This window comes from Pseudochaenichthys georgianus, chromosome 13 (genome assembly GCF_902827115.2).
Source record: "Pseudochaenichthys georgianus chromosome 13, fPseGeo1.2, whole genome shotgun sequence".
Taxonomy (NCBI): Eukaryota; Metazoa; Chordata; class Actinopteri; order Perciformes; family Channichthyidae; genus Pseudochaenichthys; species Pseudochaenichthys georgianus.
Window position 1 is genome coordinate 25852239 of NC_047515.1, and position 288358 is coordinate 26140596.

At 41.0% G+C, this 288358-nt stretch overlaps 10 protein-coding genes and 1 long non-coding RNA gene across 27 annotated transcripts in view; 4 read left to right on the forward strand and 7 right to left on the reverse strand.

The window, feature by feature from the left end:
• Positions 1-6706, reverse strand: part of tmprss13a (transmembrane serine protease 13a) — a 10313-nt gene extending 3607 nt beyond the window's left edge. Inside the window, exons 1-7 of the mRNA XM_034097931.2 lie at positions 6556-6706; positions 2664-2838; positions 2440-2550; positions 1663-1830; positions 1297-1423; positions 800-895; positions 525-568 (exon numbers count right to left, since the gene is read on the reverse strand). Of these exons, the coding sequence (XP_033953822.1) occupies positions 525-568; positions 800-895; positions 1297-1423; positions 1663-1830; positions 2440-2550; positions 2664-2838; positions 6556-6573 (739 nt within the window). The 5' untranslated portion in view covers positions 6574-6706. The remainder of the gene's footprint in view (positions 1-524; positions 569-799; positions 896-1296; positions 1424-1662; positions 1831-2439; positions 2551-2663; positions 2839-6555) is intronic.
• Positions 6707-22192: 15486 nt separating this feature from the next.
• Positions 22193-26361, forward strand: il10ra (interleukin 10 receptor, alpha). The gene is made up of 7 exons (XM_034097930.2): positions 22193-22477; positions 22994-23114; positions 23304-23479; positions 23601-23746; positions 23907-24081; positions 24412-24530; positions 24692-26361. The coding sequence occupies exons 1-7, from the start codon at positions 22390-22392 to the stop codon at positions 25610-25612; spliced, it is 1746 nt and encodes a 581-aa protein (XP_033953821.1). The 5' UTR covers positions 22193-22389; the 3' UTR covers positions 25613-26361.
• A 19306-nt stretch (positions 26362-45667) lies between these two features.
• Positions 45668-69386, forward strand: tmprss4a (transmembrane serine protease 4a). Of its 4 annotated transcripts, none has more exons than XM_034096964.2 (13): positions 45668-45766; positions 59511-59562; positions 59798-59941; positions 60194-60346; positions 60436-60562; positions 60692-60811; positions 62887-62930; positions 67711-67873; positions 67979-68145; positions 68352-68447; positions 68557-68699; positions 68882-69034; positions 69143-69384. In XM_034096964.2, exons 3-13 carry the CDS (start codon positions 59830-59832, stop codon positions 69152-69154), a joined length of 1290 nt encoding a protein of 429 aa, XP_033952855.1. In that variant the 5' UTR covers positions 45668-45766; positions 59511-59562; positions 59798-59829; the 3' UTR covers positions 69155-69384. The 4 variants fall into 4 exon arrangements, with proteins under 4 accessions (XP_033952855.1, XP_033952853.1, XP_033952852.1 ...); XM_034096962.2 differs by lacking the exon at positions 45668-45766 and adding an exon at positions 49014-49365 and having other exon boundaries at positions 62890-62930; positions 69143-69386; XM_034096961.2 differs by lacking the exon at positions 45668-45766 and adding an exon at positions 49014-49365.
• Positions 63738-65408, reverse strand: LOC139434981 (piggyBac transposable element-derived protein 4-like). The gene is made up of 2 exons (XM_071205254.1): positions 64913-65408; positions 63738-64634 (listed from the first exon to the last, which is right to left on the reverse strand). The coding sequence occupies exons 1-2, from the start codon at positions 65406-65408 to the stop codon at positions 63859-63861; spliced, it is 1272 nt and encodes a 423-aa protein (XP_071061355.1). The 3' UTR covers positions 63738-63858.
• A 1474-nt stretch (positions 69387-70860) lies between the features above and the next one.
• Positions 70861-77687, reverse strand: mre11a (MRE11 homolog A, double strand break repair nuclease). Of its 4 annotated transcripts, none has more exons than XM_034097439.1 (20): positions 77609-77687; positions 76741-76815; positions 76478-76610; positions 76181-76341; positions 76011-76098; positions 75746-75887; positions 75501-75615; positions 74973-75158; positions 74700-74871; positions 74523-74603; positions 74310-74439; positions 73804-73904; positions 73521-73691; positions 73372-73431; positions 73130-73295; positions 72117-72203; positions 71840-71901; positions 71691-71752; positions 71441-71531; positions 70861-71242 (listed from the first exon to the last, which is right to left on the reverse strand). In XM_034097439.1, exons 2-20 carry the CDS (start codon positions 76758-76760, stop codon positions 71204-71206), a joined length of 2067 nt encoding a protein of 688 aa, XP_033953330.1. In that variant the 5' UTR covers positions 76761-76815; positions 77609-77687; the 3' UTR covers positions 70861-71203. The 4 variants fall into 4 exon arrangements, with proteins under 4 accessions (XP_033953330.1, XP_033953332.1, XP_033953331.1 ...); XM_034097441.2 differs by having other exon boundaries at positions 77633-77654; XM_034097440.1 differs by having other exon boundaries at positions 76741-76812; positions 77609-77654.
• A 221-nt stretch (positions 77688-77908) lies between these two features.
• Positions 77909-85258, forward strand: cep57 (centrosomal protein 57). Its single transcript, XM_034096769.2, has 11 exons — positions 77909-78137; positions 78566-78752; positions 79220-79420; positions 80035-80156; positions 80317-80445; positions 80768-80845; positions 80944-81039; positions 81123-81203; positions 81313-81533; positions 83260-83404; positions 83506-85258. Exons 1-11 carry the CDS (start codon positions 78090-78092, stop codon positions 83680-83682), a joined length of 1485 nt encoding a protein of 494 aa, XP_033952660.1. The 5' UTR covers positions 77909-78089; the 3' UTR covers positions 83683-85258.
• A 99-nt stretch (positions 85259-85357) lies between these two features.
• Positions 85358-87305, reverse strand: LOC117456907 (putative coiled-coil domain-containing protein 195). Its single transcript, XM_034096770.1, has 3 exons — positions 87047-87305; positions 86347-86569; positions 85358-86153 (listed from the first exon to the last, which is right to left on the reverse strand). The coding sequence occupies exons 1-3, from the start codon at positions 87294-87296 to the stop codon at positions 86024-86026; spliced, it is 603 nt and encodes a 200-aa protein (XP_033952661.1). The 5' UTR covers positions 87297-87305; the 3' UTR covers positions 85358-86023.
• Positions 87306-89301: 1996 nt separating this feature from the next.
• On the reverse strand, positions 89302-151442 carry dock10 (dedicator of cytokinesis 10). 8 transcript variants are annotated; one of them, XM_071205190.1, is made up of 57 exons: positions 151184-151442; positions 122250-122369; positions 118057-118146; positions 117013-117095; positions 115143-115215; positions 114708-114833; positions 114339-114473; positions 113840-114026; positions 112968-113056; positions 112490-112573; positions 112118-112276; positions 111768-112016; positions 111519-111641; positions 110932-111014; positions 110690-110812; positions 110524-110603; positions 110249-110436; positions 110038-110103; positions 109827-109919; positions 109526-109649; positions 109291-109412; positions 109046-109129; positions 107667-107759; positions 107367-107485; positions 107065-107134; positions 105516-105629; positions 105262-105333; positions 104993-105139; positions 104710-104793; positions 104527-104623; positions 104339-104371; positions 103955-104133; positions 103200-103316; positions 102560-102677; positions 102337-102458; positions 101424-101538; positions 101034-101100; positions 100638-100685; positions 98063-98173; positions 97478-97587; positions 97207-97322; positions 96592-96729; positions 96317-96499; positions 96109-96219; positions 95781-95996; positions 95618-95675; positions 94854-94955; positions 94197-94303; positions 93862-93984; positions 93655-93768; positions 92333-92479; positions 91964-92174; positions 91685-91875; positions 91506-91606; positions 90633-90771; positions 90384-90456; positions 89302-90224 (listed from the first exon to the last, which is right to left on the reverse strand). In XM_071205190.1, exons 1-57 carry the CDS (start codon positions 151289-151291, stop codon positions 90166-90168), a joined length of 6594 nt encoding a protein of 2197 aa, XP_071061291.1. In that variant the 5' UTR covers positions 151292-151442; the 3' UTR covers positions 89302-90165. The 8 variants fall into 8 exon arrangements, with proteins under 8 accessions (XP_071061291.1, XP_033954065.1, XP_071061289.1 ...); XM_034098174.2 differs by lacking the exon at positions 151184-151442 and adding an exon at positions 130206-130710; XM_071205188.1 differs by lacking the exon at positions 151184-151442 and adding an exon at positions 130206-130709 and having other exon boundaries at positions 102337-102440.
• Positions 151443-154289: 2847 nt separating this feature from the next.
• On the reverse strand, positions 154290-156028 carry LOC139435000 (uncharacterized). The gene is made up of 3 exons (XR_011644270.1): positions 155896-156028; positions 154978-155104; positions 154290-154895 (listed from the first exon to the last, which is right to left on the reverse strand). It is a non-coding gene; the product is annotated as an uncharacterized lncRNA (long non-coding RNA).
• A 107425-nt stretch (positions 156029-263453) lies between these two features.
• On the reverse strand, positions 263454-270554 carry shox2 (shox homeobox 2). The gene is made up of 5 exons (XM_034097977.2): positions 270082-270554; positions 268324-268532; positions 266071-266128; positions 265679-265767; positions 263454-264843 (listed from the first exon to the last, which is right to left on the reverse strand). The coding sequence occupies exons 1-5, from the start codon at positions 270335-270337 to the stop codon at positions 264550-264552; spliced, it is 906 nt and encodes a 301-aa protein (XP_033953868.1). The 5' UTR covers positions 270338-270554; the 3' UTR covers positions 263454-264549.
• A 2384-nt stretch (positions 270555-272938) lies between these two features.
• rsrc1 (arginine/serine-rich coiled-coil 1) overlaps positions 272939-288358 on the forward strand; it is a 116671-nt gene continuing 101251 nt past the window's right edge. Inside the window, exons 1-3 of one of the 4 annotated variants that reach the window (XM_034096668.1) lie at positions 272939-273021; positions 273608-273812; positions 277173-277295. In XM_034096668.1, coding sequence (XP_033952559.1) covers positions 273628-273812; positions 277173-277295 — 308 coding nt within the window. In that variant the 5' untranslated portion in view covers positions 272939-273021; positions 273608-273627. Of the gene's footprint in view, positions 273048-273607; positions 273813-277172; positions 277296-288358 lie in introns of all 4 variants that reach the window. The other 3 variants (XM_034096670.1, XM_034096672.1, XM_034096669.1) reach the window with 3 other exon arrangements.

The window sequence follows — 288358 nt, forward strand, 5'->3', positions numbered from 1 at the left end:
GCTGGGGATTATGAAATGCAACAGTGCTTGAACAGCAGCAGCAGTTGTATAAAATGTAAGCATAGTTTAAGGTTAGCAGTAGGCCAGCAAATGAACTAGCAAAGCACCAGATGGCCTAGGTAAACAGGATTGAAAGGGTGTGGTGGATATGTGTTGCAGTGCCAGGAAAAGGCTGTGTGCGTGTAGAAGCAGACTCCAGGACTGTGGTTGAATGTCCCAACTAGCCTGCATGTTAAACCTTGTGTTTTACATATCATGGTTGGTATCCTAGTTGTTTAAATGCAGCCATGTCATCCCAATTCTGAAGGCTCGAGTTTAATTAAGGTTATAGATTGAAAGAGGGCAAGAACTTAAAAAAAAGAAGGTATTGTCAGAATGTCAAGTGATATTGATCAAATACTCAAATGGCTTAATGTGCAGTCGTACATTGCGTGTGTGTTTGTGAGTATATGTGTAAGAAAGAGACAGAAAAGACAAGGGCTGTGTGTGACACATGGCTTTAGGAACAGATGGAGGCTCCTCACCCACACACTGCAGGGAGACGGCTTCCTGGTTTGGACACGATGAACTGCGTAATGCCACAGTGAGAAAAACACGTCAGGTATAAATGCATGCACCAACACAGCTTTCTATTGTAGTATTATAACAAAATAAAACCAGAAAATAAGTCTGTGGGATAACTACTTTCACAAATGATTCTAAAATGTGAAATGATGAAATATATTTTTTATAATAAAAAGATTACAGTTTAGAACTGAGCTGTGTATGAAACATGTGGGATAAGGACTAGATTGTTTACCTGACTTTAACCCGACTCTGGAGAAGTGGAGATTTTCTGCTTGTCAATGATAAAACATTGCCCCCCTGGGATTTCATTTTTCTGGTAACATATGACCTAAAAATAGAGAGAGGCAGTTCAGAAAGCTGTAGAGATAAACTTGCACATACAGAGATCATTTTGTCCAAGCAATGCCTGATTGAGTCTGGAAACTCATACCCCAGGGAGACCTTGTGGAGAATCAATTCAACCCTAAACGCAGAGCAGCATGTGAGGAGAAATGAGATGGATCTCAATTACAGGTGAGATAGAAACCCACATGCTCCCGCACTGCTGTTGAAATTGGGTCTGGCAAAATGATGCGAAATGACTTATTCAGAAACCCTTCGAATGATGACGAGGATTGGTAACACATTTCTTTCACGTTGGAGTGCTGTTGCTACCGCTCCAACGCTATTCAGCACACATTAGGTCAGGAATTACGAAATAATAAATGAAGTCAGGGGATGATGATTTACTTTCTGAGTCCGAGCTGAGCACAGGTCTCGTCAGCATAGCTGTTGTTCCAGTCTTCGTGGCACACTGGAAGGAAGCGGCCATCCTGAGATGTCTTGACCTGCAGACCGTTGCTCTTGTCAAATCTCACTGGGGAAGAAAAAAAGCAATAGGACAACTTAGATGGTGTCTCATCATTTGGTTATACTTAACTCAATGTGACTGTAATGTGGAGTCTTTCGCCCGTGTGCTGCTGCTGTTGCAACTACAGACAATTACTGTACAGTGAAACCAGTAATCTAATGAGAAAGAAATTAGCTTCATTCAGCAAGAATTGACAAATGCAAGCATGCTGTTGTGTGCAGTTTCTTTGAATAGTGCCTACTCACCACAGTTTGTTTCGTCAGATCCCAGTTTGCAGTCTATTATCCCATCACATTGAACAGTACTGTTGGGGCAGGTGTCATATCTTTCCGGAATGTTATCGTCGTAATCATCTTGATCATTGTAGTCATCGTGGAGGATTGCTGTTGTTGCCAACCGGGTGCCATAACGAACTGTTGTTTGGGTAATAAGGAGTTGTGGTCAGTAGAGATAGAGTGTGCCATTATTGCTAGAATCAACTAAAACTACACGTTGACATGAAATTAGAACAGTAAAATGCAACTTAAAGGAGTACAACACCTTTGGGTACCTCGCCTAAAGAATATCAGCAACTATTCAAAAGCATTTCTATATAAATAATATACCTGCTTTAAACTTGTGCATTCACTACACGGTGATCCAAATCCCATAAATACTACAACCTCAACCCTGGAAAAACACTAGATTTTAACAACCAATGTTTTGTGAATGGCAATAAAGCTTCAGTGAAAATAAAAACTTTTTAAAAGGGCTGTATGATTAAAAAGTTAAGTGATGCTAGAGAATGAAACCGTAACCAATCTCTTTCAGAACCTAGCAACCATAATCTTGTTCTTTTTAGTGGCATTTATACCTGCAATAGTCTTTTTAAAAGTATGCCTTATTTACAAAAAATTAAATCACATCTACTCTCTTCAGGAACACAAGGGCACAATAACAATTGACTAACATATACTTTAACAAATTAGAACAGCAGATGAATATTAATGACAATATCTAATGATCTGTATGAATCAGTGTACCTCCAAGCCAGATGGCCAGTGCAAGCAGGCCGAGCAGAAGTAAGGATCCCCCCGACCCTCCGTAGCACTGTGCATTACTGTGGCAGCATCTCCTCCTCTTACTGCTGGGGGCTGGACACAGGGACACAAACACACATTAACACTCGTTGTCTCCATTTATGTTGCTCCCACACCTGCATGTATTTTCTTCTCAGGAAAATATGTGAGCTGTGGATATCACTCACGTATGCTAGACTGTGTGACTGGCGAAACCACCACGGGCTGTGGATACTGGGCGATGTAACGTGGATGGCTGGGGGGTGTCAGGCCTGGACCCACACCATAAACCAGCTCCTCATAGGGCTTGAGGGGGGGCTGGGTGTGCAAGTCAAGAGAGTAGTAAGGAGGAGGGAGGTCGTTCTGGGAGAAAAATAGAAAATAATAAACAGGTAAGAAATCCACTAGTAAGGCATCATGAGTGTTGGAAAGGCTGTTATACATACAATGTGAAATCTATCACCGTTGGAAACAAGACACTTTGCTATGTTTAATATGTTTTATTATACAAGCAATGAGACATACAATAGAAAAAGGCTAGAAAAGGAAATTATTTGGATGGTTGCCAAGATTAAGCACGTAACCCATTGTCCTCTTTGCGACTATTATCAAGCCTATGTTTACTGTAAATCCTCGCCTGGGAAACATGCTTTCCTGTAGAGATAAAAGGTGATGTATCCTAGCAACAGTTTGTGAAAGATCAGGTTTTAACAGTTCATTTCCTTGTTTATCCAGCCATGCATCATCATCTGCTCTGCTCTGCCCCTTTTTGATTCACTCTTCCAGTAGCGATATGAAGTACTTCTGACAAAGGATTTAATCAGCGATTGAGTGTTTGGGACAGGTTGGATAACAGATATTTACAAATTAGAGTTTAGGGCAATGTTTCTCAAAGTGGGGGCGCGCTCCCCTGGGGTGCAGAGTGGCATGCCAGGGGGGGTGCGAGAGACCAGGAGGAAAAATAGTTATGACAAAAAAATAAGAAATTAATAAATTCAAAAATTATTGATTCGAAAATTTGCTACAGTACAGTACAAGTATGTCTCTGTGTTTAATTGAAGCTCGGCTTTGTGTGTGTGTGGAACGAGCCATTTTGTGTGCGTGCGCGAGCGCGTGAGAGAGAGAGCGCACCGGTACCGGAGATCGTTGTTGTTAGCTTCTGGTGCTAGCAAGCTACAGGGAGCTTTTTCAACAACAAGGTGGAAGAGAGTCCTCTCCTGTCAGACTGAGAGGCTCAGTGAACTAAAGGACTCTCTGAGTGTTTAGATAGTTAACTTTAGTCAAAGTTATCTCAGTGGGTCTCAAACGGTTTGGTCACGATTAATGTAAACAATTATTTCCGAGGCACACCTTCATATGATCATTATAGGTATAAAAAACAAGAGAATAAATGAAAAACAGGTTTGAAATACTATATGAGAGTAAAACAAGAGTTTAAAAGGGTGATTTGTAGCAACAGTGTTTTCCACCAGCTCCACTTGAGCTCACTATGAATAAGTCAGAGTAAACAGATGTATGGGTTGGTCAAACTCTATCTTTAGTTCGACAATGCGTTTAAAGACCTTATATATTTGTCTTTGTCACACAATGACTTGCAATTTTTTGTTTTTTATTCTACTTTCATGGTTCAAACTCTCTTCTCTTCTTTCTTCCTGATGTCATGATGATTGAGCTTCCAATCATTTTACTTTATGTGGATATATTACGTTAACTAAACATTCTACTTTTCCGGGAATACACGGTTATTAATTTCTTGCTGAGTGTTAGATGGAAAGGTTGATATCACTTTTGTGTGTTTATCCTAACAGCTAGAGTGAGCTGCCAGTAAGCTTAGCTCTGTCAGCACAGCAGCAAACATTACTTCCTTAAAGTTTCTTCTAAAGCTCACTGATACACACTTTATCTCATTTGTTTTATCCGAGGAAAAATATGATAGTAAAATCAGCATGTTGTGGTGTTACGGGGGGTTAAGCTGTTTACTATATCTTGGCTAAGCACAGTACATTTCTGAATATATGCGACATAACAAACAAGATATTAGTGAGTGTTAGAGGTGTTGGACTTGTTTTCCTTTTACAGAACAAGGCTCGCTGTGTCCCCCTATTTCCAGTCTTTGTGATAAGTTAACCCAACCTGCTGCTGGCACTCGCTTCATATTTACTTTATAGACTTCTAAGTGGTTTTGTTCTTTTCATCTATCTTTTGCAAGAAAGAAAATAAGCTTCTTTTCCAAAAACGTTTAACTACTAAAAAGTTATCTTATTATTATCAATACAATTGAACTTATACAACATGCTATGCGGTTTTGTGGTATGTGGAATGCAGCTAGGGAGGCTAAAGCAGGGAAAGGAACGTTACCGATGCAGAATATGTGACTAAACCTGCTTGAGCACAACAAAGAAACACTTTAAGTGCCAGAGCAATGGCGAAAACCTCGGTAGTTGCTGCAAATAAAATAAAATGCCTAAATAGTTTCTCTGGGTGGGATTCACTATTAACAGGGTAAAGAAGACAACATTGTATACAGGCAATGAGACGTACAGAAAACTTGGATCCTGAAACTCAGTTATCATATGTGTGCAGCAAGATTGTCTTCCAAATGTCAGTTTCAGGCCATTGTTCACTCTTTCTGTAATAGTAGTGGAATGTGGTTGAATCAAAAAGGGTTACTGTTGCCATCATTATTTAAGTTATCACCAGCACCAGTGGTAGAGATACAGTAGGTTGATAAAATTATCCTTAGTCATGCTGACATTTTCAGAGTATGATATGTTGCACTCTGTCTCTATGTGGCCTGAATACCTGTTTGCAGTGTCACCCATGCATTTACGGATTATGATGACATACAACAGAGTTTGAGAAGACTAAAAAAAACTAGAAAAAGGTTACGTACAGAAGGTCTGATTTAAGTTTTTTTAATACATTTTGTTATCAACTCTTGGGTATGGGTTAATCAGAGGGGCCACAGCATAGCAAAGGTTTAACATGAACAGTGTCTGTTACTGTGATTTCATCATAGGAACATTTGTTTTGATTTGACTTGTAAAATCCACCCATAGAGAAAGCTAATTTAAGGCAGGGTGCGGGGTGGTTGCAGAACAAAAAAAAAAAGTAGACGAGCAGGTTTTTCACATTTCCCAGCAGAGTACACACAGGTTATCTTGCATAGTTTGCCTGTCGGCCATTATCATCCAAAGGGTACTAAAAACATTTAAATATTAGGAAGTTCACATGACATTTGAAAGTTGAAAACTGTACCAGAACAATAACTGTGTCAAAATAAAGTTACAAAACCACCCAAAATGTCACTGGAAACTAATGTGTACTATAATCGGGAGTCAAGGCGGATACAAGTCTGGCCTCTGCATTTCTTAACATCAGGTAGTAAACTCAGCTTGACTGCAACCAAGACCTAACCCAAAACTAGCGGCATATCCAATACATTGTGGCCTCATCATAAGTAAAGTAAAAGTAAAAAAGGTTACATTTGACTCTGACAACATACTTCTTTTATCTTAAGACTCGTGATTTGCATAAGCAAACGTGCCACAAACACGGTTTTAAAATTATGTCACAATTGTAAAGATAGATATCCGATGAGAACCACATATCCCCAAATGTAGAGACACATTGATAAAACCAATTTCTGATTTGGAAACATTAATTGTCAAATTGTAAAAATAACTATAATAATATTTGTTTCTTTGCTCATGAAAAGTGTTATATTCTTCAGCTTCAAGCTGCTATAAAAGTGCACAATGGAAACTATTGATAGAAACCATTGTTCACTGTTGGTTTAGGTTGGTTTAGGTAAAAGCAATATTTTAGTAAAAGCAATATTCAAACTCCATTCATACAGAAACAAATAAAACCTATACTCAGTCAATGCAAGTTATGAGGGCTGCAAAGGTTTATAGACACACACTCTAAAATTCAAACAGGACAGAGGTGAGTATTGATCAAGATGGAAGTTTGACTATTGACTGGAGGAAGGTTAACATCTTGAGGAAAAGCCAAGACACTGTTTATCAAGAGGAAGACATTTTCAATTATAAGAAAAAAGACAACAAAAGAACTTACCGGGTCAGGCTTTGCCATTGGTTTCAGAAAATTAAAGAGTGGAGAGTGGAGGTGAGTGCAGGTAGGTGGAGCTTTTTCTCATCCAGGTGTTTACTCAGTCACAGAGCAGAGATTAGTGCATGCTGGTGCCACATTAACACCACAGCTTTCTTCTTTTCTTCTCCTTTACTGTGTTAGTCTCTGACCTCCATCTGGCAACAGGTAGGTCTGCCTTCCCCCTCAGAGCCTGACACCTCCCACTTCCAGCGTCCATCCTTCTCTTAGTCCTCCATTCTTCTCCGAACAGAGACGGGCGTGCCGAGTGCTTCAGTTTCCCACCTGCCCGACCAGTTTCGTGGCAGCTAGAGAATGTCAGAGCTTGTTTCACAGTATCAAGCTCCATTGTGGCTCAAATGACACCAGCTGAGCTGTCAGGGCCCTGAACCCAAATGTCTTCATCTGCACAGAAAATGACAGGAGCTTGTTTGTTTTCACATCCAATACATTCAAAATGATTTCTGTTTAATGCAGGCTGCCCTATCTGTGAATGTCACACCTTATAATCATAGGGAGTATGAGGAAATTCCCTTACTGAATCCTAGAAACAGAGGTAATTATTAAAGAGTGTAAATATTGCGACACTCAAATGGCGGAAATGTTTGAGTGTTTTGATTAACCTTTATTTGTGAATGTCAGGTAACGTCTTAAATGTTCCCACAGCTATCCCTCTCTGTACACAGATCTTGTGGGTGCTTCTGAAAAGGTTTGCAGCTTCCTTCATCTGATGTCCTCTTCCAAATCTGTGTTCACTTACATTCACCTTCCTAATGATCACATGCCCCTAATGTTTCTCCAGTTTCGATGTTCCTTACTTATTTGCATAATGGTTCTGGTTCACAAGTACTTGTCAAGGTTTGAATATCCAAAAATACCAACAGTTCCTCTTTCTAAGATAACTTCATCTAACAGTAGTTATATTTCTGAGTGTTCACTCTGACACAATATGTTGGACCAATCTAATTTGTGGTTTGCGATGTGATATTGAGATCTTTCCCTCAATTTAATGGGTTCTATTTGCCTGCTCTTCTTGACTGTCATATAATATACTAAACACAACATTATAAATATAAGACATTGTGGTGGCCTGGTGGTCTGAGCCACACAACACATGACCTAGATCTGAACCTGGGTTAAGACACTTGTGGAACAGATCTGAATTGCGAAGACCTTTGATGATCAGTCATACTCTGAGTCTTTGTGCGGGTCATACATTTATCCCTACTAATATACAGAAATGATTCAGTATCTCAGTTTGAAAGAAGCCCTACTGTGTATTCCCTGAGAGGGTGTGTTTACTTTGTAACACAACTAGAGGGTGATATATTCAATCTTCCCATGTGTGTGTGAGCAGCCACTGGGCTACCCTCGTGTAACAAAAGTGACCTGTGAGAAAGTTCCCCTTCTGAACAACAGCAGATGATGTGTGACATTTAAGTGGCGTCCCACATCACAAATTGACTCAGCTGTTCTCGGTCCTTCTGCAAGACAGAAACCAAAAAGGCGTCAGCACCACAGGTTCGTGGTTTGGCATGTTTTCATAAACCAGGAACTAAAACTCGATCAGTCACATGGGAAAAGCAGATGAGAAACAGAGAGGGAAACTATGGTGATATCTTTAGATTTACTAAAAAGAAAAGTCCTTTCTCAGAATTGAAAGTATAGTTTTGAATAATAAGTACTGAAACATCTATAAGAGTTCAATCAAACTAAAACAAATCATCATCTAATGACTGACACCTCCTCCTGACCTGCTGTTACACGCTTATTTGGGGAACAATACTGGTATTCATGCAAGTTTTAAAAGCATTTAAAAAGCGTTGAGTTGAAGAGTTTGGTCTTTTAATGACAAGACAGATGTCCGATAAGAGGTTGTGTACATTGTGTTATAAGTAACCAGTGGCGACTGGTCAATAGGGGCAGGCCCCACCTAGTGTCAGCAGAAAGTATTAAAATAATGATTACAACAAAATGCAAAAAATAAATTAAAATATATATAAATATATTTTAAGATCATGTTAAATCATCTGATTCGTCTGTACATTGCTGTTTTAGTATGTGTTCTTCTAATTAGTGTCTACAGTGTGTGCCTATTGAGCTGTTTGTTTAGAGCCATGTGGGACAAAACCCGATCCTGCCCCTCCCTCTCACTGTCTAAGTCAGTGACCACCAACTGGCGGCCCGCGGGCCACATCCGGCACGCCAGACATTCTCATCCGGCCCGCACGCACTGTGGCGTTAGCTGAGTGGTTACTGCGTTCGCCTCCCACCCATTTTTATTTTTTTCCAACGTCGTGAGTAAGGTGCAGTACCGGAGTCCAACAGATGCGGCTTTCACACCAGCGCTTTTCCCTTTCTAGCTCCGAGCGGGAGCTTTTCTGATTCAGCTCCGGTTTCCCCTTTCAGCTCCCGCTCTGTTTACACCGCCCACTGGCGCCCCAGAGCTGCCCCTGCTGCGTCATGACGTCACCGTTTACATCGCTGATTTGCTCCCCAACGGCAGCCATTACGGCGCTCACAACAACGGGGAACTGCGTCGGGTCGATGATCGTGTTGCTTTTAATCCCACGAAGCCAGAATAAATTGAATAACGACTTCTCCAACCTTATACTTTGCTCCAGAGTGCCGTGGTTCATTGTTTATTAATGTGTTTCTGCAGCATTTACCGACCACTGCAGTGCTGGCTGCTCTTCCACGGGAGTTTATTCTCCCGTTAGCTCCCGGTTAGCTCACACTGCAGCGGCCGCTCTAAAGTATTCACTGTCCGACTCACACAAGCAGCTGATGCATATCCCCAGTTCCCCTTAGCCTAAGTGAATGTGTGTCAGTCTGAATTGACGCTGTTTGGTATCACAACGCTGTTATGAACGTTTCTCTGGTATAAAACGGGTGATGTTAGCATAGCAACCGAAGCTAAACTGACTACTTGCATCCGATAGCTGCAATAATACAAAACAACACGTCTGCCTCTCTCCACAATGATCGATAACAGTGAACGGATGGTCAAAGTAAGGTACAAATAAACAGAATCACACGAAGCCTGGTTAGTGTTGCCTGACTTTATAAAGTGTGTTTATAAGCACTACTGCTTGTAGGCAGGCATAACAGTGTTCAGGGGAGGTGGGTTTAGTTTCCTGCACGCCTCGACGTAAGAGAGACGTAAGCGACGCCACCTCTTAGCTCCGAAGCTCTTGCCTCTAGACCGACAATTTGTTGGAGCTGGAAGTGAACCCGATTCCGGAGCTAAGAGCCGGCGCCGCTGCGGTGTGAACAGGAAAAAACTGCGCTTTTCAGGCTCCAGCTCCGAGCCGGAGCTGAAAAAGCGCTGGTGTGAAAGGGGCAAGAGAGGCAGCAGCTGCGGGACAGTAGACTGCGTACTGCGAAACCTTCCCTGCCTTCAAGAAGAAGTGACCCTTCGTTGTGAAGAGTCTGCTTTGTGTGCACTCCGCAGCAGTAGCCCCGCTGCGACGGAGTCCAACAGAGAGGCAGGAGCTGCGGGACAGTAGCCTAGAAGCAGGGTTGGGTTGTAACCTAGACTGGTTGTAACGGAATACATGTAACGGCGTTACGCACAATATAAAAATCAAGTAGGCTAACTGTATTCAGCTGGCGTTACATTTCAAAAACGAGTAATCTGATTACAGTTACTTTCATAAACCTGAAGTGAATACATTTTGGAATACTTATTAGTTATAATATAATAATAATAGTTATTGGTGGAAAAGTTTCCTCACAAAATGTAATCTTCATTACCGGCAGAATTGTGTGCACACTGCACGGCGCTGCAGCATGTCTGTGAGCGAGAGAGAGATGCAGGGTGTCTGTGAGGCCCCGCCCCCGCACGCAGATGAGAGAGAGATCTCTTTCAAAATATATTGAAAGTTAGAAACGGAGATGGTTGGATAAAATGTACAAGATAACGTTTATGTAGCATTTCTTTATTGTCGAAATTATGACATTTCATAACGATCAAATCAAAGTGAATGGCCTGCTGCTGCTGAATGCATGGGGCAAGTGACTGGAACAAGTTTTAAAAGTTATTACATCGTTTCAGATAATAAATTAAAGGTCCGCAGTACCTGAGCGTGCTCCACTAGCATTGTGGACTATATAAAAATCACTGGCCCGCGATTGTGTCTATTGGATACATTTTGGCCCTTGGACAAATGTAGTTAGTGATCCCTGGTCTAAGTGAACGGTGACTGTAAAAACTACACTGTGCATGCTCAGAGTATTTTCTTATTTAATGTGTGTGGCAAAAAATAATGACCATAGGGCGTAGCTAACTAGTAGCGCTAGCTTTAGCTAACGTTAGCTAACGAAACGAACTGCCAAGTAAAATTGGAAAACACCGGTAATTAATTATTCTATAATTTGTAAAACTACGGTGTTAAAAATGACAATTTCAAAAATACATATTCTAATGGTCAGATATACATATACAGATACTAAAGATAGACAGGTACTTGCTTTCAAGCAGAACACAGGGGAAAACAAACTTAGCTGGAGTGTTTACGTGTTAGGCGTAATGACGTACAACGGCCTCGACAATTTCTGTAGTCCTATTCAGCCACACGGTAACAACCATCGTTTTTCAGACACGTAAACTCTTCAAAAATCACCAGTGGGGTCACTGCTGATGTATTTAATGTCATAGAACAAAACGTGATTTATCTCTTAAATTTGTGTCAACCACAGACCTTATTTCGAGCTATTTTCCAAAACCCTATGGAGAAAATGCATTGCTTTTTGACCAAGGAACCGGAAGTGCTAAAAATGCTAACTTACTTCCGGGTTTTACGACGCGTCACTGCGGTTCTCTATAGAGCTGCCATCCCCACCATACGTCATCTCACATAATTCAGAGTTGATTGGCTGTAAGTACGTGTGCCGCGAAAAGTGTGGTGTGTGAAGAGCAGGTGAAGAGGAAGAGAGAGACGCGTCCTAAAACCAGGAAGTAAGCTTCGCATGGCTTCCCTCCACAAAAAAGCAATGAGATTTATTCCATAGGATTTTAGAAAATAGCTCAAAATAAGATCTGTGGGAAACGTAGCTGTTGAGAAATGTACGTTTTGTTCAGCCGGATAATATCCACATGTCTACCCTACTTTTATCATTTTCGAATCATAAAATCATTTAGATTTATGATAGACTTTTGAAACTACAAGAAGATAAGGAGGACCTTTACAAAAAAGTAATAGAGATTTTTGTCCAGAAGGATAGGCAAATGGACTTCAAGTCATCTTCAAGTCAAGGTAAGACCGCAATTGTATTGAAAATGGGATCTTACTAAGAGAGAACAATTCAATATTTAAATGATAAAATTACATTTTTTGGGTATCCTTCTGTTGAACTGTCCGTTTAAAATTAATTGAAGCATCAGACTAAAGAGGCTTTTGAAAATAATATTATATTTTGATTTAGGTCAAAATATAATATTTGTAAACCTGAAGAGTCAGTGCCAGTGCCTCACCAGCCATGAACCTCACTGCAGAAGCTTATATATAGACATCTAAGTTTTTTGTGCCCCACCACTTTTGTACATAGAAACGCCACTGTAAGTAAAGTAACCAAACAAGGTCATGAGAAAAAGCTGGCTGAAGGCTGGCACTGTGGTAATGAAAGCAGAACAGAAACATTTGATAGTTTGTTTGATTTAACTATAAACCCTTTTTTGGCTTTGTAATACAAATCCATTGTGTTATTTCAAAAAAATGTAACCGTTATATGCAGGTGGAAATTCCCGATGTGTGTGAAAACTCCAGGCCTCGTTTACATTTTTGCACTTTATGAATATGCAACAAGTCCTCGAACTTATACGACCAAATAGGCCGATTGTTCAGGCCCAATTATTACGACCAAATATGTTGTTTGTTCAAGCGCTTAATACATCCTATAATAATGTTTTAAAGTTTTCGCCCTCTAGTGCTCCCGTTGAATGCAAACGTTACAGATGGTCGTTTATTCACAAATAACCCTCTCTGTAAAATCCTAAATTGTAGGATAGTTTGGCCATTCCATTTCAAAGAGTTGTTGACGCTCAGCGTAACCTTGTCGCGCTGCCACTCCAACATCCAATCACAGGGCTTGATGACTAATCACGGGGTTTGTAAAGCAAGGCGGATGTTTTAGTCCCAAACGATAGCTGGGGATTCTGGATAGTGTAGTGTCTTCGGAAACTGTAGTGTCTAAACTCCTAAAAAACTATAGGTTACTCACGTAACCCCAGAGTAACCCCAGAGTAACATGAAGTGAGATGTCTCACTATGGGATGCGCCTCAACGCGTATGCAAACAGAAGCATCAATCTCATTACGCCAATCCTGATTGGTTGGTGATCTTGACGTCAACGTCAGGGAATCCACCCACCCTTTAAGTAGCTTGCGCTACGACGCAACGTCATTCAAAATAAGCACCTATTCTCGCTTCGCCTTAGCAAGAAGGGCCGTCTGGTGAGACATCTCACTTCATGTTACTCTGAGAACTGGGGTTACGTAAGTAACCTATAGTTCTCATTCATAACACTCCGTTCGATGTCTCACTATGGGATATTGAAACTCCCATATTGCTATTTGCTAGACATGCTTATCTCGAAAATCACCAAAAACAACCAGAACTTAACATGCAGAACTCTGTCTCAACACGGGACCCAGCACTGCACGGGCCACACTTGGAGCAGAGACATCTAGCCTGTAAAAGCGGACAAAAGTGAGCAGCGAGGACCAGCTCGCTGCTGCACAGATGTCTTGGATGGAAACACCCTTGAACAAAGCCCAGGATGTAGCCAGTCCACGAGTAGAATGAGCACGCAGGCCCGTTGGTGCCTGCAAACCCTGACTCATATAAGCCAGAGCAATCGCTTCCACAATCCAGTGGGAGAGCCGTTGCCTGGTAACGGGCTTGCCCTTCTGAGGATTAGCCCAGGATATAAAGAGTTGGTCATTACAACAAAACTCTTTTGACCTGTCCATATAGATGCGTAAAGCACGAACTGGACACAGCAAATTTGGCCGCTGTTCCTCAGAGGAACACAGCGGCGGAGGAAATGCCACAATGTCAATTGGGGTACATGAGCCAACCACCTTAGGTATAAAGGCAGGGTTGGGCTTCAGCAACACTCTCGTTTGCCCTGGGGGGAACTGAGTGCACGAAGGATGTACAGAGAGCGCATGAATGTCACTGACTCGCTTGGCAGATGCCAGAGCCAGTAACAGCATGTCTTCAGTGACAGGTGTTTCATGTCAGCTTCTTCCAGGGGTTCAAATGGAGGTCGAGTGAGCCCATCTAAAACCACTGCCAAGTCCCATAAGGGCACCAGTGACCTGGAAACAGGGAGGAGCCTGCGAGCCCCTTTCATAAAACGGCAGACCAAAGGATGTTGGCTAGCCGTCTTTCCCTCAAAGCCCACATGGCATGCAGCAATAGCAGCCAGGTACACTTTAATCGTAGAGAAAGCTCTGTGTTTATCAATTAAGTCCTGTATAAATGATAAAATCACCCCGACAGGACATTGAAAAGAGATGTGTCCTTTTTTTTGAAGGCACCACTCCTCAAACACCCTCCACTTACAGTCATAGAGAGACCTGGTGGAGGAAGCTCTTGCACTCTGAGGGAGACCCACTGTATTCAGATTGTACCACTCACGGGTTAGGCCCATAGTGCCAAGCGCTCTGGGTGTGGGTGAAATATCGCCCCCCCCCCCGCCTGAGACAGTATGTCCCTGCGTAGTGGGAGCTGCCACGGCTGCCCGCACAGCAGCTGATATATCTCCGTCAGCCAGTACATTGCAGGCCAGTGCGGAGCTATCAGGATAAGTGTGTGGCGTTGTTCTCTCACTCTGGCCAGAGTTGGGGGTATCAGAGCCAGGGGTGGGAACGCGTACAGAAGGACCGGAGGCCAAACATGCGCGAGCGCGTCCACGCCTAACGGTGCGTTTAAATCGCGCATTGAAAAGAACAGCTGACATTGAGCATTTTCTTTTGATGCGAACAGATCTACCGCGGCACGGCCGTAACGCACCCACAGCTGACTCACAATCATTGGATGTAGAGTCCAGTCTGCATATAGTGGTGCACCTCTGGACAGCAGATCTGCCCCGAGGTTCATCACTCCTGGTACGTGCGTCGCTCTCAGAGAGAGGAGACGTCCGCAGCTCCATAAGATCAATTTGCGTGCCAGCATGTGTAACTGGAGAGAACGCAAACCCCCTTGGCGGTTTATATACGATATTGTGGTCGTGTTGTCTGTCCTCTGAGAAAAGGCAGACAGCATTTCAGGGTAAGGAACACCGCTAAAAGCTCCAGATAATTTATGTGTGACCGTTTGAGGTCTCTGCTCCAGAGACCCCTCACAGGTCGACCTTCGTATATACCCCCCCAGCCCGTCAGACATGCGTCTGTGGTGACCACATTCCGCGATAGGACAGCACCCATAGGTACGCCCCGTACTAGAAAAGTCGGGTGTAGCTAGTGGCGCAGAGCCATTACGCATTTCATAGTGACCAATCTGAGGGCAGCTACCCAGCGCTGAAACTCCCTCATGTGTAAGCGTCCTAGTCGTACGCCTTGACGCCTTGAGCCCCAGCAACCGCAGACATGATCTGAAAAGAACATATTTGCGTGGCTGGAAATGAGCGAGGCAAGCCCTGAAGGCCGAATTCCGTTCCCTCCCCGTTTGGGAACGAGGAAATACTTGGAATAAAAGCCTGTTCGGCGGGTATTATCGATATAGCCTTCTTTTCTAGCAGCGAGAAAATATCTTGCTCTAGAATATGGGCCGACTCTCCCCGAGCCTGTGAATACAGAATGCCCGAGAAGTGAGGGGGGGTGACAGCGAATTGGAGCCTGTAGCCCCGTGTTACTGTCTTGAAAACCCAAGCAGAATCTGTGAGCATCCTCCACTTGTCGCTTCTCAAAGCGAGCGGAGATGTTTATTGTTTTTCTTTTCATTTTTATTGACTGCGCCCTTGGCTTCAAGCCTGGAAACGACAGTGGAAAATGCTTTATTTTGAAACAACAATGATGACATGTGTTTGTGTGACTTAAACAGGCAGCGGAACTTGCTGTCTTTGATGTTAAGTCCATTTCCCTGATGGCGCAAACTTGAGGATGACGTTTTGGCATCACTCGAGGCGGCGGGAAGATGGGGGCATGGCGGCACCCCGAAAACACATGAGCATCCAACACTGGAACGTGCTCTGGAGCTGGGGAACAGGGAACTTCCAGCTCCTTCATCGAGGAGAGGAGAGGAGGCTGTCAGGCCGCCCGCTTCTTCTTCCTCGCCTGGTGGCTGAAAACCTGGGTCGACTGCGCCTGAGCGGCCGCTGCCGAGACCGGAGAGTTTCTTGGCCAGCTCCCTCTTACCTCGTGCCTGGGCTGGGGACCCGGGACGGGCTGCGGTCTCTGCTGCTTTGGTATTTTGAACCGGGCAAGACGTGAGACAGCTTGGGTGAAGGCCTGCCGCGGGACCATTGGAGGTGGCGGCTGGACCCTTCGGGGGAGACAGAGCTGGAGAGCCTCGTCTCCCTTCGTTTTTGACTCGCACCTCAGCTGCATTGAAGCTAGAGCGGAGCCAAATATGCCCTCGGGAACAATAGGCATGTCCAGAACATCCTCTTTTTCCCGGTCTGGAAGGTTGGTCAGGTTGAGCCACCTGGCTCTCTCCTGTACCACCATCATTCCCAGTGCTTTGCCCGTGAATTGGACTGCACAGCACTGCACACGGAGGCCAATCCGTGATTGGTCTGCTCGACATGTCCTCGCAAAGCTCTGCCTGGTAGGCGGTCAGCAGCGAGGAGACGTTGAGAGCCCTGGCGGACAAAGCTGCAGCTTTATAGGCCCGTTCGGTCATCGCTGACTGGAACCGGTATGCCTTTGTCGGTAGCATGGGGTTCCTGCTTGGTGTCGAAGCCAGCCTCGGTTGGTGGTGGGCTGCCACCAGCGGTTCCATTGGCGGCATGTGGAGCAGGCCGAGCCTCTCCATACCGTCACAGTCCAGGGAGGAGGCACCCCGGATTGGGGCCTTGTTGCTGAAGGGACGGTCTCTCCACGAGACCGACACCTCGTCCAGCATCTCCGGAAAGACTGGAAGGAGCTGCCTCTTTGTCCTCGCTGCTTGGGGCAAGTTCTTCCCCTCGTAGCGAGATCTGGAGGTCTCCTTGGCCGCTTCAGGCCATGTGATGTCCAGCATGGACGCAGCGCGGTGACACACGGCCTGCAAGTCCATGCTTAGGACGGGCGAAGCTGGTGTGCTCTCGCCCGGGGGAGCGGACATCACTCCTTAGCTCAGGCTTAGCAGCCTGAGCCGATGAAATAAAGATGTCATCCCCATATGAGTCAGACAGAAGGAACTCAGAGGTATCCTCTTCGTCCTCCATGTAGTCCAACTCCAGGACATCCTCCGTGGGTGGAACCATGGTGAGGTCCAATTGGGAGCCCCAGCTTGACACAGCGCGGGGCTCCGCTCTCGCGGCTCTTGCCGCCACCGGGTCCCAGCCTGAAACGGCGTGGGGCTCGGGTTCAGCGGCTGTCGCTGTTGTTGAGCCCCAGTCTGACACAGCGCTAGTGTTAATTTCGTCAGCTATTTTTTTATTTAGTTTTAGTCTTAGTCCTGTGTTACATTTTCTTTTTAGTTTTAGTCATATTTAGTCACCTTCATCCTGTTTTTATTTAGTCAAGATTTAGTCGACTAAAAGTCTGAGCATTTTAGTCTTATTTTAGTCAAAGAAAACTGATGAGTCTTTTTTAGTCATCAGATTATATAGAACATTTCAGTCAAACTAGTCTAGCCAAAACCAATAATTTGTCATTTTAGTATATATAAATAAATAAGATTATCTTGTCCTTATTTGATGAAAAACACAGGTTGAATGATTAAGAATGCAGCTTTGCAGAGAGTATCTGGTCAGGTGTGTGGTGTTTTTACCAGCTGTATTATGGCCACATTGCTTCCCTTCTGATAAAACAATGCATTCGCTTTTTTTCTCCGCCTCATTGTAGCAAAAATGGGCCCAAATATCACATCGTTTCTTTCTCCCAAGCAGTGGAGGCTTTAGACTTTTTCGTTGTCAGTCATTTTGACGGACAGGATCGTAACATTTCCGTCATAATCCATTATTATCCGTCAAGTGCACAATTTATCAATCACTCGCGCTGACGGGGGGGTATTCGGTTAACGCGAGTGCGACCACTGCTCCCAAGCCCTGTTGTTGCCATTTTATTTTCTGTTAAATAAGGTTAGTTAGACCATGAGTTAGACCCGAGTCTTCCTGACAGTTCAGTGTGCCGCTGCCCGGTGTAATTCAAATGTACCGCCGCGCGCACTGCGCAGCACAGACACACAGCTGCTGCCCTGCCGCAGCACCGGAAATGGAACTGCTGGGAGAAAAACTGACTATCAGAGATGTAACGTTATCTTTGATAATATTTCGTCTCCTCATTTTTCGTCAACGAAAGTAAAGAGAGATTTTGGCATCGTTTTTATTTAGTAAACTACATTTTCGTCTCGTCACTTTTCGTCAACGATATTGCATGATGATTTTGTTACAGTTATTGTTTACTGCCGTCGGTGCCGTCTCGTCATCGTCTCGTTTTCGTCATGGAAAAAAAGGTTGTTGACGAACATATTTCGTCATAGTTTTAGTCAACGAAATTAACACTACACAGCGCGGGGCTCAATCTTTGCGGCGGACGCCACCATGTCATGATTGCCGGACGGTGAATCGGCGGACATGAGGGGGTCTTGTCCCGACAAGCTAGCTTGGCATCCGAACCGTCGGCGGAGGCTCTTCATGGTGAAGCGGGTACACACACACGAGCCGGGGTTATCGATAGCCTCCCGGGCGTGTTCCAGCCCGAGGCAGGACGAGCAGACCTGGTGTGAGTCTGTGCCTGAAATTTTAAACCTGCAGCCGCATAGCCGAGCCTCCGAGTCCCTGACTCCTCTGGTGTGAGGGAGAGAAGGGTCCATCTTCGATCGCCGGGGTGTCGGTGTGGAGTGGACACGCTAGTAATAGGTACGTTACTGAGAAAAAATCTAACCTTGCCGTTAGTCCGAAAGGTAAAAAGGCGACGGTGTAGATTTTATTCTTTAAAGAATATTAACTGGTGTGTTAATACCTTTTTTATCTCTGTCTCCTCGGGTGTGAGAGAGAAAAGAGAACATCCTCTTTACCGTGGTGTCGGTGTGGAGGGAAGAACAAACTAGCAACAGGTATGTTAATAGCTTGAAGAAAAAAATCAAACCTTACCGTTATTTCGACAGAAAGAACGGCGAGGCAGATTCCAATATTAACTGGTGTGTTAATATTGCTCAATCTTCTTGCAAAGCAAAAAAGTAACCGGCAAGCGCCCGTCTACCGATTAGCTTGGGTTCAGTCTGTGGACCGTCAAGCTAGCCCGGTTACTGATAAAACGAGATGTGCTCTGAAGCGAGAAGAGGTGTTTGAATGACGCTGCGTCGTAGCGCAAGCTACTTAAAGGGTGGGTGGATTCCCTGGCGTTGACGTCAAGATCACCAGCCAATCAGGATTGGCGTAATGAGATTGATGCTTCTGTTTGCATACGCGTTGAGGCGCATCCCATAGTGAGACATCGAACGGAGTGTTATGAATGAGAACTATTTGTTTCTCTGAATTGAAGGTTAAAAACACAAAAGCATTGTACACAATTTAAACCAATACATATTGTGTAATTATCAAGGATAAACTGATGTTTTTTAGTGGATGAGTAATTAAGCTTAGCGCAAGTTCAATAAGGAAGACCTAACACGAGTCACTTACACGTCACTCGATGTCTCCCTTCCCCCCTCATTAAATATGAGGGCGTCACCCCTCAGCAGCCAATAGCTGCACATGCTACATTCCTTAAATGCCTGCTCTTCCTCCCTGTCAGTTGTCATTTGCAGATGACCGCAACCCGCCTCCACCCCTCTCGCCTCCAGTCTCCTCCAGGACAAAGCTAAACCTTCCTTCTTCAGACCGGTCTCACCTACTCAGCACCACCACCAGTGTCTAGACCCCGGGGATTTCATCGGAGCGGTGCTTTCCCTCCTGAATGATTATCCTGCAAACCGGGGCCGAATCGCCAAACACCATTACATTCTCCTGTTGTAGTATCATGGCAATCATTTTATTCATATGACGTGTAAACAATAAATATGTAATTCTTACATCATGTCTCTCCGGTTTGAAATGCAGATATCACTGTGTAATCATTTGACAGTGAGGGGAATATATCCGGTTTTATTATGAAAACTTCGAGACCGTAAAAACTGTTTTCACCCACGCTAACTTTTAGGGATGCACGATAATTATCGGCCCGATAATTATCGGTCCGATATTAGGAATCATGACGTCATCCCGATAAACCCGATACCAGTATTAATAGCCCCGATAATATACAATATATTTTTTGGGTAAAAAAAAAGAAAAAAATACTGCGGTGTGGGTGGATTGGGATGAGGGGCGCTTGTTTTTCACTCGGCTCCTCCCGTTTTGCCAGTACTGTGGTATTAGTGGTTTAGGAAGAGGGGAGTTCTTCACAAATCCAGCGCTCCCTAATACTTCGAACCTGATCAGTCACCTGAAACATCGCCATCGCTACGATGGTGTGTTAAAAGCGTACGAAGACAATAATACAATACAAAGTGTGTGTGTGTGTGTGTGTGTGTCTGCGCACGCGTTGGAGCTATGTGCAACTCCAGGCATATGCTCGAACCGGAGCTGCCTGGACGCTGCAATCATGTTGCTGAGTGTGCTGACTTTTCGTACAATGTCCCACTGTCTGGCTTCCTGCATAAAGTCAAGTGTTCGGCGCAGTTGTGGCGAAATGTCGCTCCTCTGTTTTCATTTAAACAGCTCCTTATATCCGTTAGCGCAGCTAGCTAGCACCGGATGCTAACAACAACAATGCACGTAAGGTCTCTCTCTCGCTCGGACCACACATACACACACCCTCCCGGTCCTCCAGATGGCCAGTCGGTGCCTGGCGGTGAGTGTGGAAGTGTGGTCTGCCACAAGCGGGCGGCAGGAGCGGGGCTGTCAGCATCAGCTTGTAGATGGTATTTTAAACTCGATGCGCTCTGAAACTACGGGGCGGCCAAGGTAAAAAATTACACATGCGTTAATCGCGTTAAAATAATTAGTGGCGTAATTTTTTTTTTATTATCGGTATCGGTCTTGAGAAGCAGGAAGTTATCGGTATCGGTTTCAAAAAACCAATATCGTGCATCCCTACTAACTTTACATGGAAGCTGCATACACGTTATCCTGACGAGACCTCAGATCATCTTCGTATCTATCAAACTATAGATCCCTCCACTGGACGTGGATTCTAAAAGTACAATATACACTTCTCGCTAGAAATCTAATCAAAAAGCATTTTAATGGCCAAACTATTCTACAATTTAGGATTTTCCAGAGAGGGTTATTTGTGAATAAACGAATAAACGGGAGCATGTTGTTTCTTACACGACCACTAGAGGTGCTACACTTTAAAACGTGGCTATGGGTCGTAATCTAAGCTGCTTAAACAATCGACCTATTTGGTCGTTTTTTGTAGGAGGACAGGCTGGAATATGCTATGTAATGAACGTACTTGACCATTAATAAAATAAGGAACATTTTCAGAGAATGGTTCTAAGGCATATCATTTCTAACCAGTGACCAGCTTTAATATCCACCCACGGTAACATTGTTATCAGACATTTCCCGTAAAGTGTTATAAAACTGAGGTGATATGTTTGAGGGATGAGGTGTGGAGAGGGATTTTTACGGTCACTGTGGTTTGTCAAGACCATAGAGATACAGATCTTCCACCCAAGTTTTAAAAAAAGTTGTGGCTCTCTTAATTTCCAATAGTTAACATTTAGATAAATATAAGACTTATTTTCAAACACTAAATAGAAGCCAATAATTCAAAATTCCAGCCTAATTTCCTGCAAACTACTAATAATGAATTGAGTTAAGATTACATTTTAATGGTGCTTTAATCGTCTATCAACAAATTAATACAATTCTTTAAATGTTTTGCTTGTTGTTCAGGCTAGATTGGCTTGTTAAACATAATTATTCAAATCCCCCTAAATCACTGTTAGTTTGAATCCTTGTCACAGACATCTCTACCATTGCTATTTATTGTCACAGACTATATCAGGAAAAAACACAGATGTATGTACTCTAATCAAAAAGGCACGTACACACAAAAACTGAACAGAAGCAAAGGAAGACAATTACTGCTCCTTTTGAGGATGCATATTTTCCATTATGGATATCAAACAAAATCAAGATATCTTTAAAAAGGCTCCAGAACTAATGCCTTAATTACCAAATTCAAAAGGGAAATCCCAAAGCTCCAGTCCAAGAGAGGGAATTTTTGTCGTGTTATTTTGACAGCCCTCATTAGCAATTCAACTTCAAACCATGATTTCACAGCAGTGTGCAAAGGGGAAAAGAAAAAGGCAAAAGAGGAAGGAAAACGTTTGGTTGGAGATTCGAGAGAGATGAAATTAGCTTCAGCGTCACTGATGAAGTCACAACAGGAAGCTCATCAGCCGAGTGGGAGGGGAGTTGAGTAAGAGAGGAAAGATATCTGTGGAGACCTTTGTTAGTGATCTTTTCATTTCTTATAACGGACAGCACATCAGCGAGAGAAGAGCTGCTGCTTCTTAATTTATCAACACTTTAATGTTAATTTGAACAGCTACACATTGTTGTGGAGGGAAGACTTTCTACAGTTGGATTTTCTTCACTGATGATTGGAATAGGGGACTTTTTTTAGTTGCCAGTGTGGATTATGATTCAATGATATTATCTCTCCAGATACCGGATATGGATATATACAATAACACCATTTTTCTCTTCCTGATTTTATACCTAAATCTTGTGTCAGGTAATTAAATACTTTTATTACACCGTATTTTAAATCAAATGTTCTTATCAGTTTATTTATTTAGATTTATATTGAAATTATTTTACATTTTGCTGACTTTTTTATGATTGTAGAATTATAGCAGTCATGGTTAAACCGTAGGAGAAATACAGACTGGTCAAATGTTTGGCTGTTACAATGAAAACGTTTTAAAACCTATTTGCAATAAGGTTTCCATAATGAAGGCATCAGGGGGAGAAACTAAAAATATACAGAACATTTATCAGAAATGTTCCTATTTTACTTTACGTTAATAAGTCTCACAATCTCAAATCTTCAGTAATCCCATAAACGATTTGCAAGAAAGCTGCGTCTTTTTTATCATACTTCCTTTTCTCTTCCTGACTTCTATCTCAAGATAACACTTCAGAATTTGCTTTGACAAGGCTGATGACTTTACAATATTAATCTCTTTTAGAGAAATGTCAATGTCTTGTCATAATGAGCACTGAACATACATCATAATTTACTTTGCAGGACTGGACCTCCCTCAGCCTGACAATGTGATTGTGAAGATTTCAGAAGGGGAGGTTTATGTACTTTGGAAACATCCTGTGGACGCTCCGTCAGACCCCCGCTACAATGTAGAAATGGCAAAGTATGTTTAACCTTTTCTTATCACAAACGTCCTATTTTTTTAATTTAAATGACACTGTATTCTTTACTCCTTTACCTTCAAACCGGTCGTATTGACTTAAATAATTAACAAGCAAAATTGACTATTATTGAAATGCTACTCTTCAATCATTTATTTACTCCTTGGTCGTATTATGATTTCTGTCCTTAGGTACACGGGTGGTGAATGGGCCATGGTCGCCAGCTGCACAGGGATCAAAAAGACCCACTGTGATCTAAGCAGCCTTATACTTGAAAAACGCGCTGGCTATAAGGTCAGAGTTCAGCTGGTTGCAGGAGATAACGTGTCTGTGTGGTCACAAAGGAAGAAATTCATCTTAAATTATGGTGAGCATAGTTGGCAGTTTGGTAGATACATCATAATACCTTAGTACAACGAGCATTTGGGCTGTTTAAGCAGTTTGATCACACTATAGTGTTGTTTTCTTACCGCTCTCTGTTCCTACAGGGGCATTGCAGCCACCCTCCTTCACTTTGTGGGCGACTTCTAGCACTCTCACAGTTTCTGTTCACCAGAAACCGATTCTGAAAGAACTCTTTCCTTTTGGGCTCACCTACACCATCTACCTGGAAGAGAGAGGACAAGATACAAAGGTAAAATATGTTAAATAATGAGAGAAACATACAAACAGTAAAACGTTAACAATTATGTATGTACATGCAATAAAAAAAAGGATTTGGTCTTAGTAAGGTGAATACATTGAAACTATTTTTCAATACTGGACATTTGAATGTGATGCTTTTTCCTCTACAGAATACCACAGCATACTTGGAAGATAACATGGCCGAGGATCAGAGGACTACGTCTTTCAGCTCCCTCCACTGGGGGAGAGAGTACTGTGTCAGCATCAAGGTGGAGGGCAATGGAGCAGCAGCTACATCCAGCAGCAGTGTGTCCCCCAAACAGTGTCTGCAGCTCCCAGAGCAAGGTGAGAAACAGAGCCCAGAGACAGCAACATTGAACAGCATTTACACACAAAAAAAACATTCAAAAAATGATTCTGGTGAGGTAATTCAAATAGAAATAATGAATAAAACATTGTCAATTAAAATGTGTAATTGTGTTAACAAACAAAACAAACAGCTCTCTTGCTGAAAAACAGGTATGGCACACAACTGCCTGCCATAGTAGATTTATATATCATGCTAGATAAAACATTGCAAATTGAATCATTCTTAAAGGAGTAGTTTGACAGTTTGGGAAATATATGTGCTACATTTGGCTCTGTCCAAAACTTTTTCCTGTTTTTACCTTCCAGAGTTTTTTATAATGGCTGTGTCATCCCTATCAATTCTGGGTGTGTTGGCCATCATTGCGATCATAGTAACCAGCCTCTTGTGTTACCTGAGAGGTCAAGAGAAAACACCTGCTGTATTGGTAAGTATATTGATTATTGAAAACTTGAATGAATAACTGTTACGCAGGCATTTACCATCAAGTTAATTAGTTTTACAATCAAATTGACATTAGCAGTTCAGAAATGGTCAAGTTGACAACGAATAATACAACAACCGCTGTGTTCTCCTTTCTCACCAAAGAAATCCCCTGTTAGAGGCTGGCTTCCACTTTCTGTTGGAGAAGGGGCTGTGGAGGTTGTTACAGACAAAGGATGGTTCCTGTCCAGCTTCAGAACAGAAGTGAAAACCTGTGTCAACGATCCAATGACACATGTTACGGTAACAGTGGACGATGAAGAGGAGGAGAGGAGGACCAGCCTGGATAGCGGGGTCAGCATGGAGACCAACTCTGCAACAAACAGCGAGGGAAGTCCTCCAATGAGACAAGAGGACAGCGGCTTTGGCAGCTTGGGAGGATCTGAGAGCTCCACTAGCTGTCAGACAGATTACCCCCTGCAGGATGAGGGGTCTGTTTCCAACACTAGGAAGAGGGAGGATAGTGGGGTGGGGCTGTGCTGCCAGGTGGATATATCTTCCATAAACCTAGATGGACAGGACAGTGGGTCTCTAAAGGTGGCTGGGGGAAATTATCGCAGTCAGAGCCCCTGTGCTGTGCAGATTAATATCTGTGATGAGGAGGAGATGTGTAAACAGATGCTTCCTGACTCAGTTTTGGCTGAAGTGGTGACAGGTTACAGGGCTGGGCCTCAATCGTGTATCTGCTCAGGAACAGGGCAGTGCACTTGGTGCCATACACAAGGTCATTATGGAGCCAAAGTCATAAAACAATACAGAGCTGTGTGTATTGAAAATGGACAAGTCAGCAACAGATGTAATTTTGTGGACTCTTACAAAGGGCAGCTTACATTTTCAAGACATCACAAACAAACACAAATGGACACTGTTATAGTGGATGATTTAGAAACAACTTTTATACAACTGGGGAATACGTTCCCTTTGCTAACAACGCTGTCACCGCTTTCCTTAGTGGAGGAAGGACAGGACTTCAATATGAACAATTTGTCTCTCTCCCTCTGTGACGTACAGCTGACGACTGAGTGATACGCAGTGGAATGCAACAACGTTATAAAATCATGCTGACCTAACAAGTCCCAGTGCTAAGCTGGAGCAATGCACTCCCTTTTCTTCCATGACACACTTTTTATTCATAAGTAGAGGCATATGTTTGTTTTGTGGGGAGAGGAATTGCCTGAGAATACAAAGGGGGAAAACTGTAAGGAGAAAACGAAGCAAGCAACAGGTTGTTTTTTAACATAGGCAGGAAATCGAGGTTAGACCACACAGCTGCACGCTGATAGCTGTCAGTTGAAGTTTCAGGAGCTTCTAGAGGTAGAAAACATACCGACGAAGACCTTACCCAACCCTGCCTTACTTGGTATTTACGACTGACTAAAAGGCTGTATCCCGGAAGTGAAACTGGTGTGGGGAGCAACGCAGAGAAACAGTTTGATAGATACGTACTTCTTGACATTTTGCGATCTCTCCGTGGCTGTCACCTCTGCTAAAAAATGACACTTTTATGTTGGTAACCGACATGTAATTTATTTTTCTTTTCTTTTTTACCACTACCACTTAAGTTTTAGACAAAGTGTATTACTTGGAAGCCACTTTAAAGTACTGTGATCTCGTGTTAAACAAAGGAGTAAAATGTGCCTATTCTAATTTACGATGATGTGCAGGACATTTTATGGAGATGTGATGCATGTGACATTAATATGCATAAACTGCACCCAGTGTCCGAGCTACTTAGTTTTTTACTTTTTTTAAATTAATTAAAAAAACTATATATTTATTGTGTATTTTTGTGAGGTTTTGTGTGTCTGTTATTCTACATGTTCTGCCTATAGTGTCCCGTAACTGTCACACATTCATAAATAATCCCAAGCACATTTCAGAAACCAAGACCCAGAAAACCACAAGGAAAACCCTGAAAACAAACAAATGATGACATACACTGCTGTAGGGATCCCCATATGCAAATTCTGTACAGGAATTAGAGCAGTGGTTCTTCAACATGAAATAATCACTTCCTCTTTCAGGTTTCCACTCACAAGTCCTGTGCCACATTGACAGCAAAGAGAGGAAATAATGTAAACAGTACTGACATTTCGGATACCGAAGTGAAAACAATATCTTCACATCACCCATTATTTAAATGCTGCTTTATGGGGATAAAGCAGATCCCATACAGTCGTGGTAGAATAAACTGACAGACTTCTTCACATGCAGCATTAAGTACAGGGGGAAGTGAGAAAACCTTTAGATAGATCGGAGAAAAAATAAATCCTTCTTAGAACTGCAAAATAACCCAAGTTACTCACTTCGCAGTATGTGCCCACTGATGATGACCACATGTAGATCATAGTTCAATTGTGGTCAATATTTGGCTGGATTATCCTGTCAGGAGGCATTGGGGCATATATTTTTTGTCAAGCCACTACTGACCCAGTGCGTCCAGCTCTATAATACTGGAGTAATACTGTTAAAATACCACTTGTCACCGGCTTGATCTTCAACATCAGGATACATGTATTTATTATCCTTGCAAGAATGGAAGTAGTCATCACATACAGAGGTTGCATGGTACAAATACTTCCCCGAATAGTGTCCTTGACATGCCTTATATACAAGAGAGGATGTTACAGTCACAAGATCCAAGAATACCGCTTCAAAGCAGTATTCTGGCATTAGTTCAGATTAGCTAAGGCCTGCGTAAGCAATAAACATGACAGTCATATGCCTATCTCCTTAGGGGCTGTGTCATCATGTGAATCGTAGGAACATAGCTATCGTATGTAAAACACAGCGTCTCATGAGCGTCATCCATGTAAACCATACATAATAATGATAATACATAATATCTGGTTAAGTACAGTCACAGTTAGGCCTTTGTTATCACGTGCTACTCTGATATTCAAAGATTTTCCCAACAAATAGTATGCTGATTTAAATTAAACACAAAACTCCCTAAATTGTATTTCCAGGCAGTGTGAATCTACAGGAAAGAGTAACACAATTAGCTAATTGGTCAGGTAAAGCTTAAATTGGTTTTAGATGTCCAAATTCCACATTTTATAGTGGCAAATCAATCTATTTAATATCAGGGTATATGCACGAATCCCGAAGTCAGATGTAATACCTTTTAAGACCTTTTTTAAGACCATTTACATTTTAAGACCTCATCGCCAATTCGAGTTTTAACCGGTTACATTGGCGACACACTTTACCTCACATTTACTATATACAGTATTGAATGTCCTTCCTCCTTATATTCCAACCATTTGGACGCAAACTTGCATTTCCCCATAACGACGTTGTTCAACAATCGGCGTAAACGGACCTTCGTGCGCTATCAGTCAGTGAGCGTGCGATGTCCTGTTCAGATGACGTCAAATCCAACGGGATGCCATAAATAAACTACACAGAATCACACTACACACCTACGCAATGATTACATTCAGGCACACTGTAGAATACAACCTCTTTGGACAAGTTATATACTTATTGAAAACAAGCTACAACATGTAATACCTTGGAAAATGCCGTTTTAATAGGTTCAAGGTTCTTTATTTAGTCATACAGAACGAACATAGCTACAGTGTAGTTATGCCAATGAAAATCTTGTGTCACAGGCTTCTCCAACAGAGCAACACAAAACACAGATGAACAGAAGAAATATAGTGCAAGTAAATAGTAATACAAAAAGAAAAATTGTTTTAAAAAAGTGAATTTGTGAAATAAGTCTATATGCTATTATTGAAATAGGATAGGTAAATAGATAAATAATTTAAAAATATTTTTTAAGTAGCAGCCAGATGAATATTAGGGATGTTGTTTCAACTGTTCAGGTGTTTAACAGATTTTGCAGATACTTTTTAAGACCCCGCGGACACCCTGAATATAGACATTGTCAAATTACTCATATCAACTACATTTTCTAATGAAATTACACTGATTCCAGACAAATGCTGTGTGCTATTCTGACCACAAAATCCATAAGCAACAAGTTGAAGCGAGTTCATAGTCACCTCGCTTTATCACGCACATCAGTCTTTGCAAATCAAATCACGAGTGACTGCCAGGAGCTCTACATGAGTTAGTGCAGAGTGTGTGTACACTTTCGTGACATTTAGCAAACCCACACAGCCGCTGACAGTTAACCAAAAAGATATTCATCGCATTGCAGAAATGAAAGTTGAAACCTTAATCTATCAGTTGGGTTTTTTAATGAGTGGATAAGAAGCACAATGTGTAGTATGGAAAGCAGAATGAATAAATATGTTTATCACATTACTATTAGGAGTTGATGGAAGTTATATAAAAACATCATAACTTCTACAGGAAGTGTTTTTGCAGTAGCGTACTCAGAAATAAGAAAGTGGCAATTATTATCTTTGTCTGGCAGGCCTGAATTTGCCTTTTCATGACGAAGGCAACATGATAACATACCCAACTTTTGAATTAATGTCAGCCTTAAAAGTCTACCTTTTACCTCTAGTATAATAACAAGGGAATAAATGCAGGGAAAGGTATTTGAGCATTGCAGCCACATTAGTGGATCATCAATTTCAACTAACATGTGCCAACTACTAACCCGCGACTGTTCTTTTATGCATGTCTAAACTGTTTGTGACTGAGAAGAGAAGTTGACCTTTTCTTCCATATTGTAGGCAGCACATATCAGAAAAAAACATTGGAAAGAGAAACATGTTTTGGTTTTTACGAAGGTAAAACAATGAGACATAGTTTCGACAACTATAGAAAGTACGACGAAAGTAAACATGTGACTGTAAGGGAAGTTACCTGCAGCTTATAGGAAACCGATCTGCCTCCTGTCTGTGGTTTAGCAGTTGATATTTTGATGTGCGTGTGTGTCTATACCATAGACTGTATATAGGTCTATACCAGTCTATGGTCTCTATACTCATTTTAAAACAAGGATGCCCTTAAGTTATGTTAAATAAAATGAAAAAAATCCCTACTCAGTGTTAGAAAAATATCACTCGTCACCGGCGTGAACTTCAATATCAGGATAGGTGTATTTATTATCCTTGCAAGAATGGAAGTAGTTATCACACACAAAGCTGCATGGGACAAATAGTTCTCCGTATAGTGTCCTTCACATGCTTTATATACAAGATAGGGTGTTATTCAGTCACAAGATACATGTATACCGGTTCAAAGTAGTATTCTTATGCTTAGTTCAGATTAGCTAAGGCCCACGTAAGCAATACACATGACAGTCATATGTCTATCTCCATAGAGGCTGAATCATTATGTTAATCGTTGTCACATAGCTATCATATGCCTAAAATAGTGTGTCCTGGCGCTCTTCTAGGTAATCATATATCCTGTTACGTACACAGCTACGTAGGGCCTTTGTTATCATGTGCTACTCTGATATTGGAAGAGTACATTCAGCATTTTCCAAACACTCAGTAATCAGGTTAAAACATCAACATAAATTAAAGCATCAAACTGAAAAAGATAACATACTGAAAACAAGAGTTGATGCGTAGGAAAGTGACAGGCATTGGGAGTGACTTCTCATGGTTGACGCCAGAAACAACTGCCAGCAAGTCAACATCACTTTATGACATTGCTGATGGAGAAGGGAGGAGGGGACTTCTTTAAGCCGACTTTTCTGTAGGTAGAGAGATCAAACACGACATGCTTACCCGTGCAACAATGAAAAATATAAATGAGAAAATAAATCTTTGTATTGCAAAATCGACTTACTTAAGCACTTTGTCTTTCAGTGAAGGCTCTATAGAATAGGAGATAGAGAGTGGATATATAACAAGCAAGACAGATTCATCATATAGCAGTCTTAATTTTGGGTGATGTTGTCCAGTTCAAACGATACAGCAAATATATATCATAGAAGTTTAAATGTCTTTAAAAGGGCAGTTTTGTTTTATTCATGCAGGTTTACGATAACTGCCACTGAGATGTGTGCCTAAATCCCTCCCAGAGGAGGTGAATGAAGCTTGTGATACACATAGATAAGATGTCTTATAATTTAATCTGGATACATTTAAAGTATACACATTTTAGAGCCCACAATCAGCACGTATTTACTAGTCAGAAAGTAGGTCCTACTCTATGACAAATGTTCACCTTATTCAGAGTAACATGCCCAGTAACATGTTTTCAGACCAGGGCAGACAACAACAAAGCTATCGGCAAGCCTTAATACAAACAAGATTGGCATTTTTTTTGATGACGTATTAAAAGCTCTGCTCACCCTTTTTCTTGCCGCATTTTTTGCAGCTTTTGCATTTGTACTTGCAGCAGAATTGCGCAATGGCAATGGTGAAGAGGATAAACAGGATACTAAAGCCCACAGCGATCCCGACTGCTGTCGGGTTTACCCTGCTATCTGACGATAAAAATACAGAGGGTAGAGGATTAGATAATAGCCAGAGTTCAACACAAATAACCTTACAAGAATGTGAAGAACAATAAACAAGCCAAACCAATGACAACAAGGTTTGTTTTGAATTTTACAGGGTAACATAAATAATGACCAACTGAAATAGTTGTCTGTGTGGCTGTCTGTGCTTAATTGGATAAATATCAGTTCATTGTGAATGAATATTAACTCTGATGAAATGAGATTAGGAAATCAATCAAAATACCGCCTCTGCATTCACCTTCATTAGCAGCCTTTGGAAAGTATGGAGGGATTTAAGAAACAAAATTACAGCGGGTAGCGGCACTTGATGTAAAAGGCTTAGACTTTCATTACATTTTCCTTATGTTTTCTCTTTAGTGAATTAGTATCAGCAGCAGTAAAGGCAGAACTATGTCTTACTAAACTTTCTAAATAGTTTTCACTGTTTTACCTTATCTTTTTCAAACAACATTGACACAGCTTGTAATATGCAGGAAACAAGCTGAACTCTAAGACTGTGAGAAATGTGCAACAACAAGCAGCCCATCAAACACTGAATCATAACTACATGTTGTTGGAAATCAAGGGCAACAATGTTGAGGAGAAACATTTATCTGAATAACTAAACAGCATTTTATAAAAAGGTGTTATCGTGGATCACATATTTATAATAAAAAAGCTAGGCTTAAACACTCTTACCTCCATTCCCCATAGCTGACAAGCCAGAATAGCAGATGTAATATCTTGTCTTTCTTCAACTCCCCTTCCTGTCCACTCAGAGGTCTGCTCTGTTCACTTACTTTACAGTCTTCATCAAATGGTTTGTCTTGCTGTGTCACATCAGAGTACTCTTTTTTTATTCTTTCTATGCCTACATCTACCTGTCCATGTCCTCATACCAGTCATTCCTTTAAACCAGTCCATCTTCTTTCTTTATCCGGCCTTTCTTCCACCCTTTTCTTTACCAGTAAAATATTTAACAAAGCAGATATTATGGCCTGTTCTCACCTGGACACAAATGCTTAGCAATCTTTGCTGACAAATGTACTCAGGAGCACCTTGATACTGTTCAATTGAATGCATTTCCACAAAACCCCTTTGTATGAATGTCTCACTGAAATACATCAGGGAACTCGAACACAACTGGAAACTCTGCAACATTATGGACTTGTAAAGCTTAACGACAGCTATTTACAAACCAAAGCTTAGCAACAACATCAGTTTCTTTTTTTTGTGCCTCAGGTTCTCATAGTTCAAGAAAGAGCTGCTTATTTTGTACCTCTTGAACAAATCAGTAACAGAGAGCCAGGTAATAACACAAACCAGGTGCATAGGGACTCCTACTGGATGACAGAATTACTGCGCTTCATCATAATTGCTGCAAATACTATAGTGCTCACACTATACTGTATGTACAACAGTACAAACACTGAATAAAAGTAAATATAACGTGCACTTGAAAAGTACCAAGACATTGGCCTACAAAAAAGTGCTGGTAAACTTAAGAAAAGGTTTTAAAGATATAGTGTGTGATAAGCAGATACTAGTATTTTGTTGTTATATTTGTAGGGTGGATAGGGTTTTTTGAGTATCTCAAACTTACATAATCCTGCATCCCTAAAAACCAGTTATATCAGGGGGAAAGGGTTTTTGGTCACTTACGATTACTTACGATATGTTTAAATCCAATCATCAACTTTAAAAGTTAGCATTAGAGGCAGCAGATAGCAGAGTTGTTAGGGTGCTAAATAGGCGCTAATGCCCTGAGCAGTCAAACCCTGCATGTAATTGCCCTCCTCTCCCATCTTTCTCAACTATATCCCTATCAATTTAAGATTTGAATGCCCAAACATATTCTTAGAAATGTTGTCAATAAATTCGACCAAACCAAAATCTCAGTAGACATTGAGATGAAAACCACAAACTATAAATCTGCATATCTATTTTCATACATTTGTGAATCTCTGGTGGTGCACGTGTGTCTGCGTGTTCATGAGGTGAGCAGTAACTCCAAGCAGAGAAAAAAATTATCGGTAAATCTTTTGGGATTCTTTGGTAATATGGCTCGAATTATGAGGAAACAATTGTATCTGACCATCGCATCTCAGGTAGAGGCGTCATTGCTCCTCTTGAGGGTGATTAAGGCAATAATAGATTATTAGGTTACAAAGGCCTCTATCTTCACATCTATTCCCATGTGAGAAGGAATGAATTGCTGCCGAGAAATGAAGCAAACTTATGCTGCATAACAAGTGGTGTTATTTCTCACCAGACAAATACTTCCTTATACTGTAAATGGGTCAATGACGTGACGCCTATTTTTTCTGTCCAACTGAATTTTGTACCTTAAAAAAAACATTAAAATTCATAAAAAGATAACATGTATCTCTAATACCTTCCATACATACCCACTTTAACTTCTCCAAACATTTGAGGTATTGGTAATTTTTCTGCTATCTGAAGTGTCAAATGTCCATGTGGGGCGACCGTCCAGCATTGACTTCTATTTGGACAACCGGCTTAAAATCACTTTAAATCTATTTAAATATTTCCCTTGCCCTATTTGGCATAATTTCAAACATGTTTTGCATTCATTGACACAATTATGAAGCATTTGCACATATAGTTCCATCATAATATACAAACGAATGTTGTCCGCATATGTTAATTTTATGAAATATCATCTGGGGCGACCATCAAGAAAACACAATTGTGGGACTTTTATTTTGAAAACACCTCAAGGACAGGATGTTGCATCAGCCAGTTACATGTGAGGGACCCGTAGAAACAACTGGCAGGTTAGTAAGTCTCTTTCATATTTGCAAAAAAAATCTCTTTTTTAACTGCTGTAATGTACTTGCCACTTTTGGATGTCTTGTGGGACGACCGCCCCAAAACTGTGAATAATACGTTTTATCTGAAAATCTATATTTTGATGATGAATTTGATAGTGACATGTGGTAAGAGCTAGCTAGTTTGGTTTCTGTAGCTAACGGTTAGCCTGTAATATTTGACTGACCTTGAAAACATCATCTGGGCGACCGAGTATCATGTGGGGCGACCACTGCTGAGTGTTTTAGATGATAGATATATGTCCTGTATTTTTAGTTTCTGTATATTCATATTGTATTCATGTTTTATATAAATAAAGTACTTTGTTTTATCATAACTCTTTGTATACTTTAACATATATCTTTTATGCTGATTTTCCTTTTTATGCTGATTTTCCTATTCTTATTCTCTGAAAACTTCGAGCAGCGGCTCCTGGACATTAACCTATCACTGGGACAGTTCATCTTCGTAAATAGACGGAGGTTTTCAGCCATATTTCAAAAATTTTACGGCGACCCCAGTCTTACAGTAGCGTGGCCTAGCTACAGCTAAAGCCTGGTAGGCTACTGCATGCTATTTAGCTTAAAGAGCCTGTGACAGCATCCCAACAACTGTTGTGCAATGAAATATTGGGCTACTAGTAATCTCGAACCGTCAGTTTAAAAAAGAAAAAGCGATACCGTTCGGTTAAATATCAATAATTTCGAACATCGCGGGGAAATTCCTTCGACTCATTTTGAAGTTTTGGGGGAAGCCGGAAGTGACGTCAATGCGGGAACGCTTCGAGAGCCAAACACGGACAAAGTGTGTTGTCATGCGTAGAAATGGTGAATTACTGAGATTAGGCACGTTAATAACGTTTTAATGAAGTTGACTACAGTATATTCATATTTGTCAGTGCTTTCATGTCAATTCGGCGACATAAACATAAATGATCGTGGTGAAGATGATGATTACATTAGGATTAAAAATCGGGAGTGAGAGCTGCTGAATTTCCTCCCGTCGGATGTGATATAAAAACAAATCGATTATTTTTGTGGTTGTAAACTCAAGTGGATGAAACTACATTTATTAGTGCTTTCATGTCAATTCGGCGAACATATGATACATTAAATGATCGTGAGGATGATGATTACAAATCGTTTGTTTGAGCCGGTCTGCATTTCCTGATGAGAAAACAAACCGATGCTTTTTGTAGTTGTAGTACACCAACAACATGGATTAAACGTGTGTTTTTTTTACCACAATGTTGGGGAAATTAATGGATAAAATGCACGGATTATTATTATTATTCCCACTCCGATCGGGACACTAGGTCCACCGTTTCCCCGCAGCGAGGCTCCCCCCGTTGACAGTTTACGTGGGCTGGGTGCAGTGGCGGACTGGCCATCGGGACGAATCCCGATGGGCCGGTACCGAAGTGGGCCGGTCGGATAAGTAACTAGCACATCCCCCATAGGCGGCGCGTGAGGCTCAGGTTTGAGAAGGCTAAATAACTTCTTTTACCTGACGCTGCCCGCCTCCGGCGTCTATAGAAAAGAGATCAACTCAGTGTGCGGAGTTTAAATCTCTGAAGTCATATTACAGGATAAAGGAAATACAGTTTAAACTGCCGTATGCAGAGAAGACGCCGACGTGTCGCACTTATCATTCATATTACATCATCAATCAGATCATCGATCATATAATATCATAATATATCATATATTTCCTTATCTGAGTCAGCTTCTCCAGCCTCATCTGGCCGTGCAGCACTCACAGTGTCACAGACTGTATGCAGAAGTATTATTTAACACATTATGTTGACGAAACACTCGAGACAAATGTAATTAAAGTCAGATCCACTCGTGTCTTAGACGTGAACGTGCTCTCAGCTGGAGAGAGAAACCCTGGCTTGATTTACCGAGTTGATAACCAGCGTCGTAGGACCGCTTAGCGAGATCTCGTTTGTTAGTTTGTTGTTGTTAGTTTGTTTGTTACTCAAACATATCCAGGGTCTGTTGAACTGGCTTCGTAGTACAGGGCACAGGTGGCTTGCAGCGCTAATGTCAAAGACACAGACATTATACATTATATTTTACTAGGATGCAGTGACACAAATATTTACATATTTACATTTACTATCTACAGCACCCGCCGCCCCTGACATCCCCCACTCCCCCCGTTGACAATTTACTAGCGGTACCGAAGTGGGCCGGTCGAGAGTCCCGGGATGATTTGTAGTCCCATTCCACCACTGGCTACATGACCATATGATCGCCCATATTGACGCACCTCATTCCTAAACTTCTAACAGATACAACATAAACCGATCCTTCATCCTCATATGAGCTCTCAGACACGTTCAACATTAACCTGTCATCGCTGTCTGAGCTTGCTGCTGTGTGCGCCGTCGTGCGTTTACATCTGACTGTATATATATATAAAGGTTTACATGCAGAAGCTGGGATCCTGGACGGTGCAGCTGGAGCGCTGTGCCCGCAATGACGTCACCCATCATTTGGCGGGACTTGAAGAATCCGCGAGAAGATCCAGAAAATTGTCAACATTGAAGGGCAGATTAATGGTTATCAAAGTACAAATATCCAAAATCAGTTCAGTAACGGTTTTCAAGGGGACAATATGTACTCAAATTGATAGGTTTGGATGATGGGGGAAAACCGTGTCACAGGCTCTTTACGCTAGTTGGTAGAAAAATGCCTCCGTTCTCTACAGATGACTTCCACAAACTTCTACAGAAGATAGCTGTGCTGGAAATGAAAATGCAACGGTTGGAAGTTAACGTGGAAGTGAATGTACTATGTTGTGGGAATGACACCACTTTACCAGTGTTGCAAAATAGTGGAAAAGGGTATGCTAACTCACAGCTAGTTAGCAGCTACAAGGATTCCAAGGAACAGGAGGGCTGTGTACCGGGTAATAAATCTACAAGTGGTGGTCCTCCCTGGAACTCTCTGGGTGCAAAGCCGAAGAGTAAATCATTTCCATGAGATTTGGGAGGACGGATAACGGGCAGAGCCCAACACTCTGAAATATGTGATGCGACCGGCTGGCCTGCATTGTTATCACCCAGGAGGAGCGCCTCTTCAACCCCTAAACAGCAGTGGACAGCTGCTAAAGGGAGAATTACAAAAAATCCTCCTAAACCACCAAGTGTGCCAATCCAGAACAGATACGCTCCGCTGACCGAGAGCCGGAGATCTCTTTCTGATGACCTGGATAACCCGTCCTCTTCACACAGCAGGGTAAGGACCAATAGCTACTCCAAAAGCAAAAGGCTAGAGGGAAAGCTAACGACTGGGCCTGAAACTCTGATTGTGGGTGACTCTGCTATAAGAGATGTAAAAGTTCTGTGTAGTAAGAACAAAACCAAAGTACTCTGTTTTCCCAAGGATACGGTCTCTGACTTGGCTGAGAAGATCCTGCATATTGGGGCTGAACATCCGACTGTGAAGAATGTGGTACTGCACATTGGAACAAATGATGTTGTGAAACAAGAGTCAGAAGTGCTGAAAAAAGACTTTAAATGTCTGTTGGAAACTGCCAGCTCTCTAAATGCAGAGGTGTTCATCAGTGAACCTCTACCGCCAGTCAGAAGCGGAGTGGACAGATTCAGCAGATTGTTTGCACTGAACACCTGGCTTTCAACTGCCTGTACTGACCATTCTGTGCATTTTATTGACAATTTTAACTTTTTCTGGGACCGCAGACATCTTTTCAAGGCAAATGGAGTTTGCCTGAACAAGTCAGGAGTGAAATTGTTTATCTCTAACATATTCAACTGCCTGCGTCATCAATCTGTTCCCTCTGCCAAGGACAAGCGGCAAGAGGAATCAAAACAGGAGATAGACACAACACATCGCACAGAAAACCCTGAAGAAGTATCACTGCACCCGCCTGAGGAATGTTCTGATTATGGGAGACCTATGAAACACACGGAGGAGTCCCCACCGCCCGTCACCCCCCCCCCCCTGTCAACGCCTTTGAGGATACTCCGTTCACCCATTCACCCTCGCCTACCATCCTGGAGATCGTTGAACACAAGAAGGAGATACAGAGGGCTGGCACCGATTCCTTCCTGGATTTCAAAGACCAGACTAAGGCGATACGCAGGGCTGGCAGCATGGCCTTTACCCCCGCCCCTCAACGACGCCCACCAAAATCACCGAAGCAGAGATGCGCACCATCTCCCCCGGCTTCATCACCATGCCTACCACAATCATCCAAACCAAAACAATCTGCAAACTGATATCTGCTGGGTCCAGGCTCAAGGGCGTATGGCACTCTCAACTCTTTCCAGGACATGCCCGGGCCCTGCCTGCCAGTAGCTTTGCCAATATCTGTGTTGATAGGTAATAGATTAAGAGCGGTGAATCATCTTAGATACAGGAAGCACTCAAACGTTTGTGTGAGTTTATCTAATTTAGCAGTGATTCCATGTCAGCCACAGCTTATTACAAAAAACATGACTGATAGTGTGTTTAACGAACTTAAACTAGCTTTATTAAATGTCAGGTCTTTGGCAGGAAAAACATTTTTAATCAATGATTTTATCACTGAGCACAATCTTGGTTTTATGTTTTTAACAGAAACTTGGATTGAACAAAATAACAGTGCAGCTGTTCTTATCGAATCAACCCCTCCCAACTTTAGTTTTATGAGTCAGGAAAGAATGCATAAGAAAGGGGGTGGAGTTGCTATTCTGTTCAATGATTCCCTTCAATGCAGGAAGACATCTTATGGAAACTTTCATTCTTTTGAATATGTGGCCCTTCAGCTGAAATGCTCCTCTCGAGCTCTGTTCCTAAATATCTATAGGCCACCCAAATACTGTGCAAGCTTTTTTGATGACCTTACTGAACTGCTATCTATAGTGTGTATTGACTTTGACCGTCTAGTCATTGTTGGTGATTTTAACATCCATGTTGACAACCCCCAGGACAGAGGGGCTAAAGAACTGTTTTGTGTTCTTGATAGCTATGGACTGACTCAGCATGTGACGGAGCCCACGCACAATAAGGGGCACACTCTGGACTTAATTATCTCAAAGGGTCTGAATATCTCTAAGGTTGTGGTGACTGATGTTGCACTGTCTGACCATTCCTGTGTTTTCTTTGAGAGCTCTATTTCTGTTCACACAAGTGTTCAAAAAGAGGTAACCACAAAGCGATATTTAACTGAAAATACTAGGGAAATGTTTACTCAGAATTTTTCTTCCACACTTGCACCTGCTAACACCTCAGTAAATGAGCTAGTAGATCATTTTAATTCAAAAATTAAAAATGTTATAGATGCCATTGCTCCAATTAAGGTAAAGGAAGTGACTGGGAAGAAAATATCTCCATGGAGAAAGGCCATGACCGTTAAAACAGAAAAAAGAGAATGTCGAAAAGCTGAACGCAGGTGGCGAAAAACAAATCTCCAGGTTCACTTTGAAATTTATAAAGAGAGACTTGGCCTTTATAATTTGGAATTGAAAAACGCACGACAATCATTCTTCTCTGACATCATTACCAAAAACAAAAACAACGCACGTGCCTTGTTTGCTACCGTCGACAGACTAACTAACCCCCCAGTGCAATGATTTTGCCTCCTTTTTCACTGACAAAATTCAGAAAATCAGACAAGCAGTCAGTGCCTCTGCATCAGGAACAGCAAATGTGTTGTCTCTGTGTCCACTTAACATCAATTCAGACATCATGACACAATTCCATCAGATTAATGATAAAAACCTAGAGGACATTATACAACTTCTGAAATCCTCCTCCTGCTGCCTTGATATTATTCCAACAGGATTTTTCAAAGATGTTTTGCCCTGCATGGCCTCAGAACTACTTCATATAGTAAACAAATCTCTTCACTCTATTTTTCCACAGGCCCTGAAAACTGCAGTCATTAAACCGCTCTTAAAAAAGAATAATCTAGATGCTTCAGTAATGAACAATTACAGGCCCATATCAAACCTGCCATTTCTAGGTAAAATCATTGAAAAAGTTGTTTTTCAACAGTTGAGTAATTTCTTGCATTTAAATAGTTGTTTCGATGTGTTCCAGTCAGGCTTTCGTCCAAACCACAGCACTGAGACTGCTCTTGTAAAGGTCTTTAACGACATCCACTTAAACACAGACAGTGGCAGAACTTCAGTGTTAGTATTATTAGATCTCAGTGCTGCGTTTGACACTGTTGACCACAGCATATTACTAGACCGACTGGAAAACTGGGTGGGACTTTCGGAAACAGTTCTAAATTGGTTTAAATCCTACTTAAAGGATAGAAACAACTTTGTTTCTATAGGTAAACACACATCTGACAAATTGACAAATATGACATGTGGGGTTCCTCAAGGCTCCATCTTGGGGCCTCTTCTCTTTAACATCTACATGCTACCACTGGCTCAGATAATGAAGAACAACAAAATAAGTTACCATAGCTATGCAGATGACACACAAATGTACGTAACAATTTCACCAGGAGACTATGCTCCAATTCAAACACTGAGTAAGTGCATTGAACAAATCAATGACTGGATGTGTCAGAACTTTCTCCAATTAAACAAAGATAAAACTGAGGTAATGGTTTTTGGAGCCATGGCAGAACGTTTAAAAGTTAGCGCTGAGCTTCAGTCTGCAATGTTCAAACCAACAGATAAAGCCAGAAATCTAGGTGTAGTCATGGACTCTGACCTGAGTTTCAACAGTCACATTAAAACAGTTACTAAATCAGCCTACTATCACCTAAAGAACATATCTAGGATTAAAAGACTAATGTCACAGCAGGATTTGGAAAAACTTGTCCATGCCTTTATCTTCAGTAGACTCGACTACTGCAAAGGTGTCTTCACAGGTCTCACTAAAAAATCTATTAGAAAGCTGCAGCTGATTCAGAACGCCGCTGCTCGAGTCCTCACTAACACTAAGAAAGTGGACCACATCACTCCTGTTCTGAAGTCTTTACACTGGCTTCCTGTGTTTCAAAGAATAGATTTCAAAATATTGCTGCTGGTTTAAAAAGCACTGAATGGTTTAGGCCCAAAATACATTACTGACCTCCTGCTAAACTATGAACCATCCAGATCTCTCAGGTCTTCAGGGACTGGTCAGCTTTCTGTCCCCAGAGTCAGAACTAAACATGGTAAAGCAGTGTTCAGTTATTATGCTCCAAATATCTGGAACAAACTCCCAGAAACCTGCAGGTCCGCTGCAACTCTTACTACTTTTAAATCCAGGCTGAAGACTTTTCTTTTTGTCGCTGCTTTTAATTGAACTATTCATATCTTAAACTGCACTGTAACTTTTATCCATGTACTTTTTCTTGTAATGTTTAATTGAACTATTCATATTTTAGACTGCATTGTAACTTTTATCCATGTATTTTTCCTTAATGTTTATTTTATTAGCTTTTCTTTTTTAATGCTTAATGTCTTTCATTTTTTTTTTTTTGTAAAGCACTTTGAATTGCCTTGCGTGCTATATAAATAAACTTGCCTTGCCTTGCCTTTCAAATTTTCAGTACATTTTGTTTTTGTTTTTTTGTACAATCTTATGAGAAATATTTAAAAACGGTATAGCATGACATTCCATTTAGGTAATTGTACATGTATTAGTCATGTTTAACTAGTTTAACCTATTTTCTAGCAAAAACAAGCAAAGAGAAGACTGCTTGCTACAGGCAGCGTAAGAGCTGACTATCTTGCCAGGAAAAGAGAAAGGTAAAAAATTATATGTAACATGTAGTATATCTATGTTTCTCTGTTTCTTTGTTTTTTTGCCTATTGTCATTGACTTTTGGTCATTGAAAAGCGCTATACAAAATAAATGAATTATTATTATCTTTCTCTGGTGTATTTCAAACTGTCATGTTAGTAGGATTAGGAATTACCTTTTCTGTAATATATTGAACTTAAATTTGTATGTGATTTAGCCCACCAGAATCAGTATAACATTATACACTATTGTTTCAGCTACCATAGAAGAAAACAACAGGGCAAGATTCCATATTTGATGTCGGATGAGATTTCAGAGAGGGAGAAAAAAAAACAGAGAGACAAGTGGAACGCTGCATCCAGAGGTTACAGGGGAAGGAAAAATATGGAAAAGGCGATGTTGGACCTGACACCTCCATCCATGGGGAACACTCCACGAGTTCTAGCTGGTGTAGAAGTAATCCAAGAGCAATGATGGAGACACTTGGAGGGGCGTGATTGGGAGGAACGGCCCCCCTGATCTGAACCGGAGTGGTGGTTCAGTGCTAGTCATGGATTGGCCATAACAAACACCATGTTCGAACATAAGGATGCTCATAAGTGTACGTGGTACCAGAGCACCCTAGGCAGAAGGTCCATGATCGATTTCGTTATCGTATCATCGGACCTGAGGCCGTATGTTTTGGACACTCGGGTAAAGAGAGGGGCGGAGTTGTCAACTGATCACCATCTGGTGGTGAGTTTGGTCGAGTGGCGGGGGAAGCCTCTGGATAGACCTGGTAAGCCCAAACGTGTAGTTCGGGTGAACTGGGAACGTCTGGAGGAGGCCCAAGTTCAGGAGGCCTTCAACTCACACCTCCGGCGGAGCTTTTCAGGCATTCCTGTGGAGGTTGGGGACATTGAACCAGAGTGGTCGAGTGGTGTGGGAGAAGTTCGGAGAAGACATGGAGAAGGACTTTCGGGCGGCACCAAAGTTGTTCTGGAAAACTGTCCGACACCTCAGGAGGGGGAAGCATGGAACCATCCAAGCTGTGTACAGTAAGGATGGGACGTTGTTGACCTCAACTGATGAGTGTTAGGGCGTTGGAAGTAACACTTTGAGGAACTCCTGAACCCGACAACTCCGCCCTCTATGTTAGAGGCAGGGCTGGAGTATGACGGGGGATCAACACCAATCTCCCGGGGGGAGGTCACTGAGGTCGTCAAACAACTCCACAGTGGCAAAGCCCCGGGGGTGGATGAGATCCGCCCATAAATGCTGAAGGCTCTGGGTGTTGAGGGACTGTCATGGTTGACACGTCTCATCAATAGGGATGCTCCGATCGCGAATTTCGGGGCCGATCGCTGGAATCAGTATCGGCCGATACCGATCGCCGATCCGATCGAGTGGGCGGGGCCTAAATGGAAGAATTAAACATCACGTTAAATCTTCCATTTAAAGTGATGTTTAAACTCAGTTAATGGGGCTCATTCACTGGAGCTTCCACAAACAACAATCAACTTAATTATTACATTCAAATGATGTACATTATTCAAGTTTACATTAACTTTGGAGAATAACACGGGAGAAATGAGCGGAAGCACTCTCTTTTCCTCTCTCCCTCTCTCTCTCCCCCCTCTCTCCGGGAGCGGTACTGCAGTCGCTTTACCGCACCGTTGTGACGAAAAGGGAGCTGAGCCAAAAGGCAAAGCTCTCTGTCTACCGGGCCATTTTCGTTCCTACCCTCACCTATGGTCATGAAGGATGGGTCATGAGCGAAAGAACGAGATTGCGGATACAAGCGGCCGAGATGGGTTTTCTCTGCAGGGTGGCTGGTGTCTCCCTTAGGGATAAGGTGAGAAGTTCGGTCATCCGGGAGGGACTCGGAGTTGAGCCGCTCCTCCTTCGCGTCGAAAGGAGCCAGTTGAGGTGGTTCGGGCACCTAGTTAGGATGCCACCTGGGCACCTCCCTAGGGAGGTGTTCCAGGCACGTCCAGCTGGGAAGAGACCAAGGGGTAGACCTAGGACCAGGTGGAGGAATTATATCTCTTCGCTGGCCTGGGAGCGCCTTGGGACCCCCCAGTCAGAGCTGGTTGATGTCGCCAGGGAAAAGGAAGTTTGGGGCTCTCTACTGGAACTGCTACCCCCGCGACCCGACCACGGATAAGCGGAAGAAGATGGATGGATGGATGGATGGATGGATGGATGTTAATGTTTAATATTTGAATGTTCTTTTTTATTGTAATAAAAACTTTGTTCAGTTTTCTTTCGTCTGAACTGTATTGTGTACATTTTAAATAGACTTTTAACTACCTGCGGTTTTCTCTTCATTTGGGGCGACCATCTGTCATGCGGGGTAACCAATGATTGTCAATAACGGTACTAAATTAAAAATAGAATATCCATCAGTTTTGGATCAAATATTAATCAATGGTATACTATGCTTCAGTGGATACTACCTGTACACATTTTAAATCAGTTTTATGGGTTTTAGAGCAAAGATGGGTATTGTAACTGCATTACGAGGGAGACACTGCCATTATAGAATACACTTGTGAAATCATGTTTTACAAAAAATTAAAGGGCACACAAGCCTGTCTTTCTTAAGATGTATATTTAATTACTGATACCTGTTAAAATATTAGTAATCTTAAGGAAATATATTCATTTTGGGATAAATTACGGTCGCCCCAAATTACTTTTATTAAGGCCATGTCCTATTAATTCAACTTTAAAAACACTAAAATCTCTTAATTTGGCGGTTTTGCATAAATGCATGTGTACACTACATTCCAAATGTTTGAACAATGGCCAAATATATCCTTATTTTTTGTATTTAAAAATTGGCCTATTCAAAAGTCTTATCCGTCAATGACCCAAATCCATTATTTATTATTGCCGGTAAGGCTGGTTGCGGCTGAGCTTATACAATGACACCATATTAAAGAGGTATGTTATGATTCTACAGGGAACTGGAACACAGGTGTAGTGTCGATTGTTACTGGAATATCACAACCCATTTCGTGTTATAGTCACGAAATGTAATCTATTGATTAATGTTCACCAACACGATTTTCCCATTTTTTTTAAAAAGCAATGTATTTCTATTGGTAGTATGTGTTGTGCCTGCACCAAATAATAACAAATTAGAAGGAAAAAAAGATTTAAAAACATACAGATTTCAGTATTCTGAGCCCCATTTATTTTCCTCACGGACGGCAAAAAAAGTCCGACATTATACAATTTAAAATAAAACCAATAATCGTGGCTTGATATTGAGTAAGAAAGTGTTTTTATGAACCACACAGCTTCCGGTCTTCCAAGACCCGACCGGACAAAAAGACGTGGTGCAGGCACAAAACATACTACCAATAGAAATACATTGCTTTTAAAATCGTTCTGTGTGACACGAAAAAAATGGGAAAATCGTGTTGGTGAACACGAATCAATAGATAAATGTATTTTGTGACTATAACGAAATGCCGTGAGACTGAATATCCACACAATTAAACCTTGAAATACCATAAAAAAATGCCTAAGATAACCTATGTGGTATTTAGTAAATACATACCATTTTGGTAAACATATGTCTTTGTTTAATCCACTCTATAAATGTTTCATTTTCCTTCTCTTTCTTTTGTCCTGTATGGATGAAATGTCATTTGCATTTTCCAAATTCTGTTTTTCTAATTACTTCAAAAACACACGTCTCATAAAATAACACATGTAAAAAATGTGGGTGTCCAGGTAAACATAAAGTGGAAGTTGTTCATAATTATCCTTTTTTTTGTTCACACTCCCCCTTAAAATGAATCAAACATAATATCAAGTTACACAAAAATGCACACCTGTGTGGACAAAGGAAAGCTTTGGTGGGTGTGCGTGTGTGTGTGTGTGTGTGTGTGTGTGTGTGTGTGTGTGTGTGTGTGTGTGTGTGTGTGTGTGTGTGTGTGTGTGTGTGTGTGTGTGTGTGTGTGTGTGTGTGTGTGTGTGTGTGTGTGTGTGTGTGTGTGTGAGTGAGTGAGTGAGTGAGTGAGTGAGTGAGAGATAGAGAGAGCGAGAGAGAGGGGAAAGGGGGAGAGAGCAAAACAGAGTTGTTTGCAGTGGAGGGAGAGGTGGGATGAAGGGAGGTGTACCCTGTTAAATCAATAAAGGTCGGTCAGGAAACTACTCAGAGAAAAATGCAGATTTGTGCATGCAGACGCCAGCAAAACTTTTCTCCAACCAGTTTTCAAACCAGATGCTTTTCTGACAAGGAGAAAAAGGGTGACAACTAATTTAAAGGTGAGTAAGACAACAGTGATGTGGGGAGTGACTTCTGCGTGAGAAGTTAAGTTATTTTTTTTAATTTCTGTGTATTCAAACACTAACCACCATAGCCTCAACATTTGAACTAATGTGTCTGAATCGCATTTCTTCAGCAACAACAAAATCATTGTGTGGGAGAATCGACGTATGAATGTCCTGCTATATTAGTAAAACAATTCTAACCTAGATATAGCCCATGTTTTATCACTTTTTTATCTCTAGATAATTGTTCCATTAAAACTGCATACCATCCTTATCAGCTTGTCTTATAAGGATGAATAAGGCTTTAAAGGAAAGTTCCAGATTTTAAATCAGTGTAATTCAGCACAGTGTGGGTACCATATGATCCTGAAATGTATTTAACAAATTATCTATCAAAGTAAAGAACCTTTGAAATATCACTAGTAAAAAGCTTTACAGGTTTCAAATGTTGTCCTAGAATAATTACATGTCACATGAGAGCACCAACATTTCAGACTACAACAAATGAGCTCGTCGATCCGCTTCACTTTGTGTTTCTTTTCAAGAAACAGAAATCTGGCTCTGAACGCACACGATAAACAAAAGAAAGAATGTGTGTTTTTGTGAACAATGTCAGGTGAACAAGTAGGTACACTTGGCAAGAATGAAGATGTTCAGTACAACTTGGCTATTATTACATGGGCTGGAATATTGAGTTTCACTTCATAGAGACATTTTAGTATGTATACTTACTTTACAAAAGTGAATATTATATTCATCTTGTTAAGGAGTTATGTCTTTGATCTGCCAAGTGACCTAAATCCATGATACATAATTATTTGCTTTCTAGTCATCCTGTAAAAGAACTTAAAACATAAAGTATAATATGCTTAAGGTAGGTCAACTTAAAAAAAATCATATATCTCCTTTCAAAGTTAGATCAACTTAACAACCCGTTTAGCTGTAAGACATTTATTTTTGTAATTGGACTAGAGCTGGTTCTATGTTCATGTTGCTTTGTTAAAAATTATCTTGAAATCAAATTATTCCAGGTTTCGGAGATATTTTAGCGTAATATAGTTGCTGCATTTTTTAACGTCAATGACAAATAAAATAGTTTCAACATTTTCCTAAGATGCTGTTAGAGAATATGTATTACAGTGTAACCGTTTTAGCTCCCCTTTTCTTAGTTGTATTACATTGTGAATCTAAAAAAATATCTCTAGCCCTCAGTAGATTAGATTTGTTAATATGTAACCCATCTGGACTATAAACCGTTGAGGAAGTCAGCAGCGTATTTAGTTCTCCTTCAGTGTAACAATCGCCCAGTTTAAAACGAAAACAAATATTTTAGCAAAACGAGAAGTAATTGATAAAGAAAGAAAGGATCATCCGTTTTAAATTTGAACTTTTTTTGAATATCATACTGTGATTACTGAGGGCAAAATGAAAAAAATTGACAGCTTGACCTCATAGATAAATTAAAAAAATGGGCACAGTTTGCATGCAACCTTTTGTTACCAAACTGGTATCCAAGTTAAACTATATTGAGTTTAACTAAGCTCAGTCAAACCACAACATGGGGGCTTACTCTAGATTTAATACAAGGTTAGAGTCTCTGTATGTCTTGGCAACCCTATGGCAACCATACTATCATCAAGATTATGTGAGGTTATTGGCTGAAAGAGACCTTGTGTGGAGAAGGTTCAGAGGTCATTTGCTTCAAAGTGAGCCTAGCTCTATCAATGTATCTATACATCTATTGATTTCCCTACCAACACCCTATACATATATCCACTAATCTATGTTCACATTTTCTGTATACTTTGACAGAATTTAGTCTAGAGTCCATAGACCACATTTTATGAGAGGAAAAGTTAGGAATCATCTTAAGGGTTCAAAGTGCAGATCAAGCAACACAATCAGCTGCTGTTTCTAACAATGTCTCTCTCTCTTTAGCAAACCTCAGATTTTTTTCTCACACTACAAATATCTTTTTCCTCAGTTGCCTATGCTCAGTAGTGTCCCATAACAGTCACAGAGACTTAATTACTAGGAGCACTGAGCTGGTGACCAAAGTGGTCATTGACTGAAACCGTAAAAAGGAAATGTAACACCGCTTTCACATATGGAATAAATGTGCCATTTTTTTTCTATTGTTTGAATAGTCCAGGTATGTTGCTCCACTGGCAACAATCCAAGCAAACAAACCGTTTCACTATTACAGCCAAGGACATCCCAACAATAGGTGTATCTAAAAAAATGCCAATTTACTAATACAACATAGTCAAATGCTTTTCCGTCATGCGTAATTCCATTTTCAAGTAACCTTTGATTCTGCTTAGATAAAAAGCATATTCCAATATATTTTTAAGACTTTAAAGTTTAGAAAATGGCAATATGTTAATCTGTTTCTTCCGGACTAACATAAGAAACCCTTCATGGATTGTCATAAGTTTTCATTCATTGTTCCAAGAGGATGTTTGCTAATGAGTTTGTTGATGCTCTGACTTGTAAAGCTGTGTCACAATGAGGTTGACATTTTAGTTAATTTATGAAATGCCTTGACAGCTATCAGATGGATTGCCATACAGTACAAATTAAGTACAGCTGGTTATCTATTTGACTCACACATACATGCTAACTCCTCAGTATGTTACCATTGTCATTGTGAACATTCTTCATGCTAAAAATAGCATTTACCTCAAAGCACTTCTGTGTCTAAGTACAGCCTCAAAGGTATGCACTTGTTTCTTGTAAGACATTGAATGTTTTTGTCATATTCCTGTTCTGCTCATGCTAGCATGGCACAGTATGAGTCACAATTTGATGTCAGGAACTCCTCACCTGACACCAACTGACTCATTAGACTGTCAAAACAACAGCTGAGAAGAGTTTACACACCTCCGCCTCAGGAAATGTTACTGCACACACACCACACCACGATTAACATAATGTTGAGTCTGGGTTTGTGTGTTTGCATACGGGAGGCAATGTGTCACGTGCACTTATTTGTATCGAAGCAGATGAATTTGTTGCTATGTTTGGGTAGCATTTGAGAGGCAAAGAGGTACTTGAGGAGAGCTAGGGAGTTAAAGACACTAAAGGGGGCAACAAAAAAAAGATTGTGTGCTTTATGTCCAGAGGGCTTAAAATGTTTGGGATGTGTGGGAGGAGGGACAGTGACCGAGAGAGGAGGGTTTAAGTTTCAGGTTACCTGAAATACTTTTGTTTTGTCAGCAGGGCTTGGTCATTCAAATACAGCTCTCTCTGAATGTGCGTAGCATCAAAAAAAAAAACTCTATACAACCAGTATCTTGTATAACTGCCGTGGGGTTTCAAAGAGGGGCAAGTCAGGCACCCTTCATACCAGATTCAGTTACACTGCTGTAAAAAGAAAAAGGGGAGGGGAAGAGAGAGAGAGATACCGAATCAAACCAGGTTTTGTAGTTTAAGCAAGTGGAGCTGGAGGGTGAGAGGAAGAAGACGAAGGACATCCAGGGGACAGTGAGTTACTGGAGAGTCCCACCTCCAGGGAGGGTCGTGTTAACTCTGTGCTTCGTGTTGGATGAGGTGCTTCTAGGCCTTACCAAAGAAGACGCTACAACATGTGGGTGAGTGCAACTTGGTAGAATCAACGTTTTCATTGTAAAGATGGAAGATCAGCTCGCTGCTTTGCGTTGGGGGCGCAATTCAATTATTGTTACCGTTGCATATCCTGGTCTCAAGTTTACTTGGGATACTGAGATACAAAGACATGTTGTGATACTAAAGGGTAGTCTGTGTTTGCTTACTGAACCAGTTTCTGTAGCACTGGCTCAAACAGCAGCAATGTTTTTGCATGTCAGCAATACTATCTGCCACTAAACAGGAGAACAATCAGCACATACAGTTGGCTGTAGTTGATATGTTAAGCATATGCTGTCTTTTGCTTTATATACGGCTTCTTATCACCGACATGTTATCAGTGGTAGTTCCTGGTGGCTATGGAACATGTTTCCTAATATTGATACGGCTCATTGTATGTATTTATGCTGTTTTTAGTTCATTTTAATTGTAAATCAAACAACACAACATTTCTGCAGAATCTGTACTCCCTACCCACCTCGGTATAAGAATGAGCAATGTGTGTGGAGTTAGTTGTGGGTTAGTGAGTACTGTAGAGCCTACTCAAAGCGATCTATAGTGTGCATTTCTGCCCTTATAAAAAGGTACATGGCCAAGATATCCAAACATGTGTGGACTGCACTGGTCTAGATCTTTGTCTTTGATTACAGCTCCTCTAGCATGTCACGCGTAGCTTCTCAAAAAGGCCTTTTGTGAACATTTCAGTTGGAGGAACAATACATAATCCAACAACGAAGCAAGGGGAACACCTCGTTTGAACAAAAGGCTTTTACAGGGTTCATACACTTTTTCACCAATGATTTTCCATGACTTTTAATGACCTTTACCTAATTTTCCATGACCAAAAATACCTTTAGTTACTTCACAGATCTGGATGAATGATGGTAAATATAATCAAGTGTTAAATCAGACTTTAGTTCCACCTGGAGTAAATCCACAAGCTACCCTGCACGTATACAAAGTCATTCAAACTAGCTGCACCTTTACCAGCTTTGAAACACTTTCATGATCAATCATTATAAAATATATCATATATATTATTTTGAAATGGACCAATCTGCACAACGACTACTTTTACTGTCGCTACTTTCACTATATTTTGATGAGAATACTTTTCTACTTTTACTTGAGGAACATTTTGAATGCAGGACTTTTACTGTAACAGACACTCTGGTACTTCTACTTTTACTCAAGTACAAGATCTGAGTACTATACTTTAATTAAGTACAAGATCTGAGTACTTCTACTAAAGTACAAGATATGAGTACTTCTACTTTTACTCAAGTACAAGATCTGAGTACTATACTTTAATTAAGTACAATATCTGAGTACTTCTACTAAAGTACAAGATCTGAGTACTTCTACTTTTACTATAGCACAATATCTATACTTATACCACCTCTGTTTATAGCCTATGAACAAAACTATTAGAAAACGAAGGCTAAAGCTAACGTTAGCAGATAGTGACAATGTATGCTAGCTAGCTAGCTCAACGATTCCTTAAATGATATTGCGACAGAAAAACGTTTCAGTTCACATCACGCTCTGCCGCTCCGACAGGGAGCTCTGCTCTGAACACCTGAACGGCCCGTTCTAACAGCTGTTCACCAGCAGTGCAGTCTGTGCCACAGTGACTCCGCACAGTTAACGTACGCACCGTAAATAATGTAGCTGACCCGGAGCAGCAGAGTTCAGCCGGCCCGACAGGCAGGAAGACTCGAGCACACAGCTTGCGCTTCATATATTAAAAAAAGAACACCATGCGCGTCATGATGGCACATAACAGTTTGAGACCGCAGATTATTTCAGCGATTACATAAAATGTAAATTATATTTGACGCAACTTTAGTTACTTCCATGACTTTTCCAAAACTTTGGGAAAAATATTGTTTTCCATAACTTTTCCAGGGCCTGGAATTTACATTTTGAATTTCCATGACTTTTCCAGGTTTTCAATGACCGTACGAACCCTGCTTTTACCTGTCAGGGCTGACCCAGTTATACTTTTTTCAGGTTTGGTTCCTAACACCGGGTTTACTGGCTATGGGTTAACCTGACAAACAGAAACAAAATCAGGCTTATCACATTAGCTCGTATAGGGCTGCTCGATTATTTGAGTCAATAATTGATATCACGATTAATGGATAATCACGATTAATGGTGAGATTGGATGGCCTACCTGCCTGTCAGCCTTCCATCGGGGCACAAACTTATCTCGTGCCCTCATTGGTCATGTGCGCGTTCGTGTGTGTTGGAGGAGGGGCTCTGTGAGGAAGTGGCAGATTTTCTCCGGTTGTGTATTTTAAAATTCTAGCGATCTCGAGCCGGTTTCTCAAACTTACCTACCCCACCTTTAAATGTTTTTTAAAAACATCCGAAATAAAAAACTTTTTTTTTTTTAATAACAATTTTTTTTAAAAACTTTTTTATTGGCTCATGATAGGCCCCTGATCTCCGTAGGCCCCTGGGCTTCAGCCCAGGTCAGCCCGTGCATTAAGGCGGCCCTGCGTATAGGGCTGCTCGATTATGGCAAAAATCATAATCTTAATGGATAATCGTGATATCAATTATTGACTCAAATAATCGAGATTATGATTTTTGCCATAATCGAGCAGCCCTATACGAGCTAATGTGATAAGCCTGATTTTGTTTCTGTTTGTCAGGTTAACCCATTACTTTGAAAACATCTATTTATTGAAAAATGTGAACAGTATGTTTTTAACAGTTGATTACCCTGAACTTTAAGTATAATTCAACTGAAAAACCAATTAAAAAAAATTAAAAAAAAATAATCGTTTTATTTCGATTATGTTGTTTCCATAATCGTAGCTAGCCAAAATCCTAATTGCGATTAAAATACGATTAATTGAGCAGCCCTAAACTCGTACTGCAGAAGTAAGAAACATGAGATGTGGTAGTGCTTCACTAACTGATTATTTGAAGATATTACCCTCATCATAAAATGGTAAATGTTAGTCATGGTACAAAAGACAACTTCCCAGAAGACACTATTAATTATGTCATGGTGTGACAAAACAGAACTTGTTTTTTCTGGTATGTGTTTGTCCACTCTCGGTAAGATTACTTTATTTCTGGTTTTACAGGTACACAGACCTCCCACTTTTTTTGTATGTGTCATTTATCTCGCCTTCATCTCGAACAATTTGTTTATGTAAAACGATTGTTGTGGTGCTATTGTGCATGTTTTTCAACTATGTTTAGGCTCCTAAACTGTACTGTATGGCATGTATTGTTTGTAAGGTGAAAACTGCACTTAACTTACAAAAGGAGTCTTTAACCTATTGGGAATTTGAAAAGAGATGGTATCTGAGAATCACTTTACAACCCTTTACATAAAGTGAAATGTATATTGTTAGAGACAAATATATGAAACACAACCTTTTTTTCTTTACTATAAGTGAGTTTAGTATGTTAGATAATACAGTTTAGTATGTTAGATAATAAAGTGCTGCAGGGCTAAATGTACAAGTGAAACATGTTCTTGTTTCCAGAGTGATAAGATTTTCCTTGTACGATGTGAGGGTCTAAGGACAGAGGGTGTCGTATTGTCATACTGATATTTTGTACAAACTGTGAAGTCCACTGAGACAAATGTAACATTTGTGATATTGGGCTATATAAATAAACATTGATTGATTGATTGATTGATTGATAAGATGCCAAAAAAAAAGTAAAGAACAAAGTGTCTGGGTCTTTGTCATATGCAGCTTTCCTGCTATGAAACCACATCATTTGAATTACTGTCTTATACGAGAGTGTCTCAGGAAGTTTCTCAGCCAAACTGTTCAAGCCAGCACAGCTGATTAAAGTAAGCTGCCCTCCAAAAATATCTAAAAAACCTGCCCAACGACATTCTTAGCCCATGTCTTATGGTGGCTATACAATACCATAGCTTGATTGTCATCTGACATCGTCTGAATTCACTGTGGATGTGAAACAGTTATTTGTTATCAGAGATAAGCTTTAAATGCCTGTTTTGCCACACATTTTAATGTTTAAAATGTAAATAAAGTATCAAGTGTTGTAATGATATCAGATCAGACTAGGCAATGATCGGGGCCACCAAAAAAAATTCATGATGAAATATTAAAGATATCATCTAATAATCCAACTTTTAAATCATTTACTACTTTCGTCTCCTTATTGGCAGATTATTTACAAGAGCAACAACTACATTTATAGATATTGTATGCGTGTGTAGGGGGGCATGGGGAAATCAACAAACTGATTTAAGCGGCACTGGATTACCTAAGCAACAATATGTGTATTTAAACACGATACAAAATACATATTTTGTTATAATCATGGTTGCTATAAAACAGTATAAAGGGCCTGGTGTTAAAACAAAATGCAGATGAGGGATTTTACCTCAAACTTAAAAGCAGAAGTGAAAACTAAGTAACAGTAGTAAACAATGTTCCCTTTTAGCTGCTTTGCTTAGCTTTATGTTTCTGGCATTTCCTCATTGAGTCATAGGCTCTGCATTCGATTTCAAACAAGTATCAACAGACATAAAATACACTACATATGTTTGTCATTCAAACAAGGAATGACAAGCTGTGAGGACAGGACAAAGGAGGAAGAGTATGTTGAAAAAAAGTGCTCATCAAACCGTCAGTACCTATACCATCTATTGAAATCATTCAGGCCAATCATAATAATAATACAATGTCAATGTTGTGTTCAAAAGCTAAACGCTGCCCCATGTGGCCAAAATAATAATAGGTAATTGCGGGTTACACGGTTACACTCAGCCTAACTCCAGAGGTGTGTGAGTCACATCTTGTATAAATAGAAATACCAAAATTGTAGGAATACTCTTTTACAAGTAAAAATAACTGTATGCAAAATGTTACTCAAGTAAAAGGTACACTTGTCAGTGTTATTTTTATTTTGGAGTTAAATGCATCAATCTGGTGCATTTTGAGGGGAAAATAAAGAGACTAGATCTATGGAAACACCTATATGAAACAGAACTGTATACATTTCAATAATCATAAAATCATGGCCATAACCAATAACATACCATTTCCAATATGAAAAAAACACTGAAACTTTTTTATTAATTTATAGTTGTGAGTGTGTCTGTACTCCTGAATCAGCCTCTGCTCCTCTTTGAGGCAGCAGCAAAGACTAGTTTTCTCTCAACAAGTTTTAAAAGTGTATCTTACCTTTTTTCACCCAGTTAACTTTTTATTTATTTATTTATTCATACATATTTTACTAATCACATTACATTTCATTTAGCTGACGCTTTTATCCAAAGCGACTTATAGTGACAGATTACAGGGACATTCTCCCTGGAGTAACTAAGGGCTAAGTGCCTTACTCAAGGGCACACTAGTGGTGGTGTTCCTCGCGGGATTTGAACTCACAGCCTTCCAATCTTCAGCCCACCTCACTATCCATTAGGGGTGTAACGGTACACGTACCCGTACCGAAATTATTCGGTACGGGCCCTTCGGTTCGGTACACGTGTGTACCGAAGTGTACCGAACGCATATAACTTTAAACGTAAAAAATTGAGAACGTGAACAACTTTTTGGAAGTAATCTCAGGTGCTGCGTCGCAGCATTCAGAGTAATTTGCACCCATTGTGATCAACGCGTCATAGAGCGAGCAAGTCATTTCATTGGACGAGCTGGTCAGAGGGATGCGTTCAAATGTAATCAGTAATTTGAGAAACTGTCGAAATGGCGAACGCAGATAAAGTTGAGCTCGAAAATCCTCCAGCATCATTGAAGTCTCCGGTTTGGGAACATTTTGGTTTCGCAGTTACGTACAAGGATGACGGACAAAGACAGGTGGACCGAACCAAAGCTGTTTGTCGGCATTGTTCAACTAACATTGGTTACGCGGCTGGCAATACATCAAACTTGCCCACTCATTTGAAAAGGCATCACCCGAACGTGAATATCACCGGTACCAAAAGACTGAAGTGCAAACCCAACTCCCACTAGCATTTAAGCCTCCACCACTCGCAAAAACTTCAGACCGAGCCAAAGCTATTACAAACGGCAAATATCCTTATGTTGCCATGTTAGCAAAGCGCTACCTGGCTGTATCTGCTACCTCTGTCCCTAGCGAGAGGGTGTTCTCCACGGCAGGAGACATTGCTAGTGCCAGCAGATCTGCCCTTTCGGCAAGCAATGTGGACAAGTTCATCTTTCTTTAAAAAAACATGAAAATACAATGACAAGCAAGTCATAATGTCAAACTGGCTGCTTAGGTACTAGTACAGTACAGTTCAAATACAGATTATTTCAGTTCATCAAAAAGCTGCACCTTAATGTTTATTTTATTATATTTTATATTTATTTGAGTGAATATTCATAGTTTAATAATAATTAAAAACCCTAAACTAATAGTTTATGTTTTGTGAGTACTAGTACAGTAAAGTTCAAATACAGATTATTTCAGTTTATCGAAATGCTGCACCTTAATGTTTATTTTATTATAAAGAGTGAATACATTATTCACAGTTTAATAATAATTAAAAAAAAATATGTTATGTTTTGTGATAATTTTTTCTGCTGTACCGAAAACGTACCTATGGAAGCCCATTTCCGCCACTTGAAAAAAATAAAATCCCCATGAAAAGTCATAATTATGAGATAAAAAAGTCGAAATAATGAGATAAAAAGTCATAATAATGAGATAAAAAAGTCGAAATAATGAGATAAAAAGTCATAATTATGAGATAAGAAAGTCGAAATAATGAGATAAAAAGTCATAATAATGAGATAAAAAGTCATAATTATGAGATAAAAAAGTCGAAATAATGAGATAAAAAGTCATAATTATGAGATAAGAAAGTCGAAATAATGAGATAAAAAGTAATAATTATGAGATAAGAAGTGCGTATGCGCTGCAGTGGCGCCGTCTTTAAAGGTCCCTTCATCACCTTGCTGCTCTCCACCATGCAAACAGCATCTATCTAGTCCTAAATAAGGTAACTATTACAGGTGACTTTTGTAAATGTTAGATGTTACATATAGCCTATGCAGCTATGAACTACAACAATGCAGTTCATAGCTTTGACATTACCTGTTATGAACTATAATATATATGCCTATAGTTTTGTGGTAACGTTCACACCACTAATGACAATAGTGTAGGCATACTGCTGCTGTGAGTTGCTCTAACTCTAACCCGTGAACGTTACCACACAACTATAGGCATATATATTATATATATATTATATTCATAACAGGTAATGTCAAAGCTATAAACTGCATTGTTGTAGTTTAGCTGCAATATAGGCTATATGTAACATCTAACATTTACAAAAGTCACCTGTAATAGTTACCTTATTTAGGACTAGATGCCGTTTGCATGGTGGAGAGCAGCAAGGTGATGAAGGGACCTTTAAAGACAGCGCCACTGCAGCGCATGCGCACTTCTTATCTCATAATTATGACTTTTTATCTCATAATTATGACTTTTTATCTCATTATTTCGACTTTCTTATCTCATTATTATGACTTTTTATCTCATTATTTCGACTTTCTTATCTCATAATTATGACTTTTTATCTCATTATTATGACTTTTTATCTCATAATTATGACTTTTTATCTCATTATTTCGACTTTTTTATCTCATAATTATGACTTTTTATCTCATTATTATGACTTTTTATCTCATAATTTCGACTTTCTTATCTCATAATTATGACTTTTTATCTCATTATTATGACTTTTTATCTCATAATTATGACTTTTTATCTCATTATTTCGACTTTTTTATCTCATAATTATTACTTTTCATGGGGATTTTATTTTTTTCAAGTGGCGGAAATGGGCTTCCATACGTACCGAACCGAACCGTGACCTAAAAACCGAGGTAGTACCGAACCGAAATGTTTGTGAACCGTTACACCCCTACTATCCATTAGACCAATCACTACTCTCTCAAATGGAAATATGTGTTTACATAAATGGTGACCACACCGTTTGAGACCCACTGAGAACTTAGACTAAGTTAACTATCTAAACACTCAGAGAGTCCTTTACCTCACCTGAGCTGAGGTTATCCCGAGCTTGAATGACACACAGAGACCAATCAAGGGCTTTGATTTATGATCTGTATGTCATGTCGGCAGGCCACTTAACAGGCCAGAAGGAGGCGAGATCAGTGCAAGGGAGCGAGGGATCATTGTCCACAAGTTAATCGATCGCAGATGGCGTCGTGGTCACGGACGAATACAAAAAAAATACCTCGGCGGCCGCCCAAGTATAGTCTATGTGTGGGGAAACCCTGCTAGTATTGGCAGAGCTTCATAATATCAGAATCATATGGGCTAATATGTTTTGGTTATAGGTACGCATTGGGTTGAGAGGATTGGGTTGATGTATTGATATTTGTATCTAAGCTGATTAAAGTGAAACTATTTACTATTACTTTATTTACTGCTGGGTAGAATGTGAATTGAATCCAGGTGTGTCTAGTTTATCATGAATGTATAGCCTATCTGCTAAGTAAATAAAAGTACAATAACTGCAGTGGAGTAGAAGTACAAAGAAGCATAACATGGAAATAAATCAAGAAAAGTACAAGTAACTCAAAAGTGTACGTTAAGTACAGTAGGCTACTTGAGTAAATGTACTTAGTTACTTTACAGCACTGCCTAACTCCAAAGTAAAAATGCCCACAACAAGACACCATCTGCGTGTCCTGCAGAAACTACAAACAGATAACAACACATGGTGGTTTAACATTCTTCCTGTGTGCGGGAGATACATAGACTACTAACTAGGCCAACAATAAACACTTAAAACTAGCTTACGATAGCCCCGTTGACTGCAAGCAAGCAGCAGTGACGCCTCGTAGTTCAAACATCGCCCAACTAAAACAGGTGAGTAGATCTACCTGTGGTTAATTAAAGCAAACATGCTAACAAGTCACAACATTCAAATGTGAAAACTACTTACCGAGATTCGCATATTTTCAAGAAAACGACCACCAAAGTTTCGCCGAATTTACACCCCGGGCAGCCGCATGGAGATTTACATTGGTAGGCTAACTAGCAAATGTGACGGCCGTCGGCCGGAATTACAATTCCGACGTTAGCCTAGTGCCCGAACGCTTCATGAAAGCTTTACTGGAGTACTATAGCCTACTTTAATTTAATTTAAATTACCATAAGCAAAGAGTTTGGAGGTTTGAATCAAGTTAAACTGAGATTCAGGCACACCGCCATGAATTAATCTAACAAGGTGTACCTACTCATTAATCACCATTAACTAACTAAAAAAAACTAAAAATGTTCTATTCAACTAACATGAGAGGGGGAAATCATCACCCCATTGCTCAAAGTGTTGCCTACATTTGTTTGAAAGGGTCAAACACAGAAAAGGGTGGGGAACATAGCTTTGAAGGATCCTGCCTCATCTACCTGTTGTATTGGGAAATAACTACTGTCATTCATTGTGTAATTGTCCTACACACAGTGCACAGGATGCAATTGTGCAACAGGGATACAGCTGATCCTTCTGGAGGATACCTGAGTAACATCACTCAGTATCCTCCAGAAGATGCTGTGTTCTGTCACCACAATATCAGTTGCATTTGAATGGAAGACTTGCATGTCCCAATAGACCCTGCTATACTACACCCAACAGTACTGTACTTCCAAAATCTATCCTTTTCATGGTGGGATTGAGGAGTCTGTCCTTTAACAGATTATGGGAACCACCTGCAGCTCACATTGCAGGAATGCACATGGGTGTAACGTGTGAACTCATAATGGCACACCATGTTCCATGTGTGTACAACCTGTAATCCTTATGGGGCTCCTTCCAAGGATATGTATTGTATTTGACATCTGTTGTATACTGTACATGTCTTAAGTGTTCTATGTTGTATTGTTATGGATGAATATATAATAATAATAATAATAATGTATTGCATCTTTTTATCACGATCACCTGGAAATAATCACAAAGGTCTTATGCAGTCAGATCATAAAAGCTTAGATATTTACATGAATACACAAAAATCATACAAATCTACACCTAAAAACAAACAGTAACGTCTCTGAAGCCAAGCGCACTGTTGTTTTGACACCTGTGCTCACCTTGCCTTATGTACCATTGTCAATGTTTTCACAGCCTGCCCAGGTGCCTGAGGACAGCATTCAACCCTTGAATCCCACACTGCCAGGTGAGCTGTCAGTTGGTATTGGTTTAATGTTTATTGTTGTATGTGTTATGAATACCATATTAAATACTGGAAACTGTAATGTTATGAATACTGTGTGCATCACTGTTAGTGCAAACTTATATTTTCTCTTTGATTCATTAACTGTACTCTAATTCTCTCTCTCAAATGCATTTATCTAATATTGTCTCTCTTGTGTTTATTTCTCCCTTGCTATGTTTATTTCTTTTTTTCCCAGTGGTTCCCCGGCCAGGCCGCCACAGAAGGCCCATGACGGCTCCAAAGACTCCGAAAGAGAAGGCGTCTAAGAAGAAAAGAATAATTCTGACTGTCCTGGTAGTTGTGGTTTTACTGGGCATACTAGTCACTGCAGCATACTTTAGTGAGTCACACATCATGGACATGATTTCTTACTCTAACACAGAAAATCACTGGATAACATACCAAACAGACAATTCCTTTATTTATTTTTATCAGCCATCACTACTTCGATTCCATAGAAAGATTTGTTGTAAAGGTGTACATTTGTTGACGGGATTCAGTTGTTTTCATTGTATTTTAATCATCCAAACAAAATGATGTCTAACCTGTGCTACACCCTTCTTTTCCAATGTGCCTCTCCTTTTTCCTTTAGTTAAGCAGCTGATTGATAGCAAATATTTCTTCTGCAAGAGTTCCGTGAAGTTTATCCCGATAGACAAGGCCTGTGATGGGAATAATGACTGTTCTGGAGGAGAGGATGAATTGTCATGTCTGTCAAGCTTTAAGGTCAACACTACCTTTCCAGGTAAAACAAACACCTTGCTTAGACACAAAAACAAAGCTTAGAAAATATGTCTCTTCTTTTCTTACTTTGTGGGCTATTCCTCCCTCCAGTGCGGCTCATGACAGCGCAGCAGGTCCTGCAGGTCTACAGTCCTGGCCCAGGTTGGCGGAGTGTGTGTAGCGACGACTGGGCCGAGCAACACACACAGACAGCATGTAAACAACTGGGATACACATAGTGAGTTTACACATGAATATACACTATATATACTGTATATATGATTTATACCAATGCAAAGTTTTTGTTGCAGACTATGTTATTTGACCTGAAATCCAGTCTTACATCGTCCCCCTTTTGTCTTTACAGTAAACCTAAAAGCACAAGTGTCAGAGTGGACACGTTGTTGCTTCCTCTGAAAACTGGACCATTCACAGCTATCAGGCCCGGGACTACAAAAACACCCATTCATCAGGCTACTATAGACCGGTGAGAAGGACATCTGTCATTAAACAGGAATTTGATTTCATTTTCATTTAATCGTTTATTTGAACCGGGACAGTGCACATTGATGAACACTTGCCCAAGGTGTGTCCTTGGGCAAGACACTTCACCTGAACTTGCTCCTGTGGGTATTGTCCACAGTTTCTGACCATTGCATGTATGATATATGTGTAATGTGTAAATATGTAAAGCGCTTTGAGTCATTGTAAAAGCGCTATAATAAATGTAAGGAATTATTATTATTATTATTACTTTAAAACAAAATAATGCTTACAAGTGTAAATGAGCCGGCTTTATTTCCATCCGTAGTCCCGTCACATACAACATTTAAGAACATAACATTTATATACATAGCAAACATAAATACATGATATGCAGGAAGAGCATGAGCAGCATACAACCATTTACCACATGGCAGTACAATGTAGCAGCTATGATATATAAAGTGCAAGAGTAGATACCCCTTTATAAAAGTGCATTTAGCGGTGATTACACGTCTGTTTGTTGCTCAACCATTCTTTAAGTTGTCCTTTAAACTATTGAGAGTGGGACAATCCCGTATCTCAGTTGGGAGGCTATTCTACAACGAGCTGCCTTTAATGGAGAGGACATTTTGTCCAAAAGTTGTCCGTCTATAGTGGACTTGTTCACAGTGTCCGCTGGTTTCTGACCTAGTGCAGCGTGCAGTGTGTTTTTTGTGGATGAATTCCCCTAAGGGGGGGGAGGGGGGGCCAGTCCATGTAAACATTTATTAAAAAAAACACATACTTTTAAAAGACTTAAAATTGTCAAAACTCAAGAAATTGTGATTTTTCTAGGATGGTACAGTGGTGGTATGAATTTGGCTTTCTGTCAAACACCTTGATAGCTCTCTTGTAAAGCTGTTATATATGTTTCAGGTTTGGGGCACAAGCAAACGACCAATTTGTAAAACAGTATTCAATGTGGGATAGAATCATGCAGTGGAGGTATGACTTTACAGCATTGACAGTTAAGAAAGGCTTAATTTGTTTAAAATTTAGCAAGTTGAATTTAATGGTATTGGAGACTTTCTAGATATGTTTCTTAAAAGTCAAGTTCGAGTCCAATATGACTCCAAGACACTTGAACTGGGAGACTAGTTCTAATTCTGGTCCGTTTAAAAACACGTTGGATCCTTCGATTTTGACTGGTCGTTTACTGAACATCATGCATACTGTTTTTTTTTAATTAAACTGTAATCAAATGTTGTTCAGCCAGTGTTGAACCTTGTCCAAAGCTTTTGAGAGACAAGGTGAGATCATTTCCGTGTTCTTCCCGTGTACAAAGATGACCGCATCATCGGCATACATTTGTACATTCAACTCAGGACATAAATTAGGCAAGTCATTAATGTACAGAGAAAACAGTAACGGTCCAATAATGGAACCTTGTGGAACCCCAACAGGGTTGACAAGGAAGGGGAATTTGGTACCGTTGACCAAAACACACAGTTTTCTGTTCGATAAATAAGACTTAAACCAATGTATCGAAACTGCCAGAAAATTGAAATGAGTCAGCTTTGTAAAGAGCACTTTGATCAGGAGTTACTGTGTGTTATTGCTTTTTAAATCATTTTATGATGAAATGCAGCTGTTGTTGATAGAGAACTGATTCCCATCTGAACTATAAGTGACCAAAAGAGAAAGCACATTATTCACTCTACTTCCCCCTCTTTTTCTGTACCTGTCTTTGTCTGCTATAACAATGTCCAGTTTTTATGTTTTTTCCTTCAGCTTTTGACCTTTGCTCTCCACATCTTGTCTCTTGTACACATTTAGTTGTTATCTTTTCTCACAGTTTCTGTTCCTAAAATATTTGAAAAATTCAGTATTTGTTCCCTCTTTGGCTTAAACCTTATGAAAGTCAACACACAAAGTCTCGTAGTTCAATAAAGCAGAAGAGAAACAGACAAAGTTCAGCATGATGGTTAATTAAGGTCAACATTTGATTATGTATTTTGTTTGTTGGACTTATTGTGCAGACATTTGTTTTTCATGTGCAACTCTAAATACTTGATTAATTACTTTTTTCCTTTACAGCAGTGTATGCAAATCCGGCTCTGTGATTTCTTTGTCCTGTTCAGGTGAGTCTTTTTTTTAGAACATCTACCATCTACCGTCACTAACATTGTTTACAGTTTGTTTTAAGAAGGCAGAGTATGTCTCATGGCTGGAAATCATATGGTTGTGGGAGCAGTTTGGCTCAACAGGCCTACACATGTCTAGACGGCAAGACTCTTTCCTAGCAACATATCACTGTTTTTTATTCTTTGCAACAAAAAAAGGTTGTGAAATAATAAGAAACTAGTCTAACCTGACCTTGACAGTTTGAATAATAGTATCTCTAGATGGATTAACCAACAAAGGCATAACATAAAAGTTAAGTTAGAATGGACTACAGTGAAGAAAACGTTCTTAACCCTTTGATACACAAGCTATGGAAACCCCCTCGACACAACATGGGTAAAAAATGACCCGTATTGACTTACAGTGTTATTTAATGCATGGTTGAGTGTTTCTTTGCTATATTTTTGGAAATCAACTTATTTCATCATTAAATATTCAAAATATTCATTAAATATCTTGTTTTTGAAAACCCTAAATCATTACTTTTGTTTCTCCTTTGTTAATTACTAAACTAAAATAGTTTTTATAATATTACATCAAGTTTACAGACATGGGTCGAAAATGACCCATGTATGCAAGTGTGGTATTTAAAAAAAAAAAAAAAAAAAAAGACATACTATAATAACGATTTTGTCAAAAAAAAATTAGCAGTGATTTGGACCAAAGAATAACACAATTAATATTTGAAATGTTTATTTGTCACTTTGTCACACTCACACATAGCATACACCATACAACTGATAAAATAAATGTTGAACTTTTTGAATTGTTAGTGAATCTGTATTGTTACTGCAGTGAACTGTGGTGAATGCTGAATGCTTAAAATGAACTCATGACACTCATGAAACAAACTCATGAAATGAACTCATATGAGTAAGTTGCAATCTAGTGCATACATGCCTCACAAATCACAACAACATGTTTGTGCTCCTTGCACACAGGGCTGGTGCACTTGGAACACCAGCTGCTGGCTTTTCGATCTTTGGCAGTTGGGCAGATCTTGCACCTCTTCCTCTTCACTTGGCCCTCCTGTGGCTGGGTGGTGGCTGCGCTTACTTTTTTTAACCCACATCTTTCCATTGCCTCTGTAATATGGGTTTGGAGGTGGGACGTGCCCTCCATGCGTCTCCTCATGTGTGGCATGACCAGCTCTTTGCCCAGCTCCTTTATGAAGAGCCGCCGTGCATTAGTCACACCACCCATGTAACCAGGGTGTTGTGCAGTGTAGCTGGTGAAGGCGTTGAGGGTGGCAACATCCAGCACATTGTGCCAGAGCACCATGGGCCACCTCCGTGTTCTCCGCTTGCAGGTGTACGTGCGAACCATTTGATCCATTGTGTCCACTCCTGATTTTGTGTGGTTGTAATATTGGATCACTTCTGGCTTCCTCTTAACACTCTGGTCATCCACTGCTGTGTCATCATGCATTGTGCTTAGCAGCACAACAGCCTTCCCCTTTTTCGGGACATAGCTCACCATTGTCATGTTGCCACAGAATCCAAATTTGGAGCTGTACTTTTCTCTCAGTTTGTTTGGCTTCATGACAGGTGGTATGTCTGGCTTGTTCTGGCGAAGAGTCCCCACAAGCGTAAGGTTCTTCTCTAGGAGCTTCTCAGCCAAAGGAATGCTGGTAAAGAAGTTATCCATGGTTATGTTGCGACCTATGAACAGAACAAAAAAAATGAATGGTCAATTTAGTCAACATGTAATTCTCCAAATTCTAACATTAAAATAAACCTGATGGAATATTGATTATTATTATTATTATGGAGTACTGCATTGTATTTTATTCCATTCTATGCTTATAAATTAATCAATTTCTCACAATGGTAATACAAAATGAAATAGACACTATGAGAGAGTGGAAAAGTGATCTAGGTATTGTGCTAGATCTTCAAGAGTATATTCACTGTATGTATACTCTGTATTCTATATTCACCTGTGTGTCTTATTCCGCTGGACAACTGTTGGACAATATTCTCGCCGAGGTTCCTCTGAACATCCTCTCCTGGCTGTCGCCCTGTATAGATCATGCCATTGAATGCATAATGGGCCCTTGCATCGCACATCCAAAAGATTTTGATCCCATATGTTGCTGGCTTGCTTGGCATGTATTGTAAGAACTTGCACCTTCCACGGAATGGCACAAGCTGCTCATCTATAGTGACACAATCACTGGGGACGAACACTTTCTTGCAATTGGCCAGGAAACAGTCCCACACATATCTGAATGTAGCCATGTGGTCTGTTTCCAGTCTAACAGCCCTAGTCCTCTTATCATCAAACCGTATGAGGCGGCGGATATCCTCATATCTGTGGAACCCCATGGTGGCCTTATACATCGGATTTTGCAGGGGATCCAGAAAGAGCTCCTGCAAGGCCACATCCCAGCTCTTGTCCCCCCCTGCAAGGAGGGTCAAACCAATAAATGCCATGAATTCCACTTTGTCGAGGCATCTCCACTCTTTTCCTTTTGCTGCTGCGGCTCTGCGTCCCTCTAAGTTAGTGCATCTTAAAACCTCCTCTATGATGTTATCACTAATGAACAACTCCCAGGCATCTTTTGGTGAAATGATTGTTGAACCAGATACGGGTCCTGGACACCTCCTCAGGATGTTATGGGTTCTTGCTCTGCCTTGAGTGGGGGGTTTCTCATTCCAGTAAGACCCCTTTTTACTTAGCCTATTGGCCTGTGGCTGAGTTTCCTCTTCAGAGGACTCATCAGACAAGTCTTCTAGCTTGTCCAAGGAGTCTTCTTCATCACCAGCAACTTCAGCTTGACCCTGTGGCACATAGTCTACGTCATCATCAGAGAGGTCAGACTCAGGCCCAATCCCAAACCACTCCCTCGACCCTACCCCTCCGTGATGGAGTGAACTCCGTCTGTAGCCACACTCGCAGCTCAACGAGGCTCCCTCCTGTCAGATGGAGGGAGTAAATACAGCAGCAAGCTTTGGGACGGCCTCCCCTCTCTCCGGCAGAAACAGGAAATGCCGTAACTGTATGTAACAACGGTTTCAAATCAGCATCTCTTAGACAAAAAGTTTAAATGAATAACTCAAATAAAACTCCAAACATCTTTCATTGTGTTTCAAAGCTCTTTTAGTTTTAAACCTGATGTTTATAAGCTTCTTAGTTTTTGCAACGGTCTGTAAATATACACAACTTTATAATAAAATGCACACATTTACCTTTTCTAGACTAAACACAGGTATGATCCTAAGTTAAAAACATATGAGGTTATCATGAGGTTGTTAACATCGCAATTTATCAGTGGATGTTTGCTGGAACTACTTGTAAACAGCGTGTTTCCTGACGGACACACACAGCGTGACTCCGGTCAGGTAGAGACCGGTCTCAAGTCTGCACCGCTGCAGACTCGCTGTTTGAGTGCTTGATAGCCCACTCCCCCTCCACACTCGTTGCTTTGGAACAGCCCTCAATATGGCGGACCCTCCGCGTGAACGCGCAAACGGAGGGGTAGGGTGTAGGAGTAGGGTGTAGGGGGCGGTTTGGGAATGGGCCTCAGAGTCAAAATCAAGGATTGCTCCATCTTCCTTATCCTGTTCTTGATGTAACATCTTGATGTAACATCTTGATGACCATTTCAGCCGTGAAACGTGAATGAGTGTGACGAGCCATACTGTGGATGAAGAAAATCAAAATAATATTTACAACATCAGTTGATAAATTATACAGTACACTTTTCTAATTCAAGTTTTATTTTGTTGCCCTAGCTGACATTAGCTTATACCTTTTATATGACTGTATTTAAATGTATTTATTTATTATTATGTATGTATTTCCAGATTGACAAATGGGTTGAAAATGGTATAGCGTATTTATTGTGTAAGACATGATTACATTTCATACATGATCTGGCAAGAGAGTTGGCATGTATGCATTAGCTAATATTAGCGACCGCGATCTAGAATTGACCTAGCTAACACAAGCTAACATTAGCTAGCTAGAATAGAATATGCTAATGTAATTCTAGCTAGAATAGAATATGCTAATGTAATATTTCTCTTTCCCAACAGGTAAGGATAATGTTCAAATGTTATGTGCAGTTATCTTAGGTAAAACAATTGTAAAACAAGACTTACATGAATCAGATCTGAAGACGCAGCCTGTTTCCTTCTGACAAGAGTGGAATGTGAAATGTTGTCCAGTTGTTTAGTTCTGACCAGCGCCATATTCTGACAAGTAAAAATGTTCCTAACTGCACACATTTTATAAATCAAAGGTTCCTATCAAATTCACACTTGCACGGGTCATTTCTGACCCGTGTGTGGAAATTTGATGTAGTGATACAAAAACTATAGTTCCAAAATGTAGACAGAGAAAATGAAAATAATGATTTATGGTAATCAAAAACAAGATATTTAATGAATACTTTGCAATATTAAATGATGAAATTAATAGATTTGAAAAGATATAGCAAAGAAACACAGCCATGCATGAAATATCATAGGAAATGAATGCGGGTCATGTTTGACCCATGTTGTGTTTTAGAGGGGTAGTCGTACAAAAATGATTTTTATTAAAAAAGTGAAAGAGAAAAATGAAAATAAGAATTTGTGATGATCAAAAACAAGTTACTTGAGGAATTCCTGGAATTCTGAATGGTGAAATGAATTTATTGCAAAGATATTTACAATTAAAACCCTGTCGGGTCATTTTTGACCCATGTTGTGTATCAAAGGGTTAAATTAACAAGACAACTTTGTTTATCAGACTGTGGAAAGGTGGGCTTTCAGGACCGTGTTGTCGGGGGTTCAGATGCTTTCATTGAGGACTGGCCCTGGCAGGTTAGCTTGCAACAGGGAGGCCAACACTCATGTGGAGGCTCACTGGTGTCCCCACGTTGGGTTATCACTGCTGCCCATTGCTTCACTGGGTCAGTATGAGTTCCACATGTCCAATTAATTTCCTTTGTGGTTAATATGTCATACATAAACTTATACTCACACTTTCTCCTTGTTTTCTTTTTTGGGCCCTGCAGCAGTAAAAAAGAGCTGAGTCGCTGGAGAGTGGTGTCAGGACGGACATACATAGGCACACTAGGAGGTTCCTATGTGGACAGAATTATATTAAATGCAAACTACGATCCAGCACGAAACGACTACGACATTGCAATGATGAGACTCAGCAGCCCGATATCAGTGGGAGGTTAGAGTTTAATTAAATACTTACTATTCCAAATTGCCCTCTAGTGATGTACATTTCAAGCTCTCCACCTTACAGTAGATCAAATTCAGCCATTGTTATCAACACTTTAACTGTACTTTTTAATTTGCCAAAGCTACATGTATGACAGGAACAAATAGTAACAAACCTTAAGGCCTACATTTGAATGCATTCCCCCTGTTTTTCAGTGAGCCGCAAACCGGTTTGTCTACCTCCTAAAGCCTTTGGCCTTCCTTCCCAAGCCTCCATGTCAGTGACTGGCTGGGGATACCTGGAGGAAAAGGGTGAGAAACCTACTCACTACCTCTCATCATTATCAACCGCCACTCTGTGAACAAGAACTTCTCTTATCTTTCGCTAAAACCCAAATGTTGCATCGTATTCTCCCTTTAGGTAAGGTTTCTCCTACACTCCAGAAGGCCTCTATCCCTCTGATAGGGCGGCTGAAGTGTGCCAGCCCCACAGTGTATGGGAATTCAATAACCCAAAGAATGATCTGTGCTGGTTTCCTGGATGGGGGAGTGGATGCCTGCCAGGTAACGGACCACTGATTCAAGTCAGAAACGATAACGCACAAATAAGAATATTTTGAGTTATACTTAATAGTTTTGTACATGTTGTAGTTTAAAGAATGGTCCAATATTGACATTCTCTACTGACAAATTGTTTGGATATTCAGAGATGAGATAACATTTTATTGTGCTGTAATGGCTCCCAGGGGGACAGTGGGGGTCCTTTGGTGTATTTCGCCTCCTCTCAATGGCATCTGGTTGGAGTGGTGAGCTGGGGGGTCGGCTGTGCACGGGAGAGAAAACCAGGTGTCTACTCCAATGTCGAAGAAATGCTAAACTGGATTCGAACAGTAGTTGAGGTAAAGAATATACGTTTCTGTGTTAGTCAGGTCAACTTAACTTTCTAAAATATAGGAAGTGCAATACATACAAAGCCTGCCCTAATGATTTTTACTTTCTTCCTCTAGAAAACCCCCTGAGGTCTGCCTTGGACAGCCTGTGAAACTCAAAGACTTTTTTTTGTTTCAATGTGGATGTCTAAAGAGAAGAAAGAAGGAAAGAAAGGGAAAGTCAAAGATCATAGCAACACAAAATAACTGTTAAACACAGCCAAATGCAAAAACACTACACACACACACACACACACACACACACACACACACACACACACACACACACACACACACACACACACACACACACACACACACACACACACACACACACACACACACACACACACACACACACACACACACACACACACACACACACACACACACACACACACACACACACACACACACACACACAATGTATTTCAGGTGTTTGTGCAATTTCAGGTTCTTATCTCAGGGGAAAAGTATATGTATGTTATGTGTTGCTGGCTAGTCGGAAATGTTTTTTTTAAATCAACAATGTAGTCATTTGACAGACCAAATGTACTGATTATGCGTTTTTAAATAAAGCTGGTATCAAATGTGAATATATTTGACCACTGGTTTTGACAAAAGGACTTAGCAATAACTGTTCAAACTCTTGTAATTGTGTAGAGTTTGGACCTCACCAGACTGCCAGACCTCAGACATAATGTACTTGATTGCTATGTGCTATGATTTTCGTTTTTCTATGTGTTATGAGGGGTTTATACAATTGATGGCAATAGGCGAGAGACAGGGTAAACCTGTGCCAAGTCCAGCAGTAGTCAGTGTGTCAAGTTATGTCACCAATATAAGTGATCACGTTTATGGTGCTTATTCAGTTGATCTGATGGCTGTCCCTTAACGCACCTTTTTACAGCATTGACATGTGCTTGCATTCTTCTTACAGATTGTTTTACATGAGCACTTTAATTGAGAATTACTTGACTATGTATGCCCATTTAATTTACTAATAATGCTCTAAAGACTAACTCTAACCACACTGTTACGTATTCATGCTGCTGCCACACCAAGTTTCAAAGTGCAATCAAGATATCCAGCATGCATTAAGAAAACTCACACCATGGCCAGATTTAGGTGGTGGCCACTGAGATGTATGCCTTTACAGCAAAAGGATATTAGTGTAAATTCATTAGAGCGAGCAATAGAGATAAGTATGTAAATGTGTGCATTCAGGAAAAATAATTTTATTTCTATGTTTTAAATCCATAATCGAGTTGTTGCAAAGCAAAACAATGCATCTACCTTTTTATTTTTGAAATATTTATCCTTTCTTGTCCGAGACATGCACAAAAAAAAGTATAAATTGGCACAGAATTTTAAAAGCAATCGTTTTTTTTTACTGTAGGATAGGAATAGCTTTTCTTGTAAGGTTTGGTGGTTGCCACAGTGGATAATAATATTTGAATGTATATACGGTACTTTTTGTTGATTATTTTTTATATCTGTAAATAGGTTGTACATATAATAAAGACTTTCTCCTTCAACCTGGCATTCCGAAAGATTGCTTTATCACACAATTAACTTGATATTTTGTATGAATATCACCTTGTGCCTTGACTTTGTTAAAACGCCCCCTTGTGGAGAAAATACATTATTTTTCGTGTTGGACCAGTTTCCACATGGTCCAACTAGCCTGAACGCTCACATAACCAAATTGTATAGCATGATAAATTATTTTAGAACGTTTTTTCTATGATTAAAAAGACACACAACATAATGAATAAAAAAGGAGGACAAGGTGATTATGTATGAAAAAACATTTATAATTTCTTGAATATCAGAGTACTACAAAGGCCTAATGGGAAAACCCAAGTGCAGAATACGCATAGCAAGTCTGGTCTGAAAGCCATCAACACATTTCCCCCTATAGCATTTAGCCTAGCTCTTTCACCAAAGCAGATTGATTGGATAGTTTTATCTTTGCAGTAGCTGTTTAATTCAATTATTAATTGTCAACGTTAGAAAGAATGAGTGCTGAGAACATTGAAACATGAACTTTAAAGTCCTTCAGAACAACTCTGTAGCAGCTCACTTGATAATTAGCATGTAGAGATTAACAAGTGTACATATAAGATGCATTCATGGTTATCTCCGTGAACGACTGGGGCCTTTGAATGGGTCATCCTGTATAAAAAAAAGAAATGGAGAAGAAAAATGATTAAAACATTTGCCAAAATAAGATAATCAGATCAAATTAAGTACATTTTCAGTGCGTAAATACAACATGGCTTTTGCTAAGCATGTATCACAAAATTCATTCTTCATCATTATAAAATGCACCCCAGCACTCAGGCTACATAATCTTCTCTGATCTCTTCTTACCTCTTCATCATCACTGTCGTCAAATGCAACTCCTTTAGTTGACTGGCTCTGAGAGCTCAACTTGGTGAAAGATGAAGACGATGATGCTGGTCTGTGGTGAGCAAGAGAAGAAGCCATGGTAAAATATGCGAGTCAAAAACACATCACACATTTTAAATATGAAGTTAACGATAGAGAAGGTGAATGCAGTATAAACAGCTATGTGTCTGTACAGGTTTCTTAATGTATTCCACTGGCACGTTGTAGATACCTCGGAGGAGGGCGGGTTGTTTTCATTACAAGAATATCCTCATCTGAGTCCTCGATGGTCATCTAGAGAAGGATAGAAATGAGAAGTAAAGTTGGAGGATGATGCAGTTGACATACTGTATATGAGTGTGTAACTAGGGATTAATTTACTTCATCTGCATAGGATTTGTTGGCTCCAGGTCGAGATGATCTTTGGGATGGAGATTGAAATGCTGAAAAATAAGAAGAAGAGAGACATGTTGAAGTCCAGGAAGGAATTGAAAGATGAGGAATGGGTTACAGAAGAAAACTGATTTATAGTTTTTTTTACCAAAAGTATAGAAGATTCCTGTGATGCCTAGTTTTGGCATATCAGTGTTGTTTACAGAATATTAACTTGTGTTTCTATAGATCATCACACTCACACACACATCTCACACTCCCCTACCTTGCATGATACTCCTGCTTTGGGTTGCTGCTGAAGATTTCTGGGCACGGCCCCGACCAGCTGGCTTTGGTTCGGAGGCAGCTGCACCTAGATGGACGGATAGAGACTTATGGACAAGGATTCCTGATGTACTGCACTTTATCATTAGTGTTATGATTCGAATCTGTTTGGGATAGTGGTGGTCTAATGGATAGTGAGGTGGGCTGACGATCGGAAGGTTGTGAGTTCAAATCCCGCCAGGAACACCACCACTAGTGTGCCCTTGAGTAAGGCGCTTAGCCCTTAGTTACTTAGTTACTAATTGTAAGTCGCTTTGGCTAAATGTAATTTGTTTTACCGTCTCATTTAAGTGGTATACTATTACTATACTATACTATTTAAAGAGCATTGTTTTAATTGGTTGTTGATAATCCGAAGACACCAACATCTCGTGTGCAACTGACCTGCCAAAACAATCTTTAAATGAGGACTTTTCCCTAATTTGAACACCCAGGTTCACTAGAGAAAGTGTGTTACATGGTCTGAATCATCTTGTCTTCCCTCTGCTGGAGTTTAAGGTGTGACTGAACAGTTCTTATGTTGTTCATTTAAGTGAGTCGCCACTCGCCAGCACATATTCTTAGATTATTTTATCAAACGTTACGAATTCATAGATACTCATTATAGTCTGTGCTGAATTTAACATTGTAAAAATGCTATTCTTATTATTAGATTATTAGATGATGTATTAGTTAACCAACAAACTAGCCAATATCTCATGTATCCTCCAATGTCAGCTGAGTCTATCCATCATAAATGAACATTCTAATGAACTGGTTTCTATTATTTTCTTTCCAATGACCTACTGTGAGCATTAGCATTGGTTATTAGGCATATTTCTCCATTGACCTTAAACATAGAGTCTGGTAGGCAGTCTGGAGCCTAAAATCTTGATGAAACATTTTGAACAACATCTATTTACTACTGTGAATCTATCTGGGCCTTTGGTTGTGACAGATAACACATCAACTCACCTCTGCCCCTTCCCCGGCTCCCCCACCCCCTCGCTCCTCGCCCTTTGCCTCGCGTTGGGGGAGCTAATGAGGCCGCGTCTTCATCAGATTCCAAAGCAAGATCAACAGACATATCTACAGGCATCTCCCCACGCTCCAAACGGTGAGCTTTAGCTCTGTTGATAGCCTGAGAGATAAAGCACATACAATTACACACAACCAGTCAGCACAACACTTCAGGCTTATGTGAAATATTTATTTACTTCTTTGATTTCATTCTCTTCCTCTGTGGTGTTCTTTTTGGAGTCTCTGAATCGTTGGATCTGAAAATGTAAAAAACAAGCACTCTTATAATGACGTACACCATCACCTCAGCCTTCCCTAATTCTTATGCAAGCCCCCCCCCCCTCACCTCCAGGTCTATGTCCTGCTCCGTGGTTACTCCTCTGGCTTGGAGGTGGCGCTGTGTCTTCTCTAACTGGTAGGTGATCAGCTCCTCAATGGCGTCTTTCTCATCTTTGTCCACAAACTCCTGAATTGCCTTCCCCATGCCGTGCTCGGTCAGGAGGGACAGCTGCACGTTCTGAGAAGAAAAGCACACTTTTTTTTTAAAGAATACTGAGAGAAAGTAGATGAAAATGAAAGTGTTATGGCACCCTGTAAGTGTGTGAATGTAAATCCATGTGTGGCAGTACCTGTTCGGTTGCCTCAAAGTACTGTTTCACCAGATCCTCCACCCTCAGACCCTCAACTGCTGTGGTTTTTAACAGTTTGCCGTAATCCACATTGACCTCATCTGAAAAGCACAAATATTAAAACATGTTACATTTACGAAACTCTGCATCTATGAATTCAGTATACCAGCGGTTCCCAACCGTTTTCAACTCAGGGCCCACTTAAGAATCTAAAAATGTTTGTGGCCTACATTTAACCATAAACAATACGGAAGCTAAATAAAGTTCTGATTGGTCAATTCAGAACATGTGACACGTTGTTAATCCAGTAGTACAGACTGCTGTTAAGGACTGCAATGACCGTTGCTACGGAGGATCAAGAAAGAGAAAGGAAAGAAGGTTAAAAAAAAATGTTTCCACACAAATCATAATGTTTTGCAAATTATTTGGCGGCCCACTTGCAATGCCCACAGGTTGGGAGCCGCTGGTGTATACTGTAGATCCACAGCTGTGTGTGTGTGTCTGACCTTTGTTATCCTCCTTCTGTTCACGGCGCCTGAGAAAGTGGATGACGTCTTTTGGGTTGGCAACACGGTCCACAAACTTCTGACTGAAGCGAGAAGTGTTGAACGCCTCAAAGCCTCCGCTGTAGTCCACCTGAGGAAGGCAGTGAAGATGAAGCATTTGTGTGTACTGCAATAGGAATGTGTGTGTACACTTTGAAAGAGTGTCCATCTTACCCTCAGGCGAATAAGAGGTTTCTCTGGTGTGAGCGGACAACCAAGCCTCTCTCTTTCGGCTTGTTCCAACATCTCTGTGACCTACCAAATGACAGAAAGAATATTATGAGATGACACATGAGGGGAAATTAGAGTAAGAGCTGGTTCTGTACATTTGTTGGTGACTTTTAGTGTTACCTTTGCATAGCACAAGTCCTCCACCTTCTTTGTGACCTGGGGTGTGTCCGGTGTAAAGATGTCTTGGTAGTCAGCCAGCACCACGTCTTGGATGAAGAACTGACGCACCGTGTTGAGGGGGATCTTTTGCATGTTCATCTTACGACCCTTCACCCTCAGCAGCCCTATGTGTCTACAGCCACACAAACAGAGTGTGATGGTTACTTCATTGTTCTTATACACATTGAGAGTATACTATCCATTGTGTGTGTTTCTGTGTGTATTCATGGGTACTTCTTGGCTGCCTCTCCAGGGGACAGAGAGGTGGCTACAGAGCTGCCAGGCTGTGTCACATAGAAGAGCTGCTGTTCATTCCTGGTTGGAGCAATCAAACACTCATGCTCGTGGCCCCACACCACCAAGTCAATAAAGTCATCCAGGAACTGCTCAGGGATGTAGTTAGTGGGACCGTGCTTACTCCTACAGAAGACACAGAAGAAGAAAAAACACGATGTAGAGTAATATAGGAAAATAATGCTGTTTTGATACTCAAACCACTAACAGGTATTGTATTTGAGAGATAATACAGTAAAGGAAAACAAAATGAATTAAAGCCTAAATATTTCTACCTTCTTAAAAATAGTTTTTTCTTACCACACAAATCCTGCATTATCACGAAGTGCTACGTAACAGATTTGAAGTAAGCAATATGTACAGAGGATAACATGCATCTTTAATACTGTGACTTTTTCTGTGGTTACTCTAAGATGTACAGCTTTTTGCTCTGATTTAAACCTTCCAACCACATACACATACACACACCTGTTCTGGTGGATGGTGAAGAGATTAAACCACTCATCTTGGTCTTCTTTGGGGCGAAGCATGGTTACCTGTTTGTTAACGAACATCCTGTACAAGCGCTCATCTGGGATCGAGCCTACACACACAATTATACATAATTAAGACCAAAACATGAATCATTTCAATAATGTTTGAAGAACACAGAAATAGACTACATGAGGTATAGATATTACTAGTCCAGCATGATACACATTACAAACACTTACCAAGACCGAATAGGGCTAGCTTGGTGATTCCTTTCTGCATGAGGATGGGACTAATCTCTATCTTTTCCACTGAATGGGAATGACCAAAGTGATTGACAAGACCAGACGCACTTATCAGATCCAACGCACACAAGCCTTCAGCCTTGAGGGAAATAAAGTGAAAATAAAACAAACAACTTTAAATGGGTACAACAAAAAATACACACAAATATTCACATCTTATGTCAAATAATTGTATACTATTAATGCTGGACACAAAACTCACCCCAGTTGGGTCATCATGATTACCGTGAATGCTGAACGCAGGAATAGAGATGTTCAGGTTTTCATCCTGATAGTTAACCCATGGAAAACTTAAACACACATATAACAACGTTAATGTAACTAGAATACAGGGTTTTGATAAAATGATCTTTCAAACGAAGCAGTACTGACTGGGTTGTGTTAAAGTTGACCTTCTGGTCACTGAGAATGTTGAAGTTTATGGGTTTGTCTCCCATGCAGTATCGTCTAAGCATCGTGATGCAGGTGTGGAGGCATCGTCGTGACGGCTTGTTCTCATGGAACAAATCACCACCCAGCAGGATGAAATCCACCTGCAGGCAAACAAAGGAGTAGGAATAAGCAGTGTGCTTTGAAAACAGGTGGACATTTTTAGGGCTATTCGTCTGAAATATACATAATCTGATGTAATGTTGAGTCATAAACACATCTATCAACTCTTGTATGTACCTGATTTGTCTTGGCACATTTTAAGATTTCTTCCAGTGTGTTAAAAGAGTCATTGCCACGGATAGCATCCTTCTCGAGGTAACCGAGGTGAATATCTGTAGCAATAAGGATCTTAAAAGTATCCTCATCATCCCTAGTAAAAAGAAATACACACGTACAACCATTACAACACACAGCTCATAGATTGTTTGTTCATCAGCACACCTTTTCAAAAACCGGCAAAATCTCCATATATTTGTTTAGGCAAAGTTAAACAAACTCACAACGTGCTCTCTGAGGACATGGTGATGTGGGTGATGAGATGTCACTGTTGAAAGGTGGTCAGCAAAAGGTTCCTTCTGCAGAAAACACACATGCAAAATAAAAAATATTCTAAGACACATTTTAGACATGCTACAAAATAATAATAATACATGGGACTTATTATAGCGCTTTTCATGAAACTCAAAGACGCTTTGACAGAGAAATAAGAGGAGAACAAAAAGACAAGAGAAAACAAAATAAAATAAAAATAAATAGATAACATAGAAATACAAAAAGAAATAAACAGAACAGAAAATAGGGGGGAGGGGGTGGTCAGTGGTTGAATGCAGTGTTGAACAGGTGGGTTTTGAGCATAGACTGGTTTTGAGTGATGTTTTGAATGCTGTGAGGGAGGAAGAATCTCTACAAAAATATCACAAGTATTATTTGTGCAAATAATATGTTGATTTTTAAGGAGATCATATACATTCCACTGATGTCACAGTGATAAGGTAAGTAATGAATAATTAACAAACCATGAGTTTTTCCTGAGAAGTAATACAGAATACGCATACTTGTTATGTTTACATCTTGCTCACCGACTATTCACTTTACGATAAGGTGTACAGTCAGACATGATTGTGTTATACTCTGAGATAGCTAGCTAGCTAATTATCATATAGTAAAATCGTAGCTAACAGCAAAATAGTAAGTCAAGTTTACGTTAGCTTTCATTTTTCCTAGAGAACTTACGAGTGCAAGCTCTCAATGTAATGGGAGAATGTTACAATGTTAGCTTGTGTTTATAGGTCTTAACTTACATTTGGTTAGATAATTATTTGTCCTTGCTATTGCTACAACGTGTAAGAAACACTTTTTGTAACCCACCTCCTCATGAGCCTGTAAACATACCAGAAAATCCCGGCAAGTCTTGGTGCAAACCCTGTCCCCGCCTCCAACAGATGCCTAATGGTTATTGTAGTTTCATTTGAAATGATCGCCGTTCTCAAATGCAGAATCTCCGCTGTTGAAAAACTACACTTCTGGTAAGCAAATAAGAGCGTTTGTTTTACTACTCAGGTCGCGCCGGTCTCGCCTTCTCTCAAGAATAATGGTTGTTCAGCACCTGACGGACCGAGCTGGTATATAAATCATTCACACCCATCAGAAACCCTGGATTGTGTTGCCTGTCAAGTGATGTTTTCTTTTCACAACCCATATTAGCATTGGCAGCCATATAATCTGCGTTTAGCTAGCAGGCTATTAATCGTTATGCATTTGTTTTGCCTTTAACTATAATTTAAACTAGCTATTTTACTACGTGGTTTGCATCAGCGACAGCGAGAGGAAGTGGATTGGCTGCATTTCGATGGAGACGCTGTCAAAAACACTCGGTGCTGATGCTACGCGGGAGAAGGTAGCTTTATCGTTACTACACGTAACACTAATTTAAAATACTCTTATAATGAAGCGTTAAAGCTGTGAGCCACCGTTTATGGTGAGTTAGATGGATCATGGACTATAAAAGTAACCTAGCAGCAGTTGCTACAACTCAGTCCAGCTGATGTTGCAGAACTAGAAAGTGTGCTGAAGTGTCAATGTGCAATATATTTGACTTGAGCAGGGCAAAATCATATTGTAATTTTAGTGGAAGCTGGAGCATGACAATACAAGTTTGAGCTCATATTTACTTCCCTATTGTCTATTTATTTATTATTTGCTGGTCATTGATCTACTCTCACTGCAATATAGAACTATCCCTCATTGAAAATATACTGCAGAAATCTACAATATTTGCCAGCTATTGTGGATGCTTGTCAACATTTAGCCCCTCTTTTCCTTCAGGAGCTCTGTCCACCTCCAGCACCCAGCGGAGTAGTATCTGACATCATGTCACTCCCATCCTACAGAGAGTATCCTGCCCACCGTCCCTTCATCAGCACACTTGTGCATCACACACCCCAAACACGCACACATCTTTCATGTCGACCACCATCACCCAGCAAGGCATTCCCAGAGACCAACTGTACAGGTAACTTGTGTGTGTGTGTGTGTGTGTGTGTGTGTGTGTGTGTGTGTGTGTGTGTGTGTGTGTGTGTGTGTGTGTGTGTGTGTGTGTGTGTGTGTGTGTGTGTGTGTGTGTGTGTGTGTGTGTGTGTGTGTGTGTGTGTGTGTGTGTGTGTGTGTGTGTGTGTGTGTGTGTGTGTGTGTGTGTGTGTGTGTGTGTGTGTGTGTGTGCGTGCGTGCAAAGTTTCCATTCAGGTATTGCGGTGTTTCAGGGCTCCATGGTTACAGCATGTGTAACATGAAGCCACACTACTTGGATGTCTCAGTTGCACCGACATCTATTCATTCTCTCCCTCTATGGATCCTACACTGCTATTCTTGCACCCAAACTTTAAAATAATATCTGATTACACCACAACTACTATACTCCTGCTCTGAATATGTTCAATATATCCCCATGTGCATCATATCCTGTTATATCTCCATGTGTAGAGATCCTATCTGGCCTGAGGAATCTCCAGGAGAAGATCAGGAGGTTGGAGTTGGAGAAAGGAGCTGCAAAGCTCAGTCTGCACACTATGGGGAAAGAGGCATCGTCCACACGTCTGCAGAGTGATAAAGTCACACAGCAACTCTTGAAGGATCACACAGACACAGATAGAGAGAGAAATGGCAAGTCCAACTGCAATCAAGGTGGGTATATCAACAACATATTACAACGGAAGGCTGCTGTGTGTTAATTAAATTAGTGTATCTTTCAATAGAATCATATTGTGATCAAATCATATATTGTTGAAATAATTCATTGTTAAAAAGCCCACTTGGAACCCACATTTTGGTTAAAAATAAATTCTGTGTAATGTTTTCCAACAGCAGAGTGCAGGATTTATTTTGAAAATACCCCAATGTAGGAAACTCAAACTATTGTTTTAATATGAGTTACTGCCATGCTTATACACAAACAGTGTATAGCTGGAAATATATATTTGTTTAAATTGGTGTTTGTTACACTTAAAAGTGTTCTTTATTTTTCTCTAAAGTTCTCATTTAAATGAGACAATACTCATAACTTTTCACTTGGTCAGTGTTTTATTCAGACAGGAGCATACAGAAATATGCTTGAGTTATATGATGATTTGATTTATATTGAATTTCCAGAAAATGGGCTATATTATGATATAATCTGTTACTGAGATAGGAAATTACCTATATGGTTATAGAAGTTTTTGGCCATGTGGTCCAGGCTTAAACTGGTTTATTTTTCCTCTTATTCCTTATTTCTTATGTCGTCTGAATGTTATCCACAGCGTTGATCATCCACCTGGCTGCAGCAGAGTCTCGCTGTGTGAAGCTGGAGCAACAGCTGGATCACATGAAGAAGATGCTGCGCAGCGCCAAGGCTGACGGGACCAGCCTGCTCAAACAGCAGGTTGACACAGTTCCTTGTATTCTTTGATATAAGATAAATCTTTAAAAAAAAATTGTTTACACAAACACAATAAAAACCCTCATCCTTAAATGCAGTATTCTTGAGTAAAAGCATCTTATGTGTATTGTGTTATGTACTGAATTTCTCTCTACATTTTCAGGTTCCCGTCGAGACAGCCAAGTCAGCTGATCCACATTGTGGCACAGAGTCCGAGCATGCCCAGTTAGAGAAGCTGGAGCGACTGGAGCAGGAGTATTTCAGGCTGACACGCACCCAAAACAATGCTTCGGTACGGAAAAGCACACAGTTAAATGTTTCCTAGAGTATATCATTGGTTAACATTTCTATGTACAGGTAGATGGAACAGGTCCTGAAGTTTACAGGTCTGCAAACAAATGAAAACAAAGCATTGATTATTGAAGGTTTTGTCAAAAGGCATACATTATTCAAGAATTTAGGCCCACTATTTGCAGGGTATGACAGGATGATGTTAAAAAGATAAACAAATGCTTAAATCTAAAGGGGGCAGTGATGAATAAAATATAATCTTAATTGTTGGTATTGTTATGATTACCACAATAATGATTATTGCGTGTGTTTGATTACATCAGCGGAAAATTCGGAGGCTGGAAATGAAACTCCAGGAGGAGGAGCACCAGAGGAAGCTGGTCCAGGACAAGGCCAATCAGGTAACAAGGTCTTCATTTGTAATTTATCTTGAGCTGCCATTATTAGAATTTTTTTTTTACATTTTCTTTCCCTTTTATTTTGTTTGTATGTTCCTCAGCTACAGACAGGTTTGGAGACCAACAGGATACTGCTGCAGTCGGTGTCACCTCACCTGTCTTCCAGTCAGTCAAAAGAGAAAAAGTCGTATTCAAAGGTAAAGAACTAAATAGAGGAGGTTCAAGGCTTTCGAACTGTGTCCACTGAGAATGTTTTTTTATGTTGATTTTCTCTTTCCAGAGATCTTCACCACAGCAGTCGTCTTTCACAGAGCCACACTATAGACTGAGCCTCAGGGATGTTCCTTTTGTTGCTGGAACGGTAGGTTGGGCACATTAGCCTGTTTAGTGGATAAAGTGTTGGTTACAAATTGATTTATTTAATGCTGCTCTCCCCTTACACTGGCTCTCTTCCTCCCATCTCCTTTCAGTCGGCCGGCTGCAGCCACTCGGTCCGAGCTAACGTCCAGTCCGTTTTGTCTCTCCTGAAGCGACACCAGCCTCAGCTCTGCAACAGCCGTGTCCTCTCCAAAAGCTGTGAGACGGGGAGTGGGAGGCATTCAGACAGCTCCTCCTCTTCCTCCTCTGGCAGTGGTGAAGAGCTGTCAGAGCTTCTTCAAGCACTGCACGAGGAGCTGCGACTTATGAGCGTGTGAGTGAACATATAAGATAATATACTTTATTGATCCCAAATTGGGGAAATGTTTCATTCCAGCAGCATGTAAAACAAGGCATTGCACATATTTGACCAGTTGACCGTGAAGATACAAATCTGTAAACTATTGACAAATAAAACAATATTGAAGGGCCAAATTACAGCTAACACAGTATATAAGTAGGATATTATTTACATTAAGTGTGCAATGAATGTCATATTAAATTAAATATGAATGTGAAGTTATAAGTCCAGTTAACAAAAGATAAACTATGGAGCTGTGAGTTCTCTGCGAGCCAGGCGTGATGAGAGTTCTAAGGAAGTGACAAACTCGCTCAGATCAGTCATTAGCCCGCATGGTTTTTCATACCACTGCTACGCTGATGACACCCAATTGATTCTGTCCTTTCCCCGCTCAGAGACCCAGGTCGTCGCACGCATCTCTGCTTGTCTAGCTGACATCTCTCAGTGGATGTCTGCTCATCAAATCAAGCTCAACCTTGACAAGACTGAACTGCTTTTCCTTCCGGGAAAAGATTGTCCCACTCTTGACCTGACTATCAACATCGGCACCTCTGTTGTTTCCCCGACTCAGACTGCAAGGAATCTGGGTGTGACCCTAGATAACAAACTGTCCTTCACTGCAAACATCGCTGCTACAACCCGCTGCTGCAGATACACGCATTACAACATCAGGAGGATGTGTCCCCAGCTGACCCAGAAAGCCACGCAGGTTCTGGTCCAGGCTCTCGTCATCTCACGCCTAGGCGGCTACTGCAACTCCCTCCTGGCTGGTCTACCTGCATGTGCCACCTGACCTCTGCAGCTCATCCAGAATGCAGCGGCTCGTCTGGTCTTCAACCTTCCTAAATGTTCCCACACCACGCTGCTCCTCCGCTCCCTTCACTGGCTTCCGGTAACTGCTAGAATCCACTTCAAAACAATGGTACTTGCGTACCATGCTGCGAATGGATCTGGCCCTTCCTACATCCAGGACATGGTTAAACTGTACACCCCAGCGCGTGTACTCCGCTCTGCATCAGCCAAACGGCTCGCTGCACCCGCACTGCGAGGGGGACCCAAGTTCCCATCAGCAAAAACACGTGGGTTTGCTATCCTGGCTCCAAAATGGTGGAATGAGCTCCCCATTGACATTAGGACAGCAGATAGCTTGCACATCTTCCATGGGAGACTGAAAACTTATCTCTTTCGACTCCACTTCGAGCGATAGAATTACTAACAAAGCACTTATATACTAATAAAGGACTGGCTTATCTAAAGCCAGTTGAGTAGCACTTGAAATGTTTAGCTCTATGAAACCTGATGTACTTATATGATTCCGTTTTCTTCAAGGTTGTATCTTCCTGGTCGAATGTACTTATTGTAAGTCGCTTTGGATAAAAGCATCAATCAATCAATGTTTATTTATATAGCCCAATATCACAAATGTTACATTTGTCTCAGTGGTCTTCACAGTTTGTACAGAATATCAGTATGACAATACGACACCCTCTGTCCTTAGACCCTCACATCGTACAAGGAAAAACTTCCGGAGAAAACCCACAGTTTAAAGGGGAACATGGGAGAAACCTCAGGGAGAGCAACAGAGGAGGGATCCCTCTCCCAGGACGGACAGACATGCAATAGATGCCGCATCAGCTAAATGTAATGGAATGGAAGTGATGAGCATAGTATTCAATGTTATCATTTGTTTTTCCTGCAGAGAGCAGGAGGAGTTGATGAAGCAGGTGGAGGCGAGTGTTTCTACACAGGAAAGAAAAGAACTCCAGCGGGAGCAGGAGAGGCTGCTGCTGAAAATGGAGAGGAAAGGAGAGCAGATCGGTCAACTCTACAAACACAAAACACAGGTAGGTCTTAAAGCAGAAACTGAAAATTCAGTTCACACAAGCAAACTAATTGCACTAAGATGTATATATATATATTTGACCTTTTCTCGTCTCTCCTCTAGATAAAAAAGTTAAGAAAAGAAAGTAACTCCAGGCAGAACAGAGGGAACGAGGTGAGAGGGACGACCACAGTTTCCACCAGAGGTCGCTCAGCTGCAGTGAGACCAGGAGAGAGGAGCCAGAGCAACCTGAGGCTGCTGAGGGACATGAGGGCTCTGCAGACCTCCCTGTGGACCTGACACTCAGCAGGACGGAACACACACAGAACCCCAAACTAATCCTGTCAGTGCTATCTACCTACCTTTGGTCGTATATGGGAACCATCCATACAGTCCCTGACAGATTATAACTAAAGAATATCCCTTCATGAACATATGACCTATGATCCCTTGTGGAAAATATATTTTTGACTGTTTCGAGCAACATGCAACAGATCCAAAAATCTGGTTTTAAACCAGACGTATGTTTATACCAGTCCACTCAAAGTGTATTTTATCCCAAAAAATAAAAGAGGGGGCTTTAACTTGTAATTTACTAATTCTTTATAAATACCTCAGAAGAAACTATATTTGTGTTCATGGAGCATGTCTGCGAAAACATTTTGGCAACATCCGTTTTCTTTTTAAATTAACTCCTTCACCAGCAGAGGGCATACTAGTTATAGTTACAGCTGCACTATCCTAAAAGTGAACTACCAAAAAGTGATGGAAACAGTTTTTAATGTTTTTCTTGTCGTGCTTTGGGGCTTGGAAATATATTTTACACTAATGGGATATCAGCAATATATATATTTTAAAGAATTGGTGTTAAAAGATTCCTGGGTTGCTTAATAATTACACATCATAAATAGTGCAGCAGCCTTTAGCGTTGTAAAGAAAGTTATGAAATGCTTTAATCGATATTATTGTAATGTGAATTACCTTGAAGGACCTAAAATACACTGATGTACTTTATTGCCGTCTCTCTTTATGTGTGTATAGTGTGTACACATATGTTGTATGTTATGATTATAACATTTGTCATTATTTATACATTATGCAGATTTAAATATTTTTGGAAAATCATGGGTACATGTTTTTGAGTGGAAATAGTATTTCTGAGTTATGAAGTATTTATGTTTGCATATGTCTACAGTACTGTTTTGTGTTGTAACAGCATTAGCACATTGCTTTTTATTCAAGATATTCCAGTAATCCCTTGTTTCCTTGAACCTGTACCCTGCTGTTCTCCTGTTGGGCTCTTTTGCTTTGATATAATTGTCTTTTTTTACCTTTGATGCTGGTAACATGGACCACCATCATTACTTCAAGAGACATCAGACCATAATACAATCATAAGGATTTTAAAACACATTTTCTGCTGATTTGTTTTACCAAAAACCTTTATGATTAATTACTTTCTTCAAGACTACATTTAGCTTTACCTTCTAGCAAACGAATGTTATTCATTGAAGACACAAATAATACCGCTGCAATGGTAGTGTAGGCCACTTAAAACATTTAAAATAATATAGAAGACTCATCAACCAAGGTGCAGCATATTTTACTCATGCCAATGCTCTTGAGCAGCAGTCATAGACAAATAGCTTTTGTGTAGATGGTATCATTCTCACTTTGAATTCGATTCTCTGCATTGTCAATGTTTCTCTTAAGTAACTATGACAATTTTTGCTGTAGCAAATACAATGTTACATTAATGTAGGCCGTGTGCTTTGCGTGTGGATGTATGTTATTATTAATAGTAAATATTGTGATAAACTACCAATATGTTTTACGAGCACAGAAGGTGAACATTATTAAGTTATGTGGCTTAAATATGAACTCTACAGTTTATCAAAGGAGAGGTGAAAAAGGCACTTTAAACTTTACTTCTTGTGAGCACGACACAAAAAGTAGTTGTACATCCAGTTAAAAATACTTCATATTACAGTTTTATTTTATATTGTAATGGTAACTATAAATGAATTATAAATGTGCCAAAAATAATCAATAGAACTGCGTATCACATGTTAACATTTATAGTATTATGACTGCCTAGCCTAAATGTTCATGTTAATATGCCAAACTATATACGATATATGTACAAAGAGCTTTCCATACATGAAAGTAGATACTACTGTGTTACATGTACAAAACAAAATTCAGTTTTGAGGATCACGGCTAAGAAAGAGATCACATGTGTATACACACGTGACCCCTTGACAACCCATTTGTGAAAATAAACAAAGGTAAATAACTAATGAGTCTGATGTTGCTCACAAAGCCTTAGTCACTGACCAAACCTGTCACCTGCAGGTGTGTCACTTTGAAACGTCACCCGGTCAGGTGAGCAGTACAGACATAAGATCCTCGCCGCAGAGGGCCCCGTGTCTCATCACTGTTAACCCGGCCCGGATTGCAATGGCCGGATGAAAACAACACCTGTAACCAAAGTCTTCTGTTTGTGTGGTCAGGTGTGATAAAATCTGTCTGCTGGCTCAATCATTAAGAGCCCAATCCACACTGACCTAAAGGAAAAAGCTAACCTCAGTTCATGGTGCACATTGGTCCATATCCAAAGTCTTAAAAAGCTCTGCTTCTCTCAGGAATCTGTCTCAGTTATGGGAGCCAGCTCGGTGAATTTAGGCTCCTCCTGTTGTTTGGTCAGAACTGGCCTGTTTGTATAAATGTCATCCACAGGTAGAAGAAACGTGACAGTTTTTACCTTGGCCCTAAAAGGTCAAATAAATAAAAAGTGTTATGTAGCAACAGAACTGCAACTTAGCAAACATTGTATAGTTATAGACAATGGACCTTGTATATTTGAACTGGGGAGAACTTTGAAAAACCTCCAATTCAAAACACATTTCACATTTCAAAATCCACATTCCTGAAATGAAAAGTGCATACGATAGCTGTGCTCACCTGTTTTTGTGTACATATTCCAGCAGGGAGTGTCTGTTGGTAGCTTTTCCCACTTCTTCCATCGCCGAGTTACCAAAGATGCCATTACCATGCTGGATTTCTCCTTGTAGTCTTCCCCATCCAGAGTCACTGGGCTGTGCCCTGTCAGTCCTTCCCTCCGTCATGGTCACACCAGACAGGTTGGAGCTGATGGAGTACCTTCGGACAGTCATGACGGTGTTCTCTGTGAAATAAGAGATTGTGTGTTGGCATTTATCAATTTCAACAGTGCAGGGATACATGTAGATATGGGAATTTAAATTTCGGGTTTAATATTTTCCCTTGCCTCTTTAATGACATAGCTTTCTACTCACATTTAAAAATGTTACTTTTTTGTCAAAAAAAAGAAATAATATTATTTTTCACATGTTGCTGTGCATTGAAAGTTAATTTCTTTAAACATTTTTCAATAAAGATGCTACTGAATTGCAAAAATGAGAATAGGATTTAGTGTTTTTGCTGGACAAATCTATGCTCTTGCTCCTCAGATTTGGAGTGTTCTTCATTTTTTTTTAAAGTGTTGTATGCTGAATCACTGGAGTGTCCCTTCATAACAGCCCCCACCCCCTTCCTTTATTAATCAGTTAATGTAAATTACAAAACGGGTTGTTGCTGTTCTTACAAGTTTAAAGCACCTGTGTAGTAAAAGGCTTTTTCTTACCTTTGTACTGTCCCTCCAGAACTGGCGCAGACGCATTGCGCCTCAGGTTCACATACGGGTTCTCCACCTTCCCTAACCGCTGCCCTGCTGCTGAAAAACCCAGCCTGGCTTCCCCCTGCTTGGCCCCATATGCCCGTTGACCGGAGTCTCCCATGGAGTCTCCCCGCAGCTCGCGGTTTTCGGCCTCCAGCTTCTGGATGTCCTCGCGCATCTCCATGATGACCTGTGCCAGGCTGCGCGTACTCTCCATGGCGCTGCTGCTGCGCTGCCAGTACCACGGCTTCCCAAACACCGGAGGGCAGTCGTGCAGGAGAAGCTCTCCGTGCTGCTGGGGTTTTAACATTTTTTCTCCCAGAAGTTGTTGTGGTCCTCCCTCTGTCTTTCTATATGTGCTCCTCAATCTCAGTCCAGATCTTGTTCTGGGGAGATTATGTCGCCTTTCACCACTTATACAGCTGAAAGGGCTCCGGTGATCAGCCAGCAGCACACAGCGGATGTTTTATTCATCAGCCCCGGCGTCCTGTTTCAGGAAAACTAAGCAGGGGTCGGAAATGAAATGTGCACTACGCTGGAGCTTGAGTGGCGGGAGACCTAGCTAAAACCTGCAGGTTCTGTGAAATAATTCGCGTTTATGAAAACATCTGGCCCTACAACATATACAAAACTCTTTGTTATAGCTCAAATGAAGATTTGGTAGATCAGATTTGTCTGGGCACCTCACTCTTCCTCTTGTAATGCTGCATGTCTCTGTTGGGATTACAATATCCTTCCTCTAAAATATTGATTACACCTGTCAGCAAAGATAAATCTTGGAAAGAAACTGAGAAAGTATCAGAATTCCTTCTGATCTGATTGTTTTTTAGAAGATCATCCAACAAGACCAAAAAGCTATAGGGCACATTGATTAATTGTAATCTGATCGAATGTAGATTGAATTTCTATCTTTTAAAATTCACATTTATACATGCGGGAGCCCGTAATGTTAAAAAACATTTATGGATAGGTAGGCCTTTCATTTAAGTCTAACACATGTCTTTGATAAACGTTAAGGTCAGGAGGTCAACCCAAAGATGTCTTGGAAAGAAAATACATGGAGACAGAAGGGGGCTTCGATTAAAAATAAGAGAAGGAATCATGCAACAGATATCAAATACAGGCAGGCTGCACACACAGAGAAAATTACAGATAATGACGCTCAGTGGGGTCTCCACAGGGAAGTATGGTCAGGTTCCCATGAGCCCAGACAGTCTCTGAGCACACCAGTGACACCCAAATACTTTTAAATCAAGTAAAACAAATGATGAGATATTGTCAGAAGAGCTGTTGGCTACCAGGGAGCAGGTTTGAACCATGTTGTCGTGTGTGACCATGGTCTGAATTGTTCTGGTTCAAAGCAACCTAACCCCGCCACAGTGAAGGCCACATGGCGGGAGACAGGCGTACACAAGCCTGTCTGTACAGGAGAGAAACCCAATCAGCCCCCTTTCTGGTTCACAAAATAGGCTACAGAGAGGGAGGGAGGAGGTAGAGAGATGAGACAGAGGAGGAGCGAAATACTGATCAGCTGGAGTTTGAGAGGAAGAGGTAGGAGGTCAGTGAAACTCAATCTGCTCCACCTCAGGTGTGCGACCACAGAGGGAGAGTGAAGAGACACACATATGAATGTGTCAGCTGTCTTTTCAGGCAGAGATAAAAACAGAAAAGTGAGAGACAGAGGGCCACATGCAGTCTCTTACCACCAGCTGTATGTTCAGGGCCACTTAACCTCTTTGTATGCAGTGCCCTAACCTCAGGCATCAATAAATAAACGACCACTCTGCTGCCTGCGCGCTGCATGGTCAGTAATTATACCCAACTATTGGAAAAAAGTGTCACCAGATCCAATGGAAAACTGCTCTGTGTCAGTCCTTTCACTTTCAGTGAAACCTCAACCTCATGTACTGTAAGTATTGTAATGTAAGTGTCTTTAGTCTGGAACCACAGATGGTAACATGCAGTCAGATTAACAGACCATGAACACTTATATTGCAGGCAAATCTGTGACAGTGCAGAACACACCAAGGGTCATTCTAGTATAGACTAGTTACATAAAAAAAACGGTGTAAGAAAGTGTAAGAAATGTGGCTAGTATGCCAAAAAACAACACCTAACCCAAAGTGACAAAATTAATATTAGTAGCAACCCTGAGGTTAGGAATCATCAATCATACATTTTGGACATTAACAAAATTTTATTTAAATGTTATACATAAAACTTTAGTTTTGTTTCTTTTTTTCAGCTAAACAAATATTCATATATTGTATATTTTATAAAAAGAAAAAATGCAAACGTTTTAAATATTAATATTTCTTATTTACAATTCAAAACAGTACAGGAAATAATAACAGTAACAATGCAATTGGAATCATAAAAATGTTACAAAACATAATTTGTTTTGTTTCCGTTTGAAAATCGGGAAGGTGATATATCCAGAACATTAGCAAGGATACAAAGTAGCAATGTGGAGCTGCTCTACATTCATACAGGAACTGGAGGTGCGTTCAACTCTTCAGATGCTTCGTTAGTTAGAAAACCTGTAATCAAATATTCTTTTGTTCACATCAGTAATCTTACAATATCTCTTAAGATAGTGTAAAATACAATGATATCCGCAGGAAAAAATCCAAAAACTGTCATCAAAATGCACCGGAGAAGTATATGTTACATAAAGCTGAACGCACCTCAAGCTCAGTAAGGTCACTGTTCTCTAAAGGGACGGGGTTGTGGAGAGAAGGCGCATGTTGTGTGTGTGAACATATGCACTTTGTGTACTTGTTTGTGAGTGTGTTTGTCAGTATGTAAGCTGATGAATCAGTTGGCAGGGCGGGGGATCGAGTCTTCAAAACAAACAGTAGCTAACAGTCCAGCAGCCTGGCCTCTACCGACGATAGTCAACGTTCAACCACAGGACTACTATCACGACCACAGTCTACACACTTCTTTCCTTATTTTCTCTGAACTCACCATCAGTCACAGTTCCACTAGCCTGCCGCTTGTTACAGCAGGAAACAACTACAGTCAGAAAAAAGAAAATAAGCCACTTATGAAGCTCAAACTGGCACAATGGATTTTTTGAGAGTCTATTGGCCATTCAGTAGGCGCTGTGCCGTTCCGTTCCTGGTTGTCTTGTGTGAGGAATCTGCAGAAGAAGAGTAAAAAGCTTGCATTGGAACAGGAAAATGTGAAAGTAGGGCATCAGGCTTGCAGTTTGGCTACGATAATGAAGAAAGATAAAGTGGGATAAGCAAGTAACAAGGTGACGATGTATTTTATGAAGGAGGTTGATGAAATGACATACCAGCCTTAGAAAGAGTGGACAGAGAGCTGTTAGAGAGAGAGAAGGTACTGGCAGCATGAACACTTTTGTGTAGCTGAAATGAGAGAAAAAGTTGGAAAGGAAGTACAGGCAACTATGAAGTAAAAACAGAAGCTGATACACATGGAATGCACAGGAAGAGAGGATGCTCATTATGTCCTGCAGATGGATAAGTAAAAAAGAATGTGGTGGTTGTATATGTCAGGACACTCATTGGTTGCAGAGTGAGACCTGTTCATTCATGATGCCAGACAGCTCAGTCAGCATGTCCCGGTAGTGAGCTCTCATCTCCTCCTGGTACTCCAGCTGGTCCTCCTTGATCAGGCGCTCATTCACATTCAGTGCCTGACCGCAGGCTTCTGCAAACTGCCTGCAGGGGGCAAACGAGTTGTACTGATTATTAATCACGTCATTGAACTGACCTTTAAGCGGTACGTTTTTTTTCTTGAGATTACATTTTGAAAGAAGCTTTGTGTGATGGTTGTTTTTTACAATGTAAGAGTCAACATTTTGTGGAAGATATATAAATCCTCATGAGCAAAACAACAAAAATCAAATAAGAACTACACTTTATGAAGGAATTCTGTAACTTTCCTGTACATTGTTTTCACATGTATTTGAGAAAGTGTTCTTTCATTATCAGTGTTGCAAATAATACCCTTCACATTGATTTTTAATACTCTGGGTGAGAATCTTTATCGTAAAAATCTGGTTCATTTGTTTTCATTGGCTATTGGATCGGTTTTAGATAAAAATTATAAAAACATGTTTAATTGAGCATCATGGGTTTGGGATATATAAGAGTGGTATCATATTGCTTTTTACACCCTAAGGGTTAACACCTCAAATCCAATCACTGCCCTATAAGAACAAGATCAATGTATCTTTCATATTTGTGCACTATTTGCTTTTCTTTTTATTTCTCATATTTTCGATCCGACATCATTTTGTCCTTATATGTCCATATCCTTGTTTGCTTGGCATGATGTCGTATACCAAGCAACAAAGCTGTTCTATGTTTAAAGAATATGCTGTTGTTTTACAGTGCACAATATATACCTACTTTGTTATATTAGGACCAAATTTCCCAACTTTTAATCGTACCTGAAGATCTCCTTGAGCAGTTTGACCTGGTTGTCTGGGTATTTCTTGGCATTCTTCTCCTCTAAAAACGCCCTGGCGTAGGCCATGGGCCCTGCATTCACCTGGAAAGGGAAACATCAGGTGAGAAATTACAAGGCACCCAAACCCCCTGATAATCTGTGTTGTGGAAGAACCCCCACCTTGACGCTGACGCTGCCCTGCAGTTTCAGCTGCAGCCGGATCATGTCCACCTCCTCCATGTTGCACAGCTGGTTGAGCTCAGATACTTTTCGTGACATCTCATCGATGGCCACCTCAATCGGGTTCATTTCTGTGCTCTGCTGCTCCACCACCTGGATACGCTTCTTCAGGTAGGGGAAACTGGAACTCGCTAAAGAGAGACATAGTAACCCATGGATTAAAGCAACTCTACATTGTGTGTTACATGGTGTTTTTGTTTGTGGTAAACAAATACTTACTGGTCAGTATGGTGCGTCTCTTGCACTGCTCCTCTACGTCTCCATGTTTCTTCCCTGACAGAGTGAACGGCGTCTCAAACACAAAGCGGTTGATGTTGTGATGTCTCTCAAAGTCTGTCCTTTTGTCCTGTTGTTCTTTCTCATCAAAGAAGGGCACCACGTACGTCACCTGAATGTAGGCAAACTTGGGGTCGATGTCTTTAGGATTTACCTGTTATTAAAGAATGTGAAGCAAGCAATAGTAAATATACTTAGTTTGCCAAAAAATACCCACAGTAAACAAACATTATACACAATCACAAGTTATTGCGATTATATTGCACATTTTTCTGGCATCTTTGTTAATGTCTAAACAAACAACCTTCATACCTTATTGGAGTCCTGTATCATCTTGACATTGTCAGCTCCAAACTTGTCCGAGTAGAGTTTGAGGAGTCTCTGCGAGATTTCCGACAGCCCTGTCAACTTCGGCTCTTTGTAGATAAACTCTTTGCTCTCCTCTTCCTCAAAGAAACCCTACAGGAACACATACACAGCAAACATAGCTTAGAATGCCTGTTAAATATATGTGTAAGTGTGTGTGTGCAAATGTAATCTTTGAATGTGGTTTTTGCTGTCACATCAAACTGTACACATGCCAGTGTGACTTAATGTTGCCCCTAGAGGTTTCTTGAGTCACTGTTGTACAAACAGGCTGTAACACTTGTGAGCAAAACCTGGCCCTGACAAGGTGTTTAGTTCTGGATGGGAGAGTTCAGAGGTCATATTCAAAGCAGTATTTGAGGCAAATGTCAAAGGTGAATGAGGTTTATTCCTGTCCACTGTGGCTGTTTGAAAAAAGCTAGTATTCATGTTTAGGAGGGAAAAACGTCATCACTGGAGATTATGGGAAGTAGAATAGCACAGCAAGCTTGACAGAAACCCTTCAATGGGTAAGAGCAGCGGATGTTAATAGTGGTAGAAGGAGAAGAGAGGTAAAAGTGGTTAGCATCGAGGAAAATGGAAAATCAAAGACGTACAAAACTTACCGCAATCTTGATATAGAATATAATAAAAAAAGGAAGAAAAGAGCAGACAGAGAAATTAAGGACACTGACTCAGAGAGGAATCTTTCTCGTTATGCTCCATCTCCACGCTTCACTGATGAGACGTTGCATCTCTCTCCTCTTTTTCCCAATGGTGAGAGGATTTCATATTCTCATTATCGGCTTTTTTAATTCTCTCTTCACTTCATGGCTCTCAAATCCCTGCCTGGAAATATTATCCCCTCATTAACAAGGAAACTGTGTCAAGGATGCAGGTTCTTAAAAAACAAGCCTGAACTGCACTGTGCTTCTTTCTCTAATAACGCCAGGGATTCAAGGATAATAATATCATATATGCGTATACAAAATCTAAAGAATTAGTTCATCCAAATTAAAAGAACATTTCCCCACTTATCTCTAGTGACATCTCGCTCTACATATATAATTTTGTTTGTTCCAGAGGTGTTAATAACTTTACCAGACTTCTTTCATCCTGTGTTTTTGTTTATAATAGTAACATTGTTTATAAAAAATAGGTCTTTCAGTTGAGTCCCAGTCAAATCGTCGGCTGCAGCTTTTTGGTAACTGTTGTTTTGCATTGGTTTAAGCGATGTGTGTGTGCAGACGTGTCTGTGTAAGTGTGTGCCACGATGAGTTGTCGCTCACCTGTCCGTAGAAAGCTACACGGTAGTAGCGACCAAAGAGTCGCTTTTCTGAGTTCACCACCTCAGTCACCTTCAGGTAGGAGCGATGGATGTCGTAGTACAGCTCTGACAGCCTCTGCGGTCAAACACCAACACACATGTGAGGTTAGGCTCAACATACAGTATACTCACACACAAACACACACAGGGTATAAGTCTTAACAGTTACCTTAAAATCCCTTCTCTTTTCAAAGACAGCAATCACAGGTTTGTTGATGTCAGCGATGAGCTCGTATCTCTCTGATTTCCACAGGTAGTCCACACACAGCTCCAGCTGCTCCACCAGAGTGTCCTACACAGCGCACCAGGATACATGTTAGAGAGAAACACTGCAACTCAGTCGTAACAGGGCATTTTTCTCAAAACTGCAGTAATGGTTATGATCATTATCCGTAGTGTCCGTGGGTTTTTCGACTGACAAAACAAGACATTTAGGGCCTCTTGGATTTTGAGAAATCAGGAGCCCTTATCACAACACTGTTAGCATTGAAGGCTAACACTGACCTCTGTATATGGTGTGTCTTGTGTCCCAGTGTCTTCCTTCATGGCCCCCTCCTCCTTGACATTGGGGCTGATGCACATGAACGCTGCCCATCCCATGGAGAACGACGCTGGGGTTACAAACAATGAAAGTGACATGAAGGCAGGTAAAAGGATACCAACTTACCCTACAGTTATGTTCAGCCTGTTATCATACTGAAACACAAACATCTTTGTATAAAATACAAGATGTGTTCAATCAAGCATTTTACATAAATCATACCATTTGTGTAGACTAAATTAAAAACATAAAAAGTGAGCATGCTTCTTATCAAACTCCAGTCGCACTGAACATCATCTCCTGTGAGTGAACCGTGCAGGTCAACCAGTGACAGTGATTAGTGATAACCCAGCACAGTATCATATCATTTAGGCAAGAACAGCGGTCCAAACTGAGCTGCACGGTGTTGAAAACCTGAAATGGTAACGATTTTAACTGGAACCGGACTCGATGTCCCTTCGATCCAAACCATGTCCACCTGTGAGTATGGACACTTTCCACAACATTGGAAGGAGTTTAAACATTTCGTTGCACACCCACTCCCTCCCACACTCTTTTGTCTCTCCATCCGTTTGTTCTGAAGTCCCACCACCCAGCTGGCCCCAGGCGCACACACTCACTGTCTTGATCTCGGGAGGTAGTTAGTAAGGAGCTACAGTTATAGACAGGGCTTTCTTCAGGGGACACACTGGATATCCTGGCCTTGTCAGCTCTCCAGTACCCTGTTTGGTAGGAGGGGAGGAGGAGGACGAGGTTTACAAACTCCACTTGCTTTTGTCTTTAATGTTTAAGGACAAGGAGCAGGAATCGGCGAAGCTGCCGGCATGCTTCGAAAACAATTGGCACACAGGCTTGGTGGATAAAAAGCATGCAAAAAGATGTCGAACACATGCGGCAGAAGATAAAAACATGCTGTAGTCTCAATGAGGAAGCACACTTAAAAGCACACAGATGTACAGATAGAGGAACAGCCACACAGCAAAACATGTAGAAAACAGTTGTGATTGGGAAGAGTATTGAGATGCAAAGAAAGATCTAGATTGACTAGTTCCTATTAATCTCACAGAAAGACACACTCAAGTCACCAGAGTGCTCACTATCAGACACACATATTTAACCCCATGAAGAAATGAAGGACTGATGACTGAAAGTTTAAATGATTTGGAGATAGTTGTGATGATCGTGTTAGCAGAGAGAAAGAGAGGTTTGCTGAATGACGGAAGACGGCTGTGATCGGACTTTCTGATTAGAAGTTATGGTAACTTTTAATCAGAAGAAATCAGTCTGTATAGATGCACAACTGCAAGAATTAGAAAGAAAGATACACGTAAACACTTTCAAACCATGCTGCAAAAAGTAAAAGCAGCAACATGTGTGCACTAACCTCTTCTCTTCAGGGATTCAGCGATAAGGGCTGAGATGTGGATGTAGCACATGGCAGCCTAAAGGAACGTCAGATTCATTAATATCATATTGAATTCATACTTCAATCCAAAATAGCTATTTGTGAAGTTTCTTAAGCAAGAGTTCCATGAAAGGTTTATAACCTCTGAGAGATCGCCGTTGCGGACGTGAACTTTAGCCATGCTCTCCAGCCAGGTGCATCGAAGCTCGGGGGTGCTGGCGTAGGAGTTAGCCAGACTGTACTGGAGATCCACCAGCATCTCCGGATCCTTCTCATGCTCCTTCATTTGGGCTGTGGCCATCAGAACCGTCCTGATCCGTTTGGTCAGGTCCTTCACCTCAGCAGGGAATGGAGTGTTCTGCAGAAATAAGAATGATCTCCATTCATTTTTTATATCTAAGAAAAGAGAATGAAATAGCACCACAAACAATCATAACAAATCTGCCACATTTCGCTTTAATCTGCTATACCTTGAGTGGTGCATCTCCGTTGGCAAAGTTATTGATGATAGCCAGAGACTGCTGAAATCTGGAGCCTCCAATGCCAGCATCTGCTATCAACTGGCTCACTGCCTTGATGACCTGATGTGGATGTACGAGTATGTGGTGAGGACACTGTTACGCCAAATCCATGATTAAAAAAACACACAGTACAGATAGGATAATTGGTCTCACTGACCTGCAGATGTGAGCGGACTATAGACTTGCCCTTTGTAAACTCAAAGTTTTTTCTCATGAAAAAATACAGCAGGGCAGCGGCCTCCGTCTGGGTGGAGCTGGAGCGATGGTTACAGCACTTGAGGATCTCGTAGCACAGACAGCCACACAGGTCTGCCTTACCCTGGAAGAATGCACTGGGGAACTGCATGTACAGAAAGAGATGACGGATGAAGATTAGAAAAACGATTTGAATTTGTACTTAGATGTTATATGATAAAATGAAGCTTACAGGACCTTTTGTACAAAGAGCCTGAGTCCAGCAAAGATATGCCGTAGAGTGGCCGTTGATTGGTTGATCTGAAAGAAGAGCAAGTAGGTGTCCAGCACCTTCTTCATCAGTACATTTTGTCCATCATCCAGCAACAGCTGCTTCTGTATGGGTTGATTAGAGAAGAAAAACAATACATGTTACCATCAAAGTTTCAACAGGCAAGTTTATTTTATCTAACTGATTGGTTTCACGATTTTTTTTATAATTGTTTAGCCACCAGGTGGCAGTAAAGTAGCATTTCCTGGCTTTAGTGTGCATTGTAATTTATTCAAAATACGTTTTTCGATTTGTATTGACTATTTTTTTTTCATCAAGAAAATATGTAATTTAAAAAGTCCTTTTTAATGTTATAGTAACAAAGCCAATATATAACTTTACTATTGGATTTTTGACAAGGACAGTAATATGAAAGAATAGAGTAGAGCCAAATGAATATGTTTGACACATTTAAACAGATATGTAGCATTTAATATAATTGTCCATTTAAAAAACTAAGCCCAGAGCTCATATTGAACATAAACATTCAACATTTTTGATTTATTAAGTGTTTGGTGTGAAATGTAGTTTCATGCACAGACCTTGTGATGATGGACAAAGAGCTCCAGTACATCCAGCACAGTGAGGGCCACCTCGGTGGACATGTTTGCCTCAATATCTGTAGGACTCAGGGTGTCCCCATCCTGAATGTTCCCATCTGGAAACACAATCAACAAGAATCACTTAAATCCATCTCAGCACCTGTATATGTGTGTGTGTGTGTGTGTGTGTGTGTGTGTGTGTGTGTGTGTGTGTGTGTGTGTGTGTGTGTGTGTGTGTGTGTGTGTGTGTGTGTGTGTGTGTGTTTGTTACCTGTCTCCATCATATGCAGCAGCTTAGGGTTGTTGAGAGCATTCTTGCCCCTGATGATGGGCATGGTTTGGGAGCGGGCATGCCGGTGACCTTCCCCTCCTGACGCCATCCTGGAAGCAACAGCAGGGATCAGCGGATGGTGTCAATTACAGTTCCATCACACATTTAATTTAATCCTTGTGTTTTTTTCAAAGAGCACATTTTAGCAGACCGTTTAATATAAATTGCATTCATGTCCCAAGGACATGCTGTTATTGGGAGACTATTAACACATGGGATTACAGAAACAGAGACTGGCATATCACACAAAACACTGCAGGTATGAGGAGGGGCATGCTGACAACACAGTTGCAGTCTATAACACACAGTGGTGACATCAATGATGAATATACACAGCAGAATAATGTATCTATGTAAATCCAATTGTTGTTGTACCTGTACCTGAGTTTCTGTTCAATTAAATATTTACATTTTGAGCCAATTACCAGACATCATTAGCATGAATAACAATTTCAGTAGAAGACTCTGTAAATAGTTTGAATCTGTCATGGTGGCTGAGGTGTTTTCCTGGAGGAGGGTGATTACCATTGTGGGAAGAGACTTGAGGGATGAGAGGACTGGGAGGGGTGGTTAGAGCCCTTCAGGGTGCCATTGGCGTGGGTGGACTGGGCCAGCTTTACTGCCGCTGCTAGCTTCCTGTTCACGAGCCAATCACATCAAAGCTAACATTAGTTAGTTTAGTCAAAGCTAACATTAGTGAGATTTGTTGAGACCGTCATTGTTTAGAGTCCATCATTAGTGTGATATTTGAACTATGTGTGGCATGTTAATAGTTGAATTTGCCTGCAATCAATAACATTTGACCAAAATAAACCAAGTGCAATACATGTTTGCACTTGTGACCTTGTTGCCTATTTGTGGCAGCCAGGTCACATTGTATTCCTGTAATGCTAAAAGCAGATCTTCAATTTGACCTTGGCTTAATGAGAGCGGCTAAAGTCAGAGAGAAAGATCAAGAGGGAGGTCAGCCAAATGGAAAGGTTAGTGGCGTAGCAGAGTCAATAGCTTTAGTTTGACATTAGTAGACTATTGTGTAATAATAATTAAATGAACTCTAGGTAGAGTGTTAGTGGACAGAAAAAGCTTGAAGTCAGCATTAACAGTGGACAGCGAGGAGATTAGGATGTGGTGAAACCAATACGGTTAAGCTGCAGCGATCCAGCTTAGTAACAAACAGATGTTTGACATATATTCTCATGATTTTTGAATGAACAGCTATTGAAAAACCATGGCCAGTATACACAAAGCACATGTGGCTTTGGCCAGCCAAGAGAAGCAGGACACAACTGATGTGTAAGCCAATCGAAAACAACTGCTTTAGAGCTCGTTAAGCAGCAGGTGGAGGCCGGCGGTCATGAGACAGAGGACGACGTGCAACATCAATGAGACAAATGTGTAACAGGATGTAAAGAGCAAACAAAACATACAGCACCAACATAAACTACAATGCATAATGCAGAAAGGGTGACTTCATGCAACAGAACATTAATAAATGTGCAGTCAGTCACACTGACATCCATTAACAGCTGCAGCATGCAGAGGGCGAGGGCATGAGGCAGGCACTGTGGCAGAGACTAAAGCACAGGTTGAACATGTAGAATACATTACAATTCATAGTTATTAGCTTGTGTCGTGTAGTGTTTATTGCATCAACAAACGTGTGCATGTATCGTATTAAAAGTATACTGTAAAATATGGCTTAAGTTAAGGACGTGAGGCTCCCTGCACCAACTCAGAAAAAACAGGACAAGTCAGAATATTGTGTTGAATTAAACCCACAGACTAAATTAAACCCAACCTACAAGATCACAAAATGTTGAACTATTTGACTATATGTTTCATTACAAGGGTCATGTCATGTATATCCTTAATATTTGAATCAAACTGATGACAGTTGTGTGTTGGCTACTGCCAATCTAATTTGATAAAAGCTGTTTCTTTTTTCTTGCGTTAACTTTAGGTCCTGCTTTAATCATCATTTAAATTCAAAGAGAAATTTGAAACCAAGTTTTCAGCAGGGGCTTAAATGACTGATTGTTGTGTGATAGGCTGGCTGACTGATTGTCCTCTGAGCTTGCTGGCTGGCTACACATTGCTAGTGTAATTCATCTCTCCTGAACTTCAATGGGTGCCAACACTGACTCAGCCAGGCATCAAAGAGCTAACAGAGAGAGACACTGAGACAGACACAGGCGTAAGACTGTGAATCCCCCCTGGCTTGGTATAACAGACGAATGTTAAGTAGCTAGCGGCCCCAGACAGGCTCATATGCGTCTGAGAGCGCTACCTAGGCTTCCAGCTATCTTTATTTTCTTTTAATGCCTGCACGCACAGAAAAGCAGTGTGTTCTTCTAGCCTTTTGATGGCCTACATCTCAGCATCCTATTGCTGAAAGGAAAAATAGAGCTAATTTAATTAGCTGTGAGGAACCAGAAAATGGAGGAGTCTAGCGGTGCCAATGGCTCAGCTCCAGTAAGAACACACACACACACACACACACACACACACACACACACACACACACACACACACACACACACACACACACACACACACACACACACACACACACACACACACACACACACACACACACACACACACACACACACACACACACACACACACACACACACACACACACACACACACACACACACACACACACACACACACACACACAACCCCCATCCTGTGCTTGCCAACTACTACAGTAGAATATCCAGCGGTGCTTTTTTCCCTAACAGCAGAATCCAGGAGTCCCCCCTCCCCCTCTCTTCCTTTTCTCCCCCCCTTTACCTCTTCCCCTCTTGAAGCTCATCCCTGAGTGTGCACATGCATACAGAACACATATTAGTATTTCTGCCTGACTGTTTTGAATACATTTATTTGTGTGTGGTTGCATTTGCACATTGTGCGTTCATGTGTTTGCATGATTATATGAATGATGCGGATGGGGGGGGTGTTACAACCTTTAGCTGTGGCATGTATGTTGAGTTAATAAGCGCTTTCCATAAATGCAGCATTATAATAATTGCAAGTGAATATATGACCTGGTCCACCTCTTTTTCGGCGAAAGCGTTAGGGAGCACAGACTCACCTGGCGATGTGACGTTTCCCCAGGAACCTGAAGTGCTGAAGACACAGCCTGAAGGAAGGGACAAAGCAACAATATCTTGGGTGAAGCTTTGCTTGTTTTTTTGTTTTGTAAGTTAAGAACATGGATTAAATGTGATCAAACTGAGTGGCAACAGAACAGTCTGCTGACATAAACAGGAAACAGGCAGTTAATTAACTCCACTGTGGAGAAGGAGCTCATTGGAATAACAGTCTGTTTTTCATCTCTCTCTCTCTTGCTGTGTCATTACTTTCATCTGTTCCCTTCTAGCTACAGTCTTCTCATTTCGCCTTTTTTCTTCTTCTTTGTGCATAATATTTCTAGTCAGCCTTAAAGGACCTGTGGTAATACTGTGCAATGAAAAAGAAGAGGACTTACTCTAGGATGTTAAAGAAGTCGGAGATCTCCTGGTGAATGGCCCTGTGCCAGTAGGACACCAGCACATCTGGAGACAGGAATCAAAGACATCTTGTTACATACTATGGCAGATTTTCACAGGGCCTGTCAAGTGTCCATTGCAATGTATATAATCAGTATTTCAATGCTGAAATGGCAGGCATGTTACAAAACTTAACAATATTTAGTGTTTAAATCTGCAAAATATATAGATATCTGAGGTTTGCTGTATTTTTATAATTTAATAAAAGATAAAAAAGATCAACTATTGATTAAATCTTCTGGGCCTCTGTATTAGTATTAAGGTACACAATTCAAAAGAGCTCTGGACTGTACCTTACTGTGTGAAACCTTGGTTTAAACATGTCTTACCCTCAGATATGGTTTTCATGATGTGCAAAAAGCACATGAGCAGACTGCGGGTCTCTGCCTGGTCCAGCTTGTCACAACGAGAACCGTAGCCTATGAGGGACTGCGGCCGTGCAAACTGAGAAGACAGAAACATCAGACAGAAATACAGTCAGAGATAAACTGCTAGTATAGAATCTATATCTAATGGTATCTACTGTGTATGCTTTAGCAACCTGTAGGCTAACTTAAGATAAAGTAACTTCAGCCTTAATTTCACTGCTTTAAGTCGAAACAATTATTGATAAATAAAGCTTTCAGCAATTCCTGACCATAGTTCAGGAAATGAGGAAAAGGTTGGGAAACATTATAGGTACGATATACCTACATGTTGGGAAACTATTTAAATTAACTATTTAAATTAGTAACTTATTACCAGAAGTTACTAATTAAAAGAAATACATATATTTCAATTAAGGAGAGTGTATTTGTTGGAGTCTAGCCAAAATTATTTAAGGGTAAGGGGGGTCTGTTTTTGTAATCAAAGGCTGCAGCATTTCTTCTTTCAAGTGCAATTTGTCCATCTCAATTATAAAATAAAGTATAAAGTATGTTTAATCCTAAACTACCAGGACGCCCCAGGTTCGATGTTTCTTTAGCTGGTATTAGAGCAGCTTGTCTAACATCCGTGGTCTAAAATGGGAACCAATTATATATTTTTGCTGCATACAGCTCTTTTATAAATACATATGTATAAATAAATATAGATATTTTTGAAGAATGTATTAGACACGACCCACAGAGAGGAAGATACACAGTATATTAAAACACACACAATGTATCTACACAATTTAAATAGTTTTAACACATCTGCCAGCAGCACCTCTGTCAGGCCATGCGAAACGTGTGAGTAATACCACAGGAGCTGATGGCTCACCTTCTCACATCCGTCCATTTTCTCACTGTTCCTGTCGCTGTTGCTAGGGTTGGAGTCCACGCTGATCAGAGAACCCCGAGAGTCGGTCTGGTTACCCGTGGCAACTGCCAAGGAGGAGAAGGCTGGTTGGGTGGGGGGGGGGATTCAGTAACAATGTCCTTATGCACACCTTTTCATAACCACACTAGAAATACATATACAGCTACACCCAAGCATGTCATACCTGTGATGGAGTTTAGAACTTCTTTAGAAAAGGATGCATCCACAGAGTTGCCATGGCGAGTAACAGGAATCACCCCTCCCGCCACTGCCCCTCCTACACTGAGGTCGTCTCGAGAGCCCTGGTGGGGGGGCGGACAGGGGAGAGGACTCATTTAGAGAAACATATTTGTTGCTCGATTTATTTATTTTTTTACCAGAATCTTCATATTTTATTAGTTATAAGACCATGTTATTAATACTTTATGACATTATCCATGAAGGTAATCAACATAAAAAATGATCATACTTAAATTATTACTATTCTTGTCTATTTCCAAATGAAAGCAACATTCAACATGTATATTGATCGATCCATATTATTCATGAGCACACAGTTGTGTTTAAGTGTTGTGGAAATCAACATGAACTTGGTCAAATGTAGGAATGAGCAGAGCTTTTGTTGGTGTATAAATGACAGGGTTAAGACCCACTATGCGTGTCCTAAAGTAAACTGTTGGAGTTTACATGTTCTGATAACTAACAAAAGGAGAACTGAAACTAACTAAATAAGAACAAACGCTGCAGAAATATGTATGATGCTGGTCACAGTTAATACATCCAGTATGCAGAGAGTCAATCAATCATATCAGCTTGACTCTTACTTGGTCACTTGAAGTGAAGTAGATGGGGAAGAGGTCCCTGAGGAAGAATCGAGGCATGTTGTCCAGGATCAGGCCATACAGAGGCAGGTACAGAGATGCAATTCTTGCCTGCTTTTCCTGGAAGGGAAGTCAAAGAAAAGGGTATAGCATTTAAATTTTATATCCTGTAAAAAAACCTTGTAATACAACAAAGAACAACATGCAGTTTGAATTAAAAAGCTTGTAATGATACACTCGATACGTTTCCACAGCCAACCTACCCTGGCAAGAGATAAAGCATGTATATCTTTACAGCATGTGGGTTGTCCATAGAAAACGTCAGTGCAGTTACATGATATGTTCTGCCAACATGATTTGTATTTCTTTGGCAGACATTTGGTCTTGACTAGAGCCGTGCTGCTGTGTTGTGGTTGGCAGTATTTGGTTCTGTTTAACTGAGGACAAATTACTGCCTCGATCTGATCTGGACACTTCCCAGCATTCATCAAGAAATGGTCTCTGCCGCTTTCAGCTGCTACAAACAATCACATGTCAGTGTGTGTGTGTGTGTGTGTGTGTGTGTGTGTGTGTGTGTGTGTGTGTGTGTGTGTGTGTGTGTGTGTGTGTGTGTGTGTGTGTGTGTGTGTGTGTGTGTGTGTGTGTGTGTGTGTGTGTGTGTTACGTATGAGTCACATTGGAAGAATGTCTACTGTTAGCCCATGACTCATTGTTCATGCCTTTTAGTTTTCTCCCGTGTAAAGATGTGTTCTGGCTACCTTGGTGGCATAGCGTGCATCCAGAGAGTGTTTGGCCATGAGAGTCTTCAAGGTGGCTAACGCAAGGTGTCTCAGGTCTTGCTCGTCCTGGAGGGCCAGCCCCAGTTCCCGTAGCAACAGGCCAGTCAGGAAGTGCTTCCTGCAGAATTCTCCGGTCAGGTTGTACTCGGGCACTGACACTGAGAAGGGATAAAAGATTCACTTCATTCATCCAATATTCGCTTTCCATCAGGGAGATAATTAATCCTTTTCTAAATACGAATCTGGTGACAGTAAGCAAATAATGTGACAAGCCAATGTTCCATGGATGTCCTTAGCATCACACCACTGTAGCACGCACACTGAGGCGTGAGCACACAGAAAAGAATGAGTGAACATATTTACCATGAGTACTTTGTGGCTCTGGGGATGAATGGTCTGACATGGACAAAAAGTCAGAGAAAATGACAGGATGAGAAAGAGAGAGAGAAAGACAGAGTGTTAATAGACAAATGAGAGTGAGAGCTACTGATGTATGAGTTACCACATTAACACGGTGTCAATGAGTTACAGGGTATGACTCGGGCTCTTACCTGCAATGCGAGCGGAGGGTAGCGGCAGGCTCAGAGGAATGTAGTGTTCGTGGTTACACACGTCTCTCAAGAATTCAAATTTCCGCTCACACAACACCTACCAGACACACAAAAAAAGGTATTATTGAGTTGAATATGCATCTTGTTGCACATTTATATTGTTTTCTTGAATGTTGTTTTTACCTTGCTGTCAGTGGCAGTGATCATGTTTATATAGTTGCTTATGAGTTTGAATGTGAAGCCTCGGTCCATGAGAGTAAAGCAACGCTGTAAAGAAGCAGACAGAAAGATATGGGTCATTAAACACTAATGGAGGATAAGTTGCTTTTAAGTGAATGATTAAAGGGTTTTCAATGATCGCTCCCAGAGAAACCACAGTATGTTTACATGTACTCAAACTATTATGTTTCTTTTCTCTTTAACATTATCATTAAATCCATGATTAAACAACGCATTTTGCTCCCACCTTGACAAAAGCTGCCACGGCCAAGTTTGCGCTGCGTGTCTCTTCTGCTAGATCTTTGTTTTTCCAGAAGATGTGTTCAGACACCGTCTCCACCAGGGTCTCCACGCGGCTCAGGTAGGATGAGGGGAAACGCTGGGGTCTCGGAAGCTGTAGTGACACAGAGTCAGCGTAAAACAATCATGCATTGTGTCCCATGTCAGATTATTTAAATTCAAAGGAACTTTGCTGTCCAAGTGTAGGCTTTCAGGAGCAGTAATATGCCACCTTACCTTGACCTTGTCAGAATCGTCCAGATTTTGGGCCATGGACTTGACAATCAGCTCAAAGAAGAACCACGAGAACTGAAACCAGGAGGGGTTCAATTAAGGTCAATCTTGCTCCAATTTTGTATAATCTGCTCCAGCTGACAACTGATTTATTTTCCCTGATTGACTATTCTTAAAGACCTTAGAGTAATAATTCAAATTGAAGTTTTCCATTTCATAATAACTAAACTGAAGCAAGTATGAGGAGAGAAACAAACCTTCAGGACGTTCCTGACTGCTGCCTGCTCATTGCTCTTCAGGTCAAAGGTCATCCCCTTAGCCAGCTCCTCGTGAACCGTCCTGAAGCCGTGGGCCTCTGACTTAAACACATACTACAAACAGGGAGAAAGGGAAACGAGTCAGTTACATGTGCATTCTTATAATTCTTTAATGATTTTGGAGCATTGATTTTTCCATTTCGGAGAAGCAACAGTAGAAAAATAACAGATGAGATTGATTGAAAGAAACATCATTTGTTAATATTTTTATAGCAAAAAAGACATTAAAGAAACATTTTCTAGTTCTCCATTGAGATTATTAGCTGCTTTTCTTTGTCTTGCACTTCAGTATGGGATATATTCCAGTTGTGGACGGTTTGTCAAGACATTAAAGGCCATTAGTCACAGCTGAAGTCACTGGCAGGTTGCTCCAATCAGCTCATTGCAGTTTTAATGAATCGATAAAATGGTTAAACAAATCAATAGGTTGAAAAGTGTCCTACGCAAACTAAAACTATAGTAGGGAATTATATGTATTTCTTCTCTAAACAATTATAAACATATAATGGATTTTGACAATTTAACAGCGATTAGCTGGTAAATTGAGTTTAATGTTTCAGCTATTAAATGTTCAAATACATATAATCACAAATAAGACAAATAAAATAGGTTCTATTTGGCTGAGAAAAATAAAACAATGCAACAAATTGAAGGTTTGATTACACTAAAAAAAATATGTGAATACTACCCAATTCATGCTACAGTAAGTTGAACCCCTCCCTTTCCTCCCTTCTCATTGAACACACACACACACACACACACACACACACACACACACACACACACACACACACACACACACACACACACACACACACACACACACACACACACACACACACACACACACACACACACACACACACACACACACACACACACACACACACACACACACACACACCAATCTGTTACTATGGCAACCCTAGTTCCATTAGCTGTGCTGCTCTTCCCCTCCCACCACTCGTCTCTGCCGCTGCCTCTTCAGGCGCTGCGGTTTCCCTTCACTGTCTCCAACATGAAGCAGGTCTTGTGGTTTCTCCTGCTCTTTTCTCTAATTCTCGTACTGATTTCCCCCTGAAACAAACACGCCTTGTGACTCTGATTGAGGGAGCTGGATGTCCTTGTTTGCCTCCTACTCAATCACTCTTTCTTCTTCCTCTCCCTCATCTTCTTTCTCTCGATACTTCTCTGTTTGTGTTTGCACAGTTTTCTGGGCACCCGGCCCTAGCCACACTCCTGCTAGCTCAAACACACACAAACATACACACACACATATACACAAACATACACATATACAAACACATAAAGCCTCAGAAATCAAATAGTCTGTGCAGAGATTCCACTCCTTAATGGAAAACAACAGCCTTCAGAATTATTATATGGTCAACCCTGAGCACACGCATACAAACAAAGGCTCAATCCAAGGGCTGCTACTCGCTCACTAATCAAAACATCTTATGTTGGTATACAGAGTGTTTTATTATACCTGGATATAGGAGTGCAGGTAGTGATCCAGGTTTTCTTCATGGCACTTTGCAACAATGTGAACCAGCACTCTGCAGACACAGGATAACAAAGAGCTTTAATTATTACATCCTTTGTTGAAAAACACATATTTTCTCTTGAAAAGCAGAATATTTTAATTCAAAATGCTGGATTCATAAAAAAAAAATGTAATGGATATGGTGTTTAAACAGCACACTACCCTCACTGTTTGCTTTACTACATCCTCTGAGCCCCCACCCTTATGAGCCCAGCTGCTGTGGACGTTGTAGTACCACTGCCTACCTGGTGGTGGCAGTAGTGACATCATCGTTGTCATTCTGTGTCAAAACCTTGAAAAGCTGGTTGAATAGCACAGGCAGATATCGGATGATCACTGGGATCCTCTCCATACTGAGAAGACCCTGGAAAAGAGGGGGAGAAGATAGAGAAGGGTGGAAATAAATAAAAACGTAAACCACAAACAGGCAAAAAACAAAATTAGGTTTGGCACACAGTAATGTTGCGTATTAGACAAGTAGCAAGGCTTTAGTTTGTATCTCAGTCTGAATGAAAGCTAGGGGGATGCAGTGTCTTTTTTCTGACCTTCAGGCAGTTGAGGAAGTTGGAGGTAGGAGGTAGTGAGAGGTCCAGCTCTCTTTTCTGGCACTGCTGAAAGAATCGGTTCAGGTGGGGGTCCTGGCAGAGAGAAGAGAGGCCATGAATATCAGCAGCATCTGCAATAACACTTACTGGACTGGCTCCATTTTAGCAAACAATTATTCCTCACATGTGAACTCTACCAAATCACCACGTTTGTCAAAATGTCATCGTCTCAGCGTTGTCAACAACAGTTTAAGTATTTCAAAAAGTACATGAAATAAACTCCAGGTTTGTTGTGGAACATTTGAATAGGCTGGCGATAGTATTATGGAGGCCAATGTACTACATAAAAAACCTAAAAAACAACAAAACTTTCAACTATGTTGCAGTAGCTCAGATATTTATAGGCAAGGCAAGGCAAGTTTATTTATATAGCACCTTTCAGCACCAGGCAATTCAAGGTGCTTTACAAAAATGAAAGACATTCAGATAAAGGCATTTAAAAACAGTAAAAGATAATAAAAGAAACATTAAAAGAAAAACAAAAAATGAAAGACATTAAGAAAAAATACATGGATAAAAGTTACAGTGCAGTCTAAGATATGAATAGTTCAATTAAAACCAGCGACAAAAAGAAAAGTCTTCAGCCTGGATTTAAAAGTAGTCAGAGTTGCAGCGGACCTGCAGGTTTCTGGGAGTTTGTTCCAGATATTTGGAGCATAATAACTGAACGCTGCTTTACCATGTTTAGTTCAGACTATATACTATATCTATACAATAAATATATCAATATTTAATATATATCAATATCTTTTTTAAAGTGTCCTTTTAGGGTGCAAGTAAATGTACATTTTATTCTCTCCATTGAGCAGCCAGTGTTTGTTAACTTAATACGAATGACTTTTTTCCACAAAGTATTGCAAGTGAAACTTAGACTGACATAGCCCAGCAAGAGATTGCTGATTAGCACTTCAAACATCATCTACTGGCATACTGTTAACATCCACATTATTGTTTCATGTTCCACATTAATAGCACATATAGTTTCAACTATTTTTATAATGTTTTACGGGTAGCTTGATGGTCAATTTATGTCCATTCACTGTCCCACACAAGCCATTCATTTTAATTATGCTAGAGAAGCCAATTACCTTATTGGGGTGAACATTTTCTTTTAGGCTAATACCTTTACAGTGCATTTCCTGATTCTGACTCTTTTTAACAAAGAGAAAACCAGCCATCCATCAATTATAATCCATTTTGTTGTTGTTCATACTGTATGCCATCCTTCACAGAGCATACTTACAGTAAGACACATAGTCAGTCCATCACAGTAAAAACAAAGCCAGGGGAGACTGCAGACACCCAGACGAGGGTCTTACCTGGGTGTATACTGTGGAGACGACATTGGTTGACACTTTGAAAATAGTTTTTCCCCCATCGACCCATTTTACATCAGTTCCATTCTGTAAAAAGTCAAGACAGCTTGAGTTTCCCACCAACAATCCCACCATGTATCACATGTATTAAATATAAATATAATCCCCTCATCCCAAATGAATGTGTTTATTATTCAGCAGTACTTTTAATATGTATACACCTTGTGGCTTTCCTTCCTCACTCTTACCTTGGTGTTGCTGGCTTCCTTGATGGCCAGGTATCCAGGCTGCAGGTTACAGGAGACAGGGACGCTGAACTCCTGGGACGACAGGCGGCCATCTTTGAGGAGGGGCAGCCAAGAGTACCCCACTAAAAACACACAAATACAAAAGTACTGACTGTTTGGCAAGACGAATCACAAAATAACCATCTGCACATAATTAAAGGTCATTTAAATGAAAGCTCCAGATCAATCGACTCACCGGGGGTCTCCAGGGTTTCTTTCCTCTTAGCATTCGTCTTAGCATTAATGTCGCAGGTGACGTGGTAAAAGGAGAAGAGAAGGTGGTGCTTTTCATGAAGTTGAGTAGGAAGCTCAATCTTCACCTGAGGACACAACAGCATGTGATGAGTTACATTATGGGCTGCAAATGGATGCTGCAGATTGTCAAGGTGTCTATAAAAATGCTCTAGTTCATGTTCTGGAGAAGTAAAAAATCCCATTCACGGCTATTAAGATATGTATGTGGTGATTCCTCATCACACAATAATCACATCCTTTACCTCATCGTAGAAGTCGGGGTTCTGGGAGTGATGTAGGACTGTAGAACAGGCTGCTGTGGTGAGGACTGGACCTCCTGGCTTGCCGTAGATACACTGGAAAAACAGCAATAGAAAAAGTTGCAAAATAAAGTCAGGTTCAGCCAGTTTCTCATGAAAGACAGAGTTTAACTGGAGCTGTATAAACGACAATAAAGTCACATCAGCATTCCACCTTTAAAGGTTTGGCAACTTCTTCGTCTGAGCAGCGGAACTCCACATAGACGGAAAGGTTACGAGCCTGCGAACAAAAGGACCATTGTATCATTTATAATTGGGCATGTACAAAAGCAATATATCAAGTATGGAGAAACAAGAGGAATATTGTTGATTATTTGGGATTTAAGGATACTTTCAAATGATCATTTTAATTTGCCGCACTATACCTTAGCAAAGCTCTTTTGGCTGTCATATTTGAGGTGTTTGGGGTAGACGTAGATGTGATTCCTGTAGACGCGGTGTGGCTGTGTGAACTTGCTGGTGTCCTGGACAAACTCCTCCACCTCCACAGTAGGCAGGTGTTTGCTCAGGTCCTCAAAGGGCTTCACCGGTACACAGGAGGATGTCACACAGTCTGAAAACACAGAAAGGTTTCAGACATATAGCCGAGTAGACAGCAGAACGGGAAAATAAATGGGAGGTGTTCCCTAAAAACACATACTGGGATGCTCCAATGGAACATAGTCAACGGAGATTTCCAGCGTGCCAGGAATAGTCTGCAGTTTGCTGGTCTTCTCAGCCCTGCACAACCAAAAATGTGAATTAGATGTTGTAATAACTGTTTATCTTGCCTTGGAAGAGTCCAAGTGCTCTACAGTGTGCCTTACCTCCTGTACTCAGACACCATCTTAATCAAGTCATCTGTGGTGATCTTGTTGCTCTCCTGTTTGAAGAGAGGCGAGAAACGAGAGTCTCTGTCTAGGGCCCCGTGGTTATCCTTAAACACTGACCTACAATAGACAAAAAGAGACATGCAGACTTTGGTTAGCTGTCAGATCCTGTTGAGAAAACATGGCAGATAACATTTTTAAATGTTTAGACAACTGAGTCTCCAAGCAGGACCACTGACCTGACGGACCAGGCAAATGGCATGCGGTACTTTCCCAGTTTGCTACAGAACTGTTTGTTGGATTTCAAAACCTTCTGCACAGTCTGTACAAGACAAAAGCAGAGGAAGAAGGACAGAAGGTAATGTTAGCAAGACACCAAGGCTGTAATTTTTACATTGGGATGTGGTCAGCCCTTAATAATTATTGACCTAGACAGAGGGACAGGAGGTTAAATGTCTTGTGATTCACTTAGCCACTTGAACAAGGACCATATCGAGAGCTGCCAGCGGGAAAGCCGGGAAATCTCTTGGATAGGACGTCGGAAAAACCTCTTTTGAAATATCTGACCGGACTTGCATTCAGTGATGAAGATAAACTATTTTGTAAATGTCATGCATTAAAGTGTTTGAGTGGATTTATCCATTTCCCGTACAATAAATGCCCTAATGGCATGTTTCATGAGGCATTTCCCTGCTTGCTTCAAGAGACAAGACGATATAAAAGGTTGGGCTCTATGTTGTTGATCAATGATAGAACATAAATTAAGCAATGTGAATTTTGATGCAAAGTGGTATTGACTAAAGAAATTAAAAGAGGACTTTCTGACCTTGCTGGAGTCCGTGTTCTTGATGTAAGGTTCTGTCCCACAAGCAATATTTCCCATCAGTACCTTTTCCACTCTTGCCACCATCACGATGTCGGTGTGGGGGTTGGTGACTGAGAAAATGGCCTGCATGTAAAGCATAGGAAATACAAATTAAAGATAATCTACATGTTAAATGCAGAGTAAAGCATTCGACATGTAGCACCGTACATCTAATTTATAGAACACACTGTGGTTTAAACATTATTTTACCTGTTTGGGAAAGCTTAGCCACTGCTCCAGCTCCGGGCTAAGGCTACAGTCACCTGGCTTCTTCTCAGCAGGAGAGCTCAGGCCATTCTCCTGAACTCCGACCCCCGTCGCCGGTTCAACTGTCCCGTTACAGCAGCCTCCTAACATCTGACGCACCGCCTCGTGGTTGAGGTCTACGTGGAAATCTGCAGACACCTTCCTTCCTTCTCGTATATCCAGCAGAGCCAGCGACACAAAGAGGGGTTCAATCTGGTGGAACAAATGGAGCCCAGTCATTGTCATTACAGACCCATGGTGATAAACATTTAAATATGTTTGAATAACTGTCTGAAATGCTTTCTAATCCTCACATTAGTGACCGGTCCAGTCTCAGTCTCGTTGATGCAGCCCTGTAGCATGAGGTTGAGGGATCGGCAGGTTATCATAAACCTCCTGCCCAGTTTCTCCTCAAACGGACGCACGGTTGAGTTTTCAACTGACGAATGTTCGGTCCGCGGGCTCCTCAGGACCTGGTGAAACACAATAGACAGAATTCTTCTGATGAGATCTGGTCAAAAAAATGCAGAATTATGACAAACATAATAATTCATGTCATAAAGGAAAAATGCATCAAGTTAAACATAAAATAAGTAATGATGAGCTACAAAAATTGCGGAATATTCAAAGAATATATGTAGATATATAGAGTATGTAGCTGTGCAGCCACATCAGTTTATTCTTACAGGAGTATCAGGATCCAGGGAGAACAGATTCAATCTCTCTTCTCTCCTGGCAGAACGAATTCCTTCATCTGTCTCAGAGATATACTGTCAGGGAAGAGATAGAAATAAAGACAACAAAAAAAGTAAATTAACAACTACACAAATAATAAATAGCTTATTATGGATTATAATATCAGTAAAACAAGTTTTCTTGTGGAACAGGAAAGTCATGTTTACGTTCAGTGCTTCTCACAAAAATGCATTGTGGGAATTCTTGAGGCCTATAAAAACATGGCAAATTCCTCCCTCATAAAATATTTACAAAGCCAACTTTTTTTTGTATCTGGATATTGGCATTGTTTACATCCATGTAAGGCTGATAAGCACTTTCATTATGTTCTGTCTTTAGCTAACGCATTGCTTCTTTTCTACCATTACTGTTGCCCATTGGAAAAACCATGAGGAATGTGTTCTGCTTGAATGTGTACATGTGTACTACCTTTGCTAGCTCTGGATTGATGCCGTTCTCTGTTGTAGTATCTTCATTCTCCTGTAAGCAGCAGTCACTCAACGACAGGTCAAACACATCTGGAGGGAGAACAAACACGATCAGTACTCCTGAGAGGGACCTCTGTTTATGAGTGATGACACCGAGTGGATGGGAAAGTTTATCTAAGCACTTCATTTTCCCAAAAGGTTAAAGGCTATATTACGTTTTCTAGAATAGGTTCAGCAGTACACTAAATACACACTCACGGAGTCAGCCGGCATATATCCATCTCACAATGAAATAGGACTATTTGTGGTATTTACGGGTAATAAGGCAGGCAGGCTTTTGCAGATATATAACGGTCATGTGCCCGTAGCACTTCTTCTTAAAGGCCATCCTCAACAAAATGGCTCATTAGTGGTAGGTCACCACACGCTCACAGCCTGATTTAGAGGCACCACAGAGCCAAGACGGCTGAGGCCATTACATCATTCCACCACTTTTCACCAGGTTGAGTTTCATTGCTGTTGCTGTCTGTTATGATTCAGGCTCTCACATATTATCAAGTTTCATGCATTTTGCTATTTAATAATAAAGTATGTTGTATTAAACAAAGGTGGAGTCAATGAGCCTAAAACTAGGTGAAATGAGTTGGACAGAGAGGAGACGTTAACACTTTTGCTGACACCGGGTTAAAAAAAGTCTTCCTCTCTTTAGGGCACCATGATTTATACATGTGTTGGAATTCTGCTTAAATGTCCCCTCCCTAAATACCCCTCTCGCTACTGAAATTACCATTTGTGCTTACAATCCTCTTTGCTCTTTCCAACTATTTGTCATGGTTTGTGCTTTCCTAAATACAAAACCAGAGCCGCTCTCACCCTGCCGATGGTCGGTGAGGTCAAGACTCTTGCGGTCAGGAGCGGGACCATCGTGGGGACTGATCTGTAGGATGCGGGTCAAAGTGCTGATCCATTCCTCCATGTCCTGCTCGCTCTCCGCGGCCAGCACGAAGTACGTAACCTCGTTCATTTTCAGCTCAAAGGCATGTTTCCTTAGACGGTTATTCTGTACGGGGATGAATGGAAGGATGAATAGGATAATGTGGTTAAGCAATGAAACCAGAGCTTGGTTCGGCTTTGGAAAACTTGACTCTTTCTTCCAAGTGCAGGTTTTGCATGTGCTGAATTATAAATATATCCTTGCTTGCATGGGATTAATTGTTACAATTTATTTACTTGGCTGCTTTGTGCAATATTGAGGATTGAATAGGAACGGGAGCATAAAAGCCTCCCTATATTACTCTGAATATACAAGTCTTTAGTATGTATGAGATAGTGTAAATGGTGCTCTTATTTATTTAAATGATTTAAGACCCACCTGTACCACACCAGTGCAGGAGTCGAGGAAGATGCACCCTTTGGGCTCCTTGGAGATCTTTTCATCTTTGTAAAAGTTCATGATGTATGAGTTATCCGTCAACTGGGTGAGCTGAAAATATCTCCTCTTGAACGACTGCGCAGAAAAGGTGCAAATATTATTAAGACAAAGTTATAGACAACAATGTATTTGCTCAAATGACCCAAAACACAAAATAAGTGCATTATTGGTTGAAAATCAAACAGTAATGTAGATGATGCCGTATTATTATTACAAAAACATGTCATTAATAAGAGTCACACTTAAAGTTGAAACATGGGGGGCAAGTGAGGGTCAGGGTGATAAAGGACGATAGAAAAAGTGTGTCACCCGAACAGTGATGCTATTGTTGACGGTGCTGTTAAAGTTCCCTTTGTAGAGCCAGCCTGACCGAAACACACCGATCCCACCTCCACCACCTCCCCCTCCTTTGGACGAGGACAGGGATGTTGTATCCTGTAAAACATAAATATGGTCAGCTGTGGGAACATTAGCTCTCTGTTTATCCCTCTGACAAAGAGGAGCAGATGATCAATAGTGAAAAAGAGACTTTCCAAGACTCATTCTATCTTAGGATGGCTATTTGTCAGTCAAATTATGTTCATAAACAAGGTCCCACTGACCTGTAATGAACTAACTGCACTCCCAAAGTATGTTTTAACAGCTTTAAGGCTGTAGTAAACTAATTTAAACAGGTATTAACATGTATTGAGTTTGTAATGCATTCATTCTAAAAGCATTTGTCAGAAGACGGTCATTACTGACCTCATCCTTGTCAATGTCTTCATGGTCGATCTCAAAAGAATGTGACGGCAGCTTCTCAGCTTTGTACAGTTTCCTATAAAGGAATTGGAAGAAGAAAAATGTTGAACTCTGATAATGAAATATATTGATGGAAAGAGAAAATGATTTCAGGAATGTAATTATTCCACTCTATTTGAGTGGTGTAAATTAGTGTGGGTGGCTGACTGGGCTCCATCGTTCTCTGTCAGGAGTCGACAATAGGTAGTGCTCACTTGATCCCTCTCCGCTGATTCCAATGGCCGACCTGTCTTTGTGTGCTAGCCATGGGATAAAATGCCTTTGTGTGTGTGCTGTGAGCTGCAGACAGCTAGGCTACAGTCTGTGAAGGGTAACACTGGAACAACCCTTCGCTCAAAGTCACACCGTCGTAAAAGCAGACTGAAACAAATCTCTTAAGGGGACTTTTATCCATGTACTTTTTCTTTGAATGTTTAATTGAACTATTCATATTTTAGACTGCACTGTAACTTTTATCCATGTATTTTTCCTTTTAATGTATATTTTATTAGCTTTTCTTTTGTAATGCTTAATGTCTTTCATTTTTTGTAAAGCACTTTGAATTGCCTTGCGTTGAAAAGTGCTATATAAATAAACTTGCCTTGCCTTGCCTATGTTTAGAAGATTGCTGGTGATTGTAGGCTGGCCACTGACAGAGGAATGCTAATACTGGCCTGCACAGATGAAAAATACTCCACTTTATCTCAGTGGTGGCAACCACACATATACAGTAGCTGTAGATTCCCATTGTATTTGGATCCCCTGTATTGTACATGCAACTTATAACCTGAATGCCTTTTGTTTATGTTTGGTAAGCTTGTCTGGCTTATAAACAAAACATATAACAATAGGTTTAATGCTAGATCAATTGCTGCAAAAAGACAAGAACATGTGCTGTGATTGTGCTATAACTTGTATTTAAGCTGCATTTCACTTTACAGTTCACCCTGGATGTCAGTTCAGAGGTCATGTGAACTGACTGAAAGAATACAGTGGCAACCCATGGGACAAAAGAGGGACATTCCTGTGGTTGAGAGCAGTCACTGCAGGGCGGCTCAGGGTCAGCCTCACTGGGACGGATACAACTTCAAGTTCACTGACAGCCTGATTTTGACAAATGAGCGCCTGAATGAATGGGTGTCTGACTGGATGACTGACATTTATAAAAGATATCGAGGGAGCAGTAAAAGTTAACATTTGTTAGAGAGGAATCTCCTCTCCCACACCGTTCTCACTCAACAGCTATTGATTGCTCTCTTTTCAAATGTGAGAGGAAAAGATTGATACCCCGCTCATATTTGTAGGTTAAACATGAAGCCACAGCCATGATGATTTTTTTCACTTAGCACAGATTAGCCTGGCACTGCAAAAATAAAGCAAAGTCCAGCACAAAACTGTGTTTCAAAGTGGATTTTGCGCCAATATACATTCTGACCAGATGTAGTGACTTCCTGGTGTCTCCAATGAACTCAGGAATCACTGAGCCAGGGCAAAAAGAGGCTTGCAAACAAGTCATAATCAGGCTAACTATTTCCCTCTGCTTCCAGTGTTAATGTTTATTTGTATTGCCTTTTTTATTTAACGTCTTATTTCATTAACAGAGGCTCTTAGTTCAGAATAGGTATATCACAACAAATAAACAAGATACAACTAATAAAACCAGTGTTACTGCTAACCTAAGCTAACCATATCCTGGCTGCAGCTTCACATAAAGTAATGTAAATTGTTATCAATCTTCTAGGTGAAGTATATTTCCCAAAATGATGAACTATTCCTTCAGGTACAATACAGTAGTTTACAGTAGAGGTTATCTAGTAATATCAGAGTGTATTACCTGGGCAGCAGGCGGTAGTCTCCAGCGTACTCATCATACTTGAACTGGACCACATTTAGGTCGGAGTTGTAATACTGACAGGCCTGGAGGAGAGGAAGGAGATTAAGTTTTAAATATTAACTTCCTCTCTGTGAGACCTGTGGCAGCAGGAACGTCTGCAGACAATGTAGAAAGCTACACCACAGTGAGAGTAAAGCCATATTTCAGCTCTCCTGAGGCCTAGTCACTGATGTGCAGCCTGGGATTTATCATTAAAATATCTAAATTATAAAAAGCAACTGAATTAAGACTCTGTCCCAAAGGAATCAGCAAATAAAGATATCTGTACATCTTAATAGATTTCTTGTCTGTCTCAAGGGTGGAAATAGTACTCTGCTGAGGAGGTCCTTACGGCTCACACACACACACACACACACACACACACACACACACACACACACACACACACACACACACACACACACACACACACACACACACACACACACACACACACACACACACACACACACACACACACACGTCTGCTTGTTGTATGCTGTGCGCTTGTTTTCCTTGATCCATTTGTTAGAAAGATCTTGATATTTTGTTAACAAAGTCACAAATGATAAACAGACGAAACATATTATCAGCTATCACATCAACATCGGACAGGATAGCATACACATAGAAAGCCAGACACACACACTAGTCTGAATTGAGCTGTGACAGTACTGTCTGGGGAGCTTCCGTCTACTCAGGGCTCCTTTCAGATCGACCTGCCATAATCTCAAGGGCTCAGTGGAGAAAGAACATATGATCACACACACACACACACACACACACACACACACACACACACACACACACACACACACACACACACACACACACACACACACACACACACACACACACACACACACACACACACACACACACACACACACACACACACACACACACACACACACACACACACACACACACACACACACACACACACACACACACACACACACACACACACACACACACACACACACACACACACACACTCCTTACCTGTCTGACCAGCAGACATTCAGCCTGTAGTTCTGCTCCCTCAGGAACAGTCGATTTGAGAGTGCGTCTCTCCTGAGGCACAGTGGATACCTGGAGGGTTAAAAAAATTGAGAAGGGACCGTTAAAAAATGATAAAAAAAAGTGTGTTATGGCGGGATGAGCTACTTCAAAAAACATATTCTTCAATGGGATCAAACCACTGAAAAAAAGTAGCAAATGTGCTCTTACACAAAGAAAATGTCATATTCACGTATGGGTATTGATTAGACTCTCATACATTAACTACATTGATTACAGGACAAGATGAGTGAGGATCTTGGTGGCTCAATAGGAAATCATCCATTCATCAATTCTAATTTACATCCAAGCCACGAATGGCTTCTAAAGATATTTCACTCAGTCTAGGACATCGTTCAACAATTAAATCGTTTTTCTAAATGAAAATGAAAGTAACAAATGAATGACGAGTAAAAGAAAAGAAACTCAATCAATACATATTGATGACTGGATGTCTACCAAATAAATGTGAATCATATGCTGTGGCCCTAACATACACCAGATCTCCACCCAACTGTCAAATCAAGTTAATTTACTTTTATAGCCCATTACAATACATGGGTAATGTGCCCTCCAGAGGAACACATATGTGAGAATGCTGTTCATTGATTACAGTTCAGCATTCAATACCATTGTGCCCTCCAAGCTGGCCATCAAGCTCAGAGACCTCGGGCTCAACAGCGCCCTCTGTGACTGGATCCTGAACTTCCTGACGGGCAGACCCCAGGAAGTGTGGGTGGGAAACATCACATCCTCCACCCTGATCCTCAACACCGGTGCCCTTCAAGGCTGCATGCTCAGCCCTCTCCTCTACTCCCTGTTCACTCACGACTGCGTGGCCACACACAGCTCCAACACCATCGGGAAGTTTGCTGACGACACGACCGTCATCGGCCAGATCACAGACAGAGACGAGACGGCGTACAGAGAGGAGGTCGAAAACCTGACATCTTGGTGCCAGGATAACAACCTCCATCTCAACGTCAGCAAAACAAAGGAGCTGATTGTGGATTACAGGAAGCAGCAGGGAGAGGGACACGCCCCCATCGCCATCAATGGGACTACGGTGGAGAGTCAGCAGCTTCAGGTTCCTTGGGGTCCACATCACTGAGGACCTGACATGGACTCTTCACACCACCACCATCACCAAGAAAGCTTGACAGCGGCTCTTCTTCCTCCGCAGGCTGAGGAGGTTCAAAATGGATTCCAGGATACTCTGCAGCTTCTACAGGTGCACCATAGAGAGTATCCTGACTGGCTGCATCACGGCCTGCTACGGCAGCTGCACCGCCCTCAATCGTAAGGCTTTACAGAGGGTGGTGAAAACTGCACAGAACATCACCAGGACGGAGCTGCCATCCATGGAGGATCTTTACTCCCAGCGGCTCAGGAAGAAATCCCTCCGGATTATAAAAGACCCCCATCACCCCAGCCACAAACTGTTCAGTCTGCTGCCGTCTGGCAGGCGTTACCGCAGCATCCGGACAAAAAACACCAGATTCAGAGACAGTTTCATCCCACAGGCAATAAGACTGTGAAACACCTGAACTGCTGAAACAATTTCATAACATTCATCTTCTAGTTAGTAATTATTGATCTAATATATCATTCCAATAGCTTGCATATAGACTCTTATTTCACTACTTCACTTTTTTTAAACTATTTTTCTTTTTGTATTTACTTTTTAAAATGTACTTGCACTATATTTTTCAGTTTTTTTCTGTATTGTTGTGTTGCACTGTTGGAGAAGCCTGTGACCTAAGATTTTCATCGACATAAATACTCTGTAGCTATGTTCGTATGACAAATAAAGAACCTTGAACCTTAAAGGGCTTTTCAGTCTGTACAGCATATAACATCCTCCATCTTTAGATCTCTGATTCCCATTAAGAAGAAAATATACAGCCCTTCAAAAAAAGATGGAGAAAGGGGTGGCAAAATTAGAAAAATAAACATGAAAACAGATATACTTGGACAGTGCTTTCAACTAAAACCAAAACACATGACAGCCAATTTTTAACAAGAATGTTTTTTTCCCCAGGAACCCTGGTAAATAAGCTTTTTAAGCTGTTCTGAAGGCCCGTGTTGGCTCAACAGACTACACTTACAGTATGTTGTTTCTCTTTTAATGTCACCCAACTGTATACTAGAGTCGACTATGCTTGTATAGTAAATATATATAGTCATATTTAAATATAAGGATTTACCACAATGCCTCTTAACTCTCACTGGTAAAACTAACCAACATGAAAATAAACAAAACTTAAATGCTCTGATCGACCCCGTCCATTGTTAGCCATAATAGCTCAAATACTCTAGGGATGGCTATGGTCTCTCTGTGGTTCACCAGTTTGTTAAGATTGAATTGTTCTCAAAAAATTAAAACCGTTATTTAAATTGCGATGACATTTTGTACAGACATTCATTGTCCTCACTCAGAGGATGGTTCACAGCCATGGGACTAGTGGGTGGCTCAGAGTTTTTTTAATAAGGCAAATCACAACAGAAGTTATCTCATGTCCCGTTTCATCTAGAGCAGGCTTTGGACGATCAGAACTGCTTATCATGCTTTATAGCTAACACTTAATGAGCAATGATTTGAGAAAAAAAGCAATACTTATCGGGTATTTTGATGTAATATTCATTCATTCCTTCTTACAGAAATAGTTTCTTGCCAGCTTTATTGCAGTGGAGATGAATAATGTATTTCTAACTAGTGATTACACCTACAACTAATATCCATTCCTTACCCATTAAACTTTAATTATGCAAAGACCATTTTGATGGTTTTATAATGTATATTCAAAAAGAAATGTTCTTCCCAGACTTTGATTACACAACCCAATCAGCTGGCTGGAGCGCAGCGCTCACTAACCAACTGGCAGAGAAGCCGATCGAGTAAATGCCTTTTGTGCATTAGCAATACTCCGGCAAACCACTTTCACTTACAATTATGAAAATTGACTTTAGGCTGCAGAGACAAAGAGAATCAGAGGAGATTGTGTTGCAGCCAGACAGAGCTGGGAATCAGCAGAGTCAGCCATTAAAGCTACAACTCCACAAGCAAACATTTCCCTTTACCACAAGCAGCCAATTAGTTCATGTTAGTGTGAGGTGGATCTGTGTCTGCAGAAACGTATTAGCACGGTAATGAAAGAACTAATGAACAAAGAGCTAAAGGGAGCCGGGGAGAATAAATTGTGGACCGTAATGAAAAAACCACTATGCTCAACATGCATGATTAGTGTGAATAAGTGTGTCGTGCTGTAATGGGGAAAATAAGTTGCATTTTAAACAACAATGTTCTATTGGCAAATTATGATCTGGAGAGTTGTACAGTATGTGTTCAATATCACACCCAAATGACTATATAGTAACTATACAGACTGTCATGTATGCATGTTATACAGTAGTGTCTTAACCTTCCTGTTGTCTTCGGGTAAAATCTGACCTGTTTCTAAATATGTATTACATGATAAGAGGGTATTTCATGTCATTGCCACACAAATAACACGGATAGTTTCATACCACCTTCTCCGCAAGGACAGATTATGATTACTATTTTTTTTTTATTATGTGCGTTTCATTTAAATGTATAGCATCTGGTGTCATTATGTGATGCCCATAATCTTTTTTTAAATGGTTTTAAATAGAATCCTTACTAAACTTTGACATATATAAGTCTGTGACAATCCATCAAGATATATTCCTGTGATCTAAACTATGGTGAAAAAAAATCGAATTGTTGGCCTTTTGTTAACTCAAAAATGTGGTTAAATTGACGGTCCTTTGACCAAAAATGGCAATAAGATAAGTAAAACTAGTGTTAATGAGTTGGCTTTTAATGTGTAGAGCATATTTAGGGGATCTTAGTTATACTATATGCTGTCAAAACAATCAAATCAGGAAAATGCAGTTAAGGGAAACACAAAGGTTCAAATGTCTATAATGTCTATATCATGTAAAATACTTTTTGAAAATACCACAAAGGAATGTGGATGTGAAGGATTTCTGACATACAGCTCCACGCCGGTCAAATAGGATTCACATTCGACCGAGAACCTTATTTTCTGAATGCATTACCCACTGAAACCTCACGTAACCCGTACAATACAGACACATTCACACGGACTTACTGAGAAATCATTGTCGGGGAATAGGAGCAGGTCTCTGAGAGGGTCTTCCTTCAACTCATCCCCCAGTTCAGAAAGGACAGCCTCATAGTCGAGAGGATCGATCAGCTTTGGCTTCTCCTGCTGCAAATGGAAAACACAGAGACATTTGATTAGATCATTCATGTAAATTAAGATCGTACATAATTGCACACCTTGGTGCATTGGTAGATGATTATGACTCAATGTCAATCCAGTTGAAACAGATGAAATGTTATGTAATATATGTATGAATGTATGTGATGTGTATTGTTACGGATGCTGTTTGTCTGCTCATTAATCTGCCTGAGTGTTTTAAACTGTGTGTGGGATTATGCAAATGAGCTGTGTGGTTGCCCCAACATCATTGGCTGTCATCTCCTGGTCCACTTCCGAGGACACTGATTGGAGCACGCCGGGCCGACGTTCTCCAATCCATGTGCAAGCCCAGCACACCTGCTGGAGAGGACTACAAAACTGGGGACAATCATCACTCTGGAGGCTCTGACATGTGGACAGACGCCTCTCACTCTAATAGACTTCTGTTAACTGTGGTTAAACTTGTGTGATTAGTAGTGTCTAGAGTAGCTTAGTTAGAGTGTAGAGTAGTTTAGTTAGTGTTTAGAGTAGATTAGGATTTTGTGACTGTTGCCTTTTAGTTTAGCTGTGTGTTTTGTCTAGACTCCCTTTGTTAGTTGTACCACTCTTGAAGTGAGGTTTTGTTTTGTTCTCTATTTAGTATATTAGTATGTATTTTCCCTGTATGCCTTTATTCTCCTTTTGAGTCCTCCCTTAGTTTGGTTATCTGTCAACCTGTGCCCTTTTGACCCTTTTGTTTGTTTCAGGCTGCCTGCCTGCCATTTTGTTTACCGCTGCAATTTATAATAAATCACTTATAATTATACCAATACCAATCTGGTTGTGTTTCTTCCCTTTAGTTCCCCTAGCCTAATAGGGAACGTAACAGTATGAATGGTTATGTAAATAGATTAACTCAGACAATTCCTAACAAGCATCAGGTATGATTTCTGTGAAATGGCAAGAGGGGTGGCGTGGGCAAGGGACTCCTTATGTTGTTTCACTTTCTTTTTGTTTTATCGTTTACATAATTTGTATCCGTGTATATATGTCCCAACTAGAAAACAATAACAAGTTGGTCACAAAAAGTTAACAAAATGCTTCTCAAAGTTTCTTATTAATTCATTACTCTTTTAAATGACCAGTTATTGTGAAAGCAGAAAAAAAGACTCAGTATAATTATAGGGTTATTCATGAACTGCAATACTGCAGCCTAAATACAGCACAAGTATTTTTAAAAGCAGTGTCCATGACAACTAGTCATGGCATTTCCTGTGTTTTGTGATGACATCATTAGGACCTAAACGATTGGTATAGGAAGTGGCCCTGCAGCTGAAGTGAGACTGTGAAACACCACACCTTAAATACATGTGTGTGTAGAGTAGAAAGAGTTTTCTTAACCGACACACTGAGATACAGCTGGATTTCTCAGTAAATTAAAACCTAAGCATTCAGACCCACATATACTGAAATGTGATGACCTCAGACTACAAAATACTACATTCAGGATCCACTGATCAACAGTCACTTCTTTGTGCGAAGGCCCATTTTACACACTTAGTATACAAACCACTGAACTTATAAAATGATGGTGTACACATCAGACAAAACAATCCATGACACACCAACATGTTTTATATTCTCAATGAGATTCAAAACTATGTTGAAGAATGATGTAAGGTGTCAATGAGTCATACAAAAAGCCAACCTTTCAAACATGTGTTTCACAGATAGCGGCCAATGGTTTGTTACTTCTGTCATTCAGAGAATAGCAACAGAGCAGCAGAGCGAGAGCTGCAGCAGGCTGTGGGGAGGAACGCGGAGGAAGTAATGATCTTTGGTTTGGTTCACACGCACACACTGAGTGCAGACCGGGGCTTTTACCCACCACAGCAACGCTAACAGTCAGAACAGGCCTCTGGCGCACATCCAACAGAGAGCACAGAGACAAGAAGGAAATATATAACTGAACACAAGGTGGGCCATCTGTCTAAGCACTGCCCTGACCCCCCAACCTGTATATGCTGTTAACCTTTACCCCCATTACAAGTTGTATACTCCACAGTTAATTTACAGTGCCATTTCTTTTGTTTTCTGTTCCTTGTCAGAAATGTAAAACTCATTTATAATCAACCTTTTCAACAAAACAAGAATTACATAAATTGATTATAAGCACACTTAACAACATTCATCATAATTGATTACTCAATTAAATTAATTATACAAAATATGCCTGGCATTACGTTTCTTCAAGTTCAAGATTTGACATATTTTCCCTTTTTCTTGTTAATGTATATCTTAATTGTATACATTTTAAATTTGTATTTCTCGGGATGGTAGGAAACAGCATTTGGATCTCTCTGTCTTTATCAAAGAGGATGACAATAAAGTTGACTTTGACTTTGTAGCTGTTGTCAACATGAGCTGTGAGAAATTGTGATTGGTTTTCTTTCCATTTCTATCTATAATCTTAGACAAACAATTCATCAATAATCATAATAAAAATGTGAAAATAAATAAAAAATTGCTTTTCTGCACATCAATCATTAGCAAGTGAAGCACACGAGACACAGGGTGGAATAGGCAGGCGAGTACATTAAGCTTGAGGTTTTCAAACGTGCATTCCGACTCTTCTTTGACCCATGTGATGTCAGTGTTGATGTTTCAGGGGAAAGTCTCAGGCTTTCCCTTCATGAGCTGACATCTGTCACCCACAGCAATGTAGCATTAGCTCTGTGAGGTGTGCATCATTAATACACACATCATTGAATCTGTTACCATCGAGTATTCACTATTCTATCTCTATCTTTTACTGTCACAGCCTTTCTAAATGTCATGTGTCAAAGGTATTATTAATAAGAGGAGTAAATGAAGCACAGACAAATTGAAAATCATTTCAGTATATAGGGCACTGACTGACTGTAGTCTATAATCATTAAAGCTGCATAAATGAATGCAAATAAAATGATGACTATTTTTGACAGCATATAAACACATGTAAGTAACTGATAGTAAACTGTTGCCACGTGATAGTCAATCACTGGCAGTTTAGCGTTGTTATTGATCGTAAATGAAATCGGCAGAGACAAAAAAATACATACAATACTCAGCCGGGAGAAATCCGATCGTACTCTTTTGCTCTTTATTTTCCTCCTGAAGGTAATTTTGCTCCTGAAGCTCATTGCCGATAAGAAAATGGTTGAAGCTAAATTAAAAGTGAACTAAACTAAAAGGCAAATCGCAGGCATGTGCTCTGTGAGAAGCAGAACTAAGACTGAGAGATTGTGATTTGGTGTCAGTGCACGTGGATCTAGAGGAAGTCGATGTTTGATGTCCAACACTCACTTCAGCGCACACACATATGCAAGAACACACTCGCTGAAAAACCCCTGCAAACGAGAAACTAACCCACTAGACACTCCAGTTTCTACACATCGTGCTCTCGATGCCTTTACTTTCTGACTTCTCTATAACTATTTGTGTAAGTGCAATAGAAAATATATTTCATTTAAGGTTGATAGTACCCACCCTACAAACAGACACAACCCCTCTCTACACATAACACTATCGTCTACTCACACACACTAAAAGTCAACTCTAAAGACCTTATCTTGCTCTGTATCAAATGTATCAACAGCTCACCGTCAGCCCACACATGCACACATATATAAACCAGCGTGCACACCATCAACTTCCTGTTTTAAAGCAAGCCTGTCATCCTCATGTACATGACACTGTGTATACAATAAGGCATATACAAAACAAAAACGTATAGGTTTCCAATGTTGCTTGATCAAATGTATATAAATGCATGCCAGACCATATAAACGCACCAAAGCATGGTATTTATTTTTGGCCTGTTCAGACCTACACTTCCCCCTGGACTAAACCATACAGCAGAACAGAGATCTGTGCAAGAGGAAACAACTCCTGATGATAAACTGTGATACCAACACACATTAACACATAAGGAGGTGGCGCCATTAGGCTTTTTGGGAGCATGAATTCATTAAATATTGCAGTAGAATCAATGTACTGCATTATTCCAAAAGAGAACAGACATATTGTTCACTTAATGTATCTGTAGTTTTTTATATTTGCACAATTATTGCATTGAGGTTTCTGAATGTTATGCCTCCACCCTAATGCAATAGAGGTCAACGGATTTTCATTTAAAATAATGTATACATAAATTGATTAAAAACATAATCTATGCCTATAAACAGTGTCCGTGTTTGACTTTTGATAATCTAAATAATCAACTGTAAACATTATAGTGAGTATATCTTTGTTAAAAAGTAAACTAAAGAAAGTGTGGGTTATCCAGACTACATGGTTTCTTGGAAGAGTGCTATTATTGTTGTTAAAAGTAGGTGGAGCTATTGTCAGTTAGTTTTGGTCAAGTGATGTGAAGTGACACGGTTTTGAAGTTAAAGTGCAAAACGGTTTCACACGTAATGGAAATGACATGTCAAATACAAAGAGTGTAAAATGCAAAAGCTGGTCCTGTGTTTCCCTCCGAATTAGCATCTTGTTATTTATCAGAGACATGAGAGGGTAAAACAACAATCTGAAAGTCTACCAGGACAAGATGTTTCTAAGCATTTATCTTAATCTACTCTGTGTATCTTCATTTAATACTCGTTAATAACTCTTTGATGTTTTGTGTTTGAGACAGTTAATCATAATTATGCTCTTTGCACTGCGCTCGCTCAAACCCATTTAACGAGTGCAGCTCAGCCTCCCTACCTACCTCCCCCATCCATCCATCCTCTGTTCTGCAGCTGCCTCGGCAGGCTCCATCCCTCCATCCGTCTCATTTCATCACACGTCCTCAGCAGCACACTCCTTTATTCATTCTTCCTTTGATTATCTCGGTCTCTTTCCTGATCTCTTGTTCTCACCCTATTAAACATCCCTTTTAACATCTCTCCTTCACTCCCTGGCTGCTCTGTTTTTCTTCCTCCCTCCCTCTTAGCGGGGGTGAGATAGAGAGGGTGTTGATGTTGGTAAACTACAGCTGTGTGGAGGGCACAAATAGAGCACTCCACTGGTGGCTCACAGCGTGGCTTTCCTCCAACATAACTGTGAACTAGAAAGTGAGACAGACGAAGACAGAGATAAAGGAGGATGGGTTGGGGTACTCAAAGAAGAAGAGCAGAATAAATCAAGCTCGGGAAATTATTAAGACAAAGATGGAGAAAATTCACAGGGTTCAACTGCTTCCACGTTATGTGCACAAGCTGGTCTGTGTCATTCTCAAGCACAGATTTAAGGGCTTATCATCCTGTTAAAGGAAAGATGTGCGGAAAGTGTGACGGAAGCAGAAAGAGGGGGAGTTTGGATGAAGAAAACGAATGTGAAAGGTTGAGGGAGTATAAGAGAGAGATGAATAAGGGGAGATAGGGGACAACTGGGACAGTAGAGAGGAGCAGAAAGCAGACAGAAGGCATCTGCTTTACATTATTAGAGCAATGCGAGGTCTGGGGAGGGACGCATTGGGACTAATGGGGATTCTTCTAAGAGACGTTGCTACTCTGATGACTGTCTGACTTTCTTGCGCTCATCGCTTCTGCCAGGCCTATTTGACGTGTTGAGTAGTGGTGAAAATAAAAAACGAAATGTCTTGGCTTCTTCCAAAACACACACTACAGATTTTTGTGGTGGCTGTTGACTTTTGACATCTATTTTAATCTGTGGGAAGGCCATTACTCAAACCCTAAGGATCCGTCGTTCCACCGTGAATTAACAAATAATTCCCTGAATTACTCATGTTGTCAATGACCAGTTGACCAAGCAGCAACACAATATGCCAAGCTGCCAGCAACAAGGAGGATAGAGACCAAAAGAGAGATCAGAGGATTTTCGTTCTTTCTCTGACCACAACTTCCAAACATTTCTGCTGACGAAAGTTGTTGAAGATGATTGTGTCATTGGTTTCATGACAACAAATTCAAAGGGCTTTCTCAACAATGGTAAGGAGATGGTACTGAGTTATGAATTACATTACATTACATTGCATTGCATTTAGCGACTTACAATAAGTACATTCGACCAGGAAGACACAACCTTGAAGAAAACAGAATCATATAAGTACATCAGGTTTCATAGAGCCAAGCATTTCAAGTGCTACTCAACTGGCTTTAGATACGCCAGTCCTTTATTAGTATATAAGTGCTCTGTTAGCAGTTCTTTGTTAGTAATTCTATCGCTCGAGGTGGAGTCGAAAGAGATGAGTTTTCAGTCTGCGCCGGAAGGTGTGTAAGCTTTCTGCTGTCCTGATGTCAATGGGGAGCTCATTCCACCATTTTGGAGCCAAGTTAGCAAACCCACGTGTTTTTGCTGATGGGAACTTGGGTCCCCCTCGCAGCGAGGGCGCAGCGAGTCGTTTGGTTGATGCAGATCGGAGTGCACGCGCTGGGGTGTACAGTTTAACCATGTCCTGGATGTAGGAAGGGCCAGATCCATTCGCAGCATGGTACGCAAGTACCAGTGTCTTGAAGTGAATTCTAGCAGTTACTGGAAGCCAGTGAAGGGAGCGGAGGAGCAGCGTGGTGTGGGAACATTTAGGAAGGTTGAAGACCAGGCGAGCCGCTGCATTCTGGATGAGCTGCAGAGGTCGGATGACTTTCATGTCGTGTTAAAGTACCTTTCCCATAATGTCTGCATGCTGCCACGTTCTCATATTGTAATGATGTTATTCAATTGTATGCAGATGACATACAACCCAAAACCTTTTTCACAAATATGGGCTAGACATGAAACTGTGACCAACTAATTTAAGTTACTAAACAAAATGTGCTTATTGGAATGAGGTCTTTCAAACCATGTTAGCCTGGAAAATTGTAGACACCCTGGCATTGTTTCAGCACTGATGAATGTCTTTCTCTGATTTGGGAAAGGCTTAGTTAGCGCATTCGTTTGTAGTGAAGCCTAAATATATCAGCACATTAGATTATACTTACAGTACAAGAATCAGCAGTTTAGCATGACTTTGCAGTTTAAACTATTATGACTCTAGCTTGCCACAGAGACCAGAAAAACAGGCACCAGAAGAGAGGTTAATGGAGGGAAAGAAATAAAGAAGGAAAGAAAAAAAGAAAGGGGAAACAGAAGGGGCGAGTGTAGAGGGCCCACTCTGCCAAAACTCGAACATTTTTTCCACTGGGCTTTCAGAAACCAGGGTCTTTCTCGGAATAAAAAACTGGCAACCATTAGTGGATACAGATACCAAACAGATGTACTGACTGACCTGCAAAGAAAAAATTGTGAAGAAAAGTACACATGTTCTTTTAAGTGACTCATTCATCGATATATTCATCCAGTCATTCATTAATTCACTCAACCATGTAACCCTCATCCACCATTTTATCCAGTCCCGTTTGAATAGCTATTTTAATCATCTTCTCTCTTGGCCATATGCATAGCAAGCAGATTTTTCCCACAGAAATTAGATTCCTCATGTCTGACCCGACCACCCCCCTCTATTCTCCTCCCTCCATTTCCGCCCCTCTGCCTCTCAGCTGTGAAGAGAAACGACCAGGCCCCAATCATTGATCATACATCAACCTCAGCATCAGGGAGAGTACAAAAAAGTATGCTTGTAAGAAAAGGCACATATGTAGAAAAAACAATATAGAATGTCACAATTAATAAATGAAAATGTATACCTAAGGTAAAACTTGCTTTTACCTTCTGGCTTAAGACATAAATCCATCCATTAATGCAATCAAAATGCACAAAAATATACACACATTCCATCCAAAAATTATGACATTACTCCAGACCCACATACTGCCACCCCGTTTACCTGCCCACGCATGCATAAGGTAGAAAGGCTGAGTTGGAGGTGCAGTAGGTTACCATTACTATGATGGTCAGAGGGGATGTGGTAGTGGTGTAACCCTCTAGGGTTGGAGTGGCAGCTTCCAATGACATCTGGTCCTGTCGCGAACACATGTGACCGCAGTCTGCACCGCCCACTGAACGTAGGAGCAAGACAACACTGGCCGAACAACCCATAATCCTCTGCTGTCGTCTCCTAGTCCAGCGTGATTCCGTCCAGCAGTGTAGGCTTCACCTGAACTGAGACTCCTTGTTTATCCTAACCTGAACTCAAGTGCCTGCCTTGATGACACAGTTCAGTCCAGATAGCACCTGGTCCAGCCAGTGGTGCTGTGCTCTGTTCAGGCCCAGTAGGATATCTGAGGCTCCATCCTACTGTCCTCTCTGGTCTTCTTTCACTTTAACCAGTCCTGCTTTGCAAGCTTTCTGTTTCTTTCCTGCACTGCTCTTCTCCAGTCTCCAGCTCCTAATGTTGCTGTTGCTGAGCTTACACACTGGCAGCTTACTTGGCTCTCTCTCTCTTTCCCTCTCTCTTTTCCTCCAACACACACACACACACACACACACACACACACACACACACACACACACACACACACACACACACACACACACACACACACACACACACACACACACACACACACACACACACACACACACACACACACACACACACACACACACACACACACACACACACACACACACACACACACACACACACACACACACACACACAGCAGCTGTGCACGGTTCAGCCCAGCCGACTCACCGAACAAATCACAGTCTGCAATAGCCGTCAGCTGACCAGAACCAGCTGCTGCATGCACGCACACACACATACAAACGTACATCATTTTTCAGATTTTAATTATGCAGCACTCTTCCTCACAATTTTTCTCTCAATCACAAGTGTCCTTTCAAGTGGCCAGATCTGCTGGCTGGGCATTTGTGTTTAATGGACTCCAGACAGTCCGTAGAAAGCAAAAACGCTGTCCCACACTTTGATTTGGTAAAATAAACTATTGCTTTTGTTTTACGAAAGTGTATAAAATGTGCATATTCATGTGTTTGCTAGAGGTAAAATCAGGTTAATGTTCAAGAGTGGATGTTGGCAGAGTGTGTGTGCAGCTCTGGGGTTGAGTTGGGGAGTGGTGAGAGACGCTATTGAACGAAAAGTGGATGGTAATTGGGGAGTGGGTGGCTACAGATGAAGCGTGCACTTGGAGTTTTCGGACTGTAGAGCTAACATGGGGAATTCCTGCAACTTTGGTTTAGCTCAGAGACTGCAACAGGATACTGACTGGGCTTTTAGCTAAATGAAACTCATAAAATGACATTACATCAGATGTGCCAGGGACAATCACTTTCACCAGTCTAATTGTTCTCATGTCACAGTAACATCTGGTCTTGCTTTATTCTTCATGTTCCATTTTCACTGTGTGTGGCTAAATGGAAAGACAGAAAGCAATATGCATTCAGACCAAAATGATCTTCACATGTTTGCAGCCATTTGAAATCCTTTTTTTTTATTTGAAAATTCCCAATGTTTTCTTCCTGAGTCGTACTTGCGGAACAAGAGGTCGTCCAATACATACATTTGGAGAAATATATTGATGTACATTAGAACCAGTTTTTTCACAAAGGTTTCTTGAGGGACATTTTAAAGCCTTGACTTTGGGTAACTGTTCTTTGCCATATTTGTCAGTCTCTGGAATCTTAATTTAATTTGGTTAATAGGGAGGAGGGGGAGCAAGACGGGACCAACACACATATCAAATTGAATGTGACAGGTTGAGACTGTCAATCAATCAAACACTGACGGAAAATATCGTCAATGGAACAATGGTTGTCAAAATCACCAATGCAATACACATTATAAGAAGTTAGAATAACTTAAACTTTAAAAAAAGATATAACAATTTAATGTATTAAAAGTTATTTTTCAAGGAATCGGCATCCAGAAGCTACTGTATTAGAGAACTACACATTCTTTATGTCGACACTTGTGTCATTATTTGAATTGGTACAATATGACATGACATCATAATCTTGTCATAATCTTTTCCTTTTAAAATTAAAAAGTATTAAGACAATTATCGGTTTAAAACTATTGGATTGGCTAAAATAATGCAGTGTCAATGATGAAAACAGTTCTCTTTTCTTAGCCATAAAAAGTTGATGCTTTGGAGATTCATGGTTTGTATGATAATTGGTAACTTAAACAATGTAAGGATGACAAGAGTAAGTAGACTAACACAAATAAAGTAAAACATGGAAATGCAGATCTCAAAGCATCGCTGACAAAGATATAGCTAGTAACCCAAGCCTAGGGTCATTTAAGGTAATGCTTTACATATTCAACCTATACTAAACTACATTATAATTTAGTTCTACATCACGCATTGTTTTTAAAGGCTGTCGGTCGATTGGTCTTCAAGTGGCACATAATGTATAGGCAATGACATTTGCCCACTCTCAGCTCCCTGCAGAGAGTAGGAGGTAACCATGGTGATGTTGTTAGGTCATGATTAGGGTCATTAGTGTCCATGTCTGCATGACAGAAAAACCCACCCACCACCCACATAAACACTCATTATTATAATGCTTTACAAAGCTAAATATAAACAGCCCAACACAACCAGACACACAGAAAAACACATGTAGGCATACACACACTGTATGTACACATTTTAAAGGAGATGATAGTGAATATGTCCATTGAATGTTCAAAGTAAAGTAAAATTAAACCCACCCCCACCACCATCCCCTCCATAACACCTCCAAAAACAATTACTTCACATTAAAAGCTCTGCATTGCAACATGCCGTATAACAGCAGCTAAAACAGACAGAGCCCACAGAGATGGGCTTTGTTTGTATGCCAGGCCTCCACAATGGTCCTGTCATGAAAATATGCCCACACAAACATGCACTGTAGTCTCCAGCACAGTCCCCATGTTACACAGCTAGCATGGCGTTGTGCTCTCATTCACTCCGCCTGCCTTCACATTGACATTATATCACCACGCTGGCTGCTGTGAGTATGTTTCCATCCACATTTTGAACTGGTGACATGAAAGCATTTGCAAAAGATTATCACAAGATAAGATTATTTGAAGAGTGTCGAATTGAAGCTCATGTTACATTAATGTTACTATAAATGAATTGTGTCTGTCCACACACATTATGAGGAATCATTGACATTTCTGACAGTATATTGGGGTACTCTAGCATGAAGATAGACACCAGTAATTTGCTGGTGCTTTGTCTTCATTGGCTTTCAAAATTCAGAAAGGAAAGCAGGAGCAGATTATTATACTGTGCAAGATTTATTTGGTTGTCTTTCACTTTATTGTTATGGACAAATGCAAAATGGGCAATACAGAGTAAAGACAAGTACTTATTTTTGTTATCAGGAGAGTTGCAGTCTGTTAGTCTAGATGTATTATACCATTATCATGCTAGGATGAGGCCTGATCACACCATATTCATGCTTTATGTTTGTTGTTATGCACCAATCAATCAAAGTTGCCTGAAAATGTACTATTTTAGAGAAATGTAGTCTTAATGCAGAGACAGAGTAGGGGGTTCATTGAGGAAAGCCTCTTTAGCTACAACCTTCTCTGCATTTTGTAATTGTTTCACTCCACCATTTTTTTTTAAATAGAAGTAGAAGGAAAAGTGAATTTAAAGCAAAACACAGAGACAACTTTCAGTGAACGAGGTGGTGAGTGTTGAATAAGTGATGGGGACATTGCACTTTCATGGAAGAGTGAGGAAACCGCCCTCTGTGGTTGGAGAGAGACATGGAGATGGTACAGTGTAAAGCAGCTCAGCTCCCAGGACACCTGTCCTTTAGTGAGAGTCGGTTAGGAGACTACTGTAAATAAATCACACAATGAAATGGAAGAACAAAGCTGTACAAGGATCGCGTCCCATGCCCAAACACAACCACAAACACCGCCATGTACACAATGAGACGGAATAATCTGCTGACTCCTTTTGTTATTCCTGTCGCTTCCTATTTCTTCTCAGTTAATCATGTGCCACTCAAAGATATAATTTCTGAACTACCTTGGACGCATAATAAATCCCAAGCCCCGTAACTGTATCTTTAGTCTCATGGGTTATTTAGTCCAATTAATGTTCAATAAAGTAACTGATATGTAAGTGTTATTGCTTAGAAGTTTTGCAGAAATCAAAACTGAGCATTTTGTTTGAGTAAATGGAGAAACAGCTTGGCCAGTGCTATTTTTGACAGTAACTTCATGAAAAAGAAAGAGGAAATAATATACTAGGAACATAGATAATAAAAGAGTCTGGTATTCAATTAGCTTTAAATGTCATAGAATAATTCAAAGAAATAACGTATTTTTATTATAAACTTGCTGTAGTTTAATGAATGAAAATGTAAGCAGTATTACATTGTTAGCTTATCTGAAGGGAGCGAGTTTGGTAATTTTGTTTGTAGATTCCATTTTTAAGTGCAAAATATGAACATGCACTTTAACCTAAAAACTGTTGCATGCTCACTTTCTTTCTTACAAATGTAAAGCAAATTGCAGATAAACCACCTAAATATGTTCTTGTTAACCCACAATGGTAAGCTTCTAAGATAAAAAAACAAATCATGACACACAAGGTAACGTCAAATATATTATAGAGACTCACACGGACCATTACATTTAAGCATTTAATTGTGAGCACCTTTTCTATTGCTTGGACCTACAGCATGCCTGAGTATGTGTCCTCTTTGTGCTCACCTTTGCTTTTTTTTGTGACCGGGGGTTTCACTGTGTGTAAGTCTGAACCTCTGTAGAGGATGACATCATCGGGGTGCATAGGGCAGAGAGCAGCCATCATTTGTTGAGTTAATGTTTTCCAGCTGTGTAGCCTCAGTCTCTACAACCCTTCTGTTACTCTGCTGAACAACACTGACGGTGACAAAGTGGTGGTTATGTACGCTAGATTTGCAGAAGTGTGATGCGTGTGTGCATGAAGCATACGCATGTATGTTAACTATTTAGTCGAACATAAGCTGTTTTACTGACTTCGATTAGCTCAGCCAACTAGGCCAAGGAGGAAACCACAGTCCATTAAACTCCTGCACACTGCCTTGTAAGCAGTTAGCTCTGCTTTAGTGAGGTTCCCTGCAGCGCTGCAGGCTGACTCACGGCAGCGCTGTTTGATGTGGTGCAGAGCTTCACGGAGTTTACTCGGGAAAACACTCTCCTGTTCCCATGGAGACCACAACAGGAAGGATGCTGTCACTCAAGAGGGCTGGGTTCTCAGTGACGGTTTGGCCCCCTGGCACTCACAGAGCAACACGAGGGGCACAGGGTCACCCTCTTTCTGGCTGCACCACCCCCTACTCTTAAACACAGCACGCACTCTTACAGGCTGCAGTCATCGAGAAAGTTTACTGACTCGAATTAAAAAAAGAAGGAAAAAGAACGGAGCAGAAGAAGAAAAATACACCCATGTCCGGACACTTTAAGGTCAAGTTAATCTAAGGTAATTTTCTGATAAACTCCACTGCAAATAGTGTACAAAATGCTTTCAATCTGATTTGTTGGGCCAAATTTAGGTCAAGATGATTCTTTGTATTTGAAGGGATCTTTTTTTGCTACACTTGTGTATTGTTAATATTGTTTCACATTAATCCTGATGTGCTGTTTGCAGTAAAACCTCAGCCTGCGGATGCAACACCACAGCACGCGTTCTCTTGCACAAACAGGAAGACAGCCTAAAGTCTAAAGTGAGTTTCAGCCAGGCACCCCTAAGAATTGATAAGAAAAACATTGCAATACAAATCTGTCTGCACTATGTTTGACCTGTACCTGTAATTGTCAGATGTTTTTGTGGTCATATACTTTTATGTTATTTTCCTGGCTTTGAGTGTTTCATCATATTGTATTTTGTGATGTTGTTTCAGGTGGTTGTATACATTAATGGCGTTACCCTGCTGTGTTGCAGCTGTGGAAAAATAGTGCTTGGAAAGTATGTGCTTTTCAGTTTCATTTTTTCTGTATCGGAAGAGCAGATGTAAGACTTTTTCTGTACTTTTGTTTAACCTGGAGGGGTTTTCATGATTAAGATTTGTGTTGGTTTTGTTGCTCATCCAGAGCTCTTGCTTTCACTGTCACTTGTCTCTCTTTCTCTTTCACATGTTAGATGTGTTGTCGTTTTTACCTTCTCTGCGAACCATTGCCCTTCTAAAACAAACACTGCACACGTATTTTCATGAGAGAATGCATTTGCAAATATGAATCACTTTGATCCATTTGTACAATCTGACTGTAACAGGATCATGTTGTGAACCTGAAAACTGTGAAGTATCTCTTTCCCTGGAGGTGTTAACAGGAAGGACAGAGATCAGCGCCACAGCACTCTGCCAATGCCATCTAGTGCTGAGAGCCGGACACAGCAGGCCGTGTGGAGGGTGAGAGGCTGGCACCCTGCTCACCTCAGTGCTGCAGTGGCCCTTACAGCAACATCTTTGATGAATGACCTCCAGGAGGCGCTCTGTGCCATAGATACTATCTGCTCCTCTGGTTTATTTAGAAAAGGAAGCTATTAAAATGTCTTTAACTGAAAACTAAAGTCCTGGGGCAGGAGGGATGTTGGGGGCGGGAGCAAGAGAGGGGAGATGAGACGGAGAATGTGGGAGAGAGGAAGTTGTTAGGTAGCAACTGCTGGGAAAGGGGGGGCATTGTTAAACATTTCCATTCATTTTCCTTACCTCGTACTAAAAGTTCACCCATCTAACCAAACAACAACAACCTCAACGTACTTTCCTCGCAGAAAATTACTTTCAGTATTTCTACTTTCAATAATAATTTAGCGGGGATCAAAAGTAACAAAATAGATACACACACACTTGAGTTCATGGGAAAAGTATATCTGCATATGTTCCTTATAACAGACGACATATTTAAATGTTATGTAATCAAGGAAAGACAAATTGAAAGCATACATCCATTTGTCTTTACAAACCTTAATGAATAAATATGTACATTTTGTTAGTTGGACCACTTTTGGACTCCACCTATATGAAATATATGTGGAACTTTGTACAAAGACACACAGACTGGTTTACATTACACATCAAGGAAATGGTTTTGGAAACGGTTTCGTTGAGGTATACTTACCAAGATGTTGATACATCTTGATGGTTAAATTAATACTTTGATTAATAGTCACACTCATTAAATGCATGCCATATGCTTATTCACTCTAAACTGTTATTTTTAATTAAATACAAATATATTTTATCAGGTTTGGGAAGGTGGACTATGTTTAGAGTGCAGTGACCCAAATCCAATAAAAACATTCTTGGGAACCCCCTGAGACTTCCAGATTCCTTTATCTCAAACACTCTTTTTAACTTGGACAATGGACATAATGGCAAAACAAAACAATAAAACTGCAGCTTGTACCTTTCTACCTCCCTGTTTTTTCTAACGACAATTCACAAATTCATAAAGAATCTGGCCTGTGAGATTTGAAAAGCTGAACACTGGAATGATCTAGCATCAATTCAGGAGCAAGGGCAGTAGATTTCCACACAGCTACTGTACTGTCACAGAGCCGGTGCCTCATTAATTCATTCTCCCACGTGGCATCTCTCCATATCTCCCTGATGTTTCCCCCCCCTGTCCCAACTCTGGCCTCAGCAGTCAAGCATAGCCGGCTGAGGTCACCGGCTTCTTAATGCATTCTGCAATATATATTTACAATAATACCCATCCTTAATGAGGTGGTAATGCTTATTTTGGTTCGCGCAGACAGGGTACAGTGCTCTTATGTTGCTTTTTAAGGTTTCAATGAGAAAAACAGATGCAGTCAGCTCACAATACAGGGAAGGTTTAAATAAATAGCAGCAAGCAGAGCAAAAGAGCTTTTACTTATATCGTGATTTATTCGTCCAAGAGGGAACATTAATTAGAAACAGAAAAAGACCCTTTGCCAGTATTTATTCGTTCATCAGAACCTGATACTACTGGAAAAAGTACTGCAGCTACATAATAAATACCACTTGAGTACAGTAGCCATCATTTCTCTCTCAGCAGTGCCGTATCCGTTGTTTCTCCGTGATCTTATCTTAGCCATTTATACAGCTGTTAGGCCTCTCCTGTTTCCTGTACAGGTAAGAGAGTCTCCAACACTGAGAAAGTTCACAGACTCCTTCATGCTGGCCAAATCAAACTCAGAAATACTGTACTTAAAACTCTCCTCGACTTCCACAGCATGCCGGAGCCTCTTGACACTCGGAAACCCTAACTACTCCTCGGGCAATTACGCCTAATGATTTCTGTTTCCTGTAGGTCTGTTAGCTTGAAAAATGTGTCCTCACTCTGAACCTGCCATATTCATCTTAAATCATGCCCAAGCCAATATTTACTTTGATGCAGAAATGCCAGAAACACATACCATCACAATGCATGCTATGGTTATGCACAGTCACGTCCATCCAGCCTGAGTGTAAAATAAATCTTAAGACTTTATGCCAACCCCCTGATCTACACCCTCAGAGTGAAGAAAAAGCCAACTAGAATGTCGAGTTAGCAATAAATCATTCAGTCCTGACACCTACATCTGACACCTACACAAAGCCTACATGTAACCTCTATGTAACCTCCACACCAGAGCTAACTATCCACCAGACGCCCACTCAGCACAGCTCCTTCTCCCTGGGGTCCCAGTTTAGGCAGAGGACACAGCTGTTCTGAAGACTTTTCCTCATGTGTTTTCATATCTATTATTCCTTACCTTCCCCCCCGCCCTATCTTACAGACTCAAAATCACTCCTCTGTCTCCTGCTCTTCTCAGTGCTTTTTTCCCCTTTCTTATTTATTTTGCAGATCCCCTTCCAGCTCTTTGGCTGACATTTAAGACAAACACAATTTGTGTACGCACACCAAAACATACAAAGCCAAACAGACCCAAACATTAAGCCGTAGAGAGGCATTAAATCAAAAACAGAAATCCTACAAACTCCTTCACTCTAACATCAGCAACCACAAGAAAGATCTGAGCACCCTGACCTTAACTCCCTTCATTTATTGAGCGTTTTGGCTCCGGGTTATGTTTCATGTGGGACACATGTCATAGAGACAGTCAGGGTAAATAGCAATGAGCGAAACTGGCATCTTTGAGTAAAATCTATTTCTACTCGTCCACTCGACAGACAAAACTGTGTGATTAAACACTGACCATACACCCTTAAGTTCTGAAAGTCACTTTACTTTCAAGAGGAATCTCTCCAGGAATATTCTGGTAAAAATAAACAGCATGTATTGAACTTCCCAGGTTGACTTACTACTGTTTGTCCTGTTTAATTTGGGGAAATACCGTAAACACTTTATTTGCCTAGTCTTGGAAGCTAGCTTAGTTTAGTTTAGCTTAGCTTAAGGTAACGACTAGAAAACAGGGGGGAAAAGCTAAACTAACACCTGCAAGCATCTCTAAAGCTTTTCAATTAATAAAATATTTGATTTGTGTTGTTCAGTAAACAGTAGAGATTCACTACCCATTGGCCAACGAATATTAGAGCCCTGTGTTTTACACAACAGCTTTTAAGAAATCCTAATCCTTTGCAGATACTGTACTGCTGGCTGTCCGGTTGTTTGAACTTCTGGTTAGATGCATGAATGTGTGCACTTTTATCTTTGGATATGGATGGATGTGGGTAAGTACAGCTGGCGCTGAAATTAATAATGGCTGCTTGTTTCTGTCTCTTTCAGTTTTACTTTCTGAAACCACGGCTAAGGACATACACGGACAGACAGGATGATTGGCAAGTCAGCCGGGTTGTTCAAAGCAAGGAACAGTTGGAAAGACCGCGGTGAATGGCACACAAAGATCTTACATGTCTCAAACATGTAACAAATACACAGTTTTGTTTTAAGATTTATATCTTTGAGAACAGCTTGAGACATACAAATGAGACATTTCCTTTCCTAATTAGATAGTGCGCTCTATCTGTCTCACCCTGACCAGCCGGTGAAGACAGTTAATGAGGGAAAGTCCACATCACTTTTGACTGCCACACAGTGTGTATGAGCATGTGTGTGTGTGTGTGTGTGTGTGTGTGTGTGTGTGTGTGTGTGTGTGTGTGTGTGTGTGTGTGTGTGTGTGTGTGTGTGTGTGGATACAACAGGGCAAGGGCAGCAGGGCATGGGGGTCGGACGGTAATGGCAGTAACATATTCAGGCCTCCTACTCTGGAATGCAGAGTGAGGGAGAGACACAACACTGCAATTCACTAGCAGAGAATCACTGAACTATTCTTAGTCCAGCATGTGAAGTGGACCCCCCCCCTTTCTCCCCTCCCTAACCCCTTCCCTGAGGGCCGTGAAAAAAAACCTGGATGGACGAGATGACGTGGTGTCTATAAAAGGTACAGGGCAGGATGGTGAAGCTGGATGGAGAGCTTTACAAAAAGTGAGAGACAGGATAAAAGTTAAGCTCCAGTGAGGCAAAGCTCGGTCAGCTCAGTCTGAATGGAGCAGTTCACTGGCTGTGAAGCCTCTCCAAAGAGTCTTTTGTACACGTACATTGGCACAATGCATGGAGCCCGGGGGACCTCTCTCTCCTCCTCTCATGTGACACACACACACACACACACACACACACACACACCACACACACACACACACACACACACACACACACACACACACACACACACACACACACACACACACACTCTCACACACACACACACACACACACACACACACACACACACACACACCACACACACACACACACACACACACACACACACACACACACACACACACACACACACACACACACACACACACACACACACACACACACACACACACACACACACACACACACATCACTTCAGTGGACATTACATTGACTTACATGCATTTCCTGGAGACTTATCCTAACCTTAACCATAACCAACACATGCCTAACCCTTACCCTTAACCTTACCCTAATCCTAACCAAATCTTCACCCTAAAATTAATGATTCCCCTCATGGGGACCTCCAATGTGTCCCCATAAGGGAGGCGAGTCCCCACACGTGACTATGTAAACAGATTTAGCTCCCCACAAGGATAGTAATGCTAGGACACACACACGTACTTTCTCAATATCCACTTTTCCAACCTAGACTAAACAGATCTTTTGTCTTAATGTACAATCAAACAACTGCCAGTCTGACACTACAAAGTTAAAAAAATGAATTTCCTGTGCTCACACCCAGCACAGACACTAGTAAGATCCCTGCACAGCCTCCCGCAGAGTTCAAACAGAGGGGGAATTCAGCAAGAGACAGTGTCACTAGTGACAGTAGCCGGCTTAGATTTTTTTTTTTTCAGTGCCCTCTTCTCTTTGCTTTTATTTCTCTGTCCTCTCTGAATGAGTCATTGAGAAGATTGGGACAGACATACACCAAGCCCTGGCAGTGCACGGTCCTACTGTTATCAGGCAAACACGGCTGAGTCTTCTGCAGCTCAGTCATAACAAATGTCAAAGAACTATTCATCTCCTTTAATCCCTTTCTCTATTCTCCTGTCTGCATGTGTATACACACACACCCGGTACAATGGAAGCATTCACTCAACATGACAAGGAGTGCGAAGCAAAGAGCAGGGTGAATGTAATCCAGTTGATTTTGAGTGAGAATGAGGGAATAGAAAGGGAGTTTAGGCAATTAGGGAATGTGTGCAGAAGTGGAAAAAAACAAAGAAGAAGAAAATGGAGAAAGGGAGTAGAGGAAGAATGAATGTAAGAAGTGAAATATAACAACAGGAAGGGGAGACGGGGTGAAGGGAAGTTTGAAAGAGGAAGAGAAGTGTGTCCTTGCTGATAAAATCTCTAAAGTGACACGAACAGACCCTTTGGTTGCACTGCATGACGAAGACGCCCTGAAGAACTGCACAGCATGGCTTCTCAGAAAAGATGCATGCTGAGTTGTTCAGAGACACAAAATGAATGATATGCGAGACACGAACATCCTGTCCCACGTCATGAAACACAATCAAGGCGGTGAAACTTCACAACTTGGTTTGACACATTTAGAATTTATATGATCTGACATACACCAAAATGCGAGATGGAGAGGAAAGGAAACAACGTGAGGTGTGTCACTACGCGTCAGCTACAGGCTATGCTGTAGGTCATGAGACAGTGGTCCCAGGCAATGACACAGAACCAAATACAAATAGAGGTTAAAGTGTTTTGAACAAACACCAATCTTACTGCTTTTCTGGCTTTCCTTGCTTTTTCATGGAGTGCGTCTTCTGCTCTTGACCATCGACATATAGTGCCATGTATTAGTGCTAACCTAGCTACAGTGTAATGATGGTTTACCCCCGAGAATTGTTTAGCAGAGGGGGTCATCATCCATCTTGTTTCATGATCAATGTCTTTATTAGATAATGGCCTAAACAGAATAAACTTTCACTGTGTAATAATTATTTGTTTTCCTAGTTTTATTTCATACAAATAATTTAAGTATGATGTGATGTTATTAGTAGACAAGTTGATCTTTATGTTAGGTATGTTGGCCCACAACCACTATAATCCCTGAAAATCATTCAATAAAGGGAAACGAAATAGTTCCATTGCAATGTTGAAGTCCAAAAGCTCCTTTCTTAATTATTCTTGCTGGACAAGTCTCTTTCGCTCAGTCTTATTTATATGGTTATACAATCGGGCTGTGGTATGATTTCCAAAACCCCAACTTACGTAAGAGAATAACTGTATTGGCAGACAGGCAGATGTTGCCTCTGATGATTTGTTAAGCAGCTTCACATGTGACTCTGGAAATAAAGACAACAGAACAGCATTTGCATTTTCTGGCCTGGAGTGTTGAGGAACAAACTTTCTTCAAAAACTAGAGCACTTACATGAATATCCGCAGGGACCTGAAAAGTTGCTGGTGTGGTAACTTGTGAATATAGCACAAGGATACTCAACATTGCATGTATACTCTATCATAAGCCTTCTTATGCTAATGAGACACCCACATGAGCAAACAATGTTCATTAAAACATGTAAATAGCGATGCAATTGAACAATAGCCTGCTAAATGTGTGATACCCCACACACAGGACAGTGTTTAAATAAAAGTCCTCTGCTGTAGAGCCTTGGCTGTTACTCCTCTGGGAGATGTGAGAGATCTACCATATCTCTTTCTTTCTCTATCCCCCTTCCTCATTTTCATCTTGGGTTTCCCACTCTTTAAGATCTGGCTTTCTGAAATGATGAGACTGCCGATGTCTGACCCAATTAAAAGCTTGATTATGGCTCCAGCTGCTCTCCTGTCGCTGTCCTACCATGCCCTGTCCAGATGTAATAAGAGGCATGCGACAGGAAGGTCAAGATATGAGCTGATCTCCTATTCAGACCAACGACATATCAGATTCAGACTGTCGTCATGCAAGCAATAACCTCAGAAGGGAGAAGCAAGCTAGATAAATACAAAATAATCATACAAAAAAAAGGTGATAATAGATGCAGTGGAAGGAAAGCAGTTAAAGGAGATGGGTTGGATACAGCTAAAATAATAGTGTAATATGAGCAGACCAGCTAAATGAAGTAATTTAGAGCGTGGGAGTGGAGACACATCAGATGAGATGAAATGAGATAGAAGACTAAAGGTAGAGATATGCAACGAGTGCTTCCTTAGAATTAGAATTCCATCATAATTGACCTTTCTCTGTTGCCGTGGTAACAGGGGCTAGTCTGTGGTAGAGTGCGCTACTTACTGTTCATCTAAATCAGGGTCCTCCAACACGTCGATCGTGAGCTACCGGTAGCTCGCGGGCAGCTTTTCAGTAGCTCGCCGCTCGCGGTTCACAGACTGTGTAGAAAAAATCCGACTACAATAAATGCACCTGAATCAGTCCGTGTCGCTGCGGCTCAGACACACATGGATTTATGTTTTAAAAAATGCTCGCGTTAGCCCCATGTCAGGTTTTTGGTGGATTTAATCAAGTCTTGGATTGCAGAGTATGAATGTCCTCTTGCTATTTTCAGTTGATAAATACTTGTGTAAAGTTTGTGAAGGCAGGAGGAAAAAAGCTTCCGCGATCACCGTCTCCTCTGTTCCTCCAAACCCCGCCTGATAGAAACTTTATTATTCACTTATTCACTGATTGAGATATGATGAAGCTAACTTAGTCGATGATGGCTGAACTGTTCAGTGTCAATCCCATGGAGATGGAGGTTATAAATCTCCAAAATCATGTTCAGCTTAAGTCTCAGCAAAACTCACAACATTTCTGGAGCCTTGTAGACCCAGAGAACTATAAGAACATTCACCAAGCAGCACTGAAAATGTCTGCTTCATTTGGTTCTGTTCTACAGACCTTTGTGAAGTAGCTTTTTCTGACATGAGTGTCATGAAATCTAAATACAGAACAAGGCTGACTGATGAACATTTAAATTACTCTATTAGAGTGAACCTAAGTGGGTCCAGCATACACCTCTATGGTGGATTCCATGCAGCGCCATTCATCTCACTGACTGTAAAAAAGAGTGAATGCACTTATTTTACACATGTGCCATAAGATGCTTTAAGGTGGTGATTAAGGACATTTATGTGAATTTTCAGTGATGTACTTACTATGTGGGCCATAATAATATGTGAGACATTTTCGTTTTCTTGGACCTTGATGTGAAGTTAAGATTTTTGATAAGCTTTAGGTATTGCAATTTCACACGTGTACAAAAGTAGCTTAATTCAACTCATGAATGTGAATAAATGTAAGCGATGTGATGGAAGTAGCTCTTGGCCACTTTCATTTTTTCAAAGTAGCTCTCAGATGAAGAAAGGTTGGAGACCCCTGATCTAAATTGTTTCTCTCCTCTGGGACCATTGATTTTCAGCATTATCAGTTTGCATTGGATGACCATATATAGTTAGTGTTAATGCTGATTGACGTGTCACTGACAACTCTCTTCTTGAAACAGGGCAGCAGCACACTGTGGTCAATACAAGATAAAACCACACTGACACGAATTTACCAGCAGTCTAAATGATTTTCAGAATAACTATACTCATCACACAGATAACACACATGCACATATAGGCTATGTCACAACTATAACAAACATCTTGCTATGTAATATGTATGTTTTGTTTTATATTAGCATTTCCAGTATTGTATGTTGCATGTTTCTACTGATTGTGATTACTTTTTAGGGTGATTACAACATCGGTCCAGTCGAAAAATAGCATATGGCACATTTACAGAAATGTTTATTAATGTGCACTGTCCCTGTTGAATAAATAGAAAAATGTATTCAAAATATATATATTTCTTTTATATTAGACAGGTCAGCAGTCATGCACAATGAATCCCAGGCTGTTGTCATGATGCGTCATGAGGAGCGAGCAGAGTCAGTCTGACAGCATGTCCCCACAAACCATCCCACACACACACACATCGCTGGGTAGACGAGCCCCCAACCAACAAATGGCTGCTCCACGCTGTCTGACACACATTTTAGCTCCAGACAGACAGACATGCCCAGTGGTGGTATTTTACTAGAACAACCAAAACATACAAACAGACTATGACTAGTAAAGCCCAGGAGCAGATACATTAAGGCTGATGTTCATACACATTAAAAGAGAAATTGAAATTGATTAATGGTATGAGACAAGACAAAAAAGGGTTCCATTCCCAGTGAGAGGAGGGGAAAGGAGATCCTTAGCAACCTACTGAAATATCACGTCTCCCATCCTTTATTCCCCAAATAGCAAATTGATGAGTTATATAACAAATGGGATAAAGCATCCAAGCGAGTGAACAATAAAAAAAGACTACAGTAGCTCAATAAAATATGACCATCTTTTTTTATACTTGAAAGCTTTGTGTCATGTTCAAAATGTGGTAGAATACAGGAACTGAAAGCACTTGGACTTCTTTTTATATGTTGCTGTGTGAGTTTTCACTTATGGTGTTAAGGCCAAAGAACACACACTGTCACATGAGCATGGAGGTGAACCACATTGGTAAAGGTTCATCATACTAAAGGGGTTTGCATGTGTAAGCCCATTAACTCTAAGTCACATGTATTTTACATCACTATCAGCTAGTTTCCAAAGCACTACATGCGTTTTCAGAGTGATTTAATGCGTTCAACTCCAGGCAGTTATCAAAGCAGAAGCGACATAAAATGATCTAGCTATCTAACAAAAAGGATTATATAAATGTTACCTAATTTCTTTGGTTCAGAGGAAGGAATACACTTAGGAACCTGGTATCAGTTACTCCTTCCTGGGGCCTTTCCTGCAGTTATATGGTGCTTAAAACATTATTTGAGTCAATATTTAGGTGACTGAAAAAATGCAAAGAAAAATGCAAAGACTTGAAACTTGTCGGAAGAGCCAATAGCAAAACAGTCAGCAATTTAAAAAAATGCAGTAATTTGTATTTAATAAGCTAAATCAGCAAAAAACTGCTATGATGATCACACAAACTAGATACCTTTACATTACGGGATTAACGTACATCTCCATGACATGACATCAGACACTGGGTTGTAACGAAATGGAAAATTCCCGGTAACTGTCTGGAGCCTGGGATTGGGCACCAAAAATAGTCAAAACCTGATCAGGCATGAAATGGCTTAATTTGGCACCAAAGCAAAGATGGGTGGTATGACACCAAACATAAGAATGCCATGTGAAAATGCATGAGCATGCATTAAGAGACGAGTGAGGATGACTGTATACAAGCGTCCCTGTGCCATGGTAAATAAACTCTGCCAGGGGGGGGGGGGGGGGTTGTTGGCTCCACTCTCTGGCTGCGTGGTTAGTGTGGCTGGCATCCTCCTGGCACGGTATGACATGTGGTTCATCCCAGCAGGCGACCAGAGTCACAACAAGAACAGCGCTTGTGTCTACTACACTACTGCTCACTTTAGCAGTGAGTCATAATAAACACTCTGTTGCACAAAATCAGCAGTAATGTGACTGAAATACTGTATTTTTTTATTAAGGTGTTAATTTGATACAAAACAAGCCTTGTTACCGTATATATTCAACATTTGCTAGATATATATATATATTTTTTTTTAAATATATTTTATTTAAAAAAAGAAAAATGTTGTTGTTATTTGTTGTCTAAGGCAGAGGCCAGAAAATATGTAATGGAAAAGATCTCATGGTCACTGAAGCAACAAACTGTAGCTTCTTAAAACCCAAACTCAACCACCCTGACATCCTTCATTCTTGTATCTATCTTCCCTTTCCATGCTCTGTGCGTATTTGGGGATGGGTGGGCTGACCACTATGAGAAACAGTGAAGTAGTCAGAGAGCTATGATTGCTTCCACAGAGCACGTCGGAGGAGGAAAATGCAGCATTTACCAGGTATCGTGTATGCTATACACTCCTGAATCCACACAAGCACACACACTTCAGAAACTGACCTAACCTGACTGAGGACCGATGCAGAGGTATGGAACGGTAAGAAACAAAGAAAGAAAACCATGGCAGATGCAAACATGGATGAATCGCAAACATGGAGAGATGGGGAGTAAAGTCAGGTTTGGGGGGAATGATGTTTAAGTGAATGAGGAAACAGACTACTATAAAAAGAGAGGGGGGGTCAGCGTGAAAGAGGCTCACGCTTCATTCAATGTTATGCCATAGGGCCTTATTCTGCTGACCTGGTTTCTTTCACCAACAAAGACCATGCACTCACAAAAAACATCCACACACAGAATGCCCATGGACATTTACACACCCACTTAACCCTAAACCCAACACATAATACCTACACTTTTACACACATGCTTACTCTTCACACTCACTCTCTCTTTCTACATCCTATATCCACATATAGAATGACTTAATTATTTATGGGTTTTTGAATCTTGTTAAAGATATAGGGAATAATTGAAACTAACCAGTTTATCATTGAGGATGAGGAAGAGAAAAAAACAGGTGTCTTTGAGCATACTGATATTCAAAGTCATGGTTTCCATTTCCGTTCTTACCGAATACAACTCAACTGTTATATGAATCTGCATAGGGTAGGGTCATATGACAATACACATTTGTGACATTGTTAATTTAGGCTATACCTTTGAGGATATTGTGGGCAAAACAGCAGGTTAAGTAGCGGGAATAATATACGGCAACACTTGTATAGTAACAAAGATTCTGACTTATCAACGGTTCATAAATATAAAAGCACATATTAAGCAGATAAAGAAATAGGAATATAAAGTGAAATTGCATGACTCATCACAAATTAATAGTGGCTATAATAAACAAATAAAGAATACACACATGTTCAGTTTTTCCCACAGATCTGAAATATACTTGGGGGGGGGGGGGGTAAGGTGAGGTGACGTGCAACAACAACATTAACCTTTCTGTTGGTCGCTTGTGAGCAGACCCTTCACGCGATGGCAGAGCGAACAGGTACAGCCAGGGCCGGACCGAGACAATAAGTCAGGCAGGAAATTATACACCCAGCCAAGGCAACTACCAGTTTATTTTTGTGCCATTTTGCTGGATTTATTTGTCAATATTTACAGCGTTGCTGCCCATAGTGATAGCCCTATAGTTTAAATCTACTACCCACAAATAAATATATGGACATGGCATGGGTTACTATTTAAATAAATGTGTACATTTATTTAGGAACATGTCCATGTGATTTTAAGTGCAGTTATTTTTTTATTTTTTTTGGAGTTAAATGCACGCTGAAGGCTCTTTGGGCATGTTTTCTCTCACTGATTGTGCTGTTATGTTAAATGTTTGTTGTTTGTGTTTCATGTATTGTGTCTGGATACTTGTCTGTTAATGTTGGACATGGAGCTGCTGTGACGCAAGTCAAATTTCAGACTTGATCTGACAAATAACGTATTATCGTATTGTATTATCGTATCGTAAATGCATCAACCTGTTGCATTTTGAGGGGAAAATAAAGAGACTAGATCTATGGAAACACCTATATGAAACGGAACTGTATACATTTCAATAATCATAAAATCATGGCCATAACCAATAACATACCATATCCAATATGAAAAAACACTGAAACTTGTTTATTTATTTATTTTTGTTTCATTTATAGTTGCGAGTGGTGTCTGGGCTCCTGAATCAGCCTCATCTGTCTCCCTCCTCTCCCTCCTCTCCCCCCTTTAAAAGTGTATCTTACCTTTTTTCACCTAGTTAAACAATTTTTTTTTATTCATGCACATTTTACTAATCACTACCCCCTCAAATGGAAATATGTGTTTACATAAATGGTGACCAAACCGTTTGAGACCTTAGACTAAGTTAACTTTCTAAACACTCCCTCACCTGAGCTGAGGATATCCCGAGCTTGAATGACACACAGAGACCAATCAAGGGCTTTGATTTATGATCTGTATGACAGTGGCCATGTCGGCAGGCCACATCATGTAGACAGCCAGTCACCCTGTGGGAGGCAGACCCACATTTGTGCAGCGTTGCGTTCACAATACATAAAAAAAAAATGAAAATAACTTTAAAAACTAAATGGGTCGCGAAATATACTTGGGCAGTGAAGCTCTGTATGTTATTCATGCAGTGCAACATGTGTATGAGTGTTATTAATGATACCAACACAAGGTGACTACCAGTCCACCAGTCAATTTCTACATCCAATGGGAATCAATAAATACTATTCTCTTGTACTCCATTTGGCACCATGACAAATGTATAGTGTCAGTAAACCTTTAGTCTTAAGGTTCATGCTATTATCTTGTAATAATGTTCTATTCTGCTGACCCAGTGCTGATGGAACACTTCGATTGTCCAGGGAAAAAGCAAGGTTTCATTCATTCAATTCGTTTCCATTTTAATCCTGTCTTCCCACATGCACCAGCAAAGCTAGATTTTCTCTCTTTATTCCAATCAATTCTCCCTGGGCTCTTTTACACATGTGTCCCACTGACACACTAACACCAGAGTGAAGAGGATAGTAGCAGCAAAGAGACTGGAGTGAAGTAACCTTTCTCTATACTAATCCCTACATCGTGGACACACACACACACACACACACACACACACACACACACACACACACACACACACACACACACACACACACACACACACACACAAACACACACACACACACAACACACACACACACACACAACACACACACACACACACACACACACACACACACACACACACACACACACACACACACACACACACGGTGGAGGATTTGTCCTCCGTCAGATGAGTCAAAAGGACACCATCAAAACACAAATCCTTTTTTGTATGTGTTTGTGCATGCGTGCGTGTGGCTGCATTTTTCCTGAAATACCCCTCCTCCCACTATAGCATACGTCAATCAGAGCCTCTCATTATACGGCGTGACACACCCACTTGAGCATACATTTCACAACTCGCGACATTTAAATAGCCTGCAAATGTTATTAGTCGTAAATCAATCCCAGCGGTCGAATTCCTCTCCCTCTCTTCTGTCTTTTCTGTGCCCCTCCCTCCATCTTTCCCGGTGTTTCTTTGCACCGCTGGGCAGATGTAAACCGCTGCCTGTGTCTTGCCGCATCCCACTATCCTACTACTAAGCCTCATTTCATTCACTCCAGCCAGCCACACAGAAATAAACTCCAACCCACATGGGAATATGATAGGCTCTACGATTTTATAGTCACATTACCAGCCAATAAGCGAAATTCAATAGTGGGAAACAATGTGTAGATTCCTGCATCGTTCCCCCTGCAGGATCAATAGACAGCGGTGCTGCACTGTGCTCATCCTCTGCAAAGAAATATGATACATGAATGCCAATGTCAGATCTGCCAGAGCTGAGGTTCGGTGTTAGAGGCAGACACCAAAACCACATCCAGATGCAAAGCTTTGGTGGGCATGGCAATCAAAAGCTCATAGTAGTAAAAGCTTCAGGCCCACAGGTGGTGATGCGTTTTTTTTTTTACTACCACCATGTTTTCACGATTCATTGGGGTCCACTCACCGTCACTGCGGAGTGTCTGACTGCGTTGCACGCTGTCTGCCGTATCTCCGCCGCGGTCCCCGGCTTCAGAAGGTTTTTGGTGAATCTCCGGGTGGATTCGGCTGCCATCTCCTCATCTGAGCGGTCCCCCAGTACGATTCAGCCTGCTTGTTGTTTCTGCTGCAGCCTGGCCCTCCTCGCTCCTAACATGAGCCGACCGAGCTGTGTTTACACGCGCACACAAGCTTCACACACCGTCAGTCCACACACACGCAGCGCGCGGAGTGCATAAAATGCCTGAGCGCTGTCAAACTGGACTGGTTCAAAAAAAGTACACTTCCTGTCACGACTTTCAAAATAAAAACAATAGCTTTGGCAATGCCGATCGAGATTAATGCTCGACTGAGTGGTGCGTTTATTTTGAAGGGACACACCATCATTTGATGTATTTTATCTGCAACTTTACATGTGAAAATAAACATTTCCACACTGCTGCAACTGAATTGTAATTTCCATAAAGCTGCAATACTATGTAGGCCTACATGTATTTCTAAAAAAAAACATAATTTAGTAAAAGCCAACCCCATTTCATCTCAATGAATATGGATCCATTCGTCACGTGTTGCTAATAATATCAGCAACAATGTCTAATGTTGTTTATTTTTGCACCACCATATAAGCCAATTCCATGTCTTCTGATTCTACATGTATTTATAAAAAAAAATGCTCAAAACATAATTTAGTAAAAACCAACCCCATTCTTCTGCAGATTATGGATTAATTAATCATTGAACAATACACCAGCGGTTTAAATGTCTAAACTAGATTTGACCAGGGTATTTGAACCTTACTGTATACATCCTGAATCTCAAGGGGACCTCTGAAATGTCAACTACTTATCAGCAGTCCAGTCACGACCAAGGAAGGATGGAGCAGCATTTACAGTAGGTTAGAAGATGTGGGAAACACACAGGCCAACAGCGACACTTGGTGGTAAAGGTTAAGATATTTTCAAATCGACAGCATCAGTCCAGTGATAAAAAAAGATAGCAGTTGGTTGAGTTATTCTTTCCCTGAACAACTATTGGCGGATTCACAATTAAATAACCTTCATAGAAACCTGTTTTTAACCATTTACAGTTTATATATAAAACGTTTTTAATACAATACTGTATGAGTACTGTAATACTTTACCTCCCTCTTGTGTACTCAAAGAGTACTGCAGTATGAATTGAGAAGTCTAACGTTGTGTGTGTTCAGTTCAATTAAACCATCAGGGGAAAATGTGTAATGAATTTGATCAAGATATCTAAGATATATGTATTTAAGTTTTATTTGTTGGAATTTTGAGGTATCCACTCAGTTTACCTGCCTAGTGTAGTAATGACATCTGGTAGGTTTTGGAGTCACTTGGTCACATTCGAAAGGCTTTTGTAAAAAAAATATTATTTACAATTGTTTAATCACTCAAGCTAATAGTTAATTTACAGATTTTGATTATGAAAACGAAATATATTATTAAAAAATGAATTAAGATGTATTATTAAAAGGTTAAGCTACCCAGCAGTGTATGATAATAAAAATGTCCCCACCTTACCAGAGCATTGATACACCAGTTTCACACTAATTATAAACCAGTAATGTATGTTTGCAAATACATGTGTAAGCGACTTTGCTAGTAGGCCTACTGTACGATGTTAGGACTTTTACGTGTAGCTTTGAAGCCTATTTTTTAAGTAATATAGCTACTCTTACTTTACTAGTAAACTATATGAAATCTTCTCTCAACACTGCTTCAATGTAATAGTGATTAATAAGACTTTGATTAGTATCTGGAAATAAATAAATAAACACATTAAAACAGGCTATCACCAAACTGAGGAAAACTAAGCTCACCTGTTACGCCAGCATCTTCCTCGTCTTCAGTAATTTTCTCAAATGTGTGAAACAGCGCCCCCGCGGATGTGTCGACGGTCCCTGGACTGCCCGTGTGGTCAAAGATGACAATGCAGTTTAACCGTCAACTACTAGATGCCGGGTGAATTTTTAAATGTTTGTCAATCACATGCGGTTCCGTTGCATGAATAAAATGTGAATGTAGTAATGTACAGTTCTAAATTGAACTGTGAAGCATAGCCACCCATTCTCGGACGTCACAACATAAGAAAGTTAACATTATAAAGCTAATAGTTAATCGAGAGTTAACTAGCTAAAGTTGGTTTCACAGTTTTGCTATAAAATTAGCTAATGTGCTTTTGGGAGCTAGTCCGTTAGTTAGCTAGTACTAATAACAAATACTTTGCAACAAACCCCTGCGAAAAGTGCAGTTACAAATAACATGGATAACTTTACTTCACCACGATGAAAGAAAGCAAGTTGGAAGGGTCTTCAGCGTCAAAAAGGTGAGTCGGATATCCCTTATGATCTTTCTTTCGTCGCTGGTTTAATGTGTGCATGGCTTTCTGTGTTTTAAAACTCTTTGCTGTGTTGCTTGTTGATGTTTACTGTATGTGGTCATCTGGAAACATTATACAGGAAACTGGGAAGGCTTTGGATTTCTGTATCCAGTTTATTGGTTATCCATGCAGTCACCAGCATAGACATATAAAGAGTAGACGCCGCATCGACCGCTGCTGCCTATTGGCGCTGACGAGCCGTGGGGCCGCCATCTTGGACCGGTCACCCGCTCCACTCAGTGTAATCTGTCTGGCAGGCGCAATGAAGTGTCAGCGCATTTTATCAATCATAACTCGCTGAATACAAAACTGATTTTCACGGGGGGGGGGTTTCTGCAAACGTCATATATGTAGGCATGATACCGGACACATGATTCGGCGTATTTTAATATTCATAGTAGGCTTAACAGCAATAGAATATTCTAGTATTTGATAGCCTATGTTATGTATGATAGGTATTTTGCAAAAGACACACGATATATAATATATACACACACACACATAAAAAAACACTAATGGTCTATATATGATAGAGAAGCATATTGTGTAGGCCTATACTCAGCTATTTTAATAAGTTGAAAAAATGAAGAAACAATAATACATTATACATAGACAGAAGTTATATATCAGTAAAAATGAATATCCATGTCATAAAAAATGAAAATGTACTTCTACATCTATATAAAAAATGTAAATGTTCAAGTTAAACACAAGAACATGACACCACCCCGCCCAAACCATATTTACACAAAGTTGCTCATGACACCCGAATGCCCCGTGCATGCGGCTCCTCCAAAGCATGACTGAGAACCTCTTTCTCATATCTTTGTCTTTGGGAAACCATCAAAATAAAAACGGGAGATTTGAGAGTCAACACAAAAACATTTTAAGAAGGAGGTCAAGCTTATTTTCTTCCTTCTCCTTCCTAGATAGATTAGATTAGATTTTAGATTTAGATTAGGACCCTTTGTGTTTCAGGTGACAAAGACTTCGTCAGGTAATATGCAATGGGAGCCTTCCAATGTCCGTGTAGGCCAACCACCATGAACACAAGAGCCTCAGTAGCAGCATCGGTCTCATTGTTTCCATCACCCATGTCTACAAAAGCAGACATTGACTGGTTATGTGGATTATATTGCACATGTTTTCTGATGGCCATGTCATCCAACATGAGTGAAACACATCCATATTTAGCCTGGTCGTCCTGGCATCTTCTCTCCAGCATATCCAGCATCATCTTGTTCAGGCCAGGCTTGCCATCCACCGAACACAGCCACCTGTAAAAAAATTGAGAAGTAGCTATTTAACGTACTTGCAACCGTAATTTCCAAAAATGAAATTGAACAACATTAAGACTACCTTTTTGTTGTAGTCTCTCTGAGGTATTTGTATGCCTTTGGACCATGTAGATGGAGTGTGAGGGCACATTCTCTGTGGTCCTTGGAGTACTCATGGCCCTGCTTTGCCTTCAAGTCTATTTGAAGATCTGAAATTGTATGAGAAAAAATTAATAAGTCCCCTTCATATAATAACAAAGGAGTTTAATAAAGAGTGTAAGAGTAAGATGTACATGAATTTCAAAGTGCTAATTTCATTTTACCTGAGTAGAAATCAAGCCTCTTTGAGTTCTTCATTAATGAGGTTATTTTCCCTCAAATCCCCCAAAAGAGTCCTCACTGTGGTCTCTGCCCTCTTTTCTCTAGCCATGGCATTCTTCCTCTCTCGCTCGAGACTCTCCACTCTTGCTAAAGCTTCATTGAGTCTGGCCTTAAGAGCAGTAGGAGAAGCAGGCAAGACATAGCTATGATCCTAGTAGAAAGAGGGATGAACATGGTTTGAGTGATGTTTCACTTCACACACATCACTTTGACACAACTAGAGTATGGCCCACATTCTTTCTTATAGTCATCACCTGTCAAAGCCACTGCCAGCATCGTGTGTGTGTGTGTGTGTGTGTGTGTGTGTGTGTGTGTGTGTGTGTGTGTGTGTGTGTGTGTGTGTGTGTGTGTGTGTGTGTGTGTGTGTGTGTGTGTGTGTGTGTGTGTGTGTGTGTGTGTGTGTGTGTGTGTGTGTGTGTGTGTGTGTGTGTGTGTGTGTGTGTGTGTGTGTGTGTGTGTGTGTGTGTGTGTGTGTGAGAGTGTGCCAGGAATGCATGTTCAACATGTCTTCAATTGTGTGTTTATTTGTGAGTGTGTTTAATATGAGTGGCAGCAAACAAGAGAGATTTTACTTTGTCTAGGACCATTTTGATATGATGTTGAAAATAGAAATACTCACATCATTAGGCTGAGGTTGTGAGTGTGAGGTTGAAGCTTCTGGGTCATCCTGAGGGGCCACAGACAGGCTCTCTTCAGCTTTTCTGGAAGTAGACGTAGTCCTGCCCTTTTCTGGCTAAAATGAAAAAGCAGAATAACACACACACACACACACACACACACACACACACACACACACACACACACACACACACACACACACACACACACACACACACACACACACACACACACACACACACACACACACACACACACACACACACACACACACACACACACACACACACACACACACACACACACCACACACACACACACACACACACACACACACACACACACACACACACACACACACACACACACACACACACACACACACACACACACACACACACACACACACACACACACACACACACAGTAACCGTATGATGATACACCTACTGTTTGGAGGTGAACCGGGAAGCTGAAGATGGAGGGAATAACACCATCTCTGAGTCGGACAATCTGTCCTGTCCTGTCAAACTCGTCCTGCTTAAAATGCTCACTGCAAATCACGGATGACTCGCTTGCAGTGAACCCTTCCCTCCTCAAAGCAACTTCCCACTTCTTTCTCATATCTTTGTCTTTGGGAAACCTTCAAAATAAAAACGGGAGATTTGAGAGTCAACACAAAAACATTTTAAGAAGGAGGTCAAGCTTATTTTCTTCCTTCTTCTTCCTAGATAGATTAGATTAGATTTTACTGTATTCATCCCACAACGGGGAAATTCACTTGTTACAGCAGCGATTTATAAAGTCTCAGTTGGCCATGAACATAATGTTTGCTGGCTACAATTTCGCTGGCGGACATCAATACAGTACAATAATATTCTATTTACAAAATACAACCAATTATAATGTTGAATCTTACTTGTGAAAAGTAATCCCCCGACCCCTGTTCGCAATCGTCCGCCGATTTGCACAGCAATATGCTGCACAGTGCTCTGGCATCTTGAAACCTCTGCTGTCTATGGGTAGAATGTCTGTAGGATGACCGGTCCAAGATGGCGGCCGTATTTCTTGCGCCCCAGCAGCCAATGCGGCGTCTACTCTTTATATGTCTATGGTCACCAGGGCCCAAGAGTGCAATGCTTTTAATCTCAATCAGATCCGATCAGATTTTGAAATCCCATTTCTTGTGATCCAGGATCAGACAAGTCGGCCAAATTTTGTCCCTGGAGTTCAAAGCAATTCAGGATAGGATCAGTCTGATCCAGATTACGATTTTTCAAGATGACTAGATCCTGAATATTAGTGCTTTAATCCTACCGATCGCCATCTAGTGGATATGAAAAATAATACAAGGAAGACAAGAGACCACATTGCAGAGACATCTATAATGTTTAATTATATTTTTAAATACATAAAGGACATCAAATCATAATGAAATTGTAATTAAAAAAAATACTCCCACTAGGGTAACAACAATAAAGCATTAATTGAAAGGCAGCTGGATCATCCAGGCGTGCTTTGAGGAGCTGCATTTTCAGTGAGGTTTCAGTTTGCTGAAGCCGGCACAGCTGTATTTGTTCTTCGGCCAGACGGATCTGCATCTCTGCCCTCTCCGTTTCACGGCTCAGCAGAGTCTCGTAGGCATCATCCCTCTGCTCTGGTTTTCTGGTGCGCTTGCATTTTCTCTTTAGAGGTGGCTCTTGCAGTGTGTCATCAGGCCTGGTTGAAGGTCCAGTTTCTGGATCCACATGGGTCAGGAGGACCTCATCTTCAATGGTGTGTGTCACATCAGCTGCATTGACGACCTGAAATGAAAGTTTATCAATATACTTTATACCCCTTAATAAGATGATCACAAGCATGCAACCTGGAAAATTGTAGTACTAGGATGCTATGTAAGACATATAGCCATTGTAGTACTATGAAAATAACAATTATACAAGATAATAATTGTAGTTCTATAGGAACAAGGATAAAATCACACATACCTGCGACTCACCATCCAGTACAACGTTTGGTATTCCATGTAAAGATTGTGACTGCTGACCACCAATGATATCAAGTACCACATCTGTGTATTGTCCCCTTTTATGTGGTTTGTTACCCATCTGTGGGTTTTTAGCCTGGCTGTGGTCTTTGGTAGCTTGCTGCTTCAAATTCTTCCACCTCAACCTCACTTGGTCCACAGTCCTCTTGTGTCCAGATCCTGTAGCATTCACATTGTCTGTAACTTCCATCCATATTCCGCTCTTTACTTTAGTCGCTCCACCCTCTCTGTTAAAGCTACCAACTATGGAGTCATAATTGTTCCTTACACCCAGCAGCAGTGCATGGGTCTCAGCAGATGTCAAATTAGGCCCCTTTTTGTCCATCTTTCCAACTCAATGGTTTGGTCAGGTCAGCAATTAGTTTTATAGGTATGGCCTTTCTATTAATTACATAATTAACCACAGGCCCTAACCAATCTGGACATTCATTCCAGGTGTGTATTTGCAATTAGTTGTTATTCAGAGACTGATGTAGGCCTACTGACTGAAACAACAGTCAGAACACAGTCATGGCAGGGATTGCTCACATCTTCCATGCTGGAAGGAGAGGTTACCGCCAAAGGGTCCACACCGAGCGCCCCAAACCTCTCCAACAGTACACAACAGAAGAACTGTACAATCGTTTTCGATTTGGACTTGATGACATCAACTACATTGCTGATCTGGTCAGGCCACAACTGCAGTGCAGAACCTTGCCGGGTCATGCTCTGACTGTAGAGGAACAGGTCCTCATTGCCCTGCGCTTTTACGCATGTGGAACATTCTATGAGGTCATAGCTGACAGCATGGGAGTCCACAGGACAACAGTGGGTGAAGTGGTGATAGCTGTGTCTGATGCACTGGCTCGCCTGCTGGATCACTTTGTGACTTTTCCCACTGATGGCCAGATTGCCAAAGTGAAGTAGAAGTTTTTTCTTCTGGGAGACCTGCCCAACACCATTGGGGTGATCGACTGCAATCATTTACATATTCAAGCACCTTGTCAGAGGGAGTGGGAATATGTCAACAGGAAAGGGAGGCACAGCATCAATGTGCAACTTGTGGGAGATACTGACCTTGCCATCACCAACTGTGTTGTGAGATGGCCTGGGTCAGTCCACGATGCACGTATCTTCAGAGAGAGCCGGTTGTTCACTGAATTCCAAATCAACAGGCCGGATGGAGTTATATTAGCAGACAGTGCCTACCCACTCCTACCATGGGTGATGACACCTTTTCCCACGGCCAACACTCCTTCACAGATGCGCTACAACAATGCCCATGTAAGAACAAGGTGTGCCATTGAGCGCTTGAATGGAGTACTGAAGAGGCGTTTTGCATGCCTCAACTATCTGAGAGTGGAACCCCAAGGAGCATGCCAAATGACACTGGCTTGTATTGTGCTACACAATATCGCTGTCCATCGCAGAGTCACCCTCTCTGACATCAATGATCCCCCAGAGCCCCTCGCACCTGCTGATGATCTAGGCTCACCTATGGATTTCCCTCTAAATGAGAGACTGAGTGGTGGTGCAAGGCGAGATGCTATTGTCTGCAATTACTTTTGTCTGCAACTCCCTCCTGGCTGGTCTACCTGCATGTGCCATCCGACCTCTGCAGCTCATTCAGAGTGCAGCGGCTCGTCTGGTCTTCAACCTTCCTAAGTTTTCCCACACCACTCCGCTCCTCCGCTCCCTTCACTGGCTTCCGGTAACTGCTAGAATTCACTTCAAGACACTGGTACTTGCGTACCATGCTGCGAATGGATCTGGCCCTTCCTACATCCAGGACATGGTTAAACCGTACACCCCAGCGCGTGCACTTCGCTCTGCATCAGCCAAACGACTCGCTGCACCCTCGCTGCGAGGGGGACCCAAGTTCCCATCAGCAAAAACACGTGGGTTTGCTATCCTGGCTCCAAAATGGTGGAATGAGCTCCCCATTGAAATCAGGACAGCAGAAAGCTTACACACCTTCCGGCGCAGACTGAAAACTCATCTCTTTCGACTCCACTTCGAGCGATAGAATGACTAACAAAGAACTGCTAACAGAGCACTTATATACTAATAAAGGACTGGCTTATCTAAAGCCAGTTGAGTAGCACTTGAAATGATTGGCTCTATGAAACCTGATGTACTTATATGATTCTGTTTTCCTCAAGGTTGTGTCTTCCTGGTCGAATGTACTTATTGTAAGTCGCTTTGGAAAAAAAGCGTCAGCTAAATGCAATGTAATGTAATGTAATGAAAGGTGATGACAGATGATGGACTTTTTTTTTTTGAAGATATTTTTAATTTAATCTAAATTACATTTGTGATTGACAATCTTTGTTGTGATACTTTCATGAGCATAAACATTTATTTTTTGTTGTCCTCTTTTTTTTCATTTTGGAAATCCAATCCAAGCTTTAATCTGGATCAAATCTTCAAAACGGGTAGTTCAAACCGACAACACAGGATTGGGATCAGTTTGATCCCAAAAAACTGGATTATCCTGATTCCACCAGAGGGGTGGATTTCCAGTGGATTCCCAGAGCAAAATGTACTGTACCATTTATTTTAAAATATGTTTCAATTTAAATGAGATGGCAAAGTTTGTTAACTGAAATAATACACAATTTTTAGCCTTCATGGGAAATACATTTTATTTTTTCCATTGTTGCTCACGTTTGTGGTAGCCTATTTTGTTTTCAACCAAATGTTGATGACATAAATGTTTATGCTCATAAAAGTATCACAGCAAAGATTGTCAATCACAAATGTAATTTAGATTAAAGAAAAAATATCTTCAACAAGAAAAAATTCCATCATCTGTCATCACCTTTCAAAAGTAATTGCTGACCTGACCAAACCATTGAGTTGGAAAGATGGACAAAAAGGGGCCTAATTTGAGACCCATGCACTGCTGCAGGGTGTAAGGAACAAGTATGACTCCATAGTTGGTAGCTTTAACAGAGAGGGTGGAGCGACTAAAGTAAAGGGCGGAATATGGATGGAAGTTACAGACAATGTGAATGCCACAGGATCTGGACACAAGAGGACGGTGGACCAAGTGAGGTTGAGGTGGAAGAATTTGAAGCAGCAAGCTACCAAAGACCACAGGCAGGCTAAAAACCCACAGACGGGTGTAGGAGCAAACACAGTGGTGGCTTAAAGCCCACCTCCGCTCCGCGCCGTCCGTTAGATGAGCCTGGTCAGATTAATAAAAGAAGGAGTTCAAAACACCGGAATAAAAGTTATAACAATAATCTGATTTTAATGGTAAAAAACACCAATACAAGTTACAGAGTACTCTGGACTCCCAGTTCTACTGCTGTGCGATACAGATAGCGGGACCAGCCAGTCAGAAACAGGGGGCATTTTGCATGAATAAACAACAGTATATATAGACATATTTGGGGCGGAGAGTCACTTCTTATCTTGCACCTGAGTTCACTCCTTTACTTTCCCAAGGAAGATTTCACACAAACTATTCCTTTCCAAACAATCAAACATTTTACACAGATATATTGGTGCTTGAGATTATATTGGCCCCAGGAAGAACCTTGAAAAGAATATGTGTGTGTGCTGGTGGGAGGAGGTGTATGTGTGTGTGTGCTGGTATCTGGGTCAGTGAGTGTAAGTGAGAAGTGTGAGGAAATATTTTGTTTATGTGTTTGTACCAAAAAGCATTTTGTGTTTCACATAGGTCTGCCATAACTTAGAGCAGGGGTTTAAAGGTTTAAAGGTTAAAGGGTTAAAGGTTCCGCTTTCCTGTTGGGGGACTGTGACTAACTGCCAGAGGACTTTAACAGACTGTCTTTGTCTCTGAATCCATGTGTTTTTGTGATTATCGATCAGAAGACGCGCGAAATAGAGGCCCCTCCCGGATTCTCCGGTAGATCGTCTGTGTTTTCTGTGTAATGCTTTAGTGAGTTGGAGGGTTTTCTCATAGCATGTTGTGTAAACGCTTTGAGCTCACTCACGGCCGTTGGCTCTCATTAAACTCAGTGTTTGATATAAAGCGGACTCCAGCTTCCATTCCTTCCATCAACATTGCTGAAAAGAAAATCTCTCTCACAGATTGGCGTCACGAACAGGCACCTTCAGATCTTTGAAACATTGGTGAGTACATTTCTATTTTGCGATTGACTCGCCCGCGTTTGAGATCACCGGTGTATTAAAATTACCTGAGAGAACTGAGCTGCTGCATTTTTTTTGGGTTTCTCTACTCATTACATCTGGAGGCTAATCTATAACCTCAGGAATCGGTGTCAAGGGGATATTGTCCTGGCCGATTTCCCCGTGTTTGTTGCTGGGACAGGTGTCTACGAGCAAACACGGCTTATGTGAAAACTATGAGAATATTTGGGGCTAATGATAACCTAGGAATATCGAATTTCATCGATCTCCTCTGTGTGTGCTTCTTGGAATTAACTCACCAGGCAATTACACACAACAAATATTCAGAGAAACTTTTGAGAGATGCACCAGCAAAGTGGATTTTCTGAATTAGAAGCAATGTCGCAAGATTTGTATTTAAACAAATCGCCGAATTTAGGAGTTTTCAGAGGATAAATAGCATTTCTGCTGAGGTGCCGATTCTCCGCCCCCTGGGGAGAGCTGCACGTAGAAAAAAGGAGCATACAGCATTATCCGCGATTATTGACGCTTTTGAACTAAAGAAAGTGCTCAATGTGTGGTTTGAGAATGTTGTATGAATTGCTGAATTTGGCTGTGTTTGTTGATACACGAGAATTATGAGTATTGTGGGCTCTCATAATTAGTGGCCCCTCTGAAAGTCTCCCTAATTCGGATTAAAATAGGCTGGAAGAGTTTTTGTCAGGCTGAGTTGTTGAGAGTTTTTATGTTTGTTTGTCTAATTGCAGTGTTTGTTTTATTGTACTAACCGTTAAACATGGGTAATACTGTCTCCGCAAACGGGTCCGTTGGTAAGCGGGACAATATTTCACGCACCAAGACACTTACAAAGAATCCTATTACAGACAGCCACTACACGCACATGTTTTCCCCTAATATGCCGTCAGGAATTGTCGGAAGAAGCTTGGATTGGACTAAAGTTATGCCGTTCACATCGTTACTTTGTGAGCACTCGCAACAGAATAGTCAAAAAGGACAGATTCTGTTTGATTGGCCGTTAACGGGCACTTTTGACATGATGGTACTGTGGCAAGCGTTCAAATTAATTGAACAGGAGGCGAATTGCTCCTGGGATGCAACGTTCCAAACGATCCAAACACGCCGTACGGCACCAGTTTTAAGAACTATGTCCCTCATAGAATTATCACAAGACTGCAAACATCTCAGGATAATAATTCTACTGGAGCTATGACAGCACCGAAAATACTGATAGGAGATGTTCCAGTTTATAAGCCTTGGACACCCGCTGAGGTTATAGATGTCACTAATCACGCTCCAAGTCCGACTAAAAGCCCAGATGAGTATCTGTCGTGGTTGACTAATGTCTGCTCAGTTTATAACTGTTTGGTTCATGATGTTAAACAGCTGATAATCCTAACATATAAAGCAGATTGGTCGACGTGTAAAGAGGAATTCAAATTCCCTGCCTGTACGCCTGCGGGTGACTGGCCTGCGACACAGACACGGGATATGTGGATCGAAACGATAGCTGCTATTGCAGTCAAAGCATGCGCCAAAACTCACACAGATTTTTCACTGGTGACGGCTTGCGTACAGAACCCAACAGAAATAGTCCCAGATTTTCTCCAGCGTTTTATGACAGCCTGGGATCATAATGCGGGCATTAAAAGAGAGGGCAATGATTTGTTCGCCATACAGACTTTGTTGCATAATTTAATCCCTGAAACAGCTCAGGCGTATATGATGGCTACCCCGGATTGGCAAATTAAAACATGGAAATCAACCCTCGCAGTAATACGCGCGTTGTACAAAAATCAGATATTTCTGACCCCCAGAATTGCGCAAAAGTTGCCTCCAAATACACAGGCTTATCAGAGTGCGGATAACTCGCAGCAGTTTCAGGGACAACATCGCACACAGCAGTATCAAAATCAGAGACAGCAGCAGAATAGAAATCCCAGAAAGGTGATGCCGTGTCACGTCTGTGGCGCAACAGATCACTGGGCAGGACAATGCGGACGGCGCTGGCAACCACAGCAGGACGCACAACCTTTGCCTGCTCTTCCCCAGCCCCCTCGCCAACACCCTGCATTACTGCCCCCCCCTCCCCTGACAAGTCAAGATGTCAGGCAGGCTCAACAGGGGCAACACGGTCAGCAAAGTCAATTTAATAGACGATAGAGGTGCCAAGAAGAAGAAATAGGGTCAAATTCACAGCATTTCCCCATTCAAGCAGCAACAATTCGCCTTTCCAATAGCCCGCGTGAAGATCCGATTATGCCCGTTGATTTCAGTGGTAAAGCGGTAGACATTTTGATTGACAGTGGAGCAACATTATCAGCTGTGCGTACGAAAGAAAAAGTGTGTGAAGCAACCAATAATTTTGTCACAACAATGGGAGTTTCTGGCATCCCTATGTCTGAGCCCGTTTCAGAGAAAACTGATATTTCAATTGAAGGATCACATGTCCAACACTCTTTCATTATTTCAGATGGAAGTCCTATTAATCTAATGGGCAGAGATTTGCTTTGTAAATTACAAGCAACAATACATTGCACTCCAGATGGATTGTTTTTGACTATTCCTGACAGCAAAGTCTATCAAGCTGTCCAATTCATTCAATCATCTCAGGACAACCTTTATTGTTGGTCATTTCCAGATTTCAACATGATTTCTGTTTTTTCAACAACAGGAATTCAGAAAATTGCTAGCATTTCCCCTGCGTGTGCCTCTTTAATGTCCCTTATGAGGCCTGTATTGAATTGTCACTGCACAGCTGCTTTTAACCCATCAGACGACTATAAACTATCAGTAAGAGGTTTTTGCAACAGCTCAGATCAGTTGGAATGTGAAAACTTTATGTTTATTGGACCCCAGGGTTGCGCATTGCCCCTAAGGCTCACAACCAAACAAGAGGCTCTTTATGCTGCAGACACGATTCCTCACCTCGCAATAGGGGTCACTTCAGGGAGTGACCCTGAAGGAGTGGGGGTCATGGCAGCTCACTGCCATGCTCTGCTGAGAGCTACAAAGGCTTCTCACACACACACACACGATCTGATTAACCTAGGGGAGGAGCATTACATGCTGCGTCTCTCTGAGCAACCTTCTCTCCCTCAAAGCACATTCCTTCATCTACAGCTACCCGAATCCACACAATACGGACCACCTTCAGATTTTTCTGAGGTTCCTGCCACATTATGGGCTAAACACAAAAATCATGTGGGGTTTGTTTGCTCAGCCCCTCCACACAGAGTCACACTTAAAGCCAATGCCAGATTGCCAGCTATCAGACAGTACAATTTACCCCATAGAGCCATTTTGGGGCTTGAAGGAGTCATCCAGTCTCTGCTCGATCAAGGCGTATTAAGATATACAAGTAGTCCTTGTAACACTCCCATATTGCCAATTCCCAAGCACAATCGCCCTGATGAGTGGCGTTTTGTCCAAGATTTGCAAGCTATTAACGCTATTGTCATTCCGACAGCTCCCATAGTGCCTGACACTAATTCAATTCTTGCATCCTTGCCGTCAGATTCAAAATTTTACACAGTAATTGATTTGTGTTCAGCATTTTTCTCTGTTCCTCTGCATCCAGACAGCCAGTATCTGTTTGCATTTACTTTTAAAGGTAAACAAATCACATACACGCGCCTCCCACAGGGGTACGTTGAGTCGCCTACGGTGTACGCAGCAGCGGTTAAGAGAGATCTGGACACTTTGGTCCTTACAGGAGGTAGTACCTTGCTTCAATACGCCGATGACCTCTTGCTGGCTTCTCCCAACATGGACGCATGTCGCATCGACTCCATTCTGCTCATGAAAAGACTTTCTGAATGCGGACACAGAGCATCCCTGGCTAAGTTGCAGTACTGCCAGACTGAGGTCACATACCTGGGTCACATTCTGAGGGATGGACACCGACTCCTCTCGCCAGCAAGGATTTGCCTTTTGAACAAAGTGGCACCACCCCGCACAAAGAAAGACATGCTGTCTTTTTTGGGCATGGCTAACTATTGCAGACACTGGATATGCGAGTACGCTGCAATGGACTCTGTCTTGCGTGCTGCCACTCTGCAGGCTGCTCCTAACATTGTTCAATGGTCTGAGGACATGCACACAGCCTTTCAGGACTTAAAGAGAGCCCTGACATCAGCTCCTGCCCTGGGTCTCCCTGATTACGATCAGCCGTTTCACCTGCATGTCCATGAGAAGGGGGGCTTTGCAACGGGCATCTTGGTACAGAAGCATGGCTCTAATTTCCGGCCTGTTGCATACTACTCGTCTCGACTCTCCCCTGTGGTGCTCGGTATGCCGTCATGTCTGCGAGCAGTGGCCGCAGTTGCAATTGTTATCAAACAATCCTCTCCCATTGTACTGGCCAGTGACTGTGTAGTACATGCTCCACATGCAGTTTTGCATATTCTGAACACCTCTGCTACTCAGCATATGACAGCAGCAAGGCGCTCTGGTTATGAAGCAATAATTCTTTCAAGCCCACACATCACACTTAAACGCTCTCCCCCTCTAAACCCAGCTACGCTGGTGCCAATTCCAGATTTTGAAATCACACATGACTGTGTCACAACGATTGACATATCTTCTTCCCCCAGAACTGATATGTTGCAAACTCCTATCCCTAATTCAGATATGATTCTATACACAGACGGGTCTGCGAGCAGGCCGTCTGACACAGTACACTTAGCAGGCTATGCTGTTGTAAATGACTGGGAAGTTTTAGAAAGCCGGGCCTTGCCAAATGGCACGTCAGCTCAGGCTGCAGAGTTGTATGCTCTGCTGAGGGCGTGTATTTTGGCTAAAGACAGTGTTGCAACCATTTTCACAGACTCCAGGTATGCATTTGGTGTGTGCCATGATTTTGGTGTCTTGTGGAAAATGCGCGGTTTCTTAACATCGGCCGGTAAGCCTATTCAACATCATGCGTTAGTAGCTCAGCTATTAGACGCTATCATGCTCCCTACACAGCTAGCAGTGGTTAAGTGCGCTGCTCACACAAATTCTGATGATCCTATTTCGCGTGGAAATGCGTTAGCCGACACCGCGGCTATACAAGCAGCAGTTTCCTGCTCTTCTATGGTGCTCCAATGCCCCTTGACACAACCCGCAGAGCCCATTTCTTTGCCTTCCTTTAATGATGTCGCGGACATGCAAGCCCGCGCTGATGTTAGGGAGAAAGATTTATGGCTAAGACGAGGTTGTACACTTGACGCTGAGTCCAGCTTGTGGCTCCACCCAGACGGACGGATGGTCTGTCCACGTTCGTTCCTCCATGTTTTGGCACATGTTGCACATGGCAAATCACATGTAGGAAAAGGAGGGATGAATGGGATTATAAAGTCCCAATGGTTTGCTCCAGGCATCACACTAGCTACACAGACCCTTGTAGACAGATGTATGATATGCCAGCAGACAAGACGAAGAAGTGGTCAAATTCAGCATGAACACTTACCGCCCCCCCTCGGGGCCCTTTGTAAATATGCAAATTGACTTTTCACATATGCCACCATGCCAAGGATTCAAATATCTTTTGGTAATAGTGTGCCAGTTCTCCAAATGGGTAGAGGCCTACCCTACCAGAAAAGAAGACGCTAGAACAGTTGTAAAGTGTCTTCTCAAAGATGTTATTCCTAGATTTGGTGTGCCCACAGGAATTAACAGTGACAGAGGTCCAGCATTCATTTCGAAGATAACCCAGAGTCTAGCTACAGTGTTAGGGTTCAAATGGCAATTGCATGTTCCCTATCACCCACAGAGCTCAGGCCAGGTTGAGAGAATGAACTTGACTATAAAGGAGAAACTCACTAAAACAATGTTGACCACAGGACTAAAATGGGTAGACGCGCTGCCGCTAGTTCTGTGCTCCATCAGAAGTTCACCAAATGCAACGACAGGGCTTAGCCCACACGAGGTATTGATGGGAAGGGTAATGTTCGCAGGATCTAGCCCCCCAGTAACACCCCACAAACTCACTCTTTTGTGGACAGAGGATTACATGACTAACTATGTCAAATATCTAACTGACATGTTGAGAAAGTTTCACAGGCAGGTGGCTGACAGGCTTCCCCAGCCGGGAGAGGAGCCCACCCACCCCTTTCAGATTGGTGATAATGTACTAATCAAATCTCTTGAAAAAGATGCTCTGTCTCCCAGGTGGAAAGGTCCTTTCCAGGTGTTAATAGTGACCAGAACAGCGCTGAGAGTACAAGGGAGACCGGAGTGGATTCACGCTACAAGATGTCGTCTCTCCCCTCTACCGGATGCTGGCGTGTGAAGGCAGTCATCATCATCGTCATGCTGGGTCTTCTGTACCTGGCCAAGGTCACCCTGCTAGATGGAGCTGTGGGAATCCCAACGACAGGTGGCGAGGGACCTCGCCCGTCTGAGGAAGAAAATAAGGTGCTCTTATCTACGAGCACAGACGACTTGACCACTCAGGGCCCAGACCCTGAGGGCAAAACGACACCAACGGGCAAATCAGTGCCTAGCGACAAGGACAGGTTGTATCCAATCACCACACAGACACTCAGTATGGTGCGAGAGACACAACGAGAAAGAAAAGGAGGAAGAATCAGGAGGATTGTCTCCCTCCCTGATCACAAATCAAAGACTATTTCTTTTAACTGTCCAGCTTCAATATGTGATTCATCTAACTGTATTATTGTATATTATGTGTCCTCAGATTGGTCAACATGGGACTTATATCCAATGGACCAGTACCGTACGGACGGAGTGGCGTCGGGAGGGGTGAGAGTGGCACTCGACACCATTGAAAACATGCCCCCAGAACTGTGGTGTTGCACTAGAGAGCAGTATAAGGCAATGATAAGGGATGAAGTAACATGTAGAGATAGGGAACCAGCTTACCAGGTTTCCGATCCAGGTGCTGCTGTGTGCGACCTGTCTGAACCAGAGGAAAAAACAAATGTTCCATCCACTCCACGTAAACACTCAGGAGGTGAGGTAGATTCTTCAAAAAAGGCCTTAATCACTCCTTTTAAACAAACTAAAACTAATTCTGCAGTAAACTTAATGTTAGACTACGCCCATGAACGTAATATTAGTAACTGTTGGCTGTGCCAAAATATGCCAGAATCCATGCATTCTCCCATGTTTAGCCCAATTCCGTTTGCAAGAGCAGACTATAAATTAATCAGCTGGAACGAAATTTACTCTAGGATTAGCGATGAGGCTGAGGACTGCTATACTCCGTCATACCCAACAGACTCTGATAAACCGTTACAGTACAAGGGTCTAGTCTCTCTCATTGTTGAGACAGTAAATACAAATTATCTGCCTGACGGTTTCAAACGATTGATGTTTTTAAAACTAATATATGTGAAGAAATACATTAACCTAGCTTTTGAATACAGATTCCAGTTAGCTCTGGTACAAACTAATTGTTCGGTTAATTCCACAAGTCCAACATGCACAAAACAACCACACCTGGCATCTTTGCTGGTTGAAGCTTTAGTGACAGTTGTGCCCTGGTTTGGCTCCAGAACAGTGAACTCCGTTGAGGTTAAAATACATGATTGCACGAAACCAATACCCTTAGGCAATCCCCCTACACGTGACTGTTCAGTATATGTTCCCCCAATTTCAGTACACGAATGGAAGAATGTGTCCATCTGTTTCCAGAATGAAGCAGGATCTCACACCTCTCCGGATGTGGGACACAGCGACTGTAATACCATAGTGAGGGTAACATTAGCCAGAATTCCCCTCCCACAGAGAGTTTACTTAGTTTGTGGCGACCGGGCTTATGGCTGCGTACCGTATGACGTTTTTTATGGCACCTGTTATCTAGCCTACCTAATTCCTTTAATCCGTAAAGTAGAGGCAAATGAGATTGCAGCGATACTTCCCTCTCTACACAGGAACAGCAGGTCCATTACAAAAGGACAACAGGTAGCGAGCCTACTTTTGCCCTGGTACGGCATTTATGTTAGTCAGCAGGAAATCATGGCATTGTCCAAAGTAGTGGAGCATCATCTAAATGTATCAAGTATCGCGATGTTAGCGGAACATAAAGAACTGCAGGAAGTTAGGACAGTAGCACTACAGAATCGCATGGCGCTGGACCTCCTCTTAGCTGCCCAGGGGGGCGCATGTAAAGTAATTGGTGCGGAGTGCTGTTCCTTTGTCTCTGACGCCACACCTGAAGTTACGGATATGGTCCAGGACACAGCTAAGGGGATAAAAGAATTGCATGAAACTCATGGGTTTACACTTGGGGATTTAAGCGGAACTCTTGGGTCCTGGGGAGCGGGGTTGGTTAAATTTGTTGTTACTGTTGCAGTGTTTATCTTGGTTGTGCTAATCCTAGTGACCTGTTTGATCACTGTAGTTAAATTAGCCATACGCAGGGTTGCCAAAACTGCCCTCCAGGCCCCACAGAGGCTAGTGGGGTACTCTACTGTAGATGACACAATGTTGATGTACGACGCCGAGCTTCCAGACCCATGGGTCTCCGTGGCAGCTCCGGTACCTTGGGTACCTCCTTTCAGCGATTGATAAATTGATTAAAGTTGACACTCAGAATAAAGAATAAATGTTTTGACTTTTCCTTTCTCAGGTTGTTAAGAATAAATGTTTTGACTTTTCCTTTCTCAGGTTGTTTTCAATAAAATGTCTGACTTCTCCTTTTCAGATTTTTGAACAAATGTATTTGAATAAAATGTATGTAGTAAAGTGCCTTACTCTTGAATAAGTGTATTGAAGTAAACGTAAAGTAATGCTAAAAATGGAGGACACTGTACCTTTACAGATTACAGATTGATCGATTCATCACTGTGAATTTATACCTTAACTGTGAATTTTTAACTGAATCCCTATTGATTCTGATTTTATACCTCAATTGGATTTCTTATAATCCTACATTCTAATTGTGTTTTAATTATGAATTGCCTTGAAGTAAATCTTTAAAGATGTAAGCTGAATTTGAATTTGTGTTTGATGAATGAGATTAACTGAGGGATAAATGATAAAAGATCTTGTTTTTGAAACATATATTTTACTATTATATTTTTGTATTGCATATGTGTTATTATTGTGCTTTTTGACAAAAGAAATCAAACACTGAAGAAAGATGATTTTTCTATTATGGTTGTCTGTATCAACCATTGTGATTGGCTGTTCCAATCTTATTCTGTTTTTGATGTAATTAATGTAATGAGGAATCCACCCAACTCTGAGGACGTTTTATTTGATTCAAGTAGTGACTGAAAATATTCTTAGACTAATGTTAATTGGTTATCAATGAATTGATAAAAGCGTGGATCTGTGAGGAAATATTTTGTTTATGTGTTTGTACCAAAAAGCATTTTGTGTTTCACATAGGTCTGCCATAACTTAGAGCAGGGGTTTAAAGGTTTAAAGGTTAAAGGGTTAAAGGTTCCGCTTTCCTGTTGGGGGACTGTGACTAACTGCCAGAGGACTTTAACAGACTGTCTTTGTCTCTGAATCCATGTGTTTTTGTGATTATCGATCAGAAGACGCGCGAAATAGAGGCCCCTCCCGGATTCTCCGGTAGATCGTCTGTGTTTTCTGTGTAATGCTTTAGTGAGTTGGAGGGTTTTCTCATAGCATGTTGTGTAAACGCTTTGAGCTCACTCACGGCCGTTGGCTCTCATTAAACTCAGTGTTTGATATAAAGCGGACTCCAGCCTCCATTCCTTCCATCAACATTGCTGAAAAGAAAATCTCTCTCACAAGAAGGTTTATATATATATATATATATATATATAGGATTACTTTAAAACAGTCCCAAATAATACATGTTTACTTCAATACAGTTCAAGATAATACCTGTTTACTTTAATACAGTTTAGAACAATATCTGTTTGCTTTAATCCCCCTTTTGATCTCACCTTCAGAGATCAACTTATACACAGCATTTGAAACATAACCACTGTCATTCTTTTCTACTGTGTCTGTCCCCCAACATTTATATAAATCCATCAGTCGCTGGGATTTAGAACACTTTAAACCTTTAGGAACAGTCCATCATAACAACTTCTTATGACAGTGGAGGAAGACCAAAATATGTTTAAAAAAGTGTCCTTGTCGGCTGAGTCATCGTGCTCGTCCTCCTCCGACGCATAAGCCAACAAGGGCATATGGTACGAAGGGGAAGGGGCAGCTTCTCCCTCAAAAAATGGGTTATTAAAACAAAGTTCCTCAAAAATTGGGATATTAAAACAAAGTTCCTCAAAAAATGGGATATTAAAACAAACTCCACACCAGTTATATCAACCTGTTTCAGCAGAGAGTGTAGTCCCCTGTGCCGTCTTGGCTTGCCGTGTCTTTTTCCCCCCGATCCGCTGACGGCGGCTTCTGGGCTGCCTGCTAGAGAGATGTCTTCTGGATCCTCCTCCTCCGGCCCGCTGATGGTGGCTTCCGGGTCGATGCTGGAGAGATGTCTTCCCGATCCTCCTCCTCCGGCCCGCTGATGACGCCTCCCGGGTCGACTGCTGGAGAGATGTCCTCCCGATCCTCCTCCTCCGCTCCGCTGATGGCGCCTTCTGGGTCGACTCCTAGACGAGAGCCAGGTCCGTCCTGATGTCGTCCAAGGTCCTAGCCGGAGGATTCCCCGCCGCACACTGGCTCCAGTGGTACCAGATGTCCCCCTTTCCTCCTAGGCGGACGGCATGAGAGGTCTGCTGGGTCACTCTGTAGAGGCCGGAGAACCTGGGGTTGAGCCACTTGGGCCTGATGACCTTCAGCCAGACGAACTTCGCTGTGTCGGCCTCCTGGGTCCCCCTTTGGCGTCAGCGACCTGTGTGGAGAAATCTGATACCAATCCCTTAAGCCTACGCTTAGGGCTCCTGGGCCCTCAGCTGTTTGACCCACCACTGCGTAGGCCGCTTGGAGCCTGTTGGTGGGGTGTCTTAAAACAACAGCCGTCTGTGAACAGGTTTTCTAAATTAATTGTAGACCTCCTATCTGCCAGTGCAGCTTCAGAATCTTAATACTATAGATTGTGAAGTTTACACTCCCCCTTTTTACACATCCTGTATGGGAAGAAAACCTTCAGGTAATAATGGATTATAAGAAAATACCAAACATTATTCACAAATGTACATCCATCATTTTCCACAGTAAACACTCCAGTAAAATGAAGTGTTTCTCTCCATCTTTCAGTCCTAAAAGAAACAGAATCTTCATGTTTTAGTTTTAGCTTCACATTCTGCAAACCGCCATTGCCTGTGGGAGTGAAATATCATCAAGTAGATTAGAAACGGGTCACAAGTGCGGTTTTCCAATTCTGTGGAATTGTAGGAAACCTCTCATTTCCCACAGAGCCCCAGAATAATGTGTTAGTCCAAAAACATGCTTGATTAGTCATTGTTTTAACTCATGCAGTTGCACTGATCACATGCAGACATACACTCACATTCACACTCACACTGTCAGGTTGTAAAGTCAAGTTTGGTCAGGTTCACCCCAGAGTCAGTCATTGACAGTGCCTTCTCAAGTTACACTGTCGGTCAAAGGTCATTTGGTCTCAGTCTTTTTGGCCATGTGTCGTGCTCTGCAGAGACTTTGATATTTCAGCATAGGCCAGTATCCTTTGTTTACAAAAATCTGCCATATATGGAGCGCCATCATTTATTAATTCACGATTACAACTATAATTTTCCAGATATCTCTAACTTTTCATTGGGACAGCTGTTTCCCACATTTCCTGCAACTTGGTACAAATCTCACTTCCTTATAGTACTACTACTGCAGTTCATTAACACCTAATCTATATTAAAATGTCTAATAGATCTAATTCAGAAACTTGTGTACTTAACTATTATCTTGAGTCAAACCATTACTAGGATCTGTGTAGCTCTGCATTTCATAGCTCATTATACTCATTTATCTTCAATTCTGGTCTACCTAAAAAACAATGTTAAACTCTTTAGCAGTGTGTGGAACCCTGGGTGTCCGAACTTGCAACAATTACTCCCTACTTTATCAAGGATTTAAAAACAGAAGTCATTTCGTATGTCCATCCGAAAGCCCTCCTATGGTAATAACTATGCCACAATGGTGAAACCAGTACCTCAAATTTTGTTTAGAACTAGCTTTCCCTTCAACATGACCTATATAAATAAATATTTGTCTGATTTTATTGAGTAGTTACCAAAACTCTCCCCTTGAACTGTAGATAAATACTGTAACAACTTAAAACACTACCCAATTCTCACATGAATAAAAACTCTAAAAGAATAATTTGTAATCCTGATGAAGAGATTGAAGAATCTGTTCTACTCTGTACTCCTAACTCCAAAACACCCACTGCTGAAAGTGTAGTGCATATTTCCATTATGTCTCCCCCTTTTATCCCACAGTACCTTCAGTGTGTGTTAGGATTATTTTCTCCTTTTACTTTAATAGTTTCTTCTTTACTGCTATTTTTAATTTACCAATTGATTTATTAATGGGTAATACAACTTTTTATCTTTACTTATTTATCAAGTCAATTACATTTCTTTAAATTTGGTTCTTTAAAATACATTAGTAGATACCTTGTGGAGTATTCACAATAACTAATCCTCTCTAGGATATGAAATCCGTTCGTCTTTAAGCAGATACTATTTCCTTATTTATCTTTTGTTCATGATAACAATGGTATAACAACCACACGTTTTACCCATAGCTAGTTTCTATGTCAAGATTATTATGTGTGACATAATAATCAGATGTCTTGTTTGCTAAACAAGAATATTAAACTTTAATCTTTTCAGTATTCCAGACCATCATTTAAACAAGCAGCCTCTTATCTAAACACTACGCATTAAGGTTTCTACACCACCCCCTGGGAAACTCTTGCACAATTATGCTGTAAAATCATTGCATCATTCCTTCAGAGTCTGAACAATCTGAGACAAGCATGTCTCAAGATCTTGTCATAATGAGCACAGTCAGTGATGCAGCTGTAGTCAGTGGCAGGGTCCCCAAAAAAGCTAGGACCGGCCCTGGTCAGTGGGCTCCAAGGAAACTCTCCCTGGCATTGGGATGAGGGAAGGAATCACTTGGCAGACACACGTTGTCCTCTGTACAGCAGAAATCCCCCCAAAACCGCAGTACCTCTTCACACCACTGTTGCCTTGACAACGAGGCACAAGCAAAATGACAATACCTCCTCAGAGATGCGTTCTTTGCACACTTCTTCTGTTTGCAGTGAGCAACTCTTCACCAACACACTGATTCAGAGAACCCAAAAGGTGGTGCACAACTATCCAATGCTGCTGTAATCACAGCCATTCAGCTACTGAGAAAAACTCAATTTAAATCTCTCTCCCAACGGGTTACAAAATAAAACGGCTGAGGTCAGGAATGCTGAAACATGTGAATGTTAAAACAAACTAATGATAGTAGTCTGCCTATTCTTTATTACTTCAGTTCTAAGTTAATAGGCAAAACAAGGAAACTTTCCCTAACCATAGATTAATGTCTTATCTACTTGGTTATTCTATTCATTTTCAAATTGTTTATCTAAATTGTGTTACAAGCATGGTGAGGTTGTAACAGAATACACAAATAACTGTATTCAATCCGCGCCGTATTTGAAAACTGTAATGAATTAAAATCAATGTTTAACGACGTAATATAAGTTAAATATATTGTTAAGCTAATTACTGTTTTATTGTGAAGGCATCTCTGGTGAACAGCGGCCTGTGGCTTTTATTTTGAAAGGCCGTTCCGGAAATATACTCCGTAATTATGATCAGTGAGTTTGACTTCTAGAAACACGGAAAGTTACGATAACAATCGTTCTAATGCATTAAATAAAGTCATGAAAGAGACAAGGAGGGGAAAAGGCGTGTGGAAGTAAGCAATGAACTGAAAATGCCACCAATCCTCTGTTTTAACGTGATGGCGGACATTAAAAACTGAAGCGGGCATAAGCACCCCTGTCATACATGTACACATTAATAGATTCCTTCTGACTGACAAGCGTTCAAAAACCCTTCTGCTTATCACTTACTACTTTTTGTTTTATTCATAACCTAAAAATAAAATTGTGGTGAATAGCTTGCGTTTTCCTACTTTAAAGAACCATCAAATGAGAGTCACTATTGTATGATAAATACTACTCCCAAATAACATTTATGATATATATATATATTTCTTACAGTGAGTTCGTTATTTCATGTCTAACAAATTCTCCTCTGTCTATGTCTAATCTAGGTGGAATCCACTATTATATTTCATTTGTATAGACATTCATCTTTCTAGGTACGTCATATACTCAGTGAACCACTTTTTACTTTCCCTTAACGTTACCTTATGTAATATAATTTTTTCTTGAAATATAATTAAGTACAATCCTTAGTTTATGACAAATACCATGAAATTCACAATGTAATGCAATGGTACCAATCAGTTCTCAAAACTTCTCATAAAACCACAAACTGTAATCTACAAAAACTATGCTAAAAACAACAAATTATAGTTTCTTATTTATTTCAAGATCTATTACTTACATTACATTACATTGCATTTAGCTGACGCTTTTATCCAAAGCGACTTACAATAAGTACATTCGACCAGGAAGACACAACCTTGAAGAAAACAGAATCATATAAGTACATCAGGTTTCATAGAGCCAAGTATTTCAAGTGCTACTCAACTGGCTATAGATACGCCAGTCATTTATTAGTATATAAGTGCTCTGTTTGCAGTTCTTTGTTAGTAATTCTATCGCTCGAGGTGGAGTCGAAAGAGATGAGTTTTCAGTCTGCGCCGGAAGGTGTGTAAGCTTTCTGCCGTCCTGATGTCAATGGGGAGCTCATTCCACCATTTTGGAGCCAGGATAGCAAACCCACGCGTTTTTGTTGATGGGAACTTGGGTCCCCCTCGCAGCGAGGGTGCAGCGAGTCGTTTGGCTGATGCAGAGCGTAGAGCACGCGCTGGGGTGTACAGTTTAACCATGTCCTGGATGTAGGAAGGGCCAGATCCATTTGCAGCATGGTACGCAAGTACCAGTGTCTTGAAGTGAATTCTAGCAGTTACCGGAAGCCAATGAACCAACTTCAACTCCCACATTGATCTATTAATTTTCAATGTATTTCAGTCCAACTTCAGATCACTCATTGATCTATTAATTTTTATTTTTAGGCATCAGAAAAAGAGAAAGCATGTACGCTGCTGCTCTCCCGGCTGATTGAAACAAAGGGTCTACTCTTCTACAGAATCAGAAAGAGGGGGGAGATTCTTTCACAGACAAATACTGACACCCCGGCTCCGGCTGGAGCTCGCAGCCTTTTCAAGAGAAGGGGGCTTCTTTCAACAACTAACAACAAACTATTGGTATACCAAAACGTTTAGCAACATAAAACAAGGCCTTTACGAATCAACAATGACAACCAACAGACAGAACAATCAACAAACAGATTTCCGAATGTCTCGTCGGCTCCTACTCTGTCTTCTGCTATCATTTTATTGCGTAGGAAACGGAGATCTGTGGAGGACTTTTTACGATCTGCTGTTTTAATCCCACTGCTAATCAATTTTTTCTGCTTGAGCCCATTGGTCCCTAGGGGTCCCTCGTACTGGGGCTCCTAACTCACGCTCCTCTCGTTCAAATTCTCCTTCCATTATGACTTCGTATCTATTTATCTAACTAAGGCTATTCTATGTTCAATAATATTTATTAATATAGGCCTACTGGACAATTATTGTTGTTACTCTTAATGTCCTTATTCTATGTATTTGAATTCCCTGTCCTTAATTCAGACGTGCACACAGCATATGGTTATACACCCTGTTCGCCTCCAGAGGGCAGCAGCTGACCACGAATGAACTTCCTCTGTCTGATGAAGCTCCCAGCTTCTGCAAACCTTCTCCTGTCACTATGTTTCTGCTCTCTCTTCTCAATTATTACACAGATTCGACGTAAAAAATCACAGTTTATTACAGAATTTCCCCAGCGAGTCAGCCGTGCAGGACTAGACTACCTCATGGAGACCTCGCTGGTTCACTTTACTTTCTTTAGTGAGTTAAGGTACGGGAATGCACCCGGAATTGCAGTATCTCCTTCTCCTTTTTTCTGTTTGTTTGTCTATCCGTTTGTCTGTCTTCCTGGCTGGGCGTGGTTGACCTACTTGCCGTTTTCCGCCAACTCACCTCCGCTCCTGTTTCTCATCATCACTGATTACCACTACTCACCTGCTGCTGCTTAAAACTCCGGTTCGATCATCGTAGAGATGTCCCGATCCGATCACGTGATCGGGGATCGGAGCCGATCACGTGATTTTCAAAAAGATCGGAATCGGGAGAAAAAAATCGGGGATCGGGATTTTTAATTTAATATTACAAAACAAAAATGACCATGATCACGTCTTAAAGTCATCCTGAGGCCTAAGTTTTGGTTTAAAATTACACAACATCATGTATGTGTTGTTTCTTTTGGGCTTGTTTTCAGACCTGGTTGCTTATTTCTCTCAAATCTGGCAACACAGTGGGCGCAGTGTCTAATAGTAGCAGTAAGCTAACAAGAGGCTACGTTCAGCTGATGACTCGGGAGTCGGGACAGAGAAAATGTCAGGAGTTTGGAAGTATTATAAAATTGAAAGCGAAGGCAGTGTAACAGCCAGATGCAATGTTTGCAAGGCGGAGGTTCCGCGTGGTGAAAAGAACAGAGCTACATTCAACACGACCAATCTAATACGCCACCTGAGAAACAAACACCATCAACAACACGACGAGTACACAACGGCCACTCAGGTAACGGCACTGAAACAACCGACACTTTCAGAGACTTTTAAAAGGAAAGAGAAACTGCCCCAGAACAGTGAAAAGGCCAAACAAATAACAGCCAAGATAGCTGAATTCACCGCGTTGGATGGCCAGCCGTTATCTGTTACCTTTGTTTTCTCTTAATGCATTGCATAAAGATCGGATCGGGAAAAATCGGTATCGGCAGATTGTCAAAATCAAATGATCGGAATCGGGAGCAAAAAAAGGTGATCGGGACATCCCTAATCATCAGACTTCGCCAGTTCTTCGTATACTCACAGTGGTAAACTCCAGTTCCGGCTGACTAGTATTGCTAGTCTTTTTGTATACTCTTCCAGTTGGATTTTTTCATATACTAATCCTGTTCTGTTTTGTGCCTGTTCCAGAGACTCCATATTCCATTCCGTCCTGCCTGCCACGTCCAGCCCAACCTCCGTCTCAGCCCTGCTCCATGTTCTTCCCACTCTGTTGAGAGTTTACTTTGTCTACTGCCTGTTTTTTGAGGACGTAAATAAATCCAGTCTTTTTGACACTTCACCTAAGTCTCCGTCCCAAGTGTTCTTGCATAGTGGGTTCAAGTTTTGAGTCTCTTTACGAGGAGCGTAACAACGTCGGGGTCACCAGCTTGTAGGAGAAAACACAGTAGTGGTGGCTTAAAGCCCACTTCCGCTCCGCGCCGTCCGTTAGATGAGCCTGGTCAGATTAATAAAAGAAGGAGTTCAAAACACCGGAATAAAAGTTATAACAATAATCTGATTTTAATGGTAAAAAACACCAATACAAGTTACAGAGTACTCTGGACTCCCAGTTCTACTGCTGTGCGATACAGATATCGGGACCAGCCAGTCAGAAACAGGGGGCATTTTGCATGAATAAACAACAGTATATATAGACATATTTGGGGCGGAGAGTCACTTCTTATCTTGCACCTGAGTTCACTCCTTTACTTTCCCAAGGAAGATTTCACACAAACTATTCCTTTCCAAACAATCAAACATTTTACACAGATATATTGGTGCTTGAGATTATATTGGCCCCAGGAAGAACCTTGAAAAGAATATGTGTGTGTGCTGGTGGGAGGAGTTGTATGTGTGTGTGTGTGTGTGTGTGTGTGTGTGTGTGTGTGTGTGTGTGTGTGTGTGTGTGTGTGTGTGTGTGTGTGTGTGTGTGTGTGTGTGTGTGTGTGTGTGTGTGTGTGTGTGTGTGTGTGTGTGTGCTGGTATCTGGGTCAGTGAGTGTAAGTGAGAAGGTTTATATATATATAGGATTACTTTAAAACAGTCCCAAATAATACATGTTCACTTCAATACAGTTCAAGATAATACCTGTTTACTTTAATACAGTTTAGAACAATATCTGTTTGCTTTACGGGTAACAAAGCATATAAAAGGGGACAATACACAGATGTGGTACTTGATATCATTGGTGGTCAGCAGTCACAATCTTTACATGGAATACCAAACGTTGTACTGGATGGTGAGTCGCAGGTATGTGTGATTTTATCCTTGTCCCTATAGAACTATAATTGTTATTTTCATAGTACTACAATGGCTATATGTCTTATATAGCATCCTAGTACTACACTTTTCCAGGAGCTTGCATGCTTGTGATCATCTTATTAAGGGGTATAAAGTATATTGATAAACTTTCATTTCAGGTTGTCAATGCACCTGATGTGACACACACCATTGAAGATGAGGTCCTCCTGACCCATGTGGATCCAGAAGCTGGACCTTCAGCCAGGCCTGATGACACACTGCAAGAGCCACCTCTAAAGAGAAAATGCAAGCGCACCAGAAAACCAGAGCAGAGGGATGATGCCTACGAGACTCTGCTGAGCCGTGAAACGGAGAGGGCAGAGATGCAGATCCGTCTGGCCGAAGAACAGAAGAGCTGTGCCGGCTTCAGCAAACTGAAACCTCACTGAAAATTCAGCTCCTCAAAGCACGCCTGGATGATCCAGCTGCCTTTGAATGAATGTTTTATTGTTGTTACCCTAGTGGGAGTATTTTTTTAAAATTACAATTTCATTATGATTTGATGTCCTTTATGTATTTAAAAATATAATTAAACATTATAGATGTCTCTGCAATGTGGTCTCTTGTCTTCCTTGTATTATTTTTCATGTCCACTAGATGGCGATCGGTAGGATTAAAGCTGATATTCAGGATCTAGTCATCTTGAAAAATCGTAATCTGGATCAGGCTGATCCTATCCTGAATTGCTTTGAACTCCAGGGACAAAATTTGGCCGACTTGTCTGATCCTGGATCACAAAAAATGGGATTTCAAAATCTGATCGGATCTGATTGAGATTAAAAGTTTTGAACTCCTGGGCCCTGGTGACTGTGATTTGTCAATGAGTCTGGTCTGTTAGTCGCTTGTGAAAAGTTTTAATTCTTGTTAAGTCTTTTTTTTTTAAGCTGTGCTCATAGCTTTAGTAATGTAAACCTGTTTTTGAATGTCAGATACACAGGGCCGGCCCTAGACTTTTGGGGGCCCTAAGTGAGCTTTGGCTTGGGGGCCCCCCTCACTCTAGCGCGTTCTCACTACACACAACACGGAACCAACTTTTGTCTTATGATGTTAGCATAAGCACACATATTGTATAAATAAGCATGTAAACACCGTGGACCTAACCTCCTCTAGGGGGTCCTCACCTCCTCTAATGGGGCCCTCACCTCCTCTAGTGGGGTCCGGGGGCATGCTCCCCTGGGAAGATTTTTTTTTTTAAATATTGAAGTTAAAAGCATCAATCTGGTGCACTTTGAGAGCAAAATTAAGAGATCTATGGATACATCTCTCAACACCCATATGAAACAGAACTGTAAGCAGATTTTTCTTTATGGATATTATTCAAATCACTTAAACTGTATTCTTGTTTTGTCATATAGTATTTCATAACTGTTTTTCATTTATTCTCTCTGGCTGTCCATCTCATAATAGAAACTAGCTGCTAGCTATTTTTCATTTTTTTGTTGTTGCTAGGGGGCCCCTTCGTGGCTGCGGGGCCCTAAGCGGTCGCTTAATGGGTCGGGCCGGCTCTGCAGGTACATAGCCTAGATACAACTTAGTCATGATTGGGATCCATGCAAGTTAAGTACTTGTGTCCGAGTAGAACCAATTTGACAGGACTGACTCTTCAGACTCAGTTAGCCCTATCAAATTAGTTGCTAGTTTATTAGTACATGGTAACCTAGCTAATAAACTGCAGTCTATTAAAATAGCCTTGATGATTTAGTGAGCCGTTGAGTCAACTTAATGGCAATTTTGACCGCTGCAGTGTGGTGCTGTTAAACTATCTCATATTATAAAAAGAGGGGTCTTCAACATTTTGGCCCACCCTATTCATACCAATAAGGATAGAGATAATAATACAAACGCCTCTTATTATACAAATATCATAATACAACAGCACAACAAACGGCAGCCATTAAAATTACTGTCAAATTAATCATCACTTCTGTAACATTTTATTCTCCATCTACATCAACAGTTTAGGTGAAAATGTGGATGAAGCTACTTTACATTTTTATGCGGATGATACCGTGATGTACTGTGCAGGTCCCTCCATTAAGGAGGCTGGTGTTAAATTACAGGCTGTTTTTAACATTATTCAGACTCAGCTCTCTGAACTAAAGCTTCTTTTAAATGTTGAGAAAACCAAGGTAATGCTCTTTTCTAAAGCTAAAAAGACACCAGAGCCTGTTTTAGATATTGTAACTACGCAAGGAATAAAACTTGAAGTGGTTACCTGTTACAAATACCTTGGTATCTGGCTTGATGATTGTCTCACTTTTAAACTTCATGTCAATAACCTGCTTAAAAATCTGAGGGTTAGGTTTCTTCTACAGGAACAAGTCCTGTTTCTCGCTTGAGGCCAGGAAAAGGCTAGTCACTGTGACCTTTTTACCTGTGCTGGACTATGGTGATTTGATGTTTATGAATGCACCTGCCAATTGCCTGGTCAAGTTAGATGCTGCGTATCACAGCGCACTGAGATTTGTGACAAACTGTAAAGCATTAACCCATCACTGTACCCTGTATGCAAGGGCTGGTTTGCTTTCACTAACTGAACGGAGGCTCAGTCACTGGTACATTTGTATATACAAAGCCATGTTAGGGAAACTTCCATCTTATATCTGCTCCCTGATCTCACGGAAAATTGTAAGTGGCTACTGCCTGAGATCGAATGCTGTGGTTTTATTAAATGTGCCAACTGTTAGGACTGTCTTAGGGAAGACAGCTTTTAGATGCGCAGCTCCTCTGTCTTGGAATAGTCTGAAAATTAAATGGAAACTGAGCAAACTGGTGCCACTAAATGTTTTTAAAGCTCGGTTGGATGCTAGTCAATCGGAAGCTATTGGTACCTGTTTATGTGGATGATGCTGTATGATGTCCTTTTGTTGTTCTATTTATGTTTTTATGTTTCATGTGGAACTACTTGAGCACGTCTCCCTTGAAAAAGAGATCAATGATCTCAATGGGATTTATCTGTATAAATAAAGGTTTGAAATGAAATGAAACAACTGAACATCATAACCTTCGTAAAGGTAGGATTTGGCCTACTGCAGGACAGTTTAAAAGAAAGGTGCAACTAATAAAGTTGTTATACCAACTTTGACCTCTGGGTGGCAGTAACACATCAGGCGTGGCCTTAGCTGAGTCTCTGTGCATCTGAGCAGAACAAACCAAAGGTTAACCATGCATTATAAAATGTCATGTTTAACATGGAAAAAATAACTATTAAATATTTCACTGAGTTCACAGCAAAGGCTTTGGGAACATAATATACTTCATATAACTTGTCATATGAAGCCATCTGGAATAGATGAAAATCTATTCTGAATTCATATGAGTGAAATACATCCACACACACTCAATGGACACTTAAGGTAGATTTTCCACTTCTGTAATCTAAGTTTATTATGTGTTATTCAGTAGATACATTGTTTTTAGACAGGGTTGCATGGTACCGAAGTTCAACATGGCTTGATCAAAAGTGCGAGACACCTCAGCTCAAGAAACTATAAATCAAACTTGTGCACACATTTACTTAGTTACATTACTATTTCATTCGGATTTTGTACTAATTTTTTTATTATTTCTTGATTTTCTTCACCATTTTGTTTTACTGCTGTCTTTTATTGCTATGGTTCATCTGAAAAAGGATCACAAGACATAACTTTAAGTATTCACCAATCTCCAGGGAAATATTTCTTACCCTGTGCTGTAAAATCTTTATCACCTATGAATTTTTTTTTTTAACACCGTTGATGAGCAAATATACACTATGATAATAATTCCACTTTTATTCCACGGCTAATAGAGGCTGACTATGCCTCCAGGGAATTCCAGAGATGTCTTACGTGGTATTTATTTTTAGCCAGCTTGCTAATCACTGGTTTATTTGGTTCTTTTCAATTTTAAGATGTCAGGATGATATGGGTTAAGTGTGCTTTTCATGGAGCTCCGATGGTAGGCTGGCTGTCCTCTTTTTCGGTTTCTACACCGTTTAATGCAGACAGTGTAGATGTGATGGACGGAGCAAGCCTGTTAATAAATAAATGCATGTGATTATTGTTTCCCGGAGTTACACATGAGTGATTTGCACATTAAACGTGCCAAATATTGCTGCTCTGCGGGCAAATCAGTCCTCCCTACTAGTGTCTGCAACTCGTAATAAAGTGTCCGCAGGGTGTAGAAATACAATTTGGACACATGACTAAATCTTGTGCGGTCTGACACACATCTCGGCTCACCTCGTGCTGCAGACAGAGACATCCAGATGGGGAGGGTAGATTTATAAGAGGGGATAGAAGTAAAAGAGCAGAAATGAAGAAGACAAGTAAAGTAGTCATGAAATAAGTGCTGGTCTACTTATAAATGATAAATTAATCCCATAATGGGTCAGCCAGACAGTTATGAGTGCACTGCGAGTTCTACCCCAATCCCAGTCCTGTATGGCTGACAGTGAAGGTTAACTGAGAGGTGAATGTGAAATGCAGGATATGGAAAAGAGAAAATAGAGCTGCCAAGACAGAAAAAAGGGAATGAAGAGGGTTGGTGAAATGCTGGATCTCTTCTAGGGGTTGGACATAGTGCAGCTTTAGGCAGCCTATTTTTCTTGTCAAGTCCTCAGATTCAATATCGAGATAGCACTCTCCAGAGTCCACAGGTTCTGCAGTGAAGAAAGAAAAAATACTTTTTGAAGCCTTCCGGGAGAGCAGCAGAATCACATTTCTGCAGGCAAGGCTTCGCCCCAGTGTCTAATTCTAATTTCCTCTTACACTAAGGCGTGTGTGTACATCTGCAATAGGGTCCATCAATGCAGAGAGAAGATTGGTGTGTGTATTGGTCCAATGCATGCAGGTGTGCTGCTGAGTGTGTGAGAGATTCTTGGAGACATGTGGATACGATGTGTAGGAGAGTAAGTGAGCACACTTGTAAGATGGAGAGTCCGTGGGAAATGAGAGCTTTTGCCAGTAGAGGACAAGCTGATGGTGGATATACAACCACAGAGAGAGACTTAGACGGAGGGAGAAGTGCAGTGATAATACAAATGTAGGTAAAAAGGGAGGAAAATGGAACATTAGCAAACATATGGACAATTGAGGTTTCGGAACATATGGGCCTTCAAATGTGGAGGACAAGTGAATGTCAAGGGGAAAATCCACTGTGTAGCTCTAAGTGGATTTTGTTATTCTTTGCACATCAGGCAGTTATATCGATACATGTGAAAGTGAGCAACCCCTTTACAAAGGCTGAACAAAAATAGGAAAAAGCTCTAGTGTGATGCGTTCAAGAGACATAGCCTGGAACTGATTTACAAGAACATTTTGTTTTGTTATCAATCCAAAAATAAGTTCTTCTTTTATTGTCTTATACTTACATGTGCATAGTCCCTTTATCTGTCAAGTCATTGACACTAGTATTACATTTGACCTTCAACTCTGATACTTTAAGGCAGCTCGTGCACTGGGGTTTTTGTCCAAGAGACAACTGTATCCCTTGAGGTTTGAAAGAGTCGGATTCATGTACACAAATTGAGTAAATATTATTAGTAATACTGTTGGGATGAATCATGAATTTGTTGTATTAGTTCATAGTAGTTAATGTACAGTGCATAATTCCTTCAGAAACTTGAGTTTTTCATAATTTATAAAGGCTAATAGAAGCACATCTACCTGAGTGTATTTGAAAGCACGCACGCACGCACGCACGCACACACACACACACACACACACAAACAAACACACTATTCAATACTTTTTTATCTGACTGCACCTAGTATTAGAAACCAAATTATCTCACTGAATGCCTAGTCCGATACTCACTCTTTTAGCTACTGTACCTCATTGTCACTGATTTCAATCATCATTTTTCTCCAATCTCAAAGAAAACCATTTGTTTGGTTAGAGCCAAAGGTATTGTCATCAACTTGCCTTTTTCTCAAACAACCAAAAGTCCAAAACCACCATTATCACACAAAAAAGCAAATCCTCATGTTTGAGAAGCTTGATGGTCAAAGTGTTTTGCATGTTTGCTTTAAAAATACCTTGACTTGATTACCTTCACCTCTACTTTAATGATACATTGAAGATCAGACATAGATTGAGTAATGTGTGTACTTTCTGTTGATGTGTTGGTATTTATCAACTCACTATGCTCACCTCCATATCTGCCACAGGGAGTTACTTTCGCCTGCTCTCATCCTCATATTTTTCTAGTTTTATCTTTTGGTTTCTTCTTTCTCTGTTTACACACTGGAGTTGTACAAAGTCAACCAGATACTGTATGTGAAGTGTCACTCTTGGGTCCAATGCTCGATGACATGCCCTCCTCTATTTGTTTTCTGCTCTTAGTCTCTCTTTGTGTTCTTTAATAAATGAATAGTGTTCATCCTCTCTTATCCCTTCTCTCATTCACTTACTTTGTGTGTGAGTGTGTGAGTGTGTGTGCCGACACGCTGTGTGTATGTGTGTTAGCGAAGAGTGTCTGGTGCCTGGGGTGAAATCAGGCAGATAAAAGGCAGTGATGAGGTCTGGATCGTCAGCATCCTGACAGCTGTAGATTAAATTAAAGAACTTCTGACAAATCAAACAGATTTCTCTCTCTCCCCCTCTCTCTCTCACTCTCTCCCTCTTCACCCCTAGAGCCCTCATCAGGCAAGCTGGTTGTGGAACTTGAAACAAAATGGATTTCATCTTTAAGGGCTTGGGCAGGCTTTGAAACGGTACCAGCTGCCGGGCCTGCTTGTCTCTCTTTCTTTCTCTTTTGGACTTACTGGCATGCCTTTTTATTTCTCAATACTTCAACAAACTTGAGCCATATTGTGATAGATAAAGGTATAACATCAGCACTTCAAACCCTGACAGTAATTGAGAGATGAAACAGACACATTTTCCAGGTTCTGAGAGGCCCACACCGAACGGCACATCAAACGCTCCCACTCGGGATTCCAGGGAATGGCAGAGAGCATCTATCTGCTCCCACTGGATCGAAATGCCGCCGTAATAAGATGTTAGTACTTTCTAATGTGGTTTATTGGCAGTTAAACCCACTCTGATATGAAAATATGAGTCAAATAGGCCCACTGCTGATGCCGGTGAAGAACACACATATACACACAGACACGCTCAAAAAGTAGCATGAATGTGTCTGTCATTGAAATATTGCCCCCTAATGTGTGGCCCTCATGTGACTGCCAGTTTAACATTACACAGATTTATAATGGAAGCATAATTCAGACACATGCTGCCCCACAAAAGGGAGTGACTGACATCTGTGTCAAACGTTTTTTTTATTTAAATAGTGCCTGAGTGCCATGTTATCAGTCATGTATCCAAGCCTTTATCTTTGTATTTAATCAAACTTCCATATGGCTTACATGAATAGGCCTACCCATTAGGAAAATGCATTTTTCAAACTAGTACATTGATTGGATGGATTGGTTGCTTTACGATTACATTTAAATACTGTACACATGTAGGCCAATACCTCTTAACCTCTTAAGCCCTGAGCCTGTTTTTCAGGTTTCAGGCTCGAAAATGCCACTAACACAACAAAGACTATATCTTCACTTCTAAAAGGGGTAAATTAATAATATGTTCTCTCAAAGCAAGGTTACATCTGTGAGTTGGATGTAGAAGTGTCAGAATCAATATAGATGTTTTTATTTTAAAGTAAATTCAGATGGAACACAGTAAAAACATGTAAATTCTAATGTCCGCCTAAAAAAACCCCATTATTTATAGTGAAAACCACCCTTGAATGATGGGCTAGTAGACTAAAAGCTTTAGGAATCCAAACTATAACATATAAGTACCCTGTATCAAGATTGATGCAAAACAAGTGAAATTTGACCTTTTTAGAGAGGTTTAGAAAAATAAAGTCGAAGCGGACTCACCTCTGGGTAATTTGGGAAACATCAGTTCCATTTGAACTTTTTCACTGTAAAAATCATTTTATTACTTTGAATTATCACTATAGGTATTCATTCCATCCAAATACAACTGTTTTGAAAATAAATAAATAAAATAAAACATAGGCCTACTCTGTTATCCTCTGAGCCTCTGAATTAGCCCCGAGCGAAAAATGCTAACTTATTACTGCACCGGAAATCACTCCTAGCTCCCTTATTACTTATCCTAGCTGCACATCCAACACATTGTTTATGATCGTAAAGACACAGAATCTAACGGTGCCCACCTCAACACTGAAAGATACAAACTCGTGACGTTATCAACAAAAACGTACATCAAAACAAGTGGCGCTAGCGCTAATGCGCTAGGCTAACATGGCTCACCTTCCTCTTTGTCTGGTCTAAACTGGTCTTCAATGGCATTAAAACGATAACAACGATGATGTAGTTAATCCATAGGTTAATATCCAATGTGGCTGTGTCCCCTTTGAAATGTTCTGATGATCTATAAGCAATACAACTGCAATTCCGTTATCTGCTGTCCGCACTGTGCTCCATGCGCAACCCTGTCTCCTAAAAATGACGTTCCCACAGAACTAAACTGCATTCTGAATTACGTTTAGCTAGAAACGTATTTACTCCCACGTTATGTTCGTTATGAACGTATCTCAAATACGTTTATTTTCTACATATCTTCTAGAAACATATTTTCTCCCACGTTACGTTCCTTATGAACGTATCTTAAATACGTTTATTTTCTACATATCTTTGCCATTTATTGTCTTGCTTATAATAATGATAATAGTCATTTATAAATATCATTTTAGAGCACACCTTTGAAATCGACAATCGGGCTCAATATATGGTTAAATTAAAATCAGTAGGCGAGGCTGTAATTTCGCCAGCTGTTACTCTCATGAGCGAGGCAGAAAATAATAGTTTTAACATGACAAAAAGCTGCTGTGTCGTTTATTGCACCTCAAACATTAAAACAAATCCAGAGTTACGTGTTTCTCTACTTCCTCTAAGAAGAAAGGACAGTAACAGAAGAGCTCTGTGGCTTCAGGCTTGATCGCTGTTCAAATGACAGCGTTGGTTTCCCCAAAAGTGGGCGGGGCTGTAAAGTGAAGTAGATTTTACTCTCATCTATTATTTAAAACCATTCTATTTATTCTAACGTAATGCCAATGTTTTATCTTTTTATTTTAAATCGTATAATGTCTGACTTTTTTTGTCGTCTTTGAGGAAAATAAATGAGGTTTAGAGCCTCAAAATACTGAAATCTGTATTTTTTTAAATCTCTTCCTTCTAATTTGTTATTCTTTTCTAAATAACACACTGTTATTTACTCAACAATAACACACAATTATCCTAGTTTTTATTTATTCGTTTAATTCTATAATCTTGGGCTTTTTAGCATGCTTTTTAGCCGTAAATAAAGTCACCAGAAACAGACGGGACATTTCGAGATTTAGGATGGCCGAAGACACGACACTACCCATAATCCCCAGCTATCGTTTGGGACTACAGTCCCGTTGACAAACCCCGTGATGTTGCGCCAAGGTTACGCCGAGCGTCAAGCTCTTTGAAATGGAACGAAACCTATTCAAAACTGGACTCGAACGCCCCCCGAGAACTACACATGCTGGCTATTATGTTTCGCAACACATGGCACGTCTCTACGGGAATTGTAGTTTTAAAAGACGTTTTTCCCAAATTTAGAAGTTGACAGTATTAAACTGTGTACAGCCCTGGAGGTTTAGGCGATAGGAAACACATTGGTGTGTACACATTTAAAACATGTAATTAATAAATGGGTGAAAATCGCTTGTATCCATAATGGGCAGCATTAATATATACCCACACGACAGCTCATTGTTACTTTGTAATTCTACTCCACTACAATTCAGAGGTTAACCTGGTATTTTTACTTCACTACATTTAGTTTAGTTACTTTGCAGATTCTGATTAATGATGTGGAATATAAACAACACTTAAAGCAGACTTTAGTTACACCTGAGTAAAATTCAGGGAAGGTGATTGTCAAGTGCCAACAATCAGGAGAGATAGTTGGTGCTTGAGAAGACTAAACATTTATCTGCAGATCTTTATAAAGTATATTCATTACTCGTTATTCTCTACTAATAGTTAATTAAAAACTGTATAATGGCTATTTTGCACATCCCTTTCAAGATTTCAAGATGTTCTAAGGTGTATTGATCTTATACACAACTTGGGTCGCAGGTTCCTCAACAGCGCATTACAAGACATCTATCAATATGTGTGTACCTCCACCATTAAACTGTCATATTCTGCACATTTCTTATACTATCTACTACATACATAAGAGTATAATTAATGTGTATAATATCAGTTAAAATAAGTGCTTCAACATAGTTAACATTGCAGGAAAGCAATATATTAGACGTTAAGTACTTTGTCAGGCTTAATATTCATCTGTAGATAGATACCGCCAAAGCTTTTTTCTTGTTTAAAAGAAGACCTTAACCTAAAGTATTCTTTACTGTGTTAATAAAGGTTAATTCGTTTTTCTGTTTTGCACATCCTCCTATTAATATCTGTGTACATCCGGCACTAAACTGTGTTATTGTAGAGATCACTTAGTATCTTCTCGACATTTTATATTCTATATAATATTTCTATCATTGACCTTCTACTTTCCCCCTATGAAAGTATGTACTCTTAATATTGTTTTAATCAAATAACATTATTCAACAAAAATAATTCAATAACATGCTTTAACCACTAGGCGGTGCACACAAGGTACACACAGCATACTAATAATAACTTTGTATTATTAATGTATGTATAACATCTGAAGATGTGTAGTTTTATTCATGTTTTTACTGTACATAATTTTACAGGATATTGCTATACTATTTCTCTTGTTTTACTTCTACACATTAATATCTGATTTGTAAAACATCACAGACAGAAAGGCATATCCGTCATTTAATGGTAAGCTATTGAAATTGTGATTCCATAGATGTGTCTCCCATCACTCAAATCCCCTGACTATTCTCTCAACTCAGTATTTACATTCTGATATTCAAAGAAAATCAGAAATATCTTTAAAAACTACAAGTCCTTTTCTATCAGCTGTGCACCGTTATGGTGTAAATATAACCTATATACCAATTAGATCAAATATAAAAGTCAGCCGAATTACTATTGATATTGCAAGGAGACGTATTTTGTGAAAAGAAATTGAAGATGTTGTTTAATTGTTGATATATTTATGATCCACGTCAAGTATTCAGTTTTGGCAGCAGTTCTCCTGTTTGTCCAGAAGTCTTCTCATCAGGGCTCTATAAATAAAGAACTACGGCAGATGTGTAATATTTAATGCAGCCGAACCGTGTATTACAATGCCGTTATGTGACTTCCAAAGAGAAAAGCAAGAACACTCTAAATTAGGTATTTTATTTTTCGTTGTCGGATATCATATCTTATTAACACCATATCCCAGCGTGCATTGCGGCTAAAACATCCAATCAACGAGCTTCAAGCTGAGGATATTGGGTAATCAGTTTGGTGGGTTTGTGGTGTGTATCGCTCGAAATGTCCCGTCTGTTTCCGGTGACTTTATTTACGGCTAAAAAGCCCAAGATTATAGAATTAAATGAATAAATAAAAACAAGGATAATTGTGTGTTATTGTTGAGTAAATAACAGTGTGTTATTTAGAAAAGAATAACAAATTAGAAGGAAAAGATTTTAAAAAATACAGATTTCAGTATTTTGAGGCTCTAAGCCCCATTTCTTTTCCTCACACAAGGAAAAAAAGTCAGACATTATACGATTTAAAATAAAAACAAATAAATAAAAAGATAAAACACTGGCATGTAATTTACGTTAGAATAAATAGAATGGTTCTGAATAATAGATGAGAGTAAAATCTACGTCACTTTACAGCCCCGCCCACTTTTGGGGAAACCAACGCTGTAATTTGAACGGCGATCAAGCCTGAAGCCACAGAGATCTTCTGTTACTGTCCTTTCTTCTTAGAGGAAGTACAGAAACACGTAACTCTGGATTTGTTTTAATGTTTGAGGTGCAATAAACGACACAGCAGCTTTTTGGCATGTTAAAACTATTATTTTCTGCCTCGCTCATGAGAGTAACAGCTGGCGAAATTACAGCCTCGCCTACTGATTTTAATTTAACCATATATCGAGCCCGATTCTCGATTTCAAATGTGTGCTCTAAAATGATATTTATAAATAACTATTATCATTATTATAAGCAAGACAATAAATGGCAAAGATATGTAGAAAATAAACTTATTTAAGATACGTTCATAATAAACGTAACGTCGAAGAAAATATGCTTCTAGAAGATATGTAGAAAATAAACGTATTTGAGATACGTTCATAACAAACGTAACGTGGGAGAAAATATGTTTCTAGCTAAACGTAATTGAGAATGCAGTTTAGTTCTGTGGGAACGTAATTTTTAGGAGACAGGGTTGCCATGCGCTCTGGGTCCTGCAATTCCTGCTTCCTTACGTAGTAAACAATAAGTAAAGTCTCCTGCGTAATGTACTTAAGCTGGCTGGCATTCTTTATACTTTACGCAGGACCATATCTCTGGAACCCATTGGTCGATTTGGGTGATTTACACCTTTTTCTTAACCATTACATCCAATAGAATCGATGGGCAGTTCCCAAATCCACGTAAACATTACCATTGCGGACGTAATCGAGAAGCAAACGAAACATATCTGAAAGTACAAGCCTGGACGGCAAAACTTTATACCCAGTATATTGCCATAAATATGATGATGGATTATCAGTAAAAATGTATACGTGACACAAAGACATTGGATTAACATTGAGCGGCGTTTTTATTCCGTTGAACACAACTTTTGATCACAAATCAAAAAAGGTAAGACGTAATTATTGTAATATTTTTGAAACCGGATGTTGTTTACTTTCTCTTTTCTGGCTGATAGCTCCAGGAATTCGAGGTCGTACAGTGATGACATTACATGTGTGGAATCTGTGGAGTCTCAGCTTTAAATCGTATATCTTATTTGTGCAGTTAAGATAGTAATAAGGGCATTTCTACCATGAGTTCTGTGTAAAAAAGCGTTAGCATTAGTTAGCATTTTTTCGCTCAATGCTAATTCAAAAGCTTGGTATTACTCTTGTGTTTTTTTTTAGCTAACAATTATTCTTATTGTCAGTTAGCGGAGTTTCTTACCTTTAAAAGGGTATGAAACATTAATAGTTTCATACATGTTAAGAAGCCCTGAGACATAGTCTCGTAAAAAAACGGTGGAAGGGGTCCGCTGGGGGGACCTTCGGGCTTAAGAGGTTAAAGAATATGTCACAAGTTAGACACTTCTATTATTGTTTGTTTCATGCCTCATCTAAACTCTCCTGTCATTTCAGATCCCGCTTCCCTCCAGGCCCTTGTAATCAGCTCATTTCCCTCACCTGGTCTCCTCAGCCCTTCCCCTCACCTGTTACTCATTCCCTCATCACTCCACAGTATTTATACCACCTCATTATCAGTTGTCCTTTGCCAGATTGTCTTGTCGTTTCCGCCAAGCTCTCCAGTGAGTGTTGTGCTCTAGTCCCGAGTTTTGTCCTGCCCAGTTTTTGATTCCTGCCTGTCTGACGGATTTAATGATTTTGACTCTGCCTGTCCTTGACCTGGAATAAACTGAACATTACTATACTGGTTGTATCTGAGTCGTGCTATTGGGTTCTGATCTGTACCTGTGATCGTGACAGAATATGAATTTTCAGGTCTGAATTTTCTCTTGGGTGCTTCTTTCAATAATACAAAAAGGACAAAAATGTGCCTCAAACAGTATAAGGGCAGTAACTAACGATTTTATATCATATTTATCAGTTTGCTGATTATATTCTGGATTCATTTGTTTCTTTATAAAAAATGACTTCAAAATAAGTCATCCTTTTTTCATTTGTTTCCTATACAGCAAAGATAATAAATAAGTCCTCAGAATTGAAAGAAGCCGTCGTATTTTTGCTAGAAAATAATTGTAGCGTTTAATGATTATCTAAATGATAGTTGATTAATTCTTTCGATCGAGTAATCAATAAATGTTTCAATATGTATTTACTGAACACAAAAGCCTTACTTGGAAGGAAAAACCAATGAATAAATAACTTCCTGAATTGAACACACACAGAGACGTTTGACCTTCCAAAACAACCTGATCTCACCAGAATGTGTGACTCCACCACGACTCCTTAACACCGCATTGCGACGCATTCTGCTACATTTATGTGTCGGCACCACGCAAACAACCCAATGTAAAGTGAATGAGGCTCTTTTGTCGTGGTGCACACACACATTTCTACAACGTCCCGCAGTGAGCTTTTATTCTATAAAACGTTTTTTAAATCTACTTTATAGCTTGTAGTAACTCACGGGAGGCTTCTTTTATTTTATTTGTATTCATAATAATTTTTATTTTATTATTATATTAGTTACGAATTTTTGTTTTCAAAAAACAGTGCATTGTGTGTAATACAACTGTGATTTTTATTAAATTAGTTAGTTTTTAAGGAAGGCCAGAGCTTCAGCTGTGTCAAATAGATTGTTCCCTTTAGTTAACGTTATTTAAAAGATAATTCTTTCACACACACATACGGGTATTGGGCGGAGCGTGACACCGTACTTCCGGTATCCGCCGTTTTACGCGAGGTGCAAGCAGCCGTACACCGTCTAGGTGTTGCTAAGCTTCCTGTACTGAATATCATAGTCTATTTGCCTTAATCAATATCTAGTCAACTCTAAAATACCACATATATGCAATGGCATGATAATATTATTGTGACAAGTGGGGTATTCACCTGGTGTTTCCAGAAATTAGACGTAGATGCAGCCAAAATCGACGAAGGCCACTGTCGTTTTTCCATACTTCTGCAGGCAGTCTGTAAGGGCAATCCGACAACCCACACAGCTCTAGTTTACGCTGGTAACGACCTAAAGCACACCCCTCAAGTCCAGAGATGTAATCCGAAGACATGCAGCGATTTCTTCGGTCGTTAATTCAGAAAAAAAAATATTTGCACCTCCAGGAAAATGGCGTATTTATATATATATATATATAGCGCGTGTTGCATTGTGGGTAGCTCGTGACGTCACTGTGTGTGAAAGAATGATCATGTCCCCTTTATTGTATTACGAGCGTCCATTCCCATTGGATAACGGAGGATTTTTCACCCGGAAGTAAGTATTCTCCTTACTGTCGATTGATTTTACAGTGATATCTGAACTACTCATCAACTCAAAAACACCAAATTATCCTTGTTAATTACACAACATTGATTGGTTTAAATTGTGTACAATGCTTTTGTATTTTCCCCCTTCGATTCGGAGAAACGAATATTTTTTCGGAGTTTTTGGATGGCAGAAGACACTACACTACCCAGAATCCTCAGCTATCGTTTGGGACTACACCATGTGCTTAGCTTGACAAACCCCGTGATCAGTCCTCAAGCTCTGTGATTGGTTGACCTCCAACTGCATTCCATATGAAAAAAAAACGTTTCGTAAAAGAGAAAATCATACTTTATTCAGCAGTGCTTGCTTTACTCTTTGAAAGTCATCACATGAATGCATTGTAATAAATGGTTTGGCTGCATTAAATATTACACATCTATCGTAGTTCTTTATTTATCTACAGAGATTGGGCATCAGAATAGACCGGAAACTATTCTTTTACTGTTCTGTTTTAATTTGGGTCTGGGTCATGTTAAGACCATATTTTCTGTGTTGCTGTGGGTTTTTTACATCGCTTTTGTGTTACAAATATCAAAACAATAACTAAATATATCCGTCGTAAACTAAACCAAAAACAGCAGTATATTTTATTTTGTTAACACTGTAAACTTGACAGCTTTTTAACCCGCACCTCCTACTGGTTAAAGCACGTTATTACACGTTTAGAGTAATGCAATGCAGGTAGATTGTGTTGCTTTTTAATGACTGTTTAAAATGCCTTTTTCTTAATGTCTTTCATTTTTGTAAAGCACTTTTGAATGTGTTATATTTGATGAAAACATTTAAATATTAAGAGTACATACAAAATAGTGGGAAAGTAGAAGGTCAATGATATAAATATAGAATAGAAAATATCAAGAAGATACTGTAAATAATATCTACAATAAAACAGTTTAGTGCCTGATAGGAGGGTGTGCAAAACAGACAAACTAATAAGGCTTTATTTAAACATTAAAGAATACTTTAGGCTAAGGTCTTCTTTTAAATAAGAAAAAAGCTTTGGGGGTATCTATCTACAGATTAAGCCTAACAAAGTAATTAACATCTAATATATTGCATGGTTTGTTTTGGAACTTGACAATCAACTTTCCTGCAATGTTAACTATGTTGAAGCACTTATTTTAACCGATATTATACATATTTATTATACTCTTATAAGATGTTAGATAAGACCAACCACTAAATGTTTTAAAGAATCTTTCAGTCACTAGAGAGCAGTGTTGGGCAGGAGAGAGAGAGAGAGAGAGAGAGAGAGAGAGAGAGAGAGAGAGAGAGAGAGAGAGAGAACTCAAAGCTGCAGCAGCTGGCCAAACAGACTGAGCAGGGGTTCAGGCAGGATCTGTACGTTTGTGCGAGTGTGTGTGTCAGAAAGAGAGAGAGAGTGGTGCTGACTACTGAAGAGAGACCTTCTTCCCCGGCTCCTCGGCCCTGCTGCTCAAACCAACAGAATTAATAGGCTCGTTTGCCAAGAAAAACACTCTAATCAGTGGGTTTCCTCTCATTAAAAGTTAATTAGTTTGACACGAGTTTCCTGCAGAAGAAAGTATTGGCCACTTAGAACTCATTAGAGCTAAAGGAAAACATCACACCGAGGAAAGCTGGAGAGAGGAATGGGTTACGCACACACACACGCACACATGCGAGCACACACAGATACACTGTATGTTACTGTCCACACTGAAACTTCACACTATAGCTGGCATATCGTGAAAATGTTGGTGACATATGTAAACATGCATGCTGGCACACATAAGCAGTTATGTACACATAGATATACAATACACAGTAACCTCATCATAACATTGGAGATTGTCAGATCCCACCCCTAACCAACTGTATTCTTTGAGTTAATGCTTAAATGCTGTAGTTGCTGGTGCTTAAATAATCAATACATCATTTTAAAAAGAGTTTTTTAACATTCACACGTGGTAGACTGCAATGTTGAAGTAGTGGTTCATGACTAGTATGACATTTGAACTATTGAATTGGTGTATATTTGTATTATTTTATAATATTGTTATTCCAAACCACATGTTGAAAACCCCTGATAATGATGATATTAAATCAGGTGGCATCATCACTAGTATGCATCTATTACTTTCTTATTCTCATACGTCCAGGCTAATGACCTCTGGAGGTCCTTTTTGGTCTCAGTCAGTTGTTGTAGAATTTACTTTTTGAGTCAAATATATTAACATTTAGCAATTGTACTCGGCCAAACTTGCTAAAAATGTACAATTAGGTTAATAAAACAAGCAACAACAACAAATTAAATACTGCTGTTCAAATGTATTATTTTAAAATCTGTTGAGATTTTACGTTTTGGTTTATTATTATTTATTATGAACCTTTTACAAATGTAAAGTACTCTCATTATTAAGATTTCCCAAAGATTATGATGGAAAGTCCCCATCCTTAAAATAGAAAACCCAAAACGACATATTTTTCTAAGACGTAAAGCTGCATTAAATATCCCAAAAGATAACATTTAAACATAACATGAATGTTTTAAATGTTCAAAGCATGTAAATACAGGCAACATTTCACTTAAAAGAACATGGGTTGTAAAATGATTATAGAGCATTTGTGGTAAGCCAAGGAGTAACTGCCTGAATTAAATTGACTTAAATAATTTGAAAGAGCTTTCTAAACCTGATTGTGATTTAATTACTTTGCCTGATACTGTATCCGTTCTAAACTGTAACACTAAAGCAGTTGTGTATAGCTTTTCGGCGCACAAATCAATATGTCATTCAACACATTTGCTAAAGGAAATTAGAGGGCTAACATTGAAGACATACAGGAGAGGACAGGAGACGTAACAGACCTGAGAGAGGGTAGAAAGGAAAGAAAAGGTGTGAGGCATACGATCGTGACAGACGTGTTTTACTAAAGCAAACAAAATCTACCATTTTAATCAGGGAATTATTATCAGGTGGATCCCAGTCTCTGCCACCCCACAGTTAAAAAGCATTACACACACACACACCCTCCCCCATTTCCTCTTTCGCTCCATCTCTCCTTTCTCATTGATCTGTCCAGTCTGCTCAGACTTCCTTTTCTTAATGAATCATGAAGTTTGACTTTTACTCCTTAATAAGCAATGTTTTGCACAGAGCGGGTGGAAATCGCAGAGTTTGTTTTCCTTTAATTAGCCTGGCAGGTTCCCTGGGCGAGTTAGAAGGGGCCTGGGCCTGTGGAGCAGCATCAGACGAGAAAATGCTGAGAGGCAGCCCGCGCTGCCAGGTGGCCGTAAGACGAATGGGCGCGGGCACAGACTGAGACGGGCAGGAAACATAGAGGCACGGTGCTGCGAACTGAAGAACAATGATAGGAAATGTCCTGGAAGAAAACACACCAGCCAGTGGTGAAAGACGCCTGGAACTAAGGAGGGAAAGAAAGACGGAAAGTGAAGAAAGGAAAGAAAACGCTGGACAAAAACTAAAGAAAGGTGTTTGCAAGGACAATACTTTGCAGATTATAGGCCTGCTCTGCTTTAAAAACGTAAACCTGGGATCAAATCAATTTATTTATTTTGCACAGCACATGGGAAAAAGATCAGCATGATATTAGAATGAGTACTGCATCCTTAGCTCCCTTAGTTATTTTATTTACTTACATTTATCTGTCATCAATTCAAAGTTATCCTACGAGCATCTTTATTATTTGATTGTGTGTGTGTGTGTGTGTGTGTGTGTGTGTGTGTGTGTGTGTGTGTGTGTGTGTGTGTGTGTGTGTGTGTGTGTGTGTGTGTGTACACATACATGTGTGTGTGTACATGTGTGTTTGTACATGTGTGTGTGCATGCCTGTGTGTGTGCACCATGGAGCTGTGGGACCACAGGTATTAGACTCTCATCAGAGCGAACCTTTGTAGAGTCAATATCAGAGGCTTCACCTCAGAGACTGACCTTTCCAGCCTGTCCCCTCACTAAAAGACCCTCCACCAAACTATGACACACAGAGCCCTGCGCCCCAACAATCAATCTTCCCCCGGTCAGTACGACAGCAAAGCACAAAGCCAATCACATCAACACGGCAGGGACGCCGCACTCACCCTCTGACGAAATGTCACTAGAGAGGCCATGTCAGGAGACCTCGGACCTGTTAAGCGTCTGAGTGTGTGACTGTGTGTGTGAGAGAAGAGATGAATAGAGTACATATGGATTGTGTATTTGTGTGTGTAGTTGGAGCAAGAAAGTTATGTGATTGACTTACGCTCTGACTCTTTAACTTAATAAGCAACAGACGACGGACTAACCTTATTACCAGCTGGTATTTCAGCAACTTTTGTATTATGACGCAACAAAGTTGAGCTTTGTCTATTCAGATCATTCTGGAGGCGAAGAAGACAATGGCGTCACTTCAACATCAGGGCAGCAGATAATGGCTTGGTAAAGACAGTGAACTAACAGTCACACAACATAATCAAGCTAAAGTATTCTTTCATTAATTCATCAGGAAATCAATTTGCGTCCCGCAGACTCAGGTCTTACCCTGAATGATTATGTTCCACAAGCACTAATTAAACACAATTTTATCCCAGTATATTACAAAAATGACTCTGGCCAATAAAATGCACTGTGGAGCCTGGCCAATGCTGTGTACATGTATACTATTGCCTTACCTGGGTTACATTGTTTTTCCGTGCGAAGTGGGATGCCAAGATGAGGCTTCAGAGCCCATCTGAGTCTCACGTCCTACAGACAGCCGTGTGCATTCTCCTGCCAAGCTCACCTGGACTGCTTCACCTGTGCTGGTGACCCAGTGGTGCAGTGCAGCTCTGTATCTGAAGAGCTGTTGGCTGAATCAAAGCAAAGTGGTGTGTAACACTGGGGTGTAAGAAAAAGGTTAGCGAGGTGCAGGACATACACTCACAGAATGAGAGAAGAGCTATAGTGCCAAATGACGGTTCTTTGGCGAGCCTAGTGTGCAATACTGACCCTCTTTCTTGTAGTGACATATAGTATAATCATCGACACAGAGTACTGCCACACATCAAATTAAGTCTCTGTTGGTAGTAGCCTATATGGAGACATTTTTATGATGTTATACATTTGCATTGACCATTTTTTGACCTTTTCAAAATAGTACCATTGATATATTCATAAGCCTTATAGGGCGTCATTATCTCTACAACCCTTATCCAAAGACCCTCAAATTAGATAAGGACAAACTTCATAAAGACCACTTTAACCACGTACAGCAAAAGGATGAATAATAAATATAGAGCAGACAGAAGAACTCCGAGGACCTGAACCAAAGCCTTCTTGGACAAACACTTTCATTGTTCTTGTTCTGACATTTTCTAATGTAAAGTACTTACTTTGTACTTAAATAGCAAACATAGGCTCAATTTGTTTGACTATACTGTTTAAATAATTAAGCTTAAGTCATTGTTGAAGCCTCCTGATAATCGTTACATGATGAAACCATAAACTATTATTTCAATGACATCTTCATGGTTATGATCAATGTGCCATGGGCCTTTTTCATAGCAGACATTTTGGCTCACCATAGTAGAAAAAGCACAGGTGTTACTAATAACACTAATGATGGCTCTGTTGTATTCAAGTGTACCAAGACCCTGACCCTGAAGCAGCTGAATTCAGCCTGCATTCATTTCATTATTTGCAACTGTGCTTTTCCTACTCCCCTCACAAGGTCATATTAGGATAACTATAATATTTAGGTTTTTTTTTATTTGTGAAATTCTAATGTAGCAGTGTTTTACGTGCACTTTAAGTATTGTGTGCATGTTTGTAATATGACTAAATCCCACTGAAAAATCCTTGGAACTAGGGCTGCACGATATTGGAGAAAACTGACATTGCGATTTCCCCCCCCCCCCCCCCCCCCCCCTGCGATATATATTGCGATATGAAAACATACAGGAATTGAAGAAAATACATTTTTTTTCCCGCAAACCATCCTTTCTTAAACTTTAATGCTATACAATTGGTATTTTTTTTAACTATATTTAACCGGATGAAGGATTTTAGTAACGGACGTCTGGATTCTTTCACACACGTCACGAGCTACCCACAATGCAACACGCGCCATATATATATATAAATACGCCATTTTCCTGGAGGTGCTAATATCCTGGAAGTGCAAATATAAACAGCTAGCTAACGTAGCCAGGCAGAGCACACTAGGTTTTTTTTCTGAATTAACGACCGAAGAAATCGCTGCATGTCTTCGGATTACATCTCTGGACTTGAGGGGTGTGCTTTAGGTCGTTACCAGCGTAAACTAGAGCTGTGTGGGTTGTCGGATTGCCCTTACAGACTGCCTGCAGATGTATGGGAAACGACGGTGGCCTTCGTCGATTTTGGCTGCATCTACGTCTAATTTCTGGAAACACCAGGTGAATACCCCACTTGTCACAATAATATTATCATGCCATTGCATATATGTGGTATTTTAGAGTTGACTAGATATTGATTAAGGCAATAGACTATGATATTCAGTACAGGAAGCTTAGCAACACCTAGACGGTGTACGGCTGCTTGCACCTCGCGTAAAACGGCGGATACCGGAAGTACGGTGTCGCGCTCGGCCCAATACCCGTATGTGTTTGTGAAAGAATCTTAAGTTATCAGAGCAACAAGCTGAGCTAGCTCGGTTAGCAGCGCCAAACTGCCCTGGAGAAACACATGAAACTACTTTATTCAGTGTTTTTACCTTTAATCACCGGGTCCGTTTGCTTTGGAGATTTGATTGTGATTGGTGGTTTGCTGTGCATGCAGAGCCTGCAAGTCACTCACTCAAGTACCCCTGACATGAGAGCTGCGCAAGTTATCCTTTTGTGGCAAGCAGCAAAATAATTGTAACATGACATGTTTGAGTTAATTTGCCTACTTAATATCGCAAGTCTTAAAAAAAAAATTAATTGCATATGTACAACGTTTTAAAACTGTAGTGTTGCCATCCCTAACAAATAATGAATTCAGTGATTGTATATAGAGTATAATGTGTAGTGCGAAAAATATTGTTAAAGTAATCTGTATAAAGAGAGCTGCACTGACAATGGTTTTGGTTGAGAATAGCTCTGAGGACTATGGATCAATTCTGGCTGGCAGCACCTACATCTCAGACATCACAAACATTTGCATTGTTTGATTGTGGATAAACCAAGTTTAGACATAAGAGTATTAGCCCTGAGGTGTCCACTGTGCTTTGTGTTTTTAAATATATATTTATTTGTATAGGGCAAAGTGGGGTTATATTTAGAGAGATTGATATTCTCTATTTACAGAATGAATTATATTAACCAAACAAGAGGTCACCGGCGCTGGCTAGCATGTTGGGGCTAAGGGAGTGTCTGGAGTTGAACAATATCAGCGTAACCTCTGCTTTAACCCCACATATGAGCACTATTGATTCATTCACTTTGAAGAGGTCCTTGAAATTGTTTCGATGAGGAACTATTGTGGCAGTCTATTGGGGCATCCAAGGCACCAGTCCAAATGAGAATGTCTCCAAGCTGGAGACAGATAGACAGACAAAACCACAAAGGCTGTGAAGAAAGACAGACAGACACAGACAAAAAAAAATGTAAAAAGGGAGAAAAAGAGTAAAAGAGCTATAAAAAAAAAACAGAACTCCTTGTTTTAGAAACAATGACTTTCCTGCTGATAGAAAGCGATGCCTGAGCTGTTGCAATATCCATGTCTCTGACAGAACTCAGGGCGTATCAGGCTTATTGCATTACCTGAAAAAAGGGAAAGGGTAGAAATAATCAAAAATGCATCAGAAATAATGCACTTTTCAGACTCTATCCATCATTGTTTCGGCACCCTCGATCCTTTACGAGAAGTGAGTGAGCGGAGGGAGGGGGGCGAGGCGCTTGTTCCCGCTCCCACAGCCAAAGAGGAGGATGGGTAATTAAATTGTGTGTCGCTCTCTAAGAACTAAAATGAATGAAATAGATGAATGCTATTGCATTATGCCACAATTGTGACCTGCAGAAAACTAATGGCAGAATAATAGTTTTAGGTACTGGCTCTATTCCTTTGATGCAGACAGCCACTTGAGTGAATATGCAACTGTACTCACAGTCAAAGTTGTTTGTCCTCCTTCTTGATGTAATGGTCTGTCTGTCTGTCTGTCTGCAGTCTGTGGACCTATATCTGTATGCATACTTTTTTCACAGCTCCATGCCCTCCATCCACCCACCCACCTTTCTCTCCCGAACTGTCACGCTCAGATCAACCTAGGCCAGGCCAACATGGAGTCCAAAGTGGATGAACTGATGTAGTTTGTTGTTTCTGAAGCCAAACCAGCGGTCTTTTTCTCTATTCAACATGCCTCCCAGAGACGGGGCCTTGCTTTGTAGTTTGTTGACTGTAAAGAGTTTGGAAAATGGTCCTGAAATGCTGAGCAAAAAGGAGTGTAAATAAAAGATCAAACCAGGCCTGTGAGCAGAACCAGCGGCCTGGTACTCAGTGCAATAACTCACCACGTGTCACCACGTATTAGCTTGACGCGTTCAGCCAGGGTGTAGAGAGGTAGCCAGGAGCTTTATCCAGCCGCTCTGTAGTACTATACAATCACCTGAGGAGATACAGCTTATTCTGCTGTAAAGAAATCCACCTTGTTAAAGCTTTGAAGTTTTATAAGTTGCTCATCGTGGATCGTTTTCTACACAAAGATTAAAGTGCGCGATCAACATTCTGCTCACATTACGATTGTGTTTTTTTGTTTGAAGCACAAAGTCTTAAAAATTGTTTTTAAGCTGCAACAAATATATTTTTCCAATGGAAGATGTTACTAGCTGGAAGTGTTGCAGCATCTTCTTCACTGCTAGGGATCCATGATTGTTTAAAATAGCAAATTAGGGAGTTAAACGTATAAAACATGCATGATTCTTTCCACAAGACAAGATTGTTGTCCTCATGTGGCGCCTGGCCAGAAGATGGCAGCACCCAGCTACGCTTTGGCCTCCTCTGAACTCTGTTGTGTCCACCGGTCTGTTCTGGGATGTGCTGTGTCCAATGATGGATAGAGATGTTTGGAGGCTGCACTCGCTGCAGAGTGCAGGTCACTGGGCTGATTGGGGGCCTGGTCTTCACCGCTGTCTCTACATTTAAACATGCTGAACCAGTTAACCGCGGCGTTCTTGGAGCAGCCCACGAATCAACAGTTGATCATCAGAATCATTCGTGACACATCCTGGCAGTGAATACTAAACATAACTTAACGAATAGCTGTCTTGGGAAATGAATAAGAAGATGCCAGCCGTCTTGGAATACACAAGTAGACAAATATACACAAACCCTTTAAATGACTGCTCAAACTTCACAATAGCCTTGAAGTAAAAGTTGTTGTCCTATTGTTAGATATAGACAGCCGAGGTTTATTTCTGTTTGTATATGCTGGAGGGGGTTGTAGCTCTGCTCCTTTTGGCCCTGTTATTTGATTTCCTCTTTTACAAAGGCCACAGTCAGAGCTCATGTCAAAAGAATGCATGCAATAACAAAACAAGCTTGACTGATAAATACCCTCTTTTCAGAGTGTGTGTTTGTGTGTGTATCTTCAGGGCTGCGCTGTTAGTGATCTTCCTAGAGTGCGCCTGACAGAAACAGTCCTACACACAAAAACCAAAGCAGCATGAGACTCTTCCAATCCTCTAATGATGTTTAATGATACCTAACACTGATGGAACACACACACACATACACACACACACACACACACACACACACACACACACACACACACACACACACACACACACACACACACACACACACACACACACACACACACACACACACACACACACACACACACACACACACACACACACACACACACACACACATTGACATACCTCGCACCCTTTCAAACCCCTCCAGGAGTAGCAGCACCTTGCAGACTGTGGAATTACAGACAGGCGATAATCAGGTCAGCCCGCAGGTCCTCTGGGATTTGAGGTGTTCATAAACATTCCTGCTGCTCTTTTGTGTTACTTCCTGCGGTAAAACAGCAAGGCGCTCCAGTCGAGCCGACACAGGCTAGCTAGTGCGTTGGCTCGCCCCTGGGTGCACCATCCCCGTCTCTATGTGGAGGTAGACACACACACACACACACACACACACACACACACACACACACACACACACACACACACACACACACACACACACACACACACACACACACACACACACACACACACACACACACACACACACACACACACACACACACACACACACACACACACACACCTTCTCTGAGATATTAAAACATGCTCAGGCTTCATGTAGACATATCATCAGAATATTAACCACCTCATTAGCATAAAAACCCTCCTAGTCATCTACATCTGATTTGACATTTGGCATTTAAATCAGTACCTCGACTTAAAATAATATCTAACAGCATTATACATTTCTTTTAAAGACTGAGCAAATGTGTGTGCGTGTGCATGTGTGTGCGTGTGTGTGTGTGTGTGTGTGTGTGTGTGTGTGTGTGTGTGTGTGTGTGTGTGTGTGTGTGTGTGTGTGTGTGTGTGTGTGTGTGTGTGTGTGTGTGTGTGTGTGTGTGTGGGTGTGTGTGTTGATACTCAGAGCCAACTACCACCTCCTCCATGTACAAACCTTCTACAAACAAAGACCAAAAGAAGACAAAGGCGTGGGCTCAGTGCATGCCTGTTTTTTTTTTTTTCAAGGATGTCAGCCTCTGCTTTTCAAAGATTTGACTCTTGCTCTGCAGTCAAACAAAACCTTTTTGGTAAATTGATTAGGCTCCCCGAACTTTTCAGGTTTTTGATGCAACTCAATGGGAAAAGTTCAATATTCCAGTTGCTCGCGCTGAAAAGTTCACAAACATGTGTTTTTGTCTCCTTTTTTCTCCCGTCAGTGACCCGGGGCCTTCTGCTTGAGCAGGTGCAGAGGGGGCTGTTAACTTTTTCAACTGGGGCCTGTTACTGATGAGGAGAAGAGGAGATGCTGTTCAGGAAAGGCTTGTGTGACAGCTCCGGTTAATTGTTTTATCTAGGCTGACTTTAACTTTTGGAAACTTGTTGCAGAAGTACATGTAGCAACATTTCATTTTAACGTCTATTTTAGCTTGAGGAAAGTGTTAACATGAGGAGAGAGAGAAAGAGCAAGGGAGAGAGAGGAAGTAAAACATGCAACAAAGTCCCAGCCTAGATATTGCTGTTATATGGCAGAAAAGATACCTGCAAGGGAAAATAATCAAAGTAAGATGTTTATACACTGAACAAAAATATAAATGCAACACTTTTGTTTTTGCTCCCATTTTTCATGAGATGAACTCAAAGATCTAAAATATTTTCTATATACACAAAATAACCATTTCTCTCAAATATTGTTCAAAAATCTGAAAAAATCTGTGATAGTGAGAACTTCTCCTTTGCCGAGATAATCTATCCCACCTCACAGGTGTGGCATATCAAGATGCTGATTAGACAGCATGATTATTGCACAGGTGTGCCTTAGGCTGGCCACAATAAAAGGCCACTCTGGGTCCGAAAACCAATCAGTATCTGGTGTGACCACCATTTGCCTCACGCAGTGCAATACATCTCCTTCGCATAGAGTTGATCAGGTTGTTGATTGTGGCCTGTGGAATGTTGGTCCACTCCTCTTCAATGGCTGTGCGAAGTTGCTGGATATTGGCAGGAACTGGAACACGCTGTCGTATACGCCGATCCAGAGCATCCCAAACATGCTCAATGGGTGACATGTCCGGTGAGTATGCTGGCCATGCAAGAACTGGGATGTTTTCAGCCTCCAGGAATTGTGTACAGATCCTTGCAACATGGGGCCGTGCATTATCATTCTGCAACATGAGGTGATGGTCGTGGATGAATGGCACAACAATGGGCCTCAGGATCTCGTCACGGTATCTCTGTGCATTCACAATGCCATCAATAAAATGCACCTGTGTTCGTCGTCCATAACATACGTCTGCCCATACCATAACCCCACCACCACCACCATGGGCCACTCGATTCACAACATTGACATCAGAAAACCGCTCACCCACACAACGCCACACGCGCTGTCTGCCATCTGCCCTGAACAGTGAAAACCGGGATTCATCCGTAAGAGAGAACACCTCTCCAACGTGCCAGACGCCATCGAATGTGAGCATTTGCCCACTCAAGTCGGTTACGACGACGAACCGGAGTCAGGTCGAGACCCCGATGAGCACGACGAGCATGCAGATGAGCTTCCCTGAGACGGTTTCTGACAGTTTGTGCAGAAATTCTTTGGTTATGCAAACCGATTGTTGCAGCAGCTGTCCGAGTGGCTGGTCTCAGACGATCTTGGAGGTGAACATGCTGGATGTGGAGGTCCTGGGCTGGTGTGGTTACACGTGGTCTGCGGTTGTGAGGCCGGTTGGATGTACTGCCAAATTCTCTGAAACGCCTTTGGAGACGGCTTATGGTAGATAAATGAACATTCAATTCACGGGGAACAGCTCTGGTGGACATTCCTGCTGTCAGCATGCCAATTGCACGCTCCCTCAAAACTTGCGACATCTGTGGCATTGTGCTGTGTGATAAAACTGAACATTTTAGAGTGGCCTTTTATTGTGGCCAGCCTGTGCTATAATCATGCTGTCTAATCAGCATCTTGATATGCCACACCTGTGATGGATTATCTCGGCAAAGGAGAAGTGCTCACTATCACAGATTTTTTCAGATTTTTGAACAATATTTGAGAGAAATGGTTATTTTGTGTATATAGAAAATGTTTTAGATCTTTGAGTTCATCTCATGAAAAATGGGAGCAAAAACAAAAGTGTTGCATTTATATTTTTGTTCAGCGTATTATAGTTTCCTAAGTCCTTTGCAGCCCATTTCATTCTTTATCTCGTTGCTCCATATTTAACTTTACCCACTTTAATTTAACCATCCTTGAGACTTGCTTCAATCTATGGTATGTTGCTATATCGAAAGAATATTGGTAACAATCTGTAATGAGGGTGGAAAGGCTTAAAACATACAAAAAATAGCTAATGAGCTTGATTTTTGGTTGAGAACACTTAAAGGCGGAGGCATTCTGATCTTTTGAGGGTATAGGTAATTGATACTTCTGTCTGTTTTTGATGGCATTTTCCCTGCATGACTGTTTATTAATGTTGCATTTTCCATCTGCTTTCTGTAATCAAACTCATCAATGTGAAGGAAAACCTCAAAATGGTCAAAGATATACAAAGCGCAGTGGTAGATTAGTGTGGATTCTTCCTTTAACACTTTATCGTATATTCCACTTCACTGTAACTTCATCATTCTTCCTGTCCTTTGTCCAACCTGTTTGCTGTTCTGTGCACTGGTTGACCTGTCCTTCCCCACAATAGGCCAACTCAGATCCAAATATTGTCCAGACCTTGAGAGCGGCTCGGTTCTTGGGCTCAGCTCTCCTCAGTGTCAACATGTCTCCAGTAGAGATATGTAAACAGCGCAGCCACAGCACAGGGCCGACTGTCAGAGCCTGATTACCCCCAAACAGCCCCCAATCAAATGGAAATATGAAATAAATCACAAGTGACTCGCTTCGCTGCAAGGGTTGGCAGGGTTCTGCTGTTGTGGCCGATTCTGAGGGTCAGGTTTAACGCATCAAAACAAATAAGTCAATCCCGCTTTGTTTGTTGTGTGCACACAACATATTTTGTCTTTTGCTTTCATGATGGTGATGTGCCGGGGCTGAATGAAGAAGCGTATTCAGTTACTTTACTTATAGAAGTAGTCATACTCATGTCATGTACCTGTGTTAAGTTTTATTTGTAAAGCATTGTTATCACCAAATTGTAGAAAAACAGAAGACTGATTATGGTTAAGTGGCCCCTGTTATTTTACAATTTGTGATTACTAAAGTGAAAACAGCAGTTGTGTTGTAGTTAGTTGTGTCTATAATTATATAGTGAAGATGCTTCTGAAATAAGGTGGAATATAGGCCCAATATACAGCACAGAATTAAAATATTCATGTCAAGTACTACCTGTGAATTGTACTGAATTACTTTATTTGAGAAAATATGCAACTTTATTTTCCACCGTACTGTACAAACCGGAAAGAATGAAATTATGAAATACTGAGAATGAAAAGGGGAAGAAGAAAAGAAGGGAAGAAAGTCAGTGTGAAAGTATAAAACAATAGGCCAAATGAGTAGGATTATGGCCTAAATCTGATTCAGCCTACTGTCTGTGCGGCAGTGGTTGTGGTGTTAACATGGTGCTGTAAGTGTGATAGCTCTGTAATAGCATGTCATTAAAGTGTTATGGTTACACAGCTCACTGGAACGGAACAGTGGGTGTACAACCTTGAACAAGGCAAGGCTCTTCATGCTCCAGCCCAGCTACAATCTATAGGGCAGAGGGGAACGTACGTGTGTGTGTGTGTGTGTGTGTGTGTGTGTGTGTGTGTGTGTGCGTGCGTGCGTGCGTGCGTGCGTGCGTGTGTGTGTGTGTGTGTGTGTGTGTGTGTGTGTGTGTGTGTGTGTGTGTGTGTGTGTGTGTGTGTGTGTGTGTGTGTGTGTGTGTGTGTGTGTGTGTGTGTGTGTGTGTGTGTGTGTGTGTGTGTGTGTGTGTGTGTAGGGGGGGCTCATCAGAGCACTCACTCTGATTTGTGTATTCATCATTACAGTTTAAATAAGCACAGAGTCCTTGTGGCACTTTTCAAGTATTTGATCAAAATCCAATATATCTTAAGTTAAGCAGAGCTACGGCCTGCTACCCAAAGAAAATACACGGACACACCGGGTTTCAGATTCAAGTTTTTACACAGAAGTTAAAGCACGAGGGAGAGGCTGAGAGCTGGTAGGGTTTGTAGAAAGGGGAATTTCTGATTTGCCTGTGCACTGTAGTTTCTGTGGTTCATTTTCTTGCTGGAGCTGACTGTTTACTGTCATGACTCAAACTGCTTTTATTATTTTACCTCAAATGACCACTGAAAACATGAAGACATGCGCAAATTGTTGCCTAAACATAGTATGTATAACAAAAGTCTAGCATCCTGATTTGAAGAGTGTTTATGGAGCATGACCTTGCAGGCCTCGTTCTCATCTCGGTCCAAATGTGGTTACTCCTCTCTTCCTCTGTGCCAGCATCTGTCTCTCTCCGACTATTTCTCCCCTCGCCACAGCTGGGTTACAAACCCTTAAAAAAAACATCTAAATTAAAAATCTCTGTCCTGACCAATGTTATTACAATCTTTAACATGCCAGTAAACATTGATGAAGGCGAGCAGTAATGTGACCTGCATGTGGATTTATGTGGCCCTGTGAAGGCCAGCTAGCTGCTGGGTGGGTCGGTGATGGTGCCGGGAGACTGGGCTGCTGTCAGCCTCAACATTGGCCCTCTGATCTCTCTCTTTCTCTCTTTTTCTCTCCCTCTCTCTCCTCTGCTAACAAGCTCTTTCATTTGCTTTTTGGAAAATCTGTTCTTCATAATATCATACACAGAGAGATGGAGTGGGAAAGTGGGAAAAAGCCAAGGAGAGAAAGAGGGAGTCAACATTTAGGAAATTTTCCAGACAAAAAGACTTGATTTTTACCATATTTCCATTCCATGTGGAAGTGGCTGCTTTCCAATGATGAGCACTGGCTGTGTGTGTTGGTCAAAGATATAATTGAAGGTTCATTCTCTGGCTGTTGATGGAGCGATGCTAAACAGTACAGGCAAAGATGGGATTAGACATACAGAAGCTGCAGGGTATGGATTGAGCTGAAACCACAAAGTATGCATGACTGTAACATCATGTTCTTAAATAAAAACTCAACAGGATCATGGCATGATCTGGTTAGACTAAAAAATACCACCCATAATCATTCACAGTACTGTGGTTTTACGTAAAGGCTTGTAGTAAAATGTACCACAGACAGGGAAAAGGTTAGAACCAATGCTGTTTTTGCCGCCAACACATTTGAATTGCAACAAGTCCCCATACTTAAATGAGCCAAGTTAATTTCAGATTGATGATTGTACCAAAAGCGTTTGATCCGTCTGATCTGTGGTTAAGCTTTGCGTAAGGATAGAGGGTGTCGTTTTTCTGAACAATCTGTGCTGTTGTATTTGCTGTAAAGTGTCTCTACTGTAGGCTATTTTTATTTTATGTACAGCACTTTGGCTCGACCAAAAATCGTTTATAAATGTGCTATATAAATAAAACTTGATTTGATTTGATTTGCTTGTGGTGAGGCAATTCAAACTGGTTAAGGTTGGGTAAGATTGTGGTTATGGTTAAAAGAAAACCAAGGCGTACAGATAGTAGGAGACATGATGCCTCTGATGTCAATGTGACATGCATTATTGATCCAACTATTCATACAGAAATCCCCACTGCTGAGGTTTTATGGCACAACAACTATTTCCTTGCTCTTGAGTTAACTGTACAACCACAAGACATCGTTTGTCAGAAGAAAATATACAGGTTGATTTAGGGCTCTTGTTGGCAGTAAAAGACTGATGTATATATATAACATGATATAGCATATTATCACCTCACAAAATTATTGTAGCAAACATATCAAATGAAATCTTTATGAATGAACACTTTTATTTCATTTCATTAGCATTCATTTGCAGACATGTTTATGCACCTGACAAAAATAAGTCCTATATTAACTAGCCTTCTCTGTTGCCTTTTACCAACAAATGCTGCTACTTAGCTCCCAAATACTACATTATTTTGACCAGCTAGCTGCTGTTTGATGTTGGGCAGATAGCATACAGCAGGTTGACTTGACTTGTTTTTACTAAAAACATCTGTGGACAGCTGCTAAAAATTATGGGTGCTGCAAAAGTAGTTCAAAATATTAAAGTTGTGGGCAATAAAACCAAAACCATGAGGTGAAAGATGCTGAAATTGGGGGAGCTGCAAAGTCAGGTCATACTTTCCTGTTAGTTTTTACAAGTGACACTGCTAACATTACATAATCATTTGATTCATTGTTAATATAACATTGATAAGTGCACCTCTGAACATACATGTATTTTAAACAACCTGGACCGGAGAACTGCATGTCTGCTGGGCATGTTTAGTACGGGAGGAAAAAGGAACTCACAAAGAGAACGTATCCGCTGAAAGAAGAAGGCAGGATTAACGATGAGATGAATGACAAGCTTGGTGATGGCAGAAGGCAGCAGAAAGTCAGTATAGAGACCAGCATTCAGCTTGACCCTCACTGATCTCCGCTGTCTATAGCACTCTGAGCCAAAGAAAGCTGATTCACTTTCAAAAAACACATCACTTGTCAAAAGGAGCTGTCAGACACTAAGGTAGGAAGGCACTTCAATTAGAAGATACAAAAGTAAGCCCCTTATCCTGGATGTGACGTTTCTGTTGATCTGGCATTTTCCTCCAAAAAGAGAACAAAGACAAGAGATGCTGAAACTGTTTTTTTTTTTTAAAGAAAAAGAGGGAAGAGAGACTAGTAGAAGGGAGCATGGGTATCTAAGGAAATGGGTTGAAGCAGGGGTGCCCAATAGGTTGATCGCAAAGGTAGTGTGTGTGTAGATCGCATTGGCATTGAAAAACAGTAAGTTAGCCTACAGTATCATCCATCCTTACTATGGCATTTGCCACTTGATTGACGTACAAGTAAGCCAGTCTGAGATCTCATATTTTCTAACACGCAGTTCACCATGCATGCGCGGTCAACCATGCCAGCTGCAAATCACCGGCGAGCTCATTACCTAGTTAGCCTTCCAATTTATACAATTCTACTAAAGAAAGTATAACATTTACGTAATGACCACAAATGTACTGAGTTGTATTGTGCCATACGGGTTCATGCAGTTATGCATGAACACATAAGGTACACCAACATAAGGTATACTCAGTATATATATAAATAAATATATGTTTTTAATGTAGGTAGATCATTTTGACTTGATCACCCCTGGGTTAAAGGAACATGCTAGATTTATCTTTTGCACGTTTAAACGTGTGATTTAAACTCGAAACCCACAGCCTTTTAATGTACAAACCATTACTGCAGCACTTACTGCCCTCCAATTTACAAAGTCAACAATGCGATTTTGGATAGATTTCCGACATAGGCAGCCATTTGTTTGACTTCATGCCAGTGGAGTGGAAATATCAACTTTCAAAGACTTAAAATAGGTAATTCATCACAGCGAATTTACATTAAGCTGGCATTTTAAAATGATATCATCATCGCATGGTAATGCATCGTCTTTTTCAAGCTACAGTAGGTTTTTGAAAAGTCAAACCTGTGATTTAACATTCATGCTGGGAAATGGATAATGTTAAGACTGTTGGTTCTTATGGTACAATGATAAAAAAAAGGCTGTAATCTGAGCTGCTGGACAACAATTTCAAAGACACTGTTTTTTGACTTTTGTGTCCTATTTTGTTCGCCTGTTCAACTCTTCCTTAAATGTCTCCTCTCCCTCTCTCCCTAGTCTTGGTTTCCTCTCCTCTCTATTTCAGTGTTGAGAGCACAACAGTAGAATTTGTTTTGCTGCCTCTCATTCGATTAGTGTTGATTTTTCTGCCGCCATGCCGCAGTTCAGCAGAGTGGATGAACTTCTTTAACTGTTTATCAGAGCCGCATTTACACTGCAGCGCTCAGCGGCCCCGCGGTTTGTTACCTGCCATTTACTATGAAATAAAAATCAATGGATGCTGAAATGTGATTTTATGGCCCGCCGTTATTGAGACCAATGATGATTTCCTGCTTAACAGGATATGGAATGTCAGTCCCACTGGTGCGCTGTTTCAACTGCTGAAAGCTGTCTTATAAAGAGCTGGTAGTAACAATAGTTTTAAGATGTGTGGGGACAACTCTGCTTGACATTTGTTAATCTTTCAATAGTGCAAAAGTTATTTGGTCTCATGGTGGTTGTCTGGATCGAAAGTCAGCAAGTCAAAGTTCGATATCAAATTATAGTATCTGTTGTTGCAGTGTGAATCCAACATCCTGTGGTGGCTGTGCTGCACTCATAACTTGCCTCACAGTCTGTCATTTAACAAACTACAAGGGATTCTGGGCTGCCCACAATAAAAACAATAGTTAACTTGAAGCCTCTCCACTCGAGAGGAGTTGTGCTCCAGACAATGATGACACAGTGTCCTGTCAGAGCAGTAATGACTGAGATTTACACTCTATTATTAGAGTTGGGCCCCTTTGAGCTGCCCTCGGAGACCCCTTCCCCTCTCATCCACATCCAGTAAGAGAGGCAGAGCACAGATCACAGCTAATGCACGGAATCACCGATAGCATGCTGATAAGCGGTAAAATTACAGTGTTTGCATAAGTGCTTATGCGCCACTGTGTCTATGTGTCTTCATCCCTCCTGAACTTGAAGAAGCACAAATTAAACTGCCAGATTACAAGATGTAATTCTGTTGTACCGCCCCTCATAACAAATGTATGGTGAGTGTGCAGAAAAAGCAGCAGACAAGGTGACCCTGGCTGCATGTTTACCCCCTATAAACGGCTGTTAAACACTCATAATAATCTCTTTGGAGAACAGTACGAGAGGACGTAAAGCAGGAGTAGTAACAGGGTTTAGTCAGCACAATGCATGTTCCAGCACTTTAATTATATTTATCATTACTCATCTGTCTGCACTCAATGTGGAAAAAGATAAGGTCAAGGGCTAAATATATTTTTTTTTCGTCAAATGTAATTCTTCTTTTTTTTCTGTTTGGACTGATGTTGTGTTTACTTAGCATCAGGAGCATAGGCTTCTGAGGTTGAAAGGCATTTGATCTCTCCATGCCTTCTCAATTTGCATTAATAATTTCTGGTTTCATTTTCATTCAGTCTTTTTGTGATGGAAAAATCTTTTTTCCATTAGAGCAAGTTCAATTCAGATGTTTGACAGTCCCCAGACCCTCACTTATAAAGTCACATACCTCTCTAAACACGATGGAGATCTCCTCACCAGGTGTTTGTTGAACTTTTCTGGAGCCTCTCTTCTCCCCTATTTGGTAACATAAAGACAACTCACTACTAGGGTTGCAAAATTCCGGGAATTTTCAAAGATGGACATTTTCCACTGGAATTTAAGGGAATAAACAGGAATGTATGGGAATAAATGGGAATAAACTGGGAATTTTCTAAATTGAAGGTTGGCTCTTCATAGGGAACTTAAATATAGTTGGGGAAAGTATATGTTAGCATAATCTTGACTAAAACAAACAGATGCCATTCAAGTACACTTGAATATCCATGCCATTCCTCAATCCCATGCACATAGCACACTGCTTACTGCATGGCTATTGAGACCACACCCCCTACAGGCACTGTGCATTCCTCCATCACATGCACAGATTATTTCTAGAAGATTGGACCATACTTTTGAGCCCAAAGCACAAGACTATTGAAGCCACACATTTGAGCCTGTGGACTACACAAAGTGAAGTAAGCTCTGATGATATTATGGGGTAATATATTTATGTAATGTTTAAATTGCAAATATCACATACACATTTGATTACATTACCCTCAGTTAGTTCCCATTAATTCCCTTAATTCCCATTATTCCTATGGAAAGTTTTCAATATGGAATATTTCCAAAATTCCCCAGCTTAACTTCCCATGGAAATGTACCGGAAACTTACCGGAAATGTTCCGCCCCTTTGCAACCATACTCACTACCCACAGACACATATACACACACTGGGCAGGTAAATGTCCCATCTGTGAGCATAAATGTGAGTGTCTGCACACTCGTGCACGTGCACACACCCTCAAAGAGTTGAAAGCTCCGGGGATGGCGGCTGCTGCCAAAGGTGGAGCAAAGGAGAGGCAGCGGGACGGGCAGAGAAGGAGGGCAGGATGAGAGGGAAAGGGTCCACTATCTCAGCAGGCGGTTCAGAGCTGCCTGGCAATGTCACCATGTCATCGCCATGGGAACACAGAGCCTGCAGACTCTTTTGGACTAATATGCAGTTGTCCAGGCAATGATAAGATAAATGCTGCGTTTGATGGAAACATAGAGCGATGGGCCTGATAGGGACCAAGAAGCCCAAACAATCAGCAGAGAGCTGCTGAGAAGGGAGAGCTGGAGGGGAGGGGCGGGGGGTGCAAGGCAGGGGGTAGAGAGTGAAGGATTCAGAGGGGGAGAAAGGGTGAGGGGAGAAAACAGAGGATGGACTCCCTCCGGACAGGCAACGTCAAACCTCTTTCCCCCCTTCTGCCTCTGCCAGTGTCTCTCTTTGTCTGCTGGGCTCGTTGGCTTTTTTCTCTTGATTCCTGCCTCGGTCCCCCTCTTGCTATGTGACCTGCACACTAACACTTGACTGTAGAAACAATCTAAACCTGCTGCTATGTGTGTGTTATGTTCATAGACACACACACATACATACACACACACACACACACACACACACACACCACACACACACACACACACACACACACACACACACACACACACACACACACACACACACACACACACACACACACACACACACACACACACACACACACACACACACACACACACGTGTAGAAGGGAGGGGGGGTTGGTTATGTGCTTATCTAATGTTGAGGATTGAATTCAGTTAGCCCTAGTGGGATTGGGTTAGGAGATGTCAGAAAGATAGATGGGCATCATACTACTGCACCCCCGGCCCCCCCAAACCCCTCAAATTGTTTTGCATGCGTGTGTTTACCATACACGTGTGTGCTCACATCCACCTTCATATGAATCCAAAACATTTTGTTGGTTAAATGTGTTTAAATGATGCAAAATAAAAATAAATAGTTAAAATCATATTAACAACCCTAAGTGTATGACCATAGACTTGGAGGATGAAACCCTCTTTATTGGTCACACAATTTATTCTCTGCTTTTTACCCATCCTAGTAGCAGTAGGAGCAGTGGGCAGCTATTGTACAGCGCCCAAGGAGCAATGGGGAGTGGGGCGGGGGTGGGTGGGGTGTCCGGTGCCTTGCTCAAGGCCATCTTGTCTTAAGTAAAAGTTATGAAAACTGTAAGTAATGAAGAAACTTGACACCACAGCAGTTTTCTGTGCTTCTCGGTGTAAAAGTGTGTGTTTGTACTGTAAGCGTAAATGGTGTACATTCAGCATGTGGCCTCCGTCAGTGTTGTGGTCATGTATTGATCCGCAGGCTGTTGTTCTACGACAGTCTTTCTGCTCTTTCTCAGTTTTCCTTCCGCTTCTGTGTCATATGCTTGATTACACACACTCACACATACAGACACACACACACACACACACACACACACACACACACACACACCACACACACACACACACACACACACACACACACACACACACACACACACACACACACACACACACACACACACACACACACACACACACACACACACCAGTCATCTGATCCTGATCAAACACGTCATTTGAACTCTGAATAAGATCACAATCCAAGTTTAAAGGCTTTGGATCCTTTAAAAGCTTTGCAATGCAGACATAGAACGAGTGTTTCTAGTCTTTGTCGCACAAATGCATACACACAAACCCAAATAGACACACACTACCTATATGGGTGTGTACGGCCCGTGTGATCTTTTCTCCAGAGAGTCTGATAGAGTCTGATGCCCTGCAGTAATGGCTAGCCATACCTGGCCATAGCTGCCTGCTCATGGCCTCAGGCTACTGCTTAGCAATTCCACTCTGAATACAATGGGCTGCAGGCTTACACACACACACACACACACACACACACACACACACACACACACACACACACACACACACACACACACACACACACACACACACACACACACACACACACACACACACAGACACACACACACACACACACACACACACACACACACACACACACACACACACACACACACACACACACACACTCACACTCACACTCACACTCACACTCACACTCACACTCACACTCACACTCACACACGTATACATCCATCAGACCTCTTTCAAAGCTGCTGACCAGTAATGAATTTCCAGACCTCGGAAAGCTCCTTCTGATACACTTCAAACAAGTACTAACAAAAAAACTACTACTCCTTCATGTTGCCCTACCTTCCACCGTCTACGTCTCTGGCCTCCTGAAACCCGGACAAAGGGCATTTACGGATCAAGACCACCTAAACCAGCAGTTTGCGCCCTAATGTGCCATTCAAATCAATTTATGAACATGAAAACCTGGAGGTTCTTTTATAGGATTACAACAAAGTTGCTAAATCAGTGTCTGGATATTTACCTTTTTTTTGTATGGCTCCCTCCCTTCGAGTCCCCAGCTGGAGTTATTTTACTTATTTGTTGTTTGACACTGGCTACTGTGCAAAGGAGCGAGTCGCAGGAAGAACAGAATCCACATATGAAGACATGCCAATCACAGGCGTGGAGAAGGCACAGAAGAGAGAGGACAAGAGAGGTGCTACGGCTGCCTCTCCAACCAGCGTTTGAAAAGAGAATACATTTCTGTCACACTCACTTCCCGTCTGCCGGATCAGCCTGTTTGAGTCATGAGGAGGAGACACACACAGACACAGACATGCGGAGACACACACCGGGAATCTCATGATGAAGGTTGTAGGGTTAAAAAGAGCCTTCTCTCGTACGGTGAATATGTAACCATGTATCCCTTGGTATTACGTCCATTTTTAGATGATTTTGCGCCTAACAATTTAGGTTGACGTAGTTTGCTTTATATGAACCAAAGGACAATGTGACTTTAACCTTAGATTTCTTTTATTGCCATAACCACAGGCTTTCTTTAAATTTAATTTAATAGTTAGATATTTTAGGAAATACGCTTATCCGCTTTTTTTTGCCATGAGCTAAAATCAATACAACTTTCATGTTTTTATAGTAAATATGAAGCAACTGCCAGAAGCCTGGTAGATTAGCCTGGCACAAAGACTAAAAACAGTAGGAAACAGGTGTCCTAATTCTCTTCAAAGGTAAAATACATTTGCCTACCAGCACATGTGAGGCTCATTAATTAATTATATCTAATTTGTCTCATAACCAAAGTGGAAAAATGCAGCGTTGCGGTTTTCCTGGGGGTTATGTGCAGGACTTCTTAGCAAAGTTATTTTTTCTCATGTATATGAGAGCAAGGTGTAGACTAGTGTAAATATAAAACCCTAACTTCCTGCTGTCTCCTCCTTTATGGAAGCTATGGAAACTTAATCTGAGCACTATGCCAGCCTCCTCACTGTCTCCCTCTACTCCCTGTTGCTTTTTTCCTGCCTTCCTCCAACTGTTTCCTCTCTCCTAGCATCTCTCCTCACTTACACTCCCTCATTTCTCACCAGCTCTTTCTGTCATATCATTAGTCTTTGCGATAATGTGCACAAACTGCTTAGGTTTCCTGTTGGACTCTCTTACAGTCCCCGTTGGGAGAAAATGACAGCAAGGCAGCACATGGTGAAACAGACAGACAGATTGAGGGAGAGAGGAGGAGACGGGACAGCAGCGAAGGACAGGACGGGGAGAGTGAGACATTAGTGGCGCGGGATGTTGCTGGCGGCAGAAATATTTATCTTCTATTGTAAGTGTGGTGGACCCTATACGATTATCTAAGTTCCTCTTCTTTTCTTTTTTTACCTTGACCTTGCGCGTGGAGGGTATTTTCCAGTCAGCAGAACGCTTTATCTCTGAGAGCAACAATCAATAAGGATAATTAATGATGCCCGCCGCAATGATAGCCTCAGCAGTCATTACCAGGCATTAATCCATGCAGTCAGAGGAGGGTCAAGGCCGGCCGCATCGCTCACCTTGGGGCGGGGCGCAAATTAAAATAATCTACACACTGGCCGCTCTGTCAGGTCTTTTCTGATTCATCCCCTCCGTCAGACCATAATTAAAGATGGCCCATTGCTAGGTGGTGGGGCGCCGGGGTGACAATCCACTGCGATGTCTCTTTAATATACAACACTTAGCCCGGAGGATGACACTAACACCAATCTGCAGGAACTCATCTCACCTGCAAGCGTGGGAGGGTGGACATTTTTTTTTCTCCCTCTAGATATGCTGGGACATAAATCAAACGCACAACATGCAATTTTCTAATAACGCAGCGCCATCAGAAATGTGATTTAGCAGTAAATATAATTTGGTCTTGGTGTGAGACACACCAAGTGGATGTATTATCTTTGCAGCAATACTGTGCTTAGAAATGAAATATCACAAAGACATGCTTTAACAGGTGATCTTAGGATAACTGAACGCTGGAGACTGCTGTAATGTCTTAATATAAGATATAATATTAGATGCTGTGAGAGATGATGTTGAACAGATAATGTCTTCCAAGAGATTTAACAGTTTTCAGAAAAAAATATGTTGAACTACAAGGTAAAGAACTAGATTCTCACTATTGTTGGGGAATACAAATCGTTTGAAAAAAATGTAGCTGAGATTGATCACTGGAGCTGACTTTTTTCATTTATCAAGTAGAGAAATGCAGCTCCGCAAAATGGTATTATGCTCTCTTCTTCTTATCAGCTTCCGATTGGCTGTAGCACCACATCAGGGGGGGGGGAGCGGCGGCGGCGCCTCCAAGTGCCCACCTTGTTGTCAAGGACATTTACATTCACAGTTTAAAGTTTAGAGGAGAAATTCAGCTTGATTCCATAATTCATGGGTGACATTTTCATTGTACTTTAACTTTAAGGTAAAAATTGGAAAATGTGAGATTTAATTTCCTGTAATGTTTAAATTACTTTCTGCTTGGCCGGCGTCCAAACGCAGGAAAGTGCCGTGGGGCAGAGAGGAGATGTTTAAGCAGAGGTTGCTCTCGCTGCCAGCGGAGAAGTGGAGAGAATCTATAATAATGAAAAATGCATTTATCCTCAGCTGCCATTCCTCTCCCCTCTGAAAAACGTTGCTGTGTAAATACATGTTAGTGAGACAGAATAAGGTATGTGTCACATTCAACATGCACACGTGAAAAATAACTACATCAAACTCAAAAATCCTTGAGTGTGTGTAGTTGGAACTTATCCTGAACGAGGAGGAAAGTCAAACTGCAAGCATCAAGAAGGGCGCTTGATGATGATTGACAAGCATCGGTTATATCTCACTCCCACGCACGATTACGCCGTCTTCATCTATTCTCCAGTAACTCTCTCACCTTGAGCTCTGTTTGGTTTAAGTGAAGAGGCGTGCAGGCGCAGCACAAGACGCTCATGTGATTTATATGAAGTCATTCTCAAGTTAACTTCACTTTCTCCCGCTTTTAAATGTTCATCTTACTGTATAAGTTTTATCGCTGGTCAAGAATATGAGTGGCCTAGGGTGTGTGAACTCAAGTCAGAAACACACACATGTATGCAGGCTCTATTAGTATGAGATAAAGTTGTAAGAAAAACCGTGAAATGTTCTCCTTCAGTGAATGATGTGGTCGAGTGTTCTCTTTCAGTATTTCTCCTGATTAATTTCAGTGAAACCAGCAGTAGAGAAAAATGTTTTATATGCCTATGTGGAGTAAACAGAGCCAGCAGACTTCAGGAATATGGCATTTCTCAACAGGCACGGCACTTTGACATTTATTTTTTACTTACCTTTAACATCACTGGTGATTTGAAACAGCAAATGAAACAAAGACGAGGTATAAATCTCTTCCTTGCCGGCCAATATACACCTTCTTACACACTTTTAGAGTCTCTTTTTTCCTAGTACTGTAACTGTTAATTGACCTGAGTCTGAGGCTTAGATATAGCAGCAGGTCCCTTAAATACTCTCAAGTTTTCATGTTTAAGTGATCATTGCATTCTTTACTGTTTTGATTTATTTTTTCTCAGTTGGTTATTCTGCTTACAATTGTTTCTTAATTTTTGTTCCCCCTTTTTTCGTCCAATAGGGTAGTGGTGAATTACAGAGATTAGTGATATGCATATAACAGGCTGTCAATCATTTAAAATTAATTCTGCAAAGCGTCTGATGATGCGATTGTAAGATTGCTGATCTACAGACACGAGCCGTCATTAGGCCACTGAGGGAGGGGTTTTTCTCTCTTGTGACGGTTGACAAGGTCTTATTTGGAAAGGTAATTATATTGCATGTGTTGATCTTTTCACCACGAAAAAACAATGCAAATTCAAAGGCCTGATGTAAAGTTTGCAATTTGTTGGATTTAAAAAAGTAGATGTGTTTGAGATGATCATTTGTGTGTCTGTGTGTGACCTACGTATCTGTGTGTGCACCCTGGTCTTGTCATCAGGTTAGCCAGTAGGATTCGTCGTATCGCTGAAAGCTGCCAGCCGGTTAATTAGAGCAGGCATCCAGCCGCCCTGGCTTCATTTGACTATCAGCCACAAAGCCACTTACTCCATAATTTCCTGCCTGAATTGGAGGGCTTTACTATCGCTCACCCAGGCAGATCGGAAGTCTCCCTTTATCTCATACATAAAGCAAGCAAGCTGAAACCAAACCAAACAGAACAACCACCAGAATACACATTATGATTACAAGCTGAGGGTGTGAAGTTGAGGCACAGACGAGCTTCAAACCCACAGCAAACAACAGATAGGATTGTTTGGCTCTCCGTGTGTGTCACGGTAAAAAAGCTGCGAGAGCTTTTAAGGTTTTTTTTTTTAAAGCTGCAACTCTGTGTGTGCTTGTGTGTATATTTCATATTGGATGATTATACATTTTGTGTGTGTGTGCCCTCGTCTGAACGGTGTATACGCTGTCATCCACGGTGTCACGCTGCCTTTAAACTTTTTATGGGTTTCTCTTCATTAATTGAAAACATGACGGGGTGCTCTCGGGGCCTGATGGATGGAGCAGCAGAATTGAGAAAGCCATTAGCTTTACTGGAATCACAGCCTGTCAAGCAGTCAATACACACTGCTTTATGTGTCTGCAAGCAAAGATGGAACAATTATCCCTTTTTATTAGGCAGCCACGGCACGCGCACACACACACTCCGGTGCGCGCACACACACACACACACTGTTCATCTCCAGCGAGAGGAGGGCAGCAATAACGATCAGCTAAAATCAGTCATTCATTACTGTCAAGTACACCTGACTCTCAGCTTATTAAAAACAGGCATAATAGGAAGAAGGAGATCGAAAAACTTAATTAGTAAACAATTGTCATTATTAACCTTTGGAATAAATAGACATTTTCCGACTTTGACTTTTAGCAGTGTTATCATGTATCAAATTAAACTACAAATAACACAGTTTACATTTAATTTGCATACGCTTCTGTTTGTTAACAGAAACTGTTCAGAAGTCGGTATCTATACAAATCACTCTGCATCTATTTATCTTTGCTGCAGGCTTTGTCTGGATCTCTATCACAAAGCTGTTAGTATTGTGTTTTTAATGAGTGTTAATGCATGATAAACGCATGCAAAAACATGATGATCGGGATGCTATGAATAACACAAAACTGCTGGAGTGTCCCTGGCCTCCCAGCCCCTTGTGGGGGTCATGGCCCCTCACTGAGCAACGCCGAGCAGGAGTGAGGTCACAAGTTCATGACCCAGGGGCTGGTTTAGTAATAGCAGGACACTGTGGGCTGTCTGTGAGGGGCTGGCTGGGGCCGCGATCAATACAACAGGTACAGGAGCAGCAGGGAGAGAAGCAGAGAGGAGGGGTCTCTGAGGAGTGGTATTAGATACTACATGTATTGTATACCACGAAGCATGCAGCAACTTGAGTGATAGTTATCATACATGAACCTAGCAATTCGTAGTGTAACCCCCACATTTTTGACTTGTAACAATTTCCTTTTTGGAGATTCAACTCAGACTTCCTGTTGTTTATAGGAGTTGAAAGACGGCGAGGATGGGCAAATAGTGAATGGAGGGAGAGTCAAAAAGAAGAAGTGTGTCTTTATTGTATACCACATCTCTGCCAGCTATGGAGCACTTTACATAAGATTTATTACATCCAAGCATTAATATTATCTTCTGCGGGTGCCATTCATCACCCGGGCCGTGAGACACAGTGAATGATACCACCAAATTATGTAGATCAGCCATGTCTGAGGGGACGATTCAATTTGGTAACCTTGGTAACCCCAGGTACTTTGAACACCCCGGCTCCCCAACACCATTTCTGGCACATCACTTAGATAGTAAAAACTTACAGTATGTAATCACAAACAAAACATACTGTACATCCCATTTAAACAGCTGGCTGTGTATTAATGCAGGTTATGTGCACGTATGCAAACACAAAAACACAGAAATGTTCTCATATTCAACATATGAGCAAAGGGTATGAAATAAAGACGCAGTTATTAGGAGACAGATAAGCTATTAAATGCACGAAGAGATACGTTTGGGGGTAATATGCCGGTGGGCCAGTAGTCATTGACCTTGACATGGTTATTTGGGGTTTCTTGGGCTTTGTTCAAGGTCATGTTGGTGAAACTGTTGACCAATAGTAACAGTTCCTGTCAATTGTATCATCTGGTATGATTTGATGAAAGTTTGAAATGTAATTAGTCCATATTGGTGCGGACGCGTTTTTCTTTGTTGCTCATTACCATAGACTGTATTACATTTGTTTCTCTATAAAACTCACCTTGACAACCTACGATTATCCCAAATGAAATATGACATTGTTTATTTTTTAAAGTTTGTTATGATTTTGCTTTGCTCAACTCTGATATAGTTTGCTTCATTTGTACCATACATCTCCATTATCTAAAATACCTAGGCCTGGGCCCCACGTAGTGTCCTGCAGCTGTAAATACTCACAGCTGAAAAAACAGTCTCCAACAAATGAAGTGCTACAGTATAGCCCTGTTTAAGAAACTCTTCTGGAAATGACAGTGTTCAGTAATTTAAGAGAAATCATAAAAAAATGATGTATTAAGATGCACATAATAGGTTTGGGGCTGAGTAAAACAAGTAAACATGATACATAAAACGCAACAGCAGCTTTATCTATAAAGGCCCTGACACACCAAGCAGTCACCAGAGGACTAGCCGACGCTGAAGTCGGCTGTTGCCTGGCCGTGTTCTCCTGCGTTTTGGCCATGTGTCGCACGGGAACACACCGCACCGACTTCAGTGCATGAGTGGCAATAACTCTCCTTACCAGCAGGCGGCGGTAGTGTGTATTCGTCATTCAAAAGAGGCAACAACCGGAAGACAGAGAAGAAGCAGAGTATATTTTCTCCGTAATATCATACAGAGCTGGCCTCTCCTGGATCAAGGTGATGAGCAGGTCTTCGTTTGCATCATTCCAGATCGCCATGATGAGATGAAAATGAATAGCAGTCTGTGTGTGCCTTCTTAAATCGTTTGTTTACGTCCCTCACTTCCGCTTCGCTTCTCATGCACTGATTTGGTAGCTGAACAGCCAATCAGAGTGATTATTTGGTCCGACTGCCAGACCCGATGCATGGCCGATTCAACATGTTGAATCGGCCATGCATCGGGTCTGGCAGTCCAAATAAGGCGTGTCACGGTCGACGGTGCGGGACACACCAACCTGACTACGGCGCCGCGAATGCCCGACAGCCTCTGACGGCCTCTGACTCCCAAAATCGGGTTGGTGTGTCAGGGCCTTAAGATGTGATCAGCAATCAGCAAGACCATTTTAACTTTTGATAGCGTTTCATTTGTTGAACATTTTCAGACAAACACATGTTATTCCCAGAATATTTGCACAACACTTTCTGGGGTTTTAAACCCAAGGTCACTCCTGTTTTTAGCGACAAACTGTTTAAAAAAAAATTAGTATGTAGCTGTTGTTGTATTTCATTTTTTGCAGATATTTCACAATTACATTTTTACTTTCCTACTTGTGTTTACACTTGGTCTTTGGCGCTCCTTATGTTAGCAGTGGTTCGTCTTCGTTTATAAAAAGTCCTACACACCTCCGCATGTCCTTGATCAAAAACCACCCACATATCGGAAAACACTGGCAACGTTCAAGTCACAACCCCCTCTGGATAAAAAGCATCTATATGCCGTATTTATCATATATTTAATTGTGTTGACCAATATATTATAGGGCAGTTTCATCTGCTGTTGTTCAAAGAGCACACAAAAGTTTTCTGTAACAATAATACAAGTTTCTGAGCCCTGGTAGGTGTATCGTAATTACCAATCATCTCTGAGCGTGTTCAGAAACAGGCATCTTCTCCCCCACTCTCTGCCGTTTACTCCAGCGCTGAGCTGACTCAATTATGATGCAAAAGGGTGTTTTTGAAAAGCCTGGCTCATTTCTAATTAAGCCACACACTCATACCTATTTGTAGCTCATGTCCTGACATAATGCAAATGCTATGTAAATGAACTGCACTGATCTCCTGCTAGCTCCGCACTCAGAGCTCCTCGGAGACTAGCCGGGCATTTAGTCATACTTTATACCAGTTTGCTTCCTCATTGGCTGAAACACAGGCAGGGACTGATATACTGATGGTTCAGCTGGAAAACAGAAAGCATTGTAGCCTGCAAATAATTATATTAATTGTTTTACATCTCTGTCTCCCTCCTCCCTTTGTCTGTGCTTGTCAACACATCGATCAGTAATGATTATAGCTGCTTGAGTCATCCCTTCTGACTCTTCTTCCTGTGGTCTCCAGATGCCTACAGACGGCCACACCTCCAGCCTGCAGAGCACCCCCCCCCCCCCCCCCTTGACTTCGGCCCCCAGCTGAGGCTGTTTAGACAGGCCATTAGCGCGCTCAGTCTGCCGTCACTAAACAACCATTCAGAGGCTGGTTAGGCAGCTGACTGACCGTATCTGAATCTGTTGGAGGGGTTAAGGCCTTAACTGTGGCTCCACGTCTGGCAGTGACGCAACTTGATATAGTTCCTGGAAGAATTACAGACTCATTTCTCAGGGCTCGGTGATGCTGCCTGTAAGGCCCTCAAAGTTTATTTAGATATTTCAGCTTGTACTGCGCAAAGAGTTCAGTCAAAAATCATTAGTTTGTGTATATAAATCATTTGTTTCATCTCAATAAGGACAGGCATTGTTTTGTGTTGTAAAGATGATGTAAGAATGAACTTGGTTCAGCTTTAAGTGTATGTATGATGTCAAATATTTAAATTAAAGAGAGCCATGAAGTGTATTATTGATCTCAGAAAATGAACAACTATCCATATGTTAAAGAGCTTTTGATCCTTTCACAATATCTTCATCAGCAGATTGGAGTTTGCAGAGTTTGTCATTGAAATTTCAGATAATTGTATTTTAAAATGTCCATTTCTTTTCTGAGCATTTTCAGTATCTTTTAATTAATTAAAAATGAAGTTTTAGTTTGCAATTCATTATTAGTATGTGAAACCAAAACTCTCTTTAGTTTAGAAAACAAAGTCAGTTTAGCATTTCTTCTTTAGCTTTCACAAATATTGGACAATCTTTATCAGCAGGTAAAACAATTAATTATTTAAAAATGTATCAAATTAAATGAATTAGTTTATTCCTTGCCAACTGGAAATATCAATCTACTGATGAAGATCATTAGATAGGGACATAATTACTTGGACATTGACACAAATCTAGAATAAGATTAATAATATACCATAGGGTTAGGGTTAGGGTTACCCATACTACCCTTTTTTTCAATTTCAATAGCAAGCTACACATTGTCGAGTATTCTTTGTCAGATTTTAGACAAACATCTACAGATTTAAGGTTATTTTAAATATTTATGCCTGTAATTCCTATTAAAATTTAGCAAATTAGAAAAAAATTAAATACAGATGCAATAATAGTTAATCATTACAGTTAATCTGTCCAGGTCTAGACGTTCCTCTCTTGACTCTTCTGTGCATCCAGTCATTTCTTTGTATCTTTGTCTCTTTTTTGTTCTCCCTCTCCATCTCCCTGTGTCTATGCTCAGCCCATTAATTGTGCCCGAACAGTGCCACATGCCTCAATGAAAATAAATAGCTTTTAATTTGGGCTTTCCTTTTTACCACGGCCGGCATCACTTAATTTCATTAGCTCTGAACCTGTAGAGCGCTTTTTCAAAAGCGTCATCTCATGGACGCACTTGAAAATGAAAAGAAGCCCCTCTCCCTCCCCTCTCTCCCCCCTTCTCACTCCCTGTCTCCTCTCTCTGTGCTCCTCAATTAACAGAATCGTTTCCTTTCAACTAAAATGAATGTTATTGAAACCAATTAGCATGGACTGGAAAATCTCTCGTTAATGAGGGGAGTGTGGGTGAGTAAACAGGAATGAAAAGATGAAATTAGAGAAGAGGCTCTTCTTGTTGGCCTGGAATAATGACATGCTTAGTCGCCTAATTGTCTGGTGAAAAGCACCGCTGCGATAGTAACAGATTGTGGTGTTCATTAGGCAGCAATGGGCCACCTGCTGCTGGGGCGGCGAGCCCGCAGTCCCCGTACACGTGTTTATCCCAGGGGGCACTTTTTTTTTGGACAGAACGCTCACTATGAAAAGCAAATGAGCTTGCCAATATGCTGCAATGTTGTGTCCTTATTGCCAAGGCACAGAAGCATGATATGTCAAATGAAATGAAATGAATGAAACCCAATAGTGCGAGGCTGGAGGGTTTTCTCTTTTTTATATGATGTTTAGCGAGAACTGACCCATACAAATACACGGGTTAGTAAGACTGTGTCAATTCATTATAAATCCTAAAGAAAAGTATTCTACTCATCATTTCTGTTATCATATCTCATCACAGGGCTTTTTATTGCCGCTTTTGAGGCCCAGTTTGTTCTGAGTGTGAGGGTTGAGAGAGGGATAATGGGCCTCTAATTGCAGTGTGGATCAGGTTGGGAGGGGGCGGCATTCTCCCAGTATTTATCCCCCTTCATGAAATATTTAATGGCTCGCCGGGAGAAACAAACACACATTCTCTAATTCATAACCCGCGATAGTCTTACACATACAACGCATCCATATCTCGATCTCTCCTCTTTGTCTCTCTCCAGCTCCGGCTCCTCTTATTCCTGACTGCACAGAAAGAGAGAGAAAAAAAGACAAACGTATAAGTAGCTGCTCCTAAGTGTAATGTTAATTAATTCATAATTAATTCCCACATTAGGACTTAAATGAGGAGCACATTTTCTTAAGCTCAGTGGGATCCGCTGTTGCTTTGAGGCAGAGTGCAGTGTGGATTTTAAAGAGCTATGACCACTCGATGTATAAAAAGAACAGAAGTCATCAGCTGCCGCTTCTTTTCAACCACTTTCTCACTCTTTTCAAAGCAAGAGGCTTCTGTGTGTCAATACATGTGTGAATATGTGTGTGTGCATTGACATCAACATTGTTTAAGCGTCATTCATGTGGCTTGGCCCTGCCTGACAAACCTCCACCAGAATGCAAATAAGTCCCATTGTTGCATGTTGCACCGTCTACAGCTGTTGGCCATAATTATCTTGCAGCTAACTTCAAGGGTGTCAATTAAAACGCTGCCCCCCTCTTTTGCCTTTGTCCCCCCCCCCTCCTGCACCACCTCTGCCTCTCAGGGAGTTAAGGTGAAAGTTCAGGGTGAGAATGGAGGTGGGAGAGCGAGAGGGGGTGACGGGTGGACTGCTCCAGGATGTTTTAGTAAATCTGAATTGTAGTAAAGATATAACGATCCGATCAGAATCTCTTGCTTGCGCCTATGTATGTGTTTATTATGCATACACAGGTTGAACACAGGAGCTAAATTCATTCATGAATTTCTAATAAAACGGGGTGAGTCTGTCCCTGTGGACCTCCCTCTTAAGGGCAGGGATCAGGGTCTGTTTTGTTTTTGTTACCCCTGCAGAGGTAAAGCGTGCCCTAGATGCTCGCCCCACCCCATTCACACCACATGCACCCACCCATCACCCGCTTTAACCTCTCCACGCTCCCTTCAGGGACAATCCAACCTTTGAATGCTGGGGATTTGCTTTTTAACCTGGAAAATGCATTGGTTTCAGTTTAAACTGAATTATTTGTTTACGATAATGTGTGATGTACAAAACAACCCAAATCTAACTAGTGGTTTTCATGCTCGCTATCTTCAGCCTCATAAAAAAAAAAGCCCAGGAGACTGGATTATACTTTATGTTTAGTCACAACTTAATTAAATTAAAGATTGAGTTGATTAAGCAGCATTATATTGATGCTCAAGTCTAAGATGCAGCAATGGAAATATAATCAGGGCTGGTTTATTGCATCATTATGGGGTTGGGATAGGCTTTGTAAAGGAAACACAGATTACATTTTAAATTATGTGTGTATTTGAAGGGTCTTTAGGGAGTTAAAGACATAAAGCAGCACCTCTCTCTCTCCCTTGAGATTCCTAGTGCTTAATTGATTTACTTTGTGCACAATGACACGCCCATTTGCACGCGCATGTGAAGTGTCAGTGCCACGCGCTAGGATCCCCTTCCTCTCTAACCTATACACACACACACACACACACACACACACACACACACACACACACACACACACACACACACACACACACACACACACACACACACACACACACACACACACACACACACACACCTAAGCAATCACACATGGGTCATCAGCTGTGACTTGATCTGCAGGCGGATTTCGAGGTCAGTTTTTTTGTGTATAAAGAGAAGGCTCTTTACTGCTGATTTATTTGAACAAGACAAAGAGTCTTCAGCCATGCTAGCACCTCATTGAGGCTTTACTGCTGAATTATTATGACATACCAATATTTACCATTTTCTGAGTTGTTCTTATTTGCTCGATGGCACTAAACAGAAAGCTTAGCTGAGGATGATGACAATGTCACGCCGTTATTTGACCACAAACCAAAATATTGGTCAAGCAAAAAAGTCAAAGTCAGAGGGTGACACATTTTTATTACGATTCGTCCTTTGAGAACAACGAATGTCTTTAGAAAATATCTTGGTCAGTTCCTCCAATAGTTGTTGATATATTTTGTGTTAGGTGTGAAACATCTAATCAACAAATATTGCCAATGTGGCAATAAAGAAAATGTAATCAAAGGGGTGTTAACTTGGGATGGACACGCATGTGACAGGTGGGACACATGGGGCAAGGAGTAGTCTTTAGGTATTGATGAAGGAATGAATAAGCAGTTATTGAGGAGCCCATTGATTGTTAGCCAATTCAGGATTAATGGAAGCCAATAGGTTGTCTTGGTTCTTGAATAGCTGATTAGGTGGAGATGGTTACACTGATGCAGTCCCCCACTTCTTCAGCAGTTTCCTGCTCCTAATTCACTTCTTCCTCTTATTAATGCTTTTGTCTATTTATGGGCACTTCCTGGCTATAAATAGTCATGTTGACAAGCTCCATTGTGCATCACAAGTCCCATTCTGTCCCCATAATTTGTTTTGGCAAATGCATGTTGTTTGTTGGTTTATTCTGCCTGCATTTGTCTGAGTTTAAATACCCCGTCAGACTCAAACATACTCTTTTAAATGTCCGATGACAGAGTGGTCGTAGAGGGCCGAACGTTAATGGATGGATATATGAATAGGATGCATTGTTTTAAGAAAACCAGAATCTGAAGCTAAGCAGGACTTGGGTGTGCAGGACTAAAGATTCAGTATGTCACAGTATTTAAACTTTCTCTTCCTCTGTGATTTGATAATCTAACTTTTACTTCCTGGTTTTATAATCTGACATTTCCTGTTTAGCTATACATTTCCTGCTTCTGGAGTACACAAAGTGGAGAGGAGGAAACTGGAGACTGTTGTACTGGATTTGATTAGAAGGAAATGTGTCTCTATACACTCTCTCTTTGACCTCAGGAAGACAATTATTCTCTCAGTCCACCCGCCATCCACATGTCATGTTGTTTCATATGGTATTACATTATTGCGTCAGTCAACAGTCTGTTAGTCTAGATTAAGGTATCTATTTCACTTTTTTTTTAATTCTCTGCTTTTAGTGTTATTGATACCCACAAATAGTTTGAGACAATCATTTTCCTTTCACTATATAGTAATTCTACTAGCACAATCATGAGGTCAATATGTCAGCCTTTCCAGTGTTTTATGACCATATATCTTCAATTCAATGTCTCTCCCATCAACCTGAACTGTCAGGTGACTAAATTGGAATTGTTTGCATTTAAGCATTTACCTCAAAGCAGAGCACAACCTAAATAGTAGTAGAGTAAACATGGATATCTTGTACATTAGCAGACATTCTTACAAAGTGACAAAGTGTTTCAGATATTGCACTACTTTATTCTGTCCCTTATTATAATGGACTTTGTCTTGTCTAGTCTCTGCTTTTATAATTCCATATTTAAACTGTTACATTATGAACCTGAATGCATGTTATTGAATTACGCTGCTCCAAGAATGTGTTTTTAATGTATCAGGATCCATTGCAGTTTATCTGAGAACTTTAAATCCAGTAGTTAAGCCGTAATCCACTCCAAATACACTTTGACTCTGCTTTAACCACAAATAGCATTTGGAAAAATAACATTGTGATTAATGCATGCTAACTACATAATAGAACTTAGAAATGTAATTAACAGTAACTTCCTGCGCCTAATTGGTATAGCTATGTTATTCATTAGATTCCACTGAGGACAAAATGTGGGATATTAAATGCATATTAGAGGCATTACTTTTTGATGTTAGGAACACAGCTTAGAGAGCACCATTTATTATTCATTGTCTCTTTTGTTTTCACTCAGAAATTTAGCAGTAAGAGGTTAGCGTTAGCTTTGCCATGAGCCTTTAAGATGACTAAGAGTGTTTAAGCGTGGATGTTACTCTTGTTTAAAATGACATGATGCACAGACATTCAGTTTGTCAGCAGAAGGACACAAAGTGATTGATATGCAGAACATGTTGTATCTTTTTGCCATACTTTCTCTTTCTCTCCCTTCTCACATACACAACATTTACAGAACAGAGGTAATGTCTTTTAGGAGAGATGGTGTTCAGTAGACAATGTGTATTCAGACATTTGAAGCTCTGCTAGACGTTTCTCAAAAGAAGATTTACTCATCCAGCTTAAATAAAACAGACATTCAACGCACCAAAGTTATTTTAGACCAAAAAGGGCTAAGGAAGGAATTGGGCTAGATTCAGGAACTGTACTGGGAAGTTAAACTCTTTTGCATATTTCTGTTTGCATCTCCATCACATTTGACCTAGATCCACAGTAATGCATATGGATTATATAACAATTTAAACTAAAAGGAAGGCCACTTTGTGGACTAAATCTTCTTTTCATTCCTTGGATAAGTATCATCGAGGCTGCTTGTAATTTAATTTGGTAAATAAATGTTGTTTTCAGTAATTCTCTTATAAACAACGTGTGTGTGTGTGTGTGTGTGTGTGTGTGTGTGTGTGTGTGTGTGTGTGTGTGTGTGTGTGTGTGTGTGTGTGTGTGTGTGTGTGTGTGTGTGTGTGTGTGTGTGTGTGTGTGTGTGTGTGTGTGTGTGTGTGTGTGTGTGTGTGTGTGTGTGTGTGTGTGTGTGTGTGGGTGGGTGGGTGGGTGGGTGGGTGGTGGGGTCACAAAGACAGATTGACCACACATGGAGTGGATAAACAAGAAAAACAACATGTAAGAAAACAACGTATAGGTGACAGAAGGACGGCAGATTTCAAGCCACTGCGGCCAGCACGGAGTCTTGCTCACAAAGGCTTTGTTTCTGTTGTTTAATTCAGACGCCACCTACTAATATTACAATACAAATTCTCTATAAGCTTTCTCAAACTGCGTAGAAAATATCTGACCACCTGTTCCCTAGATTTTCTGATTTAAAAGGTTAGCAGAGTGCTGTACAGGAGTGTATAATGTAACTTTTCTCATGAGGACATTTCTTTCTTTGCATATAATTACATGTTGGCGTGGAAAAAAAACCTGTCTTCAACAGTTTGTTTGCTTTCTGTCTTCACTGTTTGACAAAAATACAAATTAAAACAAAACTAGAGAATTACAATTTTAGGAGGGCAACAAAATGCCAAAGGGTGTTGCTCATCTACATTTTTGAAACACGTAGTTCACAACGCGCATGGCACACACACGCTATCTCACTTCCCAACATCTTTTGTCAACTTCTGCTACAAATGTCCCATGCAGAGCGAGGGCACGTCATTGGCCTGATAGGAAAATGGGAAATGGGCTTTCATCAGGCTAACAGGACACCGCAGTCCGCTAATCAGATCTGGAAGTTGGGTGTGTGTATCTCAGAGAGGGAAAGCATGTGTGTGTGAGGTGAACTCAGCCAAACACTAATGTCAAGTTTAGGAGACAGAACGTTAGGCATCACCTCGACCTGGCAAGACGGCGTTTCCGGGTCTGTGTGCACTGTCGTCTGAGCATGAGTCAGCTTGCCGTATAAGAGGGTAAATATTTATGTCCAGGAAAGGAAACATGTATTTCCCCTCCCTAGCTCCAGAACAATAATTCCCTCCTTCTCCTGCCTTCTGTGTCTGCTTCTCAGAATAGCAGTAATTATCACACTTCCCTGCATTCATTTGAGGACCTCATTGTCCCGGCAGCTATAGCCGGCCTGCAACTGGTGACGTATAATTGTGAGTTTGGTCGTTTCATTGTGTATATGCTTTTACATACATATAATATTCAGTATAATTTTTTTACCTACAATAATACCTTGGTTAGTTTGTACTCTGTTGTTGCTTAAAACAACTGAAAGGCCTTTTGATAGTCAAGAGCCATACTCCTACCCATAACCTTTGTTTTTTTTATCAAGTAAACAACATAATTTAACCTGACCTTTAAGGTTAATTGTTTGTTCGGTAGCTTTGTCACACACAGTTATATTGTAACAATTGTTTCAATTGCCTCAACTGATCATTTAAAATGTAGTGAATCACATATCTGCCTTTGAGTTCATGTCCAACATTGTGCTTGAAAATAAACCAAATATTTTTTTTCTTTTACAAAGCTGTAAAGCTGGACAGCCAGATGTTGTGTAATCAGAAACAGAGAAAAAAATGTTTTACAGGGGAAGAGAAAGAGAAAGAGTTGTGAAACGCAAGGACAAATTAATGCTTCAACTACTAAAATAAAATAAAATAAATGGGTTAAATACGTTTTTCATGCAACAGAAACTCCTTGTTTGTCACATTCAATTCCTGTCACCGATAATGCGAAGTATTTTAATTACCAAACTGATAATTAATTAATTAATTATGAAAAAGAAAAAGGGAGATTTTTTACATTTTAACCAAATAACTACATTATACATTGTAGTCCATCACTACAGGTTAAATAACTTATTTTGAGGCATTTTCTAGAACCACAAGTAACTGGAGAGAGGACGGGGCTGCCGCTAAAAAAATGATCGTAAATAAAGCTAGTGCGATGCGCCTGAACCCACCATCAACGCAGTACAGATTGTGGGACTGTGACAGGATCAGAGCAAGGGCACAAGATGTGCGTATGAGGTGCTGTCACTCAAACAAACACATGCACACACACACACACACACACACACACACACACACACACACACACACACACACACACACACACACACACGCATTAGTGTCTAAAAGATACTTGATTCTGACAAGCTGATAAATCAACATTAGAAAGCTTTACCGTCTACTTTTTGTGAACACACACACACTCACTCTCCCCAGGAAAATATCATCTTATTTACAATAACCTGACACTCCACTCCTGTGAAAATGGTATTAGATTCTTCATGACAAATAAAGAGAGTGAGGAAGAGAGGAAGAGAACGACGGGAATGTTGGGATGGGGGTTTTCTCGGGAAGCTGCATTTTTTAGTATGCATGTTGATCCTGTTAGGCTGAAATGCAATAACAGATTCGTAGGTCCGCTCCACAGGAGGAAAGACCCTCACAACTCTCTGTGACTACCTTCTATTTATCATCCGCACATAGACTGTCGCTGCAAAGAATATATTGCTTTAAAAAGTAACCGCCGTAATAGCATTGATCTAATTTCCATAGATTTTCATCTGGAATTTGATATTTTCTTCATCAGTGAACAACATAAACAATTTAAAGATGATGCTGGTGTGGCAAACTTTTCCTCCCCGTCCTTAAATTTGCTTTTTCGATATTCCCTTGTGATAGATAACACAGCAGTCAGCGTAGGAGGGATTCACATATTGGGCAGCGATAAGCATGGGACACACACACACACCCCAACCACAGATAGAGTAAGTTTCATCACAACATCCACGACCCTTGGTTGTTCCATTCATAAATGATTAACCTTCACTGTCAGGTCTCACTGACTAACCTATATCATATACATGTATTTAATGGCACTGATGAATTTGGTTTGTCTCACAAATGCTGAGTTATCTGTTTGACCTTCTTAACCTATAGTTATTGGTTTTTATTGTATGTGCATAGAATGTAACAATTACATTTTTTTTGTTAAAAGAAGGTTTCATATTTGGATAACTTTACTTGAGCAAAGCAGAGCAATTAAAACATCTCTGGTGTCATCACAATTAACAGCCAAGTAGCAACTTGTTGAAGGGGGCAAGTAGGAGACACACGTATTCACATTTAGCTGGTATTAAACATGGAAACTAGGAAACTTTTTGTCTAATGTGGAAGGTGGGCCCTTCTCATTGATTTAATAAGGCAGTCCGTTATCCTGCTCTTAGAATACATTCATGTTGTAATGGGTAACTCTTTGCTAACAGGTTAGCCTTAGCGACTCTTCAAGGTAATATGTTAAACCTCTTAATGAGTAGTGATCTTCAGCTTGTTAGAAAGTTGTATTGCCAAGTACCTACCAAAAAAACACATATCAATGCTGTTTTTTTAACTCGTTGGATACAGGAGAGATTGTAAGATTGTAGTCATTCGTAATTCATCAATACTTACTGTTGCAGGATAGACCCAAACCATACAGAGTCCCCTGGGAGGCTTTACTGCAACTCCATACTGCTTAAGCATTTGTTTCTGAATAAGGACATTCATTATTCACACGACCACAACACTTATCCAAACGTACAGTGGATTGTGTGAAGCATTTGTGCAAACAGGCAATTATATATTTGTTTCTGGTGAGCAGTCTTTTACGGTTTGTCTGTTTGACATCATCATATCTTCTCGTTGTGTCTGATGAATGATGATTGGGCATAATAAGCCTGTGATGAAAATGGGATATGGAATAGCCTGTTACAAGCGATAGCCGCATTAAGCATGAAACAGGCGGAAAAACATACAGCAGGACTATGGTATAACCATCAAAGACCTCAATCTGCGAGAAATGCATTATCTCTCTACAAGCATGTATGTCCAGATGGCCCTGAACCTGCTGCTACCCCCAGGCTCTGTGGAGATGCTCACTCTGTATGTATGCTTTGTAGTTATTTTACCCAGGCCTACTATAAAATACTGGAGAAATTACATTGTATGTGAGTGATACAGTGTTGCCAACAAGCCATGGCATGTTTCCAGACTGTGTAAGATGTTGCAGAAGACTTTCACAGCACTGAGAGAAGGTGAAGGTACCAAGTTGGACCCAGTTTGGCATCTTCAAACTTGGTTCTCAGGTTTAAAATAGATTTTTAGGGTTTTGATAGAAACTTTCAAGCGTTATCGAGGCCCTGCTACTGGCTACCTCTGACATGTTAACCCCTTATGAGCCAGAGCTCAGCTATACAACCTCAGGCAGGGATCTCTTGGCTGCTTCCAATTCTAGGCTAAGGACAAAAGAAGAGAGGGGTTCTACTGTCAGACCTCTGAACTCTAAGATATGCTAAGTTTAGCCTTGTTTGAATTCGAATAAACCAATGCTTCACTTCTGAAAGTCCATTTATAAAATCCATCCAAATACGCTCTTTAACTTGTTTCTCTTTTAATGCAGTTTATTTTTTAATTGTGAAATATATATTTTTTTTTTGCTGTGGCTCAATAATTGAGGAAGAAAGGTGCTGAGTCAATTAGCAATGTGCGCCAATGCATATTTATAACAATTTTAGGGGATTTTATTTTTGAGTAATGGCTGAGATTGGGTTGAAAGGAAATTGGTATACTGAATGTGAGGCTTGGTCTTGAGTCAGAATCAATGCAGAACATAAAGAGTTAAGACTTCACTTGGAATACTTATTGTCTTCACTCATGACTGTTACACACAGGTCGCATCACCACACACTTTGAATATTGAATCATAAAGCTGTTGAATTGAAGGGCCTTAACCTCAAAGATGTAAAGCATGATTTGGATTTCCCCAAAAAGGGTGCAAAACACCTCTGACAAGACGATAGGTACAAATAGACACATGAGACGGTACACAAGTTAGAGCGAAGGCAGTAGATGATGTATGAGACACTGTGTGACAAAGTGCATAGCTTGGGTGGACTTTTATGGGTGAGGTGAAGGTGAGACCTGCAAAACTAAGGGTGAGAAAGTTGGCATACCGAGGACTGAAGGGTCTCACGACAGGTTGGGAGGGGGTACGTCAGGCAGCAGGTGAGCGTGTGCCACCAGGGGGAATCATCTGTCCTGGGTTCAGACAGGGCCTCATTAGTGAGCAGTGAATTACACTCCAGACACGTCTTTACGTAGACTAATCATATTACAGCCAGCGCGCTCAGCCTCACCCCGGGGGAGAGGGGGAGAGAAAGAGGCAGAGACGGTGGAGGTTGAAGAACTTTACAATCGTATTTGTCCGGGAGAACTCAATGTAATCTAGCATCTCCGACTGACACCGTTTTACCCATCTGTCCACCCAACGCGCTGCGTGCGTTACGTGACTCCACCCCTGCTCACCGGCTCTCTGTGTCCCCTCCACCCTGCAAACTCTTTCTCATCTCTTCCTCTTGCTTGTTTTCTCTACTCCCTCACACCCCCCGCATCTTTCTCTCAGCTCTCTCATCCACCCACTCTCTTCCTCCGAGCCAGTGCATCCCTGCCCCCACGTTGTCAGTTCTGACAAGCTGCTTTAATGGGCGATGTGGCGCGTGCCTCTGACCACTGAGCACAGTCATTAACCTTCACTGGCATAATTGAATTCAAGGTTGATTGCTCGTGACCCTCCCCCCTGCCGAGGTCCCTCTCAATGTACATATTCATTACAGGGGCCCGGCTCTAAATGGATTGCACAGGGAAAGCTGTAGCAATCATCCAGGCCGCTCGGCGGGGGCAGCGGCACGCTGCTCAAGGGCCGCGAGGGGACCGAGGACGAAGCGATGGGTGGAGGGAAAAAAGGGGAGGGGGACTAATTGCATGCTAGAGGAAGAGGATCAGATTATGAAAAGAGTGAGAGAATGAAGATGGATCCCTGTGACACTGTCAAATTAAGGGCAAACCTTGTAGCGCGGCGAGACACTGAAATGTACAGTGGCACCCGCTACACCAAAGGGGGGAAAAAAGGGAGATTGGGGGAGGAGATGGAGATAAAGGGAGGAAAGAGAGATCGAGAAATTGAGGGGTGGACGAGATGAGAGAGAGGCCATTGGGGGTAAGAGAGAATTGAATGTGGAAGAATGAAGTAATATAGACACACACACTCACACACACACACACACACACACACACACACACACACACACACACACACACACACACACACACACACACACACACACACACACACACACACACACAGGCTGGTTTCAGTGTGAAGGGGGAGCATATATCACATCACCCCAGCACCACCATTACACCCCCCCGAAACACCAGCACCACCAGCCGCCACCCCAAGCCAGCAGGTCCCTAACTCTCCCCTCTCTAATAGCTGTCAGATTACTATCAGCCAAACAAGACATCCAGCCTCGCCTCCTCCCCCTTCCTCCCTCCCTCCCTCCTCTCCACCCACTCTGCTGCCATCTTCCACATTACCCTCAGGTCCTCCTCTTTCTCAGCTGTTGCCTTCTCTCTTGCCATTCTCTAACACAACCTCCACCTCCTGTGTTTCTCACCCCTGTGGCTACCCATCACCTCCTCCTGCTGAGATACACCACTATCTTACCCTAAAGATGATCCACCTCACAGCTGTGAGAGGTTTAAAGATCACTTATAAGTGATTAATAGGTTTGGGTTGCCAGGTTGTGAAACATTTCTCTGGCTGGGTTTATCTTCCTCCACTTGCTTTGTTTTTGTGTTGGTAATTCTAGATCACCAGAGCCCAACATTTATAACCACTTATGGCATATAAGAAAGCCAAGTGAGAAACCTGTGTTATAGTATTTTTGTTATTAGATTTAAAGTCAATAATAAAGGGTCATGGGTTTTTACTATGCAAGTGGCTTGACAAGTATGTCTGTGGCTCCACCACTTTAATCCACTCTGACATATCTCAACAACTATTGGATGGATTATCATGGAACTTCATGTTAGCCAGAGGATGTAGGGTTTTGGTAATCTTCTGTATTTTGGTCTAGTGCTACCATGGGGTTGCATGGTTTCATTGCCATTGTCCTTTATTTTACAGACGTTTTTAAAGGAGGTAAGGGGTCAAACCGTCCAACTTAAATAGTTAATGAGGAAAACAAACTAAACTAAATGAAAGATAACCACTCAAAGAGTTTATCCACAACATGACCAACACATGGCCTTATTGTTGATTGAGCTGATATCTGACACAAAAAGTATTAGTAAATTATTAATGAACTGTAATTAAACAACATAGTAACCATTTATAAAGGGTTTCTCATCAGAAAGTGGTACGGTTTTCCTTGCCACACACAGTGAGTTTGCCCTTTTGTTGGCCTTTTACACCGCTACTGTCGTCTGGCCGGAAACCTCTCCGCCCTTACAGACAGCCAGCGGTCCACAGAGAGTCATCCAACTGTCAGTGCTCTGAACTGTTCCAGTCTTGTGTGTGTCGGCTGTGTGTGTGAGAGGCGCGAGTGTGTATGTGTGTGTGATCGTCTTTTTATCCCCCCTCATCATCACTAACAGGGTTTCCCAGGCTCTGGCAAGGAGACTGTGGGTCACAGGGCAGGAATCAAACAGCAGAACAATGGAGAGCTTCCTCTACTTAACCTCCTAATGGGCTCTCAATGGCTCCCCTGGCTCCCTCAAAACTATCAGCCACTGGATTCACTTACCTCACTACACCAACCAGGGTGTGTGTGGGGGGTCTGAGTGGTGTGGACGCGGCATACTGCAACAAAAGCGTGCGTATGTGTGTATGAATGAGTGTGTAGGTGTGAGACAGAAAGCCCGACCACAGACAGACAGACAGAAACACAGAGGAGGTCCAACTGTTTCTGATGAGCTGTGTGTTTTCTGTGTAATGACATGCAGGTGGTGGATGGGAGAGCTGGAAGTTTTACATTCTCACAGCCACCTACTCGACAAGCAAGCATAAGGCGGACGGCCCGCTATGAAAACACGTGTTTTCAGGTATGCGCTGGTACCGACGTGTGCCTTCGCTGACCGATTGTAGATGTCAGCATATGTGAGTGCATAAGATTTTGCACGGAGGCACTCGGCTGCGCTAGTTACACTTCAATAATTACTTTCAGCGTGGGCTCCTTCCCTGAGCACCTCGCAGCCCCCACATCTGCAAAGACAAGTGGCCTCATTTATTTCCATGGAGGAAAATAATTTAGCAGTGTCGGGCACTAACGAGCTAGAGCGGAGGGATTCCTAATTAGATTCACTTTGTTTGTGTCATTTTAATTACGTTGTGGTCCCCAGCAGTGGAGCCACTAGTGATCCTTCAGTCTCTTAGCTCCGCCGCCATGCATGCTACCGCACCCAGGGTCCCAGCAGAGCTTTACAAAAACCAACAAACTGGACTCTCCTTCCTGTTAACCAAAGCTAGACCGGGGGTTAATGTTAATGTGTTGATTCTGAGCATGTTTAGCTGCCGTGTTTCTTTAATCTCTGAAAAGCACCACAAAGGTCCCCATCGTCTGATGCAAACAAATACACCCTCTATAAACTTTTTTGGTGATGAATCATTATTTATTGCTGTAAATGAAAGGCATGGGGGACAGCTTTTCCTGCCTGTGTAGTCTTAAGCGGTGTGTTTATGTTCTGCTTTTGAAGGGAAAGCTTCACTAAGCCGATCCACTTTGAGGTTCCTTTTGAAGTATTCCCCTAAGACACGGTTGATAATTATTTTGTGTTTCATGATGAATTCAGCTCAGTTCATTAGACTGTTTTAACTGATGTTGCTGTCTTAGATCCTGTCTGCGTCAACGCACACACTGAACCATTAAGATAATTGAGTGATTAATTGAGACCTAATGATCAGCACGCACCTTATGTTCTACTTTTATTTCAAACTTGACAATTTATAATCAAGTTATTACCTGCAACTTGTGTGTGTTGTTGCAGCAGTGACGTTTGAGTACGTTTTCTGCATCCATTAGATGTATGATGTGAGGTGTTTCGATTTGTATCAAGGCCTCAGATGTATGATTTGAAGATGTATTTGCTATGTTATAGTTAAGATCTATGAGAAGTTAGAGGAATCATCAAATTAGGAAGATAAACACACTAAGAGTTACCCAGGAATTATTCTTAAACCAAAGAGAAAGAAGTGAAAAGAAAGTAAGGAAGAGAAAGAGGAACCCTTGAGGCGTTGTGGTGTCCTCTCTCTGGTGTTGTTAGCAAGGGTTTCATCCCATCTGTCCCATGTCGTGTGATTGTGATCAGTCTTCAGGGACCCACCTCCACAGATGAGGCCAGCTCTACCTGTCAATCACACTGCTGAGGTCACCTCAAGCAGGGAATCCCAAACCCCCAGACCTCCAAATTGGAAAGACTTTTGGATAAAGATACCCCAAAATAAGGATTTGGCCGACCACCGATTGTGCAGGATTACAAATGATTCAATTAAACTACTAATGTATCTTGGCTCAATGAAATCCCCCAGAGGAATGACACAACAATATCTAAAATCTGAACATCCAATCAAAACTAGGATAACACATCGCTTGAATGGAAAAGCCTATGATTTCCAAATGCAAGTAACTATTTTGTAAGATGCTAGCCTGAATAACGAATGTCACATTATGGTACTAACAGTATGTGATTCTGAATCTGTAGTATTTTTACATTTTGGGATATGCTCCTTTATTTGACTATGTTGTTTTCACACACTTTGCTGGTTGCATGGCAATTAGTCAGAGCAAATAGGTAGACTAGCATATACCCCCATTTTATAACAGCGAATTGACAATTTTACATATTGTCTTTGTGAAGATTGAACAATTGTAGTTAATCTGTTAAGTAGTAAACTTTAGAGCACTTGGACAAATATGTCTGCTGTTTCCAGGCTTTATGCTAAGCTAAGCAGCTGCTGGCTAACCCTAACCCTGTTCATAATGAACAGACACTAGAGTGGTATCGACCTTTTCATTTCAAAAGAAAATAAGCATTTACATAAACATGTCAAAATATTCCTTTAAAACTTCAGTCACTTGGCTGAAAGTCTTTTGGACTTTACCCATTGCTGCATGTGCGTGTGTGCGCCTGGATGTCTAATAAAACTAACACAGCTGATGAGCTGTATAAACATCTGAGCTGATCCCAGATATCTATTGTCCAGGAACAACATTTGAATCTGTAGGACAATGTCTGCACAGAGGCTGCACAGCTGTGTGTACACACACACACACACACACACACACACACACACACACACACACACACACACACACACACCAAGGTCCATCTTTACAGGGTCATCATACTCAAAACACAGCTTACAGTCGCCAGAAACACTTTACAACAGGAAGCACCAGGGAAATGTTAATGTTCCTACTGATCCTGGTCGACTTGTTTTCTCTTTTTGTCAATGTTCTGTACCAACTCAGCACAGTTCAGTGAACGATCGCTGTTGTCTTGTTCTTCTGTCGATGAGATGCAAGCAGTATGTTGTAATGTGTGTATGTCAGCACTGATTTCCATGCAGCAACATGGATGTAAAGCAGGCCATCTGTGATTGAGTCCACAATAAAGATGCAAACTGAGAGTTTGATGTACAAAGGCTTTAGGTTTCTAATATGCTTGTGTGCTGTGCTAAAAGGACACAACCAAATGCATACATATTTCTGTAATGGTATGGTTGATCCCTATTGTGACTTTATGGGATTTACCAGAGGGAATTGTCCTTTTTCTCACTATGTAGCTCATGATCTTTCACCCTGATCAGATACTCTATTAGAGCAAACTTAATTGAGATAAATGTAAGCACTAAATACTCTGTACTGTCAATACCTCTTACGCACAGGGTTTCATTGCAAGGGTGAAAATCCTGTACAGTTTATTTTAAATATAATAGAAAAGGGGTCTTTGTTTAGCTTGTTGATGTGTATTTGACTTGGTCCAAATGGTTTGCTACCTCTTATGCCATCATTTAACAAAGAACTCTTTCAATAAAATCAGATGTGGCAGAATGTGCAATCATATCCAAGCTGCGCCATACATTTGAACGCAGAGACATCACCTCTGTCACATATACAATTTATATGTCAAGACAGTTGGTTCCAATACTCATTTGCAGAAAAATAACAATGACAGTGTATACAGTACAGTATACACACAAGTTAAAAACGGTAGCAACATTTTCAATGTGTTGGTCAATGTTGGATTTAAAAAGGCTACTCTACCAACAAGACAACCAACTGTCTCTTATATATAACCTTGTTGTTTTCATTTTTGTTGTGTTTTCTAGTACTACATGGTTTTACTTGAATTTTTAAAGATGCATATCCAATTCAGCACCAGGAGTCATTTCATTATCAGAACACAATAACTCTAGGTCAAATTGATGCAGTCTAGAATCATGTTTGAGGGCACTATTGATTATCTCATAAGAGCTGGTGTAAGTGAGGGCTGGCTGAAGGCTTAATTATTCATCAAACATGTTGAGAATGAGATCTGATCCAGGACAGTTTTCTTTGTGTCTGTTGGATATTTTGAATAAGATACACAGGCAAGACCAGCTTGAAAATGATTGTGTGAACCAACACTGCTGTGTGAGAAATGTTGCTGTATTTTAATCAAAACTTCACTGAGGAGAATAGGCATGGAAGAATCTAAATGTCTAAAAATCTGTCATTTTGACGACTGTGATATTTGTATAATTAAAAAGGAGAGGCTACCGTCTACCCCGTATACGATATGACGCCTGCATTGATGAAATTATCTATCTTGAAATAAATTAATATGTTTATCAGGTACAGAGGACAATTTAATAACTCACCTGTCAAAAGTACCCGATTATGTCTAGGGAAACTGGCAGTTGATAATTACCCACAATTCATGCCAGAGGTTTGAATCTTTGCAAAAGAAAATTGATGAAACACAATCTAAATTAGGTACAGTAATCCATTCCAGGTTGTGACTGGAAAAGGCCTATGTAAGGTGGATAAATGAAAAAGATTCTTGGGTTAGATTTACATAACTATAAGAGCTCTTACAAGCTCAGTTTCATTCATTTAGCCGTCACTCTTAAGTTACACAGTTACTCTCTTAATGTGATCCATTAGGAACTGTTCTCTCCACACGGTGACCACACACACAGACACACACTGGAGTAGGACTGACTCATATTCAAACCACCTGAATATGGGATTGCTGTCCTCTCAGACCACACACTTAATACAGCCTCAGGTCTGTATATGTTACTGTCCTCTCACTATCAGGTTAATGCTTCCTTATCCAAATATATCTCACCTAATGCATCCTGTGGTAATTTCTGGAGAAATAAAAGCAGTCCAAACTAACTCCTAATGTCTCATCAAACATGAGCGTGCAGAGACTAGGCGTGTGGTGGCTCAATGTGAGCCACTGGTCATTAAATCCCTTCAATTCCATCATTTTCATAACCTCTGCGGCTTCGGCTTTCTTCCTTTCGGTAACACGGGTAGGTTAGGATAACTAATATGAAGCTAATGCAGCATTTACATCTTCTTGGCAGAACAAACTAATCCTATGTTTTCCAACTTGGGAGCTTTAACAAATGTATCCAAAATGGTTACCCCTGTTTTTCATTGTAGTCTCACCAGATACATTATTAACACAGTAACGTGTTGCATATTTAAAGCATTTCTTCAAAGAAATAATTGGTAAAAACATGCTTTCTTGCATTAGACGAGAATATAAACACAACTCATTTGTCAGTATGGTAAATATGTAGCTGGAGCCAGCACACAGTTAGCCTCACATAAAGACTGAAAACAAGGGGAAACGGCTAATCTGTTAATGTCCAAAAAAGTATTAAAAATCCACCTACCTGCAACTCTAAAGCTGACTGAAATCACTTGATATCTCCTTTGTTTTAACATTCCGTTAAAAACAATATTTCTCTGTTTATCAAGGTGTCGTTTGGATTATTTATTGGCCGGGAGCAGTTTCCAGGTTACCAATGGAGACTTGAGGAATGCACTTCTTCTGATACAAACCAGGTGCAAACAAACACACACACATACAACTCCTTTTCAGTATGGAAAACAAATTGTATGAGTATTAATACCTTACTTTGCAGCAAGGTCGGTTGTTTTTATCCCAGCAATTTTTAGATCCCAATATGTACCTCTCTGAAGAGTTTGACATAAGTATTTATCTGTAACTGACTCTATGGCTCAACTGTTGCCATGTCCCAGCTAAACCATTCATCAGTTTTAGCTAAAATAAGCATGACCATCTTCTCATCATTAGGCAGACACTTTGCAGTGAAGTTTGCAATGAGTGCTGGGATTGATGTGTTCAGAGCTCTGCATATGGTCACACAGCTGGACCTTTAGCTACAGTAGAGACAAGCCAGCGGAGGAGAGGCATGGCAGGCAGAAGAGTTTTTAATCTATCATTCTGTCTCCTCTCTGTTATTAACCTCACGCCCTGACAGCCTGCTCCCCGTGACACTGACCTGCTTCACCTAATGAGCTACCAATTACTACAAATTAGGCGAGAGAGAGGACGCTGCTATCAACCACTCCACACACTCGTCTCAACTGTTCTTTGGGATTTGGATGTAGCGGGATGCTCAGGTAGAATAAATAACGAGGTACACAAAGCGAAGAATCGTGCATTTTGTATTTCTGGAGGTGTGATGTTCAGAGAGGATGCTGTTAACATTGTGTATGTGTTGCTGCGCTGTGCACTTAACGCTTGAGCCTGCCACCTCTGGTGAGTTTCAAAGATCATTTGTATTTGCACCTGCTTCTGCTGTGCTCTGTGCGTGCGTGCGTGCGTGCGTGCGTGCGTGCGTGCGTGCGTGCGTGCGTGCGCGTGTGTGTGTGTGTGTGTGTGTGTGTGTGTGTGTGTGTGTGTGTGTGTGTGTGTGTGTGTGTGTGTGTGTGTGTGTGTGTGTGTGTGTGTGTGTGTGTGTGTGTGTGTGTGTGTGTGTGTGTGTGTGTGTGTGTGTGTGTGTGTGTGTGTGTGTGTGTGTGTGTGGGTGTGTACGCCCACATAGTTGGTCTTTAACCTTGCACACCTGGCTACTCTGCAAGACCAGCCTCTCTCTGGCCCTTCTCGATGTTTATTCATTTATTTATGGGAAGCCTGGAAATCATCGCCCTTGTCTTGGTCTCCTGTGGCAGCAAGGGAAGGCAGCCCAATTTATGCATGGCAGCGGAAATTAATTAGGCATCATTTAACTCATGCTAATGTGTATGCATTGAATTTTTTTAAGAGCCCGTCTGTTAACTAATTTGTAAAAACTGTTTCACAGAAACGTCAACAGTCGGGAACAGACAGTGTCTTGTAGGCTATTTTCTCATACACAGAGAAAAATATGAAATCAGAGTGGAATGGAGAAAAGCCTTGAGATGTTAATAAACAAAGCTGGAGGAGGAGGAGAATGTGGCCTGCAGAGATCACCATGCTGGATCCTGCTTCTCCTCTTCATTTAACTGTGTCCCTGGCCTGGAATGGCCTGCCAGCCCCACACACACAACACACACACATGCATAGAAAGAAGGGAGTGAGAAAGTGAGACAGTGGAGAGGAAAGGGAAGTCAGGCGTTTATTTGTTGCTTCGCTCTTAACCGGCTGCTGGTTTGCCACGGAGCCCCCAAAGGTAGAGTTCAGAGAAAGTGTGTTTGTGTGTGTTTGTGTGTGTTTGTGTTTTGCGCCCGCTGTCTTGGCACTCTCTTTAGCCAGGAGGTTTCCAACAGCTCGTGTGCTAGCCGCTTCAACAGCTAAACAACTGGTTGTCTGGCTTCAAAAGAAAACACAAGGGATCATGCAACCTAAATAATAATGCATTCATACACGCATATATATTGTGATAAAATCATTAACCACTTCATGTATTTTGCATACATGTCATCAAGGTAAGACCAAACTCACACACTTTAACATCTCTCTTTGGCTCATTTCTTGGTAGATGGTAAACGTATCCAGAAAAATACTTTAAAATAAAGCACAGCTCATGCCAGAGGAAAGCGTTTTCATGAAATATAAACCAACATCCAGCATCGAGTAACACGCTCTGTATCATCTGACTACTGATATATATGATGGTTATCTAGCTATCTTGCTGTGTTCTGTTAACCTCAGCCTGCTCACATTGAGGACTCTTAGCAGCGTATACCGACAGCTTGATCAATAGATCAGCGTGCTGACAGCAGTCCTCGGGGTCCCGGTAGAGGGGGAGACAGGGTGGATTGAGGGAGGGGGGTAGTTAAGGGTGATCATGTAACCCGCAGAAACAAGAATCACCTACGCAGGGATGAAAACACACAAAACACTAATTTAACAGATGACCCTTACCTCAAACACCAATACTCTAAAACCTGAAATAACAAGCCTACAAAGGTCACGGGAAAACAATATAATATTCAACTTTTTCTGCTTTGTAATCTCATTCTAATCACTATATTCAACGTTGTGTTTAGTATAGAGGAAAGCCTATATAACATGGACATACTTTTGTTTATCCTCACCCATCAACAGTTTGCATCTCCCCCTCTGTGATTGGGTTGTGTAAATTACCAGACACACCTTCAATTGTTCCTAGTTTTGTTTTATTACATGACCCCTATTATACGACCCGTGCCTCCACCCTGTCCTCGTGCCCGTCTGCATGACAGATAAATAAAGACGGTGTTAGGCACATGGGAGATTGCCGGGACAGATAACCCCACATTTACATTCAAACGGAGCTTGTGACAAAGCCTTAGCAACAGGCTCCTTAATCAGCGGGCTGGCTGCGCTGCCTTCTCCTCTCCTCTCCTTACAGCCATGATCTTGAGAAGGAGGTTTAAATTGGAAATTATTACACATTAAACCCTCTGCGCGCAGGCCAGGATCGAACTGGATCAATATGTTGCCCAGCACAATAAATCAGATGCTTTCTCTCCCCTGTTCTCCTTTCCCCTTTGCTTTCTCTAGTGGCTATAGGCCACTGCTCAACTGGAACATATTTAAATTTTCTAGTAACAAATTAATTCCAACATTTTCTCTTGATTGAATTAGGGCAAGTGCTGGTGCTGTCACAAGTGTTTGGGCTGCTCCTGGGGAGAGACAAATTGCCAGGCCTGGACACGGGTAACAAGCGGTGGTGTTGAGTCGCTGATAATCTCCCCACTAATTCTCCATTACAGCAAAATGAGGCCATAAATCTTCCTGACAGCTGATCGATGTAAACATTGTTTCCCCCATGATTGCCAGCTCTCCCAGCGGAGCTACTGTCCGCTCACAATCCGCTGAAATTACTCCCGCACCAGCCCGCCCTCCCTCCTTCTCCTCCTTGGCACTGGTGTGTGTGGGTGTGTGTGGGTGGGTGTGTGTAGAGGACTGGCCTGGCGGGGAAACCAAAGTCACTGCTGTCCTGTCGAGGTGGCCATCTAATTTTAGCTCAAAGCTTGCTAAACAAATGGAAAATATTAATCAAAATGTCTCCTGTTTAACCAGTGGCACAAGCAATTCTTTATAGAAGAATGATTGCTCTGCTACCACGTGATCGCATGGTGTTGCAGGTTGACTGAAATGAAAAAGAGTGCTGAAAAATGGAGGAAAGAAGAAACAGAGGGTATAACACGCAGTCAAACAATGATTTCTTTTCCAAATGTAGCCATCACTCCTCCTCCTTTTTCCGTGTGTGTAATGGCATTAGGCAGAGTAAACGGCAGTGAAAGATTGAGTTGTCAAACAGTCAAAGCACAAGGCTCGTTATCAGCGTGTTCACTGTCTGATAATATTCTACACCATTATTAAAATCCAATATGCATGCAATTACAGAGACAGGGATGCTGTTAAAACGGGAAGGCTGGCTGTAATCACAGACAGAGAAGGCCATTTTAAGACATGACACTTTAAGAAATCTGTTAAATTGGCATGTATAAAGCATTTTGGATACTTATTTTATTCACATATAGCAATAAACTGTTTAGGACAATAAAACTAAAATTGCTTTCAAGTGAAAACCAGAGAGTATATTGTTGTGAGCAAACAGTGAATGCTTCATTTGTTATTTGTCTTTATCTCATTATCTTCTTGATCTTTGTCATTTCTCAAAGTTACTTCCGCATGTCGCATATCTCTGCTCTCTGAAATCTTCTTTTTTGTAGGATTATTTGTCTGTGAGTCTCCAACCGTTAGTTTATAATGAGATAACATTTAGTTGGTGACAGTCTCTTAATAATTCCGTAAATCCGCTAGTTAATAGCCAGTTAGTTAGTTTGTTAGCCAGTTAGTCAATTGTTGGTTAATGGTTAGTTCATAATTACATACATTACACTAGTTAGTTATTTAGTTAATTGTTAGCTAATAGTTTGTTTATTTACTCACTAGTTAGTTATGTAAGTGTTACATGGTTGTTATCATTTGTATTTTTCGAAGGCCAATAATAATTAGTTTGTTACATTATTTTATGTACGTAAGAATAATAATCTTTTATTTTTAAATGTTATCTCAAGTTTAGTTGTGCTGCTCTGAAAGATTGAGAGTGACAAGCAAGAAGTACAATCACTTAAGTTCATGATTGTCAATTTTATAAAGGACACAAGAATACTTCCCTCATTTTCAGAGCATGCAGCCAACGAGGTATGTTGCTACGTTTGTCTTTATTTCTTGTGTTAATTACTATGCTAAGAGTTATCATACATGCTGTGCACATTATTGTGTGTCTATTATTGTCATATGTTTGTCGCTTATACTGTGTTTATGTTTTGTATTCACAGTGGATTTGGGGACAAATAAACCCTTCGTGAGAAAGCCACTTTTCTGCCTGTGATTCGAGGGAATTACCAGTTACAAGTTAGTTAGTAAGTTAGTTAGTTAATGCTAGTCAATAGTTAGTTTATTCAAACATAATCATTTGTAAGTAAGTTAGTTGAAATAACTTTATACAGTATGTATTGATCGTTAATGTTAGTTCATAGTTTTAGTTAATAAATAGTAGTGTATATAATACTAATAAATAGATAGTCATTATACGTAGAGTAATGGTTATGGTATTTAATAATAAGTTCATAGTTATTTAGTAACTGCTTTAACTATATGCGATAGCCCTGTTGGAAAATTGAATTTAAAAAAGTTGATAATGAATGTTAAAACATACCCCTCTGAACATATTCCAGGGTTTTGCGGGATTGTAGAAATGGTTTGCCTAATTATGCAAACCAGAACTATCTAACTCTTGAGTCTTGAATCCTCCAAAATCATACTTATCCTGTTAATGTTTACATTCAGTAGATATTTGCTAAAGATAGAGTTGTCCACTTTGGCTTCGTGTAAATTAGCTTTTCTAAGACCTGTGTGGACGGAGCACCCAGGGGCCACGTGCGACAGACATTGTGCACTGGCTGGCTCTAAAGGTTGTTCGGGCCAGCACTCCATTGCAATTGGTCCCTGTCTGGCTCTGTCACTAGCATTATGACTTCATCACCCTCGAGAGGAGAGGAAGAAAGGGAAAGAAAAACAGTTTGCACTCATCCGTCAATGTCTATCTCAAATTACAGCTCAACCAATCACCGGCGAGGATCAATAGGGAGCGGCTAGGCAGGTTGGGGAGGGATGGAGAGAGGAAGGGAGGATCTGAAGATGCCTGCTGAAAACAGAAGAATAACTGATCAATACCAAAGGATGGATTTTATCATTTTGAAAAAGGGCTGTCACTCCCACCTGCTCAGAGCTATATCCTCCAACTCAGGCTGCAGATGACACATCAGTCCATCACGCCATTCCTGTCCAATCCTTCTTCACCTCTGCCTCCATCTCCACTATCTCCCTCTTGGCATAAATCATAACTGTAGAGATAATAACACTCTCAATGAGCAGGTATTATTTTCTTTGGCTATCAATTTGCATTGATCGATGCTACACCTTCAGAGGGCAATCTCAAACAATGATCTGTCTCCACACTGTTATAATTGCAAAGCGATTTCATAATATCATTTCTTCCTACGCCTCTTCCAGATTCCATGTCACAATATGTGTAGAGCCTGACCCCTGAGCTCCTCCACACACGAGGAGAGATATATACACTGCCGATGCAAGTCTGGAGAGAACAGTGTGTGTGTTGCTGCTTGATTAACTCAATAAGAAACAAAGCTCCCCTTTATTGGGACGCTCTCTGCTGTAATGGTTGTTTGATTGGAGGCCAGTGGCTGTATTGACAGGTGAAGTGGACTGATTAATGTGGGCTTAAGCTAGTAAGGATAACAGTCCTTCACATGGCTTATTTAACTCTAAAAGAGTGACTGATGGTCCACTGCAGGAGTGTCGTCTAAATCACTCCCCACTGAAGCCTCTAAACACAGTAATGGAGCCATTTTTGCACATCTCTTCAGGAAACATTGATTTGGAGGAATTTAATACAACCCACTACTTACATGCAAATGCCACTACTAGTACTTGAAGCTAATTATTACTAGATAATGAGAACTGTGAAAATCTTCGATATTCAATCTTAAGGTCAACACTGTTTTTAATTCCAAAAGCTTACATAATCAAGGCACCAAGAAACCCAATACTAAAAAAATAAGTTCAACAAGAAGTAATTACTTTCCGGGTGGTAATTAATAACCTTAATGGTAACCCTGGGTCAAGAATGCATTGACACTTTTAATTTAGAAGTTAAAAGTCAGTTCAAGTATCACAAAGTAGTACAAAGCCCTTCCACTATAGAACCTCTGTACCTTATAGCCAGCAGTGGGTAAGCTGTCTATTGCAGCCCATTGTATACTGTCGTATGCTAATCATTTGACCTAAGGTTCAGCGTTTTAAAATCAGGCCAGAACAGTAAAAGAAAAAGTGGTTTTAGTCAAAACAAAGCGTGCAGAGGAAGTGAATGAATATAGAGTATCAGTATTATGTCTGTCATGAGGGTCAAAGGTGACTTGTTTGGGGCTTGGTTGAAGCTCTGGTTTCAATTCGGTGGATCAGAATAGCTCAAATTGACACCAAGACCCATCTGCCCACTGAATTAATCTTCCACTCTCTTCCATTTGGCTGTTTTTTTGTTTTCTTTATCAGCTCCATCCATTTCTTTATTCATTCACTTGACTTCTGAAAGGGGAGAGGTGACGTGTCCCGGGGCATGTATGTGTTTAAAAAAAATATCTAGAGATTTCAAGTGTAACATTTGCAGACTGCAGGGTCACTGGCAGTTATATTTTCCCTCTCCCTCCTCACTCTCTCTCTCTCTCTCTTTATGAAATCGATCATTTGTTTGTAAGGAGCTCAAACAGAGCGGGAGAAGGATTCAGAGCTCTGCTGGCAACGCGAGCAGAGCAGAAATGCTGCTGGGGAAAGAGGCAGGCAAAAGTCAGAAAACCTCCCCACTCTCACCGTCAGCGCACATGACCTTGTGGGCAGAGCAAGGGAGCGGGCGGAGGAAGCGCCCAGCATGCGTTGGCTCATACACGGAGGAATTAGTGAGGCAGAGTGGAGTGCGGGTCTGCCAGCCGTAGCCCTCTTCTTAAGTGAGAGCAAATTAACCAAAATAAAACTTTTAAAGGTCAATCTAAATTTGACTACATGTCTACAGATAGACGTTAATACCATTCGAACATAGTCCCTGTGCTCTTTTGAAAAGGCCGCTCAGTTATGTTTATCTATTTTGGCTGCTAAACATGAAGGGCAGGCAACAGGTGAGAAGCCACAAATCTGTGGCCCTGCAAATAGTGAGAGGCCGTAGCAAAACGCAGACAGTAGCTGACAGTAGCTATCAAACAAACAGCACAGAGAAGATGTTTGAGAGGGAACAGCCTCTGGTGAGAGACACAGAATGAAGGAAAAGGGGGAGAATAGAGCGATATCGAGAGAAGATGACAGAATGACACACAGGGGACAGACATGTTTGTTTTTGTGTGTGAGTCTGCCTGTGAGAGAGTGAACACGCTCCACTCTGTCTCTTCCTCTGTCACAGCCGTCTCAGTGGCGACTGAGGCGCTGGAGCCCCACGGGGGTCAGCCATGTAAGGAACATAAAAGGCCAATTTAATTTAGCACGTCCGCGGCTACAAAGTATTTTAATTCCGACAGCTGTGACTGAGGAGTTAATATTTGACTTGTCAGAAGTGGGGCCGGGGCCAGTGAATCATTGTAATTCTCATTAAGAGGCTCTCCCCCAGCAGCACTCTAATGCAGAATAATGAAAGTCAAGACGGAGTGAGCTTCTAATGCCAGTTGAGGCCTATCTTTTAATATTCCCCTCTTGATGGATTAGGGAAGCGGGAAATTCATCTTGGATCATAGGGCCTAATTTAATAAGGGATCATTCCAGGAGTATTGCATTTTATAATAATGTCATTTAAAGTGTCGTCTTCCATTTTTACTGTCCCATATGTATGCTTATATAATGGTGCCGGAGGGATGTGTTTTTACAGTGCTCGGATCTCTTCTGTGTCCACACACCCCCTCCAGACCACACTACACCATCGCTCTGCGCTCTGCAGGCTCTCAACTCAGGTTTTCATTTCAAATGTTGGTCATAGAGCCAATTGAGAAAGCTGTTATGAGAAGTTCAGTTACTCCAGCATGTTGCTGTTCGCCTAAATTATTTCGAATAGTATTTAAGGGAAATCACTCTGATATGAGTGTTGGGATTGTAAATATCACCCAAAGGAAATATTATAAAAATACATTACATTTGCTTCATCACAAGCTTCTAAAAGCTCTCTGAGAAGCAGCGCTATATTTATCCAACCCACTCACAAAAGAAAAATGGCTTTCAGGGAATAAAGTAAACAAACGTGACTAATATGAAGAAGTGTTGACGTTAGCAGCAGCGCACAGCACACGATTATACCTCGTAAAGGCTGCTTTGAGTGAAAAATGCTGGATTCTACTGAAAACGCCTCTGTGAATGCATTTATGTTTTTTATGAACATGCAAGGCTCAGCAGAAAAATAATCTCAATATAATCTTTGTCATTTAGAATTTGCAATTTTGTACATATAACATATTAAACAAGTCTCAAATGAAGTTACAACAAAAAAGATTATAGTAATGTTTTTATTAGCAGTGGTGGAGGTCTGTATATACGATGCTCTGCAGGCTCAGAATATGATATTTCTGATGATCTTCCGTATAACCTACCACCACATAAGGACCAATAACGTGTAATATCGTTCCTTGTTTAGCAGCGAACGTTGCTCAGTCCAAAGTTAACAAAATGAACTTACCAGCACCTCTAAATCTCACTTATATTCACAACATATTTTGTTTGTTTAATTCATACAAAAACTGAAGTGTAAAAACTAAAGTGTACCAATGTTTTGGACACTTATGTGCTGGACTTTCTGTAGTCTACGTTGGTTTTCTTGCAACTGCCATGAGCGAGGAAATAGTCATATAAGGGAAATAATTAGATTGTTGTACAGATTAATGTGTAATTATCTGTTAACTATTGAATTTAAGAAGTGCTGGTAGTTGGATAATATTAACTTTGGTCAGATCAAAGCTAGCTAGGCTCAGTCTTCTTGCTAAACTAAGCTAACCAGATCTCTGTTGTACGGACATATCAATGGTATCAATCATCTCATCTAAAAAGTTCAAGTATCAAATGTATCACTGTCACAGTTCACAGAATGTCGACCTATTTCTTCAACATTTTCTTACAGTAAGTATACCTTCCATTGTATGTTATATGGTGTAGAAAGTCTTAGATTCAACAACAATACCTTTCAACAATTTCACAAAGTGCCTCAAAAATGACATCAGATTTAACTGCAACATATCCAACAGTCTCATCAAGCGTTACATGCATTAAAAGCTTCCACAATATATAAGGTGACACACTTAATAAAATGCTGCTACGTTAACTATATATTTTTTTAAAACATTAAAGAAAACAAGGCTGTGGACCTTTTTAACCATGAGTTATAGACGATGTTGGCATGAACCCTCTATGTCTATGAGTCATGCCATTTCAAGCTTAAGATTTGCTGGCATGAATTGAACTTAAACCAGCTCCCCAGCGTCTCTTAGGTGGTCCTACAAGAGCACTTCCAGCTCACAGTGTGTTACATGTGACCCTTTAAAAGGGTCCCTGTCATCATTAAGATAAGAGGCAGTCTCTCAAACATGCTTTAGCTCAACAAAGTGCTTCCTCTTTGGCACACTCATGTCTTTTGCACCTCTGTCTACTTTCTCTAGCATACCCTTCTCTCTATCTATTCTGCTCATATCACTGCCCTTCACCTCTTAACTTTTTCTGGGACTTCCTTTGATGCCCGGTTCCCCTCCACATTCCACGCTCTGAAGTCCAAATTCAATGTCAGGCAGCTGAGCGAATGGAGTTTTTAAAAAGGATTCAGGTTGCAACTTTAAAACCTATTTTATGAATCTTGCTGCCGGTTGAGAGATATAGTTGTTTTTAATCATCTTGCTTCCTTCCTCTATATAGCACAACCAGTTATCTGCCAAAGAAAGAGTCAGCTATTTTAGGACACATGTGATATTCATTCTCCATACGTTTGTCACTTCCTTGAATTTTTTTTCCCTTTGCAAAAACAAAGGAAAGGGAGGAAAAAGTTGTATCTGATGCACACATCTCAATCCACTCTTAAACTTTTTAAAGATCTACTATTGTAGCAGCGAAGTTTCCGATCGTTCCCAGTTTTCTAGTAATCGGGGAAACAACTAACTAACTAACTAACACCGTTGCGTTAAAATGTGTAACACCAACATACATTGACAAAGTCTTACTTCCACTGACTTTGTTTAGTTTGTATCTAGAGGATGATATTAGTAGTCTGAAAAACAACAGTATGATAAACTCAAAGAGACAGGAAGAGGCTGTCATACACCGAGAAGTAGCGATATCACAGGAGGGAGGGAGGGGGGGGAATGCGAGTGAAGAGCCAAGTTGCGAGATCTATTTTTACATCCCATTTCAGAATGAGATAGTGTCCTTCTCTCACACCTCCCTCTGTGGAGGAAGCTAATGCAGGCCTATTTAATTAGACGTTGGCAGATTGTTGAGCCAACACTGTAATCCAATAGAACGTCGCACCACTATGGGGTCCTGCCTCCTCCGATGCCTCCTTGGCCCCTTAATGCAGCTCAGTCAGCTCTTCGCATTTTGTCTGCCCTTCTCTCAGCTTGTGACATCAATTTGCATTAGCCTGCATTGAAACAAGATGCATTCTTCCCACCAGTGACTCACCCAAACACACACACACACACACACACACACACACACACACACACACACACACACACACACACACACACACACACACACACACACACACACACACACACACACACACACACACACACACACACACACACACACACACACACACACACACACACACACAGCAGCCCACTCAACCTACTCCTCCCAGTTGAACTTGACATGGTCCCCCCACCATTATGCATTACCTTTCATGCTCATCTTATTAGCCTATAATTTGGCATGTGTACATGCTTGTGTGTGTGTTCTTTTATGTATTTGTCTTCCTGCCCGGGAATAGAGACTTACATGCACTTGCCTGAGGAGTAAATTACCATAGCAATACAGCTGTCAATACTGCTGTATCAATGAGGGGACACAAGTGGCAGGATCAATGTAAACATCTGAATAAGATGCCCTAGATGACAGACACTTTCCTGCTTTAAAATTCTATTACTGCTAAAGCACTTGACCTCTTGCCCCCGTATTCTGCTGCCCCAATGACTTATTAATATACAGGAGGGTACTCGGGACTCTAATTTTCATGGATAATGCTTTAACAATGAATTACATACAGTAAGTGATTGCATAAGGACTCCCTCCAATGTTCTAATGATTGCCACACTTGACTATATCAATTCATTTGTATACACTTTGCCTTTAATTAATAGTTAAAAAAGCAGGGAATGTAGCTAAGAAGAGAATAGCTGTGCTTTCATGTATACTATATAATACTGTTAAAATTAAATAACAGTAAAGATATACTTTTTAATGCTTTATGAATACTTTTACTTGAAATACTTAAAGGTAGGGTAGGTAATTTACTTTAGAAACACTTTTTGTTATATTCCATGGAATGCTCTTAACATCCCGATAGCAATGAATGTATTAAATGCTTTGACAATAAATATATACAAATATGTCATCTGTGGAAGCTGTGGCGCTGTAAAAAGCTAGACCAATTATCTAGCTTACTGGAGCTGGTTTCTCCATTCTTACCTACCCTACCTTTAATTTTGTTTAAATAAGACATTTTGCTTTAATTGTAACATACTGTTACATATTCAATGCAGGGATAGAGTCTTTTTTAGATTGCGTAAAATGTTACTTTTGCTTTTTTCACTTAACTTGCTTTTAAACAGCAATAACTGTTATAAGACAGCATTCAAAATAGTAATTCAGAAAAATTGTCAATAACCGTCTTAAGTTGCCCGACCATAAGAATTATTCTTGCCTTTATGTCCCAATCGAATTGAACAAAGGTTGTATTGCATAATAGTTTGCATATTGAGTAGCCCTTAAGCTTCCAAATGTTAAGTTTGAAATAAAAACTAAATCATCAGCTTTACGTCATCATGGTAAGTACGGCACATTTTCCGTTTCTTCTAAAGCTCACCATAATAAACGTTATGCTGAGTGGTTTGCCAATAGTTCAGGGCGATTTCATATAATAAATATAACATATTGTTAATGTTTACAGATTCCTATGGTCCCTTTCTGAAAAAGTCCCAAAGCATTTCTCATGCGGTTATGATGTGTTTGAATGCAACTACCGAATGAAAAAGTGTATGTAAATTGCAGTCACCGAATCCATCATAGCGTTGTATGTTTTCTAACATCAGTAAGATGTATTGATTGTTGTACTGCACATACTCAGATTTATGTCTATGTGAAAACAACTAACAGCTTTATGAGTATAACATTCACAGTACACAGGTGATTGATGCTTATGTAGAAAACCAGGGGCTAGTTTCCACCACATCTAAACTTTGCCGTAACCACACACGTCTGTCACCAGTTCAGAGAGCATTCGAATGTGGTTGACAGATATATAAATGGTCATAAATGCTTCCTTGGACAGAATGTTGAAAAAGTGTTTAACCCCAGAATGAATGATCCTGGACCTCCCTGGATTTAGCCACATTAAAAAGACACTTGAGCATCCTGATACAAATATTGGGTGATTTGTCCACGTTTTTGTCATTTTGTGACATTTTAAAAAGAACATTTTGTAAACTTCAGACAAAGTGAATGCAATCAATATGAGATGAGTAAGGCTGGCGTTTCCAAGAGGCTTATTGTAATTTAAGAGTCTGTGTACAAACATCTGATGATTGAAAAGCAAGTATACTCTTGATTATACTTACACACAGATGATTGGACCTTACCAGCTTGTAAATATAGAGCAGCATGCTTAACATTGACTGTGCCCCTCATACTTGTCTTTGGCTTTCCTTCTGTTCTCTTTTTTTCTATGAGACCACAGGCGCACACAAAATACTCACAAACTCACACCACAATGCACCAAATGTCACCTTTTTCCGCTGAAGAAAATAAAACCCCCTCAGAGCTACTAATGCCCACAGGTCTCAACACATACACCCTTGTTATGTCTTCTTCCCAGAGCAAGGAGTTATACATTATGTTATCTCCCTAATCTGCAAACCAGCTGCAACTGGAAATGAATTAATAACAAATAAAATGCAGCCAGTACATACAAATGTGTAGATCGCCCTGGGGCACCTAAACAGGAAACAGTGAAACAATTAGACTTCTTGTTTTGTTCTGACCTCTGTTTTGTTTTGTTCTACATAGCTGCTGAATAGAAAAGGAGCTGGAGATAGAGACTGTTGTTTTTCCTCGTCCGTAATCACCACGGTTAAGCCTCCCTGGTCATAGCAGGGGTCAAATCGGTGCGAACACCCACTTTTCATCCTACAGTGAAATTAAATACAGTGTTACAGTAGAGCTCTATGAATGCTATAATTCTCCGCTGACTGCAACCCACACCAAATGCTGTGGTTAGCCACCCAGGCCTATACCATGCATGCATGCATGCATGTGATAACAGGCAGTGATATGGCGTCCTAATTGCTGGCCTGAGTGCTATTGGAGGGAGTTTTCAGCAGGTTTCTTTTTCACTTTCGCTCCATTTGATGTCTTTGAAGTTGGTCTTTTATCTGCCGTTGCTCCTGATGGCTGTTGTCTTTGGTGTGGTGCTGTGTGCGCCCTGCTCTTTGAGCACTCCTAACATGTAACAAAGGCAAACCCTTAGAGAGAAAAAGAAGAGAAAGAGAGCTCTCTCACGTAGTTCCTCACATAAATTCATACACACACAAACAGTATATACAATCACATTTAGCCACAACCATTCACATGCAAAAAGAAGTGCCACAGCTGTCAGTAAAAACCGCTCTGTGATTGTTTAACGTGCCCTAATTTGATAAAGGGCCTAGTGCGGGAAATGAGAGAGTGTATTTGTCTCTGGGGTTGTAGTGGGGTAAATATAGCAACGAGACAGCACCAGTTGATATGAAGGATTCCATGGTGTGGAGTGCTGGTGTGACTCACCAAGCTGATGATGGTCTCTGTGTGCGAGTGTTTGCTTACATGCATTTGGATTTATGTCCAGTGTTGTTTTCATTCATTTGAAGAACTTGAATAGAATTGGCCCACTTGACTCCTCCAACATGGTGTACAATAATCCATTACAGCCGAGGGAGAGAGTGTGTGTGTGAGTTAAGGAGGGAGGGAGAGACCAGGGGAAAGCAGGAACCCAGCGAGCGAGAGGGAAAGACGGTGAGAGAGAGCCCGCATGGCCGGCTCCCGGCTGGCTGCGTGGGGGTGTGTGTCTTAAGAGTGTGTTGAGAGGAGAGTGAGAGCGCTGGTCGTCTCCATGTCTAATCAGGAGAACACTTGTGTGTCCCCGTCTCATTGTCTCCTGGGCCCCTCAAGGCGGAGGCCCTCCACTCCGCACTACACCTCAGGACAAGCTGATAGCTGCCGGTCCAAGCCACAAGGGCAGGAATCGTGACTTTGGATGTAGTCATGAAAAGTGTTTAGGGAGGAATATTTTCAGTTGTTGTGGTACAATTAAGACAGTAGTAAATGCAGACCCATTTGGGTAGATAAATCCTTCAGGTGATGCTTAATATTGCTAGAAATGAATGATGCCATCATAAAGTCATAGTCATCATACTTTTCATTATTTTCCCACAGGAATGTCCTTGTGGTGTACTTGGTGATAAAAAGTGACACTTCCAATGTATGGCACTTTTTAATCTTATATTCCTATAATCATAGTACATGAGATTGGAAAATAATTATTTAACCTTTAAATCACAATTTGTATTTTCTAAAGGATGAATTTTAATGCAATACAACAAAATTAGATACTTTAGGGCCTTTGTTTCTAAATGAAATAACTGAATATGTATTAAATAATCTCTGAATAACTCAATTATTGTGACATAATTACTCTGATGAACTTGACCTCACTGGCAAGTTAAAACACAGCCGGCGGCCACACACTACAGTCGCAGGACATGCGCGCCCCCGACCCCGATGTTTAAGTTCCATGGCAGGGCAGCAGTGCACGCTCCCGGCTCAGCAGTTTCCCAGTTCCGTCTCCTCCATTACTGGCGAGGCTCACAATCAATAATTCAATAGTTGTGGCGTCTAAATCCTGCCCCAAACGGCGAGATACACAAACACTCCAGACTGTAGTGCAGACTCTGTGAGATCAGTATTAATTAATAGCTAAAGACATTGTGTTTTGTGTGGAAATATCGGAAGGGGTAATGCGATCCGGATTACTATAATTATAGGCTCCCGTGTCAGGTGTTTATTAAATGTTCAATAAGAGGCGGTTAAGATGTCAGGAAATAAATCAGGCAAATTTGTTAGTCAAGTGAGGCAGGCGTAAATAAATGATTTTTACAAAGACTTTTGCTTTGTTTAATGTAGGATGCCTATATGTTTTACGCATAATGCCAAATGTAAGGTCATGACTCATGACACATAAACTGGCAACATTTTAATTCAGAGAAGATGGGCAAGAGGCCAGATTCAAATCGGATCACGGGGATTCACAATTGGAATTACATCGAAAACCATTAACCTATTATTGTATGCAAGAACATATCTATTACTAACAATATCTTAAATCTGCTGGTGGAATTAAACATCAATATAAATTAGGTTTTAAGCGTATGTGCAGGCTAAACACTGGTATAGGCTACAACAAACACACTGCGGATTTAATTAAATTAAAATGCATATTTATTTGATTTAATTAATAGGCTGTTGGGGTTAATTCATTTAATTATTGCAATGCCACTGTGGTTTCAAATCTAAATAAGCAGCCTGTTATAAAAATATATATAATCTGCATTTTCAGTGCTGAAAAACTTTATCTATCAGCTACTGAACGAACCCCTTTCTCTTGATCCTTTATCTACCAGTTTTTCTAGCTTGTACTGGAAATTAGCAGCCATCCTCTCCAAACGCTCCATAACCAATGTATGAATAATGCATCGGTTTGGCAGGAGAGCATGCAACAGACAGCCATGTTCCTGACTAAACGGGCCTGTCACAACTGTGACGTTATCAAAAGACCTACAGGCATGAATTATTAAAAATATATTGCCCTCAAAGGTTTACCGGCAGCAATAATAATAACAATAACAATAATTTAGTGGCCAATTAAGAATGTACAAATAATGTCAACTCATTAAAGAAACTTTAGTTAATTTATTATACGAACGAAAAACACTGTGTTTAGGTGGATTCACGTTTCACATGTGATGAAAAAAGTAAAACAATGTCATGAGTATTCTTTTTTAAGAAACCCGTGCCTCAGGTAAGTTCACTTTCACTGTTATAAAAACATCAAAATTACATACAGAAAGCACATCGTTTTTTAATACACGGAAATAAAGTAAAATACAAAATGAACAAATTCCCAACAAGGCATTCAAAGCCACTAAATAAAAATAATGCATGTTTCTTGTGTATAAACATATTTTACACGTGCCCGTACCGGTACTGTCATTTGTTCGTGTGTTCTCTGTGTTATAAGATGACATAATGCTCCTTTTAAAGGCGACAAATTACCACTTTATGGACACTATCGGGCTATCCTGACAAAAAGTTCAGCATAGCCTATATATTATAATCTCACATTTCAGTTGTGTCTCCTATTGTCACCTTTATCAGAGGAGGTCCAAACAAGGTCAAAAATAGGCCAAACATTCAAGTGAGAGTTGCCCTTCCTCAGCGAGCAAAGGAGAGAGACCGAGGGGGAGAGATGGCTCACATCACGTCATCCGTGAAGACGAACTCATGCAAACACTGCTTGGGCATTTTGGACAACAAACAGAAGAGGAAGAAACACTTGGAATATTGTCTTTTTTTGTCTCTGTTTTGTCAAAGATCCCCCGCTCTGTCCAGAGAAAGTGTTTTACAACGAGGCCAGCCTCTAAGTTCAAAATGAAATCGTAACAATGATAATATAGTCTAATATTAAAAGTAACGGAACAACTGAAGAATGGTTCGCCTTGTTTGACAAAGTATCCGACCGTCCCAGCTGCATCCTGCTCCTCGGGATGTCCCGCCGCTCTCCTCGGCGAAGGGCCCTGCGTATTTGGCTATCCATCCACTTGTAGCCTATGGCCTCCAATAATCACTCTGTGTAGGCTATCACGTCACAGTCTCTTTTTGAATTGTCTTTTCTTTGTCTCATAAATAGCCTATATTTTTTTATAGTTACACTCGTCGTCCTTCATTTGAAAACAAAACATAAATATCTTCCTTGGATAATTTTTTCTCACTCTGTTCTTGGATGATTTTTTCACTTAGTAAGCGTTCAGTTTCTCTAAATGGCGAGGACGTGGCAGATGGCGCGTAGAGAGACGGTGTCCACCATTGTCCCTGGCGTCACAGTCCCATCGCGGCCGTGTGCTTCTTGGCCTTCAGTCTCAAGTCTGCGATGCTGGAGTTCTTGCTCGTGTTTTTGGCGGCGGCAGCGGCGGCCACCACGGAGGCTGCGGAGGCAGACTCGGCCGCGAGCGTCGCCAGGGGCAACCCGAAAGGCGGCGCGGGGAACATCATGTAGGGCGCGTGCGCTGCCAGGTGAGAGTGCAGGTGGTGCTGCGCGTGGGCCACGGCGCTGTCCAGCTGCAGTTGCGCCTGCACCTGAAAGGAGAAGGGCGGCATGTTGCAATGACTATCCTACGGGACGAGACGCACGGGGAGAGAAGGGGGAGAACATGCGTTAACTTTGCAGTGTTGTGTGAAGAGTTCATTTCACTATAGTGTCATTGTTGTTGATTTGATGCATCTACCATGGGCGGTTCTAAGGGGGGGGGCCACCAGGGGCCAGTGCCCCTGTAACACTGAGGTTGGACCCCCCTGAAAGAAGCTTCTGATAATACCATGATGGTGCAGTGCTGTGCTTTAACAAGAATATATTTAGTTTTCAATTATATCATACAATTTTTCATAACACTTAACTAAGTTACTGACAACAATGATTGGTATTTAATGCAGGTTTTAACCCAATACATGTTAAAATCTTGAAAGTGAGGAATGACTACACTAAAATGTTATATAATTTAAATAATGTAGATAATTGTTCTATTCTGTCCACACACACAAACACGCATGTATACACACAAACACACACACTCACACACACACACAGAGAATGATGCACAGTAGTTTCAAGATATATAAATTAAGCAAGCCTATTTTGTACGAGGTGCAAAAAGAAATTAAGAAACGCTTTGCCTTGGTGGCTGTCTCTGAAGTGGTAAGTCTACTATGTGTGCTTGCTAGGAAAATAGCCATACAAAATGAGCCATAAAACAATAGAGACCATTTTCCAATTAAGGTTGTACAGGCTACGCTGTGTTGGCACAGAGTTTTTGTCAGTGTGGTTTTAAGAGTTTAGTTACCCCCTACATTGGAACTGGAGTCTCTGCATAGCACTTGGGCAGAGCTTGTGCCAAGACAGCAGTCCGGGGATTGGTCTTGTTTTAAGACTAGACGCTTCAAAGTAACTTGCCTGTTGGAATGGCATCCGTAAAGCCCCCACGTTGACATATGGCGCTACACGACAAGCTTCAAACTGATTCGCTGCTCCAATCAGGACTCCTGCAAAAGCACAGATGATAGCTTAATTGTGATGATAATATGCAAAAACCACAAAGAAGTAAACTGTACAACTCAATAACAATTAGTACTCTAAATAACTGCAATAACGTCCAATATAAACAGGCACTAAATAAATCACATCGCTTTTGAGGGCTTAATTAGCTGAACATTAAACCATGTCCCAAATAGTAACTGTGCGTAAAGATTAAAAATGCATGCATCTGAATGTGTATTTGACATAGAATATAATATAATATAAATACAGTGTTGTGTTTTGTGGGAGTATGCAGGGTAAAAGCCTACCTTTATGTAACTGGTTCTCCTGCTTTCTGCATTTGGCTCTTCTATTCTGGAACCAAACCTGCAGGGACAGAAATTAATTAGAGACCTACTGATTGGCAGCTGCTTGTGAGGCCATGTGTAATTCCTCTCAAAGTGACAACAACCGCAGAAAAACAATATCCCCGAGGACCACTGAAATATTAATGGCACTGCTTAACCCCAGATTTGAATTATTACATTAGTCCACAGCAAGGGAGAGAAAGGAGGGTTGGAGCAGAACATGGAAACTAAATCTACGAAAAGAGGGACAGCAAAACCTTATTAGGAGAATAGAAACACCCTTGTTGGAAATGTGCAGGTCTATTGGACTATAATAAATAACCTTGTCAGCGGTGGTTTCATCTTTCTATAGATTAGTGTCCCCGAAGAGTTGAATGGACTCTCAGATATCGGATAGCAGCAATGCTATTACGGTTTTGGACATCAGAGCAAGGCGATCTGAGAGCATCTCCCTCTTTCTCTTTCCATCTCCCTCTCATTAATTGACCGCTGAAAATAATTACCCTTATATGCAGAAAATCCATGTCAGAGAAACGCTTAAATGCCTCGCAGTTTTGTCTAATCACCGCCATAACACACACTTGCACAAGAAAAACGCTTCAAAGATCTCTTCCCTGTTACCTTCTGTCGAAATCGACATGCATCAATTTCAGAGAAACGCCTTGCTTGGAACACATTAAACGCTTTATTGCTATGATAGTCTGCTTTGAATGTGAACAAAACTCGGGCTCAATAAGACCACAATACACCATGTCAATCACCAATCTCCCTTACATTAGGTCCATACAGTGAAAGCATGATTGAAATATCATATTGATTTGGCTGTCAGCATGCAGGCTTCATTTATTGACCACAATATATGTCACTCGGAAGTCCTTTTGTGCACATTTCAGCTAGAATTTATCGCGACGATTAAAGCAAATGCTCTGTTGTTATTGATTGAGATAGATGTTTTTGTAAAAATGTAAAAATAAAAGTGTGGTCTCTGAATGCAACTGGTAAAACGATATAGGCTAATACTCCAACCGAGAGAAAGAGGGAGAGAGCTGGTCTTGATTTGGGTAGAAATAATACATAATTTATGCAAATCCCCGAGCTGTGCTCCTTGTTCGCTATACAATACGCCTTATTGGTGAGATTCCAGTTCAGGCCGGGAGAGCACTGCAAAAAGCTGGCTTTAACTTTTTTTTGGGGGTGCGGGTGAGTTTGGGATGGGGGTCTTTTGGGCCCGTTTTATGATTTATTTTGTCCTTTACGACCAACATATTCAGTATGGAGACAAACGCTCAGTCTTCCCCTGAGCCGGAGCATATGGGATAATAAGATTCTGGAATAAGATATAGGGTTTTGATAAATCAGACGAAAGGAGTATCTATATGTTCATTGTCCCCCTGCTCCTGTTACACAAGGCATGTCTGAGCCCCCCTCCCTGACTGGCTGAAGCCTTACTGGGTTTCTGCGCAGATGGTCTGTCCCCATGAAAAACGACAGCATCGCTGACAAAAACAGGGCCTTGGTAACATACACCCTAAAACTGAAGGCAAATATTTGTCGTCTTATTTGTCTCGCTGGATTTGGACAATAAAGATTAAAACGACTCTCGTGCTGCAAACAAATGCCTAATTGAGACAATAAGCACATTACAAAAATCAATAGAAACAGAGTAACAAATGATGTGTTTATTCTCTCTTTAAAATCTTTAAATTCAATTATTAAAACAAATATGTTTGTTTTTTACAAATTCATTCTGATTTTAATAGGTCTGTGATATGTATGTTCTACATTTAAAACATAATTAAAACAAAAATGTTTTCATGCCAATTCTGTTATTGCGTGATATCAAGCTTATAACAAAAAGATTATTGAATATTTTATTAAAATCCCTCTTGAAAAAGGAAATATTAAGGGAAACATATTATGTGCATGTCTGATTGTTGATCTATTATTATATTTAGTATTCTTCTTATCATTATTTTCATTATTATTAGACCTATATAATATGTGTTTTCCTTTAAATATGTTAGTTAGAGCATGATGGTCGATTTGTATTTGACACAAATACGCACGCTGCTGGTGATGAACATGTTATTAATGATAAGAATGAATATTTAATTTTCCTCGTTTTTTTTAATTCACTCATATTTAAAGGACCCTCATACGTGGCAGTTAGTGCCTCAACATCACTTTCACTATTTGAATTAAAAGGACCCTTACCTGTACTCGGGCCTCCGACAGTCCCAGTCGCTGGCTCAGCTCCTCCCGCATGAAGGCGTCCGGGTAGTGGGTCTCGTCGAAGAGCCGCTCCAGCTCGTTGAGCTGCTCTAATGTGAAGTTAGTCCGACTTCTTCTCTGTTTGATTTTAGTCTGTGCCTCGTCATCTAAAGGCTTCGAGTCCTCTTTCCTTTCTTTCACGTCCGTGTTGCCTGTGTGGTTGCAGACGAGAAGAGAGGGAGACATCATCATCACGGAGCTGCTATGTGACCTCAATGTGTGGGCACCATTGGTCTCCATTTTCACACATTTGTTTCATATGTTTTTAATCTGGAAAATTAAGGTGTATTCTCGTATAATTACTCAACCGGATAAACTATTTTATGGAGTGAAAATTAGCCAGACTGACGTGTGTGTAAACCCTATCCCAGATTAAAGAGGCGAACTGAAATAAGGTGAAGTACACAAGTGAATATCGACCTACCCCAATCGTAATAAAAACCTAGATGATAAGAAAGAAGAAAGAAAGAAAGACATGCCCTCCCAGCCCTCAAATATCACAGAGCTATATCAGACCTCGGATGTTTTGTAGAGCTACATAAAGCTCTTTAATTATTAATTTCTTATAAATATGCAACGCTGTGCCCACTGTTGGATGTCTGATACATGCTTGTCGCAGTTCCGCTTTTAACCACGCTGCCCATGACGAACAGATGTCATTTTTACAAGCCACTCAACTCTAAAATATCATGTCCTCTGTGTTGTCACACTGTCCAGGTTTCATAACACACAGCTGCCTAATTTTGCTTAAAGTGTAGTACAAATATAAATTCATTTGAAATTGGTTGGTTTGGAAAAAATATCAACAAAGCAGATCCTTATATTTAATTAAATATTTATCTATTGTATTTCTTTTTATTAATCCTTACATTTTCTCTTTGCTTTTATTTTGGCTTTGCAAACATAAACATATTGACAACGTACAAACAATGTGTTGCAATACTGTTGATTTAAAATGTTTAATATGAGATAATCAATTGTGTATTCAATTCCTTTACGATTGCACATTATGTGCTTTCTTATCTGAAAACAGACAACAGGGCAGAGATGACAAGACTTTGGCCACCTTTCATTTGCAGCGGTGTCTGTATGTCAGGTGTCTGATGCTCCTATTTTATTGGAAACATTGCTATATCTGAAGATCTATGAGATAGCAGAAACATCAATTTATGTGACGAATTAATATAACCTTTATGGTTTTTTCTTCTACATTTAAGGCTAAATTGCGGGTATAAACATCCAGGACTAGCACCTGTGTTCATAAACTTGTGAAAAAATAAGCACATTGGGTTGAAGTAATGTGCTATTATATTTCAGCATTAGTTTAGCATGTCAGGCCTTGTTGTTTATCTGGGAATAGGCCTTTTAAAATAAATAAAAACTTTTTGAAACTGCAACATGAAAACATTATGAAGCTGCAAGCATCTTATTCAGACTGAAATATGAATGAGCAATAATGTTGCATTAGCAAACAACTAAATAAACACAAATGATACTTTCAGAAAGCACCAGTTAAGGATTTTCTTCTTACATTCTGCAACTTGAATCAAATGCTTGATTTCTCAAATCTGTAGCATCTGATTGGATCATATAACGACCTAAAATAAAGATATTTTAAATGTATTCCTGCCTAAGTCTTTTAAGTCCTCTAACCATCCCATAGATAACGATTGTAGACTACAGTACTCCATGCAGTCCTACCGTCTATGAGTTTGGGGCTCCCGGCGTCCCTGATTCTCTCCGGGCTGAGCATGTCCGTTTCCCTGCCCGGCGAGAGCGCACCGTTCCGAGTGACGGCTGCAGCCTCCTCCCGGCTCCCCGGCTCCGCGGTTAAAGACTCCCTGCTGCCTGCTCGCGTCGAGCCGGTCTCCAACACCTCCCTGTAGGTTATCACTTCCTTCTTCTCCTTCACTTTCTGATCGAAAGACTTAGACACGAAAGCGGTGAGCTCTTCCATCACTGCCTTCACTCCTCTTTAAAAAAAGAATCTCCACACACACTCACACACTCTCTCCCTTTGCTCCACGACAGTTTAAGACATCAATGGTGTGGCTCGTTTTAAATCGACCCCTTGGAAATGATAGCCTACGAAATGATGCTGCCAACTCTGGAAGAAGGTAAAAAATGTATAAAGAATATATCTTCTCTGCCAATTCCTCCCTCCTTTGGTAGCGGAGTTGGGAACCTGCTGATGATCCTCTATTGAAGTCACAGTATTTATACTTTGCGGCGCCTTGCCCCCTTGATCCGTGCAAATTACCTCCCCTCAGGATGCCGGGATGAGCCCCCCCTTCCCCTCCACTGATATGGGAGAGAGAGAGAGAGAGAGAGAGAGAGAGAGAGCAGATGAGTTTAAAAAAAACATTAAGCAGCACCGCCGCTATTGCCATTAATCCGAGATTGACAAGAAGGACTAATTAATTTAATTAAGCGCTCATTCGCTGCTATTGTCCTGAGTTAGTTTTTAAACACCCGGGAGATGGTCATGGATATCTCTCTCCCCTCTCTCTCTTTCTCTCCCCCCCTCTCTCTCTCTCTCTCTCCTCTCTCTCTCTCTCTCTCTCTCTCTCTCTCTCTCTCTCTCTCTCTCTCTCTCTCTCTCTCTCTCTCTCTCTGCATGGGTGTGGCTTAAAACAATCTGAAAATGACAAGAGAGAGAGAGGGAGGGAGAGGGAAGCACATGGATGAGGAGTCCTTCCTCAGTATATCTCTGTGATCTGGGGGGAAAATAAGTCACAACGGTGACACGGAGAGAAAAGAGATAAAGAAAAAAAGCATAACAGCTGAGATGCCGAGGAGCAGCAACGGCGACTCAATACAAGGAGCTTTTAGAGGAAGCTCAAGTGAACATAGTTGGCCTGAACGCAGTTGCAGTTGGCTTTAGGCCTGGTACATTTATCCATTTTGGACTTGTTGATATTAATGCACGTTGTCACTTTTGATTGAACAGAATTTCCCTGCATGAAAAAACTAATTATTATATATTATTATTATTATTATTATTATTATTATTATTATTATTATGATGATGAAATATTGTATTAATGTTTTTGCATGCATGGTAATAAGGTATTCAAATGTGCGATTACAACATGAACGTTTGGGGACATGTGAGACAAATCCTTTAATGTGCAGCGTTGCTTTTAGTTTCTAATCAGCAATTATGTATTTTAAATTGTCGTCATTAGTGAGAGTATATCGCCTAACATTCATTCTCAGTGGACTTTTTAAGCCATTAGGATGTTAAATAGCAGCTAAACGTTTAATTATAATGCCTCTCGCGATACGTTGCCATTGGGCTCACTAATTATCGTTTTCCACTCGCTCTTTCTCGCTGAAATGATTGCCTATATTTGCAAAAAAAAATAGACCTAAACAATGGTTGGTTGACTTGCGGTGAAGAAAAGTGAACGCTGCGGAGAGAGACCAATTAGGTGAGGAGAAGAGGAAATAGGCATACAAGAAATAGGATATGACAGGATTTTGAAAACGTCCGGATGAATTTGATGCAAAATTAAGAGTGTTTATTGATCATAAAGCCCCACCTTTCCAGGCGAGTGCTCTAACAATTCCCCTAATTAAATATTAACAATGTTTCATCTTGGACCTAAGGCATTAATTAGGCTACTAATACTTCTGCTGAATCTGAAAGCACGATGGATTCCATGATCGCAGATAAGCATCTAAACCCCTTTGACTTGTAGGCTATCTATCAGCCATATATTATTATGCTTTTGGTCCATTCATAATGGACCAAAAGCATAATAATATATAGATTAATTCATTCATTCATGTTCTGAGTGAAACAGTGATCGTTTTACCTTAAGTGCCTTTATGTGTATTTGAATTGATACAAATAATTAATTATTAAACTTTGCTGAAAATGGGTTGGATGCTCTGTCATCCCTTGCAGCCCTCTGTGTACATGCTGGCGTTAAACTTTATTATCTGAGATGATGACCGAATGCAAATTCCTGTTAATGGACCTCAAATTTACATGTATTTTCTTATGTTATAATCTGTGAAATGCGCGTGGATATAATCGGATCAAAACGGAACATGTGTAGCGCAGGCTGTTGATATAGCCTACATCCCATAAATAAGCCCTCTTTATAGCCCTATTCTTTTTTAAACCATTTTAATGGAACCAGACTCCTCTGTACAACATAACAATTAATAAATAATTGAAGAAAATATGTTGCTGATCCATTAATTGGACTCATACTTGATCAAAGAAAGAGTAACAAAAGTGACTCTGAAATAAGCATCAGCCCATTATTTTCAATAATTTCCTTAAAATAGCCTGCATCACATGCAATAATGGAAATCTGTGCAGGATTGCTTACATCAATACGCACCCTTATCGCAAATTAAAGTCAAGTTATTAGCTAATGCTACTTAAGGCATCAACAACAACAACAACAAAGCTGCACTATGATTTAAGGCTGAATATATCGTTTGGGGCAAATCATACACACCTAATTCGAACCCATGATAATGATAACAGATGAGCGCAGTACCTCGATCGATTGCTCTGTGTAAGATTTGTCTGCCTGGACTCGATCGATGCTTTCCGGTTTCACGAGTAGAGTCTCCTGAGCAGTGCATGGCAGAGTTGTGGAGCTTCACAACGATTTAAAGGTGAGGAGCGGGATTGTCACTGCAGGGTAACTTCTAATTTATTTTAATACACTTTTGTCCTTTGTGTAGTATTTACTGACTTCACTGTGAGAAACGGTAAATGCTAAGCGGCTCGAAGGCTTCAGTCAAAACAAGAACACGCATTTATTAGAGGTAGCACAGTTAGCCTGCTGCTAGCTAACCTCCACATAAAACAGGTGTTTAATCCATATTTTTTTGTATTTTCTGCATGTACGACAGCTGTGTTGTTTGAGCCCTAACAGGGACTTATAATGCATAACTTCCTTCCGCGTTGTTGATAAGCCTAGCTGTGTTGTTGTTGTTGTTGTTGTTGTTGTTGTTGTTGTTGTTGTTGTATAGCTACACCCCTTACTAAATCTTTGTGGTTTCATTAATAAAACGTTAAAAATAAAAAATAAATACATACAAAAAAATACATTGATACAAAGTGTTGTACAAGTAATGTAGAGGAATGCATTACAATCTGTGTTACAGTGTTAAGTGGGTTCACGAGTGTTTTGTATCAAAGTGTTGCTAAATGATAAGAGCTAGCTGCTCGGTTAGTAACACTACTGTCTGTGTTAAGCCAGCTGACAGACAGCCAGCATGGGTCGGCGCTCGTCTGATAGTGAGGATGACAGTCGGAGCAGGAGGAAGAAGAAACAGCGTCGACGGTCATCCTCCTCTTCCTCTTCGTCTTCATCCTCCAACAGCAAGGTGGTCAGCAGCCGGAGCCGAAAGTCCACTCGTCTGAATCGTTCTCGTTCAAGAGATAAGGACAAAGACAGGAGGTGAGAGTACATATATACACGCTTGGACTTTATATGAAAAGGTAGAAGGGCTAAAGACTGAGTATGTGACTGTCCTGCCTAAGTGTCGTCGAGCAGGACAAACTCACCAACTCTAGTCCTGCTTTGACACCTCCTGAGTTTCTCCTGACTTCAATGGCTGTTCTTCTCTGTGGCTGCAGAAGTGAGCCAACAAATTGAAAATACTGTTTGAGCATTTTATGTCTTCTTAGGTTGTCTTACTCTATTTCCTGTGACTTGTTTCACAAATCACTAGAGGGGCTGTTCTTACCAACACCGTTTGACATATGTTAAAGTTCAGGAGTCTGATGTCATTTTATAAAAGCATCTACACAGTTGGCCTCTCTATGTGCTAACAATTTTAAACACATATCAGGATAAGTCTGATAGATGTAGGCCAATAATTGTCTGATATGCCTTTTACACAAAGTACAGGTGTTACTGATAACACTAACGAAAGCTCAGTTCTTGTTAAGTACCTCAGTCAACTGACTGTGACAGTATGCCCAATACTAGGACCCTGAAATGGAATCAGCTTACTGAAATTCAGCCATGTTTTATTTTATCATTCACACCTGTGCTTTATTCAGCTTTGAAATGTCAAAGTCTGATGAAAAAGCCCTTTTGTTGAAGTGACATTGTTGTGAAATGTTTTTAAATGAGAACACAATGGGTGTTTTTTCTTATGGCTTCAAAAACACATTGGTGCATCACTATGGTAAACCCATGTGGGTAAAGGGAGAGGTGCCCTGATGACTTATATTCGTTAGTTTGGACTTTATAACAAATGTAATGTTCCTCAACATGCAGTGACTTCAGTTAAAACACAGAGATCACAGAGAAAACTTCCAGAAACATTTGTATGTTTAGCATGAGAACCCTTTCAAATTTCCCAAAAAATCTGCTTATTGGTTATTATAAGTAGATGCTGTCTGGTATGGTTGGGTTTGGTCCTTTCTTAAGGATGTCTCAGTAAGGATTCATGAAAAACAGTCAAGTCAAGGCCCCTTGCTTTGTGTCTAAACCATGGTCTAAACACATAATATAATATATATATGAAGGTTACTCGCTCATACCTGTTTTATAAGCTCTCCTCTCCATGTTTCTAAAATACTACACCTTGCTATTTAGCAGTTGCATAGGAATAGGGAGGCTCAGTAAACAAAGACATCTTAACAAGTGGCCAGTGGCTGGACCTGGCCTCCTCCATCCATCCCAGCTGCCACTGGCTGTGTGGCTGCTCAGACAAGGCCAGTTGATGGTAATTATTTATGAGGCTTGGTCAAGGTCCATTACCGCTGATTGGAAGTCATTGCCTGTCTGTACGGGATGGGGTTGAGTGGGCAGTGTAAACCCTGGGACCACAGTCCCTCATCTATTAGCCATGTGTTTTGATCAATTAACAAAGACCTTGTGTGTGCATCTGTGTGAAACTAGTTCCTTAAATAGGCTCATATGAAAGAGGACACACACTCTGTGGCGTTTTCAAGCCTATACAGGCGGTTTGAAGAGGCCTCACAGAAGAGTGCTTATGCTATTGGCTGGTGACATCGTGACAACATAATGAACATGTTTTATTTTTACTTTTGTTGTTATTTTGTTTTACTTGCTTGTAAGCGCTTTGAGCACCAGGAAAAGCGCTTTATAAATGTAATGTATTATTATTATGTATGTGCAACGAGAGTAACTGTGTCCACAGTTAAGTGTGTGTGAGATACTAAGTGGGAGCGAGACAGGAATAGAGTGTGTGAGTTAAAAAAAGAAATGAAACCCAACTTGCTAGGTGTTTTATAATGTGAAAATATCTCTGTGTTGTTAACCAGTGTTTCGCACTCCCATGTGTTTGAGCCATTAGGTTTTTATTAGGTTACATTCGCGCAGGCTTCTGTGTAAACGTGTGAGCTAACGGCACCTTCCAAAAACCCTCCGCTCACCACTGTGTGTTTCTTCTGTGTAATGTGTGAACTGTGAAGTGGTTGTACGAGGGCTGAGGAAGTTATTTCATAGGGCCGCGCTCATGGGATACAGCCTTTGGAATACTAATGGATCTTTCCTGCGCTGCTCTAAGTGGTACAAATCTTGTTTGAGAGTTCAGCCTCTGTGTTATTTGAATTGCTTTTCTATCTCTCCTTTTCTGCTCTATCTTGCAGAGCTCCCATAGGACCGTGTGTGTGTTGAAAACGTTTTGGTAATTTTGGCTTTGGTGAAGGAAAAGAAGAGATTTTAAATAATGAATATTGCTCAAACTGTTTGCGCATTAGAAGAGAAGGTTTTCTGCATTTACATTCTCCCCATAAATGCCTCCTGCTACATGATATCAATAGGAACGCGTGTGTGAGTGGTGTTTTGTAAATAGGCGCTACACACACTGCAGAAGCCACATTAAAGAGCAGCGGAGCTCCTTTGGGCCCCTGTGGAGCAACTGTAGGGCAGCCTGCATGGCTCTGCTGCTCACGGCTGAAGATGAGTGTGTTTGTTCATTAATGAAAAGTTGCCGTCAGCGCAGGTCAGGTTTTTTAGGGACTTGGACCTATTTGCTCTTTAATGAACAGCAACACGAATTAGGAATACAACATTGACTTTTGCAGGAGGGGAAATAACTTCAGACTTTGGTGTTTAAAGACAGAGAACAAAACAAATGGTGTGTTTTTGTTCTGTAGGTTGGTTTTATTCAAACGGAAAGAGGATTCAAATGAAAGCCTCTTTATTTGTGACGTACATGAACACAGCACATCACACATTTGACTTCTTCATTTAACCCATTCTAGTACTAGGAGCAGTGGAGAGAGTAAATGATACCAAACTATACCAAAAGTCTGCACGACATGAGGAAAATATGTTATAATGTTTTTTTTTTATTGTGATAAACTTCTAAAACTGCTTGTTGAACTTTAAACATTAAAGTTCATTATTTTCAACATTGTTTTTTTAAACTGAACCCAAAGGGCACAGACAAAATGATGGGATTTCTTTTTGGGAGTTAGTTAAAAATGTATTTGTATAAAACTTCACTTCGAAATCTAATATTGTGCAATATTTCAGTCTTTTGCAATGTGTGCAAGTTGACATTGTGATGGCATAAACAAAACTAAATATTTTGCTGCCCTACACTAAAATGAAGCCATCAAAAATTGTAATTACTAATAACAAGATTCTTCTTCCATGAACCAAATTTGACATTCAGAACAGATACAGATAGAACTTTTACAATTCACTGTTGCTGATTTACCCAAATCCCCAAATTACTAACTATCCACAAGTCTGCTTTCGGATTGATGTTTGTCATGAAGATATTCCCTATATTAGAAATGAATGTGTGTGTTTGTTGTCTGTGTGCTCCAGGAGAAGAAGACGTTCCAGCAGCAGCTCGTCCCACAGTTCGTCTCGCAAGAGGAGGAGTCGCAGCGCAGAGAGAGACAAAGGGAGGAGCCACCACTCTCACAGGTCCCGCAGCCAAGACAGGAGGTAACACCATCACGTGCAGTCGTGCACACACACGCACACACACTCCGACACACACACAATTATATTTGTATAGCATGTTTTAACAAGGTTATTCAAAATGCTTTAACATGACAGGGATACTAAGGAAATGCAAATAAGAAACACAAATACTAAAGACAGTATATATGGTTTTAAGAAGAGAAACACAAATCCAAAATAGAACACAATATGTTTTATTCAAACTCAAGACAAAGTATAATACTGAAGAGAAGCGGTAATGAACGATCATTTACATCAGTGACCATCAACTGGCGGCCCGCGGGCCACATCCGTCCCGCCAGACATTCTCATCCGGCCCGCACGGCGGGGGTGACTGTGGCGTTGGCGGAGTGGTTAATGCGTTCGCCCCCACTCAACGTCTCGTGAGTAATGTGCAGTACTGGAATCCAACAGAGAGGCAGCAGCTGCGGGACAGTAGCCTGCGTACTGCGTAGCCTTCCCTGCCCTGAAGAAGAAGTGATCCTTCGTTAGCGTGAAGAGTCTGCGCTCCGCAGTTGCCCCGCTGCGAGACTCCGGCGAGTTGACAGTACATGGAGCGTGCTCCACTGGCCCCCGAAAGTGTCTCTTGGATTAATTTTGGCCCTTGGACAAATGTAGTGAGGCTTTGATTTACATCATGTAGGAGTGACACAAAAGTCTTGTAGCTCTCTTTAGGAGCTTGTATTACGAATCAGTATGCGGAATGCCATTGCAGACTTTTCTTATTAAAAATGCAGTCCAAAGACTTTTGGAAGTTTACTTCAGTGTAAACAACCACATCGTTTTGTATTTATGTCTCATGTCATCAGATGTAGCCACATGGAAAGTTGTGTTTAGGTCTGGATTACGGTATTGCGTGTGCATGTTCTCGTTTCTCAGTTTGCCTTGACTATCTGTCTAACTGTGTGAGTATTGTGTGAGCACTTTGAAACAGAGACTCGCAGAGACACCAGTGCAATCCGTCACAAATTTATTTTGGCAGCGGCTCTCCTTTCACTCATTAATGCATTTAAAACATCATTACCCGATTCATACTTTGTTGAATTATGATTATTATTGGAGGAGAGGTTTATACTAACTTATTCATGCAAGATTAATGTGTGTACACACACACACACACACACACACACACACACACACACACACACACACACACACACACACACACACACACACACACACACACACACACACACACACACACACACACACACACACACACACACACACCACACACACACACACACACACACACACACACACACACACACACACACACACACACACACACACACACACACACACACACGTATAGTCAGTCGTGTATCCCTTTCAGAAACATAAAGGCAACGTCTCTGTGTGTGGTGCTCCATGTCATTAGCATAGCTAATCTGGTGCTAATGAACCAGTAAACTGCTGTTTTTAAATCCCTCACACACACGGACCTACACACATTGTCACACATACATAAAAACATGCACAGACGCGCAATTGAAGAAAAGGCTGTCATAATATATGCGCGAGCAAGGCCCTTTGTTTACTTGTGTATGGCTGTGGGGGAGAGCAGAGATCATTTTAATCGCAGAGGAAAAAGAGTTTTAATATCTTCATAACGGAGGTGTCGGCATGAATGGATGAAATAACAGAGACGTTTTGACACTAGAGTGGTAAATGGCGCCATAAAAAGACACCACACTTCAACTCTCCAACCCTAATGCTCACTGAACATTTTGTGGCTTCAGAACAAGCAACACATTTCCGCGCTGAACTGAAATCATTTACGGAGAGAATTTGTGGAAACAGTTTTCACACATTGTCTCTCTTCTCTCTGTGGTACAGAGGCAGTCACTCATGGAGGCACTGGTGATTAAAACATCAGGGGGAAATGGCATTACTGGTGTGGTGTGAGATGAAGGGTGGGGGGGGATTTGGGAGATTTAGTAACTACAGTCGATGACATCGGTGTTTACAAACGCTGTACTGTGATTAGGAGGGCTGCGTTTTGTAATCGGCTTAGCGGTGAGCGAGGAGCAGGTGGGATGGGCTGGTGGGGTGTTAGGAGGTGGAGGCGGTGTTTGGAGGTGGGGATGTGCAAAATGATGGGATTGATGATGAACGTATGCAGTTATGTGACGGCAGCTGCAATTTGGTCTGCCAAACCTGCCACATGTGTTCCCTGTTTTAGCTTCCTTCTACTAGCCAGTGGAGGTTGTGTGGCTTAATGCAATACATGGGACTAGAGCTGAAATTAATAGTAGACAAATTGAATGGCTGATTGACAAATAATACAACAAATAATCAGTACAAGTGTGATAATTGGTTAATATTTTCAGTTATTTTTCTTTATAGGCAATAACAAATAATGTCTAAAGAACTGGGAGTAACTTTAGTATTATAATCATGTACTGTATAGCACTGTTGTGGGTTACTGCACATTCTGTATTCACTGTGGTTGTGGAATAAAGGAAGGTTGTTGGGAACAGGTTACCTGACTGCCATTAGTCAGCGGTGTGTGTGTGTGTCTGGATGAGGCTGGCTGAGAGGTCGGCTGATGGATCAGCGCAAGATTGAGTGGACAGAACCTCATGATTGATACGCAGATAGGATATGAGGTGCTGCCCCCCACCCCAGCCACGCCAACCTGGCACCACCTTCAGAATATGAAAAAGAGAGGAGCGAGAAGAGGCCGAGTGCACCGACTGGAGAGACGAGAAGTTAGAAGAGAATAGATAAGTGTGCAGAGAATAGGTTGAGTTAATGCAGGAGAGGGAGAGAGCGGAGAAGATCCTGAAGGATGAAAATGAAAGGGCGAGACAAAAGCGAGCAGTAAAGAGAACATATAGGCCCAAGAGAGGAATATTATTCAGAAGAAATGAGAATAATAACCTCTGCATCAGAATATTGCAGGGGAGAAGATTAGGACCATAGTGGGGCCGTCGTGGGTTCCAGGGAGGGGATATTATTACCTCCTTTTCAATCTCCCATGTATAAATAAAAAATAAAGAGATACATGAAATAAGAATAATGCTCTATCATGTGTTTACCATCAAACGTTGCTTCCTCCTTCTCTCCCCTCGTTCTCTCTTTCTCCTTTTTTTTCCTTCCTGCCCTCAATCAGAGAAGGCCAGGTCCCCCAGAGGCAGTCAATCTTGCCCTGAAATGTAAAACAGACAAGAGGAGCAGATTACCTATTTGCCATTAATGTTTATTCTCTTTGATGTGAGCAGGCATATCAGGCTGTGTGTGAGCACGCAGCAGCAGCATGTGTGAGGTTGATTGAGCGTATGCATGTATGTGCAGATTTGCGTAAAGGCACACCCCTAGTCCACTGGGGCAGAGCAGAGTGGAGCATGGCAGCAGCAGCCACAGTGATCTGATGTGTACCCAGGCCCACAAAGACGATGCAGCCTCTCATCACTGTGGGATCACAGGCACGTCTTTAGGTGAGCTCGGCGTAGCGGTGTAGCGCTGCGCTTTTATGGGCGTCCACAGCAGGGGTTAACGGTGTGTGGCTCAGTCAGTCATACTGTCAGCTCTTCATTCACTTAGAAGCTCGCTTTAGAGCTTCGGTTAGAAAACATGGCAGAATGGCAGGTGCGACAAATCTACCACTTGACCCATCAAAGAGAAGCTGAGCATTTCTTCATTGACTGATATTCTCACACGTATGCATAGGTGAGCATACACTGCAGGCGATCATACACACACATGCTTACATTTTTCTCATTAAAATGTCATAGGCGTGTTGGGTTAGCAGGACAAAGTGCTAGCGTCAGGGTTTAGCCCCGCTTACACTGGAGCAGCTTCATCACTGGGCCCGCTGTCATGACTCTAAAGAGAGTGAGACCTCTAATTATCTGTCTCTCCCCTAGAGGAGATGGATAGCTAGCTAAACGCACCTAGGCCCCAAGCGACATTGTGAGATGAGGCCCCCCCCCCAACCAACTCCAGCCAATCAAATCATATGCCAGTACAAGCTCCAGCCAATCAAACCGCGTACTTGTGTGTCCAGGGCGGGAGATTAATGTGATTGGTTGTTGGTTGCAGGCCAGACACACCCACCGGCAAGTTTCAACTCACGCTGCCGTGTGGACGTACCGTAAAGGAGTGCCTTGGAAATATTTGTTTAGTCTACATAAATTGTGATCAAATCATTTGAAACCCACTGAGATAACTTAGACTAAAGTGAACTATCTAAACACTCAGAGTCCTACCTCACTGAGCCTCTCAGTCTGACAGGAGAGAGCTCTCCTCCACCCTTGTTGTAGAAACATCTTCTTCTTATATCCGTTAGAGTAGCTAGCACCAGATGCTAATAACAACAGCGCCGGTACCGGTGCGCCCTCTTTCTCTCCCTCACTCGCTCCCACGCTCACTCCCACGTGAGCTGCGGGCGCCTTATAAGCCAACATCCCCCATTTTCATCACTTACAGCACCCATCGTACAGGGCAAATGAAAAGTGTAACCGGGGGGAAAAGGGTGTTACATTTACTTAATTATGAATGTTGTTACATCAAGGCCGAAAAATAGGATGAGCGCAAACAGTCAAAACAATTGTTTCCCTCCCAGAGCTACCAGCGCAGCGCCCCCCAAATCTGGCACCCTAGGCGACTGCCTAACACCGGCCCTGTTCATAAGGGTTACGAACAAACCCCCAGGTTTACCTGCTAGATTTTCTGAGAAGCTCCTAGATCTGATCTCCTGCATTAAGCCTGACAAGAAACATAGCATGTAATGATGATAATTATGAGCCACTTAAGTGATCCCCTTAGACACATTATGCTGTCCTCCCACAGTGAGATCAGGGCTCAGGGTTGACTAAAGAGCAGTAGTCTAGTATCATCATTGCCCTGTTCTTCTGGTTAAGAGACAACCACTAGGCCCCCCCTGTCATCTTTAGCTGCGTCTAGAACGAGCTAATCTAGATGTTTTAGTTTCATGACGTGAGCTAAGCTTTCTGCACTGGAGATCACAGAACAGGACTCAAGGTGTGTGTGTGTGTGTGTGTGTGTGTGTGTGTGTGTGTGTGTGTGTGTGTGTGTGTGTGTGTGTGTGTGTGTGTGTGTGTGTGTGTGTGTGTGTGTGTGTGTGTGTGTGTGTGTGTGTGTGTGTGTGTGTGTGTGTGTGTGTGTGTGTGTGTGTGTGTGTGTGTGTGTGTGTGTGTGTGTGTGTGTGTGTGTGTGTGTGTGTGTGTGTGTGTGGTGTGTGTGTGTGTGTGTGTGTGTGTGTGTGTGTGTGTGTGTGTGTGTGGGGTTGAGCGATGGCCTGAGCGATGGCCTGGTATTTATTTCACACAGCAATTTTCCCCTGTATGAGATGAGGTGTCGTACATCTGCTAGATAGCTTTTTCCTGCATAGCACCGACATGGAGCGCGCGCAAGGTCATCCAGGCGACTTGCGAACGGGGAGTGCTGAAGTGAGGAACTGAAGGGAGGAGTGTAATGGTCAAAGAGGGGGAGGAGAGTGAAGGAAGGGCAGTGGAGTGCAAGAAGACAGGGGTGGGGTGAGGAAAATCAGCCACTTTATTGTGGGTGAGCAGCGTGGCCTCCCAGCGTGGCCTCCCAGCGTGGCCTCCCAGCTTTTCATTGCACCTGGATCAGCAATTCCCCTGTCAGGGTGGAAATTGTTCTGAGTATTTTAGTCCAACATATATTTATTCACACAGTTTAGTCGGTGTGTGATGTAGCAGGTGGTTTCGGGTGTCGCTGGCTTCATAAGGGAAACAGCCCTGAGTGTGTTTTGAGGACATGACAAGTGAAATCTGGTTTCCTCCACAAACTGCTGAGATCTTGCTATTATGAGAGAACCATAAGGCCCGAATGGTGCTGCTGATGGATAGGAAATAAGATGAGAAAGAATGCGAACAAACCTTAAATATGTTTTCAATTTAAAGTGGCAGTATCTTACTTAGTGTTCTCATAGTTTTGTAAAGGTTTCAGATTAGGCGAGACTATACTATACTGGAATCTAAGAGCAGGCTCCTGGCATTTTTTTTCGTCTGTCTGTTATCCCAAAGACTCAACATCTTTCCTTCTCCCCCTTCCACAGGATGACATTCAGCCCTTTCTCCCTTCTTCCCCTATTACCGGACTTGCAGAGTGTTGATTTAAACTGAAAGATGACCTGGTTTAGCTTGGCTGCGTCGTCTCTACTCTATAAAAATCAACATGCTTCCAGTCGTAAGATCTGAACGTGTTTGTTGTTGTGTATCTCTCTCTCTCTCTCTCTTCCTCCCTCTCTCTGTCTCTCGGTCTTACTCTCTTTCTCTGTGTTGTCTTTTTTATTTATCTGCTGTAAAGGCCAGTCAAGCGCTGCTCGGCTTTGTTGTCAGAAACCTTTATTTACTAAAGGGAGGAATAAGTGACTGACACAGACAGCCTCTTTCATCCGCGCCTCGCCGCAAGCAGTGTTCCCCTCTTCTGCCAGAGGAAACCCCCCCCCCTCCCTCACCCCTCACTCCTGCCAAGCCATCCTCCCTCCACCCCACTCCGCTGCACCCCTCCATCCTGCAGGCTCACAACACACTAGTCCACTCCCCTGGGTAGCAACCTAGCTGTAGAGTCTGCACTGTGTAACACACACACAACTCACCTCACAAAAGGCATCACACCAGTCCTTTCACACAGACGATCAAATGAGGGAGTTTGTCCAATGGTCCCAAACAAAGCCTAGTTTAACATCAAAGAGTAGTCCCTTTTCTCTTTTCATCCATCTGTTAAACAAACAGGGAGTAATGACACATAAAGCCTGTTAAAGCCTGGACTGGAAAGGTAGTTTTTATGCTTTGAGACACTGGGTGAAGGTAGAATCTCTCGGGCATCAGCCACCTAACGGGGACTCAGAAATCAAATCTGAAAGTGATTTTTTTTTAAAGGAGAGAACAATCACACTCAAGTTTAACATTCTCATTAATACGGTCATCAAGAGAAGAAAATCTGTATCTCCCATAACTCTTTTATTTCATAATTGATCTGGATATGGTAGGGAAAAGATCATTTCCATACAGTATACTTGCATTTCGCATAATAAATACAAATAACTGTTTCTGTATCAGAGCAAAGTCACATGTGTATATCGTGCTACCTGCCATCCAGATAAATGGTTAAATTGGAAGGTGTTAAATGCACATGCTGTAGCTGTAATTGTTGGCAAGAAATGGAATAGTTTCTGATGTCACAATTTTTGAGTGTGGAGGTGGGTAACTGTTTTCTGTCAGAGGTTCCTTAAACTGTTGCGATGTTGGCATTCAATATTTTTGTAAAATAGACACATTTTGGAACTGGAAGAACCTTTTGTGTTTTTTAGTTGTGTCATCAGATGGCATGTCACTGGTACCCAAGAGAGATGGACACCTGTGTTTACAAGTAGCATTACATGTACTGATTAATAAGTAATACAATTATGTACCAGGTAATGACATTGTAAATGTGAAATAATTATGATCTGATAATTTAATTTAACTTCTCTTAAAACAATTAGCCGAATTATATTTGAAGATGCATGATTCAGTATTCCCAAAATACATCAATAATAAATTAGTAGTACAATAAAAAATCTTCACAATTATATAGGTTTTTTAATTTGACAAAAAAGGCTAAATCTTTTTTGAAGTTTGCAGCTCTAATCATTGAGAGTGCTGTATAGTCTTCCTTTTTGAAACCTTTATCAATGAAAGCAAATCTTTGTGATTAATTTAAGTATCATAGAGAACAGACCCGTTACTTTAGATGTGTTTTCGAAAGACAGTTTGATGACTGAAACCTAATTGTAGTATGACACTTCTTTATAGAAACACTTTCAATGTTTTTGCAAATGAAACGTCAAAAATGCCAAAGACTAATACATGCAGCCTTCATTGTGTTCACTTTGTGACAGTGAAAAGCCTCATCCGTCTGGCCAGACCGAGAGAAAGACAGAAACGTTTTAGTTCTGGCATACCAAAATGAACACCAAATGTATCTCTCTCTCTTTCCTTCCTGCCTTCTCTCTTTCTCTCTCTCCTATTTAAGCTTCTTGAAGTTCTTCCAAATTGGGTTTTAAATGCCAATTAGGAGGTTGAATGTAGTAAAATAAAAGCAAATGCAGGCAGGATGGCCTCACCTTCTGGCTGGTTAGGCTTCAGAGAGAGCTGAGCCGGACCTTTGGCTCCCAGCAAGGCTTTGAGAGAAATATCCTGCCTAATGAACACATTAATTAGAACCATAACTATTTATAAGATGATAATTAGAAACGAAGGGAGGTAAACTGGGCTTTTCCTACAATTAATGGAGGATTAATTACGGGAGCTAATGAAGTGGATTTTTGAAACGTGTGGAGGTGAAGTACAGAGATGTGCAGCTCGCTTTGTGATCACTGGCATAATTATTTTCTCCAGCGCCAAAGCGTTTGAGGCCCTGGTCCTCGCCGGCTCAGGCCGGCTAATAAGCATCATTGCATCGTTATATATGCACTTAAAAAGACTTGCCACTGAAATGACTGTCTAATTATTTCTAATTGGCAGGCCCTGTGTGTTGTCATTGAGCTGTTTGGAGCCGCAGCGGAGCCCTGGGTCTAATAACGCTCTGGGCGGAGAAGGAGGGGGAGAGAGATAGGGAGACAATGATACATAAGAGAGAGAGAGAGTAAAGAGGAGGGGGGCTTTACCCGATGCCTGCTGCTCACAGCCGAACCTGCACATTGCCCCTTGTGCCACCGGCCCAGCAGGACGGCGGGTCCTAGAATGAGGCCCGGTGCACTCAGAGGTCACCTTGCCAAGTAGCCGATTAGCAAAGTTTTTATTTTATCTGTGCTTATTTTCCCCCCTTTTTAATTAACAGCTTCTGCTCCTAATTTATGCACAGATAAACGCCGCCGTCTGTCCACAGTTCTTCTTCTTCATTTCACTCTTAGACATGCCACACACACACACACACACACACACACACACACACACACACACACACACACACACACACACACACACACACACACACACACACACACACACACACACACACACACACACACACAGGGAGGTATGTTTATGTGCTGTGTGTGATTTAGTGGCCAGGTTTTGAGCCGGCCCGTAGAGACTCGTGCTAAGAGAGCATGCATGGACAAACCTCAGTCAGGCCGCTTACCTTGTACTCTGTGCTCGGGCCCAAACCATATGGACACCATCGTCTCTGGGACTTTATAGTCGGTCTTTACAATATTCTGGCACAGTCACATTCAGACTAATACTTAGGGTTGACACACATTTCTCAATGGCTTTATCAAGTGGTATATATTTGCATGTTTACAATATATTTATACTTTCTGATTTATTTTCAGGCATTGATCTCTATTTAGGCTGTCTGTGTCTCTTTAGGCTTGCTTGTTTGAGAGTGTGTGTGTTACAGGAGTGTTGAATAATGGCGTATAGAACTATTTGTATGAACACCTCACTTAACTCTTCCTAAGCAGAGCTATATGCATTGTCCTGCCAAAAAATCTCCTTCATTCCTCCTCTCCGTCCAGGACAACTTGAGAGCAAATTGCCAGCTAATGGAACCACTGCCTGCACTTGTCAGTTCACTTTTGACAAGCCACACACACACACACACACACACACACACACACACACACACACACACACACACACACACACACACACACACACACACACACACACACACACACACACACACACACACACACACACACACACACACACACACATGTACACTGACATACACACACAGGCATGTGGTTTCACTCATAGATTTAGTAATTTCTTTGTGGAAACAGAATCGAAAAATGAGAGAGAATGGCAGATAAATGAAACTAGGATCATGTGCGCCTTGACTGAAACCTTGACAATCTTTTTGAAAGTAATGAAACACTTTCTCAGCATGCGCATGAGTTTTTCTATTTGAAATTTGTCTTCCTTTTTATTTCTGTCTATCCATTCGAGTTTTGGCAGAGTCGAGGACATGAGGAGGAAGTGGAGATAGATGGATAGCCCAAAGGATACGTGGCCAACTGTCGAATGATTGGCTGAACAAAGAGCAGAACACTTCTGTGACTGGTTGAACAGAGAACTCAACGTGGCGATTTTTGGCTTGAAATCAAAGCACTACAAATGTAATTATTTTAAATGCAGTCAACAGTTTTACTGGAGTGGAATATTGCCAGGTTTTTTTGTAAACACTGTGGGATATTGACACTCGGAAAAAGTAAGATACAGGTCTCTCATGTGTGTAATGAATGACATTAATACTATTATTGCATGTGGCATCATTTGAATCCTGCCTCAAACGCTAAAAAAAAATTGCCCTTAATTCTAAACAGTAACAATTTGGGATTAAACTAAATAAATAAATAATATAAAGATATAAAATAGATAAAAATGTATCTAACATTTCAGTTTATTTATTGACCGTAACCTGCATCACTATATTTTTGTAGTTATATAGAGAAAGAAATGGAAAGGAAAAATCGGCATTATTTATTGGCTACTTCTAACTGGACAGGACGTATAGACACGAGAAGCGACAGATGTAGCGGGGGGGGGAGAGGCTTTTTATTCAGAGGGTGGAGTGTTTTTTCTTTATATTCATTCCTTGATCTCTATTTCGGCGTTTGTCTCTCTCTTTCTCCTTCTCCTTGTTCAGTCTCGACAGCAGTTCTTAAAAAAAAAACGATTTTTCGAAAACTTCTTTATGAGACAAGCCTCTGTTCTGTCAAAAGACAACTTTATGTTATTCCACTGAAGAGGGGAAACTAATAGTTTTTTACAGGGCGCTATTCCAGTTGTGTCTTGGGTGTTTAATTAAGTGTAGTTTCCCTTTAGTAGTGGAATGTGTGTCTGCTTTTTGTCGGCCCGTTCCTCGGTGCCTTTTACAGTCAACCCACATGGTTTGTCTCAGCGTTTATGATTTTTCTTATACCGGAGTTGTGAGGTTCCTAAATCACTTAAGCACACGGGGCCGAGCGGTCCACATTTAAACAATAAAAGGCTGTTATGCTAAGAGCCCTCAGATCTCCTACCACTTCATAAATACATGCATATAAAAGGCAGAAA

Coding starts and splice junctions, on each gene's coding strand:
- il10ra (XM_034097930.2), top strand. CDS start 22,390: ATGATATTATCTCTCCAGATACCGGATATGGATATATACAATAACACC. Junction 22,478..22,993: donor ATACCTAAATCTTGTGTCAG/GTAATTAAATAC, acceptor TTTACTTTGCAG/GACTGGACCTCCCTCAGCCT. Junction 23,115..23,303: donor TACAATGTAGAAATGGCAAA/GTATGTTTAACC, acceptor TTCTGTCCTTAG/GTACACGGGTGGTGAATGGG.
- tmprss4a (XM_034096961.2), top strand. Junction 60,812..62,886: donor CATCAGGCTACTATAGACCG/GTGAGAAGGACA, acceptor TTTCCTTTACAG/CAGTGTATGCAAATCCGGCT. Junction 68,146..68,351: donor CAGCCCGATATCAGTGGGAG/GTTAGAGTTTAA, acceptor CCTGTTTTTCAG/TGAGCCGCAAACCGGTTTGT.
- LOC139434981 (XM_071205254.1), bottom strand. CDS start 65,408: ATGGCATTTATTGGTTTGACCCTCCTTGCAGGGGGGGACAAGAGCTGG. Junction 64,635..64,912: donor CAGCGGAATAAGACACACAG/GTGAATATAGAA, acceptor TTCTGTTCATAG/GTCGCAACATAACCATGGAT.
- mre11a (XM_034097439.1), bottom strand. CDS start 76,760: ATGTCCTCAGAGAGCACGTT. Junction 75,616..75,745: donor GCTAGCCCTATTCGGTCTTG/GTAAGTGTTTGT, acceptor TTGTGTGTGTAG/GCTCGATCCCAGATGAGCGC. Junction 73,692..73,803: donor ACTTTGAGGCAACCGAACAG/GTACTGCCACAC, acceptor TTTTCTTCTCAG/AACGTGCAGCTGTCCCTCCT.
- cep57 (XM_034096769.2), top strand. CDS start 78,090: ATGGAGACGCTGTCAAAAACACTCGGTGCTGATGCTACGCGGGAGAAG. Junction 80,446..80,767: donor GCACCCAAAACAATGCTTCG/GTACGGAAAAGC, acceptor TGATTACATCAG/CGGAAAATTCGGAGGCTGGA. Junction 81,534..83,259: donor GAGCTGCGACTTATGAGCGT/GTGAGTGAACAT, acceptor TTTTTCCTGCAG/AGAGCAGGAGGAGTTGATGA.
- LOC117456907 (XM_034096770.1), bottom strand. CDS start 87,296: ATGGAGAGTACGCGCAGCCTGGCACAGGTCATCATGGAGATGCGCGAG. Junction 86,570..87,046: donor TCTGGAGGGACAGTACAAAG/GTAAGAAAAAGC, acceptor CTTATTTCACAG/AGAACACCGTCATGACTGTC. Junction 86,154..86,346: donor GAATATGTACACAAAAACAG/GTGAGCACAGCT, acceptor TTGACCTTTTAG/GGCCAAGGTAAAAACTGTCA.
- dock10 (XM_034098174.2), bottom strand. CDS start 130,364: ATGGGTTGTTCGGCCAGTGTTGTCTTGCTCCTACGTTCAGTGGGCGGT. Junction 117,096..118,056: donor AATGTCTGCTGGTCAGACAG/GTAAGGAGTGTG, acceptor CCTCTCCTCCAG/GCCTGTCAGTATTACAACTC. Junction 92,480..93,654: donor GTGTAGCTTTCTACGGACAG/GTGAGCGACAAC, acceptor GTGTTCCTGTAG/GGTTTCTTTGAGGAAGAGGA.
- shox2 (XM_034097977.2), bottom strand. CDS start 270,337: ATGGAAGAGCTCACCGCTTTCGTGTCTAAGTCTTTCGATCAGAAAGTG. Junction 268,533..270,081: donor GAGCCCCAAACTCATAGACG/GTAGGACTGCAT, acceptor GCAACCACACAG/GCAACACGGACGTGAAAGAA. Junction 265,768..266,070: donor GGAGAACCAGTTACATAAAG/GTAGGCTTTTAC, acceptor GTGCTTTTGCAG/GAGTCCTGATTGGAGCAGCG.